The sequence below is a fragment of the Xiphophorus couchianus genome, chromosome 7, assembly GCF_001444195.1.
Source record: "Xiphophorus couchianus chromosome 7, X_couchianus-1.0, whole genome shotgun sequence".
Taxonomy (NCBI): Eukaryota; Metazoa; Chordata; class Actinopteri; order Cyprinodontiformes; family Poeciliidae; genus Xiphophorus; species Xiphophorus couchianus.
The window spans coordinates 10361367-10649724 of NC_040234.1; the positions used below are offsets into that span (position 1 = coordinate 10361367).

At 40.3% G+C, this 288358-nt stretch overlaps 14 protein-coding genes across 33 annotated transcripts; 10 read left to right on the forward strand and 4 right to left on the reverse strand.

Moving 5' to 3' along the window:
* Positions 1-20953: 20953 nt before the first annotated feature.
* On the reverse strand, positions 20954-24408 carry kctd12.1 (potassium channel tetramerisation domain containing 12.1). Its single transcript, XM_028024506.1, has one exon. It carries the CDS (start codon positions 23514-23516, stop codon positions 22656-22658), a length of 861 nt encoding a protein of 286 aa, XP_027880307.1. The 5' UTR covers positions 23517-24408; the 3' UTR covers positions 20954-22655.
* Positions 24409-27558: 3150 nt separating this feature from the next.
* Positions 27559-32235, forward strand: acod1 (aconitate decarboxylase 1). Its single transcript, XM_028024193.1, has 5 exons — positions 27559-27661; positions 27844-28005; positions 28174-28263; positions 28504-28703; positions 30486-32235. Exons 1-5 carry the CDS (start codon positions 27650-27652, stop codon positions 31444-31446), a joined length of 1425 nt encoding a protein of 474 aa, XP_027879994.1. The 5' UTR covers positions 27559-27649; the 3' UTR covers positions 31447-32235.
* LOC114148737 (glutamine amidotransferase-like class 1 domain-containing protein 3A, mitochondrial) lies at positions 32025-35049 on the reverse strand. Its single transcript, XM_028024194.1, has 4 exons — positions 34812-35049; positions 33329-33500; positions 33007-33205; positions 32025-32481 (listed from the first exon to the last, which is right to left on the reverse strand). Exons 1-4 carry the CDS (start codon positions 35007-35009, stop codon positions 32286-32288), a joined length of 765 nt encoding a protein of 254 aa, XP_027879995.1. The 5' UTR covers positions 35010-35049; the 3' UTR covers positions 32025-32285.
* A 928-nt stretch (positions 35050-35977) lies between these two features.
* Positions 35978-39444, forward strand: cln5 (CLN5 lysosomal BMP synthase). Its single transcript, XM_028024447.1, has 4 exons — positions 35978-36198; positions 37212-37386; positions 37632-37857; positions 38586-39444. Exons 1-4 carry the CDS (start codon positions 36095-36097, stop codon positions 39071-39073), a joined length of 993 nt encoding a protein of 330 aa, XP_027880248.1. The 5' UTR covers positions 35978-36094; the 3' UTR covers positions 39074-39444.
* Positions 39445-40775: 1331 nt separating this feature from the next.
* On the reverse strand, positions 40776-49140 carry fbxl3a (F-box and leucine-rich repeat protein 3a). 2 transcript variants are annotated; one of them, XM_028023012.1, is made up of 5 exons: positions 48861-49140; positions 47481-47853; positions 47240-47362; positions 46177-46348; positions 40776-44914 (listed from the first exon to the last, which is right to left on the reverse strand). In XM_028023012.1, the coding sequence occupies exons 2-5, from the start codon at positions 47850-47852 to the stop codon at positions 44274-44276; spliced, it is 1308 nt and encodes a 435-aa protein (XP_027878813.1). In that variant the 5' UTR covers position 47853; positions 48861-49140; the 3' UTR covers positions 40776-44273. The 2 variants fall into 2 exon arrangements, with proteins under 2 accessions (XP_027878813.1, XP_027878814.1); XM_028023013.1 differs by lacking the exon at positions 48861-49140 and adding an exon at positions 48393-48522.
* Positions 49141-50293: 1153 nt separating this feature from the next.
* On the reverse strand, positions 50294-120576 carry mycbp2 (MYC binding protein 2). Of its 14 annotated transcripts, none has more exons than XM_028023346.1 (84): positions 119886-120576; positions 117204-117279; positions 108411-108626; positions 105050-105203; positions 104731-104927; positions 103542-103784; positions 103312-103383; positions 102831-102927; positions 102658-102731; positions 101023-101161; positions 100776-100852; positions 98826-99030; positions 98576-98740; positions 98306-98464; positions 97971-98175; positions 97719-97864; positions 95476-95562; positions 95050-95154; positions 93023-93142; positions 92864-92945; positions 92579-92696; positions 91403-91761; positions 91132-91304; positions 90686-90811; positions 90067-90194; positions 89812-89903; positions 89554-89688; positions 89381-89464; positions 88708-88804; positions 88411-88603; positions 87407-87681; positions 87103-87324; positions 86242-86433; positions 84730-84936; positions 84471-84608; positions 84196-84374; positions 83974-84116; positions 83781-83881; positions 83477-83695; positions 83177-83399; positions 82045-82163; positions 81526-81613; positions 81365-81414; positions 81101-81273; positions 80427-80571; positions 80094-80300; positions 79291-79346; positions 79106-79221; positions 78910-79007; positions 77681-77797; positions 77062-77202; positions 74652-74729; positions 73122-73346; positions 72093-72225; positions 71005-71130; positions 67654-67863; positions 62775-64412; positions 62518-62687; positions 62161-62408; positions 61904-62071; positions 61274-61431; positions 60991-61190; positions 60758-60907; positions 60521-60681; positions 60254-60410; positions 59944-60168; positions 59231-59296; positions 58758-58997; positions 58564-58653; positions 58396-58476; positions 58046-58312; positions 56476-56759; positions 56294-56390; positions 56003-56122; positions 55813-55914; positions 55597-55725; positions 54985-55117; positions 54726-54829; positions 53973-54161; positions 53765-53872; positions 53419-53628; positions 53224-53331; positions 52909-53074; positions 50294-51707 (listed from the first exon to the last, which is right to left on the reverse strand). In XM_028023346.1, the coding sequence occupies exons 1-84, from the start codon at positions 120161-120163 to the stop codon at positions 51592-51594; spliced, it is 14268 nt and encodes a 4755-aa protein (XP_027879147.1). In that variant the 5' UTR covers positions 120164-120576; the 3' UTR covers positions 50294-51591. The 14 variants fall into 14 exon arrangements, with proteins under 14 accessions (XP_027879147.1, XP_027879153.1, XP_027879146.1 ...); XM_028023352.1 differs by having other exon boundaries at positions 73311-73346; positions 95476-95586; XM_028023345.1 differs by having other exon boundaries at positions 95476-95586.
* A 5617-nt stretch (positions 120577-126193) lies between these two features.
* On the forward strand, positions 126194-138717 carry scel (sciellin). Its single transcript, XM_028023397.1, has 33 exons — positions 126194-126320; positions 127511-127542; positions 128214-128310; positions 128481-128543; positions 128657-128728; positions 129372-129404; positions 129587-129610; positions 129753-129785; positions 130050-130109; positions 130225-130293; positions 130536-130598; positions 130689-130757; positions 130863-130919; positions 132054-132110; positions 132243-132296; positions 132386-132454; positions 132560-132616; positions 133012-133068; positions 133201-133254; positions 133344-133412; positions 133518-133574; positions 133969-134025; positions 134159-134215; positions 134365-134409; positions 134495-134551; positions 134637-134684; positions 134763-134804; positions 135630-135680; positions 135773-135811; positions 135903-135989; positions 136678-136786; positions 137647-137749; positions 137845-138717. The coding sequence occupies exons 2-33, from the start codon at positions 127524-127526 to the stop codon at positions 137859-137861; spliced, it is 1845 nt and encodes a 614-aa protein (XP_027879198.1). The 5' UTR covers positions 126194-126320; positions 127511-127523; the 3' UTR covers positions 137862-138717.
* A 707-nt stretch (positions 138718-139424) lies between these two features.
* On the forward strand, positions 139425-150931 carry slain1a (SLAIN motif family, member 1a). The gene is made up of 9 exons (XM_028023396.1): positions 139425-140073; positions 142791-142927; positions 144787-144903; positions 145962-146072; positions 146238-146387; positions 147571-147906; positions 148527-148715; positions 148810-149143; positions 150070-150931. Exons 1-9 carry the CDS (start codon positions 139634-139636, stop codon positions 150143-150145), a joined length of 1890 nt encoding a protein of 629 aa, XP_027879197.1. The 5' UTR covers positions 139425-139633; the 3' UTR covers positions 150146-150931.
* Positions 150932-154046: 3115 nt separating this feature from the next.
* kbtbd7 (kelch repeat and BTB (POZ) domain containing 7) lies at positions 154047-157725 on the forward strand. The gene has a single exon (XM_028024320.1). It carries the CDS (start codon positions 154366-154368, stop codon positions 156253-156255), a length of 1890 nt encoding a protein of 629 aa, XP_027880121.1. The 5' UTR covers positions 154047-154365; the 3' UTR covers positions 156256-157725.
* Positions 157726-158722: 997 nt separating this feature from the next.
* On the forward strand, positions 158723-162331 carry LOC114147495 (ras-related protein Rab-33B). Of its 2 annotated transcripts, none has more exons than XM_028021941.1 (2): positions 158723-159029; positions 160023-162331. In XM_028021941.1, the coding sequence occupies exons 1-2, from the start codon at positions 158772-158774 to the stop codon at positions 160461-160463; spliced, it is 699 nt and encodes a 232-aa protein (XP_027877742.1). In that variant the 5' UTR covers positions 158723-158771; the 3' UTR covers positions 160464-162331. The 2 variants fall into 2 exon arrangements, with proteins under 2 accessions (XP_027877742.1, XP_027877741.1); XM_028021940.1 differs by having other exon boundaries at positions 158726-159029; positions 160017-161297.
* Positions 162332-163001: 670 nt separating this feature from the next.
* katnal1 (katanin p60 subunit A-like 1) lies at positions 163002-172150 on the forward strand. Of its 3 annotated transcripts, none has more exons than XM_028024399.1 (11): positions 163002-163183; positions 163605-163779; positions 165322-165476; positions 165689-165836; positions 166114-166238; positions 166329-166434; positions 168482-168640; positions 168757-168883; positions 169057-169191; positions 169314-169440; positions 170929-172150. In XM_028024399.1, the coding sequence occupies exons 2-11, from the start codon at positions 163618-163620 to the stop codon at positions 171125-171127; spliced, it is 1443 nt and encodes a 480-aa protein (XP_027880200.1). In that variant the 5' UTR covers positions 163002-163183; positions 163605-163617; the 3' UTR covers positions 171128-172150. The 3 variants fall into 3 exon arrangements, with proteins under 3 accessions (XP_027880200.1, XP_027880201.1, XP_027880202.1); XM_028024400.1 differs by having other exon boundaries at positions 163002-163165; positions 163603-163779; XM_028024401.1 differs by having other exon boundaries at positions 163003-163166; positions 166117-166238.
* A 1834-nt stretch (positions 172151-173984) lies between these two features.
* Positions 173985-187484, forward strand: tspan7 (tetraspanin 7). The gene is made up of 8 exons (XM_028023315.1): positions 173985-174285; positions 182083-182271; positions 182526-182600; positions 182685-182780; positions 184731-184886; positions 185076-185159; positions 185259-185344; positions 185441-187484. Exons 1-7 carry the CDS (start codon positions 174220-174222, stop codon positions 185325-185327), a joined length of 735 nt encoding a protein of 244 aa, XP_027879116.1. The 5' UTR covers positions 173985-174219; the 3' UTR covers positions 185328-185344; positions 185441-187484.
* Positions 187485-197072: 9588 nt separating this feature from the next.
* Positions 197073-198720, forward strand: LOC114148719 (mid1-interacting protein 1-B-like). The gene has a single exon (XM_028024167.1). It carries the CDS (start codon positions 197530-197532, stop codon positions 198034-198036), a length of 507 nt encoding a protein of 168 aa, XP_027879968.1. The 5' UTR covers positions 197073-197529; the 3' UTR covers positions 198037-198720.
* Positions 198721-203044: 4324 nt separating this feature from the next.
* LOC114148577 (cyclic AMP receptor-like protein A) lies at positions 203045-279942 on the forward strand. Of its 3 annotated transcripts, XM_028023948.1 has the most exons (13): positions 203045-203211; positions 208040-208092; positions 211502-211556; positions 213430-213486; positions 213578-213638; positions 218858-218945; positions 223520-223609; positions 223966-224004; positions 231614-231692; positions 236233-236280; positions 243331-243413; positions 262436-262583; positions 277401-279942. In XM_028023948.1, exons 1-13 carry the CDS (start codon positions 203140-203142, stop codon positions 277569-277571), a joined length of 1044 nt encoding a protein of 347 aa, XP_027879749.1. In that variant the 5' UTR covers positions 203045-203139; the 3' UTR covers positions 277572-279942. The 3 variants fall into 3 exon arrangements, with proteins under 3 accessions (XP_027879749.1, XP_027879751.1, XP_027879750.1); XM_028023950.1 differs by lacking the exon at positions 262436-262583; XM_028023949.1 differs by lacking the exon at positions 218858-218945 and having other exon boundaries at positions 203058-203211.
* The last annotated feature ends 8416 nt before the right edge of the window (positions 279943-288358 follow it).

Sequence of the window (288358 nt, forward strand, 5' to 3'; positions counted from 1 at the left end):
AGTCAGATTCATGTGATAATTGCCCATATTTTTCATGTGAGGTATGAAAGACAAGAGCAATTTCCGACAAAGAAAAACGGCAAAGTCAGGCTAAAAGGTTTTCAAAAACACATTTAAATTCCCTCAAAAGCACTTCGGTAAATGTGACTTGATCTGATGAATTACAGGTTAAGACTTTTAGCCTAAATCTCCAAATTAAATCATAATTAAACTCCTGCTGTGAGAAAGCTTCAGGTCTGTAGCTATGTTTGAATCTATACCTAAGTGTGTTTGATTTAGTTCTATTTTGAAGGTATTGAAATAAATTCAACCAAAGTGGGTTGACATGACTTTATATAGTGTAATAAAATTAAATTGAATTATTTTAAAATTATAAATATTCTCGCCATTGTGCAAATTTTGTCTGACCCCTTGCTTAGGTTTTTATGAGTTTTGATATATAACATAAAATTAATTAGGAGAAGACAAAAACATGCATGTATCTCACTAATTAAACAGAGCAAACCTCAACTCACTTAATTGCATAATTATAAGTCACAGACAGTCATTACAAGAACATGGAATAGAGGGAAAAGCTGCATATGTCCCCAAAGATAGGATAAGCTGTTAACCTTTGCTTATTGTTTCCCAGATAAATTACAAACTCCGATATGCCATCATGAAGTTACATGTTTTTGTTTTGTTTGGGGTTTTTTTCGACTGTGTTAACCTTTTAAAACTAATGACGGAGGGGGAAATTATCTTACTGACTATGTTAAGTCAGACAAAGAGTGCAGCATAACAGAAAAGGTGAATTGTGCAGGACCCACTCGTAGGTGGAGAGACAAGTCAAGTCACAAACAGGCTGAGGTCAGGTGAGGGTCAAATGTCAGCTGTGCAAAACCTAACTACAAAAAAACCGAGAGCTGATAAATTCATTGAAGGCCAGAGTCACTCTGTGAGCCTGAAGGGAGACATAGAAAGTGACTGTGCATGAGTGCTGCTCATTCTCACCTGAGGCAAGTACTCCCAGGATCCAGTTTTGTGCCGCTCGCTCTCTCGCTCGCCTTCTCTCTCTTTCTCTCCGGGAGTCACCATATGGCCAACGCAGTAATCCTCTTTCTAGCCTGAAGCCAGCCTGAGGCTGAAACAGCCTGGATGACTTGCACTGACTGGAGCAACTCCACTCTCTTTGTTTCAGAGACGAATTTAAGAATTCAACGCACTGCAATCAACCCTAACGTACAGCTGACGTCTTCCCCCTTGTTCACTTTGCAACCCACATTTTAGCATCAAGTGGTAAATATTTAAACAATTTAGTCAAACTGGGATCAATATCTCTTTGATCTCCTCTTTCATTTGTACAAAAATAGCATCTTTTTTGTTAATTTTTAGAAGTCATTCCAGCTGTAGGAACCTCTAAGGGTAATGTAGTGGTAAATATTTCACTGACAGTTGGTTTTATCGGGTGTGTGAGTAAAACAAATGCACCTGGTGATCTGTTGCACAGTGGAGGCAGCATCATGCTGTGGGTATGCTATTCTCCACCTGGGTAATGTTTACAGGACTAAAAACCTCAAAAGGCTTGCAAAACACCTAAGATTAGAAGGGTGGATCGCATAGGCATGCCACACTTTTCAGATCAATTTCCAAAGCATTTTGAACACCACTACCAATTCCCAGACATGAACCGTTTTGTGTTGATATCTCACTTGAAATACCAGCAATATAAGCTTACATTTGTGGCACTAAGGCAACAAAATGTGGAAAGGATAAAGAGGTATATTAAACATGTCAGACAGATGAGGACTTCAGCAAACTTTTTTCCTGCATGTCCTTTCTCAAGGTTAAACCTTCAGCTCAGCTGATAAATATAATTCACTATTGGCAGGTAAAGTGTGAGATATTCTGTAGGAGGAAATAAAGGTAAAGTTAAAAATCTAAGAGTATATTTAGAGTTTTTCAAAAAATTTGACTCGCAGGGGCTTACTGTGTAACTCCTAAATGTATTAGGAAGACCATCTTCCTTTTTTCTTGATGGAATCGATCCGCTCTTGCTGTTCCATGTCGGACTATGTGGGAAGCTGTTTTTTGGGAGGGGGTTCTACATTTCTTTGATGTTCTGTTGAGACCAGACCGATGACACATCAGAGCCGAGCGTATTTTTACCGGCAAACAGTTTCCGAGCCGCAGACATCACTCACGCTCGCTTTATGTTCTCGACGGTGAGTCAGACGCACACCGTGTAGTTTTATTTTAGCACCACAATAAATATCTCTTCCTCTACTTTCCAACCAAGACACCGGGTTGGGTCCTGAATTTTCTGCTCACGTATTGATGCATTCGGTTTGTAGTTTCTTCATATTTGATGCCCTTTCTAGTTTTTCTGACCTGTTGTTGACCTCATGGAACATTTATTGTTGCTTTGCCCATAGGGAAGAAACAAACAAACAAAAAAAAAACATTGGATAATTCCTGACCTTGAGGAGGGTAAAGCACTCAACAGGAGAGAAAACAGTAATTTACGTTTATTTATCTCTCTTTGTGGGTAAAAGCAAAGATCACTCTTCATCCTGTGCGCAGGTTCAGGATTTCAAAAGACCTCCTGAGTCACTCTCTCGTACTGAATTTGCCTTTTTGCCCCGTCTTCATGTTTCTCCAAAGAACCTTACGGCTGCGGAGTGAAAAGACACCTGAAACGGTGCGCAGCCAGACAAGATAAGACTTCCCTATTGTTGCAAGTGCAGCGAGTAGACGGCGCCTCATCTGAAAAGCACTGCTGTGGCTGTGAAGCTGTATGTCTGGGCTTTTGTCTGTAGTCCATTCGGTGTCATTATCGCTGTTGCAAAGATGTAATTACTGTATGGAGAATAGCTTTCCAGAACCCATCATTTCCTGCTCTGTAAGCCTCTTGTTTTGTTCGGCTCATAACGGAGGTGCCGAGCTGTTGTCAATATATTCATATCAACAGTTTTCACAACTGTGATGCTCGGGGGAGATTTGTGCATGTTTCTTTGGACCTATAAAGATTGGAAATGGACTCAAATGACAAATTTGAAGATGAAATAACTTTGAGACATTGATATTTGGAGGGGGGGGGGAATCTCATTGCTGCATACTTGAGGAAACCCTTGCTATATTATATATATATATATTTTTAAGATATTTTGTGGACAGAGGTGAAGAGTTTATGTAGACCTAAAAAGTTGAACTTGCTCAGAGTTTTGCGCTAGAGTCCCAGGCATATGGGTCATCAGTACGCCTAGCTGCCGTTTTCTTCATCCTTGACTGAAGGCCCAGGAGGGAAAGGAAACTGGAGCTGGAACCGTACGCCCTTCAGGAATTCCTCACTAAATCACAGTTTGACAGCTTGTTTGTTTTGGATGATTGCTCATGGTTAATATTAATGTTCTTAGAGGTCTCAAGAGAAAAGGAATATCAGTAATCTCTTATTGGTACAAATACACACCCTTTCACACTCCTCCGGTGAATGAAAAGCAAGAAGCAAAGATGCATTCTGCTTTTTGTTGCAATACAAAAGTACACTGGTGCAGAATTTCAGTCATCCAGGATCCCAAGTGCTTAAAATGGAGGGAACAGGACTTCTTCTACTGATTCTCTCAGACCCAAAATGCCCGAAAAGTACCCAAAAACTCAAGTAGGACTTCTTTCATATGTTTTTTATCCAAGTACCGTAAAAGTAAAATATGGTCATTCAAGAAATTACTCACACAAGTTACTATGTAGCTGGTCATAACATCTGATTTGATATTTTTACAATGATGCCATCAGACTTATAACAAAAATGAGCAAATTGTTGTGTTTGAAAGACTAAGTTGAAAAAAATGTATGCAAAATATTAACCATAAAATACACTTTTGCACAATTTTTCTTCATTTAGTGAAGTGAGTATTGAGGAATTTTATTCAAGTGAGAGTAGCAATAAAAAGTAGTGTAGTAAAACTATTCCTAAAAGTTCTTTTTCTTTCCAAAAAGTTACCCAAGTAAATGTAACAACTGTACTTTTTTTTCCCACATCTGCTCTCAACCAAAATGCTTCTTCAGTTCTGAACATTGGTTGGACTGCCTGGAAAAGCCCCATACTCCAGAAATGTCCAAGAAAAACCAATTATGGGGTAAACAGGCTGTACTTATGTATCATAAGATCATTGTTTTGTTGTATCATATAAAATAAGTGCCAGAGGTATGAATATGGCGCTTCATAATAGAAGGACATGTCCTTGTCTCACATTTATCTCTATTTAAGTCAACTTTACATATGCAAGCAAAGTTCTCTGGTGAATTCATGTTGTCAACATTAAGCTGTTGTGATTAAACACTGGTGCAGATTTAATTCATGCAAAAATCTTTCCACAATTCTCTCTTAGCATGCTGTCCTCCAGATTCACTTGAACAGTGGAGAAACTGTAATGTACTCAGACCATTCAGTCATTACCACAGTTCATCATTAAGTCCTGCAAGGGCTTCATTGGTCACAAAGCAAAGAGACAAGCTGAGCTTATTAAGAGTGTTTGGCTTGTTAACTTGCTAATGGCCAGGGTGTTTGCTCATGAAAGATGTAGCTTATGTCCTTTTGTCTCCAAACTCAATTTCATGCCCTCCTGAACTGATTCTTTATGTCCTCAGAGGAGGAAGATATGAGGGTTTGAGCAGAGTAGACCACTGCCCGGTTGCATATGCTGCACGTTTTGCACTGTTCATAATTAACACTTTCAGCTAAGATCTAAAAGTTTAGGGGGAAACTACAGTAAATCACTGCTGAGGCTTTTAAGCCCTTAGATCTTTCAGCGCGTAGCTCCACTGTTTTGAAGTCATTTTCTTCCACTTGCCTCTTTACGTTGAACCTTGAATGTGGCTTAACTCTGCCTGGTTATTTTTAGAAACCATGAGTGTTCATTTCTTGTTGACTTCTACCCAGCTTCGGGATTTAAGTGGAGACAGATATGTCTTAGTGACATTTGAAATACAAGCAAGAAGGTGTGTGTGTGTCATATTACCTGAATCAAAAAAAAAAATTAGACTTTATATTTAATTTCAGGACTTCAAACGTAACAGAAGCAAATTTTTTTCTTTTTTTTTGCCTGACAGATTGCTGCTCAGTTTATATGTTAGTCAGGATTTTGTGTCACCTGAAGTTTTTTATTGTAATAAAATTACAATTTGAATTGCTGCAGTGACAATAATTCAAGCATTATGACAAAAAACAATCAGATTTTAAAGGATTAAATTATTTTAACCGGATGTTATTTGTAGCCCGCGTTTGTTTCGTAAGATGTGTTTACTTGCTTAATTCTTGTGGGTCATGACCAGAATGATGCATATCTCCAGTGGTAAGTGGACAGTAGATAAGGTAAACCTGGACAGGCGGAAACACGGAGACAACCACATATGGACATGGTCAGATCTAATGGCCAATTAACCAAACTTTCTGTTTTTGTACAGTAGGAGGGATGCTCTTAGTGGCACACTCTACAGTTATTATTAGACGCATAACGATACCAAAACAAGACAAGACCAGACCAGACACATTTGAGTTCACAAGAATGACATGGGATGAGATTTTAATTATACGCTAAAAAACAAACTTTAAAGAACCAATTTATGTTTCAGAAAGCACTTTATTGACTTTTTACACAGCTCCTTTATTTTGTTACTTCCCTTTTAAATTGAGTTTTAATTTAGCATAAGTGATTGGTCACTAAGTTACTGATCAGTCTTGTATATATTGTGAATAGTAAAAAAAAAAAGGGAAAAGCAACTTGTGAGAAGGAATGTTTTTGTTAAGACTTGATATATTGAGAATATTTACTATAGAAAAATATTGTACATATATTCTGAATAAGATGGTTGGGAAGACATTAAGTTGCTAACCATCTAATTATATACACTTTGATCAGTCACCCTGCTCCACCCACATTCTTTATTTCAGGTAAATCTCTATATCGAGTTAAAGGGATTAACTAACCAAGGCCTTAATCTGGAAAACTGTTGTCAAGGTTGTGTCCCTAATTTACCCTCCGTGTTATTTTAATTGCTGAATCTTTTCACAAATATTACGTATAATACAACATTTGTAATTGAGTTAGTTTCAGAATGTCCTGTGAAAAAATGTTAAATCAAATCCATCTTGTTCTTGGACATGAAGTCTTGGATTACAGCAGGTTATCCAGTATCAGTAGTTTTCCTTAAATTAAACAGCACAAATTCTCTGCATGAGTGAAAGTAAAATGTTTTTTATTGTTCTCGTTAATCCTCTTTTGCCTCAGTAATCTCCTTCAGCTGGCCTGATTTCTGATGGAGAGGCAGCTGTTGACCCTTATGATAGCGTTACATTTAACTATAACAGATTATTTAAAGAGCCGATTGTTGGAATTTTTCTCTCTTTTTTTTTTTCCAATCGCAGGTCTTGCCAAGCAGGCAGCTTTCTACTGATTCGCCCGCTGGATCACAGCTGCAGCGGGCAGCATTTCCTACAAAACACCGCCCTCGATCCTCCTGACAAACCCAGTCTAATCTAATAAGTAATCGATGCCGCTAATAAACGGGCCCATCAGGCATCAGTCTGTCCACAGAATGTCTTCTATTGGGTCAATAGATCCCAAGGTGGACTGAGATTAGTTGGACTTAAGTGTGCAGGAGGAGATTTATTCTCTGTGAAGTCGGCGGCTTGCCTCCGTCCTGCACGCAGCTGGTGGAGCGCTGATAGGGAAACCTGTTACCCTCAGATAGAGCGCAGCTGAGGCATGAGGGAGCAGACATGTGTGCCCTTTGGTGGAAAAAAAAAAAAAAAGATAAGAAAAATATGTCAACCTGAATAGTAAATCCTCATGAAGTGCGATTTTGTCACTCAGAAAAAAAATGTTTTCTTTCTTCCTCAAAAACTGCCTGAAAAACTGCATCCATGTTCCAAAAATTAAAAAAATAAAAGACGGGCGATGCACCAACAATAATACACCACATAAAAAGATGCACAGCAGCTGCTCTCAAATGTTAATGAGTGTCAATCACATGTCTGCTTACACTATTATTTGATCGTTACATCATTTATTATATAATTGTTCTTGCTCCTTAAAGGCTTTAAAGGAGCCAAGCCGACAGACATATTCCAGTCACCGGTTGTTGCAACTGTCACGTAAATCAGCTTTAATATTACAGTATGACCCAAAATAAAAATAAATAATTAGGCACCACAATATATATCGTTGCACATTGCTCATTATAATCCTGTTCCTGCAGCATGGTTTGCTCCTTGGTGACTCACTCTCTCTAAATCCACCTCTGCATTTCAGCATCATATGTTGGGCCTTTCACTATACCGCTCTGAATGCATATTTCATGGCTCAATGTGTGAAGAATGGAGAGTTTCCCAAGTAAAAAATAGCATCTTGTAGCTGCCAAAGGATGTAAGAAGAAATGCATGTTTTCTCTTTCATTATAAAAACGTCTCTTTTGAATTGGGGATTTGCTGAGGTTTGCGTCACAGCACAGTTAAGAAACTTTCTTGCCACTCTAAATTGCAGCAGCATTGTTGAAGAAGCGTGGCTCCCGTGGAATTCAAAGGAGAGATTTTTAAAAGCTGGACTTTGAGCTCAACGTAATCAATTCAAAAGAAGGAAATTGCAGGTTGCCACTGCAACTGCACTCGGAAGCAGAAGCCGGTAATTGTGTTTCAGTAAATACAGTTGACATCCTCAACGATTTAAGCCAGCATTAATTGTGAGGGTTGCACTGCTCATTGCATAGAGAAATCTCTCATAATTGGTTATAAATTCAGTTTGAATGACCAGCTGTGAGTTGCTGTCAGCAGTGAAGGACTGCAGAAAGAATTAGTCCTCCAAGAATTTCACCGTTTATAAAAAAAAAACAAAAACAAAAATTGCTACAGTGCCTTACCAGAAGGATCCCATCCTATTTTTACTCTACAGCCACAAACTTGAATGTATATTATTTGGACTTTGTGTATCAACACAGAATGACGGAGATAATGTAGACAAAGTGTCAAGGAAGGTGATAAGGAAACAGCATCAGCAGACAGTTCAAGTTAAGTTTCTCCTTGGTGGATTTTATTTTCCCAACATCTTGGGATTATGACATCTTAACCTCCCAGTGGCCAAAGTCTTACTGGATACACACATAATTGGAGACACAGCTGCATTTCATTAGTCTGTACCATTAGAAAATAGGTCAAACCAAACGACAAGTAAACAAACTCATGTTCACAACCAAATGATTTTCAAAATCAAACATTTAATAAAAGTTTTACCTTCAAGAGAATAAACAATGACATCATACACTAATTTAAACAGGAAATGGCGGCCGGCCCCGCCCACACGCCTGTCCTGACTGTAGTACTCTAACAATGGTAAGTATTAAAGAAACAAACAAGTAATTTGGAATAAATTTATGATGTAACAGAAGAAACATCCAAATAAATGTAATGGTTCAGCAGTGTTAGCTTTACAAACATATGCATGGATGTAAACTGCAACATAAAGCCACCACAAACGAAACCAGGATAATGAAGTGAAGCAACAAGGTTTAAGTTGAAGCATTGTGGCCAACTATAGAAAGAAGAAACGAGTTAGAAATAAGTTTTTAAGTTTGGGGCGTGATGTGGTGACGCAGGGGGTTAGCACGCCCCACATTTGGAGGCCTTAGTCCTCCACGCAGACGTCGCGGGTTCGACTCCCGGTCCCGACGACCTTTGCCGCATGTCTTCCTCACCCTCCTTCCGGGTTTTCAAAATGGCGCCGGCTTAGCTGGCTGCCTGCAGACGCAGCTCTCCTGTCGTGTGTGTGTTAATCTGTGTATAAAAAATTCTTGCTGTAACTGCGAAATAATTTCCCTGCTGGGATGAATAAAGTAATTCTATTCTATTCTATTAAGAGGCAAGTGGTAAATAAGTACAATCATAATCACTTTGTCACAGGGGAAAAATGATGAGTGGTTTATAATTTTAGAGCTAACAACTTGAAGAAGTGTGCAGTCAGTTACTATTTCCATTTAATCTTTTTTATATTATTATTATTATTATTATTATTATTATTATTATTATCATTATTAGTAGGCTAGTGACGAAAACTGCCAAAATCCACGTGAGCGCCGTCTGTATCTGTTCAGCATTTTCCAGCGGATTTTTCTGTGAGCTGTCAAAATATGTCGGCAGCCTTCAGCAGACATGTGAGTTTATGATTGGTGCGTCTGATTAAAGGCCAAAATTAGATCCCTCAAGGCTCAGCGGGCTACGTAGGGAACAACAAAGGCAAGAGGAGAAGAGAAGTCCAATGTTGGTGATGAGGAGAACGTGGTGTTAACATTGGTTTAACTGACTGACTGGTGGTTATAAAAATGCCTGTCGATCAGGGCTGTGTTATTGATTTATTGAACCTGTAAACAGTGACAGCGGACAGACATATTTGATTCCCAATAGGGGTTAAAGGAGCAGAGGAGCCTGTGGTTGTTTTCGTCCTCTGCATCTATTTATGGTCCAAATATTGACACAAGGCAGAGCACTGAGTATCACTAGATGTATTTAGTATTAAATCTACAAAAGTTAATCAGAAGAAATCGGGTGTACTCTTTTATATCTTACAGTTACAGTAAAAAAAAAAACAAAACTAAATGGACATGGTGAGGCAGAGGAGTGAAGTGTTTGCTTAAAATAGTCCAACTGGCTTGGGAATGATTTCCAGAATATACACAAATGCAAGGAACAAATTGAACTCTGTTTTATTTCTCTAGACAACTATTTTCAATGTATAAAAATCTTTTTTTTTTCAACATCTCTTTTGCAGTACCTGCACAATATTTACAGCAGTTTTACTAAATATAGTCCTAATGAAACAAAAGAACATTCTGGATCATTTTTGAGAATCCATCTACGCAAATGGCATACATAAATATGGTCATTCTTTTAATGAGCAACCATTAAAGTTGATTACTACCAGAATTGCAAAGGCAAGAAATCAAATAAGTTAAACGTGCCTGGCGGCATGTAGTAAGTTAAAATGTCTCCAGTATCAACGCAGCACAATTCAAAGAAATTCAAAAATAGACAAGAAATTAAGTATGTGGCAACTATTAATCAGAACAGGGATTACAAAGCCGCTTCTAAGCCTCTGGGACTCCAGGGAACTAAAGTGAGAAGCACAAGTACTGTATAAGCAGAAGGAAAATTATTAGAAAAGCAGCAGCAAATCCACCTCAAAACAATCCCAGAAAAAAAGATTTTGATATTTTTTTGGAGCACTCTGGTGAAATTCTGGAAGACACTGTCTCAGTCACATTTAAGGATCTCTGATGGGTCTTAAGTAAAACAGGTACAGCAAACATGTATTAAAATACTAAGACTAAAATTCTCCACAATGAGGTAAAAGACTCATTTAGACTTTTTGATGAGTTCTTAAAGGTAATTATTTTCGCCCAGGTAGACACAACCAGCTTCAGAAGACCCAAGCTATTATTGGTTTCTTATACATTCAACTATTTGCATCATATTTTTCTAATGTTACTCCAAATTATTTGCAGAAAATTTACCTATTTGGGTTTATTTTTTCATGGCACATATGTGAATTTTTTTATTTATTTTTTTTTAAAAGCAACTTAGGAATCTGACACACTATTGGCTGATGCAGCCAATCCAGGCCCCACCTGGATTGGCTGCAACACAAGCCAATCCTTGGTGGTGATTGGCTGCACCCCCAAGAGTGGACATAAGCAAGGAATGAAGTTGATGTTAACTTCTGCGGTTGTGCCAAGATGGGCTCCACTGTGCGCATTGATGTACATTAAGATATATTTGATGTTTGAATTGTTAAAATAGACAGTTATGGATGTTTTAGATGAATCTAAAAAATTGAAGAATTTCATCTATTTGTTGGCCATTGTGGTCCTTATCTATCACAAATACCAAGGGGTCACCGTATTGGGTCTAGAGAGTGAATACTTTTTCACAAATGAATGAATGGCTTTTTTTCTGCAATAACTAAAATCCTTATTTGAAAGCTGCATTTTGTATTTACTCATCTGACATTAAAATGTCTGACAACAGAAAACACTGAAATGTGACTAAGCGGCAAAAACAGAAGAAATCTGTAGTACTTTTTTTTACACTGTGCTATGTGTTCAAAAGACGTCAAGTCAGCTCATCATTTGACTCCTGTTCTTCCACCCTTGTTAGTATTTTTAGCCAGCCATGCATCAGGTGACCTTTACACTTGGAGAAACATCCTTCTCTGCTGTTATGTCACTTAAAGGTCATCTGTCTCAGAGAGTTCTGTGTTTCACGGTAAGGTAGAGGAATGTGCTCAGAGAAACTTTTCAGACCACCTGTCGCTCTGTCGTCATCAACCCAACGTGATGCATCAGTGTACAACAAATATTTACAGCTCGGCCAGCGCTTCGCCACCAACCTCAGGCTTGTGTTCGTAGATCTGATGCTGAGCAGAAAACGTGAGAAGACGAGGGCTGAGTCACATTTATAAGTAAAAAAATATTTGAGCATTTCTGTCAGCAGAGTAGCCTTTTGAAATAAAGAGCGATATCAAAACTGGCAAGGCTCTTCTTCGAGCTGTTAAATCTTTCATCTCAAAAAGCACCTCATCTAATCTGCCGCTTGAAATCAATCCAGCTAAAATGATGAAGGAGATGCTGTCTTATTGCACTCAATAGTTTTAATTTTACTGCCATTTGGAAGAAGATTTTAATCCTTGCAGTATTCTTACATCAACTTTTACTATGGAACATTTTGCAAAGATAAACGAAACGAAGCTACAGACATTTACCTGGAGGGTAAGATGCATTCCTAACAAATTGGCGCATGTTAACAAGAGAATTACCTGCTTATGTAGTTGCATTGATGGCCAAGTAGGATGCCTGATGATTAATCTATGCAGTGTAACTCAAGTCTGTGGCTGTGAGAGAATACCAAGCATTGTTACATCTGCTCAGCCACTAACACTCTAAAAGTCTGATGTTATGACTTTTAGCACCTTCTAATTAAAGCTATAGCAAAGAAATGTGAAATGCAGAGAAGTTAAGCACCAAAAAAGTAAATAAAAATCATAAGTTTGGAGATACAGTATGATTATGGTTTACTCAATTTAATATTTGTACCTGCTTAATGTTACTTTAATGCCTACACAATTTCTTGTGCAGCTGTAAAGGAGCAACAAAAACAAAAAGCTTTGCCTGGGACGTTTGTACAATGTTTCTTTATTGCAGTCTTCATGAAAACAAAACCTTTTGAGCAATGACAGCTCGGGGCCTCACTGTGCATTGTGTTTAACAACACTGCTGCTGGAACACCGCAAAGATGCAATGTTTCCAACTTGAATTGGCAGTGGGAGTTGTCATCAACTTTCTCTCATCGCTGTATTGATGTCCTGCAGCAATTTCCCTCGCCAGGGATTTTAGACCGGAGTGTCTCTCTGCAGAAATCCTGCACAGCCGCAGAGTTTTGCTTCAACATTAAAAAGAATCCCAGTGTAAAAATAACTGTATTTTCTGTTCATATTTTTTTTGTTTTAACAAGCCTCAGCAATTAAGCAAAGATCAGTATAATTTTTCTGACTTTACATGAATGTTGAGAAAATGTGCACTTCACAATCCACGTTTTTGGATTTGCAACAAAATGAGCTACGTTGAGGCACGTGGAGTTTATGGGACAAAAAGATCCTGTCCACTTTAGATTTATGAAACAACACTTACCTTGTCCTTTAATTTGAACTCTGCTTGTTAAGTTATAACTTTAATTGCAAACATGTGATGTTCTGCATATGTGATGAGCAGAAATATCAACATGCCACCGAAAGGGAGATATTAAACATGTTAGCATTAGCTTAGCACTTCAGAACTGTTCAAACAGGGAGGAACGTTGGCCAAAGAAAGTATAATAGAACTGCAACAAAACCAAAGTTTTAATGCTTTGAAGTTTCCTTTTCTATTTACACTTTTTATTTCCTTTTTTCTTGTTTTATTGCAAATATGTGTCAATTTCATTGAGGAAACATCTCATTTGGATTCCATCCATCCATTTTTGCTTTGCTTCTTCTCCATCCTTTTTTGACTTGTCAAGGAAGGACAAGTAGATGATGGAAAATATGAGTTGTTGCCTTGAAATGCATCTTCCAGTGTGACTCAATTTATTGTCTTTTTTATACAGTGTATGTAAACATCTGCTTTCAACAATAAATACATTAAAATTAATCAAAATATTTTACGTTATCATCCTGACCCACTTTCCCTTGCAATAGAAGGTCATATGTGACCTTTGACCTGATTACGAAACCAAAAGAAAAGTGAATAAACGTAAGAAATAACATCATTTGCACTGAAATATATCAATAACCTTTCCATTCAAAACAACAACAAAAAATATTATTTAAAAAACGCTCCGAGTCATCCAGGCATATGTCATTCAACATGCCGTGTTGTTTGCTCCATGAATTTGAAAAATATCAAAGAACGCAGAGAAGATACAGAAGGTTGTTACAAACGCATGAAGGATGGAAACACATGAGCACATTTCGTTGGAGGATTAGGACAGCTGCTCTTGACATCAAAGGAAAATAGAAATTATCCTTTTTAATATCAAAATAACTCCACAGATGCTTGCCAGCACCGACAGTCTAAGCTTCGCCTGAAGGATGTAGCTTCGGCCGAGCAACATGCACACGTTCTGCCAAATAGAAGGGAAAAAATTCTCTGCCTCTCTGCGTAAGAACAGCAACGCTTTTATTAAACATTGGAAACGCGACAAACTTGAATGTTCCCATCAGCTTCCTTGGTAGAGTATATGTAAAAAAAATAGATAAATACAGAAGCTTCTCGTTGAACTTGTTTGAAAACTAAAATATATCTGAAAATACATTCGACCTAGTTGTCTAATCAGGCTGGAAACTTCAGCAGAGGAAGCAGACATCTGTCAGTGGAGGAAAACAGATGTTAGAGTTTTACCATCCTCTATTTCTACATCCCTTTCCTCACTTTTTATTTCCTCCACTATCCTTGTTCTGAACAAGAAATCTGTCAGAGCTCATGCACCAGCATCAACGTAAAGCACAGTCCATGCTTTAATTGCGATGTGCTGAAATCAAAACCCATTTAGTCTGATGTGAATGTTAACAGTAGAAAAAAAAAAAAAAAACTTAACAGTACTCTAATTCACCCGTATGCTGCCAATGGCAATTGATATTGACTTAGCATGTCTTACGTAATATCTGTAGAGGAATCCGTCTCTCGCTGTGGTGTTTGTTAAACTCCTAGATAGAGGATTGTCAGACTGCCAGTGTACAGATGAGTAATATGGCACAGCTCAAAGCATGGAGGATGAAATCACCTGTGAATCGTTGTGTACAGAACATTTTTTCTCCCCCACCAGTCATTGCTTTGAATCAGATATGACACACAAAGACTTTTTTTTTTTACTATTTTATCTTTACACCCCAGTCGTCTCTGAGCTTGTATCGACTTCTTGAAGGGTTGTTCTAAATTGAACCCTTGATTTTCGGATCCTTCAGGTTCTTTCCCATTTTTTGGCTTTAGATTGGGCCGGCTAACAAAAGCTTCTCTTGATTATTTTAAATATTGACAAAGATTACTTCTAGGTAATGAGAAAGGGAAAAGGAACTTGTCTTTGCTTGTTTGTTTAACCCTGAAGTCTTGAAAGTATTTTATATTCTTGTGTGTTTACAGTAGGAGCCGTATGGAGAATGCCAGTGTGACACTAATAAATGAAAGGCTGAATTATTTATTAGACTCAGGTTGAGCTATGAATGACGGATCTACAGCTCTATTGTTGTTTAACACCCCTGTTAAAATGACGAAACTTCATTTCCAAATTTTTTCCACATTTAATCCAACATGTAACCTGTAATTTACAAAGGTACATCCACTGCAGGCAGGGCAACGAGTACAGCAAATGGAAAAGAACCAGAATCATATCTACATTTCAGTCAGAAACATATTTATCCTTGTACTGTTTTTTTTTACCACAGCCAATCGATTTGCATCTTCGTGTGGAAACGTATCTCTAGAAATCTGTTCCACAAAAGTGGGGAAACTCAAACAAAACGGAGTAAATATTTGCTTTGATTGAAATAATAATACTACTTCCTTCTGTGAAAATGAAGTTCACTCAAGCCCTTTGAAAAGATCGGAGTAACACTGGTTGCCTCTGTTAGCTGAAATATTGGCAGTCAGCACTTAAAGGATCATTTTAAATCCATAAGTGACCCAAATATTTTCCTTTTTTTTGTTTCTATTTGATCCATTTCATAAAAAAAAAATACTTGGGCAATGTAACGTTCAATGTAAGATTGTGTTTCTCCATCAGGAACAAAAAGATGAGTTTTTTATATCAAGTGAAGCAGTCTGAGCATTTGCTCTGGTTTTGAGGGATTAGAATGACTTATATGATCTCAGAAAGCCAGAAAGGATTATAAGAAATAAACCATTTATTTTATCCTACCCCTTACTCACACTAGGCATGTCTAGATTACCTTAGATCACCATTCAGATAAGAAATTAAGCTGTTTACTTTTGAGAATACTCATCAGCATATGATCTTAAAGATTTATTTAAATATTGTTGACAATTGCTGAACAGTTAGTTGATTGTTTTTTTTTATCTATAAAACTAATGCAATATGAAGACAACCAAACACTGTGCCATCTGTACTGTCCCGTGGAAAAAAAGTCAAATACTTTTTGATGCCCACTGTATGTATTCATTTTATGTTTGTGACCATTTCCCTTTGTTTTTCGTTTAAATGTCATCGGGGACATTTCTGATGTGGCCCTTAATGGATCAGGAAACGCTGTAAAAGAAACAAAATGCCTGAGTTTAGGCACAAACCACTATCAATTCTTCAACCAAAGCGGTGCTGACGTTTACTTTTAAATCACTTTAAAGGACAAACTGGACAATTTAAAGACCAGAAAAGAACAGGAGTTGACTTATTGTTCCTTTCACAACAGAACAATAAGCATGTCTTACTCCGTTTCCGCTCGCAAAGCTGTCAGTGTACTTACTCCTATAAAGTCGCCTCAAGGTGTTTTATGTTTCTCTCCAAACACTTTTTGTCCACAGTGACTCAGAAATACAAGTCTTACCTTATTTTTACGTCCTCGCCCTGCCATTCTGTCCCTTTGGGACAAAAGTCATCAGTTGTCCAAAAGAAAGCTCAACTAACTCACAAACACGTATTCTGGCGGAATTTAGCTGAAATTCAGAATTTTTTAAAATGTGAATCACAAACACTTTTGACATTAAAAGCCTTAAAACTTTATGATCATTACACATTTTCTTTATCCTTTTCCCAAAGCAAAAGAAGAAAAATACATCTTAAGACCACCATTTAAAAAAAAAAAATCCAACACTAACATCACTGATTAATTCAGGACTCATTGAGATCTCATAATAAAGTTGCAGCGCTCCTGAAAGAGCAACTTAATGTACCCTGATTGGTGCTGAAGTCCAGTAATTGGTCTTTAGGGCAGCAATCAAATATGAGAAGCATAAAGGGGAGTCTGCTGCTGCCAGGTGCTGCCTCACATGAATGAAAAAAATGAGCACGCCACTGAGCAAATAACACGCCGCTGATTGGCAATAACCCTCCGAATGCAGAGGAGACTCGACTGTGGGGCTTTGATGTGAGACGAGCAGCGCTGTATATGGGGAGGCTTTTACAGAAATGCATTGCTGCTGCAGGAAGGACATTTTCTTTTTGATGATCGTAATTTTCAAAAGGACTCAGCAGCCATGAAAGGTGGCAGGTTTAATGGCCGAGCGCGTGAATAGCATCTCGGCTCAGGTAATATCAGGACGTGTTACATTGATGTGGAGCCTGGTGATTGCAAATTGTGGCATTGGCAATCGTCCAGCAGGGCTGGGATGCACACGAGATGGATTTTAATGCAACATGTGCTTTTCCTAGTGTTAAAAAGAAATTTGCACTAAGTGAATTCAATTGTTTCATACTCTGCAAGACGTCATGTTTTTTGTTTCTTTATACAATGTTTTGCGGTCCTTACACAGTGCTCATGTGCAACTTTTTAAACTTCTATATATTTGGATGCAACTCGTAAGCATCCATACACACTAGGCTGAATTTTAGATGCTGCTCTACATTTTAAGCCTCTTACTTTTCAACCTAAAACACATGATTAGCTTTGTTATTTTAAGAAAAACACTACGATAAGTAGACAATTTGATGGGGCAGTAGTGTACAACCTTCAAGATGAATGTTAAATAGATATGGTTTCAATTTCTTAAAAATAATATATAAATAATATTATACAACTTCAGGGCATTTAGTGGCCTAATTGGAAAAAACAGCTTCCAAAGACCAAAGAACGTGCCAAAACAATTTAGCCGCAGACTTTAAAGCAGCTTAAGGTCATAAAACATTTTCCAAAGCTTTGAAAATCTCTCAGATGACAGTTCAGTTTGTCATTGGAAAATGGAAAGATTGCAGAGCAACTGCCAACCTGCCAAGACATGGCCGTCCACCTAAATTGCCATGCAGGGTAAGGAGAACATTAATCAGACATGTGTAGTCGTCACTCTACACATCTCACCTTTATGGAAAAATGACAGGGAGATTGCCACTGTTGAAATAAAGCCATTTGAATTCCTGTTTACTTTACACTGGTCCATAAGGCATATAGGGGAGGATCTGGGATTTTGCTGTGTGCTGGTTCACCAGAACTGTATATCACCCTAAAAACACACTATCTGCACCTTAAAACTTAGTGGAGGCAACATCATGCTGGGGTATGTCATGTCTTCAGCAGGGACATAAAAGCTGGTCAGGAAAAACTGTGAAATACTGACGGCTGGAAGAGAGGTTTACCCAAAACATAACCCAAGAGCAAGACTTAAATTTGTATGAGAATCTGCAACAAGCACATGATGGATGGATGGACGGACGGACGGAAGGGAGGGAGGGAAAGGAAGGAAGGAAGGGAGGAAGAAAGGAAGGAAGGAATGTTTTAGTTTCCAAGTCACGCTTCTTAATATAGTTTAGAAATAAATGCAGTGTCTGTGTCTCAATTCAACATTTACTTCGTGGGTGATTTATCACTGCAGTACGGCAATGGGGGGTATTTTTAATTAAAGTCATTTTGGTGTCTCTTGTTAAAGTAGTTTGTTGAGAATTTAGATAAATGAAAATTTATATGAGCAGAAAAAAGTAAAAAAGACCTAAATAAACTGATCAAGTTTAAAATGCTATGCAATTGCCACACAATGACATCGCAGATATACTATGCTTCACTAAATTCTCCAATTTTATTTTATTGACAGAACTGATGAATGAACAAGAACTAGCTAATGTTGTGACGGTGAATTTAGTACAGAATGTTTAGGTGGTGGATTATGAATCTAAAAAAATATGTAATCTTAACCATTATAAGCAAAATTAGAAGTAGTTCTTATTCAGGGTGACCTTACATAATGTATTCATGCTAGCCACCATAAGTCCTTCCCTTTGTGTTTGGGAGATTCTGGGTTTTGGACTTACCTTAGTTAGCTACTCACACAGGGGAGTATCCTGGATCCTGATTATTATAGCAAATCTTTAGTGTATGATTTATATAAAGCTTTGAGAAATGCACTTGACCTTTTCTAACAATCTCTTTGAACAACTCTCAGTTCTATCAGGCCAATTATGTCACCAAGTCTGTGGATTTGGTAACATTTGTCGAGAGAGGTCACACCTACTGCGAGTGAGTCCAAAGATGCTATGCAGACATAAAGATTTCATCACACAATCTCACAGACTTTACTTGTTTCTTCCTTTTTCTTCCCGTTTCATAATCAGTGAGTAATGTTCAGTTATGATTGTTGCTTGAGATTTATTCTCCTTTCAATAAAATTACAGCCAACATGCATGAATCTAAGGAGCTATGGAAAACATGCTCTATGGCTGAAATACTAAGCAAGTGCTGTGGGACTGAATTTGCATGTGCTGCAACAGCTTGAACAATTTGTTCAGTTGTGAATGATAGTTCCCTGCACATGTTCAATTGGGTCCCAGTCCGCAGTCTCAGAAGAGACAAGTGTCACAGCGGCTGAGGTGCTGGTAATATTTCATGAGTAAACATGGGCATGAGTCAGTTGTTTGCACCCAGAAATCGATGATGGACTGGTGACTAATCAAGGGTGTTTCCAAGGAATAAATGTCATGTAAAAGAAGCCAGTTCTAATAAATGGCAATGTTGTCCATTGTCTTGTGCATCTCTGATGCAAAAAAAAAAAGAATTAAAACTAGTTATTTATTTTTGAAGCATGAACATTTCTCAATGTAATACCTAGATTTTGTATGGGAAAAGGTTGTGAGAATATAACTTATAATGTGCTTCTTGTAAACCAACATCTCTACTCTAACTATGTGTCTATTAGCTCTCCGAGAGTGATTTTGACTTGTTTTTCAGGGTGGACCCTTTATAAATAAGTGGTTTCAGAGAAATGCAGAAATAAGAACTGGGTGAACAAGTTTTTTATTTTAGATTTTCCTCTAAGTCCACAGGATCGCAATTTCTATGCAGACTCAAATATATCAATGAATCCCCAGTAATATTTCATTAAATGTTTCTCAGCAAATTGCAACTCAAGCTCTTCTGTTGGAACACCCAGTTTCAAAGCACCAGACCCAACATATCAGACTTAAGTGAAAAAAAATTCTTCAGGAAGAGTTTAGGACCCACAAAATCCTCAACTTACCATGAATGGAAAATTACTACACCACCAGTGTCACTGTCTAATGAAACCAGTTTCACATTGCCATGGTGTGAGTGTGTGTCAATCAAGAAAGAAGACTCTGCTCCAAACTCAACTCTTTCAAGCTAGATTGAAATTTGCAGGACCAACAAGGACATGGCAAATGTCTTCTCTGGAAAGTCATTTGGATGATTTTGCCACAATGACACAAGGCATGTTTGAAGGAGTCAGTGGGAGGCTTTCGGACTACAGAGCGCTGTACAGTCACTCTTCTTTTAGAGCTGTACCAGCTCTAAAAGAAGTTGTACCAGCTCTTCTTTTACAAATTTTGAATTATGAAATTACCTAAGGGTATAATGAATTTGACCTAAAATAAGGCTAAACCAGTACTGAGCTGCTGAATCTCACTAAATAAATTTTAGTAGGGAAACCCGTTGTGACTGTTGAGATGCCGGCCACATTGCTTTTATCAAATGTGCAAAACATAAATTTAGAATGAAAATACAGAGCAGAGATTAAAAATGTGATAATTATTTAAGGTAAATATTACTGAATTCACACAATTTCTACATGGTGACTGAAGAAGACCTGAGGTCTTTTTAAATGATTTAGCCAAAAGATCATCTCTGCCGAGCCCCAAAGAGGGCCTGTTGTTTGTTTTCTAATCCCAGCCACATTTTGAAGGTGTAACAATCCATTTTCTGAGTCTGTTTCAAGCGAGAGCTGGCTGTACTCTGGCCAGTCACTGACATTCAGCCACAATCCCTGGCAGACGGCACCCTCCTATTTGTGTGCAGCTGGACCCTTTCATTATTTACACTTGAAATGATAATGGCGTCATGTGTGCGCAGCTGCATTATTTGCATCCACACGCCACGCTGCTGAATTCGCGTGACAAAACAGGAGCGGCACATCCTCCTGCAATATTTAAACGCCAACGACATTCAGATGTGGAGGCTTTCTTCTCGTGAGGTTGAAAAGAAAACAGAGTACATCCAAGAAGCCAAACATGAAAGGGAGGAAAATGTTCAACGTTAGGCCTTTAGGGTTTCGAAAAGTGAAACTAATTTCCCCAGTGCCTTTCAGGGTATGTCTCTCTTTTTGAGACTGACTCTTTGATTCCCTGTGGAGTAGGGGTTTGAAATGCAGGGGGCATGGAGTGGCAAAATGCCACTAATGTTAACAGATAGTGCAGATTATAAGAGGAACATGATTGGCAAAGAGCTTGGAGTACAAGAGAAGAAGGCTTTATTTAGGTCTGAACACTGTAACAAATATAGCCAACATTCCACGTATACATTTACGGTCACTGCAGTGGTAGAAACTGCTAGAAGACACTACAAAACCTGGGCAAACAAGTCAGCCCTGAATGTACATTGACACTGAATATTAATCTTCGCTTGTCAGCTCCTTGATATCAATCAGTTAAATCAGCTGGAACTATATGGCGATGAAGACGATGGCGGTTGCTTGTGCCATGCCACGCAGCACAAACACCGGGGCGCCTCCAGAAAGTTTTCAAAAGATGGCAGGGATGGTTGCATGTCATTTCTTCCAACTCCTTGTCAAGTATCAAGTCTTTAAGGAGCAGGTCTGAGTCAGGTCTCAGGTTACTGAGCACTAAGACAAAATCCTATGGGGGCAAGTCCAAATTAAGTCTTGAGTTCACGAGAGGCAAATCCAAATAACGTCTTAAGCTACTAAGGACTAAGTCTAGGTTAAGAGTCGTTGTTTTTCAGGAGCAATTTCAAAGTACTGTCTGATCTTGAGGGACAAGTCCAAGTCAAGCCTCAAGGGTTAATGATTAGAGGAAGTTCCCCACGCAACAATCCACGTCACAGCTGTCCTGAGTTCAATACCTGGTCATTGGCTGCATGGCTACCCATTTCTCTCTGGCCTCTTTCCCATCTTCTGTCAACAAAGGCCACTAATACCACAAAAAAAATCCATGTCTCAAATCTTTTGCCATAAGTCTAATCTCGTTAATATTTAAGTCCAAGTCAAGTTGTCAAATCAAGGTCTCAAGTTACTTGCGTCAAGTCCAAGACGAATCTTAATTATCCATTGACTCATTCAACATTTTCACATCAGATGCATCTCATCTAATTGAACACACAAACATTTGTAATCTTTACATTTTTGAGAAGATTCAATTCAACATGTAAGAAAAAATATTAAATACTGCTGTATTATTTATATTTAAAAAATCAAAATGGTAACATATTTACCTGGCTAATAATATAAATATGCAGTTATGTTCTATGAAAAATAGCAGAGAAAGATTAACATGAATTAACGTTGAATTTCTGCACTAAATAAGTTAATACCTGTTGCTTAATACCCTTGCTTTGAAATGCTCTAGCTCTTTATGGTGTGTTATGTTGAGTTTGGAGGATTTTCTTCTTACTTTGAGTGGGATGATTTAAAAAAAATTATTAGGAAACCCTCTTAAAAGCTTTGCTGTCAGGTCTAAACCATGGTGTCCGATTTACGGAACAAATAAAAAAAAGAGAGATTTGTTCATTTCTGTTTAAATGTAACAACTTGTGCTTTTCGTTTTGAAGAATCAGAAGTGCCTTTGTCATTTCTAAGTGAAGATCTGAAATCATGTCACACAGACTTTAGGTGAGAAACTAAATATCCACATGTTGTTTGGACACTGGAAAATGAACATTTTTAAGGATAACCACTCGCCCCCTCTCCCATACTTTGGAGGCGCAACTGCTCATGTGATGCTCAATTAACAAATTCAAATTGATTTTCTCGGTTAAATTCAGTTAGAACCGTCTCTAGAATCTGTTTCCGAGTCGAGTTACCAGTTTTCTCTCTGCCACTCGCTCCCTACAATTCAGAACAAGAACTTTTGAAAAGACAGTCCTTTCCAGATTTTGTTTTGCTATGTACATTTTTACATCGAAATGGCACGAATGAGCTTATTCCCGACAGAAGACATATTCGGTGTAGCTTGTCCAGATCTTGTCCTCGTTTGGATCGTTGCTGGTGTAGGCGCAGGTACCCGTAGAGCTGCAGGCCACCATGTGAAAGCCCGCCTCTGTCAGCTTGTCAAACGCCTGCTCCAGAAAATTATACTTCAGGTAGTAGCGGGAGGTGTACCTCTCCGGGGGCCTGTCCGGGTCCCTGCTCTCGTTCAGCGTCTCTCCGAACACCTCTTTGGCCAGAGAGGTCTTGCCGCACACGGTGATGCGCGCCACCCTCCGGAACTTGGCGTCGGTCTGGATGTCCCTACCGATCGTGTAGGAGCCGCGGTATCCTATGGTGATGTACCCGGACTTTCTGGAGTCCAGAGACGGTGAGCGCATGGCCCCGCTGGCGGACAGGGCGCGCAACGGCTCCCCGGAGGAGGAGCAGCACTGCCCGCCGTCCTCCGTGTCGCTCTGGCTGATCTCCTCGCTGATCGAGTTGTCCTTACTCACCCGCGGGCGGAGGCGCTTAGCCAGGTCCCGCAGCAAGAAAAAGTCAGCCTCCCTCTGCAGGCGGCTCTTCTCCGGGAAGTAGTCCGGAAGGACCAAGTTCAGATCTCTCAGGTAGTCGAGGATGTATCGGAACAAGAAGCCGTCCCTGTCCAAGAAGAAGCGTCCCTTGCTGTCTCTCGCCAGCTCCTTGGGGGACTTCTTGCTGAACATGTTCCACAGGAGCGAGTCCGGCACGGCGATCAGAGTTTTGTGCCTGGTCACGTACACCTGCCCGCCGACGTTCAGCTCGATGATCTCTGAAAACGGGGAGCCCGAGTCCCCGCAGCAGGACGCGGCGCGCTCCGTGTCGGCCAGTGCCATGTTCTCCGAGCCGCTCTGCGCTGCAGCAGGAGGATCAGTGGGAAGGAACAACGAGGTGCCAGCGGTGGCAGCCTGCTTATGAAGACTGGGCTTACCATGTGCGTGTGTGCGCGTACTCACAGGGGTGACTGATAAATTAACATTTAACTGTTGAGATGCTGCTGTGAGGGGCGTCTCTGCAGCTCCTACTCCCGTTTTCTTGCTCGCATCTCGCACGCAAATACAAATACGGACAGACAAGGATGGAGAGGAGAGGATGAACGCAAATGATATCCTCAGGTTTCAGGGGCGTTACCTCAGAGAGACATGGAGGGGCATTTCCCACCCCTTAAATTTTAAATAGAACATCACCAAAAAAAAAGTTCATTTATTTCGGTAATTCAGTTGTAAAAATTCAAAGTGGTGGATTTCAAGTGTGTACTAGCTGATAAGTCAAAGTCTTATCTTCAGAAAAGTCATTTTCTCATATAAACTGGCTGTTCACACACAGGGAGCTGTTTCCACACGTTAACAGAAGGTTGAGTGCAAGGAGAAACTCCTTCCACATGACAACCAGAAAAATATTCTGAAGCAAATATTGCATTCGAGAGTTTATGGACAAATCAAATCGCATGCACTGCAGCTTGGCTCAACTTCAACGTCAGGGGTCATTTTATCTGACTGAGGAGGAAAAGATGGCATTACTGCTCGGTGCTGCGAAGTCCTCTTTTTAGCTGAAAATAAATGTTGCATCTCAATTGGAAATGAACATCCCACAGTCTGGAGGGAGTGGGGAACAGAAAGTCACAGGAGGCCTAGAGTGAAGTTTCCATCATATCCAAAGTCAGTGCAGATGATGGTGATTGGATGCAGTGTAAAACAGGGACATATTTTAGGTTGATTTCTAAAGTAAAAAAAAAAAGAAGACATTTTTTTTATTGCTTTTACGGATTACTGTAATTTTCTGAGAAACCTAATTTTAGGTTTTCTGTATCTGTAAGCCATACTTATCAAAGTTAGAGGGAAAATGTATTAATTACACCACTATAACTTTCATTTTTTAAACTAAATAAGTTCAATAAATTAATTTTCAATCTGTATGTGGATAATATACCTTAATATAAATTTGAGAAAGGAGAGAACAAGATCAAAGAAGTTGCTCTTGGATGTTTTTTTAATTATTATTTTTATTTTATTTTATTTTTTGAATGCCTACTGTATGCATTTTTCGATCTTAACATTTTGTCTGTCACTCGCTCATGGCTTCACCCTTTCCCCTCCTTAAGTATCACAACGTGAAACTCTTAAACCCTCTCAAGGCTCATTATGGTTCTTGATTATCGGAATAATCCAAGAAATGTCCAGAAACATTCCAACTGATATTTGTTACTCTCAGGCAACGGACATGAAACATGGAAAGAGCGACACCTATCGTCCTGGAGATGGAAATGCAGCCACTGAACACAAATCCTGTCCTTATTGAGTGGAGAAGCAAAATCAGGAAATGAGGGGAGGACTTTCATCTTAGTTAACAGCAAAAAATATTATTATTATATATACCTATTATCTACGATATATATAATTTATTTGCATACAGTGATTTTTTTCCTGTTCATAATTGGTTATTGCAAAATAATTGAACACATTTTACGTTTCTTAATCTAAGAATGACTAGTTATATAGTCAAAAAATTAATATGTCCCTTGTCTTTGTTTCCTGTGGCAATAGCTGCGGTTTCAAGTCAGGGGTGCCGTATAGGGGAAAAGTTATGACAATTCTAAGGGCCCCTGGCCAACATATTTATAAAAATATATACATATATTTTCACATATTTGTTAAAACTGTCATTATGTTGTGACAGTATGGTATGAGAGATAATCTATGAAAAATCTATTTCATCTGCTTTCTCGTTATCAGTATTGGACCAAAGAAAGCAAGGCGGTTGCAAGCCTTTAAAATTGTGACGTTTTTTTTGTTAGGTCAGATAGAATCAAGAAATTGTAACAGCAGCTGCGTGGGGGGGGACAATTTAAGTTTTTGTCAGGGGGCCCAAGATTCCTGGCAGTGCCCCTGTTTCAAGTTGCACAATATGCTCAAATAAAGGCATTTAAATGGTCAGAATCAGACCTTTTATAGATAGTAGAAGTGTAGTTTTCCTGGGATAGGGAGAAAAGAAGCATGCATACCATGCCAGTGAATTTGTTCTGCAAAATTATATTTAACGTGAGACTGGAAAAGGAAATGCATAAGATTTAGCTGAGGTTTGAAACCAGAGGAAGTCTTTGAGGAAGTTGGGGACTGGATTGCTCGAAAGCGAAATAAAAATTCCTGTTATCAGAGGACTGATGGCATGCTATCGCCAAACTGAATTTTCTTAGGTGTATTCAAGGCATAAAGGTAATAAATGATCATCTAAACAGACCTTGGTTAGTCATTATGAAAAATTCTATTTGGGACTCTTGTATAAAGATGGAGGTAGAATGAAACCACAAAGCCAGCCATAAACAAAATATGTTTAGAAGAAAAATTAAAATGAGAAAATTTAAAATGTTGCGGTGTACTTGCGTTGCAACTCAGCAAGAGTATAATACCAGTAAAGAAAATATAAATAGTACTTCTTGGAAATCTTCACAGGAGGCTGAGTGTTGCTGTTTTGAAACCATAACTTGTCATTTTTAAAGTTGCGTAATTTTCCTGTGCTTGATGTTAATTACACGGAGTGCAGAAAATATTCATACGCCCTATTCATTAACGTCACATAACAAAACATTTTTAAGATTGTCCTTCTTTTATGAGCAATTGTCTGCTTTTCTAATTTCTCAATTTCCTTCTCTAGCTGTTTGAAGTCAAACAATCTTTGTCAGGTGACTGTTGGTTGACTGGTTTAGACTCGTGACAAATTTTTCTGTATAGAACTTCCTATTTCAAAATACTGAATTTCCATTGTCTGTCGTCTCAAAAACACGCATATTGCGAAAGACAAGTCTTTTTATTCGGGGTTATGAGACAGTACGGAAGATGAAGTAGCTCTTTTTGAATCTATTAGTTCTGTGTGAAAGTCGGAAATAAACATTTGACAACGTTTTGATTACAGGTATGCTAGAAAATCATGCAAGAATAAAATGGTTTTTTAAAGGTTAAAAAGACAATTAATGTATTTAGATACAACTGAAAACAGATGACTGCATTTATATTCCTCTTTCTCACTGACACACAAAAGTGTTCCTGTTTTAGGCCATGTGGGATTATGATATATAATAATATATGAAATTGTATATATAATATTATTTCTTTTTACTAAGTGCCAGACTAATAAATTGAATCTTTTTTTTTTTTTTTACTTTTACTTTATTACTTCTTTCACTTTCAGAAGTGTACATTTGTTTCCTCATTTGGTATTATTCCGTTCATGCTGAATAACTTAAGTCAAATGTCTTGCATAAAGACAAAGTTTCACAATACTTTGTTGGGAGTTTTGACTCATTCCTTCAGTCAGAACTGGTGTAACTGAGTCAGATTTGCAGGCTGCTTTGCTCAAATACGTACTTTCAGATATTCCCACAAATTCTCTATAGGACTGAGATTAGGACTTTGTGATGACTTTGTTGTCCTTAAGCCATTTTGTAACTAATTTGGTTGTTTAATTAGTGTCACTGTCCATTTGGAAGACTTATATCAACTTCCTGGCTGATATTTTACCCATTATTTCAATATTTCCTCATAATGTTCTTTCCTTGTCATACCATCTAATGCGTGAAGTCCAAGTTGTCTCTTCTTCAGCAAGAAGAACAACAACATGATGCTGCCACCCCCGTACTTGACAGTAGTGATGATGTTCTCAGGCTTGCAAGATTCACCGGACCGCATGACTTGTCTCCAAGCATTATATTATTATATTTATAATTGAACATGCTATTTAAGAAGATGATAAAACAAAAGCATAACACCTAGCTGCACATTTTCCCAAACAGTCAGCATAATCAATAAGAGGATAAGGCAACATCCAGTCATTGTGAAAGTACACACTTCTCATCAAGGGAGGATTGTAGCCACTTTGGAAATTTGGCCGACCGGCCCTCACGCAGGCGAGCTAACTATAAAAGACGAGGGCTCTTAGAGGTTTTGTCAGTTCAGAGCCTGGCTGAGTGCGAACAATGCTGCGGAAGGTATCGCAGATTTCTTACACTTACAGATTTACATTTTCTCAGCGTTTCCTCTGCAATGCTTTCTCAACTTTTTTTTTTGGTATTTTGCTCTATTAGTTCCACATTAAGCTTGTTTGTTCTCAAGCAGCTGTGTTTTTTTTTTTTTTGTTTGCTTGTTTGTTTGTTTGTTTTCACTTCTCCAGGGTATTACCGAGAGCTTTGGAGCTGCTATCCATGCCCTGGGTGCCTCTCAGCTGACAGATGGTGTGATTAACAGGAGCAAAAGGATGATGCTGGACACCCTGGGTGTTGGGCTGTTAGGAACCCGGACAGCTGTCTTCAACAAGGCTCTTAAGTACAGCCAGGTAACCCGAGACGAAACGAGTCATCCGTTTTCCTAACACCAGCTCCATTTACTCCTGCTCTTCCTCACTTGACCCATTCATGCTGAGATTTTGAGGCTTTGAGTAAAATCTGAAAACGAGCGCTGCTGCTCACTAGGGATCACTTTTTGTGCATTGGTCTGATTACAGCTGTTCACATCGGAGCGCAGCAGCAGCATTTGGGGAAGATCAGATATAACGCTGCCTCCTTGTTATGCCGCGCTCGTCAACGGCATCGCAGTAAGTTTCGACGCAGAAATGCACCATAATAGAAAGTAAACACTCCAACTCGATATTTTCCACAGTTTATTACATCCCAACCACAGCTTTTTAAACTGGTTTGTATTATTGTGTTGGTAAAATCTCAACAAAACGTATTAAAAGTGTGTTTATCAGACAAGATGCGACCAACTCCTGCAAAATTTTGTGCATTGTATGATTTGTCTCTCTTTTGAACTTTGGTGACCCCTGTGACTCAAGGTTCACTCCATGGACTTTGATGACACTTGGCATCCAGCGACTCATCCTTCTGGAGCCGTTCTGCCGGCTCTGCTGGCCCTGGCCGAGACGCTGCCCAGCCGGCCTTCTGGTCTGGACTTGCTGCTGGCATTCAATGTTGGCATCGAGGTGCAAGGCAGGCTGATGAGATTCTCCAGGGAGGCTTACAATATCCCCGAAAGGTGGGAAACATTTGACATTTTCTAAAACCATTAAGTATACTTTCAGATTAGTCCCACCCAGCTGCAAGTGGACGAATCCCTGAAGACATTTGAGCCTTGAAAGGCTTGTCCATCCAGTTATTAAAAAAAACAACTGAGTTATAAAAAGTGTATCAATAGTGCAGGAAGTTTTTTTTATTATTATTACATTACAGTTTTGTTCACCAGGGATTACAAAACTGCAAAAGTTTTTGTGACCCTTGAATTTTTTCCTATTTTGTCATGTTGCAATAACTTTTAATGTAAAGTGGAAGGAAGATGATTTATGACTCAAAATCTGAAGTATAGTATTTTTATTCAGCCTTCCTGAATATATACTTTAGACCAGTGTTTTACAATGTAGGGGCCGCCAGGGGGTGCTATAGTGGCCTCAGAAAGTTGGAGGGAAGGAGAAGGGGGGGGATGCAATGATAATAATCATAATAATTTAATCTAATACCTTTTTTACTGACATTTTTGTCATAATTTTAGTTTTGCTTTTCGATAATTAGAAGAAAAATCAAATTTAAGTTAAAATAATTGATTTAAATGTTATTTCTGACGCTCATTTCTGATTGGGTGCCATTCAAATTGATCGAGCTGCTTTGCTCCTCAAGCTGGCGTAGCAAGCAACAAATGGAAAAGTTTCTTACAAGAAAAAAGGCCAAAGAAATTGTCCAGCAGTCCTGTTGTGGGGGACAGTGCTGCTAATAATCATAGGAACTGTGGAAATAAAATAAAACTTCATGTGGTTAGTATAACATATTACAGATTTTTTTATAATCAAAAGAGGGGGCTGTAATTAAATATTATGTCATCTGGAAATAAAGTTAGATATTTTCTGCTAACAAAATTTTCCACCACAGTACTCATGAACATCTAAAATCAGATGTATGAGGCGGTATTTATGCTAAATGAAGGAGAAAAGAAAACATTCTAAAAGTTATTGTTTCTTTATATATTTTGTAGCATTGTCTGCGGATTTTCAAAGGGGGCCCCTGGTCAGAGGTTAATGTGTTTTGAGGGACCATAGCAAGGAAAAGTTTGGGAACCCCCCCTTTCACTGCAGATAGATACAAATTCAAGTCTTTTGTCTCCTCTTTTGCAAAATGGCTCAACTTAAGTCAGATTGGGTGGAGAAGCTCTGTCAACATCCATTTTCAAGTTTCCTCATTTGGATTTAGGTGTGGCCATTCTAAAAAAAGAGAGAGAGAGAGGGAGGGAGAAATTAGTGTGTTTTAATCTAAAATGCTCTGGTTGTGAGTTTCAGGTTGTTCTTCTGCTGGGAGATGAATCCTAGTTCACCCTAGTCTGGAGTGTTTTGCAACCTTGTTTTTTCGGTGTTTTCCATGTTCCTGATAAAGAATAGCATCTCATCTGACCCGAACACCTTTTACCACACGATTGCTACATATCCTGTGTGGTTTATGGCGACATGCAAACAATTCCCTGTCGCTTTCTTATTAAACTGATTGTCTTTACTATTTCAACAATCTTCTTGCCTGGTGTTTCACCTTTGGTTTGACATGCTGATGTGGTACAACTGCATGTTTCTACTACTTTGTGTTAGCCCATCCTGATAAAATGCATCGTACTATAGTTGCAACATGATAAAATATGAAAAGTTTAAAGGTTTTGAATACTTTCGCATTTAACTGTATTTGATGTATTGTTCTCTCAAGATGTTTCTATGGTTTACGAGCACAGGGAATTGTTTTATTGTCCACAAACATTCTAACTTGACCCTTTGTTTTGAATCCTCAGGTTCCACCCTCCCAGCGTAGTTGGAGTGATGGGGAGCGCCGCGGCCTCAGCCAAACTCCTCGGCCTGTCTCCTTCTCAGTGCAGTCACGCGCTGGCCATCGCAGCCTCCTCTGCTGGGGCGCCTTTGGCCAATGCCGCCACTCAAACCAAGCCGTTCCACATAGGGAACGCAGCTCGGAGAGGCTTAGAAGCTGCCTGGCTGGCACAGATGGGACTGGAGGGAAACCCTTCCATGCTGGACATGGACGTCGGTTTGGGAGTTTACTACAATGACTACAGCCCTTCCACGATGCCAGATTGTGCCTCTGGTGCCTTCAGGTGGATCCTGGAAGATCAGGATGTGGCATTCAAGCGCATCCCTGCTCACTTGGCCATGCACTGGCTGGTGGACGCAGCTCTAGCAGCACGTGGGAAGCTCCAAGAGGCGGCCTGGAACTTTGACCTCAGCCAGATCCAAAGGGTCACCCTGAGAGTGCCTCCGTCCAAGTACATTAACTGCCCCTTTCCCATCACGGAGCATCAGGCCAGGCACTCCTTCCAGTTCAACGCCTGCTCGGCCCTGCTGGACGGCAAGGTGACGGTGGCTTCCTTCGATCCAGCTCAAATTAACCGTTCCGCTCTGAAGGAGCTCCTTTCTAAAGTTGAGGTGAAGACGCCGGCAGACAACCATCCCAGCTTCGACAAGATGTACTGCGAGGTCCAGATAGAGACTGCTCAGGGGGAAAGCTGCACAGCCAGATGCAATACCTTTTACGGCCACTGGAGGAAACCACTGAGTCAGGAGGACCTGGTGGAGAAGTTCATAGTTAATGCATCGTCGGTATTGTGCACAGAGGGAGTGGAGGGAGTGATTGATGTGATTGGGAACATTGAGAAGGTGACGGAGTGCTCAGTCTTGGGCTCGTATCTGAGGATGACCAGTAACACACTCGAGAAAGTGTACAGCACAGGAATGATCTGACTGCGTAATTTAAAGAGACAGTGTTATGCAAAATATATTCGTCATGTTATAGTGTTATTCCCTCATCAAAAGCATACCTGAAGTGTTGCTTAGATTTTGTTTCATGAATGATTGAGGAATCCTTGTGGTCTAAATAAGCGCAGCCTTTCTCACCCTCTCCTGCTACCCAGCAGCTCAGCTCCTTCAGACTAGACAGCAGCAAATACCTGAACTGAGCATCTACTGAGCTAATAAAAGGAGTTACTTGCTATATGATGAGATGCTGGTAAAATCGTTGAAGGAATTTTGTGATGATGCTAAATGCGACGTGTTGGAAAGAGCAGGAGCTTCTTAAAGAGACAGAGGCCCAATTTCAAGGTGCTAAATTGAAAAGTAGAATTTCTTTTAGGTCATGTTTTATATATACATTTTTTTTTAAGTGAAGCTAGGAGTTACTTGATTGTACTTTAAAATGCCATGACGTGTCTGGAAAACACATAATGGTGCCTCTTTATATTTGTATTCCATAATCTTGTAAGAAAATGTAAAATGTAAATATTTATTTTTTTTGTTGCCGGAGTGATTTGGGTGAAATAAACTGAACTGCAAAGCAAGTTTTCTTTATTGATCCTCAGAAATTTAATCAACAATGAGTGTTTGAATACAATGAAATAAATCCTTTTTTTGTGAACCAAAAATTTCAAACATGATGCAGATGTCAGAACTATCCCCACAAAGCTAACATTTCAAGAGCATCTGTTTTTAATCTAGTTTAAATCTCCTTGACGTCAACTCAGCAAGCCATCTACAAAAATAAATTGGCAAATCTACACTCCAACATTCTGCGGTCTTCTGCCGAATCAGGCCATCTTCAAGACACCCTGCACCATGGATCCGATCCCGTCAAAGATCTCGTGGATAGGAGCGTCGCACATGAAGGCGCATGTGGTGACCAGCTTGTTCTTCTCGTCCACGTGGCTCTCGCCGACGCCCTTGCTGACGTGCTTGCAGCCCAGCTGGTTGATGGCTTCGGCCGTGCCCGCCGTATCTGGATACCTGAGCGGGAAAAAAAAAAAAGAGTTACTTGCTGCGTGAAGCGACGGTTTAATCATCAGACAATCAGATCAAACCTTTCCTCTTTTTTTTTTTAGCTAAATACCAGATTTTTTTTCTTTTTACAAGTTCTAAGTACTTTAACATAAACTGTGGAAGTGATTGGTCATTACGACCATCCTTACATCTGGACTAGCACAGCAGAACCTTGTAAGCCTGAGATTAACCATTCCAGTGTGCAGAAAATGTCGGATGGTTAAAGTTTTTACTTTAGCTTTCCTCCTTGTCAACGTGAAGAATCGGCATCCTGCCAAAACTCTAGTGGTCATGCAGTTACGCTGTTCTGAACGTCCAGAGGAACTTGGGGTTAGGAGAACTGCTCAATTTCTCTTTCATATGTAGTTATGAGAAAAGAGACAGAATTTTTTTTTTTGCAAACCTGCAGTTTCATTAGGGATTAAGAGCCAATGGAAAGGCATTTGCTTCATTCCAGTGATTTGTACGCGGTCCAGAGCGTTTAAGACTCACTTGCTGTCCTTCTCGATGCCGACGGTGACCTCGCAGCCCGGTAGCACCTTGGCTGCCAGGACGGGCGAGATGCAGCAGAGGCCGATGGGTTTGCCTTCGCTGTGGAACGCCTGCAGAGCGGCCTTCACCTCATCGTTGACGGAGCAGTCCTTCCCCTGCACTGCCCACGTGCACAGGTTCTTCGCCGCCCCAAAACCACCTCAGAAATGACAAAAAACCAGGGAGTTACAGCACAACTTTCACTTCCACCGCCCACAGTAACATCTGTCAGGAGGGAAAGAAAGCACTGCAATCAAGGAGGCTGTAGCAGTGGTGAATAAACCTGGGAATATGATGGCATCATGGTCTTTGGTACTGAGCTTAGACAGTTCCTGGATATTCCCACGGGCGAGTCGTGCGCTCTCCACCAGAACGTTTCTCTTCTCCTCAGAAGGTTCACCTTTCAGGTGATTGACTACGTGCATCTGGTCGACGTTGGGAGCAAACATTTGCACCTGCAAGCGAGGAAAAACACAGAGGAAGCAATTTTTATTAACAGAACACAACTAGCATCGCAAACCGAAAACTTACGCGAGTAAAACTAAGATTTTGAAAAAAATAAAAGGATATCTGATTTCTTGAGGAGCTTTTTATATTTTCTTGTTTTAAAGACTGACATTTTAACGTCCCAGCTGCCAGTGAATGCATCGTTGACTGGAACACCCAGAAGAAAGAGGAAAGCCGGCAATATGCATAAATGGCAAACATTTTGTGTTTTGGGCTTTTAAATATGGATTTAAAACCATTCTTTTTCCCAGATAGAATAATTATGCAGTAAAATTAAGTTTTAAAATGGGTTTATTTTCTCCAATCTACACAGGGTCAAAAATATACTTGCATGTTTAAAGCTACAAGAGCAAACAGTAAAATTTGAAGATATGCTTTGCATCAAGTTTCAGTAAAACCTAGCTTTTGCTTATCGACAAGCGTCAGGCATAATTCTGCCTGAACACTCTTTATTAGAAATGGTAGAGCACATTTAAACTCTTCTTTACTGTTATTATATTAGATGTTACTCCAGATTATTAATATTTGACTGTTTAATCCATTAGAAAACTAGTTTTAAGTGGACTGGAGGGGTGAGCACACCCTATGGTCCTCTCAGCTGTTCTCTCAACGCATTGCAGAGTATTTTGATCCTGAGCACTTAAGTTGCCAAACCAGGCTGTGATGCTGCACATGTCTGGCCTTCCTCCAAGGGAAGTGAAGCTGTGGTGTCTTCACTTCAACAACAATATGTGAGAATAAAGACGAAGAAAGTAGTCCTTCCTCCGAGCCGGACCTCTTTAAGATTAACTGAAAATTTTGAGCAAAATTTCTCCTGGAGAAAATTTCCATTTTGAGCTACAATGACAGCAACAATGTTTGAGGGGGCCGGCAGAATCTTTCAAACTGGGTTTTATTGATTCTCCCTTTAGTGGAGAATAATCTAGTCCTAATTTAAAGAGTTTATTTGCTGTAGATTTTTTTTTTTAAAGCTAGAGTAGGTTCAATTTCACTTTGGTGAAAATGAGTGGAAATTGCTCTTTAGCTTGAGTTCTCCGAACCGGAAGCTAACTTCAGCTTTCCTAATGTCACCAAGTATTGCTGCACAGGTTATAGAGGTCAGGTCGCTTTCACGCAGATTTCATCAGCACTCTGTGTAATCCTGACTTAATGAAAACCTCTGATTGACTTCGATATGGCAGAGTGACTAATTCATGCTACCGCCAACTTCACACCTCAAACCACACAAGGGTCAGACCCTGCAGATAAAGCAGACTCACAGTGGCACCTCCTCTGCTCAGATGGACCAGAACAGCCGAGGCCTCATGGATTTCACTTCCATCATAAACCCCGCAGCCCGCCAGCACCACAGCTACGCGTTTAGCCATCTGGGAGGAATAAAAGCTTTTATTCAGAGTCTGGAGCGTCCTGAGAGTCAGCAAGCTGCGACCAGTGTGCTGGAGAAGGCTGAGCAGCATGTCGGACGGCCCCTTTCTGACAGCGCTTCCTCTTCTGTGGATTTATAGGGAGCGTGAGATGGATTTCGGGCACGTTAACTCATTAGCGCCCTCGTGTGTTTGAACAGGAGCGTCACCACGGTACGTTTGAGAAAATATCCAAAAAGCGTAGTGTTTTTTTTTTTGCTTTATCTAAACACAGTTTTTGATTTTATATATATATATATATATAAGCAAGCACTAAAATAAGTTATATTTTTACTTTACATAATGTGTAATAAAATACAGTTGAATTGTGCAGCGAATACAATTTTGAATTAAGTTTAAAAAAGGTTTTTCTTGACATTTACATGAAAATATTAAAATAAACTAGCATTAATTACGTTTTGGTATTGTGCGATTTCAAACTAAAACCTCCACCAGAAAAACTATTTTTATTCGCTGCAGGAAAAAAAAAAACAGTTTTTTTTTTCGTTCGGTTTTTACTTTTAAAGCTTCAATCTTTAAATCAGCTTCACACCTAATCAGAAGGATTATAATTACTTGTATACCAGCAATGTCTAGTTCTAAAAAGGTGTGAGCAAGCAAAAAATATATTTTAAAGTATTTTTAAATAATAGGGGGAAAAAACATAAAATACCAAACTACAAACAAAAGACTAAAAAACATCTCTTGTTCTTTTTTCCATAAGTTTTCAAAAAAATATATAATAAGGTAATCTATCTTTTTTTATTTGTTAAAATTTGTATAAGGTTTTAGTAGAAGAGTGTTTCGCTAGGAAGATCGAAACGGATTCCATTAATGATAATAATTAATATTATTAAGTCCAGGTCACGATTTCCCACGAGTTATTAAGTCAGTTTTTATTTTATTTTATTTTTCTCCCACGTCACCAGACGGGCTCTGCGTAGCTACATTAGAAAATCCTAAACAATCAATGAAGTTTATTTTTCTTCTCCCGTTTCGGTGACGTCACGTGAGTTACGTCGCATCAACAAACCCACGTGACCCCGCGAAAGAGGAAGTCGGCTCAGAGAGGAAGAATCATGTGAAAACAATCACCGTGACTTTCTCCTTATTTTAGGTTTGTCTGTCCCGGCTGCGGCATGTCCCGCAGGGAGGTCTCCGTGTGCGTGAAGCTGCTCCTTTCCCTGCATGCTGTTGCTCAGTTGCGGGCTGACGGACCGCAGCAGTGGCCTGTTCCCTACAGGTATGCAGTCAGCTCATCATATGACCGATTAGACGGCGGGGAGAAAGAAGTGCGTCTTTGTTTTGCATTCGCTTAAATTTGATGTTAGCTGCAGCAAAAATGCCGAGGCTGGGCTGAGTCACGAATGTAACTTTTGGTGAAAACTTGCTTTAGTTCAGCTGCATTGATTTATTCATCTGTTTTCAACGTGATTCTACTTTGTGTCACTTTAAGGAACTGAGTGAAACTAATGTCTGCTTAAATTGCCTGTATTAGATTAAAGTGTAGAATTTCCAGCAAATAGAATCATAAAACTTTTGCATCAGTAATATTTAGTGTCGTACAATTAAAAAAAAAAAAGATTTTACTCCCCAATACACAACTGGAGCAGAGGTCGTTTCCCAGGGCGGCAACACTAAACAGACAGCTAGAGCATAGTGGGAAGGTTTTAGATCATGTGCTAGAATGACCTAGTCAAAGTCCAGATCTACATACAACTTGAAAATGAATGTTCTCCATCCAGTCTGAGAGAACTTGGGTTAATTTCCAAAAGAGAATTGGCAAAAACTTCAATCTCTAGATGTGCAAACGTTTAGAGACATAACCCAAAAAGACTTTAATGAAAGGAGGTTTCACAAAGTGAAAGATTTTTAATAGTTTAAGATGCTGAAATATGTTTCCTCTTTATTCCTAGGTAATCACCACTTTGTTTTGGCTTATCACACAAAAATACAAATTCTACAAGTTGAATTTTGTGGTCTTATTATGTCAAAGCACAACAAGCTAGCAAAAAAATTGAATTGGTATGGTAATTAAAATTTTTAGAGCTGACTTTTTTATTTAGAAACCTTGAGATCATTTACAGAAGGAGATCTAAAACTGTGACATTGTTAGCCCCTGAAAGTGTGTAAAAAAAAAATCTCATTTCATTTGAAGTTTGCTTATTATTTTGGTAGCTGTAGAGGTTGCTGTTAAATGGATCCAAAGTGATGTGATTATGACTCTCCGTTCCTCATTCCTTCTGTTCTCATCAGGCGCTTTGACCAGCGACCATCTGCGGACTCGTACTGCGAAGCTCTCTACCCCTTCTGCCCCACTGGAGACCGCGATGGACGCTTTCCCTCCATACGAGACAGCGACGTCATCTCTGTCTACCGGCTGCAGACGCCTGTGTGGGAGTTCAAATACGGAGATGCGCTGGGGAAGTTTGTAAGTGCGTCGATCTTTGATATTTCTATTTCAGATATTTCTCTCTGCAGCTTTCAGTTGATGTAACGTCTGAATTGGCACAAAAGAACTCTGTATTTCACTCTCGTACTTTCGAAATGATCCGAAATAGCAGCATTGTGGAAGCTGAGGTGCAGCTGTGTTTGACAGTATTAAAAGAAACGCAGCTGCACAACTTTCCTCCCCCGTGTCTTCTCAAGCCAAAGTTTCCGTGTTGCGTCTTTCAGCACATCATGCACGATGCCATCGGCTTCAGCAGCCTGAAGACTGGGGCCAACTACACCATGGAGTGGTACGAGCTTTTCCAGCTGGGCAACTGCACGTTTCCTCAACTCCGGCCGGAGATGTTCGCCCCCTTCTGGTGCAACCAGGGAGCTGCCTGCTTCTTCGAAGGCATCGATGACCTGCACTGGTCGCAGAACGGGACCCTGGAGAAAATAGGAGAAGTGACAGGTGATATTTTACGACTTTGTTTGTGGAAAGACCTGTTGGCGATCTGCGTTTGTGACTGTCCCAAGGCTGCAGCTGCACCTCCCATCGGCCAGAAATAAATGCAGTTCTTAGAAAGAAAAAAAAAAAGGTTACAGACAGATCTCTTCGGTTTTTGCTTTTCAATCGATCGTAAACGTGTCAAACGAATATCAAATTTTACATCATATCAAATAAAACCTGAGCAAACTTGAGGTGGTGGTTAATGTTTCACTTTATCACCAAAGGCTTAGAAATGAGAGATGTCAATGACATTGTTTATTACTTGTTTTCAAATTCCTTTTAGATCTGGGTGTGACTGCTGTTTGACACCCGTTAGTCTACTTCATGTTAGAAGAGTTCCATCTATGATGGTTGTGATGACTGAAATTGAATAGAAAATGTGGTAAATCACAGTGAGTTCATTATTTATGTGGGGTAGGTATATATTCACATGTAGATTTCAACGGCCTTTTCTAAAAATATATCTAAATTATTCTTTGAGAACGTAGTTTAGCAATTTACTCAGGTTATCTTTGTCTGATATTAGAATTTGGTTGATAATCTACAGTAAAACACGTGAAGGCAAAAGCAGAAGAAATCTCTAAAGCGGTACACAGTCTTTCACATCGCTGTAACGTCGATGAACATAATAGAGTTCTTCCACCATTATCAGCACTTACTTTTCCTAAATCCTACTTTTTGTCCTGCAGGGAGTCAGTTCAACGCGATGGCCCAGTGGGTCCAGGACGACAACGAGACCGGGATCTACTACGAGACCTGGACCGTTCGCTCTGACCCCAGTCCGAACGCAACGGTGTGGTTCGAGTCGTATGACTGTTCCCAGTTCGTCCATCGCACGTACAGGAAGCTGACCGAGCTGGGAGCCAAGCTGTCCAGCCGCTCGCAGACCAACTACACCAAGATCTATCTGTACAGCGGAGAGCCCAGGTACCTGGGCAACGACAGCGCCATATTTGGGCAGCCGGCGCTGAAAAACCTCGCGACGGACATCCGGCAGTTTTACCACCCGTTCAGGCCGCACCAGTCAATCTTCGACCTCGCTTTCAGCCTCCTGGAGGCTTACAAGGAGGTTGTGCTGGACAAGAGCTTCTACCTGTACTACAACTTTGAGTACTGGCACCTGCCAATGAAACATCCATACGTGCAGATTACGTATGAAGAGGTGCCTTTGCCTTAACAACCAGCGTGTACACTTGAAAATGTTTTTATTTATGTTTTTTAAGTTTAAAATTCATGACTAGTCCTGCCAGCACTTGCTAACTTTCATGCTGAGTTGGTTGTTTTGTTTTAACACAGTAACACTTTCCCTTCTCTGCAGGAAGCAGGCTGGTCTGATTTCACCTTTTAAAATATTTGCTGTGGGTGGGTGGACGATCCTTATCTGACCACTAGGTGGAAACATTGTTTAAACAAAACCTGATCTAACTCGTTTGCTATATTTATAGAGATGCCATAGATGTAAACTTTCATGCCTCACAGACAGACAAATAAAAAAAAAGTTAAAAGATCTGATTTAAACAAAAATGGCCTGAGTTACATCTGACGTACCAGGAATACCTGATGAAAATGTGCTGAAGTCCTTAAAAGAAATCTACTTCTAAGATTTATTCCAACCAACATTTTGCAAGTATTTTTTGCAACTAGTAGCATTGCTTTGGCATCCATAACAATTTCACATATATATATATATTTTTTCTAAATAACTTTTTATGTTGATGGGCGTGCTGTGGTGGCGTAGTGGTTAGCGCGACCCATATTTGGAGGCCTTGAGTCCTCAACGCGGCCGGCGCTGGTTCGACTCCCGGACCCGGCAACATTTGCCGCATGTCTTCCTCCCCCCTTCCTGTCAGCCTACTTTTGTATAAGGGACACTAGAGCCCACAAAAAGACCCCCTGGAGGGGTGAAAAAAAAACTTATGTTGATCAAATTGTCTAGAAAGTTTTAATTTATAATTCAGATATGAAATAACACAGAAGCTCCTTTCCTCTGTGTTGTTTCAAAATGGGAATGAGGAACATTTACTACAAGGACTACAGTTAAGCATTGATCTAATACCAATAAATATCTTTCAGATATTTAACTAACTTTCATCTTCAGTGTAAATGTACCAAAATCAAAGGTTGAAGTTTTCTTTTTATGTGGCTTTATTCTACTGACTAGGTTTTTGGGTGTGTTGCACATATTTTGTAGGGATGACAGTAATGGTGGAGAGCATTGGAATGAGTCAGTGAGTTAACTGGAGATGACGGCATGAAGGAAATCTTTCAATCCTGCCTGTTGTGGCTTCTTCTTTAAAATTATTGCTAAGCCCAATTATTTTGTTTGGAAACTACAATTGGTCTTTGAAGATTTATTTCATTTCACATTATCAGCACACCGAGTACAAAGACTTTTTTTTTTCTAGTCTGTGAAAAGATGCCTTATTGACTTTAACCTGATTAATAAAAAAAATGCTTACAGCCGTGGCTGACATCGTGAACTCTTTGTCCGACGGCCCTCTTGGCTATGCAATGCGACGCTGTGCAACAGCAAAAGAGGAAGTCCATCATGTCAGATGAGGTCATCACATGGACGGTCTGCTCCTTTTTGCCCAATTCACACCTATGATTTGATTTTGCATCAATGCATAACATGAAATGGAAATAAATTATTCTGTGGTAAAAAAAAACAAAACAAAAAAAAACTGACAAAATAATAAAAGATATTTTAGTGTATGAATAATAAATTCACAAGTGGGTAGTATTTTGTCTTCGGCCAGAGTCACTGTTGGAAATGTCTAAATACAAGGTGCAACAAGTACATTCACAATTGTTTATTTCTGGAGAAGATCACAAGTCCCAAACAACACCTTTAAATTAAAGACAAGTGACCAGTAAAGCAAAGTAGACAAAGTATTTATTTTCCATAATCACTTGCCGTACAGAAGCACAAATAATAATAATAAAAAAACAACAAAAAAAACAGCATTAACTTAAAGTATTAAAGTTTAGGAAAACGTAACAAGAGTTACGTTATCTAAACTTTAACTAGAGTACTCTCTAAACAAAACGGAGATCAAAACATTTTCCGACGGTCGGTACTTAAAAATGCAAGATAAATAATTTCCCCTCGAAAAGAGTCACTTGTTCAGCTGAATATTCAGATGAAGGCGACAGTAAAAATCGAATGTTCTGGTTTCTTTAACTGAAGTAAAATCACAGCCCTAAATCCAAAAATAATCAGGTGATATGTTACTGTATCGATGACATGAACACAGACGGTACAGCTACCTACTTCAATGAGACTTGATACTAAAAGAGTCTAATAATGACTTGAAATGTCTCCTTTTTAGTCTAAATATTGCCAAAAGTATTCATTTGTGGACCCAAGATCAAATTCCTAGGGTTTAATATGATGCAAGGCAACTTTTGAAACTAACAGCTTCAACTCATTTAGGTACGCTTTCCAGGTCTAGAAAAAGAAAAATCTTAGAGGCACTAACATTCTTTCAGAAGAACATTTGTGAGGTCAGACACTAATGTTGGACGTGTAAATTTGACTCACAATTTTCATTGAGGTGACCACTCAGGCTGAAATCAGGATTTCGTTTATTCCACACCAAAAATATCTCATCCAGAGGTTTATGAATCTGGTGCGAAAGTAAACTGGTGCTGAGTTTGGAGGAGTAAACAAATACTTTTGGCAATATAATGGAGTTCCTTTTTGTTTTGTTTAAAAAAAAAACAAACACATTAACAAGATCTAGTGACCACAGCAGAAGAGAGAGACCACCACTCAATTCCTTACATTTTTTTAAGGACTTAAGTATTGTGAAAACCGTCATAGTGAACTTGAGGACCACCTGTCTGCAACGATACCACGATGACAACAAGAAGTATAAAACATAAACAATGATCTTGTTGCTGATCTACATTCAATACTAACTCACAAATTAAGTTCAGCGTAATAATTAAACAATAAAGCGTAACTTCTCGAGGGTCTATCTGAAAAAGAAAAAAAAAAGGCAACTACTTCAGCTTAATTCGGACTCCGGTATTACCAAAGACAAAGAGCTGCTGGTTGAGCAAACGTTGAACCCGACAGGGTGAAATAAAGAAATAGGTACATTTCTATTCAAAATAATCAAACACACAGCGTTTTATATACAAGTGAATTTGACTTCCTTCTTAAAGGAAAAAAATTTTTAAAAATACGTTCCACTCATCTGACTTGCCACATCTCTTCTGACTGTAAAGGATGAACGTGGGAGACAGCAGCAGACTTATTTGCAAAGAATAACTCTGCTGCTCCTGTTTGATGCTATTAAAGAAAACATCAGTAATAAGAGGGTGGCTGGTATGCGAGACTGACAGGATGTAGAGCTTTACCAGGCAAATTGCAGAAGGTAAAAACTGAAACCTGAGAGACAATAAAAAACAATTTTAAAAAAAAGGGTTGAGCTCTGCGTTCCCAACGTGCATTTAGCAGCAACAGCTGCAGACTATTATATTGCTGATTCCAAAGTAAACTGAGTGCAAAGAGCGGAGGCACACCGAAGTGCACCGACACTTCTGGACGCAATCAGGATTTACACAATACTTGTAAATGACTAGAATGCTTGTATGAATGCTTGTAAAAGCATATAACCTCGGCTTTTTCACACTGTCCGACTGTGAGCATCATCTTTTACAAATAAAAATCTGAGAAGTGTGGCGTCTGCTTCTACTGTTACTCCAATGCCCCTAAATAAAACCAATAACCTTTATAAGTCACCTGATTACTAAACGGAATCCACCTTTGTGCAATGCAGGTGCAAGTTTTTAAATATCGACTCAGGGAGGCGGAATATAAATGCGCGCCACACTGTTCAGATTTCTGAATTTTAAAACAAAGCAGCTTGTATCTTTTACCTGTGAATTTAAACGTTACTTTGTGTTGTTCTGTCTCAATAAAACTTAATGTGACAAAATTTGGAAAAGCTCAAGGGCTACGCGCTTTTTTCATAAGGCACTGTAAATTGATTGCTTCTCTTCTTTCATTATAGCCTCATTATTTTAGCATACGGTATCTGGGTGCTGATTGAGCAGAGCTTCGGTTCAATACAAAAATGCATTATTTGGCCGTGAAGACTCGGTTCGGCCCAGCTGTCATTTGGTTTCCATGTAAGGTGCGTAGAAAAAAACTCTCACTGTACAAAAAACCTTCTTTCACCAACACAAGAAAAATAATTAGTGTCTCAAATATACAGAGTGTGTGATGAAATACAATTCAGGTACGTTACTGAACACTGTACACCTTCACGTCACAAATATCTACCGTATTTACACGTTGCTCTCTGGCCAACGTCGGACATCTGCAACAAGACGTTTTGTGATTCATGAAGTGCAAAGAGAAAAAAAAAAACAAGGCTCCCGCTGCTGCTGTTAAAAGCGTTAAAAAACTTCTTCGGCCTCGTCTGAAAGGACAAAAATCCCCATCTGTTGCTTTCTTTGCATTTCCACTAATTCAGAAACCTCAAAAGCTGCTTTGTTTCAGAGCACAGGTCGTCTAAAAAGAGCGCAGTATGTAGGCCGAGTGGTAGCGTGACGACATGCAACGATGCAACTAACCGGATTTCCTGCAAAACGTCTGACGTGTAAAAACACACCTGAGCCTGTGCTTGCAGACGCACAAGGACTGACATCTTCCCTGATGCACAAGGTGGGAAAATGTCCACATCAGGGCTGCAGCTAACGACTATTTTAGTAATCGATTAATCAATTATTCTGACAATTAATCAGATAAAAAATACACAAATTCTCCACATTTATCATTTAACCCCTAAAGCTTTTTTTTGTACAATATTAGAAATACATTACAAGTTGCAAATAGACAAATAATTAAATTCATTTTTAATTAAGAAAATAAACATTTTATTGCCTAAAATACAATACCGTAGCATTCCTTTTGTAAATCTGAACCGGGTGAAGATAAAACTATACCACTTGAGGAGTTTTGGCTGAAGCATATCTACAGAAAAATATGTTTTTATTTTAAATGCAAAATGTATATTTTTTTTTTACATACTTGGTTTAATTAACCGCTCTGAATACGTTGGTCTTTTTTAGAACCTGTGTACTCCGGTTAATCGATCACTATATTAGTGGACAATTATTTCAGTAATCAATTAATCACGATTAATCGTTTCAACCCTAGTCCTTTTAACTCGGCATGTTGTCGTTGCTCTTGCTGCTGCTCTGAGTTTCACTCCAGAGTCGATTTCAGGCTCTCAGACAGAATCACATGACATCCCCGTTTTTTTTTTTACTCCAAACAGACGCTCAGAGAAGTTTTGCTCGTCAAGTTGGCACCTAGCAGTTCACTACAGCGGAGCGGCTTTTCAGCTCAAAACAGCCCCCTACCAAGTCGGCATCATGTCCGGGAACCAGACTCGGCCCAGATGTTTGGACACCTCCCAGTGAATCTCGTCCAGGGAGTATTTGTGATCCGGGATCAGCACCTCCTCCATGATGGACAGCTGGGACAGCCTCCTGCCGCACATTTTCACAAACTCCACGAACGCGCTGCAGGACACCTCGCACTCCCCCAGGCCAATGGCGGACAGCTGCGTGCAGTGCTTGGCGATGCGGATCAGCTCCTCGTCGAGCGGCCGCAGCCCGTTGGCGCACACGACCAGCTCCACCAGGCGGGGGCAGTGGAGGCCCACGCGGCCAAGGACCTCCTTGCTGACGGAGCGACCAAAGTAGAGGTGCGTGATGGGGATCTCGTCGTTGAAGAAGGGACCGAACTCGTCCTCGTAGAGGAAGAAGTACATGACCAGATTGAATTTGGGGGAGTGGCGCACCATGGCGTCCCAGCTGCTCTTCTTGATGGTGTGGAAGTGCTGGCCCGGGTTCTCGCTCACCACGTCGATGCGCAGGTGCTCCAGATGGACGTGTTTCTCCGAAGAGAGCGCCAGCAGGAGTTCGTCGCTAAGGAGGTGGTAGTTGAGCGCCAGCTCTCTCAGCCCGTGACACTGGTCCGCCACGCACAGGATCCCTGCAAGCACAGACCAGATTCTTTATTTTTAATCCCGCCGATTGTTCTGGCCTGGTTTTAAGTTCATGTCAAGAACAAAACGGCTCATTGTGTTTGGCAGGAAAGCTGTGGGTTGAATCAACAGAGCATCGAAAACCCTTCCAGGAAAAAGTATGTCACAGCAAGAAACCACAGAACAAGTCCCTTCATAATTACCGCCACAGTATGAAGTCGCGTTAGAGAAGAAAAGTCTAAATCATTAGAACGCCGCTAACTCGAAGCTTCAAAGGTCGGGTACATTTAAATGTTTCTGTCACGTTACAACTGCAAACGTCAATGTTTTTTTATTGGGATTTTATGTTTCAGACTAATTTTAAGTTTTTTTTTCCACAAATACAAATATCATTTGTTTCAATATCATATATTAAATACTTTTTCAAATGAGATTGTTGCTCATTTTTGGTTGTAATATAGCTCCAGCTCTGTCAGAATGGCTCAAGAGTTTCTGTTAACATCAAAATTTAAGACTCCCTGCAGTTGGATGTTGACTGGACGGATCTAACTCATAACTACGCTTTGATCTAAAGCGCTTGTATTGGAGCTCTCTGTGTTTTGGGTTGTTGTCCGGACAGAAGATTTACCTCCACCCACTACTGCCCTATAATTAGCACCATCCCTTTTCCCATCCATATAAAACCATCATCATAACGAAGCCAACACCATGATTCACCACGGCGAGGATGTTTCTGGGAGGATTTTCAGTGTTGGGTTTTATTACAGCAAAGAAAACTGGCAAATAAAGTTTAATTGTGTTTCCGTTTCCACATGTTTGCCAAGTCCCCTACCTGCCTGTTGCTAACTGGACTTATTATGGCTTTCTTCTAGCAATCGCACTTTTTAATTAAGGCCAGATTTGTGGAATGTGTGACTAACAGACGTGCCGCTCCTCTGTAAAGTTTACTCACACTTTCTTTGAGGCCCTTCACATTCCAGCTGTATTTGCGATGGGAATAAATTATACGACGGTAGTCTCTGTTTACTAATCAGGTGACTCGAGAGGCAACTGGTTGCACTAAATAAAGGAACCCAAAACAAGGCTGTAATTTTCAGATTTTTATTTGTAAAACAAATCAGAAACCTCTAGTCGTTTAGTTAACAATTTGCAACGCTACACTACACCACTTTGTGCTTTTCCCTTGCATACAATCCCAATAAAATACTTGAAAGTTAGTGGCTGTGATGTGAACAAAAAAAGAGAACAATATCTCTTGATGACAATGTACCTGCAGGGGACACATGAGGGCAGCTGCTCATCTTCAGCAGCTTTAGGGTGTCGCTGTTGTTGGCCACCAACACCTTCAACGATGGATCATCCACCGGCGTGTCGTCGATCTTCAGCGAGGACAGCGACTTGGAGTTGACGAACACCACCGTCAGCGCTGAGATGAAGTGAGACTGAGGAAGGAAAAATGTGGTCATTCCTCTGGATTTTCCTCAAACTTAATGTAGTTCTTACTACACAGAGTTCAATAATTCAGCTCTAAAGAAGAAACAGTGATGAGGCTCCATTACTGCTGAAGTAACTGGATTCGTTTTCATACGATACGCAATCAACACCGATTACAGTGTGAACGTTAATATCTACTCGTGATGACAGGAAAATGTGACAGAATCTGACTCTATGAACACGACTATGCTGGTGAAGTGTTTCAAAACCAACATCAGTAAAAGTTTTCCAGATCAATCCCAGCGCAGCACAGAAAATGACAAAGCTGTGTCAAAAAGTAGAAAACAGATTAATCAAAAGGTAACATTAATAAACAATAACAAACAAAATCAAAAAGAAAAACAAAACTCCGAGTTTAAAATGTATAGAATAAAGATAATGACTCAAATAAAAAAAATTCTATTTTAACAATAACTCAAGCCTTACAAAAGAGTGAAGTTCATAATTTCTTTTAAAAAAATAGAAAAAAATAAAAAATGTTAATTTTTTGTGCCCAAAAGTGCTGAGAAACCTTCAGGCTTAAATTCAGTCAGCATTAAGGGATTGTTCAAGGGTTCAGAAAGAGATCACTGTGCACAGAGGAGAACTAAATAGTGGTTTACTAAATAACATCATGTTCTGTTTTTGAGGCCAAATAACAAAATTCTGACCTTGTTAATGTGTGAGATAGACTCTACTTTCTAACCTTATCTGTGGGTGGGAATACTGAAAACACTATCTTGTCAGCAAGTGAGTAAGAGAATTAAATGTGTCAAAGGTTCAAGATAAACTGGCTGGAAACCTCATCTTTTTCTTGGCTAATACGGAGAAAGGAAATTCTTGTTAAGTGTTGATTATACCTTGGGAACCTCCATGAAACTGGGCCTAGCTGTAGAGATGAGCCCCAAGGTCTTCAAGGAGCAATTCACCAGCTGCGACAGAATGTCACATGCTGCCTCTGCAGACTCTGTGCTACTGTCCACCTGATGAGAACAAACAAAGACTGGCTATCATTTCAGGAGGACAAAAACGACATTTTTCACGTCAACATTTAGCAATAGCAATAAAATCAGACAGACTCAACAGGGATTGGATTTTTACCTTAAAGCTGACGTACTGGAGGTGGTTGGAGTGCCTCTTGATGATCTGCTTGATGAGGTCCGGGTGCGTGGCTTTCAGGTACGAGCTTGCTGGCTGATTGAGCTCGAACTCAAAGCACCTCCACAGCTCGGGCATGTGGAAAGCTTCGTTCCAACCGCGGCACACCTGCGAGGCGTAGGCCCGGTCCAGCAGCGGAAGGTACTGGAAGATGTGCAGCAGGATCTCCTGAGGCAGCAGCGACCAGTCACACAGCGGAGACTCACCCGCTGCCTTGGCCTCCGACTCCTCGCTTATCTCCGTGCGGAGCTTTTTGCAGGCCTCTGGCGGACTTTCACCGCCGCTTGCCTCCTCTCCTCCTTTGATCCGTTTCATCCTGAAACATAAACACATGCTGCTTAAGCCCAGTATATAAACTCAAAAAAAAATATTTAAATGTATATAGATTATAAATAGAAGCGGCAGGAAGTTATTTGCTTAATGGTACATGTTTGACATTTCTGGATGCTGACAATAAGCTAGGTCCATTACTGAGTCATTAGAGTTTTCTTAATTTTTTCTCATGCATTACTGTATATGTATAAAGCACAAACATAATACCAGTGTCCTTATAATGACTAAACCACTGTTGTATTTACGTTTGCAATAAATTTCATGAGTCATCAATTTCGGAACAGGATTGTTTTTCTTTTCTTTATTATTCTAAGAGTTTGGTGGATGATCCTTTAATATTAAACTGTAACGCCCTCAACCAGTCATCAAATAATCTGCTTTGAATAGATTTTATGTCAGTTCAAAAACTCATGTTTTCTTTGGCTCCTTTCTAATGTTGTATTCAGCAGCAATAAATCTGACTTTGTTTACATTTTCTACACATAACAATTAGATCAATTTCACACAGCTACCATCAATTACCGGTTTGTAGATCAACAGTCACAGGTAGAGCTGTACGGAACATAATAAACCCGAGTGATAAAGAGAAAAGATGCTAGCATTTTTTTTTCTGACTGCTAAACCAACGTGACCATGACAATGTGACGTCACGTTTTCAACAGAAAACGTGAGAAACGTGACAAAGACTATAAATATGACACTGCAGATAACGCATGTAACGCCAGCTTTAGGTTTGAATTTGTATCACATGAAGACAAAACTTGTCATGTAAAATGGTCTACGGCGTTTTCCTGTAATTCGCAACAGCGTCAATGAATGTAGCTGTTAGCTAACTTTACATTAGCTTGTTTTAAATTCACTCTAACAGCTTTTCAATACAAGTTAGCTACACGCACCTCCCTGTAACGCATTGTACGTGTCGTGAATAGTGCTTTGTCGATAAGGTGACATCTACTAGTGAAGCTCCAGTTCAGCCGAGAATCATCCTACCTTGTTGTTTACACGCACAGCTAGCTCAGTAGCTGGACGAAGGGAAATCCGAAAGCCGACTTCACTCTTCAACCCGGGCCCACGAAGGAAAAACTCATCCGCGACAGCCAGATAACTCGCATCGGAACCCAATTACCGAGCACACCGACGTCAGAAAATAAGAAACTGCCACCTCCGCTCGGCTGACCTAATTCCCCCTCCTAACCCTGAAATGGCGAAGTGTTTTGACAGCGGCGGTGCTCCACGGGAAACGTAATGCGAAATGGCTGTTGGTAAAGATCGTGCATACTCGCGAGATTACTCACTCTGCTGCACAAACCTGCTATCTCTCCATATAACCCTCGCCTACAGATTTATAAATAGATTTATAAATAAATTTATTTATAAGTAAATGAGCATCAAAACAGTGCGACCCTTCGTTATTATTAGACGAATTCTCTTTCAGGTAGGTTACAGCCTCTTTGTTAGTCATTTTTAACTAGAAAAACAAGATATTAAGTCATGACTGAAAAACAGTAATTTTGACTTTCATTCACTATGTTGAGAAAGACGAGTTTGAAAGTAAATTTTGGCTGTAAAACGTTATTTTTACGGGCAAATTAATATTCTTGGAATCCAACACCATAAATGTTAGATTCAAAGGCATACAGTGATTCTGATTCTGAGATCAAAACTCACTAATTTGAGTTTAAATGTCATCAGGATGAAATTGAAACACAACTTTGACCGTCAAGGTCATAATTGTGTATCAAAATTAGCATCTGTTGAGAGATTTTGTTGTAATTGTAGCTCTCACTGTCGCAATCATCAGTAATAGTTCAAATAAAATCCTGAGATTGTCACTTAGTCTTAATAACTACTTTAAATTCCACAATTATGGATTTAAATCTCCAAATAACTACAGCTCTTGTCATTTTTTTTGTCTGAAGTGATCAACTGTACCATAGTTATGAACATGTTTTAAGCGAATAAAAAAAAACCCCAGTAAACCATGGAGAGTACTGAAAATGCTACCAGAGTGATGCATCTTTCGCTCATTTTTATGAGTTCTTCTGTTTGCATTTAATTTACTTTATCTGGATAATTTAATGAAATCCCTCCTATAAAATTATTTTCTTGCATTCTGCATGGCTTCTGCAAATACATTTGAGTTGTATTTGAAAATACTGAATGAATTTCAGTAACATTTTGCAAAAAATGTAACAATGTTCCTTTTTCTTCAAAAGAACAGGGAAGATTGGAATGAAAATCTAAAGCTTCAAAAAGCGACCTACACATTTTGCTGTGAAAATCCATAATTCACTTTCCACTTATTTTTTTTATTGTGAGTGCACATGTTAGTCAAAGAAAGAAATACACCACTGGAATGCATATTTAATGTCCAGCAGAAACTGTATTTTGGCTTACTAATGAAAAACTGATGACACATTGTATAATTTGTGAAACAGAGAATCTGGTTTATTACCATTCAACTCCATCCACCACAGATATTACAGAGCAGATTCACAAGTGATAAGCTTCTTATTTAACAGCAGCTGCTTCTTATTTTTTTATTTATTTTTTATCCCCCACACTGCTTCTTTGACCCCCAAATCTCTTTGCCACATACTAGTAAAACGCATACAGGTGCACAATTGTATTTGGTGTAAAGACTAGACCCTTGAATCCTTCAGCTGTAACCACTCCTATCAAGACTTTATTTTTTAAATTCTTGTATATAGGTAGGATTTTGATGCTTTTGTTTTTTATTTATTTGAGCTGAAAACAAAATTTACATCCACCATCTTTCAGAGCAAGTGCCAGACTCTCTTTTCCAGACAGCAATCGAAGAGAACCGACACTAAGAAGAGGGAGGGCGAGGACTGGGGGCGGGGGGCTACGACTGTATAAAAATGTACAGTGGTTTTTATTTGACATACATTCCAGATGAAACAGCTGCAAAATAGGAGGCACACCCAGTATTGCACTTCATTAAAAGTTCTGGCTCAAAACAAAACCCAGAATACCAAACAACTGAAGAGAGCAACTTCGGAATACAGCTACTTTGAATAGTATCGCTATATACAAGATTAGATAAATCGTACACTATTTCGATGTTCTTAGCAATATTCTTAACAGTCTTAACAACCAACTCACCTTTTTGTTGTCTGTCAACTCATGATGCACTTGACAGGGGGGGAATACTATACAAGATTACGAAAAAATGTTTACATACAACAATATTTTAAATTTATAGCAAGGAAGCTGGAAATATGGCCCCTTCCTTTGTTTTTTCTTCCCCTCTTTTTAAACTCACGCTCATCCTCAGTTGCGTTTAAGCAAATTTATTTAATCTTCAATGTTACATCGTTACAGTTCAGTGATTGGGAGGTGTGCAACGTCTATAGAAGCCGAGGGATTACAACGGCTGCATGCAAACACGTCACAAGTTATTTTCTTTTTTTTTTCCATTCTTCTTCTTTAAAAAACAAAACAAAACAAAAAAAAAATCTTTTTTTATTATTAAGTTTGCTCTGAATCGAAAGGAGCAACAGCTTGCGCTCGCAGCAGAACCTAGATCCTGATGTTGGTGAAAGAGCAGACCTGACAAACTCGGCGTAGAACGGAAACCTGGTCTGCGGTCCAGAAGACTCAAAGCCAGAGCCGAGCTTCATCGCTGAGTCTCAGCAGCGGCAGCGGCGGCTATAAAAATCACAGTAGACCGACTGGTTTTCAGCGAGTCTCTTAAAGTTTAGAAGGTGTGGGCATTCCTGCACACTCCACAGCCCAGAGCAAACTCTTCGCCCGTCGGAGGGTGGACCACATGCAGGGGGCACTCAGTGCCTTCAAGCTGCTTGCCTTTTGGCCCTGTAACACAGAGATGGCAATTAAACCTTTTCCTTCATTGCTTATTTTATCAATTTCTCTGGAGGCATCACAACAAAAACAGCACTTCGGTATTTTATTATATTTCAACCACAAACATGAATGGATACTTTTCTCACAGTAAAATTCAAGCACTTCTCAAACATTTTCAGGGCAAGTTTTCAACATCACACTTTGGAGATAAAAACAATAAAAATAAACAAAAAATGTTCAAGTCATTATTACATTATATATTTGTGATAGTATTCTATGTTTTACCGCAGGGAAGAAAGGTAAACTAAAATACAGACAAATTTCATATTTGAAATATATCTTGCACACACAAACCATACACCTGATTGGTCAGAGAACAAAATGCTAATTTAACACACAAAAAAGATGTAATTTCAATAATGTTTATTGTATAAGATATATGATTATCAATAAGTCATTAAGTCATTATAAATAAATGATAAATATTAATAATTCAAACAAATCTTGCTTGGACTGGACTGGATTTGAATTTCCTGTCAAAATCAATTGCTTACATACAATATAGAAAGAAAGTCACAAAAAAATGTTCTCTCTACATTTTCTGGAATTTAGAAAATATAAATTATTTTTGTCATTCTAACTTGCCTAAAACAAGAGAAGTTCAGTCTGATTTAACTTCAGACAGTGACAAAAAAGTTTATGTGTCTTTCTATTCGGTGTTTGAAAATATGTGGCTTTAACTGTAAGTAACATTCTCCAAAATTAGGCTTTTAAACAAGCGTTAAATTGCACTTTATTACAATACCAAACACTTTGAAGGACTTTAAGCAAGGATTTCAACCACCTGTACGAACCCTGTTTAGTGAGATTTTAAGTCTGTTCAGAGTGTCAATATTCTCCAATACGAGTCGTTTCTCTGGTTAATGCTCTTGGCTAATTCTGCCTTCACAGAGAGCTTTAAAGAGGAAATGTTTTACACGAAAGCACAAACGTTTCACGGAGGGCAATTAAAAGTCTAACCAAAATGGCAGATCAGGAAAATCAAACATATATTCAAATTTGTTTGTGTAAATATAACAAAAACTAAAAGAAAACACATTTACCACTATTTAAAGACTTTAATTGTTACTATAAGCTAAAATAAGACTCCTGAAACTTTGAGAAAAAGGTAACATCATATTATTGTTTTCGAGAGAAACCATCCAGTCACCTGCAGGACAACGAGGGAGCTCCTCCTTAGGAACGCTGGTCATCCTCTGGAAGTCGTCATGGCAGGCGTTACAGAAGTGTGTGGTTCCAAAGCAGAAGAAGACGGCCACGGAGCAGCAGTAGCGGCATTTATACTCCAGGAAATCTGTGCCGTGTTTGGAGCACATCTGATAAACGCACACGGGAGAGAACATTAGGCGGATTTCTGGCAAAACGCAGAGTTTTTGGAAGCCATTTTCTTGTGCAGCAACCCCCGCCTTAATTGAGATCTTCTATCTAGCATAGATGGGATTCGTTACGGGCATCATTCACTCACCTGTGCCCTGGAGACATCCGAGCATGCTCCACAGATCAGTTCGCTGGGGTCATAGTCATCACCTTGTCCTGCTTCTGCATCACAGCGAGCCTCTCCTCCAAAATATGCCTACAAGAAGGGACACTGTTGATTTTTTTCTCAATCCATGCAAAACATTTGAGTCCAAAAATCAGATTAATGGAAGTCATTTGTGACCTTTTTGCACTTGTAGCAGACGTAGTACGCATATCTGTTCATAGCGAAGCCTGCGGGGTCGTTGTGGAATCGCGCTCCTGGTGTAGTTATCGCCTCGCTCTTGTGTAGCCCCTCGTACTCCAGTCTCATCAGAGCTTTCCTCCTCACGTCCTCATACAGCTCCTTAATGGGGTCGAGGAGGTCTTTGATCACGGAGTGATTGATTTTGTTCTGTAGAGGAAAAAAAAGCACACACACAATAAAACTTCATGAAATCCTTTTTAAATACACCATGTAGAGTCTGAAGATCGCCATGTCTAGAGATGGTAAGATTTTTAGCAAGCTAATCTCAAATATTGTGGAATACCTTGCAAATTGGACACAGCATGAACCCAAACGTAATGCGTGGCCCGAGCCAGCGGTTTTCAAGAACACGTCGAGTGCACTGAAGGTGAAACACGTGAGTGCAGTCCAGCTGGAAGCAGAACCAACAGTTTAATGTTAAGGCGAGCTAATTTAACTCCCAAAACATGATCTATATTTAAAATAAAAATAGAAGCTAAACTCAAAGCTACCTGTACTGCAGGAGCTGCCGAGAGAGCCTCTGTAAAGCAGATCATGCACATATCATCTGCATCCTGTTTCAGGCAGCCGGCGTTCTTATCGCAGCCATGCAGACATGGCAGACAGGTCTCCTCGTTCTTGACTCCTCCACAGGGGTGACCGCAGGGATGAGTTTTACTGCAGGCCAGCTTTGCATATTCCTGAGAGAGCCGACAGGAAAGGAGGTGGTGATGTTTATAAAGTACAATACAATACACAATACATATTTATTGACTCAGCGAGCCAACGGCAATTTAGGGCCATAACGGCTGGTCAGCGGAGGCGCTCACTGTCGCTCTTGTCTGTGTTAACAGCATTCAGAGAATAAAAGAACCTGCGAAAACCACACTGCTTAATTATGAAGTGTGCAACATAACTTTTATGTTACAGGAAGACCATATGTTTGCGATTTCCAATTAACTTGTAAGCTACAAAACTGCTCTGAGCTTGACCTATAATTGTTTAAAACGCTAAATTTGATTTGTACCCAAAAAAAAAAAAAGTTGGCAAAATTTACAAAACAGTCAAAAATGTATCAGTATGTTCTAATTTTTTTGTTTAAGTAGTTTTACATTGAGAAAGTGCGAGAAATTCTTGATCTCTTCCGGGGGGGAAAGGAGGGGGAGGAAAAAGTGCTAACAATGTTTTTTTGTATATGGTATTAAAATAAACTATCTGCATAGTTTGTTTATTGTGGATGATTGAGCTTAGTGAATCCTCCACACCTGACAGTCTGGGTCTGAGCAGACGCTCCCCACTGCAGACAGTTCGGTTCCATTTCTTGTACCACAGAACCTGCAGGCATCTGAGCTGCTGGATGCTGGTTTACCTGCAAAAATATTAAATATGTGAGCGGAAAGAAGACATAAGCCTGAGAATGCAAAGACTGAGAAATTTAATACTTTTTTTTTCTCTTATAATTTTGTTAGTCTTCTGACGTGAGAATGTTAGCGATTCCCATTGTCATGCTCTATGCTAAGTTACCCGTGTGCTCTCTGAACTCCACCATGGCCTTCATCGTTTTTGAATCAGCGAGCGCCATGAGCCAGAAGAGCTTGGTCCTCCCACAACCTTCATGGAGGTCGACCTTTATGGCCTCCTCTTCCTCCTTAAACACCTGAAGAGCAGAAGAACACAAAGCTGAAACCAATGAACTAACAAAATGCCCACCCAGATAGAAATCAGCTGGAACTGGAATTGACTTGGAGAAATATGATGGTGATAAATTAACCTCTTGCAAGCACTATGGACCTGTACTTTGCCATTTTTCATATCAGTGAGAAGTTTAAAATTGAAGTCGGACAAAGCACAGAGATGTAAGAAGCTATATAAGTGAAAAATGTATTTTGCATGACATGTTCAGAAATGTGCAAAATAAATAATTACAGCTTACAGCAGAAGGATTTGTTAAATCTGCTTTGAAAGCTGTTTTTATTTCTTATAAAGTTCTTAAAGAGAAATCTAAAGGGCCAAAACTGGAACCATAAAATTCAACTGGAGATAATAATTTGGCCACAAAACTCATTGCTTCTTAACCTTACCTTATTAGCAGTGACAAAAAACTTACTGATGTTAAAGCAAACTTCCGACACAAACCTGTCTCTGGTGGGAGCGAGTGCGTCGGTGAAGATGGAGGAAGCGGTCGCAGTCGGTGCAGAGGTTGCCGCATATGTTACACAGGATAATAGCTGCTGTCTCGCCGTCATCGTGATTGTCACACATGGGCTGTGGGTGGGGAGAGAAGGGAATAAATGATTACCCTTTTATTCAGCCTCATGCGCTTTATGTTTCACGCCTATTTATAAATCTAACCATCTGCTTCTGCTGTCCGTCTTTTCCCATCCAGCGACCAGAAGAGAGGCGGTCTACGTGATCCTGGTCAAGAACGCACAGTGATGCCAAGGCGAGCCACAGCTGAAGGAAGAGAACGTGAAATACTTACAGCACCGTCAATAAACGACATCTCGAATCACTGATTTGTGCTTCTGAATTGCTTTCTTACCCTTGTTGTTGCTATGCAGCGAACAGGAGACCGATGCTCCTCCTCCATTTTAGTCAACGCTATGATGGTCTCGGCAATTGCGTTTTTGGTCACTCTGGACCAGGCGTCCGACAGGTGGCCCTACAAACAATGTTTTGCAGTGCTTGTGTTACTTTAATCTGTGTAGGTCTGCAACTAACAATTATTTTAGCAATCAGTTATTCTATTGATTAATTTAATAAAATTTAATAAAAAATCTATGCAGCGGTTTTAGCAACCAATCTGAAATGTAAGAAAAAATTAAATACTCACCGCTGCCATATCTTTGACCAGCTTTATGATGATCTCAGCTATCTGCGGAGGCGTGGACCCTTTCATCCACCAGTGGCTCTCACCCCTGCGAATGTAGCTGCGTACAAAAAGAGAGAACAAAAATGTAATCAAACTTACGTCAACAAACCCATCTCTTGAGTCTTCCAAAAACTCCAGCTCACCTGGAGTTGAAGATCATCGGTAGAGTGACGGTTGTGACGCCCTTCCCTGCGACGGTGCCGCCCGTCCCGGCGATGGTGGTGCCTTTGGCTTTCAGCTGCACAGTGAGGGCCTTTGCAATGCAGCCCAGAAACATGTCAAGGATGCACAGCTTGTTCCAGTCGCCTTTCTCTGTGGAGTGGATAATGTCGCTGATGTCTGCCGGGGGAAGAGCCTTAACCCCGATGATGCTGGCGAGGCGGACCGGCGTCACCTCCGGCAGGACACGTCGAAGCAAAGATGTCACCTAAGAAGACAAAGGTCAGGAGGTAAATGTTAATAAAGTATTATACAGGTAATATTTTATCCTATGAACAGTTCATTTGAACCATCAACCGTGAAGTCTTAAAATCTAGTTTCAGCTCCACAATATGGATGGGCAATAAATCGATTTTATACAGTTGTAAAACAAAGTTGAAATAAAATGAGAATGGAGTTTTAATATTACCAGAATAAAGTTGTAATATGAAGTAGTTATTTTATGAGAAATCCAACACGAAGTATAAAAAATTTAAATGAGAAATGTTGAGCATCTTATGAAGTTTTACTTTGATATTAATTTAACACATCAGCATAAAATTATTAGTAGTAGCAGGACTTTGTGCAAACAACTGAATCTATTTTGAAGAAAGGTCAACATATAGTGAGCTGGTCATGGCAGATCTCAATAACTCTAAAAGCTTTTTCTCATTAAAACAACTTCTAGTAAAATTGACTTTTTTCTGATAATATGACTCTATTCTCATTATTAAAAAATGAGCAATAATTTTGTAACTTGGCCCTAATACTCTGTTGTACATGTCACAAAGGGACGATTGATATAAAAGTCACTTTTTGAAAATATTCTCTGTCATTTGTAATTTCTTTTTTAGAAAAAGAGAAAAAAATAAATGATTTAAAATTGGAAATCAGATATTGTGTGAAAAAAGATAATTTATTTTTAAACCATATCACCCTACTCAGCATACATCTTTAATACAAGATTGTGAACTAATCAATTTCTCAAACATACAATGAGGAATTGGGCTAAGAGGGTTGGCATAGCCGACTTAAGCTCTACTAGTGTGTTTTGAACTGAAGTTTTATAACATTTTATATACCAATTTTATTCCAATCTCAATGTACATGTTTGTCCAGGACTTATTTAGGGTGATCAAAACAACCATTTTCCCACGTGTCATTTTCCCAATTTCACTTCTTCAAGAAAACCTTACAGGAACATTCTGTATCTAAATGTGTGGAAAAAACAGAAAGGGAATGTGTAACTCAATTATTAAGAAACAGAATAACAGGTTAGAATGTTTTTTGATATTATTCAACCTTTCTATTACTACCCAGCACACAGAGCTACATGTGTTTCAAACAAGCACTTTTCCAATGTTATGTATGCTGCATGTAGCTTCATCACCAGCTGGTGGACGTATTTCCATAAAGAAATCCCAATGAAGAAGTACATGCAGTTTTCAGGAAATATGTAAGCTACCACAAAACACAAATTTGCATGTCGGAGAGTGTGTTCAAATTCATGCCCACCTGTCTCTGCACCCTCGGAGAAGCAGTGTGCAGGAGAGAAAACAGGTCCTGCATGAGGGTGAGCTGTTGTGCCAGATACTGGCGGCCCACGTTGGAGCCGCTCAGAGCCAGAACCATGGAGAGGAGCTCGAAGCAGTAGGCGTCGGATGAGGCATCGTCGTCGCTGGGCTGGGAGTTGGCGTTCTCCTTGCTGGAGATGGCGTGTTCCCACTCCTCCCTCACACGGGTGGCTTCCATGCGGATCGCCTGAACGATATGTGCGCACACCTGGAAATAAAAGACAGCAGTTGCGTTGGTTTGTGGATTCTTTAAAGATCTGGGGGTTACTTTTGAATGGTTTGAATGTTTACTTGTTTCTGTAGGTTGGTTAGTTTGCTCCTGCTGAAGATTATTCCCACCATGTGCTCCTTAAGATCCGCATCAGATGGTACCTGTTTACGGAAAACAAAAAGATCAAAATAATCAGGAAACAATGCATCAGTTGGGAGGAAGCTACACGGAACTGAATTTCTACAGACCTTATCCTCTCCTTCTGGAGATGAAAGCAGATTTTTCTCCTCCTGCTCTGGCGTCGGCTCTGCATCTCCACAAATTAGTTTGCCAAAAACCTAAATGCAAACCGAAGAATTATACTCACGGTTTCAGTTAAATGTATTATCTGCTAAAATAACCGCATGACGAAGACGCACGCAAATAAGCCAGATTGACAGACCTGTGAGGTGATGAGGCGGAAAACTCGGAGCGTCTCGGCTTCACAGTTTTTCTGCTGAGCCATGCTGGCTGAGATTTGTCCAAGGATCTTGATGCTCTCGCCCTCTTTCCAGCCAAGAACCTTCACCTGGCGAACCCTCAGAGTGTTTTCGGGGCCTTTTAACTCCACCTTGATCACATGATAATCGCCTCCAGGGAGTTCACTCGTCACCCAGCCCATGTGACGTGAGTCAAGGTCAACCTGTAATTTAAAAGAATAAATTAATTAAATAATAAAAATTTTTTACAAGCATAATCAATTCATCTAGCTATTTTTCATTCCTTTCTTATAAAAAAAAAGTCAACACAAATTGGAACACAGCCAAAGGAACAAGTCAAAACTACCAAAATTTTATAGAGTGAATATGCCATCTATTTTATGCCTAAAATAGTTTTTAAATATTTCTCATGTTATTTCACTGAAACTGCACATACCTGCTTGATTCTGCAAAGATCCTCTATGGCTTTTCCGCAGAGAAACGTTACTGATGTGACTTTGTTCTGTTTGCACAAAATACAAAATATAAATTCCCTGAAATCCATAATACGACATATTTTCAGTCACTTAATTCTCAAGTATGCCAACACATTAAGTGGAATATATGACTTGTTCTTTTGATGAACAAGTCATCCAAAGAAAGCTAGCATTATTTTACTATTTGTTTTTTTTAAAGCTCAATATAAACAGTAGCATCAAAAAGCAGCGTACGCCTGGATTGAAAGCATAGAAATAGAGAATTACAAATTAGACCATAAATAAAGGATGCCAGAAAAATTGACTTAATGAACAAGTGATTTCCTAGAATTCCTTGTCTGACTCCTCTTTTTGGTGGATTAAAAAATTTATTTAAAAAAAATCAGTAAACTCCTTATTGTACTGAAACTGCTGCTCATTATTAAAAACATATGCTTGAAATTGAAACAACTATCTTGTTGTCTCTAAAACAAGAGCTAATCAAGCACATCTTACTCATTTTAAATAAAAATGTCTCAACTTGTACAGTTCAATTCCACGTAACTTTAAGACTGAATCCCAAATTTTCCAATTACTGCCAAATGTTGGAATTCCACAATGGATCTTATTGTGAATCAAACAACACACCAGTGTCCTTTAAAACTCTACAGCCTGGTTTGGTGTTGCTCCTTACCCCGATGTCTCTGGAGTTGTCCACATGGACAGAAACTTTGGTGGCATTTATGCCTTTCACGCAGCTGAATGTTATGCTTTTGGTCTTGTTCTTGTCCTCATCTCCAGACTCCCAGAAGGTCTCCGTGGAGCCATCAGTCAGGCTGCCAATCATGGCGGGGCGGCTGGAAGTTTTAATGTCTACTACACTGGTCAGGTCCTTCAAGCAGGTTACCAGGCAGAGATCCTGTAAAAACACACATTTTCTCCTGGTTTCCCAAATGGACAGCAGATGAGCAGTAATAAGAACTAGAACTGGTTTGTGTTCTTGCCTGGCTCATGGCTTCATAACCCGACTGGACACTGATGTTGAAGCTCTCCTCGCTGTCCCCATCATCTGACTTGGACAGTATGTTGTTGATGTGATGGAAAACATTGCTCTGATGAAGGAACTGGTGGTCAGACTGCTTGAACTTGAGACTCCAGCACCTAAAGCGACGAGACACAGCCAACGAAGCTTAATGTTCACCTGTTTGAAATCAGAAGACAATCTGGCAAGTTATTTCCATGACAGTGGGATTCTGGAAGCAGAGATTTACCTCAGTGCCATCTGCTGTAGTGCACTGCCACTAGGAAGTGACATCATGAGGTCAGAGATTGTCTGAAGAAGGCGGTGGAAAGTGTGGGGGAGCGGATGGGCTGCCTCTCCGGCAATCACTATGTCCGACAGAGGGTGTTCACAAACCCCAAGGTCTCTTTCCTATGTAACCATGGAGATACTCATTATTAAAAAAAGTGACAAATAAAAGGATCACATAACTGTAAGCCACTCTTGCCTGTTCTAAATTTTCTTTGTTCCCCTTATTCTCCTCATCTTCCTCATCCTCTGGCTCACAGGGTGATGGAGTGAGAGATGCTACAAAATGCCAGAGGATGTCGTGCAGAGAAGTCGTCTGGATCACATTGCACAGAAGCCAGTTGAACGCCTGACAAGAACATAAAAGAAAAAAAAAATTGATCACAACATCTGACATTGAAAAGTAAAATTTCACAGCCACAACATCCATACCTCCATAGCAAACACCCTGCAGGCAGACTTTCTCAAAGCATGCTTCATGGCCACCTCCAGGCCTTCAAGGTCATGGTGTTGGATAACGAAAGCCAGAACGGGCCACTGGAAATTCCTCTCCCCTTTACTGAGTGAGCCATGAGCTGAGATGAGGCGGGACAGCTCGGGAGATGGGTGGCGCAGCAGGGAGGAGCCCACTTCTATGTGGAAAACGGAGCGGTTCATGAAGAAATAATGTCACCACTCACTCTAAGCAACACAAATCACTTTTGCATTGATCTACCTGCATCGCCGCTATGAACTCTCCGTCTGGGCACAGCTTTGACTCGGGCTGGAGAGGGCGAATGTTGTTTGTCATACTCTGATGCTACAACGGAGTAAGACCTCTGAAAAACGGTGCGCTTTGCAGTGTCACTGTCTGTGATCGGACTAGTTTCAAGACTAAAAGGAAATCAAGACAAACAGAGTAAAACTTTGGATTAGAATATCCCGAAAGACAACAATTTAAGCTTGTTCTGTTGAGGTATGTTATTGGCTGGTTAATGAAGTGGTAGACAATATGGACGTCAAGAGATTTTTAACTAATTCAGTGCCTTGCAAAACTATTTATGCCCATTGAACTTTTTCAATGTTACAACCACAAACTTCAGTGCATATAAGTAGCAGTCCCTCCAGTGTTTTGCAATTCTGTAATCGCAGAAATTCTCACAATATTAAAGACTAATTGCGAGTCTATTGCACATTTTCTGCAAAAATTGTTAAAAACATGGGGTTTTACGTGGCTGCTAACTCACCACCTGCAGGTGGCAGTATTTCTTACTTCTATTACACTTTTACCTCAGCCTTACTTTTATAGTCTGTGACTAATATTGAGTGAATAAAAAGTCGTAAGGAGTTCGCACTTTTTTTTTACCTGGGGGGCATTGATTTCATATTACTCTCTGGTTCCTCAAACACATTGGGACAAGCGTCTGGTGTGACAGAAATGTAGGGGGCAGGAACGGACGTTGACCGCAGATACCTCATCTCATCCTGGAAAAGGTTGTCATCTTGATAAGCTCCGAAGTTCTCAGTGTGTTGCCTGAAACGAAAGACAAAAAACCAAAACCATTATTGTAACCCTCATTTTCTGTTTTCGCCAGAAGAAAGTTGAAGTCGCCCTATAACTACCTGGCTAGTGTTTGCAGATAGAGGCAGCCCATTTTATTGGGGAGTTCCTCTGACACGCCCTCCTTCAGGCTGGGGAGCAGCTGTGAGTGAAGGGGGCGGGGAGGATGGTGGCAGAGCATGCTGGGCTCCGCTGCACTGCTGAGGGACAGCAGGAACAACGCGTTGGCTCGGATCACCTGGTGGGCTTCCATGGTGGGTAGAGCTCTAGGAGTCTTCACCTGCAGAGGCTTCTTCCTCGACTGTTTCACCTTTAAGATTATGTTGACGGTATTAGCTTAGATATAAAAAAAAAGTATCATAGAAGCAGAAAACAAAGAAGAAAGGAGATAGAGATGACGATTAGTCGACATCTGCTACCTTTTCCCTGGCTGCCGTCTGTTTCTCTCTCAGGTATTTCTCTCGACAGCGATCACAAACCAGGTACCAGGTGCTGCCTCCTATGCCTCCATCTCCACAATTCCCAGCCCAGCCTCCACAGAAATGGCCGATACTGTTGTAGCCCTGACCCCCGGCATAACGACCGCAACCTGGATTGGAAATGTAAAAGAAGCTTGTTTGAAAACACATCGGCATGGGTTTACAGTTAGTAAGGAAAAGAACTTTGCTCTTCTCACCTGGATGAGCCTGTCTCATGTGGTAGGTGACAGGATAAGGGTGAGATTCCCCACACAGTTCACAGATGGTGTCTTTCTCCGGTCCTCCCATGGCGAGTTGAGCCATCTCTCCAAACAGATTCCCTCTTGGACGTACCTCTGCCTTCTCCCTTTTCTTCTTCTCCTTCTTTGCCTTTTTGCTGTCCTTTTCGTGCTCCTTCTTCTTTAAGATGGCACTGGACCCTGGGCTGGGAAAGATCATGTTCTGGGTGGCCGCTTTGATGGTGGCCATTGAAATGTCTTCCCAGAATGCAACCAAGTGCTGCAAGGTTAACGGCAAAATCGACTTCGGCCTCAAGCAGGGGTGAGAGGTCATCTCATAAGACGAGGCCTCCCCTTTCCCATCCTCGCACTTCTCTGGCAGCGGAGGCTCCTTCAGCATGGATAAGACTTTGTTTTTGTTGATGCTGCCCATTTTGGAGATGTCTGGGCCGTGGGGCGCGATATTAAACATGTTGAGTGCAGAAGAAATCTCCAAGGAGTGACGGTTTTTCAATTTGCTCTCTTTCTCCTCAGGTCCCTGTCCGCCCAGGGAGTTACGAATGGGGGCTTGCTCTTTGGTCAAGTCAGGGTTAAACTTGAGGAAGGATGAACAGGCCATGGCGTCATGGACGATCCCCTCGTGCCAGAGGAACGCGGCGAAAACTGCACGAGCGCATTCAGCTACAGAGGGAGACATGGCCTGTTTGACGGGCTCTGCGATTCTCGATGTGCTCTCAGCTTTGAACAGAGGCCCAGATTTGTCTTTCTTGGGACGCGTGTGTCGGCTGGACGTTTTGCGGCTGACTTTGGGCGACGAGCGGCTCTCCAGCTCCTCTTTGACGGGTGCTTTGCCGATGCTGAAGTGGACTTTGCACGAGCCTTCCTCCGAACTGAGGCGCTCCGCATTCTCGTCGTTGATATCCTCATTAGAGAGGAGAGCGCTAGAGGTGCAGACCTCCACTACCTCACTGTGGAGATTTTCCTGGGTCACGTGTGGAGATGGAGCACGGTTTTCTGCATTACTGATCACTTCTTTATTGGGATCTTTAGGAGACAGTTTAGATTTAGGAGACGTAGACCTTCCCCTCAGCGGCTCTGTGAGGGGAATCTTCTTCTTCCTGAGTGTGTCAGGATCAAGAGTGTACGAGTCTGACTTGGATCTCTCCCTGGGAGGATCCAGTTTTGCTTTAGAAGAAGGGCTGACCTTGGGGGGTAGGTTTTTGTCATGGTGGCTCGAAGAGGAGTGCTGGGATAAGTTGCTCGAGGGACTGGATCGTCCCGATGAGGATACGCCTTTTTGTTTGGGAGAAGAAGAGCGAGAGCCTGGATTTGGCGACTCGGCCCGACTACCCGAGGTTCTACCGTCCGCCTTTAGCGCCTGGAGAGTGTTGTGGTTGGGTGAGTGGGAGCGGCTGTGAGAGTCACTCCTCAGTTTGGCCGTGTCAGACCGCAGAATGAGAGCTTCGCTGGCCGAGAGTCCGCCCTCGTTAGTTTTCACCCGGCCCTGTTCAGAGGAGCGGCTTCCTCGACTCTCTTGCTTGGGGGAGCGGTTTTCCTGACACTGTTTACTGGTTTGGGACATGGAGCGCGCAGAGGACATCAGATTCCCACGTTCACCTAAAAGCATTGATGATTCAAACACAAATGAATTAGAAAACATGCTATTCCCATTGATGAGTCTTAAAACAACAGCAACACACAAAAAACTGTAATGATGTGTCAAAACAAACAATAAAGAGAACTAAAGACTTGAAGATGAAAGATGTTAATAAAGGTTGTTAAAAGCAATTTTTAAAATGAACTTAGTCAGTGGACAATGAAAGCATTAATGAAAGATGGTTTCCAACCCAATTTTGGGAAAAGCTCTATCAGAAACCAAAATGGTTTACCAGACAAGTTTGCAGACCTCATTCCTACAAAAACTAAATCTCTGTCTCTTTATGCTCCAACCTTATAAACTATTACATCAGAAAACTAAATGCTGTCCTATTAGCAATAGAGGATTGTAGGTATTACCAGCTAGGTTAGCAATAACTGTCACTGGTGGTTTTGTAAAATAATTTTGGACAAAATGGGATTTTCTTCCCCACCAGTGAACAAATGTGCTCAAATTAAAGATGGACTTAGACTTAGACTGACTTTATTGCCATTTTGCATGCACAGGGTGTATACAGAACGAAATTTCGTTGCATACGGCTCAGGACAGTGTTTTGAGCTTTCAATGTTGTGAGGTTACTCCAGAATAAAATAAAATACAGTATAAAATATGAATGTAAATATAAATATAGAATATAAAGTGCAGGACTGACAGTAAAAAGGAAGTTACTTAGCTCTGTACATGTGCAAGGTATAAAGTGGAGACCAGATTTTAAGTGCAGTCCAGTTAAGAGTTCAGCAGTCTGATGGCAAGTGGGAAAAAGCTGTTTTATTGCTTTAAGTTTTTCAGTGTAAGATTATTGTTATGAAATTAAACATGAATTTATTTAACAGCTTTTTATACGTCTTTGCCAGAGGGATCTGTCCATGTTTGTCACTTTTGCATTGAGCAAAATGTAGGCAATCAATATTGTCAAAGCGTTTAAATTTTTTTTATACTTCTACTAATGCCCTGAGCCCTACTGTCTAAACAGTACACCCAGATTCCAAAAACAGTTAATCATAACATAAATACAACAAGCTCCTCAGAGGAGGTTTTTCTCTGGAGTTCATACCCACCCTCTGTTGAGTCTGAAGGGAGCATGCAATCTGTGATTACCCACCCTTTTGCCTTAGAGCGAGAGATGAGAGAGCACTACCATGACCAGCCACCGACACACTGCTTTTGTGCACACGCTCACGAGAAGCAAGGCTGCGAGATGAACCATCTACTGCGGGAAACAGTGGAGCAGGTAAACAGGCCAGACATGAAATGCAAGACAGAAAGAAAGAAAGGGAGGGAGGAAGAACAGACGGACAGAAAGGAAGAAAGAACGAAGAGGAAGCCAATGGAGTCATATCATGAAGCCAAAACAAGAAAACAACACACAAACTAATGGGAAGATATAGATGGAACATGAGAAAACAAGACACTTAGAAAAAGTCAGTGAAGTCACAGAGGCCTGTGGGTTTAGTGAAATTTTGCACATTTGCTGCTTAGTAAAGTAATAAAAAGCATTAATTGATGCAGATTACCAGAATGAATGTTTGTTTTTAAATATTAGTAGCTTTTGATGGAAGGAATTGAACCATCTTCAATAGCCAAGAGCCTGACATGCACACATCTACAGAAACAAAGATGCACAAATGGCAAAATGTAAATAATGGGCCTGGGGAAAATGACCAGAAAAGTCTTAAATCTGCCATTTGGAGCTAAACTGTTTTCCCAGCAGCTTTTTTTTATTAAACTCTGGCCTGAAAATACAGATTTGTCTCCAAGACATTTAATTATTCTTAAATGTGGGGAAACACTTGAGAAACATTTTTAAATATTAAAAGAATTGTATCATGGCTATTTTTAGATTTTTCTTATGTATTCTTTCAAGGGATAGCTACATAGAATTTGCATAACAGAATGGCACTAATGATTCAAAGAGTTCTCTTTTGCATAGTTATTTCCTTTTGCCATTCGGCTGACTAGAAATTCTTTCTTCATTTTCCATAAATTTGGAATATTTCAAATAAGAATTTTGTTTTATTGTATTTTTTTCTAAAATTAGAAAAAAATTGAAAAAAATCCAACAAAAAATCTGTACTACATTTGGTCATAAAACTAGATAAACTTGTCTCTATGAAAACTTTTGCCTACGTTGTATGGCTATACACTAATTTTATTTATTAAGAAATAGGATAAAAATTTCTCTTACAATTGTAAAGGAGGCTGTACTGTATTACTGTGTGATAATAACACAAATGGTCATGCCAATTGTCTTCCATTTTTACACAAATTGTTCGAAAAGGAGCAGGTGAAATTTAGAGGAAACACTGGATTATTCCCATTTACGCATCAACAGATGTATTCCTGGGGAAAATGATCCTTGCATAATTTTTCATAATCTTAAAAAGGTGAGTATGTTTAAGGTGCTAAAAAATTCTGATAGTATTTCACTTTCATGCATGCATCACAGCAAAAAAACAATGCAAGTTATTCTGTATTTAATCTGCTCATCGCAGACAATCGTATCTATTTTTTAATGACCCTCACAGGACTCTGCAGACAGACCACACAGAACCAACAAGAAAGCAGAAAGCAGCAATGCTACAAAATAAATCAACATGTGCAAAGGATATTACTTCAGCTGAAACCTCCAAGAATCTTCTAAGCTGACTGTCTTTCATATTGTCATACCTTTTCATTTAAATGATCAAGCTGGCATACAAAAATCTACACATGCCACTGCTATTCATACTTAGATAAAAGTCTCGGGCTGGCTGAGGTGGGAAATGAAACAAGACACTTATGTGGCAATAAACACCATGAAGGAAACGAAGACGATAAACAATTGAGCAAGCACAGCAAACAGAAATCAAAGCAACTCAGCCTCTTATGTGAGCACATACCAAAAATATTCATTTTACCAAGATATTAAGTCTAAGTATTTCAGCTTGAAATCTTGTTTTCTTATGAGTGTGTTGTTTTCTCTTAATTACAAACCATTTATTTTGACTAAAAACAAGATTTCAGCAGTAAACATTAGACACGTAAGCTTGTTAAAGATATTTCTGCACTATAGAGCAGTAGCGTTATGCGTCACTTATCACCCCTCTTCACCACATAGAATATTTAACATCGAGGAATAAATCAGGAAAACAAAACATAGCAAGGTTAAAAAAGATCAACACCTGTGTGAGCAAGTGCTGTCAGAAAGCAGGACAGACTTACTCAGAAGCTGTGGTTGTGGCTGAGACACTTGGGAGGGGGACTGTCCAAACACAAATGGGCTGTGAACAAGGGAGGAGGAAGAGGAGGAGGAAGAGGAGGAGGAAGAGGAGGGAGGTTGGGCAGCTTGATCAAATACGGAGGAAGAGGAGGGAGCTGCTGAGAGGAAGGGCCCAGACTGAATGGAATTCAGTATGGCACTTAACCGGTCACCTGCAAATATGAACACAGAGGAAGTGGAGAAACTGCAGCTTATACTCTGGTTTTGAGGAAGTCAGGGGGATGGGGGGGGATTCAGGGTTGTTTTGTTCATTTTGTGCCAAATCTTTCAGTTACCACCCACAGAACAGCAAATTTACAAAATAGGAGGAGCCGAAATGGACATACAGCTTCCTGAAAGTCTTTTTGTTAGATGTGCAACCAAAGGTCCTTTTATTTAAAAAAATCCAAACCACATTATATTTAACTGCTCAAACTGTATCATGTTAACCATACTCATTCACAACAAAAGCCATCTACTACAACTAATCAGATAACGTCAATAAATAAATTCCCCATTCAGTACAGGTCAGTCTATCTTATTTTAATTCAATTCAATCCCAATTACATTTTTCGATATTACAAAGTGGTAATTGATCAAATCAGATGATGGAGGTCAGTAATGGTTGACCCTATGATAGAACCTGCTTTGAAAAGGGAGGTCAGGGCTCCTTCCTAAAGCCAAGATCCACAAAATGCTCACTAGGGGAAAATTAGAGCGTTGGCTCCTGGTGCTTGCCTGAGCTTAGCCCAAAAATGCTACAAGAAGGCCCCCTCTCACACTGCTCACCCTACATGTGACTTCAAGGTCAGGTCAGGCGCAGTTTGAGCAGAGGTGTCATAATGTGACTTTTAGGACTTTAAATGTTACATCACTCATAGGAAAAGAGTAGAAACTGTGTGTGGTCGTGAGCATCTTCAAACACAGCCTCAACTCTGGGACCTAGCCTGCAGAAATGGGGTGGATTCTCATCTTCTCTCGAATTCCCAACCAAGACAGTATTCGGTGGGTGCAGGGATGCTCACAATATTGGTGTTGACCCCTCCACAGGGTAGACTCTTTGGAGGGGAAAGTCTGTTTTTTGTCTGTGCTTAGAAATGGAAAGGTAGCTCAGATTACGCAGCCTGATGATGATGACCTTACCTAAAGGGATATGATTGGGATGAACAGCTTCCCAAATCTGAATCTGAACATTAAGTTACTGAATTTTGCTATAAAAAGGATCGCTATAACAAACACCATGTTTCAGCACAAGGTGGTCTATGTATCTTACTTATCATCAATCAGTGGTGAGCAGGATCTGATGGATGGGGAGGCTGCCAGACAGACCTTATAAAACTAAACAATGCTTAAAAAGAACTTATAATGTCTAGAAGAAAGATGTTTTCCTCGTTTTCTGAGATTTTCAGTCAAAGTTTCTTTCATGTTTCATGTTTGTGAGGCTGATTGTCATGCAAGCTCAGCTGTCCATTTCACATGCTTTTGTGGATCTGGATCATTTTGTTGGGGGTCCAGCAAGAGTATGCAATGCCAGGGACACTTGCAAGGGTCATCCAGTCCTTGTATAGCCACAGTAAGAGCTGTGATCACATTCTTAGCACAAAGCCAGTCTTGTTTCCAGTGCAGGTTGGACTCTACCTGAGCTGTCCATACTCAGTGATACTGTTTATGGTGTTTAAAGACACATTGTCAAGAAGTAGCCATGGGAATGAAAGTGTCTACCTTGGAAACCCGCAAGGTCTTAACTTTGCTCTTTACAGGTTATGTAGTTGAGTCGATATCTGCAAGTCAAGAACTTCAGCATTTACTGGGGTGGTTCGCAGCAGAGTGTCACATGGCTTGAATGAGAGTCAGCTACTCTAAGTCTAAGGTATTCTCAACCTCTCTCCAACTCGGCTTAGAGTCTGCTTCAAGCAGGAGAATTCAGATACTATACATCTTAAGTAATGTGGGCAGTTTGATGTGAAGAAAAACCAATAAACCAAAAGCAAAGTTCTCAAATTACTGGTACAACTACATTCTGATTTTCCTGTATGGTCAAAAAGTGATGGATGAACAAAGGACTGAAAAGGAGGTGCCTCTCTCTTTAAAGGGCATTGGCCATTGGGATAGACCCCGAACTAAATGATGGAACTATAAATCCCTTTTGGCCTGGGAACACAGTGGGATTCCACTGTACAGAGTTGCTGGAAAGAGGGATTACTGGGTTTCCCTGCTACTTGTTACCCCATCTTGGATAAGTGAAAGACAGTGAATGTAAGGATGGAAAGATGGTTGAACGTTCTTTTGTCGAGAAACCCAATAGATTTCTCTGTATATTTATTTCATTCTCTAAAGAAGAAGTAAATAAGTTGCACCTATGAACTGCAACATTTGGCAGTCAAACATTGTGTTGTCACTATACTCGATTATACATACATTGTTTTGTGAATGACCTTCAATCTGATTCTGAACTACTAAACAGTTGAAGCCTAAGACTGATTTTTAAAACCATAATTCTCTGGAAAACCTCTTAAGCCAAGTAGGGTAGAGAAAATTACTGTAGGAAAACTGTCATGACAAAGGTACAATATTCAAGCCAAAAAAGGGGACAAATACACTTTACTGAGGCTACAGCTGCACTGTCCCTGAAGTGATGCTCACTGTACTTCACAATGAGTTGAAGATAACTAAATAAATAAAGGACTACATATTGTAAAGGAGACTTAACTAAAACAACAGAGAAAGGGGTGAGAGGGGTGGTCAGAGCCAGCTTCTGCATTAAACTAAAAAGCCCACAAAAGTTCAAATGACACTGACTGGCCCATGCATGCAGACATATGCCCAACACTGCAGAGATGTGAGGCATGACACAGCAGCATTAGACAAATTAAAAAGCATGCAGAAACCTCAAAAAAGAAAACAGAAATAAAAACAGATGACACCTTGGGATTCAAAGAGAGCCACATATGTAGAGAAGATCTCACTATGTTTGTAAAAAACATAACTTTTCAATATTTCTTATCAAATACAGCAGTGATATTTTGAGATATACTGTACAACAGCTTTTCCTGATAAATATGGCCCTGAAAAGCTACAAACCAAGAACAAGATCATAAATGATTTAAACATTCCACAAGGGAAAGAGTTAAACAATCGGTAAATTGTAAATCCATTGATGATGCTTTCAAGCATTTTCAAAAGCAAGAGAGAAGCATGACAATGAGCTATGATAAATGTATAAAGATGCATATTTATATTAAAGAACATTACGTTCAGATAATGTCAGCTCATCAACTGTTTTTGTTAACAAAAGCTATCTTTAGTAAACTCACCTTTGTTGTTGGAGATGCCATAATCAAAGCCCTGTGCTCCATTTGAAGTAGTTGCTCTGTTGAAAGCTTGCACAGAGAACGGACTGGGAGGGGGGGTCTGATTCCCATGCTCGACCAAAGCTTGTTCTGAAAAATCCAAGTTAGATCACCTAGTCTTAACATTCATTCTTGAGATATTTAATTAGATAGAGAATCCTCCAAGGTAACCAGATTACTCTGGTAAGATTGCATAATAACACATTGAGATAAATTTATCTTAAGAGCTGTTCAATTCTGTCACATGTTGTTGGCACACAATCTCAAAGAACAATAAAATTTAATTTGTAATAAACATTCAACACTGGATCTCAAAGACATTTTAAATGTCCAAAATAAATGAAAATAAAACGACAAATAAAATGGATACAGAGGGTTCTGTAAACAAAACTGTCCTTGAAAAAGAGGCTAGTTGAGAACCAGATTAAAAGCTTTTGTCATCTAATCTTTGGTAAAAAAAAAAAAAAAAAAGAGACGAGAAAAACAGAAAAGTCATGCAAATGGAAGTTATCAAGCTCATTTTAATTTATCATTCAATTAACTGATTTATTGTGACGGGTTTATGCACAACGTGGATGGCAGCAAGACAGAATAAACAGTAAACCAAAACAGTCTTTACCCACATAACATAAAAAAATGAGTATGAATAAAAAAAAAAAAACAAATTTCAGATGCTTTTATTGTGAGGAATTGTCACGGATTCAAATAAATGTGGCACAAGCGATTTTGTTAAAAATAAAATCTTAACATATCCCCCTCTACTGCATAAATGTACTAAAATTAACAGTTGAGTACATGGTTCATGGGTAGTTTCTTGTCTACTCACGAACAAGGTAGGCAAGCATAAACCTTTTTTGGTAAATTATGGGTTTGTAAAGTAGTATTTTCTTTTGTTTGTATGAGGTTGTCAATTTAAAAAAATAAAGTGAAAGTATTTTTAATCATTATCTAAGGTTTTATTTATATATATATCTTTATTTATTAGTGGCACCAATAAATTTCAGCAATGTTTCAAATTGCCACCAAACGCTACAAGGTCAAGTGAAACTCACCATCGTCATGACGGAGGTACTGGTTGCCACCACGGTCTCTGGCCAACGACCACGCCTCGCCTTCATCACTCTCACAGAACTCCACTACACTGTTCTTATCCAGCTGCACCCAGGTTCCCTCTGAGTTCACAACCTGATGCACAAACAATACGTTTTATTCATACTCTCACACGTCATTCCAAGCCACTCTGATCCATTTCACTGTTCCACTCGACATTCACTTTGTTACGGCACATACAGAAACCAAGAACAAATCTCGGCTACAGAAGGATCAACAACATGCAAGCAGTTAGGTCATCTCAGAGGCACAGTATTCATAAGCAGAAGATTACATGAAATTGATTTCACCAGAAGATACTGCTGGACAAAACTGGTAAAATTAATTTAAAAAAAACAACAACTTACTCTAAGATAGAGGTGTTTTATTGAAAGGTAAATGCATGAAGTTGTGTTTTCTCAACGCCCTGGAATATTATTGTTGTGGAAAAACATACACAGATGGAAGTATTAGTAAATGCAGGGAGCATTTCCCACATCCACACAGGGCATTCAAGAGCAGTCTCAGAAATCTACTGAACAGCATGACACGCCACAACAGCCAAGGATGAAAAAGAAAGGGGGCTCCGCATGGACAGATCAAGGGAAACCGACGTGTTTAAATCAAACTTACAGAGCAGTTAAAAGAACAAGAAAAGTGAAGTCAAGGTACAGAAAGGCTACTGGATTTGGCAATCAGTTTTTTTTTTTTGTTTTGTTTTTTTTTACCAATAGCCCTCAAGGCAGCTGAACTTGACACCCTAAGATCACCATAAATTTACACATATGTTGGAATTAGTCAGGTGTTAAGTACTGCAGCCACAGAAGTTTATTAGACCTCAGAAAGTGCAAAGGCAGAGAACAAACCCCATGCCCCGAAGCTACAGAGAACAGCTTAGAAAGTAAAGTAATAATGTAAGAAGATCTACACAGACTAAATTATTGAGCTGCAGCCACAAAAACACATTGTATTATTTGGGGGTGAGTGCGTACCTCGCCTATGGCCTTGACTTTGTTGCCAAGTACTAACATTCCAATAGGGATACCCCTAAGGTTTGGACAGCTTCTGATGTTGTGACCAGAGGGGCCGGTCTTCACTACCTTATAAAGCCCCGGGCCGCCGCCCTGCCCTGCCCTGTTCTGCACCCGAATGGGAGCCTCGTGGGAAGGGCAGCTGCTCACCTCCTTTACGTTCTCCTCCAACTGGCCCCTGACCTCCTGCAAGACGTAAAAGCACAAATTTAAACACAGCAAAAAAAGGTCTGAAAAGCTTTAAAAAATAATAAAAAAGGAGGCTGGAAAAAATGCTGGGATATTAAGTATTCACCCCTTTTTGTGCAAATGTTACAACCACAAACTTCAATCTAGTTTGTTGGAATTCTATGCTGAAAGACCCTCACAAAGTAGATTACCATAATGAAATGGAATGGGTATGAGCTATGCGTACACAAGCATGATTGACAACCAATCATGCTAAGACCTTCCTCCAGTCTCTGCTAGGTTGTTCCTGACTGAGAGTGATGCATTTCTGCAGATGGCAGTAGGGCCACAATGAGAAGGTGGGGCCACAGATTATCCGTCACATATTGTACTGTCGGGACATAGTGACACTTTTAATATGTAAAAAACATATTTTAATAAAAGTTACACACTGCAGGTTAGAACCTCAGCATTTCCATTTGCTGCAATGGTCCAGTCCAGGACTAAATCAGCTTGAAAAAATCTTCAGAGAAACCTGCTCTCTATTCAATCAGAGTTTTACCTGTTTTGCAATGAAGAATGAGCAAAAATCTCAGTCTCTGTATGTGAAAAGCAGCAAGAGACTGCCCAAAAGACTTGGACCGGTGTATAATTTTTCATTCCCCCTAACAATTATACACTACTTAGTATTGGTCTATAATATTAAAGAATACATTCAATTTAATGGTTGTAACGGAACAAAAGGCGAGTAAATTTCAATACCTTTGCAGCACAAATACACAATCCATTAGCCAAGCTTGGCTTAAAACCCTTAAAACAAATACGGTAAGTCATCAAAAACAAGCTAAAAATAGATGTTTTTGGTTCAGCTAATTCTAAAAGAGCATACGCCTCATTCTTTGTGTTTGGAATCACAGTCTTCTCAGCACACACAAGAAATCAAGACTCTATTCAACACTGAAATAATTCTGACAAATAAACAATGGCCTACTAAAAAGCAAAAGGCATTTTTTTATACAGCTTGAAGGGAGTCATGCTCAAACATGGGTACTGTGTTTTCATATCACAAAATCTCATGCAACAGACTGGACATCAATACATGAGACCCATGCAACTACCAACCCTTTAAAGCATTTAAGCAAAATTTCCAAACACCAACAATGAACTCGGATACAGGGAAGTATGAGGTTGAAATGTCATAACCTCAGTGTTCTGACAACCATGCAAGTATACTTTTGACGTCTGACTCACAAGGGTTTCAAGGCGACACGTGGAATAACACACAAACCGTCAAGCTATTTATCCCTGATTCAAACAACTCACCTGCGGTGGGAATATAGTTAAGGGGGTCCATGACAAAAAGGCGATATCCCTGACTCCTTGGCTTGCGTTAAAAACAGTCTGAGCAAATTGTGAGAGAGTCAAAAAACAGTAGACGACTCAGGAGGAAGAAAAAGCAGAAACAGGGCGGAGCGGGGGGAAGGTGCATGTATTTTTTTGGAAGAAAAAAAAAAGTTCAGCCCTGGGCATTCTGGTTTTACTGCTTTAAGAGGTTTATTTGAAGAAAAGAAGGGTGGATGTTAAATAGATGGGATTGTGTGCATCACCAATAAAACGGCCCAAAAATGTTTGCATACTTAATGCAATAACAGAAGTTCCCTGCAAACACTTTGGGAGATTTCTTTCCCCAAAAAATACAATAAAATATAGATAAATAGGAGACTTCCAAAAAAATCCCCCACTTGGATGATGTAGTGTGCCATGCTGTTCAGACAGAGACCTTTCACTAAAGCCTCCTAGCAACTAAAGCATCCCAATGCAGAGGAGGAGTTGTAATGCAGTAAAGTTAAAATGTTAGCAAGAAAGAAGAACCGTTGTAATATTGACCTTGTTTTTAAGACGAAAATGCTATCTATGTAATAAGCAAATTCCAAGAAAAACAAAGTGCATACCCTTAAGAAAGACAGTTTGCAAGTCAGATACACTAACTAAAACACCCTTCACTACAGAATAAACCTGCACCACATTTAATTGTTTTTCCTTCTCCTTGTGAATCATTTGCTGCATTGGGATTCTCACTAATGCACAAAACAAAGTGGACACTACAAATCAAGTGTTCCTTTAAGGTGTTCAGCTAAACACGGAATGAGACATCAGTTAACCCATGCACACTGATTAGAAGTTACGTTGCAGTGTTAGTGAAAGTTTCATACTCCGGTCTTTCTCAGTTATACGGTTCCCTAAGCAAGTATTCATTCCTCTTGAATTCTTTTTCGTATTTTTGTCACATTGCAGCCACAGAAGTCAATATATTTTATTGGGATTTTACATGAGGGAGCAACGCAGAGTTGCAAGTAACTGGGAAGTGATTGTAACGTGCCGTTCATACTTGTTTTACTAATGAAAATGTAAAACAATTTTCATTGCTTTTTGGATTTACCAAAATGCATGTGGCATGCATTTGTATTCAGCTCACTTAACTATATCGCAACAAACTGTCTTCATAAATCCAGCTTCATCGTGAAGCCTTTTTTTTTTTTTTTTTTACAATATTAGACGTATATTAAAAAACATTTATAATTCAATTACTTTCTTATACAAGAAAATAAACATGTTATTGCTTAACATGGAATAACATAGCATTCCACTTATAGCAAAGGATGCAGCTGCAGCTAAAAAATACTTCTAACATCAACGTGATGTTAGAAGAACATCACGTTCTTCGCAGAAAAAGCTGCGAAGTCTAGCAGCTTTTTCTGCTAGACTTCGCATCAATGGAGCGTCGCTTCGAACTTGCGATTATTTTTTGGGTTTACCAATTCATAATTTGATGCCAAAAGATGCTAAATAGGATCTCTTTTTTTTTTTTTACATAATATGAAGCTAAGTCTATGTCACTTGAGTTCTGGGTAGAGCATATTTACCGACAGAGGAGTTTTTTTTTATCTATATTGTAAAATATATATATGTTTTTGTACAGTCTTGTTTTAATTATTGCTCAAAATATGTTGTTCTTTCAGCTACTGGCCTTTTTTTTGAGTCTGTATACTCTGCTTAATTAATTGAACCCTAAACCCTATCAAACCCTAGCCCTAAATTTGTTAAGTGTAATTTCAAAAATTGATTCATCATGATTAATTGTTTCAGCCATCGTTAAAATCTCCCAATTAAAGTCCAAACACAACGGAGAATCTGAGACAAGCTGGGAAAACTGATGTTCCTAGATATTCTCCATCCAATCTGAGACTGAAAGGAGAACAGGCAAAGATTTAGATCTGCAAAGCTGGAAGAGACATGACAGGTTCTACCCAAAAGGGTGGCAACTGTAGCTGAAGTAAAATCTATTTCTACACAATATTGACTGGTGGAGGCTGAGTGCAAAAAAACACATTTTTCTGACTTTCATTTGTACAAAGTGGTGAAAATAAAGTATCATCTTTCTTCAACTGAACTTTTATTTGTCTATCACTTAAAGTCCCATGAGATACATGGAAATTTGTGGTTGTAACGTGACACAGCGTTCAAGAGGTATGAATAATGTTACAGGACACTGCATCATGCACAAAAACACCCCGAGAGCTGCCCTTTCAACTGACCGCTTACCATGCTACCGGGACATATAAGCGCACCATTGCTATATAACATAGATGAGCTCCTTCCCAAATCAACAGTGCATGAGTCTGTCATCGTCAGACTGGGTGAAAGCTACTCAAGCAGGCCGCCTTCTACTTACGTCAGCTGGGACCAGTAGGTTCCTGCCCAGGTGCTGATTAAAAGAGAGGCACCAGGCTTCTGTGTAACCATTCATGTTGGGAACATACTTCTTTACTGTTTCATCATTGAGCCTGAGCCATATTCCATCATCATTGTGGATCTAAGGGGGAAAACAAGCAACAGAGCAGAGCACAGCCATGCCGGCTTGTTACTAAAGGAGAGAGAAGGGGAATCACCCAGATCAGAAACATCTGACATCTCTGAGGCTGCAGGAAAGTTGTTGTTTTTTTTATGAGAAGCAAATCAGGGAAATCAGCAGAAATTGACTCTAGAATATGTAGAGAGCCAACAAATTTATTTAAAGTATTAGGAAAAAGCACCAGAATCTTTCATGTGGCCTCAGAGTGTCTTGCAAGATGAAATGAAGCAACTTAAAAGAAGAACATCAAAGTTATAAAAAGCAGTAATTATTACAGAGAAATGATTTTGTTAAACATACCAAAATTACAGACAAAGTCTTTAAGCTTGACATTATTTGTCTCATTTTCTAATCTGAATTTCTTGATTTAAAGAAGAAAAGCTTGGATCAGAGTAGTCCAGCTTCTACGTCTATGATCTTTTTTTTTGGTTTTCATTACCTCGTCAATAAAAGTGATGGTGCCATTGACGTGCACTATGCCTATCTGTTCACTCTGCAAGGAGGGGTGACTACGGACACGCAGGCCCGCGCTGTCCTTGGACACAAATTTGCGGACCTGATAGAGTCAGAAGGGAGATGGAGATCGAGATCAGCGGAAGCAAAGAATAGAAAGAAACTAACAAGAAGGAAAGAAATGTCAAGGGAGGCACTGATGGTGGGAGTTCACATGCAATTTGTCCCCATACAGAGCCTGCTTTGCATTATATGCATCATCACAGCAGAAGACGACAGAATATTAGGAGGTGGATTTTCAGTAGGACGAGTCGGTGCTTCTTTAAACTCGCTTTTATGGAACACAAGTTCCAAAGCTTGTTTATTTATTTATGTTTTTAACAAAACCGAACAACACACATTGTTGCTTGTTTCCCCATTATGACTTTCTAAAAAGTTAAATCCGTTTCACAAAATGATGATGAAATCAAATTGGATCTTATTAGTTGAAGGAATATTCTTTAAGATCTTTCCAGCTTAAATGGCAACTTATCCCTCAGTATCAACAAACAAACTAAATCACATTCAGGCCTTGATTATGAATTTTCTCTGGACAACATGCTACAAATGTTTTTTTTGTTTTGTTTTTTTTAAAGATTCAAATCAAACTTGTCTCTTCTTTTTCCTCACCTACTGGATATAAATGGGTATTTTTGTTTACTCTGTGATTCAAAATGGTCTAGACAAGAGTTGCTATACATTAAAATGCACTTTTTGAGTTAAGCAAAGCAGTCTCAAATCAAAAGGTACTTAATACTTAATATACGTTATAACTTAAATCCTGAATATGTCAATACATTTATTAAAACACCGTTGGGCTCAAAACAGAGTAATCCAACCTAAATGTGAACTCTTCAGACATGTTTTTGCAAGTTTTCCCTGTGCATTATAGGCACTCCAGCTTCCTCCAAAACCAAGACTGTAACTTAATTGGTAACTCTAAATTTCCCTTAGGTAATTGCGTTTAGGGTTATCGTCAGGAATCTTTGTGTTTCCCAGTAACAGACAAGCAGGGTGTACCCCGCCTATCGTCCAGTGACAGCTGGGATAAGCAGGTGTAAGACAATGGATTGAAAAACAAATAATTCTTGTTTTAGATGCTCTAAAGGATTTTATTTGTGTGTGTGTGTGTGTGTGTGTGTGTTTATGTTCAACAGAAAGAAAAATAAAACTCACCTTGCTAGGCTGAGGTTCAGCCTTTTGCTTCACCATCTGAGTCCCAGGTGGTATCATCCCTTTTGGAGGATCTTTGACTTCTACCTCCAACCCAGCATCTTAAATAAAAAACGATTCAGAACTCAGGCACACACTGCACAGATGTTAATCCGAGCGTTCACAGAATATGCTCAAAGTTACACCAATAGGTGAATACCTATTTCAATGCCATCGATGGTGACATGGATTGTATAGAGGCCGACGGCTCCTGGGGTCCAGTTAGCGCTGTAGGTCCCGTCGGTGTTGGCACGGATGAGCATGTTCTCACTGGGTCTGTTGAGGGAGGAATCAGTGAGAGCGCTGCAACTCAGTGGAAAGTGTGGTCTGCATGCTGCTGCTTACCTCTTTGGGGTGGGAGAAGCAAAACGCAGCTCCTCAAAAGAGTAGTTTTCATACACCTAAATGTAGAAAATGAGTTTGAAGGTAACCAAACTGTACTTTCTGTAATCTTTGTATTAAATGTTATTTCCTCAGGTAGTTATGATGATAATTTTACTCTGACATCTGGCCAATTACTACTCGGTAACTGGCCAGTTGAAAACTAAACGAATGCCGTTCTTTTTTCTTTTTTTTAATTTTAGATCCCTGGACACATCACCCAGAAAATAACAGGATGAGATAACAATACTTTTCTGTGGTAAGAAAGTTTTTAATGAGCGAAGGAAATACAGATAGCATGAGCCAAAGGTTTGAAAAGATTCTAGAAAGACTATTTTAATTGAGATTGCCCAAATGAACAGTAAGTCATGGAAAGAACTGGATTTAGAAATGTTGGCAGGTTTTGAAACCAAGAATATGTCATAATTACACAATTTTTTCCTATAAGAGTGTTCCCTATCTGCAAAAAATGTGGGATTGGCACTCTTCTTAATTTTGAGGTGTGCAGATAGAAAGAAAGTGGTCAACTAAGTGTAGTTTTATACAATAGATGAACCGATTGCAGTTTTCTGACTAATCACTGACTAATCTTTAGAAAGCCTAACCTGCTGATTAAAAAAGCAGGAGACACGCTAAATCAATTAAGAAAAAAACATACATATGGAACCCTCACCTAACTGACAAGCAATCAGATCCCTCCTTCAAGAATCCACAACCCTTTTTGACGAAATGAAAATATAAATGGAGAGTGAGTGAGTCATGCTGACCTTCATCATAGTAATGGCAATGTATCGAGCTTCTTTCACTATGACCGGCTCATAGGTGGCTTCCAGCTTTGGTGTTGGCAGGCCTCCAAAGGTGAGGTCAGGGCCAGAGGACGAAGGAGAGGAGCTTCCAGGAAGCCTCTGCAGCTTCTTCATATTGTCTGTTTGAACCGACTTCTTCTGGGAAACTGGAACAGCCTTTACCTCTACCTACAGGTAAAGAAGATAAAAGCTTTGTCTAATTGGGCAAAATAACAATATTACACATTAATAAGCCACTAAAATCTAAATTTTTCCAAAAGGAGGAAATAAAAAAAAAAAAAAGCATATCCTTACCTTCATGTTGGGAACATGAACCACATCCCCATACTGATCCTTAGTCTGTACGACCACAGTGGCTGGCCATCCACAGCGGATATCATCTTTGTTCAGGATCAGAGAGGTCTTTTGAGGATCTGCATAAGAGTCAGGCTGCAGCCATCTGGACAGAGCAAAAACGTTGAAAGAATTTAAGTCAAGTTTATCTGCACAGCACATTTCAGCAACAAGGCAGTTCAGTGACTTACATCATAAAAACATCAATTATGGCACAAGCAAGAAACATTACATTTTGTCAAATGCCATCATTAAAATGATCAAAACACATCAAATATGTTGATCAGTGTTCCGGTTAGTACTAATCAAAGACAATTCTAAACAGGTGGATTTTTAGCTTTGATTTAAAAGAACTCAAATATTTCAGCTGTTTTGTAGTTTTCCAGAAGTTTGTTTCAGATTTGTAGTGCAATATAAGTTTTGTTTTGCTCTGAGGAGATGCTTTGGGCCCTGCAGCATAGTGAGGAAAGCTAAAAATGGCATTAGAGGGCTCTTATTTCATATATTTGATCTGTTTGCTGTTCTCCTACGATCTATTTATTCTCACTCTAGTGTGTTTTTGATTTCAGCAAAACAGTGCAATGGCAATAAAATGACTTGAGTTGATTTGTCAGCATCAAAGAGCAGCTACACACCTGGCTAGTCGCCCTCCGCTTGAGTTTGATACACAGGTGATAAAGTCCTCCAGAAAAGAGTGCTCGTTTGTTTGGATGTGGAGGGGCAGATTGCCCTCAAGGGCCTCCAGTATGGTAGGAGAATGAGAGAGAGCCAGACCTTTCCCCAGAATCCCTGAGTGGGACTTACACACCTAGGAATGTGAGGTAAAAAAATGTAAGTGGTTAAGAAATGTATACTTTTACATTTAACACACCTCAGGATTCATTTTACAGCTAACATACCTGAAGGGAGGCTTCCTCAAGAATCTCAAGGTCTTCCTCCAACTCGTTTCCTAAATTAGAAACAGGATAAAACATAGATTGATACTTAAAAATAGAAAAACAGATTTATTAAAAATAGTCATAAGGGACAAGAAAAATCCATTATGCTCCGTTTTTCATACCAATAGGGAGGGCTAAATCTTTCTTCATTAAAGCTGCAGCACACACGCTGCCCAGGAACGCCAGCTCTTTCTCTAACTGGATTATACCCTGAAAGCCCAAAAGCAATTGGATGAGAGTTCGCGTTCACCTTTAACAGAACGTTGTCAACAAGCCACAACATCCAACCAGTGTTCAGGCTTGCAGTGGACCAGAGTGCAGAACATTTTAAGCACAGAATGTAGAGGGAAAGAAAGAAAATCAGAATTTTTCTATTAAACTGAAAATTATTAATTGGTTGACCTGGAATACCAGAAACAAAACCGCAGTTCATAATGTGTCACAAACAGTTTGGGTCACAGCTTTGCAAATATTTAAGTGATGCAAGCACTTAAAACATGCAAAATGCTAAGATGTGCGATTTCTTTTTTGCCACTCTCATTTTAATTTGAAAGTTCAACTGGGTGTCATCTTGATAGTGCGGGTTTTTTTTTTTACTGAATCCCCTGTAGAATTGTTTCAGTGAAACTTTGTGTCTTTACCTCATCAGGACCGGGATTGAATTCATATCCGATAGCCACACACTTAAAGCCGTAGAAGCAAGCTTTTTCGTCTTTCACGTAGTCTGAGGCCGTTTCCAGTGAAAAGAGAACTTCGTTTCCTGAAGGGAGAGAAGGAATTGAAATTAAGAGATTTATATATTCAGCAAGATGCCTGTGACAAAGGCTGTATAATAATCTCATGTACAGCTAAGAATACTCACTGACTGATAAATGAAAAACATACTACTGAACTACTGTCTTTAGCTTGACAGTGATTCATTTTTCTACCACATTCTTTGTCTGAGATGCTGGCAATACTATTATTAAACTGTACCAAGAAAGCATGTGTGTTTCCTGCCTCCTATAATATTTGTCCCATCCTTTCTGATACTTGACATCACAACATAATTGACTATTTCACGATTGTATTTAAATCCTCACAGCACGATTGTGGCAACCCTCCTGAGCTCGGACGGACATCAGCAGTGTCACACAGACCTGAGGCTAATAGCTGCTGTCCTGTTAGATTAGTATTGACAAAGTAGTAACATAACACTTTGTGTTCATTATTTGTCAAACCTTGTAGGAACAGAAGACAGGGTTTGCATATGCTACCAGAATAAGGGATATGGTGTCTGGGGAAACATGGAAACAAGACACAAGGAAGTAAGGGAGAATGAACCTCAGGAAGAAAAAACAAAAGTATACAAAAAGGAGTGAGAGGAAGGAAACAAGAAAGAAAAGAAATACATATAGATGGAAAAAAGGGAGAAAGAAGGGAGGAAGGACACAAGAAAGGAATGGATGCAAGACAACAGGAAAGTAGGGAGGATAGGAAGGAAAAACCCCAAGAGGGATAGAAGTAAGGGCACAAGGAACAGAGGAATGGAGTAAGGAAGAACTTGTGAGAGAAAGGACAGGAGAAGGACACTAGGAAAGGAAAGGACAGAAAGGATAGAAGGAAAGAACATAAGGAATAATGGACACACATAAGAAAAGAAACATTTATCTAAACTCATCAAAACCTGGAAAACCCAGAAGTCAAATTCCAGGCCTTACCAGACTATGTAGGAACCCTAATTACGATTTTTTTAAAAACAAGAACTGCTTTTCCCAGATGTAATAATCTCACCTGGAAGCACCAGCACAGTGGTGGGCCAGCCAGTGGAGCCTGAGAACTTCCTAAGTTCAGTCCACGTGTTGATGGTGTCGTGGATCAAAGGCTTCCCGCCCAGGTTTGACAGGTGGAGCGTGCGGCTGGGGATGAGCAGCCGAAGGGCGTCCTCCGGCTGCGCAGTTCCGCATTGCGGATCAAACTCTATGGTGGTCCACCGAACACAGTCTGGGAAGGAGACCTGAAAGCAGAAATAACGATTTAAACGCATCGCTGCATGTTTTGATGATTTATTGGTATGGTTAAAAGGTGAAGTACCCTATATTGTGTGACCCCAGCTTGCTTGTAAGGGTGGTCGCTCTCGATCACAGAGTAGTGGTTTGAAGTGGTGCAAGCCGACAGGCCGATCTCAGGCTGGTTGCCGGTAGTGCTGTCAGTGGATTGGTTGGGGTTAAAGGAGGGCGGGGCGTATTTTTGGTTGAGGGCAGAAACGGCGGGTAGCAGCTCTTGAACTAGGCCAAATACCTCAACAGCAGCCTGTAAGAGGAAGAGGAGACATTATAACTCATGATATCAATTAAAGGATTTTTTGGTAGCACTGCTCAAAGCTTGTAGCTTCCACCTTTGGCACAGAGGCAGCAACAGGTCCAATGTAGGCCAGAATGAGTGGCAGCAGCATGGAGAAGAGGCTGGAAGAACTTAACAGCTCTGGAATATCATCAGCTGCAAAGACGAAAGGACAGCTACTGTAAAAAATCTGAATGCATATGTCTTCAGCTCCAACATTTCTCCATCATATTGGCTTTTGCACTTACCATCAACTGCAAAAGCCCTGTGGAGAAGGTCCTTTGCAGCTCTGACCACAGCACTAACCACAGACAGAGCTCTGCTACAGTTCTTGTCCTCCTCATTGGCTTTGCTGAGCAACTGAGACTGGAGGTCTCCATCATATTCACTCCTTCAGTTATTAAACAAATGCGTTAAATAAAAAGCAACTTTGTAGACGATATTCAAGAATAGATTGGCTCTGTGTTTACCTGTAGTAGAGAATCTGAGGGATCTGACCCCTGGTCTGATTGGTTCCATTGCTACTCAAGCTGCAAGTGCTGAAGGTGAAGGAAACGCCATCTGAGCACTGCACTGTTGTCATACCTCCGTCCCCATTGGCTGTCCTGCTGCCGTAGTTACGCAACCGAACAGCATATTTCACCCCTTCCTACAGCAGAAAATAATTTACACTTTAACACTCGGTTGCAGATCTTTGAAGCTTGACAGAAACCCCTAAACGGTCTGTTCCAGAATGATCAAGTACCTTTAGCGGCACTGCCTTGTCCAGGCGGATCTCCGCAATATCGCTGGGAGAGTCATCAGTGCTGTAGGTGCCCTTCACCAGCTCTAAAGACGTCCACCTGTGAGAATGTGTTGAGTCGCCAGGGTGTTCCGTCTGTGCCTGAAGGACACGTGTACAAAAGTTGGAAATACTTCTTTTTTTTATTTAAACCGGCCTAGCAACAACACAGCTAAGAGTTATGAAAAGCTAATCAAGGCAGAAAAGATTTATGAGTGCTTACATCATCAGCCAGCACCTCCAGCTCATACTCATGGATGCCCCCTCCTCCGTAGACACAGACCCCGACCAACACAACGCCCGGCTTGTCCACCGTCAGACAGATGGCGTCCGGGGAGCCGTTGCCTGTGTTCCAGCTGCGACCTTGGCTTGTTTTGGTGAAGCGGTTTGGAGATGCTTTCACAGAGTGGAGAGAGTTCAGTCCATCAACCTAATAAAAGAAGCACATACTAAGACATGTATCCAACAGTTTGAGTTTATTAAGAAATTAGTGACAATGGTTATAGCAAGGCAAAAAGGTATATAATAAGTGACATGGATCAGGTCGAATGTTAAAGAAATAAATACAATATACAACTAGGGATGAACTTATACAAAACATTTGGGTACCTACAGTATATCCAATACATATTGCCTTTATGGCTGATAACCAATACGAGATGACAATTGAGTTCAAAATATCAACTCAATTATTTTGTCTTTGTTTTAAGATAAAAGTGAATTATGATTTACAACAACGACTCTCATAGACCACAGACAGTGAGATCTCTTCTGCTACTAAAATAAATAATGGTGATTTATGACAGAAAGGCTAAAAAGGAATGCTCTTAATTATAACTACTACAGAGAAATTGGATTTAGCTAAAACTGTTTTAGCAGGTTAAGCCTGTACTGTAATTAAAACCAGAAACCAACAAGAAATCTCTGATTCCAAATGACAATATTACAGAAAACTATGAAAATATACTATCAAATAAACTTGATCTCCTAATGATTATAAAAAAAATAAAGTTGCTATTTCTTCCACCCTGATGAGACTTAAGGACCAGACAACTACTGAGATACATAAGCGGGTACACTGGGGAGGAAAAAGGTGTTTCCCTGACAACAGACTGAGGAGAAAAACATTGCTGTGGGGGGGCTGCTGTCAAGTGACATTGCTATGGCAACAAGATTCCTGACTGCAGCGACTGATGATAATAATAGGGAGTGTGCATGCAAGAAAGGCTGACAAACATTTGGCCACTCCTATCTAATGACTCATCAAAACATAAAGGACAGCAGAATGCCCCCTCCGCCCCCCGCCCCCCGCCAGTTTGTTGCCGTTTTTTTAAGAACAGGAAGGACAAAGTGTCCGTTACTGTCACAAGCTAGTTTGGTGACAGTTTAAATTGAATTAAATGGCAAAAGATCGCTAATAAGCAGAGGGAAGAAAAGGTCTGGGTGTGACATTTGATTAAATAACGAGGAAGAAGATCCAAGTCATTTGATAAACTAAAAGAGACAGAAACATGAGATGAAAATGCAAAAAGCATAAATATCAAAGTTACGTTAAGCACTAAAGATTGCTTTTGTGTATGTGCTCTCAAAAAAAAAACAGGTCACTGAGTGAACATAAAGCACGTGATGAGGGTGAGGTGTTTGTCAAACCTAAGCCTCGAGGCAAACGCTCTTGTTGTTTGTGTTTTGTTGCTCTCAGTGAAGTGAAGTGAATGTGAAGTGAATGTGAAGCTACCTCAGAGCCCATGGCGGACGCGGTGAGCTCAGAGACGATGGAAGCCAGCAGCCCGCAGGTGTTGGAGACCAGGTGAGGGGAGAACAGCTCGACTTCCTTCCTCAGAGTCTTCCTCACCGGCAGCACCACGATCACCAGCATCTTCTCCAGCACTTCTCGGAAACTGGTCATACCCATCAGGTTCTCTTCGGTCTGAAATAGTAAGCCACGATACACATAGGAATTTTCTTAAATGCTTATATAACTGAGTTAAAACACATTTTTCTTTCCATTTGAAAACTTCATACTTGTCTAGATTAAAATGTTTAGATTTTGGTCTATTTTAAAGTTTTTTAACTTTATTATCTTTATGTCCCGGAAATCGTGAAATTATACAAATTAAATTAATCAAGTTGGCTCCTGATTTAGTATAGAAAATTCAAATCTATGATTTGGTGAAATGGAGAAGTCGACTACTAAATACAGATTTTATTTTTAAGACGAGTTCTTAACCTGGGGTTATTGGGATATGTAGCTGTTTTAATTCCTTTCTTTGGCATCAATTTTTTGGTATCCATGAGTACAATTGAAAACCCAAAACAGGTGAAACAGCCTTAAGTGATTTTGAATGAGCATGTATATCACTGGGTTTCCTATTAGTGACTGCGACAAAACTAAATTCGCCAATTGTCAAAAAAAATTAAAAAGACCAGAATATATGTAATTTCCATATAATTGAATAAGCATTTCTCTGTAATTGGTTTTCGTTTTTCCACACTTATCCAAAAATTTAAAATAATAAAAACAAATTCCATAGAAACGGTTAAATAAGATTTAAGAAAATCTATTCACAGGGTGAGTATCACTGCTGTCAAAACTTACATGGCTTAGTTTCTCCATATGGGCCACCAGCAGGGGGAAGCGATGAGCAAGGGCAGAGTCATTCTCTGTGCTGACTTGCTTCACTAATGAACGCAACAGCACTTCTCCATCGTATGCAATGGGCAAGATGGATGTCAGCTTGACTGAAGTGTTACAAAGAGCTGACATTACAGCTGCCAGCAAACGGCTGCTGGATGTGCGAAAATTTGCCTCAGCAATGTCCTGGATTACAATGAGAGAGAGAAAAATTTTTTTTCTCAGAGTGAAGGTAATTTTAGCTTCTGGAAGTATGAAATCCTCCTACCTGGTCTAGACAGTTAAGCAGATCACAAAGACAAGCCCACTGCAGAGCTGGAGTTGGGTAGAAGGAGTGAAAGCAAGCGGTGAATGTGTTGTGGCACTCCTGCAGCACAGCTTCCAGCAAGGTAAGAGGCTGAGAGAGGTAGCCCTGAGGGTCATTATCCAGTTTAGTCAAGCAGTTATCCATGCCTTCTGACAGGATCTTCTTCAGCAGGCTGCGCGTCTTTCCCACACACTCGGCCAGCTTGCTGGACTCCTCCACCACAGCTTTGGCGCTGGCTGTAAATCAAAGACAGAATAGAGCATTATCATTCTTATAATCGGATTAAGTAGTTTCTGTGTTGCAAAGAAATGTTAAATATTCAACATTTTTCATTCCAAGTAATATGTGTTTTGAGCATTTTGTTCTCAAATCTTTTTAGCCCCATTTTAAAGCAAGAGTACAGAAGTTAATGAGGAACTTATAGTATATATTTTCTTCAGTGCTAAGTCTTTAAATATGCAAGGTTCCTACAATTTGTCAATTTAAATATTTTATATTTATTATGCAAGCATGTTTTTTCTAGATTTGTTCAACAAGTTTTTATGCAATTCTAGACATTCGAGGACAAAACTCAGGATCAGGAGTGTCAAACTCCAGTCCTCAAGGGCCGCTGTTCTGCAGTTTTTAGATGTGCCACAGGTACAAAACACTGGAATGAAATGGCTTAATTACCTCCTCCGTGTGTAGATTAGTTTTCCAGAGCCTTGCTAATGACCTAATTATACTATTCAGGTGTGGTGCAGCAGAGGCACATCTAAAAGTTTCAGGGCAGTGGCCCTTGAGGACTGGCGTTTGACACCTGTGCTCAAGACTACACATAGGAACCAAGAACATGTAATGGATGAATGCATTTGAGAAAGAAAATCAAGTGTGAAAAAACATGTTTCTGTACTTTGTTTTTATCTAGACCTGAAAAACATTTATATTAAACAACATAATTTTCCAGACTCTACAGGCGTCCCTACCTGCAATGGGGAATATCTCACAGATGTAAACCCTGAGTAAGCGGAGGCAGCACGTGCCAACAAAGCGGAGTCTCTCCAGGTCCAGCAGTGTTGCTGTGTATTGGAAACCCTTCAGGCCTCGAAGTTCCTCCACTCCCAACACCAGGGTGGTCCAGCTCCAATGAAGAACACTCAGCAGAGACTCAAAACACTCCTACAAGCAAAGTGATAGTCAAAAGCAGTGGCAAAAAAAAGAAGAAAAAAACACTTACAAACATAGTCATTACCAAAACACAAATAAAAAAAAAAAAAGCTCACCACCGAGACCGTCCGAGCAAATGACCGCTTCAGGATATGAACTGGTTCACTGGTTTGCTGTTTTCCTTTAGAAGCGTTGCCATCATGGGATGGAAGCCTAGTATTAAACATCAAAATTAATAACCCATTTCTTTATTATATTTACCCAGTTGCTCTTAAATGTGCAAGATAAATAAAATTGATTTGAATTTGAAATTGAAATTTGATAAACCTACAGGCAGACACAAAGCCTTGAAAGTAATAAAACATTAATTGTACATGTTGGTCTACATGCAAAAAATTGTGTGGTGGAAAAGTAACACTGAGTACATTATGGTGGCGGCAGCATGATGCTTTGAGGATGCATTACTTTAGCAGAGAAAGATAGAATTGTCACAATTGATAGAAACATTGAGAGAGCTAAATACAGAACAATGATGACAATAATGGGCAATGCCTTCAGTCTCACCAGTGTGCACACCACACTTTTCAGATTTTCCACCTACTTCACAATTATGTTTTACTTTGTGTTGGGCTATGTTTGTGATTAAAACATGACAAAAAGTGGAAAAATACAACGCAAATGAATACGTTTTACAAAGTGTGGAAAAATACAAAATATATGAATATCTTTTCCAGGCATTTCAATACTTAATTAACTTTCAACAGAATGTAGAAATGTAGCTCTGCTTGCCTATAAAGCAGCTGAGGTATCTGACCCGCATTAACATCTGTACCATTGTTGGATTTCTTGGAGCTTTTGAACTGGAAGACAACACTAAAAAAAGCAAAAAAAAAACATACATTTGATACACTAATTCAAGGGTTTAAAATATATTTATTAGCTTAAATGCAATAATGTTTCACCCATCGTCAGTTGTGATGGTTGCCTGTCCGTGGGAACCGCAGTCGCTGCTAGGGCCAGAGACTCTGGCCCACGCCACGTACCACCAGCCCAGCTGCAGCAGCACCGGCTCGTCAAACATCATGGCGTATTTCTCCCTGAAAACAAAAAGAACTGTCAATTTAAGTAATGCAAGAAGGCAGATCACAAAACAATCAAAGGACATTAAGGGGAACCTAATGTACTAAGGGGGAAAAAAAACAAGGAAACATCATTCGTACCTGGCAGCACAGTCATAAGCCAGAACATCGGTCTCAGCTAGCAGATCTCCATCTGTCTCATGGTCGCCTCCGTCGGGTCCCAGCTCAAAAAGCTACACATTTTGTTTAAGAAAGGAGTCTCTCCTTATTCTTTTTTAAGAGTTTGAGTACTACATTACAACTACCAACAACATCTATATGTGCAAAATACTCTAAGCAGCACATGTTAAGAGGTTAAATGATCAGCTCTTACAGAAAATTGCCAAAATTTCCCACCTTGATCTTAGCCGTGTACTCCCCTCGTCCGCCGAACAGGCCCAGCCCACCCAGCAGGATGTCGGCATCAGCACAGAAACGGATGGCCTCCACAGAGTGAGCTGAGTAACCCCAGCCACCTCCGTGACCTATGAGATTAATCATGGCATCAATGAAGCTAAGCTATACCGACTAAAAAGAGTTCATTAGCCATTAGTTGTAAATCGGGTTCCTCAGAGTTTATTGGAGTTTTTTCCAGAAAGGTTCCCTAGTACTCTAGTTTCAGATTCGAAGCGATTCAAGACAGTTTTTAAAATATAAATGAAAAACAGGAGTCTCTGACACTTTGACATATTTATGGATTTGCACAATGTGCAAACCATCAGGCTTCAAATATGTGTGGTGTAGAACCAGCAAACAAAACTGAACAGACTGAAAGGACAGAGCTTTTAAACAGGAGGACTAGAAAAAAAATCTAGTAAAAATGCCAGGTGAAATAAATCAAATAAATGTTGATAGGTTGGTTTATAAACTGAAGACATAAAACGTTTTATTTCTGGATATTTTTTTCAATAATTCAAGGATGCAACAACCAAAATCTGTGCATTGGCTTTCACTCTGAGCATTAACTCCATCTTACTTTCAAAGCGGTTTACAACACTGTAGTCCTCCTTTGAGTAGACCTTCATCACTGCCTGGGTTTCTTCTTCTGCGCTCGCTACACCCATCTTCAGCTCCTGCATGGCGGCTAATGTATCCAGGCAACCTGCAGCGAAAAAAACAGTTTTTCAGCACGTCAACTAATTCTGATCACGTTAGTTTACCCCGTAGCTCACAAATAATACTCTAATTTTGCTGAAACAAAACAGTAGGTTTGAGATAAGATTAAAAATGTGAGAAAAAGCTCAATATCGCAGCATAATAATAAAATTTACAAGGATTTTAAAAAAAACAGGTGTTACTTATTTTTACAAGATGCTGACATGGTAATACTTATAATTAAATATAATGAAAAAAATTATAAATAAATCACTGGAGATCTTAACAGGCGTTTATTAAATAATATGTCAGGAATATGAGGATTACCAAGAATGTGTAGAGCTCCATGGGAACGAGTGGTGGTTGCATGGGATCCCGAGGGCAATGCAAGTTCTGGACTGAGAATGCTACAACGAGCCTGTAGATCTGTTGCAGAGGGCATCCTAGCATCGGCTATTACTGCGTTGTAACACCACATCTCTTTTGAAGCCGGCAGGAACCTTCAAAAAATAGTTGGGATTAAAAGATTTTGAAGTCCAGGTCTTATAATCAAGCAAATATTGAAAAGCTGTTCACTTAAAAGACTGCAAGGATTTACCTCCATATGACATCATAAACCGGGTCCAGACAGAGGCCGAACCCCTGCAGGTCCTCCTGCTCAGAGTCGTTGAATGTTCTGCAACTTCCGTCCATTTTGTTGATCAGCAAACATTTAAAAGGAGGCGGCTCAGACACAGAGGATGGAACAAGCCCAATGATGTGCTTGCTGGCAAAGATCTCAGAAGTAGCCAGGACGTGAGAGTTGATGAGGGCCTCATCGATCCGCAGGAACGTCTGATCTCCGCTGGCGCCGATCCAGGTGGCCTTTCGTCCGTATTTGGCACCAATGTTGGGCATGGGTGACGGCTTGGCGTTCCAGTAGGGCATGTCCAGGATGGGCCGGCCCAACTGCCCTTTCTACAAAGTAAGCAAACATTCAGACTGAAATGCAAAAGAAATGCAACCAAGCAAACAAGCGCTTATTATGAAAAGATCTGTACAGTTATTACACTAAAGTTTTGAACATTACAGATTCAAAAGTTCTTTTAATAAGATGGGAGAACTGATTTTATTGTTGTTGCCATTTGACAAAATAAATTAGATCACATTATGTTTTTGTTTTTTATATTAACAGGATATCTGCGGGATTCAGCAAGTCAAATTCAAGACGTTTTAAGGCCATCTTGAATAAAATTTAAGGCAAAAATACTATAAGTACAGGGGGTCTTTGGGGGATTCTGCTGTATTATGATCAAACATCTCAAAAACTGAAATTTCTGGGGTCTGTTTGTGGCTCTAAGCAGCAGCTTTGTCCTTCTCACACTGCATGTTGCTCTGTAAAGTCTCAACCTCCTTAGTGCCCAACTTAAAAGTTTTTATTTTGTTTGCTTTAGTCTCATGTAGGTTCGCAAAAGAAGTGAGAAAGTGGCGAAAACAATAAAGACGTCTGCACTTGACTCAAACTTTTACCCAACAGAAATATTCCTCGAGAAAAAAAAACACTACCTAACTCTTCAAGATTAAACAGTCCTGCCACGACAAAATGTAAGACCTGTAACGTACTTAAGGCCAACTTGCATTTTCCCAATAAATTTAAGACATTTTACGACTTTTTAAGGATATACGGACACCCTGGTCACTACTGTCAAATCATAATTTTTACTCAACTTTATTATGCCATAAGAATTATCCAGACCATGTGTAGGCAGAAGACTATATTGCTACATTTTCTCACCGAGAAGCTCCCAAAAGTGAAGACCTGCCCATCCATGAGGAGAACGGCCGTGTGATTACTGCCTGCCGTCACCTGGACACTCGGTCCCGGCAGAGCCTGAACCAGAGTCGGAGAGCCCCTGCATGGTAGAAATGTTGAATTAGCTGGCTAGTTTGAAGAACTGCCTGTGTTTCAACAACCTAACCCATTAAACAGATCTGGGCTCCAGAATGTAGCTGCAGAACTCCAGCTATTGTGGCCATTCCTATAAATTTCTAACAACATTGCAAATCATCAATCTGTTACCTGGAGTTGACGTCTCCATGACCAAGCTGACCGTGTTGGCCATACCCAAACGTGAAGACATCTCCATTCTCCATCAGCACCACTGTAAAGCAAGTTTTGTTTATAGCAACCAGACAAAACCATCAAAGGGCTAAAGCAGCAACGCAAGAAAGCGCTTACCTGAGTGGTGAAAACCGCAGCTGACTTGAACGGCTCGCAGCTCACTGTCAAACCTCACCGCCCCGGGGGGATAAGTGGTAATTTTGCTGGCATCCTTCTCTCCGCGCTCACTGCTACCATCTAGAAGATAAACACTGAAGTCAGCATATCCGAATGGAGAGTAAATACCGAGAAGTGTAGTGGCGGCTTTAGAGCGCCGAGGTGGGTGTCTCTGCAGAGTCCTGAGAAACAGAGCTAGAGGGGAAAGAGGCATCAAAAGAAAATGAGAGGAAAAAAGGGGAAAACATGCTAGAATAGAAGGGAGGGGCTAACGGTTGTGCAGGAAAAGGGCCGTTTGGCATCAGGGCATTTTAAATTCAAAATTTCTTACATGCATTAATCCAAAAAGAGAACAAAAAAAATCACAGGGCTAAAGTATGACTGGACATTTTCTCGATCTTTTCAAACCTGGAGCTGTTTAAAAAACAGATTTTACAGTGAAGGAATAATCCTCTGCTTTCTTCAACGCTCTCACTCAGCAGCCTATCCCTGCTTCTTTTTTTTTTTTTTAGGACAAGGCTCAGGGCACAAATTTCTGAAGACTGGATAATTCACCAACTAGCTGGGTCTGCAACGCTACAGTCCTCTGCAAATCTGAACCGCTCACCAATCAAGACACTTTCAAAAACGGGCAGCTCAAAACAAACTAACAAGCACGTGCTGCATATTTTGAGCTGGCAGGTATGTCATGCAGTAAAATAAACACTCTGCAAATTACTAAAATAAAAACACAAAAAGGAAGAGCGGCAAAGTACAGCAATATCATAACTTTATAGAAGAATGGAAAAACACACATGACAAGTGTCATAGTATTGCAGGGTATTTTCCGTAGAAATTGAAGCTAAACCATTTATTAATTCTGACTTTTGTCCTTAGAAAACCATTTTTGAAAGTGCATAATCAGCAGATGTATTACAGAGACCGATTTTTCATTTACCAATAACAGTTTCCCCAACTAAACTCATCTCCTGATCCATGTTATCCAGTCACATTTTGCTCAGCCAACGTTTTACAATAACCTTCTTTTGGTGTGCAGAACTGACTTTGCACATTACTTTGCTGATCTAAAAAAAAAATCTGTATTTTCCCAAAAAAAGTTGAAGTATTTTTTTAAATTATTTATAATGGGGAAAAAGAGAAACAGTGTTGGCTGCAGCAGCTTTCTGTTTCCACACACTGTACACATTTAGGAAAGATCTGCTTAAAGTGCAACAAGAACACCAGCTGTCAATTTTACAACTTTTAGAACAAAGTAGTATGTTTATGAAGCAGGGAACAGCTTTCTGTATGTTTTGTCTGCACACATTAGGTGGATTAAGTGAAATATGTTACTTGTATAACATCTAAAAAAAAAATTATCTTGCGTCTAGGAATGGTTAATTATCGGATTATTTATAATTATTTTGTGAAAAGCAAGTTATTTTTAAGAGTGATAATTTTGTCTATGACCTTTAACTATTTGCAGGGATATACAATGACATACAAATTCTAAACCGGTGTCCGTAAATTTGTCCAACTAAAACTGCTGGTCATAAAAGCCTCAGCAGGAGAAAGTCATTACTTTACTGACGACTGGCTGTACGTGTAAAATCAGATGCATTTTTAGAAACATAAAGGTTTTACTGAGACAACATATGTTGCTGTCAAGACAAATGGCTGCTGTAGCATCAATGATGTAATTGATGATAATGTGAAACTGATTTAGAAATGGTTTACTCATAGTATTGTTTTAATGAAGCATATCAGTATCAGGGACAAGAAAAAAAAATGCTAATCAGCAAATCCCTAATAATAAACCTTTTCTGTAAAGAAGTCCTTAACTAGCTCTACTGAGTTTACAGTCCTCCATGCCAGCAGGTGTTTATCCTGGTGCAGACTTTAAAGAGTCCTTCCTTCAGAGAGTGAAAGGAGGTGGACGGGACAGCCAGATTGGGAGATGGGTCAAAGGGGCGTCTCCGCACCCGCTGAATTAGTGAAGACCATAGTACCTTTGTGCTTGTCCCGTTTATGCCTGAGTGCCTGAAGGGGTCTTATTCTGGCTAGGGCCTGCTCACGCTGGTTCATAAAAATGGGACCAGGAAAAACAAGGGGGCCTGGGGGAGAAAAAAACTTTCACATGCATGCACAATGCTCACAAATGGGATAGAAATACATGGTAATACTACATCACAACAATACACAGACAAGGAAAAATATGTGACAAGGAAGAGGGAAGTCACCAAGGCACACAAAACCCAAGTTCTTGCCTCACATCTGTAAACAATCCAAAACTATAAAGGATAGACCTACTGTCAGTCAATCCACATTTTCATAATCCATCCCAGCAGCCAGGTATCCTGAATATCCCCACCAACACTTTGAAGCATTAAAACGTTATTTCCAAACCGCATTCTTCTCCATCTTTTGGGCCATACCTCTTCCCTCCTCCAACCTATGCCGGCGGTTGATTCTCTGACGCTTCTCCTCCTGGCGGATCTGAAGGTGCTCCTCGATGTTAACTCCTGGAGGGGGAGGGACAGGCACAGCTGAAAACATAAAAGGCCCCGGGGTAAAGGGCGCCCCAAACGGGATGAAGCCGGAGGTGGGAGGATGAGGCAGAGCAGAGCAGAACAAGACAAACATCAATGAGCAAAGGAGGGACTTGATGGAGAAAGCAAGTGACTGTGCAACACAAGCATTTTAACAGAGTGAACACTGACAAGTTCATGGAATACAGCATTCAGACAACTGCAAAGAAGAATGTAATATTGGTAGCATATTGTGTACTAATGGCCTTAAACAACAGCTCATGTATCTTGAACTTTTTCACATTACGATGACAAACTAAACAGTATGTCTTTGGGAGTTTATGACTCAATCAAACACAAACTAGTACATGATTGTGAAGTGGAAGAGTTGATTTTCTACTTAAAAAGAAACTAAAAAATATAACTTCGATCTGTCATCAACCCTCTTGAGTCAATACTATGTAAAACTAGCTTTTACTGCAATTACAGCTCTAAGTCTTTTGAGTTAAGTTTGTACCAGCACAGCACATCTGACTCTGGCTGTATGTCTTGCAGCCTCAAACTGATTACAAATACAATACTTTTCCAATCTAGAAAATTATTTATCGTTTTTATTCCGCTTCCCAATTGTGCATTACTTGTTGAGATAGAGATAAATCTTTATTGTCATTGTCACAAGGACAACGAAATTTAAGCAAAGTTTGTCACTGCAATGTGATAAAAAGTTAATAAGTTCAAGGGCCAGGGATGCTTTTGCCAGGTACTGTGTGTGAAGGCAAGTGTTCATGAAGAGCTCAAACACACCACTCACACATGTATGTACAGCACTAGCAAAAGGCTTGGTCATTTATTTAAATTTTGTTTTAAAGCAGAAAACTTTTAAAGTACAGTACAGACCAAAGGTTTGGACACACCTTCTCATTGAATTCAATTAGAAAGTGTGTCCAAACTTTTGGTCTGTATTGAGTACGGACCAAAAGTTTGGACACACAGTTGTGTCCAAACCTTTGGTCTGTACTGTACATTTCAGCCAAAGTCTCAAAATCTTTCTTTTCCTTTCATTTCTGCTTAGTTCTTTGCTCAATGCTTCCCCCTTGTCGAGTACAGAGTCTGCACACAATGGAAATAGTGGACAAGTAGCAGACAAAATAAACAGAAAGGGGCCTTAAAACACACTGTATCTACAATAAATGATCAGCATCTGAAACTGGTATCCTTTGGAAAATGTAAGAAAGAATAACAAAGGCTAGACTGAAAGCAAGTTCTCTTATTGTCTGTTTTACTTTAGGAATGTCTTGATGTCACACTTTGTTATATTTTTTTTTTTTTTTTACAAATTTAACAAAAGAAATGACAGGCCTGAAAAACACAGCTAAGAGTTATAAACAAATTCTAAAAATTCATTATACAAACGATGAGTCAAAGCTTTTGTACATTGCTCTAATTTAGACAGTAATTTTCTTTTTCCTAATCAATTTTAGAGACGCTATTACAACAATAAACAATTGTGGTTAAGATTGTAACATGCATATGAGCCTGGATTTATGTGAGACACAAACAAGACAAGTGATGAGTCCGCTGCAAACCATTTATGCACAAAGGAAAAAAAAATAAAAAGTGAAAAATAAGTGTGAAAATGCAAGAACGAGAAGAAAAGTTTATTTAAAGATATTTCGAGGCTAATTATTTAAGTAAATTAAAGTCACTTTTTATAACTAGCAAATCCAGGTGAGTTTTCCATTTGTGAGTTTTCTTTTGTAAAACATCAAGATAAACTCTATCCTCCCAAAAACAGACTTCTACAAGCACATAAATTAAGTTGTATTATATAAAACAACTGAACAGAGGACTTTTTAATATATTAATTTATATTTTTTGTATTACATTTAGATTTCTCAAAAAAAGAAAAAAAAAGTTTAATTTTACTTATGTAGAGCTGTAGCAAAACGTTTGAGTCGTATGTGATGATATGGCATGAATATCAGGATAATTTGGCAACAATTACAATTTTTTATTTATTTATTTTTTTGACTAGAATGCATTCGACCTCTAAATGGTAGGCACTTGCAAACATCCGTGCTTATATTTTGTCTGTTTGCATGCTTAATTAAAATGAGGCATAAAGTGATAAGATAGAAGTGGTGAAATACCTAGCAGTAGATCCAGTGGAATCATCTCCTTCACAGCATCAAAGATCCCCCGCTGCCGGGCTTCCTGACCGTCCAGCTCCCTGGCGCAGGCCTTACAACAACCACACGCTGAGCAGCCAGACTCTCCAGACCCACAACCACAGATACTAGCCCAAAAATAAACACAAACAGATAAAGGTCAATTATTACATTATAATTAATAACTTTAAACGTACTGCACATAAACACGTTCTTATTCCATCGCCAGCTTACCCTCCTGGTACTCTGTCTGGCCGCCCACTGCTGACACAACTGGCACCGTACCCAGTGCAGTCTCCACACACAGTGCAAACCATGCACTGGTCCAGCTTCCACTTGTGCATGCCCGGCTGACACATCATGCTCTTCTCTTCCTTGTCCTCCAGCTCGTCCTCCAAGTCCTCATCCATGGCCGTGGCCATGCTCTCAACGCCAAATGCTACAATAAACACGAGCACCAGCAGAACGATAAATTAGTCTGATGACATCGCAGTGCTAACGTAAGTCTATTAGAATAGCTGGTGTGTATTGTTATGGCTACTGGTTTAGTCTGCCGTCCATCTGCTCACCTTTCCCTGCCTGGCTCATGGCTCCAGTGTCTCTGCCACACTGGCCCTTGTTATTAACCCCAAATGTCCACACTTCTCCATTCTTAGTGAGAACACACGTATGAGCCTTTCCCATGGCAACCTGAGTTACAAAATGGCCTTTAAGATCTGTCACTTGGCCTGTGGAGAGACATGAAGTGATTATGACAAAACAAAAACAAAAGAAATCCTGTTCAAGCAAGTGCCAAACTTGTTCTCAAAAGAAAAGCTGAAATACTCCTGTTAACTTACAGGTGCTGTCACTGTAAATGGCATCCTTGCCAAACATATAAAGCTCTCCATCCTTTGTGACGATGCTGCTGCTGCCGTTATTGCAAGCCGTACACACAGCTGTCTTTGTCTCCAGTTTTATCATCTTCTTGGGTTTGTACGGCTTGGGCTGCCTGCGGCTTTTAGCTGCAACGGGAAATAAGACGTCTGCTTAAATCAACACCCAATGTTACTTTATGAATGTTTAAATGTAGTTGGGAATATATCCTACTGGATTCCCCGTCCTCTCCCTTGCTGGCAGAGCCAGTGAAGAAAACGCTCCCGTCTTCAGCCACTAGAAGGGCGTGGGAGCCATCATGGCCGACTGAGAACTGAATGATCTTCGGAGACTTTGTGATGGGCAGCTCCACCCATTTACCGGCTGATGGGCCACCCTGCTTAATACCGAGGCTCTGGTACTTTCCTGTGTAGTAGATCTGAGAAAAGAACATGTTGGAAGATTGTTGTTAAAATTAAGTTTTAACTATATTAGAAAGAGAATTTTCGCACACACTATGGTAGAGTTTCAACCTCAACAACAACAAAAGAAAATCAAGAAATGAACTGTTACAGGCTTGATAGCCTGAAATCAGCTTTTTTTGTTTTGGTTGGCAACTCACTAGAGCCTGCTGCATGCAGGCAGCGAGACCAGATGTAAATTTGCAAGAACAACAAAGACAAGAAAAGGAATAAAGCTGCAGCTTAGTCGTATTCCTCACTTTGCTCTTTATTCATCGCTGAGGTAAGTATTGGCAAAGTAATAGCATGGCTGATATCATTTATGAAGAACGACAATGCTTCAGTTCTTTAAAAGTGGCCAATATTAAAGATCATATGCTTAAAACGATAAATTTTCTAATAAAAAGTCAGTATTATTTATCAATCATAGGAAGTAGAGTTATACTCTAAAATAGAAAAATATGCGAATACATATTCACAATAATAAATTTGACAAATTATTACTAAAAATGTATTATTTATAATTAATTCTAAATTATTATTATAATAAATTATTATTATTCCCTCTACTTTATGTAAGTAGAGTGAACAGGAGAGCATAAACCAAATAACAAACCAAAGGTCATGTTGTTTTGCTAGATGACAGTAATCCAGTCATCTAGCAAACTAATGTGTTGCATCATAATAGATTATTTTTTTAATCTATTATTAAAAAATAATCTTTTTTTTTCATTAAAAAATATGAGTGAGATGCCATCTAATTAATTGCTTGTTGCTTATGTATTGAAAAATTAATGTGAATTAATTCAGTTTAAATTCAGTTCTGAATGTGCAGCTAGGCAATGACTATTATAAATAATAGTCATTATTATTATAGACATTATAGATTATACACATTATAGATTATTAAAGACATTATTATAGACATAACAAAGATGGTGTGGGGGAGGGGGAACTGCGGATAAAATGCTTTGAAATCAGGCACATAAAACGTGCACAATGTCGCTAACATGAGCTGCTATCTGCAAAACAGGCACACTGCACCACACCTAGACTCAACGTACAACCAACCACACCCTCCAACACACCCTAAACCAGTGTTTCCCAACCCTGGTTCTCAAGGCACACTGCCCTGCATGTTTTAGGTATTTCCTTGCTTCAGTCCAACTGATTTCAATTGATGACTGATTAACAGGCGTTGGTTGAACTGCAATCAGTTGAAATCAGGCACATTAAAGCAGGGAAACCTCTAAAACATGTAGGACAGTGTGCCTTGAGGACCAGGGTTTGGAAGCACTGGTTTAAACCACCTACATAGTAAGCGCTCTCATCAAGATGAGACACTTTCAAAATATGTAAATTATTTTCTTCAACTTAGTACTCACTGAATGTGCTCCAAAGAAAATGATTTATCGTACACATGATGCAGTTTCACCCGTAGGATCTTCAATCTTTCTAAAAACATGCTACCAGGCTTAATCAGAAAAAGAGCCTCTGAAAAAATGAATTCCTAGCTCGGTTAATACAGCTTCTATGTACCAAATATATGTTATTTAGATGATTATTAATAGTATCTGTAAAGTGGGGGAAAAGTGCACTGAAATTACTTACATAAACTTTTAGAGGCAGAGAGTTTGGCTTACCCTTATCAAGATAAAAGCTTAGCTGTTGACGCTGCGATAACTTTCATTACTCTTAAATGTTCAGACACCCGACTGCTCACCTTTCCAGAGGCAGTTTTCATCAGAGCAAACTCCCTGCCAGCTCCAAGCAATGCTGCCTCTTCATCAAAGCCAGTGCCTAAGAGAAAAACAGATGACTGAAAAAAAACATCCTGCAGGATAGCATGAATTTAAAAAAATAAAAATTTTTCCAGCCTATCACACACTCCTACAACAACTAAGTACTTGTTGCAGCTGTAAAGCCCCATATGACACTCAGCACCCACAGACTCATTTTGTATCACTTACTGATGATGTGTAGATCCTTTTCAAGGTCGAAGAGAGAGATGCCACAGGCGTGCAGGCATTTCCTCGCCAACTTCAGCTGCAGCTCCTGCTGCAGAGCCGGGTCTGTACTCATGGTGTAGATCCGCACAACAAAACCATCCTGCAGGAGTGAGGGCGTCACAGGGGGAAACGTTGTTTGACTTCACAACATAAAACTGTTACAGTTTGGCATTTAAGGCATATTAAACATAAACACTGTCACTGAATGTTGTTAACCCAGCTGCAACCATTTAAACAACCAATAAGTTCTATTAGCTGCAGAAAATCTGGGTCAACATAATAAACTTGTGGTTTATATTACAAATACATGCACAGTTTTTTTTTTTAATTAAAATTATTTCTAAGAGATCAAAGCATCTCGACTTAAATCCTACTTGACTCAGCTCTGTGCCTGTAAAATGATATATCTGCCAGAGACGCAAGTGAGGCAGTAAAGAAATGTAGACAAAAGCAACTATTTACAGAGCAGAAAACAAGAATCGACTTCAAGTGAACAGAAACTATAACTCAGCATGGCAGTGATCACAGTCATGTATTGGACATTCATCCAATCAATTAACTGTAAGTGGTCTGTGCAGCTTTTGCAGTGACGAATGCAGACAAACTCCTCCCCTCCAAACAGTACTCCATCCATACAATTAGCTGGGAAAAAGGCTTCTTCTTACAGTGCGTGTATGGATTTCACGTATTACCCTGCCCCCACTCCCATTACAAAGTGCTTTCGCTAGAGAGGTTAAGCTCTCTGGAGAGTACACACATGTGGGGCCGCAGCTGCCACGCCCACACACATCTAGATGAAGGGATACAATGTGAGGCCTCTCTGTGGCACAGCTGATGATCAACTGCGGATTTCAGGGAGAGAAACATGTGCTATACAAAGAGAATAAAGAGAGGCAACTAACCTCAGTTTGACTAAGAAAAATACTATTTGAAGTCCATTTACATTCATTTATTATCTAAGAATATTCTCAGTTGAAATATAGTCTGAATGTGATTCAATTTTTATAATTGCCTTAAGTTTAACTGGTGCATTCTAGTAAAGGGTAGCCATGGGTTGGTAGTGGTATCAAAGTATAACAAGATTTTGTTTTCTTTTTTTTATTTATTTCAAATTTGAAACTGCTAAAATCTTCCATCATAATGTTTAAATCTTTTTTTAATGAGGCACCAGAGAAAGTGCCAGAACAAACAGAGTTTTCTCTTGTTTTATGGAGAGTCGACTAATTCAGTGCTGCCCCTCCCTCACTAGCTACTGCGCACTGCCAGTCAGCTGTCTAAAAGAACTCTCCAACAACTTCCCTGGATAATAATGAAGACAAAAGTTAGATGTTTAGAGATATTCCCAGGGACTATTTGACTCTTTTAAACATCCGAGAATAAGGAAAACTGATTGACTTTACTTTTTAAAGCAAGTTATCAGCTTTCTCCATTTGGTGTGCTGCTTGTGCTTTCTTTCCAGGATTAGTAATAAAAAGTTAGGGACTCTTATAAATGTAGCTTTAAGCCTTCTTCTGAAAGATGTGGAAAGCTTGAAATATTTTTATAGCTATTATAGTAGATACAATGTAAGAATAACAAAAACCTATAAAAACTTACATCTTTGCAGGCTGCTATTTGGTTAATGTACTCTCCGTCTGTGAATATGATGTTTTGTCCATCCGAATGTTGACCTACAGCAAGAGACAATGTGAATATAGTCTTGCTTAAGTTAATGTTGGCCTAATTTAACAGCACATTGATGAAAGCATGTAAATGTGTTTCCTTTGTACCTGGCATGGTGACCACCCCCTCATGTTCCAGGGTCTCAGGGTTGATCTTGATAGCCGACATACTGTGGTTACTTGTGTCCCGATACAACAAGTACCCCTGAGGACACAACACAGACACTATTACTCATCTAAAATTACAGCCGACTCTTGTGCTTTGCAGCATTACCTATTATGCTAATGTTAGCTTAAGAGAAAATAAGCTAAATATTTTCCTATAAAAATAGGAAAATATCTCAATGGATTTTCTTGCTTTAAGTAGAGAAAAGCTACTTAGATAATAAGCTTTTAAACAGTAAAAGAGATTTCGCCATAGAGATTTCTTTAAAAAACATGAATAGAAAATGTAAAAACAAAAAACATTTTAAGCCATGACTTGAAAGACCTGAACAACTTGATATTTGATACTTCACAGCAAAATTTATCATATTAAATGTTTTTTTTTAAAATATTTCTTATGCAAAACAGAGGCTGTACTAGTTACCTGAGCAAAGCCAAGCCATGACCTTTTCTCCTTTCGATTCCTGATTCGAGAAGTGGAGTTGTAGACGTGTCCCTGTGCGGAATTGAGCTTCGGTAAGTTGACAACCTCCACTAATGCTTTGCTGAATGTAATTTTTTCGAAGTTGCTGAAGTTACATGCTGTGGGCTTCTCTAGCCTCTTGTCTTATGTTTCCAACAACTTGAAAAAGCAAAACTTGAAGAGTCACATACCCTGACGGTACCACTATATCCAGATCCAGCTTTGTAGAGTCCATCCTTGCAGAGCAAATACAAGAAAGAACCATCAGTTTGTAGAAGACAGCGCTCGTCTTCATCGATGGATACTTCCTTAAGGACCCATTTGTTCATCAGTGCAGCACGTTTGATGCCATTTCCAAACCAGTCCTGGATTTGGATTTTCCCCACCAGGACAGCCTGGACACTTCGCTGTAGTGCATTCAATATGGTGGGGACCTGGTTTGATTGAACAAGACAGGGAAGTAAACCTCTGATTAGAAAAAGGTGGAACTTCCTGATATTTACATTTGCAGCAGATCTGAGGCAAATTATACTAATGTTTCGTAAACTGTATGTTTACATTTCTGTCTAAATGCATTTTAACACAACACACAAACTGACACCATTAACATGAAAGTGACTTCAAATGCCACTGATCTCACAAATGTTTACCCATGCACAACCAAGCAGCACACTTTGTACCACTCCGACATTGTGATGATTCACAATTCAGGTAATACATAAAATATAAGCGCATTTATTAGCATAGAGAGGGATAAAATTTGTGAGTCTAGAGAGGTCCGGTGAATTCTTGATCAAGTATAGAGTTCTTTCTACATACAACTGAAGCGTTTTTTTTTTTTTTCCCTTTTAGGCCGAAACAAAACAAGAGAAAGAGGATGCAGAAGCCGAAAGGCAGACGCAAAAAGAAGATTAGCTAACCGACAGAGGAATTCAAGCAGAGTAACATGATTAAAAAGGAGAATCAGAGCAGCTTGACATTTTACAAAACTCAATTTGAGCTGTCCAGACATGGCCCTGAGCATCTGTGCACAGAGGAAATGGACGAAGGCAGCTAAAGTTATGTTTTGCAGCCCAGAATGGACTGGAGAAAAAAACAAGAAAACTTTATGCTACACCCAATTTTTATTCATGTTTTTCCTTCCCATTTGGGACTAGGTGTCTTCTTATGAAATATGACAGGTAATGACCTCTAATTAGAACAAAATAGCTCTGAGATACCTCCTGCAGGTAGATAGTCACTATTGGAATCACTCAATGGGAGATTGGCAAAATGATCCAAAAGATTTAAAATGGATGTTGTATAATTTTGAGGATAAGGCTGATCTGTCAGACTACCTGCTAATTTGAACCTGTTAAAGTTAGCTTAGTGGTTAATTACCTGTATAGTCTGACAGGCATGGCTACCATTATTTGTGAGAATGGCAGAAACAGCCTGCAGGATTTTGCCTGTATCTCCCCAAGCCACCACAAGGCTGAAAAGGCATGCACAAGACAGAGCGGTGATGTCCTGTCCAGTTGGGTCGTTGGGCCCTGTGCTCCGGACTGTGGTCTCCAACAGCAGCTGGAAAAGAGACTCTAAAAACAAAGCAAAATAAAAAAATAGTGGAGGACTTAGATATTTGGAAAATAGAATAGAATAATAAGTAATTACCATTATAGAAAGGCAAGTGCAAGTATAAGTTTAAGTATAAGTTTACCTAACACATCAGGAGGCTCTGTCTGAAAACCCTCTGGCTGTTGTCCCTGCAGCATGTCCAACAAAGCCTGAAGGCTGCGCAGGCACAGTAACGGGTGAGAGAACCGAGTCTCTTTAATCAGCTCAAAAACCCCACACAGGCCGATGCCGATGATCTGCAGATGAGGAAGAAAGCAGGTTTGTGTAAAGGGTCAGTGAGGAAAGATATTGGACATTTTGCTAACACAAAATGTTTTTCTTCCTGCATATTTTAATGCAAAAGGTAGATTAACAAAGGATTGGAATCCTGCTCAATCTCCTATAGTATGCATAGTTAATTGGGTTAGCTTAACCCTCTATGGTACAATGTTGCTATTTGGCAACAAATCACCTGAAGCCCTTCCACACACATACAGTACCTCCAATTTTACAATGTACAGCACTGAAAGAGAGATGAGACCCTAAGAAAAGCAACAGCAGTGTTTAAATTTGTTACATAACTTTATGGAGGGAAATTTGACACCCTTTTCTACAGACCTCTTCACAGGGAAAGGGTCTCACCATTTGACTCCTCAGAAATCATGAAGAAAAGTATTTTTATGACATTTTTTGACCAACAAAAAAAAATACATACTCAACAATAAATGAGATAAGCTCACTATTCTGTGATTCATTGTGCTGTATTTGATAATTTAATAATAATAAACTGTTAAAATGTTGATGTTGCCATATGGCAACACTGTACCATTAAGGTTGCATTGTATTGCTAGCCCGGCATATTGATCTTCTAGAGTCTGCTATAATCGTGCTTTTTTTGAGTCCTTTCCATATTGAATATGACTATATTTGATATTCTGTCTTCCATTTACATCATTAATGCAACAATGTTTTATAGTTTCTTAGGAAGAAAACCAATCTAGCAGTTCCTTTTTTATGGTAGTGATGATGCATTAGGATTTAGTGTTGAAGAAAATGAGCAGCTTGCAACTTTACAATGAGACAGTGAGGATGATGAAGACTATGAGCCAACAATGAGAGTGAACGTGCAATTATTTTTTGTGTGTTGCATTAGACTGGCATGTTCATAACATACTAAAGATATTTGTTTGTTTTCTAGATCCACCTCTTCACTGGAAGCTGAGAGTAACTGCTTCATCAGCTTTCACAAGCAGTAAGGCAAAGACGGCAGGATCAAGACACTCAAATCAAATAAAAACCATTATATCAATGAAATATGCCAATAAATTAAATTGTTTTTAGCTTTCAAATGAGTTTCATTGTTTACTAGTATTGCTACTGGAGACTATTTAGATTTAAATAAAGGTTTTTTACAATAATAAGCCAAACTCTCTTGTTTTCATTCATTTCCGCTATGGTACAGTGTTGCCAAGTCAACAAAAAATAAATGAAAAAATAATATTTTTTTAAATTTGTCTTTATTATGTTTACTTGGTTTATTTTATGGGAAAAAAAACCCATTCCAAACATTTTTTTTCCAACTTGCATCATTATGTGTACCATAGAGGGTTAAATATCAAATTAGTACGTTGGGTAGAATGTCAACTGAAATTGGATGTTTACATATGTGGAAGAGTTTGGCCCAGAAACAGATGTCCTTTCCCATCTTTTTTAACCAGGCTTGTTAGACAACCAAATAATGCTGCAATACCATTGAAGACCTCTTCTTCTCTAACTAAAAAGTAAGCTTTATTGCATAAAGGTCCAATAAAAAAAAGACAAAGTGGACAGATTCAATGATAACTTCTGAATTAATTTTAAAAACATATTTCAAGAATTGTTTTCTCAACACATTCATGTTGTTAGCATTGCCAACACATATTTGCAACATATATCTTGGCATCAACAGTTACAACACAATGGAATTAAAACTAAATCCTAAAAAGCATTGTATCATCAAAGTGTTTGGCTCAGAGATTATGTAAGCATGAAGACTTACATCTCTTTATCATAATCCATAGTAAAAGAATCTACACTGCTGAGGAATATTTACATGGTAAACACTGCTTCAGTAACAGTTTTAATTATACAGTGGGTCAGATTCAGGAGAGGCAGAATGGCCTCCATGCTGGGGTGGAACGTCTGAGCTGAGGAGGGTTTGGGTGGCATTAGTTTTCCAGTCAATGAGTGTTTTTTGGACCTTGTTGACTGGTCTCATCTTTGCTCTTTGCAGATGATGATCTGTTAGCATCTTCAGTGTGCAGTGCAAACAGAAAGAGGTGAAGTGAGTCACTAAAGAAGGGGATTATTGGGTTTCCATCTCTGATGCAGTAATTCACTCAAGACGCAATCTTGTTCAAGCAAAAAAGAGTGAATGAAAGATGACTTCCGAAAAAGGAACATACAAAAACTTTTTAATCGGTACCGCACAACGGGAGATAATTAACATTTACTTTTCAGGGGCACATTCAGGAGTGACTGTATTAACAAAATGTTAGTCCAGTTCTGCATTTGTGAGTCCAAGCCTGCACCCATATTTAAGCTCATGCTGCATGTATGCAAAAATAGTACAACAACAAAGTGACATGTTAAGGAATCAGTAGACTGTAATTTACACATGCTAGATTTCTGGTAACTACAACTCAAGCCACAATAAGCATAAATAAGACTGATTGTTCCTTTATTAACAGCACTTACCAACCATCAGGGACTGGGGATAATGTGAGTGAAATGTGGAAAATGTCAAAACAAATATATATATATTGTTTTCAAAGATTAAAACATTAAGTTATATTTCTAACCCAATTTCCACAAATGGAAAACATCTTTTTACTTATTTTCTCTGTTGTCAGTGCACAACACCTGTCAAGCACCAAACCTATTTTTTCTCACCAGTGAATAATTGGCAGATAATTGTGTGTAGACAGTTTGCTTGAGAGGCTAAGTTTACCACCTTATTGTCCCTGCAATAGTTGTAAACAAACATTACAGACCCTTAGTCTCCAAACAGCTGCTTTATTCCTGAGTTCTGATAACCGCATGAAAACAAAAACATGATCACCTCTAGCCATGTTGTCTCACTTAAGAAAATATTCCATCTTGTTACAGTAAATGGCAGTGGCTAGGTAATTACCCAGGCACAAGGGTCATACGTTAATTACACCACTGCCATAGCAACATGTCAAAAGTCCACAGGTTGACTCTGTTCTAAACCAAGGGGAAAAGTTGTAGCAAAAACAATTCTTCTTTGATCAGTGCTTAAAGGTATTCCTGGTAATATCAACAAAATTACAAAGTTTACAGGTAAACAAAAAAAAAAGTTGAATTTGCACAATTAGAGCCATCAAAACTACAAATGTCTCTGCCAAGACACAAAGCAATGACACCACTACAAAAAAACAAAAAAACTCCTTCTTGCTTCATACCTTTGGCAGCTTTACCGCCGGCTCACGGTACTCTTCCTCCTCCTCGCTGTCCGAGTCGCCGCTCTGCACCGAGGTCCTGGAGGCCAGAGCTAGGGAGGCCTCCTTCTGCTGCCAGTCCAGAACACAGTGTCGCACATTGCAGTAGACATTAAACGCAGAGGGGTTACTGTGTAGTTTGATGTCTGGCACGAAAAGAGCTCCATCTAGACTCTCGGCCTGTGGAAATAAAAAACAAACAACAAAGATCTATAAATACTTTACTTGGTCACTATGTTCTCAATTAGTGCATTCACAAGTACATAAACACTGAAAGGAAACAAAAAAAAAACATTTCCACAATGGCAATTAAATAGAAATCCCAACTTTTATTCTTGTTTCTCTTCATTGCTGAAAGAAGCGAGGAATTCCTCCTCCAAACCAAACATACTGGTAACACTTTATTTGATGAGGTGTGCATAAGACTGACATGACACTATCAAAACCATGAAGGAGTCTTAATGAATGTCTATGACCATTATCATGAAGTGTCATTCAGTAAATAATGAGACTTTTAATGCAAAGTTGCTCTAAAAGTTGCATTGAAAGTCCATTAAAAGTGTCAACTTCGTAGCATTTGCAAAATAATGTCGCTTTAATGCAAATTTGGCACTTTTAATGGACTTGCAATGCAACTTTTAGAGCAACTTTGCATTAAAAGTATCATTATTTACCGAATGACACTTCATGATAACAGTCAGATACTCATAAAGACTCCTTCAGGTTCATAACAGATGTTATGTCATGTTTATGGAAGTGTCGTTTCAGTCTTATGCACATCCCGTCAAATAAATTGTTACCAACATATTTTTCAACTTACATCTCAAAAATAGACATGTAAGAAATCCTACATCTAAGGTATACTTCATATATGATCTCTGACTACAAAACATCTGTATGTCTAAAACGTACGTCGACCAAAGAGACTTCAAATTATTTACACAAAACCATCACTATGTAATTGTCTACTCAGAACAGACAGGACAATCTATATGAACATAATGTGCAAGCTCTGTCAGCATCAGCTGAACAGAAGTTACCAGATACTCTGCATGTTAAGCCAGGATTCCTTTAGATAGCAGAATTTTTATTTCTAGCAAACCTAACCACCATGTTGTAAGCAACCAGAAATATTCTCAAGTGGTCTGTGGGTGAAGTATTTAATGTTATAGGGCCAGACACCTATCTATAATGTAGAATGAGTTGGCTATATTATTAGTAATCTATCAGTAATGTGGTACTCTACTCAAAAATTTGCACATCTAGTAAATAGCAGTAATTTTTTTTAATTAGCTAGCAGTAAAACCTCACAAACCTGCACATTTGAGAAAAATCCAGGTTATAGCTGGAATAAATGTATTCATTTGGTAAGAGTCTATCATAACTAATGTAACTGTTTAAAGATGGGAAAATATTAGCAAATTTGCCATTTAAATATCTCACAACCAATCAACTGTGTCAATTAAATTTAAACAACTAACTGTAGCAAAGTTGAGTGAGGACCTACGTTTGTCTTGCCACCGCAAACAGTAATGAGGGCGAGCTTTAAAAAAAAAAGGTCAATAAAAGGCTAATTTAAGAGTTTGTGTAAATATTTGCCAAGGGTGCCAATAGTTTGCTGAAGGCCTGGAACATACAGTGGGGCAAAAAAGTATTTAGTCAGCCACCAAGTATTTAGCCAGCCACACAGGTCCAATGAAATCAAAGTGAAAAGCTAATTTTTTATACTCTTTTGCAAACAGTAAGGTATGATAGGCTGTACAGAATTTGGCATTGTGACATATATTGTTCATTGAGCAACAGATTGGGTGTGAGTCACCGCAGCGTGTGGCCGCAGTCTTTTTGTTTGGTAACAGCAGTGTCATCTTAGAAAAGGCTAAAGGGACAGAAGGGAATATAGTTCCATAGTTTAACAAAATTAAACAATTTAGATCATTTTGCCTGTTAACGTGAGTATCGTCAGCAGTACCTTCTTACTACTAGTGAATAGTGTTTCAGAAATAAACATTTAGCCAATACTGTAACTTATTTTCCTATAATAAGAAAAATAAAAGATTTGGAAATCAGCTACAGAAGAAATGATAAGGTGCTGTAAAATTTAGACTGGACACAGTTTTTTTTCCAAGAAATGGTGTTATAGATCACCAAGTTTAACTGATTTATTAAGTTAGCTTTAAGGCTGAAAAAAAAAACCTGTTAGCTTGTCTAGAGCAACTAATGCAAACAATTCGAAAGCTACCTTCTACTATTTTACACTCCATCGTTGAAGGCTACACAATATATAGGCGTTGCCTAAAAACTGACCCTTAATTTATATACACAGTACTCGGAAAAATATTTCATATATTATTAGCAATATTCAGTGCTGATTATTGCCTCATTGAATAAAGAAATAAAAAATAGAACCTGTCTGGTAACATGAAGTATGTCAAAAGAACTTAAAAATCATGATTGGATCTTAAAAAAGAAATTTAAATAACTCATGATAACTATAGTCCTTGAGATCTACCAGTCTTGAAAAACATCCAACCTTTCTAAGGCTTTGTGTTTTCAACAAATAGTGAGAGCCACTATACACAAAATAAGAAAAGACTGAAGAGATCATGCTTCCTACGGGTCCTTCCTACTAAAATTACTCCAGGACGCCATTAGTCCAGATGGTTGCACTACTGGAAGCACTGCAGGCCTCAACTGTCTCAGTCAAGGTCAGAGGTGATGATTTAACAATAAGAAGGACATGGGGCAAAAATGGCATCCATGGGACCTTGAGAGGTTAAAACTCCTGCACACCAAAACAGAACAGAAAGTGATCCTTCACATTTGGCACAAAACATCAAAATGATCCAAAACTTTGGTGTGGAATTTTTAAAAGGTGTGAGTCAAGCAACAAAATTGCATCTGGAAAGTTAAAGGAAGCAGATGGGGAAGAGAAAAAAAAACATGGTGGTATTAGCATGACAATGTTGAACTTCTTTGCTGGTTCAGGACCTGGACAAATTGTTATAATTGACTGAATCAGAAATTCTGGTTTCTGCCAAAAATCCAACAGGTTTCTTTAGTGGTCTAGTCAAAGTCAGGACTGTAAACGGATTAAACGGGTCGCTCTTGCTTCAAAACCCATACAGTGTCACCTAATGAAAGCAAATCTGCAAAGAAGAGTTGACCCAAATGCCAACACAGGGATGAATTGCTTTGAATATTACTTATTTCCCAAAAAAACACCTAATATATTTAAAATTTATAGCATATTTATTTCATATAGATGACAAGAGTTGATGTTTCAGCAAATATCTTCTGAAATGGACATCAAGCAGCTCAACGTAACAACTCTCCTCCATTACTGAGCTTTTACAATACGAGGAGTTTTTTGTTTTGTTTTTTTTTAATTGATTTTACTCTCAATATAAATGAGGAGGGCAGCCCACCTGGGAAAAATTGGATTAAAATAACTATTCAGATTAAAGGTTTTATATAAACATTATTATCAGACAAACTGCAGCTGACTGGGAAACTCGATAAACAATTTAACTAATTGCTGACTGCTTTCCCAGTCCCACCAAGAGAAGTATTTTAACCACATTCCCGCTGCGAGCTCTAAAGAACTGCATCGATCCACCCAGGATCTCTCGCACTGCTGTGCTTCTGGCATCGTGGTCGCAGTAGGTGAGGTCATCTATTGAGGGGGAAAGGGTCATTTATTATCAACTAAAACCTGCGAGGAGGAGAATGCTGGCTCCACACTCCCCAAACAGTGCTGTCAGCTGGTCTTTTGCCACGTTAGTAGCGTAACCTTAGTGACTCAGGCTGTACAGCACTCATGTAACAGAATTAAAGCATGGAGATATTCAGAGCCAGCAAACTAAATCATGTCAAACTTGTGCAACAGAGAAAATAAAGCGGAATTCTTTAATTATTTTCTACCTGCAAAAGGAGTGTTTCATAGGGTTAGATGCAGAAGCTCCATGTAGATCTGTGAGTTTTATAAAGTGCACAGGAGCAGCACTCATTAGTGAGAACGATTAATTGTTTAAATATGCCAACGATAGCCATCCATTCTATCTGAAAGCACACAAGAAAATTAAAATCCCATTATGCAATATGCAAATCCAAACGGCACACTCATGGGTTTCTTCTCACTATGCTAAAGTACAACGCATGACTCCAGCAAGCTGCTCAGAGGGTTTCTGTGTTCTCCACACTGCTGTGCACTTAAAAGTTTTACAAAGCCACTGCCAGACATCCAAAGGCACACTTTGTCAAGGAAGCATTTTAAACTAATAGAAAATTGAAAACAGAGGGGGTGCAAGCCAACATGGTAAGCTGAAATCAAATTATATAACGGGCTATTTCATGAGTAAAACACGTGAAATCGAATCAAAGAGCTCTGTAGTTGCTGTATCGGTTCATGCTAATATCAAGGGGCCCAGGTGTCCTGTTTCTATTTTTAAGACTTGTTTTGAAGTAAGAAAGGAAGAAGTTCTTAATTTGTGCTGTCTTGTTGATGAAAAGCAACACAGATGGACAGGTCAAAACTAGCGACGAGTCGATTATTGTAATAATCGTCAACTAATTTAGTAATCGATTAATTGTAAACAGGTGTAAACACACTTAAAAACATGCAATTTGCTGAAGGAATAACATAATCAGAGAAGTAACAAAGCAAAACCATACAAAGATATATATTCTTTACTACAAATGATCAAGCGTTCACTAATGTTATTACATTTTAGGCAAAAAATGTTTTATTTTCTTTTAAAAGAAGGAATTGAATCCTTTGTTTATTTGGATATTTAAATGTATTTTAATTATTGTATGAAAAGGCTGAAGTTGTGAAATGAAAAATCTGTAAAAAGTGCCAATTTTTTTATCTGATTAATCAATCGTCAAAATAATTGATAGAATAATTAATTGCTAAAACAATTGTTAGCTGCAGCCCTAGTAAAAACTGGAGTCCAATATCATAGAAGGATTAATACAGTTATTATCAATGCAGTTATTTAAGAAATTGGAATATAAGTCCAAGCAGTTATGTCAGTTAATTAGGATGATTTTCTGTTTAAAGCCAATAAAAACATGACCCCTGAGATTAACTATTGCACTATGCCAATAAAAAAACATTTTAAAAACAGAAATATGGGCTTAATGAAAAGTATGTTTAGTACCTGATTAAAGGTTATTTTCAAAAAGTATTTTTAATCTGATAAACGAGCCTCATCAGAACGCATATTGTAATTTATTCCATATGACTGCATACTGCAAATTCTTCATAGGTGCGTCATCACTGCAATCACAATATCAGATGGTTATTTAAGTATAATGCATTCAGGCATTTTATGGTAGCGATGTGATTGATGATGCTTATTGTTTAATGCAGCATCAAAATGCTAGAGAGTAAAGGGTTTCTGCAGAAACACGAAGCATTTTACTTGCTTGCAATAATCATATCATTATTGCAGCATTCAGTGACACCGCCACATGTTGAATGGCTTGCTGATAGCATAATGTCCTAATATCAATTATGATTAACTTGCATTTTTCTGACTCATTTCTGCCTTTGCCATTATACAATGTCCAACATGCTTAATATCTCAGTCACTAACAACATACTTGAGGCGTGGCCATGTCTTTTCTGATAGCACCCGTGCACTCCTTTGCAAATGCAATACTGTACATGCTAATGCTGAAATGACAACTACAACTAGATTGATATCGCACTTGTAAAACCTTCGCTGTGTTTGTGAAAGCCTAAGTCCTTCTTGGTTTCCTCCGAAATATTGTCAAAATCTTATCTTGTTCTTTTTAATTCAACATTGTGTATTGTCTCTCCTCTCATGCTCAATGTATCTTTACATCACTATTACAATACAATTCATTGAGAAAATCCTAATAAAAAGCAATTCAATAATACCTTATGATGTTAACATAAACCATGTCAGTTTTTTAACCTTTAAGCTCCAGTCTGTGCTTCTCAAGTAGTGTTACACTTACTAGCTTCACTCAACAAAAAAAAGTCATTTTCAGAATGTTCAATATCGCTTCTAAGCTTGTTGAACCATTTCAAGGAAAGACCTTTCTGCCTACAGCGCGGAAAAGAAGATTGTTTCTTCTTTCCAAGGATCTGCTCTATATCTAACTGGCTGAAAGCTGAATCTCTTTAAATATTAAGAGCCACAAGTTAGAAAATACATTTAGTGTAATGTTTGAGTCTTCATCAAATGATGTTAAACAATGGATGAAGATCACAACAACACATCTAAAATATCTGTGTACATGACTAGAGAGACATCATATCCATGTCACTAACACACCAATTATGGCTTTGTGGAAATAAACCACATAAGAATCTCAAGTATCAGAGCAGAGTCCTGATTAGGAAACGGAGATAAGGACTCTAAATGTCATCACGATGCTTTGCAGTATTTATATCATTGCTTTTTTGTTATCAGTAAAGTATTTAAAAATTAATCAGTAGAGCTACCACTGCATGCTGTTAGACAATCACAAACACAGATGCTGCTCTTAAGATATATTACACTCATTAGCAAATCGTTTACTTCAGCACACAAGCAGTTACATTTACTGCAACAGTGGAGGCTGAAATAGCTGAAACACTAAAACAATCCCAACCACACCGTCCCATTCTCGCAGACATTAGGAGATTTTCCTGATTGCAATCATACCACTTTTAAAACAATCATATCCCCCATAGTGTTGTGATAATTCTCAAACCTGGTCTTGATCAAGACCTTTTTATAAGATGGCAACAATTACGCTTCTAAGAGCATCTTACTCTCAATAGAGAAAGTCTACTGCCTTCAGCAGTTCCTTCTCTGTCTGTGTGATGTCACCTGCTCTGACCTGTGCTGTCTAAAAGTACTAAAGCAGAACAGATAGCAGCTTAAACACCAGTTGTTTAAATTGTACAATGTTCAAATCAAAAGTGCAAAGCTTACAATGCAGGAGAACCTTTTTTGTATGTTTTGTCCATACACAATGACTTGGTACCACATTTATCAAATTGATTTATGTTGCATATATGTGAATTATCAATGAGACACAGAAAAACAAAGTAAACATGCCAACGCTAGCATGGCATTTTAGCAAACTGCTCTGCATGAAAACATAATCAGCTGGAGAGTAGCATGAGTTTGTAAACTGCAACCATATGTAGAGACACAAATAATAAAGTTATGCTAATATTTAGTAGCACACTAAATTATTTAATGCCATGATGCAGTAGTATTTTGTAGTGGTCCTGCTGAAATTCCAGACGGGGAAAAAAAAAATCTAGATCCACCAGGTACGTCCATGGCATTCATTTTAATTCCTCAGTATCATAATTACTCTGATCTGCATCTAAGAAAGAAATTCTCATCAGTACATTCCTAGTAATAAGTTATAGGAAAAAGCTCTAATTCAGAATGTAAACAAACATTTTCAAAGCTCAATATCAATGATCACTTAGCATAAAAGTACTTTCGAGAAATGTATACAAGAAGGAAGCCACCAGAAAAGGGATGTAAAACATTTCTATCATTACATTTCCAAGATACTTAAGAAAACTAGAAGTTTTCTGGTGATAATGACTTCAAGCAACAAATGCATGATGAGGAAATTGCTTAGCATACCATAGCAAACATATTACTATTGCAATTAAACACAATTGTGATAGGATTTTAACGAAAACAAATTACACATCTGCCTACAAACAAGATGTTACATAATGCTCTTCATAGAAATGACAAGCGTGCGTGTTTTGCTTTTTTTCCGTTTTGTTCTTTGCCCTACTTTCATGTTTCAATGCAGCAGCAGAAGAGGAGCTGAAGAAAATTCAAACCACTCTACTGTCTGACTATTCCAGTGTCGGAGGCATGACAGAGCAAGAGTGAGCGTGACAAGTACAAATACGACATGACTGCCCAGTGTCCATGTAACAACAACAACCCACAGTTCTTATGCCTCCCTGATATCCAGCCTCACTTCTCTGCCTGTAGAGGTTGTCACTTAATTTTAAGAAATCATCTAAAAGGAGTATTTTTACTTGAAGAAAACTTGAAACATTATCCCATTTCAGACAGATTCTTTTTTGTAGAATGGAGCATCAGGACATATTTTCCACATCTCCTTGGAGACCTACTCTCTTAAAGAAACAGTGGAAAAGAATAAATATAACCTTCAGTATAATTCATCTCCTTATGAGTTTGAAATAATTTGGGATCAAAACATAAAACAACACAACGGCATCCTTTTATCCAGACCTGGATCCTCCTTCGGATGAAGGAGATGGAGGCAGGAAACTGTTGCTGTGGAGATGTGGAACACACTAGGTCGCTTGGCAACAGCCCATCATGCACAAGTCAGAGCCACTCCCCGAGTGCTCCACATTCAACCTCCCCAACTTCATGTTTGAAGGGGGTAAACTGCACCTGACTGAACTTAAAACCAATAAAAAATAATTATCCTGACAAAAAAAAAAAAGACAGATCTGCAGAGAACCTGTCCTCATCTTTAATCACAGCATCAGTTCAGACACTTCAGCAGAGAGGATTTGTCGTAAGATTTATCAAGAAACATTGTGTGACATCTATAAATTATGTCATCTTCAACTTCCTGGGAGGCTTAACAACAACAAATAAGAAAAACAGCGAAGCTTTGAGCAAATAAAACCCCAGAAAGGAGACATAAAATAGAAAAAAATATTTTTTAAATCAAGTGTAGTATTAAAAAAGCAAAATAGAACATCTTGGCATCTCTTACCTTTGTTCTTGATTTGACTTTTGACTTGACTTTTTGTCGCCGTTTCAATTTCTTCTTACTCAAGGCCTTCTTCCCCCTGGAAGTTCACAGAAACAAAGCGGATAATGTAAAGCAGTTCTAAAGTTCTGGGGGGTGCTTTGACTTCTTGAGCTGTCTGAATGTCCATGTCTGAATAATAATTTTTCAGTTCTTTTTATAAGTTTAACAGACCTTTTAAGTTTCAAGTCTTTAGGAGATTTGAAGAGAAATTAGGTTCTTTAAGAATGTTCTCATAAAAACTATTCCTCAAACTGGTCAGGTCTTTGTCATAAAATATATCCTTCATGACTATTATTTCAATGATAGTTGCTGCAGTAGAATTTAAGGAGTTTAAGCACAGGATGCGTTTTAGTTTTTGGCAACAGCCCTAGTGGTCAAAGTATAACTTTAGCAGAAGGTACAGAAAGTTTTTAAAAACAAATGACTCCAAAACCGCCACACTTTATCATAATAATGATCATGCAGTTGATGGGTCTTTTCACGACATCTTCCACCTCTTCCTGCATACTGCTGGTCAGCTGGCTAAAAGAAAGACCTCCCCACTGATTACAAACAGAATAGTCTAGCGGCTTTGAAATACAGCTGCCAGTAAATTTCACAGAAAATCTTTACTCTTCATTAGTCAACTGACTGTGGTTCTGTGGGTAGAGTAGTTGTTTTGTAATTGGAAGGTTTTTGGTTCAATTTCCAGCTCCCCCCCCCCCCCCCGTGGCATGCCGATGTGCCCCTGGGCATAGCACTTTACCGCAAGTTGCAATCTGGTGAATGTAAAGCGTTTTCACTTATCAGAATCACTAGAAAAGCGCTATATAAATTCAGTCCTTATAAGGCATTACTTAGTGGTATGTTTGGATATCAGGATTAAAATAAAAATAAAGACACATTTTACATTGTTATAAAAGTAATAATAAACATGCTACATATTTCAAGGAGCATAATAAAATAAAATGTATTCGTTTTCATTTAAATATTTGTTTAAATGCTCAAAACTCATAACTCAAAATGATTTGATCATGAAAACCTCACCAGTGCTTGTTTAGTACATGCCTTTCTTTAATTTACAGTCATACTCGATAAATTTGAATAAAATAATTCTCAATGTGTCTCAGTTGTCAGAGATTAAAAGTATCTTTTGAAAACAAAAGTTAGTTAGGTAATAAACTAATGCTTTTCATTTCTGTTTTTGAAAATAGCTTATTTTAGTGGCGTAATCTAATATTCTAATTTTAAATGTCAATTTCATTAGTTTGAAGCAGAAAATCATCATGATTAAGTAAAAAATACAGGTGTTTGACTAATCTATATGATGTGTTTCACTTGATGATGGAGTACGGTAACGGTAATGGGCTTTTCAATAATATTCCAATTTATTGAAAGGGCTTGTATCTAAAGATACAAGAAGATGAAGATGAGAAAAAAAGGGAAAGATCTGCATTATGCCACATGTTAAAACAAAAACATGATTTTGGCTTCAATTACAATCCATTAGTCGCCCCTGCGCTCTGAATAACTGACATCATCCATTAAAAATCTCTCTCTGGCCTTCCATTAAAACCAATACTGAAGTAATATCAGAAACCCACTAATATAAATGTCACTAGACAGGATGACATGTTCATTTATAGATGTTCTTGCACAGTCTTATGAGCATATCAATTAGTTGTAATAAATAAATATCAATGCAACAATCAGACGATTTATTAATTTGTCAGACTTTACGGTCCAAAATTAGAGATGAATTATTTGGTTTCTGATCGATCATCAGGTCTTGCCAAACTAAACAACCTGTCTAGAATGACGTAAGTGTATTATGACAGAAAACCAGATGAGTTCATTTTGCTGCCAACACGTCTTCATCTAAGCATGTCTCAAATTGCCATTTGGGTTTGTTTAGATGTGATGTGTGTATATATTATATATATATTTCTATATATATTTCTGTAGAACTGACATGTTTAGATAACGTAGAAAGGGGCTGATGCCAAACGTTTGTTAGCTGGCTAACGGTGACGCTGTTGGGCCTAAAAGCATGTACACGGCAACACTAAACGACTAAATTGACAAACGCATGTTGTCAAGCCAAACTGGAACGATTTATAACATGCTTAATAAAAGAAAAAACGTCAAAGATTAGGGACGAGTTTGTTTACGAGCAGCAGGGTGTCACCCTCTGTCCAAAACAAACTGGCAATCTGCTGTAATGACAGCTAGCTAGCTAGCTAGTGTGAGTGAAATCTGCTTTTATTCCCTATGCATTAAGACCCAACACTTGTATTTAAAAATTCATTCAATTTTGAATCACCGCTTAATTAAAGTCACATTGCCCGGAACACCCGGAATAAAAAGTACCCACAGAAAGGTGAAGCAACGTAATGCTAGCTGTGATTGCACCTCTAAGCTAAGGAAGTCACACAAATTTAGCAAATAACAAGATGACTCCGCAAGCAAATTATTGAATACACAGCATGCTTGTTTTAATATTAAATACGGAACATTAATACAAGTCAGACTAATATATATTAGGTTTAAAATATTCGACTTAGCACCGCGACGAAAGGGTTAAGGTTAGCTTACAACCGCTAGCCCTGTTAGCCCTTCAACTGACAGAGCAGCTCCGTGTATCATTTTCTGTTGGCCACTTACCTTCCCTGATTTATCCCCTGCTCTTTATCATTGATGGCGGTGGTATAAATCCGTCTGTATCTTTCCGCCAGGGCTCGTCCTGAGAGTAAAAGCTGGTACCGAGTCCGACAATCCGACTGGGCTCCGAGAGTCGGGCAAGAACCCATTCCCGAGCCGATGGTGGTGAGATCGGCTCCCACTCCAGAAATTACCCTGACACCCAGCCCCATGGACGGCGATAAAGAGGGCAAAATTCCCCCTCCACCGGCGGCGGCCGCTGCCGCAGCAGCACACATCATCGTTTAGCAGAACAATGCATATATCACACAGTCAGGTAATATCCATCCATTAGATGCAGTCCTCTCAACGTCAAACCCGCCACATGTCACATCATATGTCCGCTTCGAGCTGCAAAAAAAAAGCCGCAATTAGCATCCACTGTCTGGGTTATTACAGACGCAGAGTAGGAGCCTTTCTGGCGGTGCTGCTACGGGGCTCCGATGCGCAGTGTCAACACGTCGTTCTCCTCCCGAAGGCGGACCTCCTCAAGCCACGAGAAGAAAATGTAGCAGAATAGAAGAAACGAAAGTCCTCATGAATAAAACTGCTGTGTTTCGGTTTCATTCGTTCTTTGGATATTTCTTGACCCCGAAGAGGCAGCACCCTCAGCAGGGCTGCCATCTTAGCTCCATCATCCCGCCCCTCCCAGACTCAGTCCTGCGTCGATAGCATGTTGGGATATTTTCATATGACCAAACTGAGCTGTGCTATTATTGATTTGCCTAACAAATTACCGCTTTGTGTAAATAATTCCGTTTTTTTTTACAGAGCCCTGTAAATTATATCATCATTGAAAAGTAAACTTTTCGCAGTTGTACTCAAAATGTGCAACTCATTTTGATTATGCTTAAAACCAAAATTCAGTTTCCCAGACAAGTAGAATATTATACAACTGTTCTGACATCAGATTTCATTTTTAAATACATATTTCATTTTTTAAAAAGCGTAATCAGACATAAAGATGATGTACAAACTCTGGTATTTTAACAAAACAAACAAAACATTACTAAAATAGCCTAAAATCGTTACAAAAAACCCAACTCAGAAGAAACACACACTTACATAAAACCATTTGAAACCAGTAGATTCAATAGGGAATGTGTATATATTAGAACACCACACAGTAGCCTACTTCCCATCAATCCTTTTTCCTGCATGTTCAGTTGACCTCCAAATGGTCCAGCAGCCTAGAAAATAATATTAAAATGATAAAGCTCGTGCACAAACAGGAAGTCTCACTTTAACATAAATTGTGACTGAGTTCCTCCAGCACCACCAACTGACTTCACCTTGGACTTTGAGCAACTTGGACTCTGTGTTTCTTCTCTCTTCCTCCAGACGCTGGGACCTTGGCTTCCAAATTAAATGCAGATTGTGCTTTCCTCCAAAAAAGAGAACTTTGGACCACTGAGGAACGGTCCTGTCCTGTTCCTCTTTAGCCCAGATGTCTGAAGTTATCTTTTGTTCAGAACTGACTTAATACAAGAAATGACATGATTGTCTGCGATGGACTGGCGACCTGTCCAGGATGTGCCACGCCCCTGCCTCTCACCCATTGACAGCTGGAGAAAGGCACCAGCACCCCTCCTGACCCCAATGGTAAGAAAATGGATGGATGAATGGATGGATGGATGAAATGGTTGTAACCCATGTTCTGAATGCATCTGTGTGTGGTAGCACTTGAGGCTCCGGCTCCAGGCCCCAGGCTCCATCTCCGGGCTATAACTTGTAAATCAACCCTAAATATTTATATTTGCTCAACTATTCTGTCAAAGCTGTGGTTATCTCTCTTGCTTTTGAGCCATTTCCCTCCAGCACATTTTCCTTCAGCTTAACTTTCCATTAATATTGGATACTCCTGGTTTTTCAGCACTATCTGCTGGACAAATGTCAAGTCAGTATCCCATGCTTCCATGATTGTGTAGGCCATAAAATGCGCGTAGAGTAACATTTCTGTTTTGTTTTTATTTACTGGTCTTATCAATATTCAGTTTCTTTTATAGAAGTAATAGGAAGTAGAAGTAGAAGGATTTGGGGCTTTTGTTAGTCATAATACATAATCATCAAAATTTAGGGATACTTCTTGCAAAATGACTTCCTTGAAACATAATACATGTTAAATGGAACAATGTAAATAAAACTGCAACTTTAAACTGTGTAAAAACAAACTTAGGAAAAAGATCTACTAACCCCAAATAAAATATGCTGGCAAAATGATGACAAAGTGGGACAAAAGTATGAAAAACCAAGGGCTCATATAAATTTGCATCACCAGATAGGTTTATCAAGGTTTGTTGTCCATATGACCTTTAAAAACAAGGTTGGATTATGTTGAAACTGTTTTGGTTTTATATAGCACACCCTAAAATGTATTTATTGGTCAACAAGATCAATATTATGTGCTTGTATAGTTCACCTTTCCCTGGTGAACAGTGAGACTTTGACCTCAGACATGCCCTCTTACTGTACTTGCATAAGAATTGTAGCCACCCTTTGATTTTGTAATTATCCTGATAAAATCACCTCACTGATTTCTTTTTTAACCACTGAAGATGTATTCATTTCTGTCTAAACATAAAAAAATGGATTGCATTTCTGGAATTCTTAGAAATACAGAACAGATTATAGATTCTGATTATATTCAGACTTTCTCTTGTCAAGGAGCAACAGAAGGATGGTGCAGGAGGGAAACTGTGTTCGACAACATCAGTCAAAATGTCAGTGAAGGCCAAAATCCGCTGTGGTGCAGAGGTAGACATGAACAGCAGGTACATGAAGCAGACATTATCATAATGTAACACGTGCAATGTTTGCGATGTGCGAAGATGTATTTAGCACGAAATAAATCCTCCTGGACCTTTCTGTTCTCAGAGGGATGTCTCCTGCTAGCATACATTCACATTTGCTGAGGCAGGGAGTGGAACAGAGATGCATGCGGCCGCTTGTGTTGTTTTATTGGCTGCGAGGCATTGCATCGGCCCAATGACAAGGGGAGAAGTCCATCTATATTGTCTCTTTTCATAGCAACCCAGAAAGCATTTAGTGGCTATCAGCGTCAGTAGCAGCGTGTAACACTGATGATTTAGAGATCAAGGAGCAGTCTCCTTGAGTTTTTAGAAACATGTGACAAACAGAGTCCCTGAAGAGTATTTTTCTGTTAATCCTTAAATAGAAGGAGTGATTTGCTTTTGTTTGTGTAATCTGAACACACATCCACATGAGGACTCCAGTGATTTAACCCCTGGTTGTATCATCTCTCTCTTGTTCCATCAAGGAGGAGGAGGAAGATTATCTGTGCCAATTTAATGCCACAGACTAGACAGCACAGAAGAATATGGCAAATATGACAAAGGATCTACATGTTTTACACAGATTTACAAACCAGGTCGGATGGAAAACCCAGAGCTCGCTACTTATTATGACAAAGGAATACTATTATCTCAGTTTTTCAGTCTGCTGTTATCATTATTCACATTGCAAAATGCATTGTAGTTCAAGAGCCATCAATCCGCTGGCCAAATAAACATTCTGTAAACGAAAGACATTTATTTCATTATTACAAACTGGGCACCAGTTGCTATTTTTAAATGTACATCAGTTATGTTCACCATCACTTCTATATACATTAGGAACATGTCAAACACACACTTTAAAACTTATTTGAAGCTTCTAACACTCATTTCATGACATTTCCATATCACGTTTAGGCTAACATTAGTATGAAAATTGATAGGGCTGCAAAATAAGTCACACAATCAAATCCTAATTCACAGCAGTTAGTCACATTTTGTAATTCAGTTAGCCATAATTGATTGAGCCATGATTTGTTCTCCCTGCCATAAAAACCTTTAGACTGTGACCTGAAGCTTATGCACGAATGAAGAATGCCGCAAGACAATGATTCAAAGCGCACCAACTTGTCCATCTTTTAATGCTTCATACATAAAAAAAATAAGATTTGCACATATGACTTAGTTACAAAAATATTAGATTTAATACAGAGCTATAGAAGCTACAATAAAAATGTTATCGTTAAAAGAAATTCTCTGGAGGAGCTTCCAAAGTCTGACCAGCCAAGAGACAACAGACGCTCCAAGTTGTAAGCATCACATTGGGATATTTTGTTTAAGCTTTACATAGTTTAAAAAAAAAAAATCCAGAAAAAGGAAGATTGTTATGTTTCCTGACAGACTCCGAGAGCACAAAATACATTTCAGTAACAGAAACCTCTGAACATTTGAATAAATGATGCAAAAGTCTTCATATGGAAGAGTCTACCTGGACGTTTTCTTGAACATCCAAGTTCAAGCATAGTTGAACTTGGATGTTCAAGTATGCTGTATGAGCTTGATATATTCGCCAGTAGAGGGCAGTGTGGCGTGTTCATTTGGAGGGAACCTGGACCAGTGGAAATGCTTTGCAAGAGATGAAATGTTTTGGCTAGAAGTGGTTTGCTAAAAAAAAAAAAAACTCATTCTGTGGCAAAAAAAAACATATTAAAAATACATTGTCAGACATTGTGATTTCACAAATATTTATTATTTTCATTTTATAGCATTTAATACAGTATAATGTTCAAATTTATTTCTTCAAATAGAGAATGTAGCACATATCTTGAATGATTATGGATATTTTGACATAAAAAGGGCCATCTCTTGCCTGACTCCAATTAAAATAAAGATATGTATTTCACATGTTTTTAATCAGCTATTATGGTATTTAAACAATTAAAAACTTCACTTTTCAGAGTGTCTGTGAGTTTTTGAGAGAAAAATCTGTTACCAATGAGTTGGATTAACATTTATTTAGCGTTCATTCTGAGTTTTGCTATAAGTATTGTCGCCATTACAGGTCCTGAGCAACTTAGGATCTATAATGACAAAGTAGTCAATGTTACTAATGTTTGGGGATAGCTATAATGGGCAATGCAGAGTAAAAACACATGTGAGAGCCTACAAGTTGATATTCATCAGAACACTACTTTATAAAGCCTAAAATTCAAAGGAGCTTAGAAAAATAAAAGGTTGTGTAGAGTTTTTCTTTCACAACTGGTCACCAATAATTGTCCAAAATTGACAAAAAAAAAAAGGTTTCAACTGTCTTTGGCACTCACCTCTATTGTTCTGTCATTCTGGGCCAGTCTGCATTCCTTCTTCACTGTCAGTGACCGGGAGGGGTTAATCTATCAGAGACATGCAGTCACACCCAAGCCAGGTATGAAAGTGACTGAGCACCTGTCATACCTCTGATCACCCAGAACATGGCACACCCAATGGCACATTTCTCGCTTGCTCAAAGTCTGAGCTTTTTCAGACTGATATTGGCACCCCTGATCAGAAACCAGTCTGAAAATGTTCACATCTTACTTGCATAGTGCATCATGTATCATGGAGGTAGATTTTGAACTTCTGGGTTCTCTGAGATCTGTTCTTCACTGCCTCAAATCTAAGTCAGATATCGTATTTGTTGGAACTAAGAAAGAAGCATTGCTAAAATAATCAAGCCCTGCTCTGGCTGTGTGTTTCAACCTGTTGTCCCTTTATATCCTTTCTCTGCTTTTCTTCCATTTGGCTCCAGCCATCCTCCCGCTGGTTCTGATTAGCTTCCCTGCTGAAGAAAAGCATCCCCACAGTATGATGCCGCCACTACTATAATTCATTATGGGAATGACATGTTCAGGGGAGAAATTTGGTACTTTAACTTCACAAATTGTGTCTTTCGATGTAACCAACAAGGTTCACGTTTGGAGGAGAGCACGTTCATCTACGTGTTTACGGTGTTTAAACAAGACTTCTCATAGCTTTCTTTGTACCACCCTTCCTTGAAAGCGAGTTTTGTGGAGTTCCCAGCTAATTGTAACAAGCACTGTAGTACTTTTATCAGCACGAGTAAAGTACAAAGTCTCGTCTTAGCAATAATGCAGTAAAAGATCAACTCAGGCAAGACACTGGTTAGTAATCAAGTTGCAGAGTGGCCTATTGAGATCACTCTGCTCACTTTATGGCCACAAATTGTGATTAAAAATGCTTCAGAGGTCAGGGTTTAATAGAGCTGATTCGTTCCAGACTATGCTAGAAAGACATACTTCAACACCAAAGCTGAGGAGCAGGTATTTCAGCACTCCACCCAGTTGCTCTAAAGCTCAGCCTGCACGCAGAAACTGATAATTAAGAGGGAAATGATGACGATGGAGGAAGAAACATGTAGAGTGACATGAAAAGAGGAAAACTGTTTCTTTGAGTCCTTTGCAACGCCACTCCCAAAGGGTGGCCTCCCCTTGAGGTTAAAAGCAGAAGGAATGACAAAGGTGTGACTGTGTGTGATAGACAGGTGTTCAGGCCTGAGCTACAGTGAGGATTTTACCTTTAAAACCCAGGAACAGAGCTGTCTCCAGAGGTACGGATCACATTTTCTGTCATAACTTTTCCCTCAGTGATTTTGTCATTTTTAGTTTTATTATTTCCGTTTTTTTAGTGATCACGAAAAAAGTTCTAACCCTCAAAACATTAAAAGAAAAATACAATTTATTTTATTTAACATGGTCTAAAGATAAACAATAATGCAAAGGTGCCTATACTCAGTGTCAACTCGCAGTTTTACTGAACATGTTTGCCAAACAATTTAAAACATTTTTCTGGCACCCAGACACTTTTTCCATTGGGAAAAAAATATATAATTATATCAGTTTTAAGAGCAGCAAATATACTTTTCCTTTGACTGATACCTTCAAGATGCTGAAAAAAAATTCTTTAAGTGAAAGCAGTTTTAGTTTGTGTGCCGCTCATTGAATGGTTTCCCTTTTGAAGAATGAATCCTCGTCACTAGAGACAGACGTAACACTCTGAATCAATTCAGACGACGCACATAAAGTGATAGTTATTTCTCTAACGGTTAAAACTATTCTTGCTCTGGCTGATACAGTAAAACAGCAAACCGTTTTCATCCTGTGCAGGGAAAGCACTGATTTAATCCTGCTGCTTTGTGTGATGTTAATAGCAAAGGGATTAAATGAAGGAAAATAAGCATGAAATTCATGTAGGATCATAGCTGCATCCCAATTTTTGTTTTCTATTGTGAAGGTTTTTCTTTCTTCAACTTCAACTCAAAAACACAGAAACCTCTTACAAAATACTGTTTCTGGACTGCATGACTGATAATAATTTCACTTGATTATGTCTGCCTTCTGATTCTTTTTCAGTAGCATTTAGCACCTTCTAGTATGTTATTGTACGCCCCTCTTGTTTTGCTGACAATGGTGTGTTTGGAGAAGGAGTGTTGTGGAGGGTGGGTGTGTCTACATGTGGGCATAGATCAAGACAAACCAGTTTACGGCTTAATCACTGAGCCTGGGCAGAAGGTGCAGCGACAAACCCAACAGGGTCATTAACGTAAGCTGCTCACAAAACGCTCAGAACGAGAGAAAATGACAGGAATGCAGAAGCAAAGAATGAGTAATTTCAGATCAGAGTTCTTAGGTTCATTCAGTTCATGTTGAGAGTCAACAAGTCGCCTCACATTCACTTTCTTAGGCTGCAGTGCCACCTAGCGTCCATTTAATGTGCTCTAATTTCCTCTGTCATTTTCAGGTGAGAGTCCAAAATGAGCTCCTACTCAACTTGTAAGTATTTACACTATTACGAATAATAACAGAATCATTGAAACTGTTGTGTGACGTTACTGACAATATCTAGAAAATCATATTCTATGCTACGTGAAATGTTTGCCCCTCGCACATTTCTGCTGTTCTTGCTTGTTTGTCACTCGGCTGTATAATAAGATCATCAAACCAATTTTAAAAGTAGACAAACTTAGCAACAGCAGTGCCAAAACAGGCTGACTTTAAAACTGGTGGAAGGTGGGGCTCATCTAGATTCCACTCCATGACTGTGTTTTTCCTAACCAGAAATATTTCCAAACAACTGAATCTGTTGACTTTGTAAACAACAGAGCCTTAATTAAGCACTGCCAGCTGGCCTGCAGTGCTTAGCAACAAGTGGGGGACGGTCAGCATGACATCATTTTTGCTTGCTGTGGCATCTCATGAAAAAGACTTTCAACTGAAGAATGATTTATGGGCAATTTTTTGTGTTTTGAAACCTTGACATACTATGAAACTGATACTTAATGAAAACGATAGTAAATAAAATGAAAAAATACAAGTGTGCACAAATGTTTCACTCTGTTTTGACTTTTTTCACATTAAGCTTTAAGTGGACATAAGATGTACTTAAATATACAAAACATGGGCTCCTGAATGACTATAGATGTTTCTGTTTTGTTTGTTTGCAGCCAAGACCAAAGCGCTCGAGGACAGCAAGAAGAAAACCTCTCTGCTGAAGGACAACAGCTGGATCCGAAAAAATGCTGATGAAGACGAGCCCGTCGAGTAAGTATACAGATACTGAAGGCAAGCCGGCTCACACCCTTTTGGATTGGCTGGACAGACGAGAGTTACCTGTACCAAGCGCACCTTCAGACACGCTCGCATTCCTTTTGCGAGTCGCAGTGTTGACTCATAACTGCATGGATGAATGATTTCTCTTTCCTCTCCCACAGCCAAGACCCAAACTTTGGCAAAAGTGTCTTGAGTCGAGTGAATAACACTGATACTACTGACAGGTAAAACAAACATAAATCTCCATCGCAACCAAAGTATTAAGTGAAAAGGACTACATCTCAGTGTTATTTGTGTCATTTATAAGTAATGCATATTGTCTTTATGTTTCACACAGTGGCTCAGAACCCAAGTCAACAAGAACAACTAAAGCAAGTTCAACCTCATCTGTTCAAGCTCTCACCAAGAGGTAATAGCACTTTAGTGTGCTAAAAGGCTTTTAAGAGTAAAGCTTTTTTTGTTTTAGCTTTACATCATTATATTATATTGTTACAATGTTACTCCCTCATCAAAAACATACCTTGAGTGTTGCTTTGATTTTTTTTATACACGTTTGAGAAATCCTCGAATCTCCCATTGGCAGCCATTCATTTGGCAAAACACCTGATAAAGCACTGGTTATTTCCACAAAGCTCCTCCTTGTAGCTGCAGTCTCCACCTGAGCCACTCAGCTCCTCCAGACTAGCGGCAGCAGTGATTACAAACGCCTGGTGGAAGTGCGAGACTGCTGAGCTCGTTACATGAGCTACTTCTCGGTCTAATGCTCCTACAAATGGCCGTAAACATTATAACGGAGGAATGTTGTTGTGACGAGGTGTCAGAGGGAGCAGCAGCTTCTTAAAGAGACAAACGTCTAATTTCAAGGCATCAAATTGGAAAGTCTTGCAAAGATGTAAAGTTTGTAAAAAAAATTTTATAACAATTGAAGGCAACATAGTTACTTAGTTGTGCTATAAAATTGCATCATGTGCCTGGAAAATATATAATATTACACCTCTATCAATTCGCTCATAGACTACAAGAGCCTTAACTTCTGAGTTCTCTCATTGCAGGTTCAGTGGAAGCACAGATGATCTGAAAACCATGTTAGTGCCATTATTATTATTCTACCATTATGTTTTTCTGCTAATATTATTATTATTTTATTAATAATAGTAGCAGTAGTAGTAGTGGTAAATACACGATTCTACTGTATTTATATCATTACCTAATATGTTATTTCATAATATAAACCCATGACTAAAATTTGGTTTTCTTCTACTGGCAGGACACCGTCTTACTACTCAAAAAGGTACATTTTCATATCTGAGCTCATTTTATAAATATATACACAGTTTATAGTGTGTGTATGCATGCACACACTATATATGCATATGATGTTTTATGTGGATATGCAAATGCTTTTTGGTATAATCCACTTTCTGCTTCACTAGAACTTCCGGTGGGAAGACAGAAACATCCAGCACGTAAGCTCTTGTATTTCACAAAAATTGGGAGATTGTATTACTGCAAAGATGAATTTATTTTAAGACTTTTTACACTTTTTTTTTAACCAGGAGAGCCAATTATTGTGTAGAATGCTGTATAATGGAAACATAATCAAATAAGAAAGCATTTGATATTTAATTGCATATTTCTAATGCTATTGCAGGAACATACAGTAGAAGATACACATAGAGAAACGTGCGGTAAAGGACTATTTTATGTATTGCCTTTTTTCCCCCTTTCAGCACTAAACCCACAGCGGTGACTAAGGATGGGACAACTGAGACCACCACCCAAAGTGTCAAGTAGGGAATAAAATATCAATACTCTGAAACCGTATGATTTGTTTCATCATTACATTATATCTATTTTATAGCTATTTTCTTATTATCGTGACTTTCAATTTTTGTCTCCTTACAGATCTCCTGTGACCAAAACACCCACTAAAACTGAGACGTTCATGGAGCGCGTCAAATCCTCAAGCAAAGAGTAAGAATTAATCTAACCGTGGATGCAAGACATACTGTATATTTACTAGAGATAAACTATAGTGTAATATGAATTTTACATTTTGTTACTGGTTATTTATACTTCTATTCTGTTTTTATTCATTTATTTTCATTGAACTATTTTAGAAATCTCATACCACAAACTGCTAATTGTCAGTGGAATTGCCATTTATGTAATTTATGTGTGAAAATGAAGGTCATCTGTTGTGTTCTCACATCTAGGTCACAGTACTCGAGCTACTCGCCTACCAAGACAACAAAACCGACTATTACCACCACTAAAGAGTAAGATTTAAACGTATAAAATTTTCCGGTTATTATAATATATACTAATTTGTATTAAAATATTTTACCTTTAATATTTTTCCCACGCAGGGCAGACGACCAACTTTACAACTCACTGACCCCCTCACCTTTGAAGGACGACTCCCCAACTAAAGACAGGTGATATTTTCATTCACCAAGCCTAAAGTTACTGCAAATGTGCTTTGATACACGGGAGTGTTTGAATTTATACTCATTATGATGTATTTTTTTTCTCCTTTGTAGCACAACAACCGTGCCCACAACTAAGACTGTGACGGTGAAAAGTAGCAGTGATGCAATGTAAGTTTAACCCCATACTTTGAAATAGTGTCATCAAACAACTGACCTTAATACACTGCAAAGTGATACAAAACTATAGAATAAAATGGAATATTTTGCAATGTAATAGATGCCATGCAATTCTAGACAATATGTTAGGATATAAAACATGATGTGATGCAGTGCAATGCAATATGATACGATACATTACGATGCGATACAATAAGATCCAATAAATTGTGATAAAATGTACAACTCTATGTGATCCTAAACAATCTGATGTAATATGATAATATTCCCTATGATATAACAGATGATGCAATGCAATACTTTGCAGAGTGACAGTATTATGTACAATATTATGTGATCTGACCAGTATCAGATCAATATGGTCTATGTCACAGTACAATGAAATGCAATACAATACTACAATGCAGTACAATATTGTATTGTATTGTATTGTATTATAATAAATGCACATGAAAAGTCACAGCATATGATTAAATAATTATGGCATGTGATTGATTCTCTTTGTCTTGATTTGAAGACTAAGCTACACAAAAAACAACCAAGGTGAAAAAAAAAAAAAAAAATCCAAAAATCCAAACGCAAACTGGGAAATATATTGTCCACAGATTTACTGCATCTCTAGTTAAAACTCCCTCTGATTAGACCTTACATAATGCATTTTTCATCTGTTGAAAAAAAATGTAGGCTAATTTGATGCTCAGCTGGTCTGTAGGTGTGTGAACAGTGGATGTGTGAGGGTGCAGTGTCCTTGGTGACTTGCTCAGTGTGTTACTGCCACAGAGCCAGCATTATAACTAATGGGCACATTAGGAAATGTTCATTTTTATAATGCAGACGTGGATTTTGAATGTTAAAGTAAGACAGTTTGGTAATGAATTGTTTCAGAGACTTACTTCAGTTTTTAAAGCTTTTAAGGTTTGGAGGCTTAAACATTCTTTAAATATGCATTTTTATCATGTGCAAATGTGTATGAAATGTGACGTGAATTTGTTGCCACATTGGAAGATGTTTTGCAAAATGTACAAAATGTTCTCTTCATATTTCTGTTGCATTGATAGATAAAAAGAAACAACAGTGTGGTACACTACTGGTCAATTAATGATCTTGTATTTATTTTTCTTGCAGTGCTGAGGACAAACTCTATGACACACTGATTCCCAGTGCTATCAAGAGTGGAGACAGGTAGGTTTTTCTGTACTGTGCATTTCAACTTTCTTGAATATAAGTTGCTTAAATCCCAGTAATGCCATGATAATGTGGGACATTTGTTATAGTTTCATCTGACCAATTATTGGAATATTTTCTTACTTACAGCAAAAAAACACCTGTGTCCAGCAGTGAGACTGTGACAGTGAAGAGCTCCAAAGAGTAAGATTTAAACGTATTAAATTTCCCTGTTATTATAATATATACTAATTTGTATTAAAATATTTTATCTTTAATATTTTTCCACGCAGGCCAGAGGACCGACTTTACAACTCACTGAAACCCTCACCTTTGAAGGACGACTCCCCAACTAAAGACAGGTGATATTTTCATTCACCAAGCCTAAAGTTACAGCAAATGTGCTTTGATACACGGGAGTGTTTGAATTTATACTCATTATGATGTATTTTTTTTCTCCTTTGTAGCACAACAACCGTGCCCACAACCAAGACTGTAACGGTGAAAAGTAGCAGTGATGCAATGTAAGTTTAACCCCATACTTTGAAAAAGTGTCATCAAACAACTGACCTTAATCTGCAATAATTTCATGTGGGGTGCCTCAGAAAAATTCAATGAGACGACACAATACACTGCACCATGATACTAAACTACAGAATAAAATGCAATATTTTCAGCGTAATAAATTTACTTCAGTTTTTAAAGCTTTTAAGGTTCAGACGCTTAAACCTTCTTTAAATATGCATTTTAATGCAAATGTGTATGAAATGTGATGTAAATTTGTTGCCACATTGGAAGATGTTTTGCAAACTGTACAAAATGTTCTCTTCATATTTCTGTTGCATTGATAGATAAAAAGAAACAACAGTGTGGTACACTACTGGTCAATTAATGATCTTGTATTTATTTTTTCTTGCAGTGCTGAGGACAAACTCTATGACACACTGATTCCCAGTGCTATCAAGAGTGGAGACAGGTAGGTTTTTCTGTACTGTGCATTTCAACTTTCTTGAATATAAGTTGCTTAAATCCCAGTAATGCCATGATAATGTGGGACATTTGTTATAGTTTCATCTGACCAATTATTGGAATATTTTCTTACTTACAGCAAAAAAACACCTGTGTCCAGCAGTGAGACTGTGACAGTGAAGAGCTCCAAAGAGTAAGATTTAAACGTATTAAATTTCCCTGTTATTATAATATGTACTAATTTGTATTAAAATATTTTATCTTTAATATTTTTCCACGCAGGCCAGAGGACCGACTTTACAACTCACTGAAACCCTCACCTTTGAAGGACGACTCCCCAACTAAAGACAGGTGATATTTTCATTCACCAAGCCTAAAGTTACAGCAAATGTGCTTTGATACACGGGAGTGTTTGAATTTATACTCATTATGATGTATTTTTTTTCTCCTTTGTAGCACAACAACCGTGCCCACAACCAAGACTGTAACGGTGAAAAGTAGCAGTGATGCAATGTAAGTTTAACACCATACTTTGAAAAAGTGTCATCAAACAACTGACCTTAATCTGCAATAATTTCATGTGGGGTGCCTCAGAAAAATATGGTGATACGACACAATACACTGCACCATAATACTAAACTACAGAATAAAATGCAATATTTTCAGCGTAATAAATTTACTTCAGTTTTTAAAGCTTTTAAGGTTCAGACGCTTAAACATTCTTTGAATATGCATTTTAATGCAAATGTGTATGAAATGTGATGTGAATTTGTTGCCACATTGGAAGATGTTTTGCAAAAATTACAAAAATTCCTCTTCATATTTCTGTTGCATAGATAGATAAAAAGAAACAACAGTGTGGTACACTACTGGTCAATTAATGATCTTGTATTTATTTTTCTTGCAGTGCTGAGGACAAACTCTATGACACACTGATTCCCAGTGCTATCAAGAGTGGAGACAGGTAGGTTTTTCTGTACTGTGCATTTCAACTTTCTTGAATATAAGTTGCTTAAATCCCAGTAATGCCATGATAATGTGGGACATTTGTTATAGTTTCATCTGACCAATTATTGGAATATTTTCCTATTTTACAGTAAAAAAACACCTGTGTCCAGCAATGAGACTGTGACGGTGAAGAGCTCCAACACTGTGTGAGTTAATTTGATTCTAAAAATGTATTGAAACATCAAAAGTGAATATATTGTATATATTATAACTATTAATAACAGTATTAATATTAGTGATTGTTATGCCAGGAAGTCTATTTAAATGTTGTTTTTATTCTCATTTTGATTTCAAGAGATGACACCAAAACACCAACAGTCACTGTAAAGTCCTCCTCAACGTAAGCTGAAACCTGTCCTCCATTTTTAAGTGGCACGCCTCACAGTGTCTGAATTACAGCCGTGATGATGTCATTGTTTTAACAGGCCCAAGGATAACCTCTATGACACCCTCCTGCCTAAAGCCATCACACCTCCTGTCAGGTGAGATGTTTCAGTCAATAAATGAATAAAACAGATCAGTTTTTTATTACGTTGATAAAACATTAAATGTTCATCCTCTCAACAGTTCAAGCAAAACCGAGAAGGACATTATCACAGTGAACACCAAAAAAGAGTGAGTGGATCTTTCTTTTCAATATTGGACAAAGACATATGTTCTGACTAATTAGTGTTTTTTACAATTTTTTATCAGAGACGAAATCCCATCAACACCATCGTCCACGCGCAGCGTCAGGTGAGAAGAGACCGCAACCCTAAAACCTATAACGTAAAAAGAAAAATGTTGCTAATTTAAATCCCTACACATTCTGCCAAGTTGAAATTACAAATTTGTCTTTTGTATTTTGTTACAATTTTACGTTCTTAACATTTTTTAATCCAAGTGAGTTGTTCTAAGCTTAGAAAATGATTTTAGAACCTAGCCCTGCTTTAAGCTACTCTATAACTTAAATCCCAATAATTAACACATGAAGAAGAAGAAAAAAGAAGCTAGCTACTTGCTAGGTTTTGCAAACATGTAAAGAAGCATATGTAAAAGCGCTAACCCTTTGTGCTGTTGTTCACAAATGCTCTCTAAAAAAAAAAAGCACTAAAGCCCTCACTATACAGCTGAATTTAAATTGACATCAGTTCTTGAAGCAAAACGGTTTCTATTAAGGGGTATCCAGGTAGGGGTTGACTACAATGCAGATCTTATGTTTTAAAACATTGGATTATTTTCCTTTTCCTTCGCAATTATTCACTATTTGTGTTGTTTTACTACATAAACCGAGGTTTGTGGTTGTAAAGTGACAGTGAAATTGAGGTGTGAATATTTTTGCCCAACAAACTTACTTCTGAATTGGCTTTTTCTAACCGTTGGAAATATCCTTTCAGAGGATTGTGGGTTTTTTTTGGTTTTTTTAAAAACCTTTTCCAATAGTGTAAAACTTTTAACCAAGATATTTTTATCAATGCACAAGTTTCCTTTGTTGTATTAATAAAAGTAAAATAAAATATTTATTTTTACTGCATCCAAATAATGTCTGAACTTTTTCTTTTTTTTTTTTTTGATGAACAGCTACAGCTCATACACTGACGATACTCCCTACACTCCCACCAGCTCATACAGGTGAGTATCTAATGTTATCTACTGCAATAAAAATATACGTGTGGCGTTTCTGTTATCTTTAATCCTTTTCTCTGTTTGCACAAACACAACAGTGACTATAAAACCTACTCCTACTCCAGACCAGACTCCAGGTGGGTGGCAGAGGAAGTGGACAACAATCGCTCGGTAAAGAATAAGTGCAACTGAAAAGTAAAATGTGTCTCTGGTTCTGTCTTCTTGCAGCTATGAGTATAGCAGCCTCAACAGCCCCTCTCTCTACAGCTCCACGTCATACTCTTCCACAAAGAGTGTTTATCAGTCCCCTGACAGGTAAGAAAAGAACACCGCCAGCATCTCTTGATTATGAAATTTATAGCACAAAGTAGCTGCAAAATGCTAAATGCCGAAGTCAGCAGTGAATTTGTGTACCACCAACATGCTGACGTAAATCCTTACTCAAGTTTATCGTGCTCATCACTACAGTTGCATAACACATAACATGAATTTTCAAGCCTGAGAAGAATGTTTGAGTTTGAGCCAAACAACGTTAAATAAACTGTTACCAATTAGTTACGGCGTTGCTAGGCAAGCCAAGGGTAATGCTTAAAGCCGCCCATCCAGCAATCGTTTGGGGCAAAGAAAGTGTCCACCAAAGCAGCGTTTCACCATTTTGACAGGTTCAAAATGTCTTCATAGAAAATTGTTGAGGATCTTCTACATAATTGCAATGAATTTATCTAAAATATGAAGTATCACTTAGGGCTAGCCTAATTAGTTGAGGCTCTAAGGACCACGAGATTTATGTTGGCAGAATTTTTTGGAATATTATTGCAAATCCTTTAAGCTGGTTTACAAGACTTTCACTAGCAATGAGCTTACCGCAAAGGAGTGAGTTTAAAGGTTTCATGAAGGGTCAAGGTCAAGGATAGGTGACCTGAGGAGACTTGCTGATGGACTTTTTACAACGTTAAAGTTAAACTAGCATGTTTTGAACAGCAATGGTGTCTTGTTTGAACAGGCCTGTGCTGGAGAAGGACCTGTGCACCACCTGCCGAAAGCCCTTCACTGGAGACGCCAAGATGGTCCTGGACGACATGAAGATCAACTGCCACGCCACCTGCTTCAAAGTGAGACCTTCAGTTTCAAGATGCAACTTTTATTCATCAACTTGAACCTTTTCCCCCATTATATAATATTACTACCACAAACTGCAATGTGGTTTTATGGGAATGTTGTGTGACAGATCAACATGGAGTGGAGCATAAGCAAGAATTTTCACATTTAAAAAAAAAATCAGATCCGAAAATTGTGGCTTCCAGTTTTATTCAGCCCCCTTCATTCTGGTACCCAACACAATTTCTCCAGAGATCCCTTAGTTATTAAATAGAGTCCAATTATTTGACTGGATACTCAAAGAGAGTATTACGTGAAGCTCAGGATAACTCTTGACTTATTTTTGCAACAGGTCATGTAGAGAAAGCAGCTTAAATGTGGAATAAGATACTGCAGTTAGATGAGAATGACCCTGAACACATCACGTGCATGTTAAAACCTGGCGGTGTCAGAGTCATGCTCTGGTGATGCTTTTCTCCAGCATGAACAAGGAAGCTGGTCAAAGTTGATGGCAAGTTGGATGAAAAAGAGTTGAAACGTTTGTGGTTGGGATGTGGCAAAGTGTTTAAAAATGTGAGGGTCATTACTACTTTTGCAAGTCTCTGTCAATATTGGGTTTCGATAGGTTTGCAAGCAGCACAAAGAGGCTGCGCAGAAATCCAGGACACTTCCTGTCAATGCATGTAAAATATGTGAAATACATCACCGAAGTCCTCCTCTGGCCTTATCCCCTCCGCTCAGCTTTGAAATCCTTACATAAATGTGCTTAGCGACATTTATCCAGAAGATGTCAGACATTAACAGTCATCAGCCGGGCTGCTGTGTACTAAGCATGATTATCCGTCTTCATTTAAGCGTCTGTTTGTTTTGGCAGTGTGATGTCTGCAACGGCTCTCTGGGCTACATGAAAGCTGGGGACAGCATGTGGATCTACAAGCGCAAGGTGCACTGCGAAAACTGCTTTGAGAGCACCAGAGGTAAATGAACAATCTCTTTGCTATTTTTGTTGTTGTTGTTGTTCAGCTCTTCAATCAATAAATGTGAATAAACACAATTCCTTTCCTCCTGACAGAAAAATGGCGCCGCTGAGCCTCCTCACAGATTACTGCATTCTGATGGTGTGGGTGACGAGGGTCTTACTAAGACGTCTTTAAGTGGGTGCTTTGGACAAAAAAAATCACAGTTACATAATGTAAATTACGTTTTCATGTGACTCTACAGGCCACACATGGCATGAAATCTACTAATATATCTGTATTATAATACTCCTGTCTCTACCTCTACACTGTAAGTCTTTCTGTGCTCTCTTTAATGTGTCACTTCTCGGGGGACTCTTGTGAGTAACATGACAGGGTATTCTACAATATTGAGGGCCGGGGTTTTTTTCTTTGTGCAATAAGGGCAAATTTAAAAAAAACAAACTTCTTTATTTACATTTTTTCTTGAACGTCCCTGTTCTTTGGGTCTATGTTTACTGCTAAATTATTATGAGATAATACAGAACAAAAAAAAAGATAATAAAGAAAGGCTTGTACTTAAATAAAATTTTAAATTACTGAAGACTGTGTTGTTTTTTTAAACCAGATGCTAAAATCTCAAGTAAAAGGTCAGGCTGTCTCTATTGTTAGAGGGGAATTTAAGAATATCTGTTTGCAATTCCCTATACAAGTGTGTCTTTGCCTTTGCCAAATAAAGTTAATGCAACAATGTATGTTAAATATACTTTTCAAATTATTAAAGCACTCTGCAATGTTGTTTTTGTATTTTCAACTGCAATGGAATATATTACGTATTGGAACAGCATTTGATCAGTACAGTGTCTACTGCTAATTGAAAGACAGCCCTAAAGAGCAATAAAGTCACAATACTTGGTATGTATGTAAAATACTTGGAGTACATTACTTGTTTTTCAATAACTTTGTCAATAAACGGAATTCAAAATCAACTTGCTGTTATGTCTTTGCTGGCAATTTACCCAATTCCTTGGGAGAGCCGACCCAAGACATAAGCAAACCAAGTTTGGGCCAGTAGGGGGCCAAAGGTTCGTCAGACTAAAGATGTCAAAACATGAAATTTGTCAATAAGGCTAAAAAGACTGAGCCCACATTTACATTTGAGTTGAAGATTTATGAATAGCAAAAAATGAAGTGGCTCAAGATAATAAAAATTTTATTAGGTGTTAGGATATCAGAAAAAAAATATTTGAGTAATAATACAACAGAAGGAAAGTTTGATAGTTAAGTTGTGCATCATGACACGTCATTAGGTATCAATGGAGATCTATTTAAGAAACAGTGTAGCTGCACATCGGTCAGTAAAAATGCCAATTTTCTGTGTAAATTTGTTCTTCTGCATTTCAGTCCGAACAAAAGAGTAAGTCAGAAAAATTACTCTGTCTTCACAAATGTACTGCTAGTTAAAACACATTTAATATGTTATAATTGTAATATGGTGCTGCAGTTTGTCACTGTATGGGTTAAATGCAAAGAGTGGGCTCCTTTAATATATTTAATATCAAATTTTAGAGCAAAAAGTAAAAAGCTACGAAAAAAAAAAACACCTGCCAGTAAACAAAGATATTGCACATATCTGTGCTTTTAAATGTCTTCAGAGCGGCTATAATAAACACCTCCTCGGTGGTGGTGTGATGGGAATTTAACTCGAAGCTGCTGACCAATGAGATGCAGGCTGTGCAGCAGCCTGCATCTCAAAGAGACCAGCAGCAGCAGCAGCAGCATCAGTGTGAGCCTGTCTGTGAGTAGTAGCTTTAAGGGGGGAATCTGGACACCCTCTCTGAATCGAAGGAGACCCTCTGCCAGCAGGCCGTGCTTTCCGCTCCTCTCAAATGTGCTTGTTAGCAAATGGAAGCAGAGGTGCTGAACCCCCAGAGGATGGCGGACGTCAACGGCAACACTAAAATCGCCAACGCGGAGCTGGAGGTGCTGAAGCTCCAGGAGCTGGTCCGAAAATTGGAGAAGCAGAATGAACAATTGCGGAGCAGAGCGAACGCTGTAAACAATTGCTCCGTCGGCCCTCATCTCCAGACCTCGTTGTCGTGTCTGCACGGGGCCACGGCGTGTCTGAGTGACAGTTTCTCCTGTAAATATGACGCTTCGAGTCCGACTCGCCCGTGTTTCTCAGCGCCACGGGCGGAGGAGCCGTTCGCGTATTTTCAGCCGAGCTCCGCGTCTCCTGGTGCCGCCGTGGAGGACAGCAGCGCCGCCGGTGCCTCAACCGTGTTGGACGAGGTCGATGTTTTGGACCTGAACGCCGTGCTCCCCATCGGAGAGCCCGATAGCTGGTAACCACTCTGTTTTATGTCAGACAGCTTATTGTAGACACATCTATGTGCTTTGCATAAATTTATATGAAAACTCTCTCACTTGTGTTTCACAGACGTTAATAGGCGAGACATGTTTATTTTTTCCCCCTCATATACAAGGTAATGATTTACAAAAAAGAGAAAGGAACAAAGGGAAAGAAAATTACATTAAAAATATTAAAAGAATAATAAGACAGTCTGAGCTATTGGTGTAACATGCATGAAATATTCAAGAACAGAGCTTTGAGGAACCCCACATGTGATCTTTGTTTACTCAAGATTAAAACTTATGAGGGACACAACAATTGTTGCATTGTGACCAAAACACAATAAGCTAGAGGTTTATTTTTTGGTTAATATTTTCTTTTTGATTATTGTCTGGGCCAGCCCGTGGCACAAGTGAACAAAGCTTTTGTTTTGAGACGTATATCAAAACGACATACTTGTAATTACGTTTTTTAAGAGTAAGCTGACCATAAAATCCATTTTGACGCTTGCTAAAGAGCAAACTATGAACATAATCAATTTACATTTATTTCAGATTGAAAAGAAGTTGCAAACATGTTACTTTAAATCATCCAAGGGGAGATCATAATAGTCTGATGGTCATGCCTGAGATGCACCAATTAGTTAGCCAAATCAGACAATCTTCATCAGTGATCGGCAGGTTGAATACTGGAAAAGTAGATGGGTTTTTATCTCCTTCTGGCCTTTAAATGCGCCAAGCGTAATAAATCTAAATCTCATCGTGTTCAGTCTTTAAATTACTCAACCAAGTCCTTGTACGTTGATGCACGTTTTTGAGTTGAATAAAAATCAGACAATGTCAGGGTCATACTTTGATGCACAAGTGGGGACAGTCTTGCCATCCCTAGATTTTTAGGTGGACTCAAAGCTTGTGCTGTTATCAAAAATCCCACAACAGCTTTGAAGTCTTCTATGTGTTGCAATCCCTAGAAACACTGGCAAAGAAAACTGAAAAGTAACATTGGCCAGGAACAGTCGGATTACTGCATCTCTAGTTATGTCAACAACTATTATTTAAAGCTACAATTAGTGTTTGTTTTGTAGACAAACAAGGGATATTAATTGACACATTTGGTCTTAAGCTACTGTGAAGATTTGTAAATCAAAAAAAAAACCCAAACAATTTCTTTGCTGCTACCAAGATCTTAAACATTTCATATCAAAATCTTATTTATATGATGTCCAAGACCCTTGAATTTAAAGAATTCATTGTTTGTCCACAACTTGACTAACACAAAAGTGCAAAGGATCGAGCTTGCAGAATTTCTAAGACATGATAGCAGTGCTGTGGTGACTGGTGGATTATTGGCAGAAAATGGCCCCAAAATCGATTTCTTCCTCTTTGTGCCTCCTTTGATAATGGTGTTTACTCTTCTCATGAATTACACGTAGAAACGCTGGAAAAACAGTGTTTTTATTTTCACGAGGAGCTACAGTAAAAATAAACCTGAATCTTAGGATGCAGGGTGCAGCACATGTTCTGGGATGAATTTAGAAACAATGACCCCCTTCAGTCTATGATCAAACAGCTCGGCTTTGTGTGTGGTGTTCAGCCCCAGGCTGAGCTAGTGCGGAGCGCCAGAGCTGCTGACTTGGGTTGCTCTCAAACTGACATGCTGACTACTGAAGCAGCTTTATGTATCTGATGTGATGATGTGGAAAATGTAGCACACAGCTGATTGCAGCACTGATGGGGTACGGCGCTCATCTCCTGCCCTATCTTTTTTCCGTCTAGCATGACAAGCTGACCTTAAAATCACTCTAACACTCTGGCCTAGTTGTTGAATTTAAGGTCGCTCCTGTCTTATTTATGTTCTCCAACTTTGGAGAGTCCGGGAATAGATCCTTGCTAGATTTATTTTAGCGCTCTGTCGAGAAGGAGTAGCAGAGCTAACAGAGAAGCAACTTTTATAATTTTAGATGTGTTTTCTTGTTTTCTTGAGATTGTTACATTTCTGTAATTTCTCCATATATTTATCTATAACAGTTTTGGTCGGAGGTTTGTATACCTTCATCGTTGATGTGATTCCCATATTAATGTTGGACTTTCCATCATTTGCGTAACTGCTATTTTTGGGGATGGATTATTAACTCCGATTATTACGACGTCAAGCCTCAAACACATACAGTACAATTCCACTATTATCTGGTCAAATGTCCCATTTTATACTCATTATTATCTTCTGTAACCATCGATTTCTGATGTAGCTCTGGCTGGATTTTTAACCAATCCTGTTCTCAGAGTCGGTAGACCTCATTAAATTTGGTTGATTTAATGTCATATATGAACTGTAAAGCATGGTCCATCAATTTTCCAGTGACAAGAGGCATGTGACTTTTTATCTCTTTAATATTACTGATCATTGCAAAATCCATTTTTAATGTGTTTGGATCACTGTCCAGTTGGTTCACGCACACAGATGCTGATATGAGCTGAATTTGAAGAATATGTACATAGATATCCTTTTTGATTGTTGCACCAAACAGAACAAAACTCAGAACTCCCGCTGACATTTGGTAAAAATACATAAAGCACTCACTATGTTCGGTTTTGAACTACTGGTAGTGAGAGATTTCTCTGTAAAAGACTAAGTACCGCAGCAAGTGAGATCATTTAAAGGTTGTCTGTAAAGGCTGCAGAACATGACTGAAGTGCTTCTGTGTCTCAGGCTGTATGTGAATCCCAGAGCCAAGCCACCTAGTGAAAGCATGCTCAGCCCTCTCCAGTGGTGCAGGCAGGTCCTGGACCACCCTGGGCCGGAGGTGGAGCTGGCCAAGATGACGCTCTGTCACAGACTGGACCAAGGTACAGTGTGCTTATCCTTCAGACAAACATAATTAATCTACAATCACATTTTATATATGTACATGATAGGAGATTTGAACTTCCTATTGCGCAGATTACAGTGCAACTTGGAAAATAATAAAGAAACAGAAAGTAAAATAGTGTATGGAAAACCATCGGTGGCTCCTGTCTCTGCCTCTTCCATTTTTTAACAGCATTCAAATCAAAATTTCTGATATTTCTGAGCAAGATTCCTTTTGCATATTAAAAATAAAAATGCCTTGTGTGCTGGGTATATGTGAAAGAAACAGTCCTGGTAAGATATTTTCGAAACCTGGCTTTGTTAATTACTGTGCAATGTTTATTCCTGGACTTGTTCCTTCAAGTTCTCTCAGGTTTGAATTCATAAACCTGAGAGAAATACATTGTTGTTTGTTTTGTATTGCTAATTCTAGTTAGCCTGGACACTGAGCACATCAGTTAGTAAATCCCACTATTGTTCCTACTTGCAGCTATAGAGTGCGCTCATTTTCCACAGCCAGCAAATCTGTCATTTATGTGCTAATGTAAGTCACATAAACAATTTACAATAGACCAAATCTGATTTCTGCCCGTCTAGAAACAGATGGACAACCTCTTACCACTAAGGCCACAATCCAGTTTAAAATATGTTATCAATATCTGGGACAAGGGATTATTAAAATTACAAAAAAAAAAGATATTATCAGATCAATTTATATAGCTTATATGTATATAAATGCAATAACTGGTACATATATGTGCCAATAAATAACATTTGCTGCTGGACTAGACCCTTAGCTGTAATGCGTGGGGATGTTGTTACCATAGAAACACCGGTTACATTAAATGCACATTTGAAGCAGATTTCACAGTTTCAACAGCCTGCTTCAGAGAGTCTTTTGCGGTGAAAGCTCATACAAGATGTTCATGTATGTGGTTTTGTCTACAAAATATTTCCCCGTGATTAAATATTCTCACACTGTGGTCTTGGGTCCACCCTGTGACTCGGTAATGAGCATCGGTGTGGACGTTTCAAGGACGCGTTCTTTCTCTCAAGTTGGCTCTCCTCCTCGGGGTCCTGAATACACCCTTGTGTCTTGAACAAACCAGAAGCAGTTTTGTAACTTGCTGTGAATGCCGGTTTTATTCTGTAATGGTTGCGCCTAATTGTGTAAGGAATGCAAAACACTCCACTTCGTCAGGAGAGCACCTCTCAGACTGCTAATCAGCGAGGATGGACCCGGCGTTTTACACATTGGACAGGTCAGACAATGAAGACCAATTTACTCAACATTTGAGGGTAAAAACAAAAATATTACCGTCTGCAAAGGTTAAGGGTTTGCTCATGCTCTGCTAAATTTCAATCGACCTTAATTTGAGGTATTTAAGTTAGGCGTTCAGCTAAGATATTAGGTCATATTTGATGAAAATTAGCAATATTAAAAAAAAATGTAATGAAACGAAAAGCATTGCAGTTTTGCGACTTAAAGGATTTGAGACAAAATAGATGTAAGCTTAGATTCTGAAGCAGCCCATGGATATAATTTCATTTTTGGATTGTGATGTAGCCTAAATGCACAATCCCTGCTTAACCTAAGACCCATCTCCAAAAAAAAATAAAAAATCTGTGCTTTAGTATAGCTCAATAAGCTGCTATTGGAGGCTAAACCCTGTCTTACCATCTTTGCTTTTTCTGATCCAATCATTTAAAATATCAATTCTGATCTGTAAGAGGCAGATTAACATGGGCCTGAGTGTGTCAAACTGTATTAATCAATGTGCTGTGTGCGAGTGCGTAACATAGGGGGAGGGCAGTCCGTCTAACATGTCCTTCACTGCATGTAATCTTGTTTCTGTAGCAAAGAGGTGGCGAGGAGTGTCCTCTGTCCGTCCATACAGCTGCATAGAGGGACTGTCCACCCTCAGCTGCCCCGTCCTGCCTTACGCTAAACCTGCTGCACTAACGGAGACCCCAGGTAACACAAAGCTGTGCACGTCACCGCTACTAACCACAGGAGTCACTCCAGGATGATTCCATCAGAATTTTGATTCCGTTAAACCAGACTGAAGCATCCGACTGAAGCTAAATGCTTTACGGAACCAATAAAGCCAATCCATCCTGATCGTTATGATTGGATATCTATCAGATTTTTTGGTGTGGTTTAATTAGTGTTATATTTGCATTAAGTTTATCATTACATAAAGGCAGGTTTTCTGATGTTCCTGACACTGCTGTGCTCATCTCCAAATAAAATATGAGAGCCAAATAGTACTTGAACGTTTTTGCACTGCTTATGGGATACGGAGAAGAATGATCAATAGGTTGTTGTGTCTTGTGCGATTATTCATAGCCCTTCAGTTTTTAGCACCACAAGCCTCAGTGTGTCCTATTGGGATTTTATTAAATCGATGAACACCAAGAAGGGCGTGATTGAAATGTGGAGGGAAACTGATATATGGTTTTAAAACTTTTATACAAATAAATACTTTGTAGAACTGTATTTCACCGCAGTAATACCTGGAGTCTGAATATCTCTGAACATCTGTGAACTTTCAAATCTTGCCGCAGATTAAAAATGAACACTTTGACTGGGTCGTTCCAAACCAATGGAGGTGCTTTGAGCTAAATCTTTACATTTATCTTGGTCTAACACACAATAGACCAATTGTGTATAAATAGTTTTGTTCTTGCACTTTGATTATTTAAAGTCCACTAGACTCTGTACGTAATGATCAGACGTAACCTTCTTCAACTTCAAATTCATATTCTAATCCAAACTAATCTGAAAGTTGTGCCAAAAACAGTTGTTGCTTCCGTTATTGACATAACCCAGATTCTCGAATAACCTGCTTCGTGCTGCTTGGAATCAGATTACATCGAATTCCAGAGAAGAGATTATATAGTCGGACCCAGACGATGTTTGGAGATGACCAGTCTCATGTTCAACTGGAGAAAAACTCAATCAAGCATAATTTAAGGTAGAAATATCAGTAAAGTAAGGCTTAAATATTGTCTGTTTCGTTTCCTTTGAAGCCTCAGTGCCATCGCCAGTCCAGCCCGTTGTCGAGCCGGCTCCCCCTCCCAGGGCCAGCTGCAGCCTCAACGACAGAGCGCCCACCTTCCTGTCAAACTCATCTCTCCACAGTAAGACCTCACTGTCAACATGTCTGTTAGTCACTCATCTCCTTTAGTGGGAGTGAATCAATTAGGGATGATTGCATGCACACATTATGCAAGTATTATCTGTCCACGGAGCATCTTTAATGGGTGTTATAAAAAAAACAAAAACTTTTTAAAAAATCGTTTTAGATTTCGGTCGCCGCCACGCAGCCATCACACCCCAGTCTTCACTGGAGAGTGACATAGGTGTGTCAGAGCTGGAGGAGGACTCCATCTCCATGAGCTACAAACTGCAGGACATGACAGACGTGGAGGTCATGGCACGACTCCAAGAGGAGAGTGAGTCACCTATAAACTGAAAATATTTATTTATTTATTTTTTAATTATTTACTCTTTATTTAGCTAAAGTAACTCACAGAAATTTAAAGGATCTTTTTAAAGAAATTCCTGAGCAAGGCACACAGCAGTACAGGTTAAGACAGGACGAGTTACAACAGTCTAAATATTTTCATACGCACAAATATAAATACATATCCATAATCAGCGTTTTCATCAACATCAGGAATACATCTACATCTTTCTTCTACTAGTAGAAAGCTCAAACACTTGCTAGTGGAGTTAAATTCAATTGGCAAACCTTAAGAAGTGGTGACTGTTGGCAGATTGACAACATTTTAATTTGAGAACAACTTGAGTGTTTTCTCTGAGTTTCCAGCAAACATAAACTGACAAATAGTTTTATTGCATACATTGTAGAATACAAATCTGCAGCTTTTACTTTAGTTTTTGACCCATAACTCTCCTGTGTATCGGCAATAGCCATGATGAGCAGAACTGACCCAAAGGCCAGACCCGGAGGGACAACAAACAGGAACTTATCTAACCGTCCAAAAAAACAAAAAAAACCCTTAAGGGCCGATATATGGATGTCATGTGTGTGTGAATGATTATCTTGTTGTGAAAGATTACATAAATAAATACTTTCCATCATGTGAGAAATCTGTAGAAAAACTAATATTAAGCCTTCAAATTTGTGAACAAAAACTTTTTTTAAATTGCAGGAATTGGTTCAAAAACTAACCACCAAATAATAACGACACAACATACAGTAAATTGTAATGTGAGTCAGCCAAATTGTAACAATTTTTCTTTTGCCCATTTGACCAAAGCATTCAATAATTTTATTGAAATGAAAGATGGATTTACTCCAAGGATTTTTAAGTACCTTGTGGACGGTGCTGTATCTCCACTCATTCTGTCTGTGGCCCACAATGAAAATGCTGATCCGTGGTTGTATGGAGGGACTGAGAGGGGGTATGTGACCTCTGAAACGTTGACTTTGAGTAGCCAGCTCATAAATTATGCAGACCATTTCAGAAATATGCCCTATATCAGTCTGGCTTACTTATACAGCGACTAAATAATAGATGAGTGGCGCCTGTATTCGAAATATATCATATACACCATACAGTTCAGGCTCGTATTTTTATCAGGATAAAATATCGATCCCCTCTCCTCTAGGCCTTCGCCAGGACTACGCCTCTACCTCTACCTCAGCCACAGCCGGCCGTCGCAGCTCCAGTTTCTCCTTGCACTCCCTGAGGCGCTGTGAGTTGGACCTGGAGGAGGAGGAGGAGGAGGACGAAGGCTATGACCAGCTGCCGCCTCCCCAGCCTCGACTCTTTCGCACAGGCTCTATGCAGCGGGGCAGCATGTCCCACTCTCACACCTTCTCCAGCTTCAGAGACTGCAGGCGCACCTCGGCCGGCCCTCAGTTTTCACTCAGCGGACTCTCTCAGCTGTCCGGACCCTCCAGCCTGATCACAGACACACACGCAGCCTACAGGAGCGGCACAGGTGAGTGTTTTCTGTTTGAAAAATTCAACGCTGAGTTTGGACTTTTGCATGCAACACCTTTTTTTTTTTTTTAAAGGTTTTTAATGCAGTAGTTCAATACTGCAAGATCTGAGCACAACTGTTATTACTTATTTATTTAATTAATCTACAATTTAAAATGAAGGGGTGATATGCAGATATAAACAAAAGTTCTGAATGAAAAAGAGTAGTTGGAAGAAAAATATCTACCTAAAGCCCTAACCCTTTTCTCAAAGGTCAATTCATTATACCGTAAAAACTAAGCATCAGTCAGCTATAGAGATACACCTTTAAGCACAATATATATATATATATAAAAGTAATAATAAAGAAAAAATATATATTTTCTACTGAGTGAATATGCCACATTTTACCTTGATAGGGTATTGTATATTATTTTCTTAAAAATCTACTCTCTTTGGGGGTTTTTTGCCAGATTGCTCCACAGATTTGTTCCATAAACAGAAATACAATGTTCCATTTGTTGAGTTATAGTTTTGTTGTTGTTTTTTTTTATTTTTAATTTCAGATCTTCTCAAATTATAAGTGCTATTTCCTTTAAAAAATCTTTTTTGCTAACGTGCGCTAACGTTGTTGAATAGACAAGCTACGGAGAAGCATGCCCAACTTGATCCGAGCTCCCAGCATGCCCAGTGTTCCCAGTATTCCGTGCCTGGCCTCCCCTGTCAACCCACCCTCCAATGGCCCCTCCTCTTTACCACCAATGGCCTCCCTCCGGAGCAGCCAGAGCTTTGACTCGTCCAGTGGGCTCCTCCGACTCCAGTCCTCCAGTAAGACCCTTGTGTCTACCGATAAATCAGCCACATGGGGCTCAGTTCTTTCATAATTCAAGCCTGTCTTGTGTGTTTCCCACTGTGTTTTTAGTCCCTTCCCCGGGCCAGCTCACCCAGCGAGTCCAGAGCATTGGAAACTTCTCCAGCACTCCACGACAGCAGCTGAAAGCCACAGCCTATGTCAGTCCCACGGTGCAGCAGGGTCCCACCTCCACCTCCCTGTCCACCTCCGCCAGTTTGAGCTGCATCCTGAGTGGCACGGCACTTCCTCAGCCCCTGAAAGCCAGCGGAAGTTTGCTACCGCACGCCCTGAAGATCGGCGTCAACCAGTCGGCCGCCCCGCGCAGCTCGCTTCCTCGTCCGGCTTCCTTAGTGGGGGCGAGCGGACTTCCACGTGCGAGTAAAATCATGCAGCCCACACGCAGGTATGGTCCAAACCGCACCATCAGGTACAACAAAGGGTTTTTTTAATTCATCTTTTTGTGTTGTTGTTAGGTCAGTAATTTTTCTTTTTGTTTCATTTGTCATTTTCAGATGCAAACTTACTCGGGAAGTGTTGTGTTTTTTTTTTTCTTTTTTTAATGTAAAACTTGAAAACAAAAATAAAACTGGGCGTCCTAATCATTAAACTAAATCTATGTGTTAGGTACTCATAAATTTTGATCAGTTATCTTTTTTAAAGGATCGTATCAAGTTAATTATGGTGAAGCAAATCCCCCAATTTTTTAGTTTTTAAAATTCTTTTATTGTAAAGGTTACTGACCTCTGTTCTGGTACAATTATGGCTTGGTGTGGCCCTATAGTACCAGTGGCACTTCAGCATGCTTTGTTCTGTAAGATATAAAAGCATAAAGCATTGTGTGATTGATGTGCACAGTCTTCATGTCTATGTTACTAAACCTTACTGCTTAAGTGTGCTGCAATTAAACACAAGTCAAACTTTAAACCAAACAAATCCAGTTAGTGACGCAGAAAGCAAAGCAAAGAGAGGAGAAGAGGGAAACAAAGCGAAACGATGTGAATAACATTTCTAATAGCTACAGATCAAAAGTGATAACTGAGCATCAGCGTAGTTGCAGTAATTATCTCATGCCAGTAGGGGGCGATGCTGGCTCAGGTATATATACAGTACAAACTGCGTGCCCATGCTTCTACATATCTTGTCCTGCATCCCAGAACCTTCATTCACTGTTTTGAATGAAGCCTGATAGGACTAGCAGGGAGTCACCACTTGTTCCCTCTGTGTTCTACAAGTTTCATAATCTTATTGTCAGTGTATTTGATTTGGTTAATCTTTTATGTATTACGTGTTTATCAGATGCTCAGTAGACTTGCTTCCTTCTTCCCACAGTTTGCTCGCTCCTCCAAAGAGCCTGGCTGCTCTGAGCGCCCTGAGGGACGGCAGCTGGAAAGACGGCTGCTACTGAACCCAAACGGACTGAACTGAGGTGAAGTCTGAGGGCTGCTGCACAGGGCTACTCTGCATGGGAGCAAAGTGCTGTTCTAAAAATGATGCTGCCAAGAACTCCCAGAGAAAATGACTGTTAACGTGAACACAAAGACTGAGAAAAGTGTGGATCCAGCAGGCTGGATCTAAACTACCTGCTTAAACACTGATGACACAATGATAACAACAGGCAATACTCTGATAATAAGACGCTAAATGTGAAAGAAGAAATCCTCCTTTATGTTAATTTTTTTCTTTTTTTAATTTTCTTTGTTGATTATTTCTTTTATTCGTTAGAATGGACATTTCTCTCAAGCCTAACGCTTCCGTACATGCTTTGAATGCTTTCAATGGTTTTCTGTGGTTGATTTTCCGAGTAATGTTATTTTATTTTTCATTCCGTGGTAAGATATAGAAGAAGACTCTCAAACTGGAATGAAGTTACTTCCTGTTAAACAGTGTTGTGTTTCTTGATAGTTCTGTTTTATGGCTGGACCTTACAGCACTTTAGATGGGAATTATGATTCACCTGTAAAAGTAAATCATCTGCTTTTTTTTTTGATCAAATATGATATTATGATATCATTTGTGTCGGAGCACACATTTCATATTGAGGCTACTTTCTTTCATTTTCTGTAATTACATGAAATCTTTACAGTTGTTTCATAAATTTTATTGTTGCAGTAATATTGCACATGCTTTTTATGGATCACAAGGGAAAAAAAGAGGGGCTTAATTTTTAAAATGAATAAATCATTTCAAAGCATGTTTGTCCGCTCTTTCTCTCACCCAATGTGGTAAGGAACAAAATGGATTCAGAATCTGCTAAAGCTCAAGTTGAGCAGCACGTTTCTGTTTTGTTTCCATGTGTAAAGGGATGTCAATACATCTGTTTTACAACGTCTAGATCAGTGCTGTTTACCCAAAACTGTTTTTCCTAACAGGGAAAGATATGCTCTAGCATTTTTAATTCTTAGGGCACAAGACATAGTAAAAACTGACAAGAGATTAAGTAAGATTTAACAGTAAAGCAGCAAAGAACATGGATCTACTCCCACTAAATATTTCAGTAAAATTGTATTAAGAAAGAAAAACAACGACAGCAACACCTTGAAGAAACATACCTTTCAAACACATTTTATCTAAGATTTAGATATTTGTTTGTTTTTTATTACTGAATTTATGGCATATCACTTGGGTGCTTTGGTTTTCATTTGTGTTTGTGTTTTGAGTTCCATATCCAGTCTTCCCATATTCGGTTCATTTCTTTGTGTTAGTTACTCACGTTGCCTTAGTTTGTCTGTTTGTTCTCTTCCACAGCTGTTCCTAATTCCCTTATTTATTCATTTGTGTTCAGTGTCATTCTCCACTCTCACCTCAGTATATAAGCTCTTCGTTTTTTGTTGTTTGTTCTTCCTATTGTTCTGTCCACTTTCCATGTTCTGTCAGCCTTGTTCCAGTTCTGTAAGTTTATCATTAAGTCCTTCGCTGTGTTCATTCCTAGTTCATGTCTGCATTTTGGTCCTATTCACAATCACAAGCTACAAAATATGACAATAATCTTTCTATTCTATTTTTCTGTCCTTTTTTCAATCAAAATTACATAGGATGCATAAAACATCTTGTGTTGAAATCAGATTCTGAGCAAATTGTTGATTCAAAACAAATATTTGTTTTGATACAAAAAAATGATTTGGCGGATTTTAAATAACTTTACATTAAACCCAATTATTGATATATTTATTTTTTAGCCTAATGCTATGGGATACATTTTATAATAAATGCAGAAAAGGAATGTTGAACTTTTTATATGGGCTGTAAAAGTGAGGCAGAGCATTGAACCGGACAGATGTTTGCTGCAGCGAAGACCCTGGATGAGCTGAGCTGACTAATCTTTAACATGCCTGTGTTTTGAAGGGATGTCTCCAAAGTAACGTTCAGGCTTGTACAGTTAAGAAGCCATAAGTATATTCTCCTGCTGTTGGGAAACTTGCTCTGTATGTCCTAAATCCTGGCCCAGGAGCGGAAGTCCGGTATTTCTAAAAATGCCTAACAAAGCTCAAGAGGTAAGTTTTAAGCCTTTTTTTTTGACATACATGCTTGACATACACTACATCTAAGATTGCTAGAGCGTTTATCGTGCCTTTTTTAAAAAAAAAATCAGGATGCTGTGACCAACCTGAGTACGCTGCAGGAGATTTCCCAACAACTGGGTTTTGAATGGACAGTTCTGGCATCTGAACTTGGTTTCAGCAGGGCTGAAATACACCAGTTCCACACCAAATCAACTGAGAGGAACGAACAGGCCAGGCTCATGTTGGAAAGATGGTACTTTATGTGTGGGTGTGGGTGTTGGTGTGTGTCTGCTCATTCAGGTTTCAGAACTTGATCTTTTTGAAAGAAGAAAAAAAAACCCCAATTTTAATGTCACAGTACTTTTTGCACCAAATTTACTTCGTATCATTGGATCCTGTTTGGGATAAAAACATTAGAAAATTTTGCACCTCTCTCCTTTTTTCTGATATTGGATTGATTACCAGGTACGAGAGGTCATGGGACAAGCCAAATAAGACCAAATTACTCCAAGACGCACTGGAGCGAGGAGGTCGGCGTGACCTTGCAGAATGGCTGCGCTGTCTCCACTGGGGTCATCAGAAGTTGAGTGAAAAGGTGGAACTGCCCTCAGCATTCCCCTTCATCATCACCGTCCATAAGACCATCCGCAACCAAGACGCCCTGCGCAGAATCAACGACCTCAACCGCAGATTCACCTAAAAATAAATGGCTTTTACATACAAAAGCCATGTATGCAGTTCTGGTCATATTTATTGCTGATCTTAAATGACATGCATAAATTATAAACCTAGACTAGATTAATACCACTGACCAAACAATAGAAGCATCTTATGTGGAGCGTCTTGTCTTGTAACTAAATAAATACTTTGCAATAAAGCTACAAAGCAGTTATTAGGGCTCCGAGTGAGTTATTTTAATTCAAAGTTTATTTGTTAGTCTTTAGGACTTCCTTCAACTTGTAGATTGGTGTGATGGGTAAGGGGGCCAATTTTAGGTACATAAAAAACCAGCAATGGATGTATTGTTAAGAATAAAATTAGGTTACCGAAATCACTCACGTTAGGGCTGATATTATTAATCAAAGCAACAATTAGGATTTATTTATCTTGTAACTAAAAGTCCAAAGGCAAGTAAATTATCCCAGAAATCAAATAATATGGGTTTTAACGACGATAGTAAATATAGTGTGCAGTTATGCTTATGACATTTTGTGAATCATAATCGTGCTGTTCAAGTTTTGGGTCATTACTGGTGTTTCGCTTTATTAGGCTGTCCATGAGTAATTTTGTTAAGATTCGTTCATTGTTCATTTTGTATCTATTTACATCGTTATATCTTTCATCAGTTGTAGAGGATGATGCAATATTTATCCTATTCCATTTATTATTAGGACTTGTTAAACGATACTAGTCTGTTTAGTCATCTAATTCCTTAAATGATTTATGTCTTTAGCGGGAAAAGAATATTTCTCTAATAAAATAATTAAAATACTTAATTCATTGAATCTCGGTCAACCGAACCCGAATTGACACCGTTTTGCAAACCAATCAGAAGGTTGAGCTGTATTCTAGCAAGGTTGTGAGAGCGTACAAGTTCAGCATGCAGTAAGGCTTCAAAATAAGAGATTTAATTTTCTATTTTTGAGTTAGAAAGGTTTTGATTTTAAATCAACAAAGTAGCTAATGTTGTAAAATAACATTATAGAGCATTATAAGGAACTGAAGAATTGGAAATAAAGCGGGCGAATAAGCAGTATTTGTGATAATTCACAGAGAGGGCACATTATTCTGAAACTCCTTCTCCGGAAGTAAGAAGCAGCCCACTCCAAACAGACGCATATTTAATCGTATTGTAGCTATCTGCTTGCTACTATCAAAACAAGAAGAAAAAGCTTTGACAGCGACACGAAGCGATGCTCTGTTTGATTAGTAGATTATATTTCATTCAGAAGTGAGACTAAGCTCATGTGGACACCGAGAAATGTTAGTTTCTGGACACTCAGGCGGACGTTCGGCTGTAGTGTACTTAACCAGGTTTGATTTTCATCGAAGAGTAGGGAGAAGCGCAGCATGTTTGCCGCCTGACAACTTGTGACTTGGGCTTTAAAAGTGCGAGTTTGCAGTAATGGCCTCATCGCTGGGTTGCTTCAACGGTCCGGAGGTGCTGGAGGACGTGAGCCACGCTCGGGGCTTGATGCACGAGCTGAAACTGATGTACGACTCTCGGTTGCTCGGCGACGTTACCATCGGGGTTGAGTGTGACGACGATGAGGAGGACGAAGAGGAGTTATCGCTGGAGCACCGCGAGGGAGGAAGAGTTGACGTGGGTCAAGCGTTTCTGTGCAGCCGCAACGTCCTGGCCGCTGCCAGCCCGTACTTCAAGAGCATGTTCACGGGCGGGCTGAACGAGAGCGCCCAGGAGAGGGTGCTCATCCGCGGCGTGGACTCTGAATCCATGTCGGTCATCATCGATTACTGCTACACGGGCAGGGTGACCATCACGGAGAGCAACGTGCAGCGGCTGTACGCGGCGGCCAACATGCTGCAGCTGGAGTACATCCGGAAAGCCTGCTCCGGCTTCATGACCAGGAGGCTGGATCACTCCAACTGCGTGGGGATGCTGAAGTTTGCGGACACCTACGACAATCCGGAGTTAAAGGAGAACGCCCGAGCCTTCATTGCCAGGAACTTCAATCAGGTGTTTAACGGAGGGGATCTGTGCGAGCTGAACTCGGATCAGTTTAAGGAACTGTTGTCTCTCGATACTTTGGACGTGGACTGTGAGAAGACGGTGTGCTCTGCAGCTATCCAGTGGCTGGAGGTGAACGCACCTGTGGATAAAGAGGACGCCCTGCAGGTGCTGAAGTGTGTGCGCTGGAGCTTGTTCAGCGAGAAGGACAAGTGTTACCTGGAGAGCCTCGCAGCCAGGCCTTTAATCGAGACATACCTGGCATCCTTCTTTAGCAGGTCTGCAGAGGACGGCTGCGCCATGTCTGCACCTCTGGACGCACTGAAACACAGAATAGGCGTGAGCGCGAAGGAGATGATCCTCTTCTTTGGCCTGCCCAACGACAACATCATGTGCTGCGACCCTTACTCCGAGGACCTGTATTTTATGGCTCCGCCTTTGGAAGATCTCAGCAGTCAAGATTACAAACGCTCCACCATGGAGTCGCTCATCGTTTGCGCCACGCCGGACAACAACTTGTATTTGGCTTCCCACCTTTCCAAACACTTCTGGCTGTACAATCCCGTCCTCAACAGCTGGCAGGAGTTGGCGGAAAGGCTGCTGGGCAGAATCCACTCAGGGATGGGCTACCTGAACGGCCACGTGTACCTTCTGGGAGGAAGAAATCCAGTCACAGACGTCAGATTAAAGGAGGTAGAGTGCTACAGCATCCAGAGGAACCAGTGGACGTTGGTGGCCCCGCTGCCTCACTCTTTGGGGAAAATGCAAGTGGTGGCTCTGCATGATCACCTGTACGTGGTGAACAAAAGGAGAATGCTCTGCTACGACCCCAAGAGAAACCGCTGGCGCCACTGTGGCTCGCTCAGAAGGGACAAGCTTCACAAGGCCTGTGTCTTCCAGGAGCAGATCGTCTGCGTGTGCGACATCCCCGTGGTCAAAGCCTACAGCCCTGCAAGAGGGGAGTGGAAGAGGCTGGGGGACATCCCCATCGACAGCCGAGCGCTCAACTACCAGGTGATCCAGCACAGCGGCAGGCTGCTGCTCCTCACGCAGACGCTGCTTCAGCACAACAAGAACAGGGTCCTCATCCACGAGTACGACCCCGCTCGGGACGCGTGGAAGAACATCATGGCGGTGTACGTGTCCACCCTGGGGCCCGTGTGCGTGTCGACGCGCGTGTACCCGGCGTGCCTCGGGTCCGCTCACAGCTTCTCCACGGAAGAGGACGACGACAGCGGCTCCAGCGCCGACTGGGACCTGGACGGTTTAACGGATGCAGACTCCGATTCCTGCAGCTCCAGTTCTTTCTCTGATGAGAACTGGTAGGGAACCGATGTTCCCCTGTCAAAATAAGTGTTTATTTATAATGGCTATTTATTTTTATTGGGGATTTTTGTTTGCCACTGGTGATGTTTCAGTATTAAAGTAGCCATTTAACTTGAAGACATAAGTTAAGGACTGGGAGAGGTTATTTTTCTTTCTCTTTCACCCACTTACAGTATTACATCATTTTGAGATTAAGTAAATACAACAAACATCTCTGTGTAATGACAGACCAACACACAAGGGCATGAATTGGAAGGGGAAAAAAATCATTGTTAAATGTTTTTACAAATATTCTTAAAAGTGTGGCACACATTTACATCCTTTTCACTCACAGCACAGGGATTGACACCTTTTTCTTGCCGTTACCTGAACACTACTTTTACCATATATGTGTTCTTCCTGCTTTCACAGGGACAAATCTTTTTTGTCCCTTAAGCTGTTAATTTTTCATACTTTTTCATTATAAGCTCACCTCAGTGGGAACATCGGATACCTACATACACGTGAATAACGTGGGATGAAGAGTGGACTTTAAACATTTGAATTAGGGGTTTCGTCTCATGCTTGGTGCTTAAACATCTCTCAGATGTATTCATGTCCCTGTTTGCAAAACACTAGACTTCATTTGGCTCCGCCAAAGCTGTGGGAACTCTGGAACTATTTTTTTTTTTTTCCTATTTATTATTTTTAAACATATGGACAACTATAGAGGGTAGTATTTAATTATTTGTGCTCTGAGTTTGGTTCCATAATGACATGTTTTTGATCACATTTGTGTTTAACTTGAACATGTGCATGCACGCCAGCTTCACATTGGCGTAAAATCAGAATTTTGAGGTCTGGCAGCTTAAGTGCCTCTCATTTATGACTCCAAACTAAACTGGACGAAAAACAGGGCTTTTTCTATGCAGATGATGTGATTCTGCGCTCAGTAAGTGGTTGTGAAATTTTTAGTTTGAAACCACAAAGTCAGTGTTTGCTGCAGTCTCAGGTTTGGGCTCAAAAGCCTTCTTGCCACGTTCGACTTTCTTTTTGTTGTGATTACAAGTGGCTCATTTTACGATATGTATTCAAAACTATGTGTTTTTTATGTAGAAGGATCATTTAATTTCTGCCTTCCAAAATGAAATGACATGTATTATTGTTTTGGTTTATTAGCAGTATTTGGTCCAAAATGCTGAGAGATGGTAGGCATTAAACGGCTTTTGGGAGCATAAAATTTGCGAAATGCAAGACCAGCGAACTGCTGCTGCTTAAACAATCATGATGTGGAGATGAATCAGAATTTCTGTCAGCATACAACAATGCAACAGTAGTAACAGTGGGTTTTATTTTACCCAAAGGGTCCATAGCGATGAGTGTCAGCTTGATTCTACATTTTACTTTTACATTTACTTTTCACAGATTAGGAGGTGATTTTATTGTATATGTGAAAAATAAACTGGTGTCCATTGTATCTAGAAAATGTCATTTTGGTGTCTTTTGTATTAAACCACCCATGTTGAAAGCAGACTTCTGACACAGTCTGAACAGTACATGGAATTACAGCACAGAGAACCATGTGTTAACATGGAAAACTGGCTTTCTAAAAATAAAAAACAGCAGTTTTAACAATGAATTAAACAAAAGATGGACCTTGTGACATGTTTTGATCAGTTAATAATAAAATAGGAGAACCAACGCTGACTATTAACGTTTTTCTTGAGGTAAAATTGGAATTTTACTAATTTTACCTCTATATGGGTAAAATATAGTCACATTTTCAAAAATCTGAAATAACCATGAAAAATTGAAATTCAATGTAACTTTAGTGTTTGGAGAGCCCACACATGCTCATACTGTACAATTCTATATATATATATATATATATATATATATATATATATATATATATAAAAGCAATGAGCAATTTTACTTAAGAACTTAAAGCATCGCTAAATGTCACCCGTAGCCAAGAGGAAATCATTGGAAATACGCAAAATCTGCCTGTGGTTATTGTTTTATTGTTTTGATTTTAGTGAGTGAGGTAAATTAGCAAACAGACTGTGCATATATATATATATATGGGGGTGGGCCAAGATTAGATTAACCCCATAAGACCTTGAGATGTGATAGTTTTCCATATGGCAGTATTTATATAAAACAAATAACCAAAATGTGAGAAAGAATCTAGAAAAGAAACAATTACTCCTTCAGTTACCCAAGATATGTGGAAGTTTTACATTAAACTGTAAAAAAAAAAAGTGTTTTAGTGTATAAATTCAATGAAATAAAAATACGTTTAATTTAAACAACACAAGTGATTTTCCTTTTCATCATTCATTGCATATAAATGTGCACAGTCCGTTTGCTAATTTCCCTCGAAGAGCTCACTGAAATCAAAACAGTAAAACAATAACCACAGGCAGATTTGGCGTATTAACAATGATTTCCTCTTGGCCAAGGGTGACATCTAGCGATGCTTTCTTAAGTTCTCGCGATATCTGACCGCCGTCCAGACAGCAACGAGATGAGCCATGGCAATAGAAAACAAACCAGAGGAAGAATTTGACACAGTTTTCAACCTGAATGATTCCCTGGAGCTCTCCGCTCATTCAGAGCGTGACTGTGGAAAGGCACGAATCTTCAAGATAATAGTCATAGGAGACTCAAACGTGGGGAAGACGTGTCTGACTTACCGCTTCTGCGGGGGCACTTTCCTGAAAAACCCAGAGGCAACTATCGGGGTGGATTTCAGGGAGAGGACGGTGGTGCTGGACGGAGAGACCATCAAGGTGAGGTGACGCACGTCAGCAATTATCCACAAGAAACGATAAACATGCTCTGTCTGGTGTATTGGTTTTATTGGAAGATTAGAGGAAAAGCGTTCCAATCGTCACATGAAATTATAGCTTCTTTAGTGAAAAACGGGCTAATGGGCTACAGCTGTCCACAATTTAGGATTTTATATTTTACTTTTAACATTTTTTTCAGTTTGCAAAAGTCTATAATTAGAGCTGTTCATTCAACAGTTTTCTCTTCGATGTTCTCATCGAAGGAAAACAGGTGCTACATCTCATGACACAATGTCTTGCAAAAATATCAGTATTTGTTACACCCTCAACCACAAATCTGTTTTCTTTGACTTTTACACCAACAAAAAGTTGTGTTAAGACTTGTCTCTACCAGCTTTGTGCATTTAGAGACTTATGTTGATGCCCATTCTTCACAAACTGTCTCATGTATAGCATCTATAGACATCCATTTTGTAAGGACTTTGACTAGGCCATTCTAATTCATGGATTTGCTTTCATTTAAACCTTTCTATTCCTATTCTGGGTATGTTTACGTTTGCTTTCACCCTGGAAGTGAAAGTTTTAGCTTAATAAGTATGTTGTTTCTCCAGCAATTGGCCTTTGTTGAGTCTACTACAAAAAAAGGCCAGTTAATGATTAGTCGGCTTCTAAATTAGTTGACAGTTATTTTAATAATTGATTAATCACGATTAATTGCTCCAGCCCTAATTTCTATTTCTTCTATAAATACTACGACAAAATACTGTAAACCAGCTCAGTCCCAAATCACATGTCAAAGGTCTTTCTTCATCATTACAAAACTGATTCTTGAAACCAAACTCTGCAAACCAGACGGTGACCAAACAGAGATTCTCCATGCTGTCGTTTGTTTTCTCGTCCCGATTGATTGCTCGGTAAGAAAACGACAGCGTCACTCTTGCTGTGCGCGCTGAACAACAACGAATCTGCTTCTGCCCCCTTTTCCAGTTGCAGATTTGGGACACAGCGGGTCAGGAGCGTTTCAGGAAGAGCATGGTGGAGCACTACTACCGCAGCGTTCACGCCGTCATCTTTGTGTATGACGTGACCAATCTGCCGTCCTTCGAAAGCATCCCCGAGTGGATCGAAGAGTGCAGCAAACACTCCGTGGGGCCCCTGGTGCCGCGCATCATCGTGGGAAACAAATGTGACCTGAGGGAACATCGGCAGGTGCCCGCCTCTGCCGCTCACTGTCTTGCCGACAGCTACAACTTCCCCCTATTCGAGACTTCGGCCAAAGACGCCGCTGAGAAGGAGCATGTTGACGCCATCTTCCTGACTTTAGCTTATCGGCTGAAGAGCCACAAGCCCCTGAGACTGAAGCAGCTGAGTGAGAGCTCTGTTAGGGAGCTGAGGAACCAGAGAGAACAGGAAACGACATTTTGTCAGTGCTAAGGTCTACTGTGGACTTGCAGGGTGGACAATGGCCACAGGATCTGTCTGAACATCTGTTTAAAATCAACATTGTCACTAAATTAGTGAGCGGTATTTCAAAAGTAGAAAGAAGCTTTCTGTTATTTCTAAAATGCTCTCTGGCAGATGTGAGGCACAGGTCACGGTCATGGCAGCAAAGACCGATCGGTTGGAGCAAAAGTTTAACCGATATTTCTACAAAAAGTCAATGTGGAGATATGTCAAGTATTTGCACTTCAGAAAACAATTATGATTGACGAGAAAAGTCTACGTCGATCTCTCTCTAGTAGAATTATGTTCTGCCATTGAATTACTTTGCAGACTGCTGGACAGAGACTCAAAATTAAAATGTTTAAAGTCACCAAAGCAGATGGAATGACAATTGAACTGTGATGAAATTTGCAATCATTTTCTTTTTCTGTATGCATTGCAAACACAAGTCTAGAATAATGTTACATAACAAATGAAAAAGAAAGAATGCAAGTTGTAAAATGCTGCTACTTTATGGGTACAAAATATAAATTCATACAGCTGACCTGCAAAGCATATCTAGAATAAGCTCTGGTTCCTAGGAATCAGCATGAAATGTATCAAACATGACTGATTATTAAGTTGCATGTAAACTGTGTAAACAACATGTTACAAAAGCATAGCAATTTGACTATTTGAGTCTGAGTGATGAAGAAAACGCACTTTACTATGCATTAGTTATAGAACTTTGAAGGAAGCTGAAACCTTTGGATCAGTGCAGTGTCATGATTATTGTCCTATCAATGTGGATCTGTTGTGATCATTAAATGTGCAGATGATATCAAAGTAGTGGGACCATTTCATGGTATTGGAAGCCAAAACAGCTAGAGGGCTGGTGCAGAAACGACCTCAATGAGGACAAAACAAAGGAAACGATCAACGATCGTCTCGTTCTGAAGGTCGTGAGCCAAACGCAAAAGCCTCAGCATCAGCGACCGTCCAGGAGAGAAAGTGAATGGGATTTAATTTGTCGGAGTGCGGCTCTCTGATGACCCCGAGCTGATCGAAGAACATCACCGCTATTGTGAAATGGGCCAAGCAGAGACTGCAATTTCTGGGGGAACCTGAAACCAAAGTCGCTCCTCCCTACCAGCATCTCACATCATCCCACAAAGCTGTGGTTTAGTTGCGGTTTTTGATGGGGTGTTACAGATCTCTTCCCAGAGCAGCATGCAGAGAGTGTAGCAAAAACATAAATTAAATTCTGTAAGTTGAGTGTGAAAAGGGTTTTCTAAGGCTCAATTGTATGTCCAGTTACTTGGAACAGTCATTTTATTACTTAGACAAGTTTAAATTGGATTTGCTCAACCCCAGTTTAACATCTGGCCTCATTAGTCTGGTCAGCACAAATGCATAGTATTTTGCTTATTATACACTGAACAGTTGTGTGTTAAAAACAGCTAAATTTACAGAAACTATTTCTACTTTTGAAAATACAAAAAAAAAGGGTTTTCAGTGTTTTCTTGCAATAAGCAAAATTGTTGAAAAGCATGATGTATAGAAACTTGTAAAACCTGGACTTACAGTATATTAGTATATTATTATATCTATGGATTTTCAGTTAGATTGGCTTTCTTTGGGGGGTTTGTTTGAGTGAGGGGCAGCATTCGTTTAAGAACCACCACTGCTCATGATACTCCAGCTGCAATGATGGAAAAAACAGTGCTGCTGTGAATGTTAATATGTAGTTAAAATGTCTCTAGAATATCTTTCAGAGCTACTGCAGGAACAAGGCTCTGAAAAATATCACTTTTTAATGTACTTTTAAAATGTCACCAGTTAGATAAACAATGAAATGGAAATAAATTTACCTGATTTAATTTCTTGTGTTATTGTTGTCACTACCGATAAGCTCTATTATATGGGGGCTGGTTGCACAGTGGTAACACTGTTGCCTTGCAGCAATATGGTCTTGGGTTGGAATCCTGGCCTGGGATCTTTCTGTTTAGAGTTTGCGTGTTTTCTCGGTGCATGCGTGAGTTCTCTCCTGGTACTCCAGTTTAATCCAAAAACATGTTACTGATAGTTAATTGGTCTCCAAATTGACCAAAAGTGTAAGTGTGTGAGCTGGTTATTTCTTCTGTGATGATCTGTCGAGATTGTACCACGCCTGTCGCCGCTGGAGATCGGAGATAGGCACCTGCTACCTGGCGACCCTTCAAGAACAAGCGGAGAATGTACGAATGAAAATAAAATGTCTAATGTTGAGACTGTCTCACCCAGATTTCAATATTTGACCTATTTTCAGCGACGACTAGCGGCCATCTCTTGCGTAGCAACAACCCTGATGAAGCGTTTAATAAACCCCGTGCAAAAATAATTATTTCAGTTCAGTCCAGTCACTAAAAATGAATAGACTTGTTACATGTGGAAAGCTGATGTAAATACATTTTCTCCATCGATTCTTTAGCTTTTCCGCCTTTCCAATAAGCCATTCTCCTGATAACCTCTCATTCAGGTGCAGTGTTCTCTTCTTTACCATTTTTTGAACGCGTAAGTGAAAGCATCCCGGCAACCTAGACTGTCCATGTTCTTCACGCGGCGTCTCTTTGCGCCCATGGTAACACCTTGCTCAACGTTGGACTGCTAATTCACAAACTACCTCACCCACAGTCGCATTTTGTGCAGGTGTAAGGAACACTTTCACAAAAAAAGGTATTGTTAAATGCACGGTATGTGTCTCTTGTGGGAGGATTATGGGAGTGTTTGCGGCCAGTTGAATTTGTTTTTTTGTCTGTCGCCGTCTGACCGCGAGTTAGCAAAAAGCTAACGTCAAAGTGGGTGTAAATATGTTCGTACAGTAATTTGGGTGTTGAATTGTTTTTATTGTATTTTTTCCGAGCTGTTTGTTCACCCGCGTTAAAAACGAAAAACAAATCAGTGTCCCTGTTATCAGCTAGCTTATTTTCATGTAGCAGGTGTTGCTGTATAACTGATAGGAAGCTGCATAATTAATTAAATCTTTTGGCCATTCAACATGAATGAGACTTGGTGAATTATTTGTAGAGTTCCGTGGACTTTTCAGTAGCTAAAATGTACAAACTCGTTGTTAAATCGCGCAGTTAATTCAGGAGATTGTTTGCTTTTCTACAGCTGTTTATGAAGCATGAATTTGGCAGAGATATGTGACAACGCCAAGAAGGGCCGTGAGTATGCCCTGCTTGGAAACTACGACTCCTCCGTGGTGTACTACCAAGGCGTGATTCAGCAGATCCACAAGCACTCTCAGTCCCTCAGAGATCCAGCTCTGAAGGTTAAATGGCAACAGGTCAGTCACCCTTCTTTTTCACTTGCATTGACAATGAACTGCAGATCAGCAGGACAAATGCACAGGAGTCACCCTGGATTACGTCTTACTTTCCTGCTTTCTTTTTGCATAGTCTGAATGTAGGGTTTTATTTTTACTACTACTATCAGGCTTGATATATTTTTTGTTCTATTATAATTCATGATCTCTCATCTAACATGCTGGTTATTGGGTTTCTGGGAGTTTTTCAATAGGGTGCTTATGCAGCCTGTAAAGCCATCTTTCCATCCATCTGTCCAAGCATTCACACATGCACTAATCCTTAGATGTGTCTACCCTTTCATCCATTTTTACTTGTTCAACTTTTGTCTGTCAACTCTCATCAATTTGTCCTTCTGTATGTTAATCCACCTGTCTGTTCATCCTTACCATTTCTGGTTTCTGCAGGGTATATTTAAAGCAAGAGCACCATATAACTATCTGTAGTAATTTAAGAGGGAACTTTTATACTTGCACTTTGACCAAATGCCCAAGCTGATTTCAGCCTGAAAAACATGGAAAATCTACAGGAACCCTGTAATGTTTTTTTTTTTTTTTTTTTCCCTAATTCTCCAGACATTTTCTAGAGATTTTGAAATATAAATAAAACTAAATAATAACAAGACTATATATTTATCAAATTTGTACAAATTCAGAAATGCATGAGGAAGATGAGGCCGCAACTGTTAACACTGAATTTAAATTAGCTGAGTAAAAGAGTCCCTTGTGCTCGACTCTCTCTCAGTTGGAGAGCTGGACAACACAACAGGAAATGACCCCAGATCATGAACAGAGCATTGAACCCCCCACACCCCTGCCCCTGCGAATCTGAGACAAGACAGACATCCAGTAGCCACTCTACACAAGTGGGTAGCAGCCCTGTTGAAAACATCTGAAGAGGGAAGAAAGCTGTGATTACATAAAGCTAAAAAAGTGATTTTTCTTAGGGGTTGCTGTAAAAGTACAGCACAAAGAGCTCTTGGATCAAGACCGATGCATTCAGAGCAGTGATTCTCAAGGCTTTTTCTAACAGCTACCACTTCAGTAAATACTGTACCCAGATTTCCATGTGCCACCATTTTGAGATACATTTTAAAATAGTACAGTTTAGAGGACATGGACTTATTTGTCATAAAAAGAAAAACAAATAGTTTCTGTCCCGTATTTACTTTGAAGTTGTAATTTTTGAATTTTAAGATGGAAAAATTAACAAAAATGCCCCTAGAAGTTATACTTCTTAGTGGAAAAGTCAGAATTTTCTCACCTCTACCTCAAAATCCAATATGGCTGCCTGGCATGTAGAATTACCTGATAGCTTTGGTGAAAAATGATCATCTGATCATTTGTATCTTATCAAATCAGTTACAATCCTGCTACAGTGGCAAACAATAGATAAATACATTGGTATTGGCTTAAACTGCTAATATTTGTTAGAATGGCCACTCATCTTATCAATTAGCAAACTTAACTTAATGTTAAGATTAAGTTAAAATAAATTGTTTCCTTTCTTCTGTGTGTGAGCAGCTCAGACAGGAATTGACTGAGGAATATGAGCAGGTGAAAAGCATCATGGGAACCCTTGAGAGCTTCAAGTCCGAGAAGCCAGTCGACATCCTTGTCCCTCTGGAGCGGCCAGAGGACCCAGCAGTTTGGCCCCCACCCATCCCAGTGGAACACAGGTGAGTGATGTTGTATCTGAATTGACTGTGTGACAAAACGACACAGGGTGTGATTTTGCATAGTCGGTTTTATCTCTACAGCCTCACTGCATCACTATTCCACTTATAGGTCTGCTTTTGAATGTGGGGGGTGATTTCCTGTCTATTATTATTACCACTGTTTCCCTGTCAGAAATGATTGTTGGTATGTTTAACCATCTGTGTATTTGTAGGAATCCTGTTGTGGTGAAAAGGCCTAACAGCGCAATAAAGCAGCACAGGAAGGATTCTCCTGGCATGCAGCACAGAGGAGGACGCGCTCAGGCCAACCCTAAAGCAGAGAGGCAGGCCAACAGGGCCGCAAAGGCCAAAGATGATAAGGTCTGACAGCTGCTGTTGCTCATGTTTTGGTTGACTAGTAAATTAATATAGGGAGTTAAAGTTTATATTTGTTTATATATTAGATGTATTTGTTTTTTATATAAGTTTATATTTGTTTATATATAGTCATTTTGAACTATCACTCTTGGGTATATATATATATTTTACAAACTTTGTCTTTATTACCTAAGATGGGGTAGCTTTCTACAAATAAGCAATTTCCCCTTGGGGATCAATAAAGTATATTCTATTCTAAAGGAAAAATAATTTTTTTCAGCAGGGTAAGAAAGTGGATTCATTGGCGGAAGGAGAACAGAAGAAGTTTGATGGTACTGGGTATGACAGCGACTTAGTGGACTCACTAGAGAGAGACATCATCTCCCGTAATCCTAATGTACACTGGTGGGTTTCATGTGTATTTCTTTACAAGTTTTGCTATTTTGATGGATTTTGTTTTATTCTGCTTTCTGACTTTTTTTCTGTGATTTGTAGGGATGATATTGCTGATTTGGAGGATGCTAAGAAGCTTCTGAGAGAAGCTGTTGTGCTCCCCATGTGGATGCCTGACTTTTTCAAGGGAATTCGTCGACCATGGAAGGTAGGTCTGCACTGTAAAAAATATTGATACCCCTTTAGAATTTAAATGTTGTTTTTTTATGTTTTCACTTCAGTTTATATTATTCAGATTTATTTTTTTACCAATAAAAATATAAAAAATGTGACATGCATTTCTATTGATCTTCCCCCATTAAATTGACACACCTAAATAAAATGATTTTTATTTAGGCTCAAAGTCAGCGGACATACTCCAAAAGACTTGCAGTGAAAGCTGGTTCTGCAAAGCATTGAGTCAACATTCAGAGATGAATTTGACATTCTTTTCATATTTTTGGCAAAAAGGTTTATGTATCATTTTCTGCCTTTGTAAGATGTACACTACTTTGTGTTTTTAGGTTTGTCACATACAATTTTTGAAATTGTTGTAGGTGTATGAATGAATTTGCTCATGCATTATGTGTTCACACAGTTCTAAGTACTTATTGATGTCGGACATGTATGAGATGAGTGGATTGGCTCTGTTTTAGATGTGCTGTGCCTAACTTCTTTGCTTTAATCTATTTTCTTCTAATTTATCAAAATCCTTTGAACCCCCAGCTTTTCTCCCTGTCATCATCTTATGTGTCGGCCTCTCCTTAGCCTCATCATGTGAGACCTTTTCCCTTCAGGCCTGCCATTTGAGAGTCAACACTTTACTGTGTTTTACAAGAGCTCAATTATTATCTTTTTTCTACTGTATGCACATGTAAGCATTTCAAGCTGAAAACAAAGCAGTGCTTATTTCTCTTAGAATGCTGGAAAGGGAGCAAAATGTTAGTTCAGAAAAAGAGTAAGTGTCATTAGTTTTAACATTCAGCCATATTGGTCCTTAATGTTTATAACCATTATGCTGATAGTCTTTTCCGTTTGTAGTGTTTTACACTGGAAATCTAACATGTGGCTAGAATTTTAAGACTTCAATACATACAAATGAACTAAAACACTTCTTGTATAGTCTAATATGTAAAATCTAATATTTGTTTTCCTATCTGTGGTAGGCATTTCAGATGCAGTTAAAAAGGTTTCTTATTGTAGTACCAGAATACTGCTTTTTCTTTATGTACTATACTTACTTTATACTGTATTTACTTTGACATTTATCTGTTTGTTTGGACTATCTTGCTTTCATAGAAATCCAGATAAATTTGTAATTGTGCTCATTTCTTTAGACAGATGCGATAGATTGTGGATGCTCAAGGTGCGGCCCGGGAATCTTTTGTGGCCCTTGGAATAATTTTGTACGGCCTCCAAACCACAATTCAAAAATGACACAAAATTTGACCTGCCACTATAAGTGATTGATGCATATCTTCTTTAGTGCGAGTCAAAGTATATGTCTAGCTTCATTTTTTTTCATTATCAAATAAGTAGGACCAAAAACATCCAACAAAACAAGTTATTAAAAAAATTAAATGTCAATAAAATTTTACAGTAGGTAGGATCAAGTTATAATTTATTTGTTCTTTGTTTTAAAATTCCTAATTGTGGCCTATGAGTTCTTTCAACTTGACGATTATATCCTGAGTGGCAAAACTCTTTTACACAGTGCCATAGATGGAGGATTTCAAGGTGATTTCTTTGATTTGTTTTACAAATCAAATCGAAAAATTGGAAGCGGGGAGGGACAAACCAATACAATTGAACAGAATAATTAAAATTTCTTAACCGAATTTAACCATGCAATAAGTCTCCATAACCCAAATAAACTAACAAATGCAAATAATTCCGCAAGTGTGTAGAAGGTGGAAAAATTAGATAAGTGGCTTAAAAGGGACAAATATCCGGGTAGTAACTGTGCCTGCTGTGCACGTGACTTGGATCTAAATAATTATTTTTACAATACGTTCCATGGAAAAAATGATTTTGTTACCAGTGAAACACTAAAACAGGCAACAATAAATATCCCTTCATAACAATTACATTTAGGAGTCATGCTCAGGCACCCAGCCCTGGATTGTAGATCCTCCCAGTGGGACTCCTCATCAGCTACCTTCAATTACCTGCAACAGACTATCTGATTATTTTCTTTTTTACACTGTTCTCCTCAGGGCGTACTAATGGTTGGCCCTCCAGGAACCGGAAAGACAATGTTAGCCAAAGCCGTGGCCACAGAATGTGGGACTACTTTCTTCAATGTGTCCTCCTCCACCCTCACCTCCAAATACAGGGGCGAGTCAGAGAAACTTGTCCGTCTGCTGTTTGAAATGGTGAGTGTTTCTGCAGACTGCTTTTCTGGCTGGAATATTAAACATTTCCAACCTGACTCTTTGTTTATCTGCATGTGTAAAGAACTGTTTTCATCTTTTCTTTTTTTCTTCCTTAGGCTAGATTCTACGCTCCAACAACTATCTTCATAGATGAAATTGACTCCATCTGTGGCAGAAGAGGGACGTCAGATGAACATGAAGCCAGCCGGCGTGTTAAATCAGAACTTCTGATTCAGATGGATGGTTAGTGGACCACAGGGGGGAGGTGTTGTGTGTAGTAGGTGCTGATTAAGTGGATCGGCCAAGAAAAAAAGAGAGGATTCAAAGTATAAAACCTGCCACAATGTGGGCTTTTATACTTTTAGAATTAGAACTACTTTGGCAAAACTTCATTTGTAATTCTGTGTGTTTTTCAGGTGTTGGCGGAGCCTTGGAAAATGATGACCCCTCTAAAATGGTGATGGTGCTCGCTGCCACAAACTTCCCGTGGGACATCGACGAGGCGTTGCGGCGACGGCTGGAGAAGCGGATCTACATCCCGTTGCCCACAGGTGACCTTTCAAGCCACCGCCGTCCAACTTGTTTTCACGCAAGATGAGGACGATGCATACTGATAGATCCATTTCCTCTTGAAGTCTCACCTTAACGCCTGGCCCGTTCTGTCTGCATGTAGCCGTGGGCCGTGTGGAGCTTTTAAAGATCAACCTGAGGGAGGTGGAGTTGGCTCCTGACGTCAACCTCGACCTCATAGCGGAAAAGATTGAGGGATACTCGGGAGCGGACATCACCAACGTCTGCAGGTTTGTGCGTACTTGGGACAACGTGATCAGATGTTACAATTGAAGATCTGTCTTATACACAGTAATGTGAATGCTGTTTTAACTTTCATCCTCTAGTATTCAGAGCCTTCTTTAAAACAGTTGTAAAAAGTGTTCACACACTGTGGTGTTGGCATTTATCAGCAAGGACATTGAAACTGATCAGAGTTAGAGGCTGCATATGACTTGAGACTGGGACAGGGGTTAACTTTCCAGTAGTACAACCAGCCTAAACATGAAGCCAGAGCTGCAGGGCAAATCTAACTCATAATCTAATCTGTGGCTGTATTTGAAAATTGATGTTCACAGAGGTTCTTTATCATGGATGACCGAACTCGATCTATTTTACACAAACAAATGGGCAAAAGTTTCACTCTCTAGCTGTGACTACAAATGCACCACCCAGTTTTGTGATATTTAGGTGTAAAAACATGTTGAAAACATTTAATCCATTTTACAATTTTACATTTCATTGTGTTGTCCTCCCATGTAAAATCCCAATACAAATGCAACTTGTTTAAATTTCTTGACCAAAAAAAAACACATTCCAACTCTTTGTACAACAGAACTCAGTAAATCACATTAAGGATTTGTAATATGATGTGACTGACCCAATGTGCATAGTGAAGGCTGAAAATCTAGAGGTTCAATCCAGAACTCAGAATCATGTAACCAGACTGTTAATTTTTTGCAATTCTCTGCCTTATGTTGGAAACCAATTACAAATAAATTTAGTTATTTGATTTTTCCACATTTATTAGTCTGTTTTACGTAGTTAATCTTAATATATCGACATGAATTCTATTTTAAATTCTTGTCACTTAAAGAACAGCTGTGCCTTTGTGAGACACAGCTTCAGGGTTTACAAAAAAAGAAAAATGTTTAATTATCTACATAGTTTTATTTAAAACAGAAAAGCAAAAATTATTCCTACTGGCACTGAAATAAAAGTCCTGTTATTACACTTATAATACTTAACGATTAAACTTGTTTTTATTTTTATGCAAAAACAAAATATTTTTTAGCAACTCATTTCTCAGAATATTTCTATTGTGTTTCTTTCCAATTGGAAAACTTCTGAACAGTCAAATTTTCTTGTAAAAAAGTTGTCATTAAACCACGTCACTGGCAGTTCCTTGCAACAGATGGGAGAGGGGCACCACTCTCACATCTCTCCTTTCCATTTTTGGAAGTTAATATTATGTAAATAGATTTAGTTTTCTCTTAGTCTGTGGATTTGTTTTGCAAAAGCTGTGCAGAGGATTTTAGGAATGTTCTGTTCTGAAACGATCTCTGTTCATTTCTTAATCATTACATCAGTGACCTTGTGTACTTCATCTAGGAACAGCCTCTAGCTTTAGGCAGCATTTCTTCATAGAAACCACGCCACCCTATTTTTGAACATTTAAGTCTCAAAACACTGAGTTCCAGGATATCTGGTAACCCTCTTTTCTGCCATGTCTGCATCAGAGATGCATCCATGATGGCCATGCGTCGTCGAATTCAAGGCCTGAGCCCGGAGGAGATACGAGCGCTGTCTAAAGATGAGCTGCAGATGCCTGTTACCATGGAGGATTTCACTATGACTCTGAAGAAGATCTCAAAATCTGTCTCTGCTGCAGACCTGGAAAAATACGAATCCTGGATGGCAGAGTTTGGCTCCGTATAGAGAATAGATGCAAACTCGCACAGTTGGACCAGAGGGTTGAAAAGAGAATTCCCAGCTTTGAAGTGTAAAGGCTTTGAAGAGGAGGAGAACTGTAGAGTGAGCCAAGAAGCACATCAGGGATGTTAGAGTCCACATCAGAAGGCTGGCATCTTTGACAGAGCTTCATAAAAACTTTGAGAAGCTCCACTTCTGCTCTTTTTACATCCCCCCCCACCTTTGCACTATATAGGAAGACTTCTGACATCTTCCACCTGGGTAACTTGAGGGATGTCAATATTATTAAGCTAAACACTTCTGACCTAAGAAAGATCTAGTAGTTGCCTAAAAGTCAAAGAAAGGAAAAATGTATTTGTTCTGTGAAACTTTCAATCTTGTTCAGCTCTCATTAAAAAGGAAAAAAATGTCTAGCACAGAGCATCGGACCTTACTTCTGATGACTTGATATACAATAAATCTACAATTGCAATCAATATTTCAAAAAGAAACTGTTAATGTATCATCCAAACTAAGCTAGAACAAAACTGTCACTTTTAACAGCAAAGGGCAACTGTTGACATTTTTTTTTTTTTTTAGCAAAGTTCAAATTGTCACCAATCCTACAAAAAAGTGGTCAGCTTTGCATTTGCAAGATGTTCTACGAAGCATAAAGTTTATGTAGAATAATTCAACACTTGGACTCAAGTGTTGTAATAATTGCTGTTAGCAACATAAATCTGTTGTATTTGTATGAAGTCTTACTTCATTCATAAAGATTGTTGTCTTAAAGAACTATATATATATTCAGCACTTTAAATGTATTTTCTTAAAACTTCCCTGTGTTGACTACTGACTGAACTCTTGTGTTTTAGTGCTATGTGTTTGCTTTGTTGTGATTGTTATTTTGTTGAGCTTTTTTAAATTTGTCTTCAGTTTTAGATTAAATTTGGACAAACAAATATATGGAGAGCATAAAAATGTGTTTGCTTACTTGTGTTTTTGTTTTTTCATTTTTAAATAAAAAGGAACATTTGTTTTGACCTAAAACGTTGCCTGCTTCAGTTCACCTGTAGGCGTACCTCAAGGCTTCATTTCTGAGCCACTTTTAATCCACATTTATATGATCCCAATACATAAACCTTGTTTACTTTTAGTAGGCTATGTCATTTTGAAAGTGTCTCCACGGGTCTCCGTAAAGCAGTTCATCCAAAATGGTGAAGCCAAGAGTCCTGACCATCACCAGCTTAAACTGTGTTTTACAAATAAACTTGCCTCGCCTTAAAATAGAAATAGGATAGGTTTTCATGGTTCTATAACATTGGCTGTAGTATTTAATTTTGGGTATTGGTTGCTTAAAGTCAACAAGTATGTTTTGTAGATTTTCAGACACATCACAGTTGTTGAACAGACGGCAGCTCGGTTGTTAATAGAAATGCATGTATCACAAACTTTGGGTTAGAGAATTACTTTCATAAGTCATATGAGTCAAATGAATAATGTAACAGAGTGACCTGGTCTGGGAGCCTTGCAAGCTACTTGATCACTCAGACTCTTTTATTACACAGCCATGCTGTTGTAGCCTGATACTAGACTGAATATTTAACCTCTTCCCCTCTGTTTACACAGAGCAGAGGCAGATATAGAAGTCTGGTACATTTTGTTTTAATGTTTGTCTGTGTTGCACTGGAATGGCAACATATGTGAAATGAAGAACTTATTAAGTTCAACATTAATGCAAACGTTGATTGTACCAATTATGCATTCATGCTACGCCTTTCCTTGAACTCTATTTTTTTTTTCTGAAATCTGATTATTCAACATGTTTTAGCTGCACTTTTCCTTCAGCTGCTCTCCTGAAGTTTGGGTATTTTTATTGCTGCGCTCTACGATGGCAAATATTCTGCTTTTATGTTGTCTTTCATATATCGTTCTCTTTGTTCATGCCTGCTTTTCTATATTCAGTCATTCAGTATAAAAACATATGCACCATCTTCGTATTAACTCTGACAGCTTCCCTGTCTCTGCTGAAGAAGAACATCCCCACAGCATGATGCCATCGCTACCATAAATCACAAAGCACATGGTGTGTTCATGGCAAAGAACCAAAGAAGCTTTTATAGAACAGCAATATTTAAACTGGGATAACATCACACACAGTTTGGACTCTAATTACTACTTAGATCACTTCTAAAGAGATATGTATATATTTTTTTTACTGAATGTTATTTTAGGTATTAGTACGAAGAGGACTGAACACTAATGTACAGCACATATTTTCTATTTTCCTTCATAAAAACATGGATCAAAGTATGCATCAATTTCTCTCCACTTAGGTTCATAGAAATGCACTACTTTGTTGGTAACTTAAAATACCAATAAATAGATGGGATTTTGTTATTGTAATGGGACAAAATATGCAAAAGTCCGAGGGTGGTGGACGCTCGATTTGGCTTTTTCATGTCTTCTAGTTTAAAGGCAAATAAAATTATTTGAAATTAACATTAATTTGACAAAATACGTTCGTTATTCAAAAGGATAATGCGTATTTACATGTAATAAATTATTGTCTTCATGACTGCTACCCATACCTCGCTAATTGCACGATGACTTCACCTTTTTTTTTTTTTTTTTACTGTGTCAGGTTAAACACAGAGATTTAAGTGACAGAGTGTAAACAGATTGGTTTGAATATGATTATTGTTTTTATGGAAAATGTGACGAAACGAAATAAAAAAAAAAAGCTCATTTTGAATATATTTCACTGTTCTGGTCGCGTTGGTTTTGTTTTTATGTAAGCCACAAAACCCTCTAGTGCGCATGTAGGGGTGTTTTCGATGAAGTAGAGGGGTCTATATGTTCCTCCGCCGCTCAACAAACCCCATGCTTCCACGATAGGGACCATATTTGTCTCCACAGTGTCGGAGGAGGGAGGAGGGGAAGAGCTGTTTGATGCAGCATAGAAACTAACGGCGCAACCTGCGGGCGGACAGTGACGCCGTGCGGCCGCATCCGCGAAGGACGCAGCGCAGCGCAGCGCGACCAGCCGCGGAGACGTTTCTGTTTTTTTCCGCTCCTGTTATTATCGCCACAGCGGCTCGATCCGACACAGCACCACAATGGAGACCAAACCGGTCATCACCTGCCTTAAAACGCTCCTTATAGTCTACTCCTTCGTCTTTTGGGTATGTAGCCTCTCTCTCTCTCTCTCTCTCTCTGTATATATATATATATATATATATATATTTTTTTTTTTTTACTCCTTCACCTTTCCTAACCGAGAACAAATCTTGCCGCTCCGCCTCCGCCGCTGTGCGTGTTTTTGTTGTGCGTGATGAAAGGCCGCTCGGTGCCAGCATCAGCGATGGATCCGTGCTGTTGACTAAGCCCCCCTGCAAAAAAAGAAATTTGTAAAAAAAAAAATAAATCACGGACTGAGACTATTAACGCCGCGACTCTGTTTTTAGCGTTTGGAATCGCCCGCAGTAACTCCTTATGTAACCGGGGTCTAAGGTTGCTCATTTATTGGCTGCTGGGCGTCAGCGCGTTTTTATCTCACTGTAGCATCATGGTCGATGTGAGCGAGGTGGAGGGAGGAAAAAAAAATTAAAGAGCAGCTTTGAAGGCGCTGCATGGGAGACTGGCCTGTTTTTTTGCAGGATACTGTGCAGTTTATTGTGTCTCCTATACATTCTTAAAGGGCCCCTTTATTTACCCAGCCTCAGTGCTGGAATGTAACACCGTTAATAAAGCCCACTTTCACTTTGAGTGGGATTATTCCCACAGGAAATCTCTGCTTACACTACCATCATTGAATATATATTGATTGTATAGCTAAAAGCTACTATTTTCTCCTAGCCTCTACCAAAATATGACGCTGCGTATAGCTCAGATACATTTTAATAATTGGGTTGCTTTAACAAAAATAGGTTGAGGTTTATATACAGCATCCTAATAAACATTAGTATGCTATTGTTAGATGAAATCAACAATGGTATTGTCTATAGTCCTTTGTGGACAAATAAGTTACAGATGAGGTGGAATTAAAAGTGAAACCTGCATGAATATTGTGCTGTTAAAATCCCAGCTTCACCCCAGTGTCAGTGTGTGAACGAGAAAGAGACCAGCCCACAAAAACAGAAACTCAATCTGGGTACACGACTTTCCCAGTCTTCACAGATTTTGCAGACACTTGGAGTTTGAACTAACAAACAGGTTTTTGCCTTTTTTTTTGTCTTGTTTTACAACTGATATAAGGAGAATCAGACACTTAACTGGATCCCAGACTTCAGGGTTTATCAAACCAACTAAAGCAAAGGTCTAATTTAACATACCAGTTGACTGTGTTGAGTTTCCGCTTACAAGAAGATGTTGATTCTTTGACGACTAAATCCTAACTAAATCACTGGTGAAATAACCTGTTTTACTTTAGAATTTGCTGAACCGTCTTAATTTAAGAGCATGCTGAGTTTTCTCTTTATAATTAGAAAAATGCATCTCATTATTTATTTTAGACATAATTCTCTCTGCTGTGTGTGTGTTTTGTTTGTTGCTTATCTCTTTGATCTCTAAGCATTTTGCTAAGTTTGATACAGTAATTTAAAAAGTTGGGTTGTAGTTTGTGTGGTAGTTTTGAGTTTATGGTCGTATAGTTACAAATAAAGTAGAAAAAAAAAAGAAAAGGCTTGAAAATCAAACCTAACAAAACCACCTGCAGCTGATGTTGTGTCCCATCCTCTATTGTTTATTCCCTGTTGGCAACATACAGTATCTTGCTGTTTAGGTCGACTCTCTCCCTCCCAACTGTGTCCATCTACTGCAGACTGATTGTGTATTTTCCCAGCTGGGAATTATGGGTAACAATGGACAAAAACAAATCTGATCATTTGTCTCCAGTCTACGACAAATCTGTCATCTGGTGGAGCTTAAATTAGAGTTGCTGCTCCGTCACATCAAAAGGAGTCAGCTGTTGTTTTGGTGTCTGATCAGGATGGCTGCTGTCTTTTGAGGTTTTGTCCCACTGGAAGGAAACCTTGGGGAAAACTCAAGACAATATATCCTTCAGCTTATGCAAAAATATAATATGTATTTCAGTGCTGTAGAGCCTCCTTTAGGTGGTTCACAGGACAAATGTCATATTAGAGCCATCGAAATCTGAATAATTTGCACCTCTTTAAAACAGGAAGTGGGTACCATATAAGGATGATGATGCGTTATCAAACTATAGCGATGGGCTATAACTGTACATAAGGCACAGACAGTTTATTTTTATTTTTATTTTGCAAAAATGAACATCTAGAGGTTAAACTCTTGGTATTTCTTTTACTTTACCATTGCTTGAATCTGTTCTTGACGCTCGGTGGCTGTGTCGCATTCCATCATTATTTTGTCTAACATATCAGCCGCACCTCTTTAACAAACTCACCATGTCAAAATCTTTCCGTAATTACACAAATGATTGGCAGATTGAGTTAGGCTGCATGGTTTATGCATCAAACTCGTCCAGTTTACATCAGCTTAAAAATAAAACCCAGAGAATTTACCAAAAAAATTAATGAAACCAAGACCAAACAAAACAAAAATTTACATTAGCATTGGTAAGGCTATATAAGTAGCATGGTGACAAGTCTGAGATAAAAGAGAGGAAAGTGGGCTTCCTTTAGAGTGTGTACCAAAGATTTATCTGCACTGTCTGGCTATCTTGCTGTTCTACAGCAGAGGAAGCAAAACATAAGACACACCCTGCAGTGTAATGCAAACCAGTACAGCACTATGGGACGTCTTTTATTTTTCCAGCATATTGAGTCAGTACATCTGGAGCATTTTTATAAAGGTTTGATACTACAAATCATTAATAGGGTTTTGTTATTATGCAAAACTGCATTCATCACTCAAGACAAGTCATATGTAATATATTTAGTTTCTTTTTAATAAAAAAACAACTAAATGTAACATATTTAGTTTAAAAGAAAATAAAAAGAATCTCAAGAAGACAAGAATCTCTTGGGTTTAGAGAAGTTATCTCAGTGTTACCAACCATGCCGCTGTGTCCCCCCATACAATTGTGACAGTCAATAAAAAACACGCTTACTGTATTGCAGTCTTATAATCGACACGGTTGTATTGACCCTTGCAGCAGGAAGTAAACAGCCAGACCACTGAGGTGACTGCAGTGGCTGTTGATGAGCATGCCATTTATTACATTAGTGCTCACCGCTTTTACTTTATATCCGTCCTCTGTTAATACAAAGCCGCCATAGAAGTTTGAAAATCACTTTCAGTCAGTGAATTTCAGTTTATTATGACTTTAGCTGATTTTCTTTCTTCTGTGTCTGAGCCAAGTGAAAAGAGAGAACTTGCCTGCCACTGCAGTCTGTAGTTGACAATGTTGTATTGATTATAACTAGAGTCAAGAATCACTGAAGTTACATTTCTTGCAAAACAATTGAAGTGTTCATTCTGAATAAATTCGACTCCTGGGAAATATGGATAAACCTCCTTAAATGGTGTATAAGTTTCATTGGAAATGCCAAGAATTTATTCTTCAGATTGATTTGTTATGACACTGAGTGGTTTATAAACATAAGTCTAATATAGGATTTGAATATAAAATTAAAATAGTATAATCTTCTTTTAATCTATTTATTTAACTTTCCTTTGGGAACAATAAAGTATATTTGAATTTGAATTGAATTGCGACCATGCAACTGCAAGGTAAACAAGATGAGTCATCGGGGTAATCGCAAAATTTCATTGGTTTTGGTACAATTCTTCTGACAGGTTCCTCTGACTCATTTTCAGGAATAAGGTCATTTAATTAATCTGGAACTGATTTACCCATCAATAATTGTTTTAAGAACTCATTATTATGCTTCCCACGCTCTCTGTAAACCCCGACTAAAAATGATTGAATACCTTTTCCTGGATCTCATTAAAGCTAAATGTTATAGGAAAGCTGATTTCAGCCGTCAGGTTTAAGTCCTGCAGAGCTGAGAGACGGAGCTGAGCAGAGCCACAGTCACAGGCGTGAACTTTTTATATTTAGTCGGTGGTCCACGGGCGCACTCCACCATCTAGAGCGTCGGGTTTCAGGCAGCCAGAGTGGAGGAGAATCTCAAGCTTGGCACAATTCCCACCCACCCCTCCACTCCTCTGAGGGGTGAAAAGCTGGTTCGAAATAGGAGAGGTGTCCAAGTCCTGGGCTTGTAGGCTTCACTGTCTCAAAGCTTTGTCGTGAGCTTGTGAAGAAGTGGCACCATTCTTTAAATACACGCCAGGGGACAGGAGACGCAAAAAACGCGGAGCAGGTGTTGCAGTCGGCTCCTCGTCCTTCGTGAGCATATTTTGTGATCGCACCTTCTGTTTCTTTATCAGGCCGAGTGGGAGGCGAATTGAAAGAGAAGCGAAGGGAGGCGAGGGAGGGTAGGAGGAGAGGGGAGGGTGACCTGTTTTAAACCCAGCGCTGTAACCACGGTGGTCGGCGTTGAATTTCAAACAAAACATGCGAGAGGGGGCCGAGAGGCGACGAGGGGTTGTGGGGCTCAGAAAAGGGAGGAAGAAAGAGCGTCTCAGGGTGTGTGGAATTCAGCCTCAGGCGTGCAGCTTCAATAATCCTCCCCAGACTTCAGCCCCTCAGCGGCATGGAGAGCTGCTCTCCAGCAACGACACCAAATTGTTTGTTTGTGCGAAGCAGCAGCTGTTTGGAGGACAGGATCGTGTACAACATGATTAGAGAGATTATGATAATCAAAGGCAATACTCACTGACATAACTTTCTGTGCTGACCGGCTCAATCACTGTTAATAGAAATACTAATAATATTACTGACAAATTAAATCATCAGCCTTAAGCCCTTCAGTTTATCAGGGCGTCGACTAAATGGAGTGGAAGGCTTTACTTAAAAGTGCTTTAGATGTTTTGTTTGTCTTCTATTAGATGTTATTTGACTTCAGACCATAATAATAAGCTCCTGTCTTTTAATTGTTGGATTGGAATAAAAATGTTTACATTTATTGGCAAAAAATATATAACATGAAAGCATGCAATTAAAAACTAAATAAACTAAAGAAAAAAAAACTTTCTACGGGAGTTGCAATAGAAATTTCGTTGAATCCTGTTCAATGACAATAAATCCATCCATCCATCCATCCATCCATCCATCCACCCACCCACCCACTGCTCTTTTTACGGTGGTAAAGTCTACAACTGTAGACTTTACAGCTTGTTGATTTTCCTATCATGTGGATGAGTCACTTTCAATCCTCTTCACCCGTTAATATTAATGTAAACAAAACTACAAAGACTGAGCTGGTTTGAAACCTGGAATTTTATCAACTATTTTTTTAAGATCAGAAGCAGAAAAACTATTTAATAGTGGGAATGTTGTAAGACGCACTTTGCATGAAGATGCCTTCGCCGTGAAAATGTGGCACTTAAATTATTTTATTCTTGTTGGGTTCAAACTTATATTTTTTTTTTGTTGTTGTTTTTTTGCAATTTTAATGCAAAAATTGGATTTGATTGGCTGTTTTCGATTATGTTGAAATGAGGTTTTGTCATCCTTTGTAGAAAGTTGCCATAGCGACATGAGCTGGTTGACGGAGGAGGTACATTCTTACGGGTGGTGGAAGCTAACACATGGAAACTGTTTTTGTTTTGAGGTGTCTTAAATTACTAAAGTAAAATGTCTAACAGGCTGTTAGGAATCCACCAATCAGAGGATTTATTTAAGTTTTTTTGTAAACTCACACTGATACAACATGTTACCCACAACTTCTAAGAACCTCATTTGAAAAAAAATTGAACTAACCTTTTAAAGCAGGCCTTCCATTAGCACAACTTTATAATCAATTACTCTTTAATAAACCGTTTCGTTGTAACTCTGGTTGTATATTTTGAGGTCGTTGAACTGATGGAAGGTGAACCTTCACTCCAGTCTCCAGTCTTATTCTCTGGATTGCTCTGCCCATCTTTCCATCAACTTTGACCAGTTTCCCTTTCCCAGCTGAAGAAAGTCATCCACCACATTTCCTAGAGGGGAAAGTGCTGCATTGGTGTGTACATTTAAATGTTTGGAATATAGGCAAAAAGGTTCAAACTGGGTAGGTTTGGTATGTCCCTCTACATCTAGGGTAGCAAACAGGGCCCACATGGTTACTGACAAACTTTGAGCGGGACTTCATCACTAATAGTTGTCCTGTCAACACATTCTTCCATCCTCTCATTTGCTAGTTGATGGGGGTTTTTTTGTCCTAGTTTATGCACCAAAATATAAGAAACAACAAAGATGTAAATATACAGGCGCTCTCTCTCTCGCCAAAATTATTCATAACACATGTACAGATGAGAATACATTTATTTTTGTCGCAGTAGTATCATCCTACCCTGGAAATCTGATGAAGATCCAACCTTCGGTTTGTGAACAGAAATAAAAACCTCGACTGTGTGTGACGACATCCTGTGTGGGCGTCCTCACCTCTGCATCTAACTGCCCACAAGTTGTCAATAACGCTCATTTTCACCAGTATTGCTTACTTCAAAAGAATATTCCTTTACGTGAATAATATCAACACACACACAGTGTTAAGGCTGAAAGGTTAAAACAACTGATAGTGGTATAGCAATACTAAAAAAATGACTAAATATCTTCAGGCTTTTGAACTGAAAACAAGTAAAGCTGATCATGTAATGTAAGGCTTTTTAAAATACCAAAGCAGCATTGGGTTAATCATCACTCAGACTAATAATTTCCAGACATAATTATGACTATTTCTTCTATACCTGTTCTGGAAATTCATGCAAATTTATATGAGTGCCCACATTGTATCGCAACACATTAGTAAGGCCCTTTCGTAAAGGTGCAGGCTGTAGGGATAGTTGTTAGCCTCTTTTGCAATGTGTCAATAAGTGCTTGACACATGTTGTTGACATATGCTTGCAGATCCAGCTGCAGATTCTCAGTTGGATTTAGGCCTGAACTTTGAGTAGGCCATTCAAATACATACATATGCTTTAAATCAAATGCCAGGAGTGCTTTGCAACCTCCAACGTGTCTCCCTCCTGAATTTATTTTAATTGCATGTAAACCAAAAAGAAACATAAGGTGTATTTATTTATGTTTTTTTATTAGCGGTTTTGAAAGCAAACCAGAAAGATTTTGTCTCGTCTGACGAAATCTTGGAAGAAAGTAGCCTCTTCCATATTTACTCTTCCCAATAAAATCTAAAATAGCTAATTTTGAAGAAAGCCCGCCGAAGCTACAGACAAAAGTAAATGCGAGGAGCTCTGGTGCGTTAAATAAAAATAATTCTGTTCCTTTTTGTCTCTGGACAGCACAGTTTAGAGGAAGGGGCTGTTAAAAGTAGGGAGGCGAGTGTTGTGCTCACATCAGTTTTAAAGGAGCAGAGAATATTAGCGCCGAGCGTTCCCTTTGTAATCAGAAGGTCTGGCAGCTGGATGTTGAGCAGCCTCGTCTCTAGCAGACAATGGTTAGCAGGATGAGGCATCCCTCGCCGGAGTCGGATCATCCGCAGCCGTTCACCGCCCTGCTCTGTTTCCAGCGCCAGCGAGACAAACCCAGCTGAGACACACGCTGCTTCATCTGCCTCGAACAACGCGCTCTTTTATCCGCCGCATTCATTTGAAATGCTAAAAGAGGCGCAACAGGAGGAAGCGTCTCGCCTCGGATCAAAGAGCTCCTTTGATTTGATGTTCTCGTGCGTGAATGTAGGCATATTCACAGAGCAGGTGATTGGCACCTCATGCTCCTGATGATTTTCTTCTTTTTTTTTTTTGTCTGCTATCTTCCGGCTCCTCCTCCTACTATAATTGCTCTCCTTTTTGTTCCACCTTGATCCCCATTTCTTCGTCTCTCCCCTTTGCGTGCCGCAGAAACACAACTGTTGAAATAAGTGTCGAGAATAAGGCCTCTCCTTCCCTGCTCTCATTCAGCTCCTTGTGCCGTATCTCTTTCATCCTTTTAGATAACGGGAGCCATCCTGCTGGCAGTGGGAGTCTGGGGGAAGCTGATGCTGGGCCCGTACATCTCCCTCATCGCCGACAACTCGACCAACGCCCCGTACGTCCTCATTGGCACCGGGACTGTCATCATCGTTTTCGGCCTGTTTGGATGCTTTGCCACCTGCAGAGGAAGCCCATGGATGCTGAAGCTGGTAAGAACCTGTAGGTGTTGTTCTGCAGTAAGAGTGAGAAGTACTGATGAATTAACCGCAGGTCACATGACTTGAGGAAACAATGCCTTACCTTTATCCTGAGTGAAGATATGAGTTATTTAGTAGGTCCTTCTTGGTACCTTGTTCGCTTAATCATGGTTATGTGAGAGTAAGCATCGAAAGGCAAATGATATTCACCTCAACGGTTTCATGTTATCAATGCAAATCTCCCGCTTTCATTCCTCTTTGTGTAGTACGCCATGTTTCTCTCACTGGTCTTCCTTGCGGAGCTTGTGGCTGGGATCTCTGGATTTGTGTTTCGTCATGAGGTCAGAGGCACTTCACTGCAGCTTTGCAGTTGTGCAAGTCTGTGTCGACATATTGGACTTAAGTGTGTGTCCGTGTTTTTGCAGATAAAGGGAAACTTTCGCAGGACTTACACCGACGCAGTCCTGAACTACAATGCTAAGGATGAGGCGAGCCGTGCTGTTGACTACTTGCAGAACAGTGTGAGTGATAACATAAAGCCGAGTCACAGACTCGGAAAATGATACTGTCCACACTTTAGAAGGTTGGTTACCTTTGATTAAGTGCTTTACGGCCTGCTTCTTAGTCACACAGGTATATGAGATATAGTAGACTAGCCTGCAGTACACTCAAAAACGTTTACAAAATCTTAATAAAGGAGCTGAAATGGAGACTTTGCAATTTTGAGTCAAGTTGTGCTTAAGGTGAAAAATCAAACATTTCAGACATGACGTGGAATTGCTTCCGCCACACGAATCAAATGTTAGACTTGACTTAGACTTACCCTCAGAAGATTCTCCACCTAGAGCATCGACATGCAGTGAGGTTCATGGCTGGTGAGGCACTGACTTAATCAAAAATCATAAGACCCCCTGCATGTTATTGCTTGCATATGGAAATTTCGCGCATACGGACAACATTGAAGGGCAAAAAGACTATACTTTCACATATGCTGCCAAGGTAGAATAATTCCGTTTACTCAATGAAACTTGGAAAAATAGATATGATTAATTTAGTGCTATGCTGCACAGCAAAGGGAAACATTGAAGTACAACTCAAAACCACCTTTTTCTCGCTCTCTGTATCGGCCACGCTACACATAGACTCCTTGCGTGTAGCTTCACTTACTTACTGTATCGCTAGCTCGCTGTCTCTTACTCTGCAGTTGTGGAGTCACAATGTTTGGGATCATGAGCGCCCCCTGCCATGAAGCAAGAGAACTGCCTGCCTCACTTTGAGTCTGTTCCCTGCCTTATGATCGCTCCTCAGCCCACGAATCACCTTACACACACACAGTTTGTGACAAAAAGCACTGTACATTATATAGATAAGCTAAATTATGGAAAATCTGTTCATATATTAAACCTTTTTAAACCATTTTATTGGCGACGTACAGACAGGAGGAACATGCTCTCATAGAATGGCAGCCAGCGTAGTTAGCGAGAGGTTGATCAATCCCAAGTGAGGCTCAGCTCGCTGCTGCCTCACCGTCTTCGCTTCTGAGCATTTAAATGGGAAAATGCGAAAATTCAGCGATTTTGAAGAAAAAAATAATCAAAATTGGTTAAGCTAAATGGAAAATAAATACTTCATAGTAGAAACCACAGTGTGAAAATAGCAATATAAGATATTTGATCATTACATTATTCTTCCGCGATGACAGGTGAGGCTCTGCCTCACCTGCCTCCCCTGACCGCACGTCACTGACCTAGAGTCAATGTCTGGCACTCCATTGTCAGTCTTAGTCTCAACTTGCCTTTAAGTTCCACAAAAACTTCAAACTTGAATTATACTTGTGCTCTAATGACTTGAGTCTCAACTTGGACTCATGTCTATGCTGCACAAGCAAAGACTTCAAATTTGCTTTAGACTGGTGATCTAAAGACTTTTGTTTTAACACCAAGCTCAGGCACTTGAGTTTTCTATACCACGTTTATCCTGTGCAATTGGGTGAAAACACGCCAGTGAGCTAAGATTATTTGACTAAATGATTAATTTGGTCCTCTCTGAGTCACCATAATGTGTACAAATTATTCTGGTTGTCATGGTAATGGTGCACACAGTATGTATGCCTCTCTGTATTGTTTGACGGCATGTTCAAGTTAAAGTAGTAGTTAATTATTTAGTTAATGCTACCATGTAGCAAGCAGATTGCAGTTCTGGCAGAGACGTATATATTGTTCTGTTAAAGGGTGTGTTTTATTAATTAGCCAGAGACTTATTAAAGGTTAACAACAACCTGTTTGTGTTTGTTGTAAAATCAAATGTATGATAGAGGAAGATTGGAGGAAGGTGCATTTCAATAAACAATAGCACCATAGTCCCAGAAAACTCCTAAAAGTTGTCAGTAGTAGTGTTGTTTTTATTGTAGAATATTTTCCTGTATAATTCTGAGGAATAAGTGCTTTTTTTGTTTGTTTTTGGGTTTGTAGCTGCGTTGCTGTGGAGTTTATAACTACACCAACTGGTTTGGCAGCGTGTTTTACCCCTCCAATGGTATCCCTGCCAGCTGCTGCTTTAACTCCTCTGATTGTAACCCAGATGATCTCCGCAATGCAACTGTAGCGCCAAGCAAGGTCTACCACCAGGTAGGTTCTGATTGTTCACCATTTTCTTTGTGCTTTTCCAAAGATAAATGAATCTCTTCAAAACCTCCCGGCTTCTCCATACACTAACAGCTGCCTCTGATACTCTCCCATACACCCATCTTGCCTTTACTTTGCGCATATAACGTGTCCCTGTTTCCTGTGCAGACTAACATGCCCCCTTTGTTTCAGGGCTGCTTTGAGTTGGTCACTTCATTCATGGAAACCAACATGGCCATCATTGCTGGCGTGACGTTTGGGATCGCCTTCTCGCAGGTGAAGGAAGAAAAATGTTCCAAAAAAAAAAAAAAAAGGTTCATTATGATTTGCAATGGTTCATTGAAGCTCACTTTGCGTGTGTTTTTCTGTTTTCAGCTGATTGGCATGTTGCTGGCCTGCTGTCTGTCCAGGATCATCATAGCCAATCAATATGAGATGGTCTAGCTGATGTGACGTGGCAGGTGAGACGCAGTTATTAATATTGAAGCACATCTCCAAAAAAACATAAAAATAAAAAACAAACTACTCCAAGACTAAAATGTTCTTTATCTTATCAGGGAGATGGAGAGAAGAAGAGACAAAGTCTCTTGTCGCAGGACTGAAATGAATTCCCAAAACTCCCATCACACACCTGCATCGGAAGCTGCCTCCGTTCGTCTCTCTGCCTGTGATCTCAGTGTAATATCTTTATGTAACTTATTGTAAAGCACCATTTCTTGACTTGCTGCAGATGCATCAAAGCTTTCTGTACCTCGCACCACATCAACGCTTGATGTAAAAGTTGCTCATTGGTGGGGTTTTTTTGTTCTCTGATCGGTGCGGCCCTGAGAGGGCAGTGGGGAGCAGAGAGGACAGCCTCAGAAGGGCATTACTTAAAAACCTGAAAGTAACCCTTCCATTGGTAGGTTTAGTTTTCCATTTGTCGTTGCTCATCACTGTGTATTCCCGTAGGGGTTGTAGTCTTTTGTTACTTGATTATGTGCACTAAGGAGGAGAGGTTATGTTGCTAAAGGAGGCGAAAGGGGAAACTGCTGCAGAGTATTTTTAACCACAGTAATGAAAAATATTTTTTTGCCCATAGTATATGAAATTTAGAAAGCCAAATAAGTTGACAAATTTGATTTCTTGCGTTTTAATTCTCACTGTGAAACAAGAAAATGCATTCTTAGGCATAAGATGGGTAAAAAGGAACTAATATTTAAGCTATTTAATCAGTTCTACATGTAAAAATGAATTAATCAGAGTTTGAAGAGCCCATCAAACCTAATGTCGACACTAGACATAACCTAGGGAATCTTTATTTAGTGGTATCATGAAAGTTACAATATTAAAACATGTCCCGCTGTTCGTATGACTTAAAGAAACAGAAGAGAAAAACTCATTTCTGGTTATTTTTTGTCGTCCTTCCTGGCTTGATCCAAACTGACCTAGTTAAACATGACAACTTACACCTGGCATTAAAATCTGGCCTGCTAAACTCTTGCAGTTTTGGATAAAGTTGTGACCAGGTCTCTTCAGACTCTGAATGAATTTTGTGACTTAGCCATATTTTTGTTTTCGTTACCATTGTCGCCTTGCACAGGCACCTACAGTGCGTAGGATACTGTCAGATAAAAAGAACAACATCTGAGAATCACTGGTTTGGATCTGAACATGCGTAGTTCATGTTAGGACTCTGTCGTGTGGTTGGTAGGACGTGGGAAGAGATTTAGATCGCAGGATGCTGCTTGTCGATCCAAGAGTAGTTTTGCATTTTTAGTGAAGTTTTGCTAAGCTTTTGTAGTGTTTACATTTTAGCCGTTGTTGACAATTTTCCTCTTCAAGCGATCGGGATGTTAAGTCATTTTCTTCTGGTGAAATATTCAGCAGTCTGTCTGCCTGCGAGCAGAGAGATCAGTGGGAATCACTCGGCGAACATCGACGACTTACGGTTGTTCTGTGTAACTCATCGACCTGCTGCTGCCATCATCATCCTCATCTGTAGATATGTATGGGAAATGTAATTTATATGACGTGTTGTTTCACAATCTAATATGCTAATCGGTATAACTGTCGTGTCATGGTTTTTCAATCCACGCCGAGCTCTCGGAGTCGGTATTTGTTTGATAGTTTGTAAGAAACTTGCACTGAGATAAAAAAAAATAAATAAAAAAAATAATTGTGGCTGATGTTTAGTTGAGAAATAATGCACACTTTAGCTCTAAACTTATTATAGTTTGTTGGTATTTAGTTTACAGCTTTGTCCAGATGTTTTCGATCTCTCTTTTTATGTCTGTGTGTGGGCGTGTGGGTGTGTAAGTGTGTGTGCGAGCATTTAGTAGATGTTGTGGCTCCAGCTGTGATTTTTATTTTTAGTTTATTTTGCTATTTTGGTCAGTATTTAATTGTGGCGTTTCCTTATAAAAATCTGTAAATTTGATTTGTGGATGTATGTTTTCCTGCGCTCTCTTCTCCAAACTTTTGTTCTGTAAATACTAAACTGTAATACCATCCATCTTACACTAGGGGTCACTAGAGGCCCAAGAAGAACCGCACCATGCTGTCTACTACTGACTAAGTCACCATCAGTGGTCTTATTATCAATAAATATACAGAATAACAGTTTTGCTTGGTGTAAATTAATTTCTGCTTTGTATAGATAGCTTTTGCATTGCGACACAATCATTTATTGTCCATTCAAATCACTTTGCATATAGAAAACCTGCCACTGCAACACAAGTGAATTAATTTGTCACATTAACAATTTATTCCTGTGATTTTTTGGGGGGAGGGGGACATCTTTACTTTTTGTTCCTTACTTAAAATATCATTTGGGATGTACGGGGGTGGCAGCATCAGGTTGCAAAGGTGTTTTGCTGCAGACGTCATGAGACGTCCATAACGTCTGTGGAAGAAATGAACCAAAACTCCAGCAAACTATTTAGACAAGCTTGAGGAAGGACGTGTGAATGTTTTTACTAAATTTGGATTTAAAGTTGATGGTTTTTTTTAAAGCTAAGATATTTACAGGTTAGGATGATTTTGCAACAAAGTTTCTCCTCAAGAACCTCTCGGCATTTCATTAGCTGACCTTGCCTCAGCCTGCAGGTTTTTTAGGATAGTCATGTGTAGGTAGGTTTTCATGTTTTCCCTTAACTGTGCAGATCCGACATCTCGTCACTGACACGTTAACGTTTTGAATGATGGATGAGACAACTAAAACCTCGTAGAGTGTGAGTGTCTACGTCCAGCAGTCAGAAGACGAGAGGCAACACGGACTCTTATGAGGGCAATTCAGAGAAACAAATTGACCTGTTGATAGGAGGAAGATGGAGTATCCAGTAAGAACTCACGCATGCATCGGGAGAGCGTGCAAACTATGTGGAAAGGTTTCAACCCCGACGGATTTTTCGGGGTTTTATTTGTTATAAAATACACGCATTATGTTCTTTATTTCTCTGGTGGCGTTTGTCCATCATTTATAATATTCCATTAAGATACACCGAACTGTGTTCATAATGAGAAACAATGAGCAAAAGTTCCAGGAGTGTGAGTACCTTTGCGAAACACCGTCTATTTTTTTTTTTTTTTCCTTTTTCTCTGCTACCACGCATATGCGTTGGCGGCTGTGCCGTTTTTGTCCACATGATGGCGCTCGAGCATCAGCGGAAAACGGAACCTCGGAGCGAAATAAATGAAGGGAAACGGAAGGCTGCCTCGCACACACACACACACACACACACACACACACACACACACACACACACACGCATACGCACACACAATACACACGAGAGCGCGAGCGCACACACACACACAACACACACGGACAGGCGCTTAATCTCCACCTCTCTCTCCCTTGTCTGTCTATCCTCCTCCGCTCCTACGGGCTGCATCGGAGGCAGCGCGGTGACAGGCGGTGTGAACACGAGGAGCAGAGAGGAGAGCAGCTCCGCTCGGTCAGACCGCGGCCAGCCAGCGGAACTCGCTCCAACCTCGTTACGCAAATTACCGGCAGAGCGGCGCGGCAGTGGGTCCGCTAATGGAGCGTGCGTGCTGCTGGCTCTCCGCGCTCCTCCTCGCCCCTCGCCTCCGCCTCTCCGCGGCACATAATGGGCTGTGGGCTGCAGGGAGGCATTCACCGGGGAAGCGCTATTACTCACTCAGACACACGCACCCACACAGAGGCGTACACGCACACACATACACACACACACACTGAAAGGAGTCCGCAGCGCACAGACACCTCAATGTGCAGCCAGACTAATTATTAACAGGGCGAGCGCACTTACACCCACCCTTTTTGTAACATCAAAATAAACAACAAGGAGATTTACTCTTTTTTTTTTTTTTTTTGTAAAATGAAAACATGCTTGCAAAAGCAGTTTACCTCGAGACTCGGCTCTAACGTTTCAGTCCATTTCAGCATCAGAGGGCCTCAATAACAGAACCACCTGTCTGTATATTGGATTACATGTCACCAGCCCCCAAAATAACCTATACTGTTGATTCAACGGCTCTCCAAACAGCTTCACCGGTGACTTAGCAAGATTTACTTTGGGAGTCTGGATTTCAACTGCTTTATTGTTTTGTTTTTTTTACCTTAGCACTTTACTTTTTCAACAGACTGTGTTCGTAAAATTTACAAAAATAGATATTAATAATTAGTAATCAGTACAAATTTTCCATTTCAAAATGTCAGACTTCTCCATATTCCATTAAAATATAAATTGATCTAGAGAACCCTTTTACTTTTCAGAAATGCAGCCTTTTTTTGTGTGCGGGTTAGGTCAATGTTTTCCAAAACTGGGTGGGGGATCCCACTTTGGGTCCTGAATAAACATGTTTGGGGTCTTGAGAGCTTCTTCGTAAATTCATCAAAACGGAGAAAAGGATTCACTAAAAGCACACTTATGTTTAAAATGTTGAGATTAAAAAAGTTAACATGAGTGTTTTAAATGATTTAGTAAAAAACAATTGAAAGGTGAAAACCTGGCAATTGGACTCAAATGTTCCTTTCGCTGGTCTTGTGTGAGTGAAAAGCTAAACTTGGAGATTCTCAAACATTTGACATTTTAAACCACAAAACAATGATCAAACAACTACGACCATGACCCTTGACCCTGGTTAATGTTTCCAATTACAGCAAATAATCAGTCATAGCTACTTCTGCTGGGGTTTTTTTTTTTTCTTGTAACGATTATGGTCAAAAATGTAATAAGTTATCGTTTAAAATACAAGTGCTGATTAATTTTATGGAATACCCCTCAATTATTCTCTAAATTTTCAAGGCACAGTCAGAAAGAAATGACAAACTTATCCAATCAGAGCTTATCTACGTTTTGAAAATGTTATCTTAAAAGACGCTGTAGTCGATTCATAATTCAAATAGTTTATTAAAAAAAAAACAACAAAGGAGTGACTTCTGCGCTTAGGAGTCTCGTTTCATTCATCACCTATGAGTGTTTAAGTAAGAATTCTTGGCATCACATTTGAATACACAGTGTACTTTGGAGTGAAATGTGTCAGCTCAGAGACAAACATTCTCTGACTCTTGTCACCACTCCGGTATCCATCACATCAGCACACTAAAAACGTGAAGGAATGTTTGCTGCACAATGTTTCATCTAAAATATGCTTCTCATTATTTTTGCTTTAAAGAAAAAGATGTTTACTGGAGCTTGCAAAGCAGTGCTACTGTTCTAACCGAACTGGATTTCTGGATTTTAAGCTTTAAAAAAAAATCTATGGATCATTAAGTGATGGTATGTAAAATAATTACATTACACCCTCACACTAATACTTAGAAGCAGTGACTTTTCCTGAGTTTCCATATCATCCATTTTTGTGAATCTGATTAAGCTGTAATAAATGTTTTTGTTTTTTTTTGCATTTACATCCTTAAACCATAGTTTGCAGAGAAGAAACAAAGGATCAAAACGATCTCATCGTACAAAGGCTTCAGTCAGGTGAGAGGTCCACCAGTTCGCCACAGCGAAGCAATGTTTTATGGCCTAATTGAACCAAATTGAAAGTTTTCTCCGCAATTTGAAAAGGGCAAGAACTGGTTCAAATTAGAGTAAAGGTAAATATTAGTTTATTTATGTTTTACATGAAAGAAACTCAGCATTTTATTAGGGGTGTGTACACTCAGAACCACCTTACATAACACACACACACTCACACACACATACGCCCGCACCCCAACACACACACACACACGTACGATTTCCTTTGATATCCACCCTCTTATGCGCTTACAAGGGTTTGCTTGTACACGAACCATCCTTGAAAGCCTGCAGACTCAGTCTGTCTGGAACTAATTTTCCAGCTATTTGGTTTGCCTGATGAGTATTTCTTCACTCCTTTTAACAAATCCCACAACATTTTTGATGCTTAAACGGGCAGAACATTCGGCTAGCACCAGGAAGCATCAATGTGATAGCTTAAAGGAGTGCGTCCTTGGATATATGCAACATCTGTTATTTCTAAGAGGCAATAAAAAAAAACAAAAAACACAATCCAATTCTTTTATCTCAATAGGAAAATCAGTGTTATTGTGTTATTCCCTCATTAAAAACATAACTGGAGTGTTGGTTTGATTCTTTCATGCATGTTTGAGAAATCCTTCAATCTCCCGCGGCAACCGTTCAGCTGGGTGGAACTAGCTCCGCCTTTGAGACGCAGCTCCTCCTCAGACCGGCGTTTTCCAAGCTTCAGAGGTTCCGCCTCACAGAGCTGCCCTCCCCCACAACTCACTCACTCGGCTCCTTCAGACTAGCCGGCAGCAATTAGCAGACACTGGAACTGTGCATCTGCTGAAGTCATTACGCAAGCCACTTCTCAGTGCAAGGCTGGTGAAAACGTCGCTAAATGGTTAATGGAGGAGCCATGTTGCGATGACTTCCTGGAGTTTGAGAAAGAGCAGGAGGTTTTAAAGAGACAGAGGCCCAATTTCAAGGCGAGAAATGAAGGAAAATCTATTTTAATTCATATTTGATTTTTGTAACAACTGAAGCTAACATAATTACTGTTGATTGTGCTGGAAGACGGTGCTACGCCCCTTGTAAAACATTAGAGTTAAACATGCTAGGTGTTGCTCATGACGAGATTTGACGAGGTTTTATCAAGATCGCCATTTTAGAATGATGAAATAAAGAAGTTCATGATGCTGAGAATAAATCTGTCTTTAAAAAAATGCCAGCTTAGTCACATCAAAAGGTGCAAAAGGTCCAGGGAGCGAACGACTTTGCTTCACAATGGCCTTAGTGCAGATTTGATTTTGAAAGGCAGCAACCCAGCCCTCCTCCCATCGAAGCGCAGAGACAAAGACAGACACTCCCTCATGCATGCCGCTAAAATGCCTCATTTACTACCTTATAAAGTAAACGTAGCCAGCCTGTCTCACTTCACCTTCCTGCTTGCGATGGGAGCTGTTATCACTGCTGTTTTTTCTGCCGCTGTTGTTGTTGTTGTTCTAATTGCTGTTGCTGCTTTGCCTGCAGCCTTCCCGCTGACACCCCTTGCCTCACGCTTTCCAGCAACACGCCGCCGCGATGACAAGTACTAGAGTTCCCACTCAAGCTGCCTGTTCCTGTAGCTCAACGCACCACTAACCCTCATTCCCTCTCCACCCCACCCCACACCCACCCAGCTCCTTCTCCCCCCGCCCTCTCTTCCTCTCTCCCTTCCTTCGCCCTTTGAAGCCTCAGAGATGATGATGACGATGACACCCGCGGTAATCTGTGGATGCTCAGCTTTCTGACATGACACACAATTGAGGAACCCTCCCGACTTGATCCGGGTTTTGCTGTTGCATTCAGGCACGGCGCGTCCTCCCTGACAAGTGGAGAGGCCTTTTTTTTTTTCTCTTTTTTTTTTTTTTTTTTTTATTCCACAGGAGAATAGATGAAGTCAGTGAGGTGGGGCGCATGATTGACAGCGCTGTTGAGAGCAGCAAAGCCAGCCCCTGTTTCTCTCTGATCTCTGCTCAGCAGCTGTACACACTGGCTCTGCTGACCTGGTTTAGTCTTTCTGTTTTCAGGCTGAATCTGGGATCAGCTAATCTGCAGAGAGGAAGCCGAGAGACTGTTAGTGGAGCTTTGTTCCTGAAGCAGCAAAAAAAAGCAAAAAAAAAAAAAACAGCTTCAAACTCAGGAGAAAACCTAATAATTACATTTGTCCATGTAGACCGCTGGAAATGGGCACCGGACCTGCTGTCTACAGAACCCACACCCCCTTAAATCTGTCTGAATTAGACAAATTCTGTCAAGAAGAATGGGCTGACAGAGACAAGCTCCAAAAGAGTTGCTGGTTCAATTGCAACTAAACGTGACTCTACGACTCGGTAACGCAGTGTTTCATTTTTGTGAGCTGGTTTGATAAACACTTTCCTCCCGTTTTACATTTATGTTCCACTTTGTGCTGGTCAGTCACATGAAATCCCAGTAAAATATATTGAAGTCTGTTGCTGCAGCGTGACAAATTGCTCAAGGGGTACGAGCACTTTGGCAAGGCACTGTATATACTTTTTGCACTAAAAGAGGAATGCAGGTGCTGACAAGGAGAAAAGCAGAAGCCAGCATTGAATGGTAAGACGAAATTTTTAAGGGTCTTCACTTTGCATATTCTGGATAAGAAATTCTGAATTATACGTCAGTTTGAAAAATACAAAAATTGTATTTACGGAAGAAAGAATTGTCAATGCTACACTTTTGATGTGTTTTATTGTTCTTTCCAGGCCACAGGACAACCATTTCCCACCAGTGACCTCATGTGTTTGTATACAATTTACTCTTGTTTAACTGCAGCCATAACTGCGTGAGTAGCAACCAGTTTTGACTGGTTTGTGTTGAACTGCTTTTCCTGCTGACCACCTGAAATTGGTGACATGAAGAAAGTATGACATCACCGGAAAGAAAAAGGATAATTTTGTCTGGCCTACAAAACTAGGCCGTGGTTACCCAATGTAGTCACAAAAATATAAAAACACAGTATTTTAACGTTGCATGATGGTCTGTTTGTGCATTTCGTAGAGAATCTGATCATCTTTTAAAGACACGGTTCAGTGGTTTACTTTTTTCCGCTCCATAACACGGTTTACACCAACAGCAAAAGCACAGCCGAGAAATGACGAACAGTGACTTTGCAAACTCCGTAGTTTTAAAAAGTGCACTGAAGAAAAATCTGTTTCTTTCTGTTTTGTCTGTGCTTGGGTTGGTGACATCACAAGAGGCCCATGATTTAAGCCAATCAGCTAACATTTGCAAATATTGCACCATTCACTTCCATTTCAGTGCACCCCCTCTTCACAATCCACATCCATGTTTTCATCCCAAAGACACTGCTCTATACATTTTGGATTTTTATTTGTTTTTTGTTTTTGTTTTTTTTACAGGATTTTGCTCTGAAAATTTGAACATCTTTCATTAAAGCTCACATTGCATCTCTTCCGGCTTGCCTTACTTTTGCGTTTGGGTCTTTTGCAAACCATTAAACATGCCATGCAAGAGCAAAAGCGTTCGTTCATTGTGCAGTATTTTTTCGTAGTGGTATTGTTACTTTGCTCACGTTCTGACACTTCTTCATTCGCTTCTAACAAATGCAATAATGAATGTGGAAAGAAACCTATCTTGTTTGAAAACAACAGACATCACAGTTGCAGGTTTCAGTGTCCTAATGCACTTGAATGCAGGTTATTCTGGTTTATCTGAGCTATGTGAGTGGTTAACCTCTGGTCTGCACTGGTTGGTTCTCGAGCTGCTTATGCTGTTTGCCCCCTGGATCTGGAGTTTAATGTTGAAAATGGAGACATCACGAGAAAGCATGAGCACGAAACTGGGTCAGACAAAAGTTATGCAAGCATTTAAGAAAAATAACCAACACACAGTATTTCCCCACGTGATCTATGTCTTTTGTAGTTTGCAGAGGGTCAAACGTCTTTCAATAGTAAGCAGATCAGCTGGCCTGTTCTTCTGTTATATCTATATATGATATAAACTATTTACACATAAACTATATACATGTTTTCCATTGCTTTTATGCATGTGTAGTACAATTGTGGGGGAGGTAAGGGGTTTGATGCCTTTTGTTTGAGAAATCATGACTTCCTTCATTTCTACTGGTTGGGGTCACCGCATTGGACGGTTTTTGATCACAAACAGCTGGTACAAATCTCAGTTGGATTTAAACCCAGACTTTGACTAAGCCATCAAAAACGGGAGTTTTTTTTTTGTTTAGATTTTTCTTGTCACCTTTCAGACTTAGATTTCCTTAAGGTGCTTTGGATTATTGCCCTGTGGTTAATAGTCAATAATTTCAAGATTTAAAAAGAAGGGCAACCACATTTTCACACAAGGCCATTTTAGTTTAGATAGCTCTTTGACTCTCAATAAACAACCGCATTATTGGAAAACCTCTTTTTTTAGAACTCATCTTTATGTAATAGCTTAGATTTCATCGGATGTTTTATGTGAAGTCTTTAAGTCTGACGTGACAGACTTCCGCAGCCCCAACTGAGGGTAGAAATTTAGGAGAACAATAAACTTCTTCCAGAAGTAGCCTGGGACCCAGAGACTGAAACCAGCCCAGCATGTTTTACCACCTCAGAGTTCACATTCCCTTAATTCCTACCCAGCAACAATGTCCAAATATTTACTCATCTCCACCCATGCAGAACAACCTGTGCTATCAGCAAATAGTCTTGGTCAGCCCGCCTCGCTTCCTGTCCAGCTTCATAGCAAGTCTCCGAGCTCATCCTCTCTTATATAACACTGACCTGTCTCCACAGTCAGGAGACAGGTCAAGTTAAATGACACATATGTCATTTAACTTTCAACCCGGGGGTGGGGAGGAGCCCTTCTATAGTTTCATTTTGAGAAGAGGTATTTACAGGAGCTCAGATTTCAATCGGAATCTTCCCACCAAGCTAGTACACATACAGTAACAAGAACTGTTCCAGAGGCTATTTTTGTGGCAGGAGTCGTGGAAGTCCCCGTGTTTACCATGCAGCTGAAGGGGGGGGGGGGGAACTCAGCTGTTTACCTTCTCTTCGGGAAACCGGCTGGTGCAACAGTTTGGGTGTACATGTAATTTAAAAATCCAGTGGACTGCAGTCACCCTATAAGAAAATACCCAAACATGACTGCCACTGGGCACGTTCCCGCACCCATCAAAATGGACAAGTTTTCCCTATATAACTATTACATACTCCATAAGGATATCTTTCATAAATCATTGGAGCTATTCTGACTGTAGTTGGAAGTTGCCTGTTATGTTTGAGAATTTCAGAATTTCTAGTCTTGAAGTGGAAAAAGTCCAAATCCTGCTGTCAAGTGATGTTTAGCACTTATTGCTTTCAAGTTTAAGACATTGTTTGGCAGTTTTACTCAATACCTGCTAGATCCGTGAGTTGAAGTTGCCTTGATAAAGGGGGCACATATTTTCATGATATTCTACATCCAGTTAAATCAACATAAATCCAGTCGGCCTACACATAATTTTGGTCATGAGAGGAAATGTACTTTTTTTGACCAAGGAAAACATCCAAAATCAATAGCTGGACTCATTCCCAAAAGCTACAGCGACGACACTAAAATGTCTGTCATTAAAGGTTTGCTGGACTTTACTGTACTGTAGTAGGCACATCGTCCTGCTATAGGGGGTTTTCACAAGCAAACGTTTGAATTTTGTTGAGTTTTTTTGGTGACTTTCAACAGCGCATGCTAGTGTTTATTTTTTGCATTAGTCTATCATATAAAGTTCCAATAAATATGCTGAGGTCTGTAGATGTAAAGCTCCAAAATGAGGGGGAAAAAAAAGTTGAAGTGGCTTAAATGGTTTTGTGAAGTACTGTATTAGCCCAAAATAGATCACTGTGACACTCTTTGAAACTGATCGAATGACATCAAGCTGAAACGAGTTCAGGAACCTTCTAGTTGACAAACGTGTCCTTTCTAAGTTTGGATCGTTTTCATCCTTCACTAGAAGGGAAAACACGTGTTGCAGTAGGACTACACTGGCTTCACATTGGTGCACCTTGCTTTTGGCCCGCCCCGACAGAAACAAACCCCGGCCCGTGATTGGGCTGCCGTGCGTCAGCTCAGTGGCCTGATTTTTCTCTGTGGCTGGCACTCCCCGCCCCGGCGACATCCGTGAACAACTTCTTGCTCATCAGAACAGAATGTGTGATATGTGGATGAAATCTTTGCCGTCTTTCACCGGAAGGGAAAGTTTTCAAAGATTTACAGGACCGGCACTAAGGTAGTAGGACGAGTTGTGGGTCTAAAACGTTTGTGCATTTAAAGCAAATATTTTTATGAAGTTTTTTTTTTAAAATCGTTATTATTATTTGCATAAAATCTGCACCTGTTTCTGAACGAATCTTCTGCAAAGAAGAGCCTGTCCAACCGGTCCGAGCGGGCAGCCACTGTCCCAGATCCAGGTGTTCATCTGGCGTTCCTGTCTCTGTGCTACTTACGGTCATCCGGTTCAGGTTTCAAACGTGACAAACAGGTTTAGGAACCGCCTCACAAGCGACTATAAGAAGGGATCCTCCAGAGCTGCGGACCACAACGAAAGAGAAGAGGTCACAGAAGCCTGATAAGAAGAAGAGAAGCAGAAACAAAACAAAAACAAAACAAAAAAAATCAGAGCAACTTCAATCAAGATGATGATGATGCAGCTGTCAGAAACCTCCAAGCAGAAGAACTCGCTCTTCAACGCCATGAACCGCTTCATCGGCGCCGTGAACGACATGGACCAGACCATCCTGGTGCCCAGCCTGCTGCGGGACGTCCCGCTGGAGGAGGACAGGGAGATGGGCGTCCTCAAGTCGGACGTGGAAGACGGGGACATGTTCAGCTACTACGAGCTGCTCAAGTCCATCCGCAGTGACATGGAGTGGGGCGTCCGGTGCGCGTCGGCCGACGAGCGGCTCAAGGAGAGCATGAAAGTCACCCGCTCGCACTCCTCCGCCTCCACCTGCTCCTCCATGTCCTCTTGTTCGGCGTCGTGCTCCGAGGAGGAGGACGAGGGAGAGGACGAGGACCTGCAGAAGCAATTCCAGTACCACCTGACCGGACTGCAGGGGGTTCTGTCCAAGCTGACCCAGCAAGCCAACTCTCTCACCAAGCGCTACAAACAGGAACTTGGCATCGGAGGATGGGGCCAGTAAAGAGAGACGCGCGCACAAACTGGACTGTCGATTTTTTAAATATATATATATATATATAGTCTTACTGGCTGAACTGAACTTTCTTCCTGATTTCTGCTGCTGATGAAAACAATCATCTGAAAGGTGGTGAAGAGGGCAGCGGCCACGTGGTCTTTGGTCCTGATTAAAGCATTACTGAAACTATTTAAGCCTCTATTTAACGTATTTATTACCTCCCGTCGTGTGCTCGAGCCACACACGGAAGCTCGTAATGTGGGGAAGAAGTGGACTGAACCAAGACTGACAAAGGACTCGTCATCTCCTCTACCGAGGTGACGGTGATGTCAGTGAGTTCACGCGGATTTGTCCTTTGCCGACTCTCTCGGCCTGATGTTTTGCTTAGATGTTGTTCTCTTTGCTTAGAAGGAGGCAGATGCTTACTGTACAGCTGCCCGTGATCTCTTCGTGTCCTACATGGTCAGTGAACTGGAATCAAATGATAATTCTCCTGCCAGGAGAATGATGAGGGTTTCCATGAGACGCTTGTCTCTGTTGTTATTGTCGCTTAGCCTTTTCGGTATTATTGTTATTGCAAGGTCCATCTGTCAAAACAAGCAATCACTTTTGTATGCAACTTTTTTTTTCTTTCTTTTTTTTTTCTTTTTACATATGTACGTGTACTTAATAAACTTTTATACAAATGTACTACTTTTTGGAGTGTCATCTTTCTACCTGACTGCATTTCTGTCACACCATAAGCAGCTTTCACATTTCACTACGCCATATTATTCTCAACTGTTACTGCAACATAAAAGTTAGCTTTTCTATTTTTTTTTTTTTTTTTTTGGTAATGATGTCACACCTAATAAGTGCTTGGATGTTAAAAAAAATAGTCACATATATTGCCTGTTATATTTTCAGGATAGGGATCTAACTAATAGAAACTGACTGTTGTAAAAATGTAGTTAAAAACTTTGAAACATTTAGCTATAAATTTAAATGTGCCGTAAAACCCACATTTGCATCCGTAGAGAGTTACACAAAAATTACTAATGATGATTCGTTTATTTCTTAGAGAAGACAAGCTATCCAGACCAACATAAGTGAAATACACCTGTTCTATTTCTAGAACTGAAATTTACTATGATTAATCCATTTTTGTGTGAAGTTGAGTTAGGTCAAACTAGCCTCATAGTTGCATTGCTACTGTAAATTCACAAAATCACTCAAACGAACCTGTACAATGACAGGAAGTAGGCAGGAAGATCTAAAAAAGCAAAACATTACAATCCAATCTAAAGAAACTTCAGTACAGATATAAAAAAAAAGGTCATTCCAATAACATCAGTCTGGAAAGGATAAGTAATTTGTAAGGTTTAGAAACAAAAAGCACGTCTGTGGAAAAGCTCCAGCACACCAAAACAAAAATAACCGCTAACCAAAAAGGAATCAAAGACTTGACTCAGATTAATTCAAAAGACATTTTGACGACGCCCAACACTTCTGGGAGAATATTCCATGGACTGATGAAACAAAAGTTAACCTTTTTGGGAAATAAACCTTCCATTACATTTAGTGCAAAACTAACAGCATAAGAAAACGAGGACTGCGTTATGATCTGGATCTGTTTAGCTGCCTATTAGCAGTCTTCTTGTCCGACTCTGATCCCTCGTCATGATTAATCTCAAACGATGGTCTTCTGCAGAACAATATCAGTATTTGTACCATTAATGTTCAAAATACACTGTTAAAATTTGCCTTTTTAGTGGTGCAAATTCACTGTAACACAATTAGCTTCAACGTGTTGGACATTAATTTTGGTGATAAACAATGCTTTGCGTAATTGAGTTCTAACAATATACCACTGACTGTGTTCTCCCAAAACAAGCTGTTAGTGGGGAAAGGTGGCTCGTGTGAGGACAAAACAACAACAGGAAAAATGACTTCATCTGTTTATGGTTTGGCTAAATACAGTAGCTTTGAAAGAGAGATACACATTTTGTGCAAGTTTAATTCTATAATTTAGCTTGCAATCATAGGCTACTTTATTTGGTAACAGTATTGCCAGTAGTTATATTAATAGAAGTTTTGCATGGTCACTTACTATGCTGAGTGTGTTTAAAGAGGGCTGTGACTAAATGGCTAGCAGGTTGAGAAACATTCCTTTTGTGTTAAGTTTCAAGTGCCAACACCTTGAACCACCGATACTCAGAGAACTGGAGTCAGTTTTGGTATGTTTGATGCTCCATGCAAAGCTGCAAAGGTGATTGGATCTGGAAATACATTTCTTTTCTTCTTTCAGATTTCGCAGCTGAATGAAAATCGAAATGCCTCAAACCTCTGTGAAGTGAGTTGGGTTAAATAACTTCACTCTGTTGAGAAACGTTGCTTCCGTTTCTGAATCTGAGTCGCGTTGTCTTAGTTATGTAACGCCTCAACATGAAAAACAGGAAAGAAATTCCAGGTTTCTTTCATTATTTTGCGGCTGACTCGCAACAAAGGTCGTGCGGGTGCAGCTGGACGTTCAGTGGCGCCATGAGTCAATGAAGTTCAACACCCTCTTTCGCCTTTGATTGCCTGGCATTATGGCTGCACACAAACAAGAAATAAAGCACAGAAAAGTCAGATTTAGCTCCAAGAGTTGGTCAATTTATTTTTACTATTACCATTAAACATTGCAAACATTTTTTTTTTTTAAAAGCTCACTGTATGTGTATTAATGACCAGCAATGAAGCAATTGTATGCAAAAGTTGTGAATTTCTTCCATTTTAAATAACATCTGTTCAACAACTTCTGCTTTCAAGAAACCAGACTTTCTTTAAATCCACTAAAATTCGTTTTGAGGAATATTTTTCAAGGTTTTTGCCATTTTAATTTGGCATGCACTGCTTTTTACTTTTTTTCTCATTTGTTAACTAAAAACATGGCATGCCTCAGTATTATGTGCAGTGAATTCCTTCAGAAATTGAGGATTTTGGATAACTGGATAACAAAATGAAGGAGCAGCATGTCAGAAATAAATGGGTTTTAAGAAATAAATGGGTTTTTGTCATTCTACAAATGAATCTGAACCTGAAATAAACTCATGGATGCAACATACATCAGTCTATTTTTGTGCAAAGTACCTGGCTAATATTGTTCTATAGGAACATAATTGCTTATATAACAAACTTTGCTGTCTTTTTTAAAAAAAAAAAGTGTACTGATGTAACAAAAACAATAAGAATAAAATGTATTTCTCTAGTACAAAGGCTTAGTAATAAACTAACAAGCATGAAATATGGATGTTACTTTAAAACGGTCTCCTGAACCAGATGTCTGTTGTATTTTAACCTCTGGAAAATAATTCATCTTAAATCTCACCCTAAATAAGCTTTATAAATAAAGTTTGATTGAACGATTGTAAATTAGCTTGCTAGTAGAACAGATACCACCACAAAGATAAGTGTACTGAATTGTAAAAGGAGGAAGTTATAAATAACCATATGATTAACGACAGAGATAATAGTGTTACAAAGTAAAACAAAAAATCTGGGCGAGGCATATTACTGTAAATTGTAGTTTTGTGTATATTGTCACCGCTGTAAGACAAAACCTTCGTATCACCAAAAATTAATCTTTTCAGGAAATAAACGGAAAAACAACAAATCCTGCTTCTGAATGTAAACTTACACTGTTTCGTCAAAGTTAAGTGCTTTTTTAAAAAAATACACAGTTCAATGGAAATTTAACCCCAGACAAATTTGGAGTGTGATCAAAGTTGATTTTCCCAAGAACACAAAAATGAATTTAATAGACTGATTAAACATGTTAAGTAAAAGTTAACATGTTAGGAGTGGCTTTATATGATGTAAAAACTACTGTTAGAAGGGCAGCGACAACAAAAGCTTCAGGACAAAGACGCAGTATAACACACCTGTAGGCAGTTCATCCATGTTTCGTAAGAGCGGTTAGACGACTTTTCACCTCTTACAGATATAATCTTAGTTACATAACACGTTTGTGCTTTGTCCTTATGGACATTCATGGTCATTACCTTTACTATATAAATCCCTACTCATTCGTAGCAAAATAAGAGGTTAATTTAAGAGTATGCCAACAATCAACATGCACTAATGCATACTATTCAGACTGTAATGCATAGTTTTTAAATTGCTTTACAGAAATAGTGTGATCTTATTTACTCAGAAGTGACCGGGCAAGGGTTCAAACTATGTGTAATTTAATCGGCGTATAAATATGAATGCAGGTTGTCAAGACAACCATAGTAACTCTGGAGGAGCTGCAGAGATCCACAGCTAAGATTGGAGAATTGGTTGATGTTTAACTTTTAGTCGTGCGCTCCGTAATTCTGGTTACGTCGCTGGCAAGATTTTACGTGATAAAGAAAAAATGGCAAAGAGAAAGCAGTTGTTGAAAGAAAGTCGTAAATGTCGCCTTTGGAGTTTTTCACAAACCACAGCAAACATGTTGGTGAAGTTGCTCTCAGAAGAGAGATAAAACTAAGCTAACATTCTATATGTGGTAGAAGCCCTGGAGATACCACAAATTTCATGAAAGGTACTGGTGGCAGGATCATGCATATAGTAAGCTGGCCTAGCTCAATTGAAGGCAATTCTGGAAAAGGAAAACATTTTTGGGAGGTAAAACCGAAACATACAGCCAAAGGAATTCCATCCATTTTGTGAGAGACCCAGAATTTCAGTCTCCACATGTACAAAATTGGTGCAGACCTATTCAAAAGTACTCTATCACATAAGATCCCAATAAAATACATTAATATTTATGTTTGTAACATAATTACATTTGAAAAAGCTCAAGGGTTACACATTCTTTAGGTTAGGATTCTTAGGACAATTTTATTAAAAAACTTAAGTTTCTATACTTAAATGCTGAATATATAAAATGTTTTCCTCTGAGTGGAATTTCAAAAGAACCCAAAAATATGTCAAGCGTGTTTGAACTTCCAAAACATTTTTTTCCCCTCATGTCACAGGGTTTCATCGGTGTTTCCCTTTGTGTCCCTTCTCGCGCACGGTAGTAACAGGAAGTAAAAGGAAAGCTACAACCAAACCATAACAAGCTGAGCAGAAATATCTATTTTAAGGACGTGTTATCTTAAAATGGACTCTCGGAGTTTCATTAACGAGTCACGCTGCATGTTTTTTAACTCCTCCTCAAAGGACAATCGATGTGTAAGTAGCCACTGTTAAGAGTAGCAGCAGCAGCTTTAGCTTTGGAGCTAATTAGCCACATAATCACGTTGCTTGTCAGTTTGTAGTAGAAAATTATTGTTATTATTAACATGAGTATTATTTATCAATGATGTTTTTTTGGGGGGGGGAGAGGGTCAGTGATTATCAGTTGGCCAATTGATGAACGGAGCTTGATAACTGCATGTTTTCTCATGCTAATAATAGCAGTGAGCTGCCAGGCATCCTGAATAATTAGCATCATTTCACCGTTGCTCATAGGAATCCCACTGAATCAGCGCCAGTTTTCAGGTATAGGTTTATTAACCCCGAAAAGACGTCGATCTGTAAAAATACCCAGCAAACACGGGCTACAAAACAAACTAATACTGTAAATGGAGCTATAACTAACACCTCATTAGCATCAGGAAGTGAATGATGTTATATATGTTCAAGAGACATGATGACACAGAAATTTAGTTCTGTATTTCCCACAACTGAGAGTTTGAATTCATTGCATTAGCTGTGTGAAGCTCTTTCACAAATGCAGTTCCTGTCAGAACATCACAGTCATCACCATTAATTTGGGCATTTCATTTTGACTTATTTTTCATAAAACTTCATTAAAACTGAAATACAAGAATAGGTTGCACTATTTTTAACTTATTTAGGATTTTTTTTCCTAATCCACACTGTTTCAAAACTAAATTTACGATTTTAACGATAATAATGATATTAATAATATTTTAGTACAGTAATAAGTATTATTATTGCCATCATGAGTATCTGTCATAATTCTGGATGGATATTTGAACTTTAATGATCAGATATGGTAGCAGTCATATAAATGGGTTGGTTTTCTGGCACCGACGTGCCATTCTAGCATATTCTAAATATTTTCAATAAGACTGGGGTTGCGGCTTTAAGCAGGCCTTTCAGGAAGCATTCCAAATCCAGTTTTGATGGGTTTGACAGATTAATGTCTTTTTTTCAAATGATCAACTTCTCCAGGTATTAACTAACCGACCCAAACAGACAAACAAGAAAATCACTTAGGATTAGGCCTGTCACGATAGCAAATTTTGCTGAGCGATTAATTGTCTCAAAAAGTTATTGCAATAAACGATAATATTGTTTGAAGACCTTTTTACACTGATTTAATGGAAATGACGTAATAATACATGCGATTTCCTGCCAAAGATAGATATACTTTATTTTCAAAAGAATATTTAACACTGGAGCTGATAAACAAAATAAACAAAACAACCAAAAACAAAAATAAAATGGATTCTCAGTCTCCATTAACAATAAATGTACTTGAATAAAAACTAAACAACATAAAGCCAAAGTGGAAATAAATACTGCATTCAACCAAAAGAGTGCAGATTATGAAGTCTGTATATTATGTTGCCCTTCAGTGATAATTAGATTTAAATAGAGAAAATGGGCACATCGACTACCTGATGCAATAGTTCACACTACATGATTTTTGCTCCTATTTTTCCCCTTACAACAATCTTAAAACGTTGGTCTTTCTAAGACTGTGTGGTGTGTTACGGTAGATCATCGTTGCCGCTCCGATCCAAATCAGGGGTTTTTCCCCGACTGGGATCTTAACGCAGCCTGTTGAATGTGACAGGTAGCCAATCAGAAAGCGCAGATTCTCCTCCGTGTTTTCTGAGGGGAAATTACGGAGGAGAATCCCAAACAGCTGACACGGAGCAACCGACGCCCGACGTGGAAACAACTTAATGTTTATTCAAAGAATATAGAAATGACAAGAGGAGGAGCTGGAGCGAAATTGCTACCGCAGTTGATAAACCCGGTAACTTTTCAGCTGTTCTTCGTTAACGTGACGTAAGGACTGACACTAGTTACATGCATTGCAGGTAGATTGTAGTAAAGCAATGATTAATGTCTGGTTTTAAAATTAGTTCACTGAACTTGTAGCCATTATTTTGTGCAAATTGTTGGACACCACACGGCAGGAACGAACCAGATCGAACCGTTATACCTAGAATTTCTGTCGGCTAATGTGTGGTCTGTCAGGTTTTGAAAATGGGCCGACAATCGGCCGACAGCTCTAAGATCGTGTAGTGTGTGCTGGGCTTTACACTAAGGAAATGAGAAAGGAGGGTCAGTGGAGAGCACTGGAGTTGAGCCTTTTTTCATTCGGTGTCATCAACAGAAAGAGAAAAAGGCCGGAAGAGACGATAATGCCGATAATTGAAATGACGTCGATAGTTTTAATTTATCGTACGATTAATCGATTTATCGTTTATCGCGACAGGCCTACTTAGGATGTTCAGGAACAACCTAAGAACTACTAAAGCCTACTATGAACTGGAAGTTGCTAAAGTGCTGCTGTCTTCAGTAAAGCAGCTGTTACATCAACATGGACTCTGATGGTACTAAGCTAGAAAAAAGCCTTAAGCATGACTGAAATTTTGCAGCTACCTTCATAGACAAGCCAAACGTCTCCCAGATAAAACTGTATTGATTACAAGAGACAAATATTGAGGTTTTTGGCCACAAGTAAATGTAGTAGATTTTGAGGAATCAAATTGAGAGAGGCCTTATATATCAAGCACGGTGGAGGGACCAGCAAGCAGATGATCTTTATTCTTGCTTCCAGGAATACCATTGCACAAGGGTTCGGAGGGATGATGAAGGAGGACTCTAAATATCCAGCCAGATCTATTACATAAGCTTGTTGAAGTTTACAAATAGCATCTGGTTTCTCTGTAACTTTCCAAGAAATGTTTACCCGAATGTATATTTGGGGTTGTATGTAAATATTAGTAGTTCAGCACTGCTTGGATCAGAGAAAATTCACAATACATTTAAACTTGCATTCCCAGTTCTTGTTTTAAACATACAAACGTATGTAAACTTCTGAGCGGCAGTATAAGTGATGTCTTACATCAGAATTAAGAGTTCCTCTGTCATGGCTGCCGGGTAACTGCTATTTGAATTAAATAATACTTTACTGTGCATAGATATGCTGACAATTTTTTTAAACAGCCATTAGAAAGGATTTTGGTTCAGTTTGATAGAAAAACACTCCTGCAACTCTTATGTAAATATTAGACTTTCTTGAAGTTGGTGTATTAAAAAAAGTACACACAACACAGACAGTGAAGGCCATCAGACAGTAAACAGTAAATGCCTCGTAGATGTATCACATTACCATCATGAGGTGGGATGGTGTGTGCCCCACATTGTATGTGTGGGGCACACACAGTAACCCAACATCACTGAGTTATCTGGACCGAGTCACTTAGTGAACTGACTTCAAAATAATTCATTTGAGTTTTGATCAGTTTTGTTAAGCAGCCCTTTTTTTTAAGGTAGTTTTAAAAATGTAACCTGGTAACCCCTGGTACCAGCAAACCCTCCATACTTACTGGGAATGCACCAAATCACTTTTTTCATGTTCGATACCGATACAGATATCTGAGGTTTAGTATCAGCTGATACCAATCCAATACAGAAAAACAGTGCTGAATTGACTCAAAACATCTCTTTTTTAACACATACATAAATGTAGTAAATTACAAATGTATTTGATAACTCTGCACCAGTACAGCACGCTTAAATACACCAGTAGCTTCATAAGCTTGGTCAAACATGTAAAAAGAACACAGCTTTAATTTGTTCAGTCAGTGCAATTAGGAGTATAGCAGCGAATGTGAAACTAATTATAAAAAAACTGAAATTGACAAAAACAATAGATTGACTTATCTTGGTTAAACATGTAAAATAAATAACTTTATACCATGATGTCGCTCAGAGCACAAAGCATAGAATTAAACTGAATAGATCTTATAAGATTTTGGATTATGGATCTGGCATGATGCCACCGATCCCCATTCTGAAATCTTCTCCAACATTGGGACCGATACCAATATTAATATCGAATCGGTGCATCCCTAAATATGGAAGATGTTTCAATTATTCAATAGATAGATGTTTTGTAAAAACAGCAACATGTTGCAGTAATGCTTTTTCCCCCCAGGCCTTTATATAGATTATCAAAGTGATCGAAGGATGTTTTCCTTTTTGTTTGCTTGTTGACGATGCGGCTTTCCTCCCATACTGCTGCTAACCGTGTGTAACACAATAACAGCGACGTTCCAGATCTGAGCGCGTGGGCATGCCCTTCTCTGCTTTGCATGCGAGACGTCTGCTGGCCTTTTCATTTTCCCCGAAGCCCGCCGGACTGAGTAGCAGCTTTCTCATTCTCTTCATTCCTCGGTGCTTTTCCTTTCATTTCGGCGCGCCACTATCCTCTGAGTTTAGCAAACATGCAGAGCGTCTGGTCCCTAGCTCTGCTCATTATCACATCTGCCTGCGTCTGTACGTCGTGTGTCTCTCAGCTGTCACTAACCAGCACCCCCTTCCCACATCCCCCCTCTTTGTTTGCTGCCTGGCAAAATAGGTCGGATTCGTGTGGATGTGACATCCGCGAACACCTTTGAGTACACGTCTCAGGTGTCAGTACATTGCAGCTGTTTATGTTTAGTGAGCTGGAGTACTCTGAGTGCAAATTAAATTTTGCAATCCCTCCCCAGTCTCTGGTGTGTTTGCATACACATACACAAACACACACACACACACACACAGGTAAGCTGGAACAAATGGCAGTCTTGTCGTCCTGTTGGCGTTTAAGCTCGTGATTATTATGATGATAGCGCAGCATTTTCTCCGCACTTCCGAATATGTTTCCAGAGGGCTTTACCTGAAACAAATTGCAAAACACACGGTTAAGTGTGCCAACCATTTTAATATGTCGTGAGCCATGGACTAATCAATTGTTTCTGTTTCACAGGCGGTGATTTTATCAGTAAAACGAGCCACAGGAACCTTCTCCTTAATCGGATGGTGAATATTTCCCTGTCTTTTATTCTATCAAATTAGCTGAGCATGAAATGTAAAGGGGATTTGTGTTTTCCCAATTTAGAAAGCCTGTTTATTTCCCTTTAAATGGTTCAACGTTTGTAATGGGTTAATCAGCAGAGGGGGTTGTGCCCACTAACAACTTGTCAAATTCTATTTGCCAATACCGAGTAGGTCTCGATGGAGGCAGTGGGATATTGTGGGGAGGCATCTTCCTTACTGGAAACATAAGCAATCGACATAGGGTTGGGCAAAATGACTTCAGAATAAAATCTTCAATTGTTTTACACCAGGTCTGGATTTCGATTTTAATAATTTTTTATTCTCTAAGGAAGAAATTACAAATAACAAGGGATATTTTCAAAAAGTGGCTCCATCATCCCATTAAATCATCCCTTCTGTGAATTGTACGGTAGAGTATTAGGGCCAGAGTATGAGATTTAAAAAAAAAATTTATTATGAGAATATAGTCATATCACTAGCAGCATAAAGATGCAATTTTACCAGAAGAACATCTTAAAATTAAGAGAATAAAGTTGTTTCAGTAAAAAAAAAAAAAGTGCTTGGGCAATTAATTTTTTATCTTTTGTGTTAGAGTTCTCATGAGATTACTGTTTCATTCTACTAATATTAAGACTTTATTCTCGTGATATTAACACTTTAATATATTCCAGAAACATTATGACTTTTTATTTTTGTTAAAAACACATCATAGCCTGACCCTTATACTTTGTGGTAGAGTTGGCTTGAATTCAAAGTCCAAATAAATAGAAGCTGTAAGCCTGCTTGTCAACCAAGATGGCCGCCCTGGGTGTGCTGATATCACTCTGAACTATTGATACCCAAGGACCGCTCAAATAAAATCCAAATTTTCCGAACAGTTTTAAAAAAAACAAAAATTTGATTAATCGATAAAACCCATTTATCGCCCAGCCCTAATTTGAAGGAATCACAATGCAGAGAAATGTTCAGATGACTTCCCTCGGCCACTGTAATCTCACATCCCAGCTCTTAGCGACTGAACTCTTTCTCTCTATAAGTCACAACGCTTTCCTTCCTGTAGCAGGGAGTATCAGAGACTCCATCCAGAATTTGGGAGTTGAGACGATGGACTGCAGTCTTGCTTTCACTGCCGTGATGAAGTCTGGATCTCTGAGTTTGACTGTTTGTGTCAGAGTAACACATCCTAAATGCTGGTTGAAAAAAGGGATGCCATCCCACAGTAGAGCGAGACCAATCTGGTGACCATCGTAAAGAGAAGGTGCCAGGCTATTGTGGTTGTGTGCGGTTTTCCAAAGCAATACAATACCTCCTGTTTGCTAAATAAATAGTTTGTCCAACTTTATCTGTCTGATCCAATTAACAAGCGTCAAAAAAGAGTCAGTAACAGAATAGGTTGTGATGCTTTTATGGGTAAAACCCTTATGCACAGTTTTGCTTCTCGAACCAGAAATGCTTTTTTTTTTTTTTTTTTTTTTTTTTTTAACAATGTGCTGCTGTTTAAAGGGAAATAAACAGGCTTTTAAATGGCACATTATTTTTAACAAGAAGCATTGCTACTGCAAAGCAATAATCAGGCAAACAAAATGTTCTTACCTTTTGAGCTGTGTTTCTTAAATGAGCTGTTGAGTTTTCCTTCCTAAAGAAAAATAAAGGACCTCATATTTCGCATGTGTAGTAAACAGATATGTTAAATCTGTAATTGAGACTCTGAAATTAGTTGTATGTGAATTGCATTCATCTGCCAACATTAGGGCGGCACCGTATCAGAAAACCATGCAGTGTTTCTGAAAACATTTTACAAGTCCATTAAATAAATTATATTATTTAAAAATCTATTTATTTCAAAAACTTTAGCACTAAGTGAAACACTTTAAATAGAGTTGTTTCTGTTCATTATGATAATTTTCTACTTGCAGTTAATGAAAATATGAAACAATATTTTTTAGTAATAAAAAGTGGACTTATTGAAACGTATCCTTAATACCATCTTAAAGGTTGTTCCCTGCAAAATATGCTTCAATCTGACAAATGAGCCTTATCAGAAAGCATATTCTAACTTATTCAGTATTAATGTATACATTATATGTTTTGAAATGCCCCAAAATTTTCATAACAATCTGGTGGAGTCCACCACAAAATTAAAAAAGAGTCATCATTTGATCTGTCTTCCAAAAATAACGACACAAACAGATTGACAGACTGACAGAGAAATGGTTTACCAGGCAAAAACAATCTTCTTCGGTGGCCATCTTGGTCACATTCTCCAAAGAGGCGCAGGCCAGGCTTGTGAAATGCTAAGGCCACTGATTCTATACACTAAGGGCAGGCTAATTGGCAAAGGAGGTGTGAAAAATATTAAGAGCAAAACAATTATTTCTTCACATGATATTTTCTTGCCACTCAAATTAATGTTGGATTATTCCAAAATTGTCAGTGCGAGATTATGCTGTTGCAATAGAACATTCATTTATTTACAGGCCCTAACATGTTAACCATGGGTGCCAATAAAAGAGACAATTAAGAACAAAATAACAAAGAGGAGTTAGTGGTTATAAGTGGTTGAGTGATAATTGTCGGTGCTCATTAAGGACATGGCAGCACCTGTCTTGGCCGTTGTAAATAAATTGTGTCATCTCGGCAATAATTGATGTCATTCTTAACGGGAGCATACCGTAGTCTGCAAGTTTCAGTAACACCAGCTGCAAACGATTCATATTGCAGCCCATTTACTACAACTTCAGGCTGCACTGCAACAAATAAGCAGTAAAAAGTAACAAGGTAAATAAAGTTTTGGGGGAAAAAAAGAAGTCTTAACGAAAAGTACAATTAAAAAAAATTTTGTTCATTCAGGCTTAAAGCCTAACATCTGAGGTGCCTGGAAACATCCTATACTTAATCGGTTGTGCATTTGCACGAAAATAACCTAAAGAACCGGATGCCATCCAATGAGCTCGGATGAGATTTGTGTTATAGATCTGAGGTGTGGTGGGCCGGATGGAACAGTTAATCATGACATTAACCTTTACAACCAAGTTTTAACCTTTATACTAATCATGTCATAAATTCGATATTCATAAAGCGTTTAGCTCTTTTTAAATCTTAACGTGGTTGATTGATTTCTGGAGGACTGGGGGTGCTGTGTATGCGCCACACCCAGCGCCATCAGGTGTGGCATTAACTTAATAATGCATAAAATGCTCATGGAGGGGGCTCCTCTCTGTTTTCTTGATTAAGTTGAAAATATAAGATTAATTTTGGCGCTCTGGAAATCCCAGTCCAGAGCAAAATTATTTATAAAACCCTCACTTTAAAAGTTATTATTAAATTAAGTAGAAGTTTAATACTGCAGTGTGTGAATCTCATTATAGTTTTCTTTTCTTCCTCTCCTCAGTGTTTTCATGCTGTTTGTAATCTGGCTGCTCCGACGCTATCAGTCCTTGGCTCAGGTAAATTTGCACTACACTGCACGCTGCCTCTCCGACGGTTCTTTTTTTCTTTTCTTTTTTTTTTTTCCTGTTTGCTCCATTTCCACTGGAAATCTGTTCAATTAGCCATGGTAAATCTTGGCGTAATTGAACCCAATTAAAATGCACAGATTAATGAATCGGGGGGTGTTAATTGACTCACGGTCATTCTGTGATAGCGACTGCCGTCCCGAGCTTCTTTTTTTTTTTATTCCCCCAACATCCCTCCCCTCTCTTCAAGCGAAGCTGTTTAAATAAACGTAATATTTATGGATTTCTTCCCCCACCTTCTCACTCTCCCGCTTCCGAGTCCCTCTTCTTTATATTGCAGGGATTTAGCTTTCATAGAGAGTTTGTTTGCGGTGTTGCTATGAGCGTGCAGCTTCAGGATGATTTTGTGTTTTCTGAACCCGGTCCGGCGGGTCCGTCTGGTTTAGCCGCGCGGCACGCTATCCTTGTAATCTGAAGTAAATGACAGTTTAGCGTGAAGCTCTCCGACGGAAACCCATTACCTCTGGACTACATTGCTGAGAGCGACCTCGCGTCCCCCTACGCTTCCCCTCCCCCACATCTCATTCCTCCTCCTCTTCTTATACAACATAAACCTTCTCCTTACTTGCATCCTCTCTGAAAAGGTTATCTGTCAGTCAGTAGTCTTTAGTGCTCTCAAGGCCCTCCTGCGCGCTTATTGTGTCTTCCCATCCCTCCCCCACCCCCTTCGCGTAGCCTTGGCAGGGTCACTGCAAGACATGAATTGATAAAGGGCTCTGTGTGTGTTTGTGTGTGTGTGTGTGTGCACGCGCGTGTTTCTCTCGCTGTGTGCAGCCGCAGATTATTGCCGCCACTGCAGGGAAATATGAGTGGTGTGTACCATGGTTCCTGTAGTCTGCGGATTATTGATTTGTTTTACATAAAATGAACAATTTCAGAGAGGAAACAGGAGAAGTGCGTCTGCTGTGATAATTTTCCAGCGTTGTCACGGAGATGGCATTCAGCAGACTTCCTGGACAAGTACGAAGCATATCCTGTAGTATCATAAACAGTCTGTCTGTCCACCCGTAAAACCAACTATCCAGCCAACTGTCCAACCATTTCGAATCAATTCTTCCTTCTGACCTTCTGTCGGTCCAACTATCCATTCATTCATTTTAATTGTCTATTCAACCATCCATTCATCCATCCATCCGTCCTTCACCTTTTTGCAGATTCTGTATTTAAACGTGGGGGAGCACTGTTGCTTCACAGACAGGCTGTGTGTTTTAATGCATCTGGGCTCTGCATGGAGGTTGCAGGTTCTCGCTGCGGCTGCGTGTTCTCTGCGCACTCCGGCTTCCTCCAAAATAACAATATACAGAATGTGAGGTGGTAATTGGTCTTTCTAAAATGCCCTTAATTGTGTGTGGGTCAAGGCCCTGTGATGGACTGCGAACTTGTTCAGTGTGCATCCCGTTTCTCGCCCGAAGACTGCTCAAGATTGGCAACCCCTTCCTGCAAGGTTAAGGGAATTTGGACAATTCATGCATGCAGACACATTTACAGTCAGAGGCAGAGGTCAGGCTGCAGTCCCAGCAGAAAATTCATCGGGAACTTCTGTGCTTATACCTTACAAATTGAAAATGGTAAAAGAAAATGGACAGAAAAGTCGGCAAATATGATTCTTTTAAAAGTATGGGATTTTTATATGAAAAATGAGTAGAAACGCGGCTACGCCGAGCTGTCGGCTGCATTAGAAATCATTCCAGCTATAATTTGTCGTCCTCCTTACGCGAACATTAATGCACTCGGGCATTTTCACTCAGGGTGTTACATTTGAAATTCCTTCTTCATGTCTTTCTCTTAAATTTTCACGCCACAGAAGATGATTCTCAGCCTGACTGTAGCCGCCTTCTTCGACAGCGTAGCATATGTCATGGTGAGTTACTCTTGTCTGTTACACTCAACGCAGACTGTGGCTGAGCCTTTTTTTAAATGCTTTCCCATGCTACTTCTCGCTCGTTCTCCAGGGCGAAACCCATCCGAAGGGATCTCTCTGCAACTTCCAGGCCTGGTGGCTGACATACTTCGGTAAGGCAGGCTTAAATTAATTGCTCGCTGGCACGGCTTGCACGAGCCGAGCGAGGAGCGGAGAAAATAGCTGCGATCTAACACACGTCTGATGCAGAGCTCATGCATCACCTCAGCAAATAATATTGCTTTGTCATTTCCTTTTTATCGCTCCTGAGCAAAATGTGCCTAAACAAGTTGGGAGTTGCTTCCAGAAATGATGCAGGTCATTGTGTGAGTTTATTACATAATAAACTGCTGGTTTCAGTTGAAGACTCTGGTTTAACTTCATAACACTATTTTGGACAAAATTCTTGGTAGCTTATAGCATGAGAAGCACCAACCTAGCAATCTAGTGAAAACTAAATTTTGGTCTTGCATTTGGGCACGACAGTTCCACTTTCCGATCTATTGCTGTCGGCGTTATGTCTGATTGATTTGATGTTTACGGACAACAAATCTGAAAAGGGTGCCTCCAGCAACAACAAAACAAAGAACAGTTTTAGATGTAAACCCAAATTTAAGCTGGTTAGTCTTTCAAAAGGCAGAGGAGGATAATGGTATCAATAAAACTGTAGCTTTTCTTGCAGGATGATTCATCGCCCCCTTGAACTTTTCCGCAGTCTGTCACATAACAGCGGTAAACTTTAATGTATTTTATTGCGAATTTTATGGGGGAGATCAAGACAAAGTCGTGCATGACTTTAAATTGGAAGAAAATAGATACATCGTTTTCAGAAATCCCTTTACAAAGAAGGTGCATGCAGCCCAGTGAGCCGAGGCTTTGTGAATTCACGTTGTGCCGCAGTTACAGCTGCAAGTCCTTTGGGGTATGTCTGTACCAAGTCTTGTCACAGATACTCACATGGATTGAATTGAGGTCTGAACTTCCTTTCATTCTCAAGTTTTTTGCTGCATCCAAGAGGTTTTCTTTCAGTATTGTCCCGTGTTTGACTCCAGCCAGACAGCCTGATATATCCGTCACTCTGTAGATAGTTTGTTCAGGGTGAAGTGCAGTGTTAATGTGGCATTTTGTATTTAGACCAAAGCACTTTCTTTCACATGTTTGCTGCCTCCCTTGACCTGTGGTAAACTGCAAACTGGACCACTCTTCTATGAAAGCCCGATATGCGGAGTGCATAGCCTCCCTGTTGACAGAAACGTCCACCTGAGCGGTGGATCTCTGCAGAACCTCCAATGTTACCATGGGCCTATTGAGTGGTGCAGGGATGAATGCAGTGGACAACCATGTCATTTTTGCCTCGTTATTTAATGATTTATGATGGCTTAGTCAGCAGCAAATTACACACTATCTAAAACAAACAGGAACTCAGAAACTTAACAGAAAATAAATTATTAAAAAGTGTCTCTGGTAAGATACAGATTATTTATAAAGATTTCACACAATTCAGTTTTACTTTCTGAACAGTTGACCTCTTTTTGCTTAAATTTAAGTCTCACGTAGTCTCATGTTGTTTAGCACATCACATCAAGCGGTCATTGCGTAAAGTTTTATTACAAAATAATTTTCTTTCAATACAACTCCATGACGACTTTCTGAGTTTCGTGAGGGATTTCAGATGTAGTTTCTAGGCTGCATATAGTTGTGCACAATAATATGGTAGTGATTGCAAGTTGATAATGGTGACAGAAGGGCAACTTCTCATGATTATAAAATTGACTGTTCAATAGGTTTACAAGTGCTTTCCTCTGCAGTCATCCGATATTACTGCTTTCTTGGCAGGCTCTTATCAAGTATTATGGTGTCATGTCAAGGCATGCACAGTGGCGCAGTTGGTAGCACTGTTGCCTTGCAGCAAGAAGGTCCTGGGTTCGATTCCCGGCCGGGGTCTTTCTGCATGGAGTTTGCATGTTCTCCCTGTGCATGCGTGGGTTCTCTCCGGGTACTCCGGCTTCCTCCCACAGTCCAAAAACATGACTGTTAGGTTAATTGGTCTATCTAAATTCTCCCTAGGGGTGTGTGTTGTGTGTGAATGGTTGTTTGTCCTGTATGTCTCTGTGTTGCCCTGCGACAGACTGGCGACCTGTCCAGGGTGTACCCCGCCTCCCGCCTGGAACGTAGCTGGAGATAGGCACCAGCAACCCTCCCGACCCCATTAGGGACAAGGGTGAACAGAAAATGGATGGATGGATGGATGGATGGTCAAGGCATGAGCCAGAATGAGATTCTCACAGTTTAAAAACTATAAGAAAAAAAAAGTTTCACAGTAATGCGGTTTTTACAACCAATTTAAACTCAACTTGTATAATGTGAACTAAATGCTTTTATTTAAAGGAGAGTAAAAAAAAAAAAATCCTACTTCTGCTGAAAAAATGTAACGTATTCATTCACAGTTATTATAATATAATAAAATCTTGCCATTCTGCTCTTTATAAAGTAACACTTTACTGATGTCAATTTTGATGGCAGCTGGTTAATTAGTCAGGTAGCAAGCCTGCACAGACCTGCTCCTTGAAGCTGGACAACTATTGTTTTAAAATGCTGTTCCTTAAGAGATTGATCTGCAACTCTGTCTTAAATTTTCACACCATGACCATAGATGTTTTTTTATGATGGAAAATATCAGCAAGCAGCCATGTTTTTCTGTGAACTTGGGAAAAAGGCAGAATATGTTTTGTAGGAATCTCACAGGCAGTGTGCAGCAACAGGCACTTCAGTACAGACAGTGAGATCTCTGGTCTACGTGGTGTAGCATGATGGAACTTTTTTGTCATTTTTTTCTTCTTTTTTTTTTTAGACTATGGTATCCAGCTCGCACCTAGTTTTGTTGTTCTCATTCTTGGAAAACTAAGGTGATACGTGCTGTTGTTGTTGCTTTTAAGGATCGCAATTAGTGTGCAAATTTCTGTAACATGCTGTGATGTTAGGCTTGCATTAAAAAAAAACATTTAAACATGAAAAGTTGCTAGAAAACTAAGACTTAGATTTGAGAAAAGAAAACGTGTGCTTTAGCCAACTGCTAGATCATTAGTGTTGTTTAAAGATGATCAGAGTACACTAAGAAGTGCCTTCCCTTTGCTGGCCTGGCATTTTGATGTGTGCAACATTTCCAACATTTTTATGTTCTTAAAAAAATTCAAGTAAATTTGACATTAAGGAAGTGGCTAAACCAGCATTTCTCTGGAATGTTCTCTCAGCTGTGCCAGAAATTGCTTTACCGACGATGAGTCAGACCTTGAGACGCCCTGAATGAGGCATTTCAGTGCTTCATCATCATCCAGTGTATGAGGAGACGGCTATTGTTCAATGACAGAGTGGAACGTTGCTATGTAACTCAGAATTACCTGGAACCTTTAGAGGTGGAACTAAAGTCTCTGAATTTTTGCCAAATTTATTTTCCAGGAAAAACATTTTTCTGTCTGCGCAAGTGGCGTTTCAGGTTTTAGCCTTAATTGGCATGAAGGACTATTAACCGAGATTGTTGAATCGTGCAGCATAATAGCCAGTGGGTCGGTGCTGGAGGGATAGTTGGAGGCATGAACATCAGCAAGTCTAGCTGGAGAAGCAAAACTTAAATCAGCTTCTAAACTCTGACGACCAAACGTTATTAAATGTGCTTGGAATGATGGAAGACGGCGGGAGGAGGGCAGCACAAGGACAGGTGGCGAGGCTGAGCTCGGCGTCGTTAAGCTAAAGAAAGACTTCAGCTGCTTTCTGGTTACATAATGCACATTTGCAATGACAGTAATTGTGACTTATTGTGATAATACCGCTTCTGGCTTAGACATTGCTCATTTCAAATGCTCCTTAAGCGCAAGAAGAGTGTGGGTGCTGTACCGTATGGTTGTGCTTGCTTGTATTCAGATAAACAGAAGCACACACTGACTGTTTTAAAGGGGCTAAAAATTAAGGTAGAGAAAAGGTTTTAGCACTGAATGCAATGACTTGGAAAAGTTTTAGTGCTCATTTTTTCACAGTACAACAAACTTTAGTGTATCTAAATGGGATTTTGTTTGATATAGCAGCACAAAGTAGGACGCAATTCTTAAGTTGAAGAAAATTGGCCTGGCTGTAAAAGCTTTTTGCATGCAAAAATGACAGGCTTCGCTTCTCCTCCTGAAGGAAAACATGCCCATAACATGACACTGTCGCTACTGTGTTCACTTTTTGCATAAAGTCTATACTAATACTAATATCTTTAGTTGCATAAAGATATTAAACCAAACCAGGAGGATAGAGCACATCAACCCAGTTCTAAAATCCTCACACCGGCTTCCTGAAGCTCAGAGAATAAACTTTAAAATACTTTTCTTAGTTTATAAATTACTGAACAACTTGGCAACAAAATACACTAACGTCTTGTTGTTGTTGGTGATATCAACCTTCCTGACCACTCAGGTCTTCTGGTTCTCATCTGCTTTGCATCCCCAGAACCAGAAACAACCATGCAGAAGCAGCATTCAGTTCATGTGCACCACAAATCTGGAACAAACTTCCACAAAACTGCTGAAACGTCAAGCTCCTTTAAATCAAAATTGAAAATCCCACCTTATTTGTGCTGCCTTTGACTCATAACAACTAGAACTATATTTGATGTGTATTTGCTTGATCATTTTGATGATGGCATTAGACAAAATTCAACTTTTATTGCTTGTTTCATAATTGGTGACTGAATTATGTTTTTATGATGTAAGGTGCTTTAAACCACCTTGTTGCTGAAATATGGTATATAAATAAACTTGACTTGACTTGCATGTTGACTAAAAAGTTCAGATTTGTTCTAAATTGATCAGAGTGCCTTCTTGCATGCTTCTTGTGTCTTGTGCATTCCTTGTGGCAAACTGAATAATAATTTAAAAAGAAACAATAACATGTGTACGTGACAAAAGGGTTATGGTATGAATAGTTCCCGCATGTTAAAATTGGCGTCAATCTGACTGAATGTTCCTCCTCCTCCGCTCATGTCCGCTCTGTCTCCCCGCCCGCTCCCATCCTCCTCTCTCCTGTTATCTCCTCCTGCGTTTCCACAGTTCATCATTATCTCTCCGTGAGCTCCCGCCTCTCATCCATCACCCAAAGCTACAGGTTTCCCTCATATTACTGCAGAATGGGCCTTCATTTATCAAAAGTGGAGCGCACACATGCATGCCCACATGCATGCACACACGCTGTCACACACAGGCTCGTTTGTGTGTGTGTTGGGATGCACGTCCGCAGGTGCGCGGTGTGTGGTGGCGAGCTGGGCTGTAATTTGACCTTGGTGTTTTTCTCTCTGCAGACTGGAGTGCCTTGGCCTGGGTTTGCCTCATTACCCTGAACCTGTATCTCAACCTGGTCAGGGAAATAAGCACCAACAGATATGAGAAGTGAGTAATTTGGCCCACTATCGCTTTAAGAGTACCTATTCAATTTTTTTAATGCTTTAAAGCTGATTTTAAAACTGGGAGAAAAACGTTCGACAGAAAAGCCATTAAAGACGAATTAAGTCACTGACCAGTTATTAATCGCTGAATTATTTCCATATCTGCTTTCCAGTGGCGCTTTCTTCGTCTCCCACTCTGCATGTATTTGTTTCCTGTTTTGTTTAAAGTGCGTCCTTCTTTATGTGTTTGTGTTTTGTGCATGTGTTTGGTCTGCATTAGCATGCGTCTCCCCACAGAGCTCAGATAGGCCCCTCCCCCTACCTCCGCCACCTCCTCTTCTTCCTCTTTCAGCCAGCTGACACTCTAATTGAAATGGGAGTGAGTGTCAGCCGTTAAGTGTGTCTCGGTGTGTGTGTGTGGTGTGTGCCCAGCCGTCTTTACGCTTTTTGGCTCCGTGTTGTGGTCGCTCATACTCCCATGAGCTCTTTTCACAGCAAAGTGTGAATTTGCCTTTGTGTGGGGTGGTGTGTGTGTGTCTGTGTAATCTTCCCTCAATCTTCATACTTAGTGCCCAGCTCTGTTGGTAGAAGCACACATTTAAAAATATATGAAAATTAAAGGCAGAAAAAACAAACCACCTTCATTACAAGTTATGTTTTTACTTTCAGCTGGGGTAAAAAGACACCTTATGTGCTTTAGAGTGGGTTCCCTACCACCACCACCCATGGGAGTTTTCCTGCATTGATTAGTAATAAGCCGGACAATATAATGGTGATATAACTCATGAGTAGATGGCTTTATGTGCGCCCTGGAAGGGCAAAGTAGGAGGCGAGAATCAGTTTGATTCAAAGCCACACATGTCCTATAACACTAGAGTGAGGATGGTGGGAGGAGATTTGTTTGTCCAGCCACAATGTGGAGGGGGGGGGGGTGAAGGAAACTGAGGTTCAGATGAGTCAGAGACGAGGCGTCAGTGGAGCTGCTGTATGCTGACCGAACTTTGATAACAGGGTTCTGACACGGAGTCGAGAGTATGAAATATGATTCAGATCTGGAGTGTGGAAAAAATAAAGGATGGATGGATGGACTTTTATCCATCCATCCATCCCTTCCTCCATCCATCACTGCCTACCAACCAACCATCCATCCATCCATCCATCCATCCAACCAACCAACCAACCAACCACACTTCCACACTCCAGATCTGAATCAACCAACCAACCAACCAACCAAGTTGGTTGGATAGTTGGTCATTCCAATTCTGACCACTGCAGAAAAGATCGGTCTTGAGTTCATAGCAAACCTTTATATTCGCACTTCAAAAACATTCTTAAAATGGACTGGAAAAGCGTGGAATTATGGCAGGAATAATACATAAGAAGCCTGTGATAAGTTTATGTGTTTTGGCAGGTGGGGTTCAGCTTTGCATGCATGCGCAATTACCCCTCGGGCCTCTTTAACCCAACCTTCCCCCCGCGCTCTGGCTTTCACACCCACAGTATCGCTCGACTCAGTTGACGGCTCAGCGCGATGGTTTATGAATGAACAAATCGCCAGAGGAGACGGAGAACGGAGGCTTTATGATCTAAGAATGATTGAAGCGGATGCAAGAGCGGGTAGGGAGTTGGATCGTGTGTGCGAGGGTAGAGCTGTGTATGTGCCTCTAAAAAAGTAGGAATCCAGGGAAAGTGAGCGTGTGATGAGGGAAGAGAAAGATGGCTAAAGACGGAGGAGTGGGAGAGAAAAGGTGGTGCGAGGCAGTGGGAAATGAGATTGTGCCTTGTGAGGGCTGCGTGTGTGTGTGTGCGTGTGTAAAGCTTTGCGCAGTGCCGTCCTGCTGTGCCTCATTAAACCCATGTTGTGTGCAGCTTCGGACCTCGTCATCCCCGCCTCAAAGGCCCTGTGAGGTGTTCGTGAAGTTGGGTTGGGGCGAGGAAGTAGCTCTCGACAATGATTTCCTAACAACCACCCTTCTCTGCTCCCTCCCCCCACACCGAATTGCAGCCATGTGCTGGCGGTACAGATTTCCCCATTTTTATACATCACGTCGCCTCCCTGACTCTCTGTTTATTATTTCTTTTCTGTGTGCCTTTCTTTCTCCAAATGTTTCCCATTTCCTCCCACTGCTTCCCAGGCCCTCTCATGTTCGTTCCAAACACAACCTCCATCTGGATTCCCTCCCACCCACCGATGTGCTCTATTTAAACCCGCAGCCGTCACTTTTCCTCCTCCACCTGCCGAGCGCGCTGTGCGCTGTCAGTCAGAGGGAGGCGGAGGGCTTCGAGGGGCTCGCGGCTTGACCCTCTGACGTAGAGTGACAGAACGTGTGTGTCTGTTTGGCACACCACTCGAGGGGAATCGAAAGCGTGTCAGCCGTGTCACTACTGCTCGATTGACCGTACTCGGAGCAAGTCAGGGGAGGACTTCCACTCTATTGACCAGGCGACGCTGTACGCTCTATAAAGTATCGACTCCCAACACAGGCGCCCAAGTCACAGGGCCACACACCTTGTCTGTCTGACACACACACCCCCACACACACACGCCTACTTACACCGACAACTTGAAAGGCTGGTGCTATTGTATTTCAGTTATGAGTCTCTGCAGCCTCTTTAACCTTTTCCCTTAAAAATAGTAAAGAGCTAAAATCTTTTACATGATAGAGGCAGACTGGTTCTCACATTTTAAGATTTCTTATCTTGAACGTTTTTACATTCATGTTATATTACAGCCACAAACGTCTAAGTATTTTAATAGGACTTTATGTGATTGACCATGACAAAGCAGCTCATAATTGTGACCATAATTCGGTCTAAAAAGTGTGGAGTGCAAACTAGTATAACGAAGTCCAATATCGGTTTTGTCCTTCATCCAAGTACAAAAACAGTATAGCACGCGCTATACCTACCCAGAAAATGGCCGCCCAGCTTTTCTGACTAGCCAAACAATTCAAAGAAGCCAAGAATCTCAGGACAACTTTGGAGGAGGTTGTGTATGAATCTGTTAATACGACAATTACAGTTTTATATTTCACAAATCTGACCTGTTATGGAACATCAAGAAGAAGGATATAACTGAAAAAGACAGAAAGATGTATGAGAAGTGCTCTAGTCAGATTCATAATAAACTTCTTGACCTTCAAACAAAGCACAAGGTGTGGCAAAAAACTGACTTTGCACATCACCCTGAACACATCGTCTTCACAGGGAAATATGGTGGTGGCAGCAATACACTTTTAAGAGTTGAGTGGGAGATGGATGAAGCTTAATACATGACGATCCTGGCAGAAAAGCTGTTAGAGGTGGAAGTTCACCTTTTGGCTGGACAGTTACCCTAAAATTGTAGCCTAAACTTCAGTGGACTGGTTTAGATCAGAGCATGTTCCTGTTTTGACCTAAACATTAGCCTGGCCATTGCCTTACTACACAATTCTGCTCAATTATCAACTTCCATCAGTGCGCCGTCAGAATTCTCCCAATTGGGAGAATTTCAGTAGGACCAATTGGCGAACAGAAAGAAGACTTGTGAACAGTGACTTTGATTTTCTGCGCTATTTTTGAATTAGAGTCTGCTAGTCAGGGGTATAGATTGGCAATGAAAGCAGAGGTAGTGAACAAATTTTGAGCTATTAAAGTCAGACCGAGAGGAATGCTTAAGACATCTTGTTGCTGTCAAAGATGTTGTTCGGCTCAGCACTTCTCTCTTTGTGGTGAAGGGGGGTTGTTTACAGCGCATGCAATTTCTGGTAAGCTTCATAGCAAAGCGGGCACTTTGCATGCGTCATGGTCAAACATTAGGGATCCAGTTGTTTAAAACTTCAACAGAGTCCACGCCTCCAGCAAGCAATCGTTTCTCAATAGCTGAGTGTTTAATCTCTCAGGCGAACAAGGCGCTATTTTTTAACCAGGCTACCTAAGTATACATTGGACCTAAATGTAATTAAGACTCTGTAGAAAGACTTGTAAGTGATATTCAGAGATTCTTTCCAACTAACAAGACTGAGCTGTAGCTATTTTGTGAAGAACGGGCAAAAATGTCTGCTTCAAGCTGTGCAGCTGTGGATGCACATATTCCAAAGTATAGGCTCACATTCGTGCCAAATCTATAAAGAAATGCCATGCATGAGTTTTCCGTTTTCCTCAACTTCATAATTGCACACTATGTCTTCTCGGTCTATCATTGGAATACCCAATGAAATACACTGAAGTTGGTGATTGCCAAATGAAAATAATGTGAAAAATTTTGAAGAGTGTGAATACTTTTGCAAGGGACTATACATCACCAAGACTTGCTGAGTGAGAACACACCCTGTTTGCCTCTTTCATCCAAAGATATCCTCTGAAAATCATCTTGTCCCCAACAGTTAGGCTAATTATAGTTTATATCAGTGTGAGTAATTGGCTGTCTGGCTGTATAGATGCTGGTTGGCATGTGAAAAATGACCCTGATGGCAATGCCAACAGAAGGGATGAACTAAAGAACGAAAACACTGATTTGTACTCGGACTGTATTTTCCTGAAGTTATTATTTTGGACGAAACTGCTTTTGTAACGAGTTAAATGTCTGATTTTTGTCAGGTTTTACCATCTGATGGCGTGGGGGGTACCTCTGGTCATGGCCTCTTTGCCGCTGCTGAAAGGTTACTACGGCCTCGCGGGAGCCTGGTGGTGAGTTTCCTCCTTTTGCTAAGGCCCTTGTCCTATCTTTGGATTCCCTTAAGTAGGAGTTTAAAAAAAATTGCCAATTATCGACGCATCTGATGATAGTCAACTATCTGCTGGAAGGTTGTGAGAGGGGAAGAAAGTGGGAAGAGGCCGAGGTGAGGAGGCGGCGGAATGAGAATTGGGACAGAGCCGTATAATCTCCGGGCTCGGCTCTCTCTTTCCACTCTCCGCTTATTAATAGCTGCAGCTGCACGGCTTTTTCCTCTCCGCAGTCACACAAGTCTCCCCTTCCGCTCTCCCCGCAACCCACTCATCGCTCTCCCCTCTCTGTTTCTCTCTCTCTTCTCTCTTCTCCCCAGCTGGATCACAGACGATCACGTAGCCTGGAGATTTGGGATGTAAGTAGACCCTTTCAGCGCTGCCATCAAAGCTTTTCTCCCCAAAGCTGTAACGGGGGTGGGGGTGAGACTGGGAGGAGCAGGGGGAAGAGAAGGGCTGTCTCTGCGGGAAAATGTGAAGGGTTACATGTCAGGGGAGCCCACCCCCGACTCCTTGAAGTACGTGTGTCTCCCTCCGCTCCGTCCGATTTAGTGGGAGCCGCTACGTTGTGGTTTTAACTGTTTAGGACGGCTATGACGGATTACGCCTGTCTGCTGCTTCTGCAGCTGGTCCTAAGCCTGCGAGTGCCCTGCCAATCCCCGCGGTGCGCGTACTTAAACACACATCCGCGCACGTGCGCACGGCTCCCCTCTACGAGCCAAGGTAATCGCATTGCTGCTTGCAGCATCAGCAGGGAATCAATCTTTTAAAACAAATAAGAACACATACACACACACACACAGGCAGGCAAACGGAGAACAACACACAGCTATCAGGCGTGCTAAAGCGAGCTCGTGTCTCTTTTATCAGCGCTCCTCTCTGCTCCCCGGCTCTGTCTGGTTTTTCCGCGCTGTTGTGGCCCAGGGGGACGCGGCACTCGGAGGATCAGGGAATCTTCATTAGCTCTAATTACATCAAACCAGACGGGAGATTAGAGGCCAAGGCAGCACCCGTCAAGAAGACTGGGGGCGGGGGGAAACACACACACACACAGCCTGCCAGCAGCATGTGGGAGGGCAAAGTGTGCAGTGTTAAAGGTGAAAAATGAAATAGGTGGGAGGGATGGCATACGGGATACAGTCAGTGAGACAGGGAATTACTCAGTACGAGAGGAGGAACGTGCGGATGCGGAGCAGGACAGGAGGGAGAGCGAGAGAAATAGATTGTCCTCGTTTCTGCCCCACACCCCGCCTCGTACACCCTGTACCCCCCTTGCTTCGTAGTGTGTCTTCATCAGAGCTCAGCGAAGCGCGCAGACAGAACAGAGGAGACAGGGGAACTTTGGAGGAGGAGGGTGTGAAAGGGGATGAAAAAGGAAGGTGAATAAAAAGCAGAGGACAGTTTGGTGTGTGTGTGTCTGTATATATGCATGGGTGTGTGTGTGAGAGATGGAGGTGCAGAGTTTCAGGGGCTGAGTCAGCAAATGGAAGCGCCGGAGCTTAGCTGAGTCACCACTCTTAAGAAGTCCCTAGTTGGTGTGTGTCATCGGTGCCACTGACATACAGCTGTGAAAATGACATTCACAAATGAATCAGTTGGACTTTTTAAAAGAAAAACTCTTTACTATATTGCTGTGGAAATGGAAACATTGCCATTTCAGTAAATACATCAGCCCAGATTGGGACATATTAAGCATGTTGTGATGTTGAGACTTCAGCTTTAAATGAACTTCCTTCAACGCCTTAAGATGTGTTCAAGAGATTTACACTACACACTTTAACTTTTGTGTTTCCAAACATAGGCACTCAATTACTACAAGACATTCCAAAGGTTGACATGTTGCATTATGTTACAATCACAAGCTTTGTGGGCACACATACACACCTATCTTACCAACGGGGGACTGTCAGCCTAATCTGCCAAGAGGGGACTTCTGTTTCTAGTTTGTTGAAAAAGCAAAAACCCGATATAAAATGTACTTTACAGCTGTTACCATAATATAACTGAAGATTTGACTTTTAATTATTTTTAAAGAAATTACCAAGAGGGGATCTGGATCTCTGACCAAATTTTACATATCAATTAGTTCTATTACATACTGCAATAGAACTGTCTGTACCCATTTTTTGACCTAAAGAGTATTTGCTTACTACAATGAATTACTTCAACTCTTCCAAGAAATTGATGACTTAACTTGAGTGATATTATTTAATCAATTGTTTTCAATACAAAAATTACCCAAAAAGTGAAACTATGGCCACATTTATTGGGATTTTATGTGATAGACGATCACAAAATATTGCATTAAGTCATTTCGAGTATGTGTTTGTTTTTTTGCATATGTAGAGTTCAAGATGTTTCCTCTTTATTTGCAAAGTTTAAAAGTCAGTCACATTGAATGGTGAAGCTATGAGTACATCACTTTTTAACCTCTGCTGCAGATTTTCAATCGGATGAGGCCTAGACTTTGACTGGGTTGTTCCAACACATGAATCTGATCTAAACCTTTCCGTTGTAGTTCTGGTTCTATGTTTTGAGTGTGAACCTCCTGCCCATACTCAAATCTTATACAACCTTTAACAAGTTTTCTTCCAGGATTTTCCAGTGTTTAGCTACGGTGTTTAGTTCTCTGACCTTTCCTGTATCTGCCAAAAAACAGTATCCTCACAGCATAATGTCACCACCACCATGCTTCACCAAGGGAATGGTGTGTTCAGGGTAATGTACGTTGTTAATTTTGTTTTCCACCATCCATAGGGTTTAAGGCTTTATTTCAACAATAGTTTTCTTCTTTCCACTGATTTAGTTATTAAGTGATTTGTGATGTCAGTTGTACACACTGGACTTTTTTAGGGGTGTTGGAATAAAGATGTCTGAATTAAATTTATTTTGCACTCGACAACTATATGCGACTTTCTGTTGCTCTAAAAGATAAAGTACCAATAAGTTACATTGAACTTTGTGGTTGCAAAATGTGGAAAAGTTCAAGTGGTGTGAATACATTTGCAAGAAACTATACAACACTGCATCCAATAATGCACAGCATTCACTTTACAAACCCTGCCTTTGTTTTCCTTCTTTCCAGCTGTCCTTTCAAGTCTAAGTGGATGAACCAGTGCAGCAAATAATTTAATATTTCAGCAAAACGTTTCACATGCAGATACAAGACGCTAACTTGGCACACTTGTTCCCAGGTGCTTGTTTATTGAAGAAAAAAAAAGATTGTTCTTCTGATCACATAAAAATTAAATTAACATTAAGCCACTAAGCATATAAAAAATTAGTAGAGGCTAACACATACAGTAGAACAATTAGCGGAAGTTAACGCTAACCATTAAGATGACTTTCTCCGAGTCTGCCGCACATCTTCATCTCCATCCAATTGTCAACTGGTGTGAGACTTTCAGACCGTCTCAGTTTCAGCATCTGATTTTGCTACGTTTTATTATTTTAAGGTTGCATGACTACGATGACTAAAGTAAAAAAATAAATGTGACATAAAGTTCACCCAAGTCTTCAAAATGGGTAAAGTTTTATGACAATAATTGGATGGCGGCCATCTTGAAAAATGGCAGTCATCCTGAAATTCAAGTGGCTAGTGAGAAATATGAAAAATATATGAGGTGAGGGGTGAGCATGCAAATTGTTATGCTTGTATCCACAGTTTATTTTATTTTTTTACAGTAATATGCTGCGTTAAACAGGAGAGCCAAAGTCTTGATGGCTGCAGTTAAGCCTCCTCTATACTGAACCTCTCAGTTGGGCCTTATTCTTCTCTTAAAAGCAGCACTGGGAGACGAGAGATAGTATCTGTTCTTATTGATTATGATCTTCTGACATGCTCATGCCATCCACAGCATCTCTCTGGTCATCTGTATTTCATGCATGCTCCCGTTGTCGATCCGTGAGGATCAGCATCTTTCTGCTGCTGCTTTGATTCCCACCTTCACCCTGTTTTTAATCACCAAGAATCTCTCTCTCTCTCTCTCTCTTTTCTTCCTTTCCGATCGCGAGCCACAATCCACCGCCTATTCCTCCACCTTTATGTCCTCACCTCTATTCATGTCCTCACTTTTATCATCTGCGGCCCACTCCGCGCTTCTGTTTCGTTCCCCCTCTCTGTCTCCCTCTTGCTCTCTTCGGGTAGTGCTCAGCTGTAGAGCACAGCGGACTCTAATGGCAGATCATTATCATGCTAATTAGAGCACTTTGTAGCTGCCGCCCGTCATTCTCTCCTCCTCACAGCCCCCTACACTATCGTTAAAAAGGCCACCCCCCCTTCCCCCTCCCCTCATATCCCCTCTCCGCCAATCCGCCCGCCTCCCCACCTCATCCCCCCCCTGAGCTCGTCTTTCCATCATTAACGGGACGGGCGCTGGTGTAATTGGACGCTGTTTATTCCAGCAAGCAGGTTATTAAATCACACAGAGGTGACGCTCGCGCAGGTCTCCCCTCCTTGAAATGCTTTTATCATCGTCCCATGGCTGTGATCAGCCGGTGCAGATGCGTGCATGCCGCAGAGGTCCAACAATTTTTTTGGGGGGGAAAATTCATACTTGTCCAGACTCAAATTTCCTCTCTTCTCAGTCCTTTACACCCGTTCTCAAATAGACAATTTACTGTCACTATGAATAAATAGGGAACCTGGAAACAACACAGGCAACAACGAAGGAAGGAATGTCACAATAATAGAAGTAAGGAAGGACACAATGAAGGAAGAAGGGAAGGAAAAAAGGGTCAAATGAAAGAAGGAATGTCTTCATAAAGGAAGGAAGGACACACTTAATGAATAAAGGGAAAGTCTCAAGGGAGGGAGGACACAATCTAGTGTGGGAGGAAGGGAGGATGGACAGACAAAATGGTGGAAAGGACCATCTTAAGGATTGAAGGAAAGGAGAGGGAAATGAGAGGGGAAAAAGCGAAGGAAGGACACAAGGAAGAGGAAAAACAGGACACAGTGAAAGAATGGAGGAAGTGTTTGACAAAATGAAAGAAGGGTCTTTGGAGGAGGACACAAAGACGGAAGTAAGAAAGGATACATGAATGACACAAGCATGAAAGGACAGAGCAAACACAAGGACCGAAGGAAATTGTGAAGGACACATTTATTAATAGGGTGTAGAAAGAGACATGTGTTTTCACGCCTACAGCCACACACCAAAGTTTTTAAGGCAGGGCGTATTCCTCGGGATGCTTACGTTCTCTGTTAGATCAGAATGCACAGACATGTAAAACATAGGTTCCCCCTCTTCATGCCACCGTCCCAGATTCTCCTTTTAGAGAAAAGTTTAGGTCGATTGTGCTCAGTGTGTTTCTTCCCATCCTCAGGCATGGGACTCAAGCATGGGCAAGCCTAAATTAGGTCAAGGACCCAGTATTTGCCTTCTGAAAGACTTCTAAAAGATGCTGTGTGGAGGATTCATGCCAAGGACTTTCCTGGCACAGGAATCTACATTTAATCCCAATCCATTTTCCTTTGAAAAAGTCTGGCCACACATTTATAGGTCACAGACAAATTCAGTCTTCCTCTTTGTTTTAAATGTCACTTCAACATTTTTCTCCTTTTATAACTTCCAGTAGCCGTCCTCCGCTCTACCTTGTATCTTTAAAAGATAGACTTTTCCAGTGCCAAATTCTCAGAAGGTGCCGAGCGGCGCGGTCGTGACTGACTCTGAGTTACTGTGGCAACCAGGAACCTGTCTATCAAAGCAAGACAAAGACCTGTTTGGTGAATACAGGGAGAGGCTGAAACTCCTCGCGGCTTACATCACCTCCCAGGAGGTTGCACAACACAAGACTGCCACTCCAACAAAGCCAGCCTCTCATTTCCTTTGCTCGCCTCATTCCCTTTCATCCACTCACAAAATACCTGACATATTATGCACCCACGCCTCCTCTGATTGGCAAACCTCACTCCCTTAGGAAGGTAGTGTATTTCCAATATTGTCATTCTACTGGCTTAATCTTTTATTCTACCTCTCAACGGTCTGTAACTATGCACTGTGACATCTAGAGGTGCTTAGTCAGGGCTTTTCCGACTGTCAATTTACATGCTGTGCGTCCTCCTTGTAGCATTTATTTCACATGTGGCGGTGTAGTGTTAGCCCTCAACACTCGTCTCAGAGAATCGTCCAAGGGTCTTTTAGGGCTTGACCTGAAGACGCTTGTCCGGTGGACTCAGTTTTATTGCAACTTTTGTTACATTTTTAGCTGGTGTGGTTTTTTCACAGAGAGTTGTCAAACTAACCAAACCCTTCGAAAAACCGGCCCCCCCCCCCACAGTGCAGTGATAGCGCTGCACTATGAACCACTGAAGGAAACAAGATGAAAACCTCAGAAGAAGACATGAGCACAACTTTGTCCTTTACAAGACGTAAACAGAGTGGCAACAGATTTCAGTGGTTGTGGGATTTCTCTTTCTTTTATTGGCTAAAGACTACGAGCCATTTCTCCCACTAGTGTTAGATTTGCGTGTTTGTTTTAGTTGCATTTACCAAGAATGCCATGCGCAGTGGTACAGCTGGCACAGGGCTAAGTGCTTTTGGAGGACTCTCCGGTCCACTTGGTGTTCACATGTGCATTCGAACCACACCAGAGTTCACGTCAACCAAACTGAGGCCTAGGTTTTTAGGCAGACCAGAGTTCACTGCTTTGGTACGCCTCAGAAATTGATTGCACATTCACACTTCCCCAAATGAACCTGACTGTCAAGGCAAATGAACTAGAGCAGGGGTGCCCAAAGTCGGTCCTCGAGGGCCGGCATCCTGCAGGTTTTAGTTCTCTCCCTGATGGTACCAACAACCTTTTCAACATGTCAATGTTCTTCTTAGGCCTTCTAACGAGCCATCATTGGATCCAGGTGCATTAAACCAGGGAGAGAACTAAAACATGCAGGATGCCAGCTCTCCAGGGCCAACTTTGGGCACCCCTGAACTAGAGTTTGATTAAAGCTGACTAAACAGGGCTGGTGTGAATGCACCTTTAGACTGCAGTTCCTGAAAAAATTCTTCCACAAAATTATGTGTTTTTTATTGGGATTATATATGACAGACCAGCTCAAGATAGTACATAATTGTTTTTTCCTCATCTGACCAGACAACCTTCTTTCACGTCTTTGCTGCCACCCCCCCCCCCCCCCCCCCCCCCCCGTAGTTAATGCTTTTGCAAGGAACTGTGCATTTCTCAACAAACAATTATGTACTTAACTGGCTGCACTGCTGCTGTGAGTAGAAACTGAATACATTTCAGCTTCTTCTTACTCTGTTTTGGTCATGATAAACTTCTAACAAAGATACATTTTCTTCTAACCCCACATACCTCGCTACGTTCAGCACAAAAGCTTTTCTCTGTTGTTTGGTGTTGGAAAAAGTGGTTTTCCTGCAGGGTTTCAGACCTTTTCGCTGAAAACAGCTGCCTGCTTGCAGCAGCGAAAGTGGTAAAAAGACATGCTGACCAGACATCTATAAAATGAGGTTACTGTTACTGTTAGGGGGGCGACTGTGGCTCAGTGGTGAAGAGTAGTTGTTGGGTTGATTCCAGCTTCCTCCTTTACCACGTGCCCTCGGGCAAGGCACTCCAAATTGTGTAACTCTGTGAATGTGGCTGCAGTGCGAAACGCTTTGAGTGGTTAGCATGACTGTAAAAGTGCTAGAACCATCCAGTTACTGTGAAAAAAATGTAGCAGAGAGTATCAGTTTCAAGTTGAAAACAGAAGTGAAACTTTTGACCAATACTTGAACCCAAAACCCATCCAAGAAAGACCATTTCAAATTATATTCCTGCTAAAAAGCATCTTATTATTATCCAAAGTAACATTTCATTACCAGATGCCTGTTCTGTCTTAACATGATGTTCCTTGAAGTCTTTAAGGAGGCCAAGTAAACTAAATCACAAATAACACAGCATCAGATGTGTTCTGGTTCCCTTTGCACATTTTGTTTTTCATCGTTTCGTGTCTCTGCTTTGCAGATGGTACGTGCCTCTCTTCAGCCTCATCTTCCTCATGATCTGCTGCTATGCCAGAATCATCTGTGTGGCCAATAAAAGAGTAAGTGATCGGCATGTTTCCCCACATAACGCAGTAGAAACAGAGTCCAATCAATTTGATTCTGAACTTTGGGAAATAAATCAGAAATTTAGTTGTATTTGTGTTTTAGTTTTCTTTTTGTCATGACTTTTAACCCTGATGTTCCTGCAATGGTGTCGACAAGGTGACAAACTGGATCTCCTACATCTGATGGAGACAAAAATAGCTCGGGTTGGAAACAAATCAGCACTTTAAACACAGTATCTTGTCTGAGCTGCTTTATTTGGAGGTAAAAGTGTCAGTCAGAGATGCACCCAGCAGTCAAAGATAATTAGACTCACCTAATTAATTTAGATGAAGCAGAAATGCAATCATAATTTACTTGTATTTACTTATAATTTCCTTGTTTTTTTTTCTTATCTGTAAATACATTTGAACAGAAGACAATCAGGGAGTGGTTAGTTTAGGTCAGGAGTCTGCAAGCTGTGACTCTTTAGTCCCCCCACAGGTCTTGGTAAGAAGTTTGGTAGAAATTATACAGATATTAGGATCATTTTTATCTAAAAAAAAAAGGTAAAAGGAAAGGTTAGTTCATGCAGTTCCTGTGTTTGAAGAACTGCATAGAAATGATGTTATTTCTATATACATTTGAACTTTAATAGGGTTTTTTTTCATAAGATCCAGTAGATTTTGCTGGTATGTATAAACTTGATTTAATTAGAATGAAGGGAATTTTTATTTTGGTATTGTGAATGTTTCTCATCCTTGAACAAGGTTGTACTTTAAAATTGCTCAATATTTATCTGCAAGGTGTTGTGTGCTTCATGGATTAAATATGAAATTCGTTTTGGCCCAGAACAAATTCAATAATTCTTCTGTGCTTCACAATGTGTTCATAATCATTTAACCTTTTTTACATGTTTGTTATAAGACAAAAAAACATTTTAATTGGAATTTATATCAATCAGCAGCACAAAGTGGCACATAATTGCGAAAAGGAAGGAAACTGATACATGGTTGTTGCATTTTTCTTTACAAATAAAAGTCTGAAAAGTGTGGCACCCATTTATCCAATGCACCCTATCACCTTCAACGTTCACCTAATTGGTAAATAGAGCCCAAGGACTTTATGATATAAAGAAACATGTGATTGTTATAATATTGCTAAATAATGTGACTACAAGATTACAATTAATGAACATTTTCTTGATCCTTTTTGATCATACTTTGTCACAAAATGAAACAATGTTAACCATTTATGGCCTTATTTATTTTTTACGTTGTCATATTAGGGATGAGGTTTTCCTGAACTTTGCTTTAAAACAAAAATGAATAGCTGTCAAGTCTATGCTTAGGATTTGTTATTGAAGAAAATCAACGTCTCTCGTGTCTTTTTCTGACAAGGAAGTTTTCATTTTTAGGCATTTTAAACTCGCTCGGGTCGGTTTGGTAACCAGTTCATGAACTAATTTATCTCCTTGTTGATCTGCTCTACAATTTGGCTTGAAGGTCCGTGTAACTTTCCATGTTAATGGTGCAGCAGGAGCCCGGAGGCAGCGTTATACAAATTGCACGTAACTACCATTACCCAATCTAACAAAACACCACTGAACATGAAGCTAATGGACGAACAGCGTTGCTTTTTGTTTTGCTTTTAATTTATTTTCTTGTCGATTCCCGTCAACCAAACACAAAAGAAAAGTAAAAGAGAAGCAGGCTAAAACCTCATAAGCTTCGCAGCGGCCTTTTATTATGAATGCCCGCATTCCTTCTTCAGGCGGCGGTGGAGTGAGAGAGATCTCGCAGATAGCCAGGTAGCAGGGCGACGACAACAGAGAGCGACAGCAGGTAGCTGAGGGGCAGGGGGAAGGAAAAGAGGCTACGCAGCCCTTTATCATGGCTGTGATAACGAGGAGGGAATGAATGTAGCTGAACGCGGCTGCAGCTCATAACTCATTCAGCTCACAGCGTTCAGCTATCGCTCCCTCTTCCTCTCGTCTCCGCATCTGTCTTCCACCTTCCTCATTTCCTTTTTTTTTTTTGCATTCATATGTCTCTCTCGCTCTCTCTTTCTCTCTTTCTGACTGTACTCCCACATGTTCTCTCTGTCTTCCCCCCCTCTCTCCTTTCCTTCCACCGTTTTGCTTTCTCTGTCATATTTATGAAGAGCTCAAGCCTTATCTTTTTTCAGCTGGAGGCTGTCTCACTTGAAAGAATTTCACAGGCTTTGAAAGCGGGGTAGGTGGCGACTCGCCGCTAGAAAAGGATAAAGCAGAAGAGAGCCGGGATGCTCGCCGGACACGGAAGTTCTCGCACTTTCCAGACGGAAAAGATAAGGGAGATGGGCGGACTTAAAAGACCGTGCAGATCACTGGTTTACTGGTTTTTGGAAAATCTTGGACGTGATGCTGCGTGACTGTGTGAGGCTGTTCTAACTAGCCTCACACAGTTAGAGGTTTTTTTTTAAGCTAATGAGTCATTTCTGGCCACGCAAACACAGAGGTCTGGGAACATGGTGGCATGTTTGTAGAAAGATGCGATTTGCTCATTTGGGTTTAAAACTATCCATACCCCTATTTGTAACTTTTTTCACATCTTAAGCTTGAATTTATTTTTATTCAGACTTTCTGCGCTAGATAAGCAAGAACAAATTATCTTTTGAGTGATGTTCAATGTTAGTTTTTCACTACATTTTGCTGCAATTCTTTGCTGACAGAGCTGCAAAACAATCAATCAATTTTATTTATGAAGCACCGTTCATACTTAAAGCAACTCAACGGGCTGTACAGATCAATAAAAACAAACCCACAAAACAATTATCCACCACACCCCCAACATGGAAAAACACAGAAACATACAGAACTGTATGGAAAATGCATAAACTGAGCGGAAATTATGTTTTCTTCCAATATTGTCCTGTATTTAGCTCCATGCCCACAGCATAATGCTGCCAACACCATTTTTCTACGGCAGCATGGTGTGTTCAAGTTCTATTCCATCACACATTGCAGTTCACTTTGTGACATGGAAAATATATATATTTTTCTTTCAATAATCATTCTTTCAATAAAGCTCCACAGAGCTATTACTCTGTGGAGCAATAGCTGCCTACGTATACAAGCGCAAAATTTCACGTACACGAGTTGCAACGGTCACTTGGGTGGAAGAGGTGCTACTAGCGAGTGTTGCCTCATCGCAGAAGCTACATAGGAAATGAATGGAGAGGGATCGACGTTGCCTAAGCGCAAATTTATTACCATTTGGCAGGATGACTGTCATTTTAGGCACTGGCTCGCTATGGTTGCCGATCCATACGAGGCCAGGTGGATTCTGTGCAAAAAAAATCTTTTAAGCTGGGCATTAATGAGGCTAAGGCAGAGAGTCATTTCCAGTGTTGAAAGGACAAAGCCTTATATTTTAATTTTTGTCTGTTTTAAATTTCATTCAAGTTGGCATTAAAAAGTTTTTAAAAGTCTTAAATATTACTTTCTGAAATCCGCACATCCCCTGTTTAATACATTGAGTTTTGGCATTATGTGTGAAAATATAAAAAAGGAATAGTGGGTGTGATTACTTTTGCAGAGGACCGTAGCTGAAGTTCCCACCTTCTGACTGCAGCTAAAGCGTGTTTGCACTCAGGAGACCTGGCCGCGGCTTAATGATATTGCCACTTATTATCAGCATTTGTTGATTTTGATGGATGGTGCTGCTCAGCTGGACAACAGAGGGCTGCTGTGGAACAGCTTCAGTCTAATGGCCAAATGGCTGCCCCTCCACACACACCCTGCTCCACCATTCCCCACAAACATTCCACAGTCACACACACACAGATTTACAATGACAATCACGTCAGCACGGAGAAACCATGGCAACATTGAGTTAATAAATAGCAGAACAGAGGAGCTTTTAGTGCATACTGCTCATGCTGCCGTTTTTGTGTATGCGCACGAAGACCTCGAGTTTCATCTTGGGTTAGATAACCCCTCTGACTTCCAGTTTCCTCCCCTCCCCCCCCTCGCCATCTCAACCATTACAAATCCCAGTCTTGTGCGCGCCGTCTTTATGTGTCGCACGCACGTTCCTGTTGACATTTTCCCCCGCATTCTCTCCAGAGAGGAAGAGCCAGGAGCATTCCCACGTTCCTAGCCGAGATCTCACATCTGCAGTGTTTGCCCCCCCCCCCCCCCCCCCCCCACCCCCTCACATCCCTCCTTTTTTAAAAGTATTCTTGTTTCTCTTTGCCCCCTCTCTGCCTTGTTTTCCTCTTCCCTTGTTATAGCGTGTGTGTGCGCTGGAGCTGATCCGTTTTAGTGAGATGCTGGGAGCTGTTTAAGTGCTCCCCTCTGCCTCTAAGCTCCGCGCTCTGCTGTGAATTGGGCAATTTGGCAGGGCCGCGCGAGAGGGCGGAGGGATTTTGCATCGCCGTGATATTTGTTCCAGCTTGTCACCACAGGCACTGACCTCTAAACATTACTCTCTAGAAAGAAAATCGCAGAATTCCCTGCATTTCCCCCCCTTTGCCCCCCACTAATAATTCTCTCTTACTATTGTACGTCCACAGATGCAGTCCTGGCGGGGAACCTTCAACCCCGAGCGCGAGAGACGAAAGGTAACTCTCCGGCCGCCGCATTTCTCAACACACAATTATGCGCGCGCGCCGATCGTGAGGATTACAGATTCTGCAGGATTAGTGCTCACCCTGCTCACTGGTGCAGGTGTCAAGCACGGCAGGGAGCAATTTGACCCCTTGACATTATACCCCTGGGAGTGCTTGTGCATGTGCATATGCACGTGTAGTCGCGCTCGAAACGAGACCCTTTGGGGAAATGCCAGGGATCAGAGGTGCACAGCTTGTAGGAGGGGCACGTAAATTACGCTAAGTTACATCAGATAGAGCACGGCAAAATGGGAAACAGAAATGAAATACTGGTCTGCGGTTTTTTCAGCGGTGAGTTGGTGTAAGTGGTAGAATTTAACGCAACAGGACAGCTCCAGAAAGAAAGCAGGAACTGATTAATGATTTTAAATATTTTGTATTAAAACAGTTGCCTCCCCCTTTGTACAAAGTAAAAATCCTGCATAGTCTTAAGAATTTTTGGAAAAGTATACAATTAGGTCAAAGTATGTCACAGGCCTGAGTTGTTCAGAAAATTAATGTTGAGTATAAAATATACTCAACATTTTACACTCTTGCTTTGCTGATGATGTTGGCATGTTTAAGATGGTGACATTGCAAAATAGTGCAATATATAATTACAGAAATGCTAAAAATGCATTTGGAAATCTTTCATTTGTATTTGTAAAAATGTTGTCATTTTGAGATGGGGAAAGCCTGCAAAATGGTTGTGGAACACTGAAACACAGGAATAGTTTAACAATACTTTTTGTATCCAGTTACGTTGACCCAATTTAAAACTCTTTTTCTGCCAGAATAAGTCCTAAAGTTTTTAAAATGCATCATGAAAAGCTGCATTTCATTTGATATTTACAGTGGTGTTAATTCTCAACTTGTTCCCTTGCTGTAGATGCTGTTCTCCAGAAAAAAACCCCTCAAAATCAGGGATTTTTCACTCATTTTCACTTCAAGCCACATCAAGATCATGAATGGCCTCAAAGGGCCGGTTATAGTGACACGTGTTGATAAAACCACCTATCAACAAACTGTTAAAATATTCATAAATAGCTGTCTCTACATTTGATGAGTACTTTCTTGATATTAAATAATAGTAAACCTCTTTTCATATTTGGCTGCAAACAGATAAAAACTGCTTCAATTTGATTGATCAAATAATATTTAAGCGCACAACTATTTAGTCCAGAGGGCCACGCAAAAACTTACGGCGGGCCGGATTTGGCCCCCCGTCCTTTACTTTGACACATCTTCAGATGATGTGTTATTCAAAAGACAGAACGGAAATGTTTACTTTTAACACCTACTCCGAGAAAGGCATCTGCCACCAGCAGTGTAAAGCAAAACAGAGGCTTACGTAAAGTTAGCAGCATAAAAGCAACCCTCCGCTCCTGTTCTTCCTGTCGTCTCCACCCTGCGGAACCAGGTGTGCAGTTGAGGTTAGGGGTTAAGGTTATGTAGATGCTGCCCCTAAGTGGCAGGGATAATTACTGCACAATGAACTGGCGTAACCCTCACGGCATCCTGTGCACGTGTGTGTTTGTGACAGCAGCAGCACACACTCCTCCTCATGTGGGCTAATTGCTATGTGTAGCACAGAGTGTAAATAAGTCAGCAGCGGTTTTTATCACACTCTTTCCTCGTATTTCTCCTTCCCAGTCGCTTCCCTCATTTCCATCCCCCCCCCCCCCCCCTGCCTTTTGCTTTGCTCTCTCTCTTTCTCTCTCTACCTCTCTCTCTCCCTCCCTCATCTACCCCCTTCCCCTCCCTTGCCGTCTGTCTATCTCAGTCTTGTACTCATACGCAGCATGAATAAAGCAGCGAGCCAGGTTCATGGCCATGAATATTTATGAGAGTTTATGCGCGCGCTGCGATGCTTTAAAACAACAACAACAGCCTCCCAGATTGCTCTTGCCATGCCAGCGAGCTGCGGTTCATGTGTGTCACGAGTGTGTAGCAGCAGGTGTAAACTACAGAAAGCGATTCCTGCAGGTTGTCTAAAGACCGCCGGCTCTGGGTCGTGTTGCCGTCGCCGCCCCCACCATCCCCCCACCCCGCTCTCTAGCGCTTGCACACGTCGCTTCCTGAGTTTGTCATTCTTTATTCCTCTCCCTGGCACCTCGTGGCACCCTCTCTTTCCCTCTCGCTGTCTACGGACGTGCGTCTGTGCAGAGTGATGACGTACATTACTGATGCTGGCAGCTGTCAGGGCCATAAGTCAGATGGTTGTGACCTATCTCTGTATGTGTGTGTGTGTGTCTATGTCTGGAGCCGTTTGTCGGCAGTCGGGCTTAAAGATGTATTCACGCACACACACACAAGCGCCACGAGGTCTCGCAGCAGCACAGGTCACGGAGAGCATATTCAAAAGGAGGTTTTTAAGTCATCAAGCCACAGACACACACACACGCGCGGACACACACACCTTTAAGCACATTTGCACACGCAGCAGCTCGGTCCCGTTGGGTAGCAACAAAACTGGCTGTGCAAACAGCGAGCCGCTTGTTCTCCGTCTTCTTGAGGCGTTTGTTTACAAATCCACACAAGCTTTGCCTTGAGTAATAACGTGATGTGTCTGTGCATCTGTGTTTGTGTGTGTGGGTGGGCGTGTGTGTGTGTGTGCTCCTACATCCCTAACCTTGTATCCCACTGAGCTTTAGCCCTGCATGAGTGCCTCCTCATTAATCCACTTAGTTTTGATTTTATTTGTCTCCGACAGCACAGGTCTGTGCGACCAAGGTGCAGTCAGCCTCTCAGAGGTGCAGGCCTGGTGAGAAGATTACATGCCTCGTCTTCGGGGTTGGGACTGGGGGGAGCGACATTGCTTTCATTTTGAGCTTTTAAAGAAGAATTTGAACTGTTTTAGTTTTCGGGGTGGAATTATTGTATGACCCCAGACTTCGGTGATTGAAAAAGAAGAAATGAGTGCACAGGTTTGAACTTTTTTATGAATTTTCTCTACTCCACACACACACACACACACACACACACACACACCTAGAAGCTCAAATATTCATAAACAGGCTTTTCAATACTTTGATAAAAATCATTCATAAGGTTCAGATCATTATAGAAGCCTTATCCCTTCCAAAACCAAGGTTGATGTGATTCTTTTCTTTTTCTTTTTGGGCGATGTTCAAGCTTCAACCATCTACTTGAGTTAATCAGGAAGTTGACTTGTTTGGCAATAGTTTTCCACCTCTTTCATCCTTGCGTTGTCTGTACATAATAATAGATCAATACCGCTTGCAGCGAAGGAAACCCTCAGCATGATGCTGTCGCTACCGTTCTTGACAGATGGAAGGTTTTCAAAGCTAACAACACTGTTCCACCAACACATCAGGGAAGTCGCAATACTTATTTGTGAAAAGGACTTTTGCAATACAACATTACTTCCCACATCACTTTTTATATTGTTTCACAAAAGAATCCGTTCATCTTGATTGATAGAATATTCGTACCGCTAAAACTCCACTCCAGGTTTTTCAGGTTACTCACAACAGCTCACCGCATTGCATGCTCCAAGCATAAACAAGAAAAGCTTATCACAATTGCAAAAACTGAACAAGGAAGTCCGTCTCACTCGCATCTCAAAATGTTTATCTTGTGTCATAAAACTTTGTGGTTTAACTGTGCTAGTGGCTCAGTTGAAGTGACTACAAAAGAGACGACTGAACTGCAGACGTGTGGAAAGCGTCTTTGCTGGAAAGAGGTGGAACGGAGGCGGGAGTTGATATTTTTCGAAAGATTTTTCAAAATAAAATATGCCACAAACCGCAGTTAATACGAGGACCTTGACAGATGAGTGAAGTTGCCGTAAGCCGCAGAGGAGAGAAAGAAAAGTGTTAGCCACTTCCTAGCCAAAGTGTCTGCTTTACAAATGCAACTTTTCGACACCAGATTTTGTCTCGAAAGGACAGTGGCACCAAAACTAGGTTTTGGATGGCTAAAGAAGGCTAATATTAAGCTTCTGGAATGGCCCTAACTATAAGACATCGTGGACTAGGCCTAAAAGCAAGTCCATGTCCAAGAAACCAACCAGTTTAATGGAGCTTTACCATGTGATCAAATATCGAACATGAATCATTGTTAAATTTATACAAAACGCAAGTTGCATAACTTTTCAAAGTGATAAGAAAGTAAATACCAGTGGCGATCTGCCACTCCTCCTTGTATGTCTAATTTTTTGAGATTGGAGAAAAACAGTCAATTCAAAGTCTACCTTGAAAAGTCTAAAATTAATATATTTATGCCTACACTGACTTCTCATGTATCTTCTCCCAGTTTTACCACTGCCCGGTTGGCATCTTGATGACTTTAGCTGTCAAGGAAAAGGAAAAATATTTCTTTTTCCATGTTGGAAATATGAACATATTGTCATAATTTTTTCTGTGAAAAAAATAACATTTTATTATAATTCTTTTTCAATAACATCCTTATTTTGTAGAATTGCGTAAGTTGGTGTTAATTGAGTTCAGATCAATGCTACCTAAAATGTAAAAGTTGCAGGCAGGAGTTTTCAAGAATGCGTTGCATGCTCTAACCCACGTCACATAAATACGACTAATCCCTTTAGTGATTATTCATGAGTAGTCGAAGCAACATTGCCCTATAAAAAAAAAATCTGGATATTTTAAGAGTTTCCCAGTGAAAATCCTTAAAATGCCGCCGAATCGGATTGCACCTTCAGTAAACCCGACGCGGTTATTTTTAGAGGCAGCTTGTTGTGAGGCGAGCGTCAGCCGAGGCGATGGGGTGATTGCTGTGGGTGGCGGCGGTGGTGGGAGGCAGCGGGGGGGAGGGGCGGCTCGCGATAACTGTCTGTAATCTAGTGAGTGTCATTAACGTTGGGAGCGCTGCGCCCGCGCCGCATAATTACGGTTTCATTCCCCCTCTGCCTCCCGAGCTGTGCAAGGGGCCTCTGACACCGGAGGACTGTGATTAAAAACACGAGGCACTTCACCCGCACTCTTCCTCCTCCTCCTCCTCCTCCTCCTCCTCCTGCCAGTCTACATCCTGTTCTGTTGCTCGCTAAAATTCCTCCTTGTTGGAGATTACCTGGCTTGATCCGGTCGTTAGAGCGTTTTGTTTTTCCAGTTTTTTTTTTCTTCTTTGCGTCCTTCCCTTTTTCCCGCGGTGTGACTCATGCAATGACACATGAAGTTAGGACGACAATAGGCAGATCTTACCATGACCACTGATGCCAGAGAGTCCCATAATAACAGACACTAATAGGGCTAAAACAAGCGTCTGCCTTCGGGTCGTGCTGTTACAGACAGTGATGCAGAAATACGACCGACTTCCTCTCCGTTGATCGTAAGCAGGCGACGTTTGTGTGTACGCGCACACACACGTATAAGATAAAATACCACCAGATTTTCATTTGAATTGTTTAAAAATGCCTGCGTTAAAGCTTGCATGCCTCAGGGTCTTTCTGGTGAGTAATTAATTTCCAGCATGTGGGGGTAGAGACCGGAGCTCGTGGGCCTGCCTCCTGGCTCCTAGCGTCGGTGTGTGTGTGTGTATGTGTCTCTGTGTGTGTTACAGAGAAAAATAAAAGGGAGGGAGACTTTGCGCTGCCTCGGATGCTGCATCCGAGCCTGGAGGAGGGAGAGGAGGGAAAGGGGGGAGAGGAGAGAAAAAAAAAAACAGCACAGCGCAGAAAATCGATCCAGGGGCCGCTCTTTTCAGCCTCTTCCGGATGCGAGAGTCCTCCTCTCCCGGGAATTAGATAACGGCTTGTAAAAGCTCTCCAGCACCGAGCTCTTTCCACCCTCCTCGACTTTTAGCTGCTGCTGCATCTTTCTGTCTTCCTGCCTGTTCGTCCGCAATATTGCCTTCGCCTCCCCTCCTTCGCACAACTGCAAAGTATTAGCCTCTGGTTTAATTGGAATTCCCGTTTCTTTCTCATAACTTGTGTGGATATTGTGTATTATCTGCAGCTTAATATTTTATTAGGTTCTAATTGGCCTTTGTTGCCTGCCTCTGTGCTGTGATCTGCCCGTTAAGGCACTAACTACGGGTGCTTGTGTGATTATCAGCCTCCTCGCGAAGGTATTCTTTTTTTTCTCCACATTGCGACCACAAACCTCGGTGTACATAATTACGATCTGGAAGGAAAAAAAGATAGAGGATTTTCAAAGAATTAAAAAAAAAAAGGTTTTCTAAAGAGTTGGTGTGTGTTAATACTTTTGTAGAACCACTTGGCTGCACTCGTATTTTACGTCTGTACCAAAACTCTACCTCCACAAAACATTTGTTTTACAAAATCACTCAAGCCCAGTCAGTTTGGATGTGGATGTTCTGCAAATAGTATTTTCAAGTAGGTTTCTACTTTGACTGGACCATTTCTAATAAACTTTGATTTAAACCGTTCCATTGAACTTCCTGCTACAAGGTGACCTTGCAAACATTTATCGAGTCTTTCCAGCCTCTATCATATATCCTTTGAGTATTGCCCTGTATTAAGTCACGTCTACGTCTCCATGAACCCAGTATTGTGCTCGTTCCTGCTTCCACGTTTCCTGCTAAAGAAAATGACCCCCACAGCATGATGCTGCCAGGTAGCCTAGTAGTTTTAATTTTGGTCTTGTGTTATTCCACATGTATGTTGCGTTCCCTGCTTGGGGTAAACTCTACACAAAATTTATTTTATTTATTAGTACTTTAAATCTTTCCCCAACCGTTTTCCTGACCTGTCTGCTATGTTTCTTGGCCTTCATGATGCTGCTTATTCTCTAGTGTTCTCTAACAAACCTCTGACAAACATCACCCGTGGATTTAGATCGAGGCCAAGTTACACAGTAGTGGACTTTTTTCTCCATACAGGTGTTTTATGAACGCAATTTGTTGCACTGGATCTCATTTAGGGCTGTTGGAGGAAAGGGGGTTTGAAAACAAACGCATGCCAGCCTTTTCACATTTTTATTTGTGAAAAAAAAAAATGTTTAGGGGTGGGAACTCTTTTGCAAAAAGTGTTTCTCTGCTCAGTGAAGTTAACCACAGTTTTATTTTTTATTTCTCCTCCAGGTTTCCCTAGCCGAGGAGATCAAGCCGCTGAAGTGGTATCCGTCTGTTTACCTGCTGGTGTCCACCTTCCCGCTGGTTAACAGGTAGCTGCTTGGCCTCACCTGGCCGCCATATAAACCCTGTTGTTTGATTCGCTTTGTTCCGCTCATCCTATCTCCTCCTCCGCTGCCTTAGCATATCTCGTCCTTTGTTCTCCCTTATCTGAGCTCTCACAAAGACTTTGCAGTACGAGCACTATAAAGGAAGTTGTCGCGTGTGTGTGTGAGATGGAGGAAGAAAGCATTTTATTGCCTTTTTTATAAAACGGGAGTTTCATCAGCTGAGGTGAGGTCCGGTAAATGATACCCCCCCTAGCCCCCCCCTTCCCACCACAGCACCATTATCACTCTTTCACCCGCTTCCCTTCCTGTCCTCCAGCTCTCCCTCCCCACCTTCCCTCACCGAGCCGGTGTGATTGACAGGTCAGGGTTACTAAGTGATTAGCTGTAGCGGCTCTGCTTGTCGCCACAGCCATGTAGGCGGAGACACAGGTCAATTACAGGGTCAACGTCTTTCAAAGGCTCGGCTCAAACACTACCCCCCTCCCCCCTACACGCACCCTCCCTCTTTCGCCCCCTTTACCCTTCCTCTCTCGCCGTTCACCTCTCCATCTATTCCACTCGTTCCTCCTCCCTGGCTGTTGGCTGATGAAGATGACAAACGGCATCCTGTGTTAACCTCCCTGCTCTCCTTCCTCTCTCCCTCTTTTACGCTCTAAAAGTCTGTTATAGCCCCCATATTTTTACTCCTCCTCGCTCGGGCTTTCCATCTTTCTGCCTCTATGTTTTTATGTCACCCCCACCACCACCACCTCCTTCCTTCTCCTCCTGCACTTTTCCACACAAAGCCCCTCTCTCCCTCTCCTGAGCAAATATGCTCTCGCTCGACTCCGCTCTGCCTTCCTCCAGAGAATGAACGAGGGGAAAACAGGAATGAATTGCTCTCTCGTCGTCGTCATCCTCCTCCTCCTCCTCCCTTGGTTCAGCAGCAGCAGCGGTGGCAGCAGCAGCGCTGGCTGTATATATCTCCGGCTCCTATTAATTTGTTAGCCCCCCGCCCCTCATTCTCCCCACCCCTCCTCCCCCCCTCGTCTCCCCGGCTCATATCCTCTTCCACCTCCTCGCCTCTTTTCCACCGTCTCTCCCTCCTTTTCCTTCCCTCCCCTCGGCTGAGTGCCGGAGTGTGTAAAGTGTTTGTCACGGTGCCGTGCCGATGTCGCTGTGCTCTCGCTTCCGCTCCGCCTCGGCTCCGCGTGTGTTGTGCTGCGCGTGCGCGTAAAGTGGGTGGCTGGTTTTCTGTGTCGAGGCGAATGTGCTGTCGCTGCTTGTTGCTGCGGAGCGCGCGGCGTGTTTGTCCGCTTCAACTCGAGTGTGTGTGCGCCGCTTATTTTTCCCGCTGCTTGTGTCTGCCTGCGAGCTCTTCTCCACGCGCCCGCGAGCATGTGTGGGTGTGTGTGTGTGCGTCTGAGTGAGGGATTATTTCTATCTGAGCTCCAAAGCCTCCTAAACAGGGCTTAGAGAGACGGCCCAGGGCAGCAGCAGCTAAAGCCGGCGGGTAGAGCAGAGCTCTCTCTTTCTCGCTCTGCTCTGCGCCCCCTGTCTCGATGCCATTTCTGCCTGCCCTGATCCATCGGCAGGCACTCCCACACACACGCCCCCGCACCCCCCGCACACACACACGCACACACACACTCTTGTTTTGGCCCTCATCTGCTGCCACACTCGCAAACACACGCATACATAGTCAGACGCCACACACAATTTTAATCTGTTCCAAATGCTCACTGGTAAATGTGTTAATTCGACACCAGCTGTTGCGAATTGAAATGGGAAAGCGCTCCTGCTTTTTTTTTTCCCCTCACACATGCATGGACGAGCCATTATACATCATTTTACCATACACATCTCTCTCTCTCTTTTTCTCTCTCTCTCTCTCTCTCTCTCTCTCTCTCTCTCTTTCTCGCACTTACTTGCCCTCATTTGGCAACGCAAAAGTAGCACCAGACACCCACATCTTCTCACTTCTGCCTCCTTCTTATCCTCCCCTTTCTCCTTCGGCGTCTTTCTCCTACTCTCTCTTGCTCTCCAGCCTGGCTCGGCTTCTTTCTCTCTCTCGATCCGTGTGTGTGTGTGCGCGCGTGTGTGTGTGGTAGCACTGCCCGGGCACGACTAGAGTTTTCACAGTCTGCTTCTCACATCGCCTCCCCTGTGTGCTTTACGGTGTGGGTGTGTGTTTGTTTACAAGGCTTGTCTAGATTCCTACTGTGCGTGCTTGTACGCTTGTTTGCATAAATAAGCCCTCTCCTCGGAACCTGGCTGCTGATTTCAGAGCGGCGTGGTGGCTCCGTGTGCGGCTCCTAGTCTTCTGCGAGGCCTTTTTGCTCCATTTGTGGCGTGCGGAGGCCCGGTCGAGGTTCTCTGTGGAATAAACTTTAGGAAAAGTAGCACGCTTTCACGGGATTTACTCAAAAAGTTCAAACGAAATGGAAAACATGGAGTGACAGTTCTGGGAACGAGTTTTTACCCCTTTACGGATTTTGTCTGTTTTTACTTTTGTGTCGCCCTAAAATGTTTCGGGTCATCAAACTAATTTCAATATGAAACAAAGACAACCTGAGTAAAAACTAAATGCAGTTTTTAAACTAATCAAGTGAAATGAGATACACAAACCAACCTGGTCTTGAGTGAAAATGTAACTACCCCTTAAACCTCAGCCACTTGAATTAAGCATTAGCAATATTTGGCAAAGTTGTTGTAATCACTGCAGAGGACTTTTGACCCTTTCTTCTTAGAAGAGTTAGTTTAAATCAGCCTTATGTCACAGAGTCCCAACTTTAACTAGGTCAATCCAAGACCATTTTGCCATTCAAAGGTGGAGTTTCAGATAAATTCATTTTATTTTACTAAGAAAGTACATCTAAAGAAACCCTGCTCAAAGTGCCATCAAGTAGGGACAGATGAAACGGATAATAACAATAATAATTAAAAAGTAAAAGAAAGTAAGAAAAAGACTAAATTAAAATGCTAACAAAGTGGTGTAGCTGTTGCAATACAGGTTTTCTTGATATCATTTATCCTCAATTTAAATCAAAGACAAAATCTGCTGTTGAGCTACTCATAGGATGGTCTGAAGAAAAAGTTGGAACCCTGAAGTTGCGTTCTCTCTACTCATCTAAGCTGTCTTACTGGTTAAAAAAGGAAGAAAAAAAAGAAAAAAAATCTTGGGATGCAAATATTTCAGTTTAATCGATTAGTTTTGATCATTAGGTCACGAACATTCAGATTGGATTCTCAATGTGAGACTGAAGACACTTTGTCAAGTCTAAAGCGAAAGCAAAGGAAGAAGCAAACATCAGACTTTCTGTGTGTAGGGAGGTGCTGAAGTCAGCCTGCTCACTTGAGGGAAATTTTGCATCATTCTTCTGCACACTTAAAATTCGTCATGTAAAAAAAAAAAACCCAGCAGCTTCATACTAGTAACCGACCCAGACCTCGCCTAAACAACCCCTCTCTTGTGAATGAGCAGGAATAAAGCCTGGCCCCACATCCACCGCCTGCTTTTTCTCCTTTTTCTGAGGGCTTGTCTTCTAGTCTTTCTCTGATGTTGTTGTTTTTTTTTTTTTTCCTTTCCGTCTGAGCTCGATGCCTTTGAGCAATCAGAGTTACGTGCCCAAAGGAGGGTGCTTCAGCGTGGATAAATTGGCCCTGGCGGCAGAGCTTGAACCGGTGATGCGTCTCTAACCTTGAGTTCACCCTGTCACCCCAGGAGGTAGCTTGCATCCTCCTAGTTATTCTTGGTTTCCCTCGATGCTGCCTGTGGGTTTCGTGGTGTCTGTAGACCTATACGTGCTTGCAGGGGATTTTTTATTTATTTTTTGGTATGGGCTGCCTACAGCGTCAAAGCCTAACCCCCCTTCCTTTCTGCCTTTCTCTAGAGGAGATCTGATTTCCCTGCTCCGGGCGAGCAACGAGTACAAGACAAAGTGTGCGTTCATCTGTGTGTGCTTCGACGCGCGCCGCACGCTCGTGAGTTCGCGCGCACAAACAATCCGGGCCAGGCAGACCTTCCACATCCCCGTTCTGCGCTTTGAAAAACGAGGGAGGAAATCTCAGAGCAGCAGTTATTATTCATCCCTCAAAGAGAACGGGGAAGAGTGGGAGGTGGAGGGGGAGGGGGGTGGATGGAGGGAGGAAGACAGAAAGAGAGAGCCAAAGAGGAGGGCTGAAGAAGGGGTGTGTGTGTGTGTGTGGTGGGGGGGATACATTAACTCTTATCTCACTGTATTTGGCGTTCTGCATCCCAGGATGAGCTCCCTTTCTCTTTCTCTCGCTCTTTTGCGTTCCTTCCTTTCGACAGTCCCTTCCTTCCGTTGCTTGCCTCTGCGCCTCGGAGTGTCTCGCATTCAGAGCGGCTGGATGTGTGCTCGCGCCTCTGTGTCTGTGTAGGCTGGTGTGTGGTTTGCTCTGCCTACCCTACTGTCTTTTTGTGGTGTTTTCTCAGCTTCAGCAAGTAAACGGAAGCTGAAAGGCAAAATGCAGGGTTCGCACTCGCATCTTTGAGAATGTCAGGACTCTGGTTTTTACTGCTTTGAAATTACATTAACAGATTTGGGCAAATCTTGTTGACGACCCTTCTGAAAATGTGTAAAAAGTCTTTTTTTTAAAAAAGCCTCTTCAACAGCAGCAGCATTACGTGATAATGGAAATTACAGATAAATCCAACCTTTAAGTCGCCTGCGTTTATTCAGTGGAAAATTCTCACATTGAAACAATAATTTCTGACAAAATTCCTCTACTTTGTACCCTTCTTGTTAACACTTTATTGTTTAAACCCCCCCGAAGCCAAGAGGATAGCAAGTATTCTTTGCTCATAACCTTTCACTGGGCCGCAGCATGCAGAGAGAGGGATATACTCTTTCTTGATCAGCCAGAGTCCTGGTTAATAACCATGGGAGAACATTGATTTTTGTCATTTCTGTTTTGTTTTGGATTGTTATTCTGCTCAAAAACATAAATCGTAACGTATTTTCAGTCTTGTATTAAAGGCCACCAGATTTTCATACATGATTCTTTATATTTAAGGTTCCTAGAGCCACAGCATCATAGATCCCCCGCCGTACTTAACAATATGCATGAGGTTTCTTATGGCCTTTTCTGAAGCACCAATGTCCATGCTCTAAATCAGTGTGGTCAGGAACGGCTCCGCTTTGTCAGTGTTCTGATCATCTGTGCTACCTTGTCAGATTTTGGGGTGGAGAGACAAGTTAGTCGGCAGTAAGGGTTTAACTAAATGAAGGCCTTACCATGTCCTCAGGTGCCCCAAATCAACCATCACTGTTGCAAAGATAAGGTAAATGCTCAACCTAACCACCCCTTCTTAAGATGGTTTCCCAAAGTGATTCCCAAAACCAGATCTTTCCACTCCCTTCCAATTTTACTGCACCCTGTGTGCAATTCAATACAATACTTCCATATTAAAATCCAGTGGGTGACTTCTAAACAGTGCAAACAACAAAACATGAAATTTTGTTGTTGAAAACCGATTGACCAAATGCATAGAAGGATAAATCTTATGGAGATTGATACACAATTAGACAAACATTCCTCACTTACAATGATGGCAACAATAGACCAACCAAAAGGAGTGCGACAATAAAACCAAATGCATCATTTACAAAATTATCTCACACAAAAAACATAGCAGCCAATAATTAGAACCAGACAAGAAATGTTGTCGCTACAACACAAATGGTCACACACCAAAGGTGGTCCAATATTACATTAATAAGGCAACTAAATATTCAATAACCAACACGTTTGGAGGCCTTAGACCCGCGGACGTCGCGGGTTCGACTCCCGGTCCCGACGACCTCTGCCGCATGTCCTCCTCCAAAAAATGGCGCCGGCTCAGCTGGCTGCCTGCAGACACAGCTCCTGTCGTGTGCTGTAACTGCGAAATAATTTCCCTGCTGGGATGAATAAAGTAAAAATTATTATTATTATTAAAACATGGAGAGATCACCATCTACTACCACATTTAAAACCATTGCTTCTACACAACCAACACTAAAAGTGGGCTGACCTCTTCCCAACACCAAAAGACTCATCACAGACACAAGGCCGGCGCTCTTCATATTGGCACATTTAAACACACATGGTGTATAATAAACTGCTTTACATCTTAAATTTTACCATGACTTTAAAGGATGGTCAAAAATAATTTCTTTTTGAAACTGCAATGAAAAAGAATTGCATGATTCCTTTCAAATTCAGTTGACTCAGGAAACAACTAAAGCCAAGAGAATTCCCACAAACTGCCTCACAAGATCTGACTAAAGCTCATCCTTGGTCTTGAGAGGTCGGGTAAGCTTAACATGATGGTAGAACATGCCCGTCAATGGAGACTTGTTGACCCGTATGAAGTCACACTTTGATGCAGTCATATTTGGTGGAGTTTCTTTTTTTTTTTTACCTTCTTTACCAACACACTTCTGTACACAATGACACATTAAACCTAGGTTGTTCTCCATCGTAGTAGCTAGAACCTGGTTGGTCCTTTTAGTAATTCTTGACTTTCTCTTCCAGAAAGCAAAAGGATAGTAAAATTTAAGAAGAATCTTCATTTACAGGTAATGTATAGGACATGTTCGGAGCACAAAGAACCTTTATTTTGTGTTACAAAACACATTTTTTCAACATTGTAGTTTTCTTCCTACTGGATGAACGTCTTGACAAGCCTTGAAGTAGATTTGACTGTTTTCGAGTATATAAAAAATAGCTCCCAGACTTTACATCTTACTCAATTATGGAAAAGATAAAAAATTTGGAATATACAGTACGTAGATATTAGTTTTTTCAATCGATTAAAAAAATGTTCAGATTAATCACAACCTAGCGCTGTTATTGATCACTATTAATCACCATGCTTAACTTTGTAAGCCTGATAGGTAAAAAAAAATGCAGGTTGTCTTTTACAATATTTTATTGTTTCAAAACAAACATTTCACTTTTCCAGGTTTTTATGTACCGGGCAGTTTAAAAGAAGCCATTTTTTGTTTCAAACGTATTTTAGAAATGTTAACTATAAATTGACTGGTGCTTTGGACTGTGCTTATTCAACATTGCATTAAGTAGGTGACAAACTACCGTAGTTTTATCCAAACGTCCACTGCGGTTTTTTAAGCAAAATTTGCCACTGAGCACACCAGTCTGACTCTCCTCATTCATCTTTTCACTTGTATTTTCGACTCTCCATAGCTGACCGCAGTACAAGACCATATTGCTGTGTAGCCCCTAGAGGAGAAACGCTTTTATAATGCGATTAATGTGCATTATGTAACATTAAAGCGTTAAACTATTTTGATTAATCGCATGCATTAATGTTAACATCCCTAATAAATATTTATTTATTTATAGATTTTTCATATGTATAAAATCTTGAATAATCCAGGCCAGAGTTTTTCTCATACTGATCTTAATATGTTCACATGCTTAAAAACAGGGACATAACCCTTTAGCATGTCATAAAACTCAATTATTACTTAAGTATCCACAGTCTTATTAAAACTGGAAAATTCTGGACTTTCAGAAACCCTGAATTTGGGCAAATGAAAGGTCTAATTAAGGGGTTTCCAGCAAAATCAGGCGTTAATGTGGTTGTATTCTACAGCAGTTGGAATATTAAAACACCCCGCTGATCATCAGGTTGGATATTTCTATTATTTTCTTATTAACACACATTCTGTAAATCCACGTGTGTGGTGTCGCACGTCATGCTCTTTAAGCAGCCAGCTGCACCAAGCCGCATACGGCTGTGGGGCCCAGCTGATATTTGGCGGACATGTGACAACACCTCCTGCGTGCGCCTGAGCGAACGCACTTGTATATTAAATCTCAGGCAGCGCGATCGCTCCACAATCCGTCTTCAGACGGACGGGTGACCTGCAGGCAGCACTGTGTGAGGTGCACACACACACACCGACTGGGCTGGAGGGAAGATGTAGGCTGCAATTTAAATGTATTTGCGAGCATGCGGGCGATTTTTGTGCAGACAGCAATGACCAAAAACTGTAAACAAATGTAGATTTGTATTTAAATCAAAGCATTTAAGCTGGGATTGGTTATAAACTGATGTTCCAAACTGATGACTTGAATTGGGCTGTTTTGTATTTTTTGATAAACACCATTTGTATCTATTGACCTTGATGCATTAAATTACATTTCAAAATTCATAAATAAAAATTGAAAGATAACAAAAGCATTTAAACTGTAATCTGGCCAATAGTTAGGAAATTAGTGTAAATTAAAACATGCGCAGAGGTGCATAAGGCAGCGGCATTGGTATACCTGCACGTAAATTCAAAATTAGATGGTAAAAAAACGAAAACCTTCCCCGCACACGCATTCACAACCAAACACAAACAGGCGCGCACCCGCCCAGCTCCCCCTCCTCCTGCTCTTTCAGGCACGTCTTTAAATATTCATCACTCTGGCTGCTCTGAGAGTGCCGTAAACGCTGCCTCACACTCCAGGGAATCGCTAAAGCCTACTCTATCATCTGCTCTCCCTCCCTACCCTCTGTCTCTCTCTTTCTCTGACACACACATACACACGCATACACTCACTTTTAGCCGCAGCCGCTCACAAGGATAAACCCATGTGCGGAAACACTCGAAGGCACCGTCGGTGGCGTCAGCAGGCGCACGGCCGCATGCACGAAACAGTGAGACGCTTTCTCAGAGGCCGACGACGGACAGATTTTGTGTTTGTGCGAACGAGTGTGTTTACTGGCTCCCAGTGCCGCGAGTTGAGCGGTGTTGTGTTCCAGGAAACAGGATGTCTCTTTGTTTGGGTTTTATTCTGGTGGCGTCCCCCAGGGTCTCCTTGTGCTTCCATCCGCCATTGCTGTGCGTCTGTGCCCATGCAGGTGTGCCTGTTGGCGTGTTTCTGCGTCATTTTTTTTTTTCTAAACAATCTGCGAAATGTTCACACATGACACTGACGAGAAATAGAAATGCACAAAGTGCCTTTGTAGGTCTGTCTGGAAAGGGATTCACACCCTCAGTTGTTTCCCCCATGCTGACCTCATGATCAAAGTATGATCAAAGTAAATGATATACTGTAGATATAGATCCGTTTATTTAAATGTCATTTCACGCGACATAAGGAAGTTTCTCTTGTCCAGGATTGAAGCAGATTAGTGATTTTTTTTTTTCCCACACTTTTGGGTGGCTGATCACATGCTCTTAGTTAACAAAGGAAAGCTTGTCTTGAGGGGCCAGCAGACAACAACTCAACCATCTAAAGACAGGCAATAAACTGGACGATCAAATTATTTTTGGTTGCAACATTGGGTCATAGTGGTTATTCACAGCTGATAACTCGTATGAGCGGAGCTGTATCTTGTTTCTGGATCTTGGTCATGTTTTATGTTGTTTTGAAAATCAGTTCTTTTCTGTCTGAGTAAATTGCCTTTAGCGTGCCATTAAAGCTTTTTGATGTGTTTAGCTGACAGCAAGATAATGGGGAAAAAACAGCCTTTGGTTAGGAGGAGTCAGATGAGAAGTTGCACGTTGAGTGAAAACTGGCAAAAACTGGCCCACAGAATGAACATGAACAATACTTCATTAATATACAAATATAACAATTTATTTCTCTATGAATAGCAGGGTTACAGTGTGTGAGTACTTAACGTCTTATTGCATTGCACAATACGTTATATCCAAAGCCACTCTAAATTGCTGCAGAAATGTTAAAACTCAGCCGGCTGACAACAGTGTGATTCCCTACAACATGGCACCCCCGCTGGACCGCAACCTGCAAAAAGCTGAAATTCACACAAACTTCAGACCCCCTCCAAAGACGCTTATAACTGATTATTTTAACAGTTCAAACACCAAGCATACCTTAATACGCATTGATGCGCAGAGTGGAAACCGTCTTGGCACAACCGCTGAAGCTAACATCCTGATTTCCACTCTAGGGAGTGGAAATCAGGATGTCCAGTCGGCGCCAAGGAAAATGAATGGTCCTCCTGGATTGGCTGCTTTGCGAATGCCAGCCAATAGTGTGTCAAGTAGCATTGCATCTAGGTATTTCAGCTTCCAAAGTACATTATCGTTTAAATAATTTAGATACGCTTTATGAAAAAAGTCTGCATATAGGGAAATTTTTCGCAAATAATTTGTAGATGTGTTCCACAGAAGAATCAGCGAATAGATGAGACGGTGAACACTGAACCACAAATAGGTGGCGACCCATTGTACAGGATTTGTGAGAAGTTTACATGCATTGTTTGCAATTAATGAAGTCAAAGGTAGCAGTTTTTGTTTTCCTCAAAGAGTCTACAGTTTTTGCGAGCTGAGCCCTAAATGGTTGCGTTGAGGATTAGTAGCCTACATATATGGGAGCGCCTGATTTATTACATCAACACCTAGCAACCCAAATCATCACGTAAACACGATGCAAAAAAGGGCTGAACATGTCTTTTTATGCACTGCCTAGCTTTTGCTATATCTAAGTAAGCCATTGTTGTTTGCGGGAAAGGCTTATGACTGTTCTGAAAAAGAAAAAATTATGTTAGAAAAATATCAAGATAAAAGCACTCTGGTTGAATCACCTGCGGTGCTTTGGCAAGGCGTACCTTTTTAAAGTTGCTTTTCTTCCTTTGTTTTCATGTGTAAAATGCAGAATGTTGCATGTACAAATGCATTTGCACTACAGGCTCATATTTAAATTGAGATTTGGCGATCATTTTTAAAAACTCTTTCTAAAGTTATGTCTTAGGGATTAGATAGCCAACGATTCATCAGAACAGTGAGTAAGAGCTCATATACCCATGCCCGCTATTTTCTTATCTTTATTAGAAATGCAGCAGTACAGCTATTTTATTGACTTTTACCATGTTCTAGTAATGTTTTCTTAACACTTGTAATAAAAAGGTATATGATCAAGAGAAAAATGGAAAATGGTTTCACAAAAAATATGAGCCACACCAGACGAATCTGTAGCCTAGCACTTCTTTAGCCATGCTTAACGTTGCCGTCTTTTGAATTATGATGAAATTGTTGTCGCTATTTTGCCCTACTGGTACGGCATTGGTATCGCAGCATTCTTGCGCTTGGAAGAAGCGCTGATGCTTTGGTGTAGAAATTTTTGAATATGTGTCTTGGAGTGTAAAGGTGCTTTGGCTGCAATTTGTGTTTGGTCATTTATTTCCTTATGTCGGTGCCTGTTGACAATTAATCTTATGCTATTAAAAAGCCTTTTTTCTTTTTTCATTTTAATTAGGGATGCACCGATGTGACAATTCCACCGATGTGATATTAATATGGCAGATAACCGATATTTACAGGTAGTAAATATTTTTCCCTACCCTTTTAACACCAAAAACCTACTAACATTTCAGCAACAAGAACTGCCTTGTTGCTGAAATGTGCTATGCAAATAAACTTGATTGATTGCATCTCTGCTTCATTTAAACATTACCCAAATGAATACCACATGACCAAACCTCTCTCCTCCTTAAACATACACAAACAGCAATAATATGGAAATAAATACCGGTTATTAACATCAGCACATTTTTACTTGTCGGGCCGTTACCTATATGTATTTTTAAAAAGACTAACGTCGGCCAAACCAGATGTTAATTCTGATATATCGTGCTTCCCTACTTTTAAGTGGTTTAAGTAATAATGCATTTGCGGGTTTAGCAGCAGAATTACATATGTACCTTGCATCTACATTTCTCATTTTGTTCGGTGAAGTTTACGGATTGGATGAAGAAGTCTGGAAGAAACGTGCTTATTGACAATTAAAAAATAAACTTCTTTAGCAGAAAGGAGCCTCAGTGATGTGTGAAAGTACCATTCACTCTCACAACAGCCTGGCACCTGCTCTTCATTCTGGTTGCCAGCTTGGTCATGCACCACTACGGGATGGTAGCCCCATTCCTCAACCAGCATGTACCACAATTCAGCCAAAGTCACCCGGTACAAACAGCACAACCAAGTTGTGCCTAGAAGCTAGAAGTATTCAATGGGGCCGCACATTCAAATAATGGAGGGCATCTCTGTGAAATCTTGCTCTGTCGGTGCAATCGACATCCTGAAGGAGTGGAGACACGGGATTGCAGGTTACGGAATCTTATCTTATCTCTCTGCAGTGAGATTCTCTTTAATGAAGCCAAGCCATTTTATTCCCAGCGAGTTGCAGCGCCACATCATCATCACTACCTACACCAAAGGTTGTGTGAAATTGGCAGAGAGGATTTGGCAGGTCTGTCATGGGTGGAAGGCATAGTCAACTCTGCTGCCCACAGATGCAGCTTTTTTATAAGTGAAGGACCATATAAGGTGAGAGAAACAGAGTCTCCAACATGTGCAATTTATTGCAGCAAGTTGTGAAATCTGTTTAAAGACCCAACTAGGCTTTAGGTTAGTTTACTATTTTGTTTCAGAATTCAAACCTCTAACTTTTGTGTCCGACAGGTTTTATAGCTGTGTCTCGCCTATAACTTAGACAGAAACCAGTAACTTTTGTCACCAGTATCCCTCGTACTTGGAGAAAAGTTCAGAGAGGTCATCAGCAGAATAACTGCAGACAGCACGAGGGGCTCTCTGTCAGAAAATGAGGAAGTAAAAGGCAGTCAGTCTCGAGAGGAGGAAGTGCAATCGAGTTCAGGATGACTTCTCTGTCTGGCTGCCCTTCCACGCTTCAGGAAGGAGTTGTCCTCCGAGCCGATCAAGTGCCGTTCGCACACCGCTCCGAGGATGTTCGGCACAACAATTAGAGGCAGGCGAAAAGGTGAACTCTGTCAGAGAGGGGGGGGAGGCAAATTGATGGCTTGGGTAGTGGTACGGACTGAATGGCAAGGTGGGATATTGGAGGAGATCGGGAGAGGTGGCAAATGAGGGATTTAGCGCAGACTCTGGAGGGCGCCGAGAGACGCTTTCAAAGAGTGACTGACAGCATGATAGATGGCGGGTCTGAATAAGTGAGCGAGGCGCGGAGATGCCGTGCGAGTGCTAATGATTGACTGCGCGCGTACAGTCGGTGGCAGGCCGTCGCTACGGAGAGCGGCGTAGCGCTCGTGCGCTCCTGCGCTCCTGCGTGTTTATGATCCCTGCATGTGTGTGTTTATTATGGTTGACCATTTGCTCCTGATATTGTATACACAATACCATCCCTGTTGCGAAAGCCGCCCGACTCCGGCACGCACGCAAACCTCGTCAGGCCTTGGACACACACGCATACGCACACACACACACACACGCATGCACAGCAGGCTCAGCCAGGCATCGCCCGCAGCCACACTCTCCTTCCCACCGCTGCCTCCCTCATTCATCTTTCATTAGCCTGGCTCACACAGGAGAAACAGCCTGCCTCCTCCCCTCCTTCACCGCACGCCTCCACCCTTCTCATCTAACCTCTTTGCCTTTCTTTTCCCTTCTTGTTTTATCCCCGGTTTTCCCGCTTGTTTGTCTTGCAGCCTCCTATTTTGGAAATCCGTCTTCCTTTGCTCAACCTCACCCCTTCACCTCTTAGCCTTGCTCCTACTCATTTTCACTTCTTCATCACGCTCTCTTCTTCTTCTTTCCTGTGCCGTGCTGTTTTCCCTGACACTCTTCTCCCCCTCTCTCGCTCGCTCCCTCTCTCTCTCTCTCGCCTGCTCTCTTTTTTCCTTTCATTTTGCTCTCCGTCTCTCCCTCGATGGAGGGGAAAAGGCTCTTCGCCTCTAATTGCGGCTGTTCCGTTGCCATGGCGCGTGTTGCTCAGCGCTGCGAGGTGCTGTCTGAGTGGTGTGTGTATGTGTGTGTGCGCACGGCAGGCAGATGATTGCTTGCTGCCAGCTCTCGTTTCCCGGACGCCGATCGTGTTTCTTTGCGGCAGCAGGGAAAAAAAGAGAGAGGGAGGGAGAGAGAGACGCCAGAAATAGCCCCCCTTCACACAGACCCAGTCACTCTCCTCGCTGCGCTGTCAGATACTCACACATGCAGAGGGACGCACACACACGCAAGCACATACACATACACAGCGTTTCCTCTCTTTTCTGATATTTTCCATGCATGCGATCCAGGTTATGCCGTGTGCAGACACCTTCTAGCACACACACGTGCACGCGCCAACACACGCACACTCACACAGGCATTAATGCGTGTTTAGTTCTGTTTGCACACGTCCAACTTCCTCTGCCTGACGGTGAGTGTGAGTGTGTGTGTGCTTCCTTCGTCTCTCCGGAGGTTCTGTGGGGACTCTGATTTATTTCACCTTTAATGGGAAGTGAAATGAATGTGAGCAGCAGCTGGTCTGGTCCTCGGAGATACCGCGGTACGCTAACCCAGAAAACAAGCAGCGTAGCTCTGAAATGGCCCTCACTCTGACAAGCGGCAACACACGCCACTCTACGCTCCATTGGCTGCACTGTTGGTTTTATTTAAAGCCGTGCGCAGACACTCCGTTAACACCCTTACCCGGATTGACGGAAAAGCTGTGGGCTCTCTTTAACAGGTGTATCTCCAATCTCTGCCCATCCAACTTTTTGGGTTTTGCTTTCTCCACTCACAACTTTTTATAAGGGGAGTTGTTGGGAGGTAAACGGAGACAGATTAATAGCAAATAAACCTTGAAACCTCGACGCCGTAAAAGAGGATAAGGGAGGATTATAAGCAGATTTGTGGACGAATCGCTCTAATCATCTGCTGTTCTGTTCTCCCGCAGTTGTCGAAAGGTTTTAAGGGAAAGAACAAGAAGAAGAAGAAGAAGAAAAGCTTCTTCTTGCTAAGCTTAGTTTTACAGTTAGAGTGCCTCTTATTTTTGATTTAAAAAGAAAATACTAAGCTTTTTATACCCCCCTCCCCCACTTCATCAGATTGCTTTATAGATGTTGTCGGCAAAGTTGCAGGGCCCAAAATCCTCAATAAATAGTGCTTGTGTTTTGCAGAGAAGACCTTGGGCTTGAACTAACTCAAGTGCATTACTTCACTTAACATTTCAGTGAAACCTTTTGGCATAATACGTCTCTGTTGGTTTGGTTAACGTGCTTTAAATAATGAGGAAAAAAAAATACGGTGTGACAACATTACCAACAAGTCGAAGCTTGTTGGTAACATTTAGGTTTGATCTTGTGTTGGAAATATTTATCCACTACTCTTTTAAACAGTCTCAAAATAAATGCAATTATGAGGATTGTTGTCTGTAACACACTTCAGAAGAACTTGCAGGTTTTAGTTCTGGACTTTGGTAGATCATTTATATAGCCTTTATAACTTTGATGTTCTCTCGGGGAAGCCATTTTTTGTTCATCTGGATGTGCTTGGAGTGCTTTCTCTACTGAAATATGAATTCCTTTCTTCCCAAAACTGGAAGTGTTCACAATTTCATCCACTTTTGAGGAAAAATATCAATTGCAGCTGAGTAAAAGGAACCCCAGGCCATGACACTGCCACCAACATGTTTCTCTGAACATGTGGTTGTTGTTGTTTTTCTTAGAGCTATTTGTGCCAAATGTTTTTGGAGTTGTGGACCAAAAGTAAAACGCATTCAAGATTTTGACGTTGTTTTCCTGGTAGAATACTGTACCTGCCAGAAATGTCTTTATCTCTTCCTGTGGATTTTTTTTTCTACCCTTGCCCTAACCCAGTTTTTAAAACTATGAGATTGCTTTATTCCTTTGGATCCTATGACTTTAGCTGAAGTTTTGTAATGTATGGAAAGTTGTACTTGGATAGCTGAAGAGATTCTTTAGTCACAACGTAGTTTAGCAACCAGGTTGCTGAACCTTATTTTTGCCCCCAAACAGATTTGTTTCTCATCTAAGATGTTCAGTAAATGTCACTGCATATTTTAGGTAAGATTTCAAAAAGATTTATTTTTATCTCATTTTATCAGGGGTGTTTACACTTTGTAAACTGCCATATGTTGCATCCATGTGTTGCGTAATCAAAATAATTTGAAGTTCTTTTGATCCTATCAACTTTGAGGCTCACAAACAAATGAACTGCAAATTAAAATGTAAAAACTGCGCAGTTTTATGACGTTTGTGGAAAAATGTTTACACGACTGTGCTTTTGTTCTATGCAGTCATTCATTCATGTTAGAAAAGCTTCTGACTAATTGTCCTAACAGACGAGAGCCTCTGCCACCTATAAGTACAGAATATTACACACTGATAAAAGCTCTGCAGAGGCTCCTTTTATGTGACAAGAAAAGCTCTTTTCAGAGGAAAGCTCAGAATTGCCCTTTCCAGTAACTTGCCATGTTTTGTACGCATGTTATTGTGAATATTATAAATTTTGGCAAATTTCCAACTTGCTTATTTCAACTTTTGTGTAACATAATTGCATTTTCTACCATTTTTAAAAACGATTTTCACAATTAACAGTGAGCTTTAATATCTCATCCTTCCATAGTTTGTCTTATCTGTGCCATTGGTGAAAGTAAAGGTTGATCTATTTGATGAATTGTACTGCGATGTTTCCAATATTGCATCATGAGAGTAAATGGCGTTAACATAAGTCTAGTTTTTATTGCTTCAAGTCTCTTAGGATAGACTTGACTTGGGATTTCTAGTATTAAGTTAAGTATTTTAATTTGATTAATTATTTGAATAAGCCTTTGAGATTTTAACCCGTCAAAAACACACATGCGCACAGTTCCACACATGCACCATGCACACACTGTACACTCCCACACAGAAAAAAAAGAATAAGTGTAAGCCATTCACACATTTAATAATTTGTTTATTTTTTCCATTACTCATGCAGCGCTAATTATTGTAGCTCAAAATATGGCAGTACAACAACAAACTAATCTAGCTAATCTTGGCAAAAGTACAGATTGTTTCTTCTTACTCTTTCTTATCTCACCTTGTATGATTTTATTCAAGATTATAAGGGAAAAAAATCACACTTTTGGTGGAACTTCAAGGACTGTCCCAGTGATTGAAGTTTGTGTGCCTCTTCTGATGGGTTTCTGTTTTGAATAGTTTGCATGTTTTAGGATGAAAGGTGTAGGATTCAGTAAGAACCTTTTTGCAAGGCATTATTTGTTTTTAATAAAAAAAACCTTCGCTTCAAAATATCTGCATTTAGTGTTTCTAAAGTTGCTAGATTTCTTAAATTTAATATTGGGAGTAATTGTTGTTCAAATCTCCAGTGCCCTTTTGTTTCCAGAAACATATTTTGGATTTTCTTTGGTAGGTTGGGTTTAAGTCCTGATGTTGGGTTTCTATTCTTGTTTTTACCTTTTGAATAAATAAAAGTATGAATATTGAAGAGGTGTTGGTCATTTCATCCCTTTATCTCAAACTTTTGTAGATTTAGTCATGTAGAAACTGTTTGCTGTTGGGTATGTTGCAGTCTAAACTGTACCCAGTTTCTGTCATATTTCATCATAACCAACTGGCCCAAACAAAAATCAGAACCAATAATACAATACAAAGTTTTCAGTTTCAGTTTTCAGAAAATAAACTGAAATCAAATTAAATAATTAGTGAGATTTGATTAAAAAAAATTTTTGTCCATAGTTCCGGAAAGAACTAATTTAGAAAGAAGAATAAACGTGAAAGCAATAGCGTAAGTACACTGGTATAAAATGGAAATAGGAACAGAATGAAATGACAATTCATCTGTGGGAAATGTGTCTTCCAGTCAAGTCTGAAGTTGTGTCGCAATGAATGATACTGCTGCAGGAAACATTTTGGACGGCATGTGGGCTCAAAACTTGGTGTGCGCACGTTGTGTTTTGTAGCTTTGCTGATGTAATTGCAGCTGCGAGGACTCGTTGTTTGTTCGTGCTCATGTGGTGCTGGTTCCAGAGATGTCACAATGTTTGGCAACACGGTTATGATATGATTCATGGGGAGGATAGTTGAAACACAACAATGGTGTTATTGCCAGAGATTTCATACACACGCAAAAAAAAAAAGAAAATCATTATCACAGAAAAAGGAAACAGATCTTCTTTTCTGGCTGTCAGCCAGTCGAGACGAGTGACTGTAGAGTCTCACGTAACACCTTGTAACCACAATACAACAGTGTTGCTTTTCCGCCAAATGTTTGGTTTGGTGTCTTCCTTCCCCGGCGGGGACGCAGGCGGTCTGAGGATAACTTCCCTGACCCCAGAGGTCAACAGCTGTGGCCACTTAGATCCGGGTGCACACCCAACCCCTGAACAACGGCGCATGCAGGAAATGCCATGAGTCGCACACGGTTTGATTCTCCGGCTAATAGATCAATAAAAGACATTAGTGGCAGGCTAACCCAGCGAGCAGTGCTAATACAGGGTTAATCCAGGGTTAATGGCTGAGCAGCATTGTTCGCGGAGACGGCTATTAGTTCTCCGCAGCATCTCACAATAATGCTTCCCCCCCTTGTCGTACCCCGGCTTCACAGGGACAGAAACACAACTAAAATGTTGGGTGGTGGGGGACAGGCGGGGAAATGTACGCGATCCTTGTCTTTGAAAATGAAAACACACATCAATGGTTAAACACGAACGCGCAGCGGAGACGGAGTGTTTGCAGAGGATAGGTCAAGAAATTAGCGTGTGGTAATGAGAGGAGATGCATCGTTGAAACTGTGGTCTGGAGAGGTGGAAACGGAGCTGAGAGAAAGTGGTGAGAAGGAGAGGAAGCGAGTCGAGCGCTACACATCTCCCCGTCCTTGTAAAGTGCTGCGTGCTGTCGGAGCAGCAGCCAAGAATGTGTCAGCCCAGCCGTCTCACGCTGCCTAATGGGCTCTTAAACGCTGATATAAAGCTCGCTCGCTCTTTCACCCTCCCCTTTTCCCTCTCTTGCTCCTTCTTTTTCTGCCTCCGCCACTTGCTCTCATTACCTCTCGTTCTCACCCTGTCCCTCACTCTGTCACTCACTTGTCCTCTGCCTCGCTTTCTGTTGCTCTATCAGCCTCTTGCTTTTTTTTCCTCGTCCTGTAGCTGTCTTTCTTCTCCTTTAATTACTTCGTCCTCACCTCTTTAGCTCTCCTGCAGGTTGCTTCTTTTATTTAAAACTTTTCAACATTACAACTCAGCACTTCCCTGTGTCATGTCCTGTCCTCCTCCACCAGACTCCATAATGCCTTCTACCCTGAAGATCCTTCGTTCCCTCTCACCCTTTTGCACGTCCTGTCAGCACCTCTCCATGGTTTGGCCAATGCCTTTGTTTTTGGCCTGGATAAGGAGTGGTGGAGTCTGCTGAGCCCAACTGGATTGCAGGTAGAGGAACTGCACACACACAAACATGCTTGTATAGTTTCGTTTTGTAACAATGCTTTGTTGCTACAGAACGCAGGATGTGCACAAAGATGAGCTCCCAAAATGGAGGTCGGTCTGACTAAATGTTGGACCCCTTGTTGTATATACGTCACCCTCAAACTATTTCACATTTAGACATATTTTTTTGTGATTTTGCATATAAAAATCAGAAACTTGTGCTGTGCATTTGTACTCCTCTCATACGCCTAAATCAGATCTGTCTCTTTAAGAAGTTCATGGTCTTTCTGAAACTCCGCCTTCATGTCATCACATCAACATTCATCTTTCAAGCTTTTAGAAACATTCGTCATAGCACAGGACTGATAAGTAGTTCACATTATGAGCTCAGGAGATGTGCAACTCCACCAGGTGTTTGCTAATTGCTGCTGGCTAGTCTGAAGGAACAGAGTGGTGGAGGCACTGGGGAGAGATTAAAGGACTCCTCAGAAATACATGAAAGAATCAAAACAACACTCCAGGTACGTTTTGGATGTGGGAATAACATTATCACATGATATAAATCTAAATAAAGTTAAATACTGCTCCTTTAAGAACAAAGCAAATGAATGTGTTAAAATGGCCTGTTCAAAGTCTGGACCAAAACCTAATTGAGAGTTGGAGATTTATGCTCATGAATGCTTTCCATCCAATCTGACGGAACTTGAGTTATTTTGGAAAGAGGGAATGGCCAGACAGTTCAATCTCAAGGTCAAGCTGCTAGAGTTGGCCTCAAAGACGTGCAACCGTGGTTACAGTGAAACATGACTCTGAAAAGGATTGGCTCAGGTTGGCTGAATAAAAATGAACACAACACTTTATTTGGAAAAGATATTTTTTTTATTTCTTACATTAACAGGGTATGAATACTTGTGCAAAGACATACACCTGTACAGATAAAGAATCACATTTGAACAACGAGGTGGAGTCGTCTTTACTTTACCAAACACGGCTCCTGCAACAATCTGTGTTTCCCTAAAACAAAAATACAAGTTAAAGGGTCACTTATACGATGCATTTTGAATGTGCATCTGCAAAGAGCCAGAACAGGTTTTCTTCAGAGCTTTCTAAGAAGCTTTCTCTCTGCAGGCGTGACAGACAGTATGATTACAAGGCTCCTTAATTTATTGTTTTCTGCAGGTATTCCTGAATGGCTGAAGCATATTTTACATTTTTGCCTTTGCAGACAACGGCAAATTGCACTTGTCGCCTTTTTAACCTTGGCGAGATTCTAAGCGGTGCTTCACATGGCGCCACTCGTTCATTCATTCACACGCTCATTCTGTTCGTGCGGTGCTTTTCTCTTTCTCCCACTCTTTACTCACACATACTAACATGCGTCACATCAATGAGCGCATTGTGAGAAATGTGGAGTTCGGTGTCTAACACAAGGTCTCTCAAACACGTGGGGGAGGGGGAGGATATTTGACACATTTGGAGGAGACCCAGTGTGTATGGGTAGGTGGTCCGAGTCCAGGTTGAATGGAAATCTTTTATTTTTGTTCCTTTCTGGTGCAGTGTTGAGTTACTGATTATTTTTAACACCGGCTTCCGCAAGCATGTGAGTGTAACTTAATCCAAAAACTTAATTTGACTTAAGTGTAAAGAGACGAATGTGACAATGTGTACTTATCTAATCTTTTTAATTAAATGTGCCGATTTAACTCAGTACTGCAGGTCATTTCACACCTATTAATTACCGATTGCAATGTATTTATCTCCCTAATTGCTACCATTCCTTGTGCCTCTGATCGGTCACTTAGCTCAAGTTGCGGTAAATTGCAGTTTTCCTACCTGCCTCTGTATGCATAAAAGCATCGCTACTCTTCAAGCCCCAAACTATCAAAATAAATGAAAGTTTATTTAGCATGGCCAAAACCAGGCTAAATGGTTTTTAGCCTGGTTTTTTGCTAAACCTGTATGTTTAAAAGGTAACATACAGGTTTCATCCTGACTCGTCAGTTCCACGTGTTGACTTGTGGCTAGAATACACAGAGCTGTACTTTGTACTGAAAACCGAAGCTGTCCTAATGCAGAGTGTAATTCAAAACATCACCCACTTATTAATGCAGTCTTATTAGAAAAGGGATGGAAAAATGCAACAGAAACTTAATTCAATTACCAAAAGTTTGTACCTGCTAACTTTATGATTTTTTCCAAGTAATATAAAAAAATAAAATTGCACAAACATTTGCCAATTTAAATGTTTCCATCTCGTTGCATCTGGTGTTGCTGTTTCAAGTAGGATGCCCTGCTATGTTGTGACATTTACTTGAGCATAATAGTGATGCACCTCTGGTTTGGGAGCGTGTTTAACTGAAGCGGAGAAGCAATGTCAGTGGTGTGGTCATATTTTCAGAGAGAGTTGAAAGGATAAGCAAGTACATGTATATGTAAATTCTTCCAAATCTGCATAAATCTGTTCAAATGTAAAACCTAACACATGGCTGTAGATGAAAGGTCAGGGGTCATTAGTTATGAGATTCTGCACCAAGTTTGACAGCAGTCCATCCAGCTGTTGTCAAGACACTTCAGCCATTAGTGGGACTTAATGGTGGTCTTAGCTTAACTGGAAGAAATCGCTGAAGTGGCTGAGAGGAGTAATGTCTCCGATGGAGTTGCTATTGTAGATTCTTTCCGTTTCTGTTGAACAGTTTGACTGATGTTTCGTCAGAGTAGTTATGTCGAACGCATACTAGCATGTGTAAAAATAAAAATTTAAACCTCTAAGTGGGGTTTGCCTTGCACCCGACCCTTGCTTTTTTCTTTTAGGGTCTCCGGTGGCTGCAGTACATGAACGCATGCTGTAGATGACAGACCACGAGACTGAAAGGCTTAATTGTTTTTTGTTTTTGCTCGTACATGCTTCAGTTCCTGTAGCATATCTCGCTGTGATATGCCACAAGCGTCTACCAGGCAGGCTTCTATTGTCAGGAGAAGGAAATGGCACACGGCGCCTTTTAACAGTGGCTGGGTTCTACAAAGTGCTTCACTGCATGATTTTCATTCATTCTTTCACACGTTCCTTCCCACAGTGCTCCTTTCTGGTTTGTGCCGGGATTTTTTTCCCCTTTCTTTCGCACGTTGATGAACACATTGTGAGAAATCCAGAGTTCAGTGTCTGCCCGGTGTCTCGTTAACACCCAGAGAGGCGGAGGGACTCAACAGCAGAGCCTCCTATAGCTGGTCTCTACTCTACCGCCCAAGTGGAAAGCGCTTTACGTTGCCTTCAAACCTCTGTTTTGAGACCGTTGTTGAGTACTGAGATTATTAGTGTTGACTAGTTTTGACTTTAAGCTCTTTAGGGCTCTGTAAATTGGGCCTGTATAATCAGGTGGTCTGCTCAGTGCCTGACTCTTTGCAAGGCTTAACCATTTAATGTTAATAACCGGAAAATTTTACAAAAGCATCCCTGCTGGGTTATTTCTGACCAAGGTTACTGTTTATTCTCTCTGTGAATAACTTTTTAATTCGCTTTAAGGATTAGTGACAGTATCAAAGAAATGATGGCTACTGTTTTGGACGCTATTAATTCCTTGTGGAATATGTAAAAGCTGAACATTAAGAGCACACAGAAACTCTTCCACATGAAAACATGAAACTCATCGCGGTGAAATAAATTTTCAAAGTCACCAATCTCGGTGACTGATAAAGTAATTGTTGAGTTATTGATATTGATTGGCCAGCTTGTAGAGCTGTCATCAATACATTTACTGAAGTGTTTTCTCCCCAGGAGACTTGTAATGGACGGTGTTTGACAGATGTTGATGTGAGCAATTTTCCGACGAGAGAAATATCTTATGGCAACTAATTCAGAGATTTTACGCAAGTGAATCATGAGATGTATCACTCGTAATTTCATTTGAAAATACAATTATTACTTACTGGAAACAAAACTGCCATGCCGTGGTCAATACTCAGGGGAAGTAAGAGAGGTAATTGAAATGTTTTATCAGCTAAACATGGCTAATGACAAAATTTCTTGCGTTTTAAGAATTTTATGACAATCAGGTGTCCACTTTGGGTGCTGCTACTTGAGTTTGCCAAAAGAAATTTGGCATGAAGTAAAGGCTGATCAATGTGACACTGGTGCCAATGAGTGAAAATCAAAACACCCCATGTTAAATGGGGTGCCAGTCATTTTACCGTTTAATAATAATAATAATAATAATTTTTACTTTATTCATCCCAGCAGGGAAATTATTTCGCAGTTACAGCACACGACAGGAGCTGTGTCTGCAGGCAGCCAGCTGAGCCGGCGCCATTTTTTCTAACCTTTTAGAGTTTTGATCATTCCATATCCCAAAAAATGCACTACTAATCTGTGGATGTTTTGTCCTGGATGTTTTGGATGTGTACACTGTTGGCTTGTTTTATATCCATTTTGATAATCAGTGATTTGAGATAGTTAATATACTTCTTGTGTACTGGGTGTGTATGAGATTTTGATAAGTATTTATAAGCCTCAGATGGCACATACTGTAGGTATTTTGTTTGATCAGTGGTCCTGATCTTGTATAGTAAAAGTTTCGACTAAATCAATCCATCAGATTCGCAGTCGTTTATATTAAGGTGTAACCAGAAAATACTACACATTTAAATTGCATTAAGCAAGGTAATGGAGCATTTTATGAGTATTTTGGGACTGGGAAACAACCAATAAGTAAAGAAATTTAAAAAAAAAAACAAAGACAGGCAGAAATATATTAGGAGATTCTAGCACGCCCAACCAATCTATACAATAGAAGTGCAGTGGGTCCAAGTGTTTTGCCGATCTAGCAGATATGTGAATGTCTAATGTGTACATGACCCAGGAAATAATGTGGAACGCTGCAGTGCTCCGCTACAATTCAGCTGTGAAGAAACCATTTCTCAGTCTTTTGCTTCAGCAGCTGATGCTCCGCGGCTTCCTGCCTGAGAGGAGGGGAACAAACATTGTCTTTGTCAAGTATATGGAGTTTTTCATAATGCTGAAATCCCCTCAGGATTTAGTGTTAATTGTTCCATGTGCATATCATTTTGCTTGTAAAATATTGAATTGTGGCCACTTTTGTGTTGCCTCTCTTCCACAATGTCCATACTTGTGGAGATCACGACGACTGGCGACAGATTCTCCAACCTAGCCTTCATGTTGCTGTTTGTTCGCTAATGTTCTGCAACAAACGTCTGAGGCCTTCACAGGACAGCTATATATAAAATGCATGCCCTTTTTTCCAGATTTTTAGTAGGCAACAAATCTGCAAACCATTTCTTTCCACCCCAAAAATTTTATACTGTTTAATGTTGGTCTATCGTATCAAATTCAAATACAATACATTGAGGCTTGTGGTTGCCAAGTGACAAAATATGAACTGTGCTTTGAATACTTTTGCAAAAGGCTCTGTGTGTGGCTAATATGGCCATTAGCGTTCCTTTAAAAGGAAGTTAGTTCCCTCAATAGGATGCTCATGGTTGATTTGTGGTTTCTTTATCTCTGTCAGCAAATTAAATAGTATAATATAAAAATTCAACTATTAAACCAAAATGACCAATAATGAGACCAAGTAGTGCAATTTCTATGTTTTAGCTTATTCTTTGCAGCTCAGGCATTGCTCCAGATCACAAAAATGCAAAGTGAGAGTTCATCTATTAAATTGACTGAAGATGAATATATAAAGTAAAGACCAGAGTATATACTTTTTTCAAAACGTCGTTGAGAGACTCCTGCTTTTTTAGTATTACGTTTAGCATCATTTCAGAGTTTTGTGTAATGCCTGTCCAGGTTGACTTAAAAAATGAGCTATTATTGTCAGATGTTATTTTTCTTTGCTTCAGAAGAGTAATTGTTAGGGATTCACAGATAGGAACATTTTAATGCAGAACCATTTCCTATTAACACTGCTGTTATGGGAATTTACTAATATTAAATCTTTTTATTAGTCATTAAGAATAACTAATAGACTGCTAAAATAATAATTTATATCAGCATAAATAATTATAATATCAAGATGCAGGATTTACCATCGACTTTGCTGCAAGAATTTCACTGCAGCAGGACCTTATAAAATCCCATTTCAGTCAATAACTTTAAATATTCACCAAATTCTGATGACACAAAGAGGTGATCACATTTTATTTCCATTATATCAAGGACTAAGTCTTTACAGATGTTAACTGCAGTCTGCCTGGGTGGCAAAGGTATTAGCTGCTTATAAGTCACTCATTTTTCCTGTAATCCCTTTTAGGAATCCTGAATACGAGCAGCTCTAATACTTGTAATTTTACCTTAACCAACGTTTTAATTGCTCTCACGCTGGAAAACGATCACCGCCAATAATTGGTACCATGTGTGGCAGCTGTTCGTCTGAGATAATTGCCGCATCTAATACCGAAATCTACTTTTCCTGAGCGAAATTACCAATGTAGGACCTCATTTCCTGTGTAACATTGAGAAATTTAGCTTTTAGGAAAATGTAATGAAGCGAAGCTTATCAGAAATATAATATTGCCGCATTTCAATCCTGAACATCATCGGTTGCATTTCAATAAACACCCCAATCAATAGAGTTCTGCGCACATTTGTCTCAATCTGCAAACATTGACTGTATCTGCAGCTACGAGCTGGAGCTGATATTGAACAACAAGCAAAAAAAAAAAAAAATCCTCTGTGGCCTTGGTTTAGTTGTGCGCAAACACACACGCACGCACGCAAACACACGCCTTCATGCATATTGCCACCTCCTCGGTTTCAGCGGCCACGCTGATAACAGGTCACGAGCTCAGCGTGGAAGAGTGGAATGTGCGGTGTGACCTTCAACCCAAATGTCAGTGTTGCGCTGTGGCGAGCGGGGTGAAAGAGACAGAGAGACAGAGCAGCGAAATTGAATCTCAATGTGTTCGTAAATCACGGGGAAAGCGCTGTTTGTGTGTGTCAGGCAGAAAGAGAGGAAGGCGAGGAAGAAGACGACAGGGAGGGAGGGAGAGGGGAGAGACAGGCGGCGTGTGTGTTCGTGCGCTATCGTGACTAACAGCCGGTTGTTATTCATCTTGGCATGCGGCTCCCAGCAGCCCCCACACATCAGGTGTGAGATTGGCGGGGGAGAGGAGGGGTAGGGGAGAGGAGCGGGTGCTGATGGGGTGACAGCGTCAAAACATTCCTCTCTCAAAGCAGAGAATCTGTGCTTTCCTCCTCCCAGCACCTCCTAACCCAGCCTCATCGTGTTCAAGTACGCTCTCCCTTTAAAATGCCTGCTTTTCTGTATTTTATTTATTTATTTTTTTATCTTTCCTTACTTGAAGGTGTCTTTGTACACAACTCACGCTCCATATGTACATTTTGATAGAGCTGCTGGCTGCAATCTTTTGTCATTTTCATATTGGTACCGACTCGCTCCTGTTCCATCGGAGTGAGCGGAGAAAGCCAATACATATAAGATTTGGGATGTCCCTGCTTTATTATTTTGATTGATTCACAGACACAACAAATAAATTGCTGCCTTGTTAGCAGTTTTGGGTTGACTAAATGACAATAGCATGTAGCAGTAAGTTCCTCACCTAAGTCCCTAAATTTTCTAAGTTTTTCAAGTTTCTCGTTGGCTTTTAGGACAAATACTCCTTTACTCGTTCAGATCGCAATTTAATCCTTAATCTGCAAATGTTCCACACACCCTGGCAATGATCTATAGGCATCTACAAAGAGTAAAGTAAGGGTAAGACCTACTTGCCCTACTTCTGCTTTGCCTTTGCATCTCAGGAGGCTGTGGAACAGTTAAAACTCGAAATTAGATTATCAAAGATTTGTGGTTGACTTCCGTTTGGTTTAAAACAGTGAAACAGACCAACTTGGCACTAATCTATAGTCTTTGTGGTAACTACTGATGTTTACTTCAGGTGGTATCACTTCTATGCAAAATTGAAATAAATGTTCTCAAGGTAGCTACGAAGTGTTGACCTGTTTTCTAACCATAAAATCTAAAAATAAGCTATGTGTACTGTATAAAATACTTTTTAATCCTCCTGCTGTTTTAGTTTGACACTTGGCAAGAGCGCAGAAAATGTAACGGTCGGACAGCGACGAAGCGGGAGGGATGTCCTGTCAGCCCATCAATTTCTGAAAGAAATTGACACACACACACAAAAAATTTGTAAAAGTGCACACAGGGTCAGTGCAACCCCGCCAGACCGCGCACAGAATAAAAAACTTGTTGGGTCTAAATAACGCTGCCTCTTAAGACCACGTGAGGGTTAAATAGCTTCTTACAGCTTTTGTGTCAGTTTCTCAATAACCTAACAATGAGTGTAACTAAACTGTTAAATTTTAAGACTTCTTCCCCCAGTAACTACTTCCATACTGAAGAGTGTTGTGGTCACCATGACCTTGGTCCATTCACTGATTTTGGTCTGGTCAGCATCGTGTGATTACGATCCTTTGCTGATTTTTTTGTGTGCTTCTGGACAAAACATTTTTAATATCAAAGATATGCAAATTTGTGATCTAGTGTGTTGTAGTGTAAGAATCCGCTGGTGTTCGCTTAATCTGCTGCTAAATTGTAAGGCATTTCTGTTTGGTTTAGCGAACCAAAATCCAACCTTTTGTCGTTATACCTTGAAATCTCCAGTCAGGCCATCATAGAGACAAGTTGGGGAGTAGGTGTAAAGCAAGGGACCAATCTTGAGCCAGCTAACGTGACAGTTGTGACTCGTGCTAATGAAATGATCCAGCCTTTAATCCAAAAGGCTCTTGGTTCTCTTTGTTGTCCCTTTTTTTTGTTCTGGGAGTGGTTTCCATGGAGTTGGACTGACACAACTCCTAAAAAATGTTTTTGTAAAGTTTTCATATGGTCCTTCGTGGCAGAGATGTGGTCCAAACTTTTCAGTCTGAAATGAACTTTTGGTGAATGATTACCTCCCCTGCTCTTTCCTCTTGGAATTTATTCTGTAAGGTCAAATCCTTGCAGAGTCCTGGCCACTTAGGCTACAGGGAAGCTATGGAAGGGGTCAGTCTCCCGTGTAACAATTTCTTCTTGCACAGCTCATATCTGCTCTTTTTGTTAGGGTTTCCACTGCAGATGTACTGATATGTGTTGTTAAAGAGGTAAAAAAGTTCAAACGAAACTCACTCGCACCGAATTCACCGCAGCTCGGGAACACAGTGAGGTACTTGAGGAGTACCTCACTGTGTTAGTCACTGTGATGTGTTAGTCTTGTACAGACCAGTACAGTTTGAAACAAGTTAGAAGCTGCAGGCGGAATAATGCTCTCTAATAGCAAATCAAGGAAAATGACAGCCTGTTAGGTCTTGCATGTGTGATTCTCGTGACCATTATGTTGGAGCAAAGTAGCGTGCTTTTTTTATATGCTTTATAGGCCAATCAGAGGTGTGGAGGTCTGTATTGACTGAACGTGTTACGTTTTATGGGAGTTGCATGTCAAGGTACAGGGAAGCTAGTTTACCACAAAAGGTACACATCAGCTGTGTTGACTGTGTTAAACCACCAGTTTCAGGTTCCTCATTTTTCTTATCACCCTTCTTTACATAGTCCCTATTTCTATCCAACATATCCAAATCTCCTCATCAGTGTTGAGTTTTCATGACTGAGAACACCTTAATGATAAGGATCCTTTCTTACCACATTGGAGGTTATATCCTTTTCATCAGGTATATTATCTTATTTGGGGCTTTTTTTTTTTCGGGGTGAACTTTTTAACTGCAATGATTTTTATATCTCGTTTAGATTTCTGGTGGATTTCTCTTGCACATACAGGCTCAAAATTAAACATACAGGCTCAAATACTTTACACCTCCATTAATATTTGTTCATATGCCTCTTATCAAGTTGTAACTCGACTGCACAATTCCTAATTTTTAACGAGATCCTGACATAAACCTGGATATGTGACCACTCCTCTTGGCAGAGTTGATAGAAGTCATTCTAGAAGCTTAATGTGAACCTGCTAAAACTTCTCTTGATATGTGTTTGGGGTAATTATCCTGTTGGAACACTTAAATCTGTCCAAGTTTCAACCATCTTACACCGTGGCGTCTAAACGTTTGGCCATGAGGCCCAAAACATTCTGGTACCAAGCCGGGTTTGAGTTAAAGTTCTTGGATGCTTATATTTAATAGAAAATTAAGATGGCTAAGGAATGAGAAGATTTTATTTGTCAGTGACGATGCCGCCCTCAGTGTGCTGTGGAGCCACATTTTGTACTCCCCTGTTCTAGCTGATGATTTTTGATTAAGTTAAGTAATTTGGAGTTGGTCAGTTTGTGAAACACAATACCACTGGCAATGAAAAAGAACCTCAGCATGATGCTACAACCACCATGCTTAAAAGCTACTGTGGTTTCCTACATTTGAAAGCAGCTTCTCGATCCACGTTGATGCCGAACTGGCGGAACTGGACGGCGACACTGGTGTTCCAGTTCCTACCAGTGACCTTTAATTTCTCTTCATCTGATTGTTGCGGTTTCAATCTGGGGTTTCCAACAGGATGAGAAAATGTTTTCAACTGGATAAAGCCGACTAACATCAAACTTTGCATTGAGCATTTTGACTTTGACATTCTTAAACTCAGAAGTAACACCTAGTTGGTGTAACTACTGGTATTGTTTTATAATGAAGTTTTTGTTTTTTCTTTTCCGCCAGCTAATTAAATATTGGGGGGAGGAGGAAGGGGATGAAGCAAGCACAAGTGATTGCCTTACGATAACAAATAAAATCGCTGTTGAAGGTTGACTGAGGATGATTCCACGAACAGTTGCTTGAGACAATTTGAAGCTCTCTCCAAGCTCACAGTTCATCACAAGATTTAATCATCCAGTATTCCCAATGCTGGGGTCATGTCAGTTCTCTATGAGTACCGAATAACAGGACCCTGGATACCCTCAAATAATGAATGTTTAGCTCTGATAAAATGGGCATTTTCTTCTCTTCTTGTAGCTAAGTTACAAAATCTATCAGTCCTTTTCTAGGTTACTGCAAATATTTCCAAGAATACGCTTTGATCCAGCGGAGTTAGGAGAACAAACCCAAAGTAAATAGTTTGGGCTCAGAAGGGTTTTTTTTTGGACATAGATTATGTCCTGAATCCCAACATTTACTAATACATAGAAAGTCTTTTTCCTTGCACATACTGCCAAAAACAACCCCCACACATTTACCAGATTTAAATCAGGGAACTCTGTTGTCTTCATTAAGCTTCCCAGGTGTTTCGTAGCTTCCCATCAACCAATTAAGGCTACATTATTCTTAATTCCTTGTTCACTGTTCACAAGTGCCCTTAAGAGGATTTACAGACAGTTACGGAAACCCATCCACTTTGTTCTCTTTTTCTATTACGGACAAACCTGGAAACAGATAAGAGGTTGTGGAGATTGTAATCTATTAAATTCCCTTAATTGTAGGTATTTTGTAAGGAAAACAAAACTCAGGATAAAGAGTATTGTAATTTTTTTTAGCAAATGACCTCAGCAAATTTCGTGATTGGAAACTTTTAATATCTCTAATCATCTGAAGCTGAAACCAGCTTTATTTGTCAGTCCAACTAGAGGGAAAACGTATACTGGTTGCAGATCAGATATATTCAAGTAAGCAGATTATTACGGAGTGCATTGATCGATTGATTTCTCTCCTAACTTCTTTGATTAACGTGTTTTTTGTGTTCCTCTCTACTCTGCACCTCTTGCTTTTCTTGTCTTCTACTCTTCCCTCCCATGAGCGGCAGTGGCGGCGTTTTACTCGTCTCCTCTTCCGCCTCGCCTGCTTTCTCTCCGTTCCATACGTCTTCTCTGTTCCCGCTATACCCCGTTAAAGCATCTCTGGCATTTTATCTCTCTCACATTATTTTTCTCTCCCTTTGTGCTGCGTGTCCCTCCCACCTATCCATTCTCCATTTCTCTCTCTCTCTCTTTCTTCCACTCTTTCCCTGATATTGATCTGCATTCTAGCCATACAGCTGAACCGCCTTCGGCTCTGCAATGAGCTCACAACACTTCTGCCTCTGCATGTATGCCAGAATGCATGCAGAGGAGAGCCGCCGAAAACACCCCCTCCGTTCGCCTCAGAGCCGCTGCAAACGTAGCACGCACGTATATAAAAAGTTTATTCCTAGAAGAAGAAGGAAGAAAAAAAAAACAAAAAACGTTTGTCCATGAAGCTATATAAAAAGTCCCAGAACCGCAGCCCGTTTGCGGCTCGACAAGCCAAAAACGGTTTATTTCATTTCCACCTGTCCTTTTTTTTCTCCATATGCCTTTTACGTCCCAGTCACTAAACGCTTGTCGCCGCTCTGCGCCCTGGGTTTACTCATGCAGGGTCTCGCAGCTGCTGGTTTCACGCCATCTTCCAGTGACTGACGACTGGGCCCTTTTATCGCTGCGAGGCTTGAAATTTCAGTCCTACTCTCCCGCATGATCCCTCAGTGGTGGATTGAGTTACTAAATTTCTTTTACTCAGCAGAAACCCTTTTTGTTATCGGGTATCGCTGAAAGACCTTGCTCTTCTGAGAGTACTAAAACACATTAGATTTCCTTTGTCTGACTGCTCCTCTGTAACGACTGTTACTTTAAAAAAAAAAAAAAAGAAAAATGACATGGGGGAAAGAGGGCAGCTCGTTTGCTTCATGCACCTGTATGTATGCATTGCAAACTACATTCTTTAATTGTGATTTGTAAGTGAACAAAGTTTTGAATCTTATATTTCTATTACAGGCAGAAGCAAACGTTAAAGCTGCTGAGGTTAGCTGACTTTAGAAAAGGGAACAAAGTCCATCATCTTAGTCATATTGGACGAAATTTGAGTAATGTTCTGTTTTTATTTGAGATCCTGAAATTACTAATCTGTTACGTCACAAAACATTCCCAAAAGAGGTAGTCGGGTTGTTTTTTAATGCAGGAACATTATGAGTTGTTAGTATCTTAGCTGCTGCAGATGATCTCAGTTTGAATAATGTGAAATTAAAACCATACAGGAGAGTGAGTTAGAGCCAGACCAGCTCCTAAAGCTGGCTTCTCGCTTTTTTTTTTTTTTTGACAGCTTCAACATAATGTGGTTGGTCTGATTTCCTTTACTGTTTGGGGGGGAGGGAGGAGTTATTGATGGAGCTCCTCCTTTGTTGTATTTTTGACGTTGGTCAATTCAAGGAGCAATAACCCATATCTAGGCAACAAAGAGGAAGGTTGAGGGGAGGTACAGCAAAACAGCACTCACAAGATCAATAATAAACCAGTGAAAGAGTTTGAAGTCTGCATGTTTTATTGTAAGTTCATCTAACGTCAGTTTCAAACATTTCACTTCACATGAATAGTATTGCAGAGAAGTTATTGGTGTCATTTCATGTGAAAAACACTTAGCAAAGTTGAATGCGCTAACAATGGCGTGGCAAGAAAAAATTACCATGTGCAAAGTAATGCGATGTGAAAGAGTGAATGTTGTTTTATCATTACAGATATTTTGGTTGTACCTGTCACATTTAGGGGGGGTTGTTGTTTATTTTGAGGGAAAGTTTTGGTTCTTTACCAGAATTATTGTTGCATAATTTTAAAGTACAAGGAAAGCAATACATATTGCTTTCATGTTTTCATGAGGGTTTTTACAGTAAATATCTAAGAAGTATCACTTTAACTTTCATCGAATTCCCCCAAATGAAATCTAGTTCAACAAACCGCCTAGTCACCTAATTATTAAATAGAGTCCCTAATTTAATCTCAGTGTAAACACAGCTGCTCTGTCAAAGTTTAGATCGGAGGTCTGCAACCTTTATCATTGCAAGAACCTTTTAGTCCAGCTAAATAAAACATTAGACCTGTACATGTTACATAATTTTGAAAAAAAGACTCATTATTCTTCTAAAGAAAATTTGTTTTGATGTTTAAAGAACCATCATTTTATTTCTGTTTTTTAGAATTTAAAATAGCATTTTACAACATTTTTGCAATAAAGTGAATGGATACATTTTTCTTTTAGGGTATGTTGATATTTGTGAAAAATGCTGCAAAACATTCTTTATTTTATTTATTTAAATATGCTTAGTATCTGTACGCTCTAATAAAGCTGATTTCTGATTGTGAAAACATACAAAGTTTCAAAACTGATGACAAAAAAGGATTTTAAAAAAAGTATTACAGGTTATTTTAGAGTCATTCTTTTGGGAAATCTACTGCAATTTTTCATTCAAAAACTGAAAAAATTGTTCAACCCTGCATTTATATGTTAAAACAGTCGGTTCTTTAACACTTTTTCCCAAAGATGTTAAGAGCACGACGGTGGCAGCAACATGCTGTGGGGAGTATTTTCCCAGATATTAGAGAGACAGATCAATGCATTGATCTAGAATGTTTTAATAGCCCAGTTGAAGTTCAAATGAGAAATCTGCGGGTCTGAAAATTGATTTTTATTTGTAAAACGTTTAGAAAGCTGTGTAACAATATCCTTCCACTTCACAGTTTATCACTACTTTGTGTTGATCTATCTCAGAAAAAAACCAACACTAAAATACGTCAAGGTCGGCGGTTGTGAAAAGAAAAAATGGGAAAAAGTGGAAGGGGTATCAAAACCTGTGCAAGGCGTTGTTGGGAAATGTCCAGAATGGAAACAGGAAAAGAGGCTTTTTTGAAGTTAACCATCTAAACCAGGGCAAATAGGGACAACTAATTCAAATCTCTGTGTGTGTGTGTGTGTGTGTGTGTGTGTGTGTGTGTGTGTGTGTGTGTGTGTGTGTGTGTGTGTGTGTGTGTGTGTGTGTGTGTGTGTGTGTGTGTGTGTGTGTGTGTGCGTGTGTGTGTTTGTGTCTGCTTTCTCAGCTGGCTCTGCAGTCACGGCTCTGCGACCGAACGCGAATCGGAGAGTACTACCCCGGGGCGGTGCGCTACACACAGGCAGACCTTATCGACCCGAGCGATGACGACGACGACGACGACACCAACGTGCTCTTCTACTCGCCTGACATGACCCTGAAAGATCGAGGTCCTTGAGAGAGAGGAAGAAGGGAGACAAAAGAGCTGGAGGGAAGAAGCACAAAGGAGGGTCAGAGCCAGAGAGAACCACGCCGGATTAGAAACTGAGAGGGAAAAAAGAAAAAGGGGGAAAAAAAAAAAAAACGAGGTAGGGAGGGAATGGAAGAGAAGATTGTGGGGACGGTCAGGCAGATAGAAGCCGGAGATGAGCTGTCAGGTTCCATTATTAATCCCCATCCTTTACTATTTAATATCCTTAAGACACCCTCCGCACACACACAGAGCAGAGCTCCATTTCTGTGCAACACGACTATCTGAGAGCTCTAAAGATCAGCCTAATGTTAAAGGCATCTGCTGCATCCCAAAAGGACTCTGGAAAGATTTACCTCCCCGAACCCTCTGTTTTCCACCGCATTCTGCAGCATTTTAGCATGCCAGAACAAAAAAGACAAGGGGAAAAAAAAAGAAAAGAAGAAGAAAAAAAAAACACAAGGCACTGCTGAAAGGCAATCATAACAAGGTGCTTCTTAAGCACTCGCAGCAATCACCTTTTCAGTTCCCCACAGGAAATGAGTTGAAAGGCAGGCCTTTAAAAATCACCCTGTGTGTCAGCGTCTCACTCTGCCATTAGATTGATCCCGGTACTACATAATTTTCCTGCCAATAAGGAGAAGGTGGGTGTACAGTGGAAATACAAAAAGAAAAAGATGGGGGGGGAGGGGTTAAAAACAGTCGAAGTGAGTCAAAATTGGGGAAAAACAAGTCCTGAAGCAACGGGCTCTCTCCTCAGTCAGTATTAGTTTTCAGGCTGTCGCTCTGCCTCGAACATTGCAAGTTCTGCACAAGTGTTCCTTTGAGTTTGTATTTTTGATGAAATGCTACATTTTTGATATACTGTTTTTTTTTTTATTACAAATCGACGTACTGTATATGTTTGAATGCACTATCTATTTTTATACTTTTGTCTTCTGAACGCAAAGCCTTATTTACAAACTCTATTTTAGTCAATTCAACACGCTGAAAAGTTTACGTACATGAGTCGTGGGCATGAAGTTCATGTTGATTTCAGGCTTTTGATGATGTCTTAAAATCAACACCCACTTGTATTTGGCTAAATGTTCTTTAGCAAGTTTCAGTAAAACCAGGAACAAGCCGACAGCGTAACTCGATCTGGATATTTGACCGCTCTTCTTATCAGAAACTGCGGAGCTCATTTGAATTGGTTCATATCCTGGCACAGACTTTGCTTTAAAATATTTTTAACAGGCTTAGTGTCTCGGCCATCCAAGAAGCTTAACGTTGGCCAGAGTTTTTTTTTTTTTTTTTTCATTTCAACACCCAACTGTGTCAAACACCTGCTCACAGTTACAACCAAGAACGAATAAAGGTGAGGTCTTCAAATTGCAAAATTATATACCGGTGGCACTCCGAGGGTCTTTCTTCACTTCCGTAGGTACTGGCATGTTGCACAAAAATGACTGGGAGGATATAAATGAAGAAATCACTTTGAAATCTTCATCTTAAATAGTTAGATGGTTGAAATTTGGACTCAATTGGTTCTGAGCGAATGGACAAAGAAGGCTAACATTAAGGTTCTGGAATACTCTCAACTTCAACCCCTATAAAAGGTTTATACATTAAAAAAAAAAAGTCTGTTACAGGAAAACAAAAATATTCAACAGAGCACGACTAATTCTGACAAGAACGATGGTCAAAGATCCGTCCAGAATGATACCAGAGGCTTGTTAATGGCTCCAAAAGTCTGTGGTTTCTCTGCTGCAAATATATGCATTTCACCTTATGTGTATATATATATATATATATATGATTTTGAACCTTTGTGAATTACAAAAATTCTCCATTTTAATTCAAATTATCCATATTCCACATTGCAAAATCCTTCCACCACGAGGAACCCCCCCCCCCCCAAAAAAAAAAAAAAAAACGGTGCTAAAGCATCAGTAAGAGCCCAAAGTAATGCCGTCCATACAGATGAGTGTATGCAAACGTCCGACCAGTGCTGCGCACGCTCCTGTTTGTTTCTAGGGTCGCAACACATCAGCAGGAGGTGACACACCAGACACCTGCTGCCTTTGTCAGCTGAGCCGGCAGAGCCGAGGTGTGATTGGCAGGATAATGGAGCCAATTTATATTCAAGCACAGCCCATTTGCCAATATCTGGGTGATCTCATTATTATCTGTGTACTCTGCCGACAGTCGGATGCCTTTTCTTAGAAGTTTGAGAAGATAAACAGTCACTGGAGTTTCTGAACTTTTCTGCTGAGCGTTTGCACAACTCACAACGTGGCCCCTATTTTTCTAAGCAGTTGCGTTGGCTTTGGCTTGACTATCACACACTCAAATAAATAAGAGTCATTTCAGAACCAAACTGAGACTGGGCGTGTTTGTTTCATTTTTTATATGGATGCCATTCTTCACTTCCAATCAAATGTCACTGGTTGGCTACAACGCCTTGCAAAGCCTCCGTGGCCCTTGAACACTTTTTTGTCATATCACAACTACTCAGTCAGATTTTATGTGAAGTGTGCAGGGACATCGATTTTCAGCTCTGACCGTTTGCTTATCTTTGTTGTCTCTGCTGAAGAAAAGCATCCCCACACCATGATGCTGCCACCACCATGTGACTGTTTGTTTTTAGTATTCAGCAGGTAGTTCAGCTTTGGTGTTATTGTTAAACATAACTTTGTTGTTGGCCTGTCTTCATGTTTACTTCTATGTTACAGACCCTTAAGATCCTTACTGAGCAGCTACAACTGTTTTTTTTTTTAACACACATATGAATTACTGGACTAGATTTTATTTAGGGGTAACAGAATTAAGGAAGCTGGAAAAATACACCACCATTTTGAAAAACCTTTATCTACAACCCTTTGCAGGTTTTCTTCCAGTTTTGCTCCGATCGGCTTCCAGATTGATTCATTAAACCTTCAATGAGCCTTTAATTTCCCTTTGGGATTGATGGAGTATTCCTGAATTGAATTTCATCTCAGTGATGAAGAAATTCGTCCCCACAGCATGATGCCGCCACCATCATGTCTTACAGTGGGCATGGATGTTGAGAGCGATGCTCTTAGTTTTATGCCACATGTTTTACATATAACGTAAAAGCCGCGAATTTCATTTGTATTAAACGGGGCTTAATTCAAAGACATGCTACATTTTTCAAATTTGTATTCGAAGACGGAAACCAGGCACACACTGTGAAATTTGTGGCTCGAGGGCGCTATGTCTGCGTGTGTCCGTGCGCGCGCGCGCGTGTGTGCTTGAAGACATCTTTTAGGACCGAGGCTGGCTGCTTAAATATTGGACATTAATTATGAGTGGGACCCGACTGGCCCGCGCGTGTCTCCATATATGGCTAACAGGATTTTGATTAATGGAAAATGTGCGCCATGTCCTCCAGGAAAAAAAAAAAATAGGCTTTTACCTCCACGCGCAGCAACACACAGAGCTCTTCCTGTGCATGTCGAGCCCACCTCCCCGTAAACCCCCATGTATATACAGATCACGTGAAATAAGCGAATCTAGCTGTCACGCAGGAGGAATTATTATTCCCCCTCCCCCCACCCCCCCCCCCCCCCCCCCCCTTGTCTTAACGTCGCATGCGCCGTAATTGGATACAATTTAACACCCGCGGCCCACGGGCATGTCGGCAGGCGCGCTGCCTACTATTAGCTCTCCTCGCCTCGCCTCGCCTCGCCACCCTATCATTTGTCAGATCTGTGTTTGTGTGCTCCACGGAGCCGGCCTGCCTTTAATGTGTGAGCGCGCGTGTGTTGTGTGCGGGTGTGTGTGTGTGTGTGTGTGTGTGTGTGTGTGTGTGTGTGTGTGTGTGTGTGTGTGTGCAGCTCCAGAAACCGGAGCCATTGTTGGAGTCCGGCCATGACCTAGCTGTGACGCACAGACACGGAGAGAAGAGGCGACAGCAGCAGCAGCAGCGGCGGTCCGGACTCTGAAAAACAAGCCGGAGCTCAGTCACCTCGGAGCGGGGAGAGAGAAAGAGGGAGGTGGAGGGGGGAGGCCTTCCACCCACAGCCCCGCAGTATATTTACAGACGGGGGGTTGATGATGGTGGGGGAGGATAAGCCCCATCTTACCCCCTTCTAAACCTGCCTCCCTTCCGTTGTTAGCAGGATGAAAGCAGCCCGGACTCGGTAGCCATAGTAGCTCAATGCGTCCTACGTTGTTGCTTATAAAATATTTAGAATAGGTTTAATATTGACTGGAAAGCATTTAAAAGTTTAAATTATTAAATATTCAATCTGTTTCCGTGTATATTATTAAATAAAATTTTTAAAAAACTGTTAAAATGCTTCTTTAAGTCAAACAAAGGTTTCGGGCAACTAGCGTTATTAGCCTTTTTGGGACTTTACATACCCGGTACTTTGTCGTCCGTAGCTGAGAACAAACGCAGCATAAACACTGTACGCAGCATCTCGAGATACGGCAGTGGCAGCGTCATGCTGTGGGGTCGCTGTTCAATGTTGATAGGGGGAAAATGGGATGGAGCCGAATAAAAGGTAACAAAGGGCAGACGAAAACCCGAAAGAGGCTCTTAAAAGAATGGTGACTGGGGCCGGAAAGACCAAGCCTGCAAAAGAGCCGGACCGGGGTGAAATGACCAGCATTCATTCCGTCCCACGCAGCAGCAGAAACTCTTTAAACTCCAGTTTTATTCCACCATTGCTTGTTCGTGGCTCTCTGGCGTCGTTTCATCGCTGCTTTGGCAGCTAATTCGTGTTGATTAAAGCTTAGCGGTAGCTGTTTGCCTTAATGGGCATGTAGAACACGGTGATGACCATTAATTTAAACTATGTGCTTTCATTTCATACGCGACTTAAACACTTGCACATTTCTCCTCCTCTTTCCGTTTTGACGGTGACCTTGAGTTTTGTGCTGTGCTGCAGTCGGCGGGACTCCACATTCTGAGTTGGGATGAGTGTGAAACATCGCTTCCAAAGTGGCAACTAAAAGATTTCCGTGCTAAAAAAAAAAAAAAAAAACCCCATCAGGAATAGTCTATTCGTTTTGTGAGGAAAACAATAACAACAGTGAATTATGGCGCCTTTGTTTGGCGGATGCTACCTGTTGAAGGACAGAACACGCTGCTGCTTTGCACCTCATTAATTCTAAGTTTAAATCTTTGCAAAAATGTGGATCACATATGAAAAAGCTGGGGTTTTTTCTGTCAACTGAACCGATCCTGAAAAGGACAGCGTGGCCTTTTCCTTTTCTTGCGCACAATTAGTATTTCGGAACATTTCAACTAATATATACATATATATACTCGGACTATGGAACTAAAAGCCAACAAACATCCGCGCACGTGTGTGGAATAATCCCCCCCCCCAAAAAAAATTTCCAGGCTCAGGCTTTCAGCGCGTCGTGTTTTTCTGTCCCTGTATTTTCCCAGCGCGGCTGTTTTTCTGCCAGAGCGCAGCAGCAGCAGCGCAGCGGCTCTTTCAGCGCTCCGATCCGCCACCGAAAGGGTTAAATTAATCTCTTTCTCTAGCTAGCCTCTCTCTCAACACACACACGCAGACACACAGCCTGCCACCGCCCCAGATAACAGAGGGGCGCCTCTCCCCAGCCAGCCAGCCTCCGCTAATCGCAGTGGCAGGAGGGGGGGAGTGGGGGGGGGGTGGAGTGCCGGCGGCCTCTCACAGCGCTGGGCTTTTTATTGACGCTGCCTGCATGTGTGTGTCATTGCAGCGAGTGTGTGTGTGTGTGTGTGTGTGTGTGTGTGTGTGTGTGTGTGTGTGTGTGTGGTGGGGCGCATGCTGGGGTGTGCGTGGCGGAGCGAGAGAAGCTATAAAGAGGTGTGTGTGTGTGTGTGCGTGTCCCTCTCTCTGTCTGGTGTGTCTGCGTGTCTCTCTCTGTGTGTGTGTGTGTGTGTGTGTGTGTGTGTGTGTGTGTGTGTGTGTGTGTGTGTGTGTGTGCGCTTCCCTGCCAGCAGCGGAAAGCAGGGAGAGGCGGGGAAGTGGGAGGGTGGGTGGCGAGGTTATGAGCGGAACTCGACAGAGGCCGACAGACGAGAGAGAAGGAGGGGAAAGAGGTGGAGGAGGGGGGGAAACGGGAGGGGGAGAGGGAGGGGGGGGGGCAGTCTTTCTTGTGCTGCGCTGAGAGCCGCCGCCGCTTCTCCTTCCTCTCAGATAAGCTTCGTTTGAAGGTTTTCATCTTTATCCTCTAATGAAAACCGACGCCGCTGTTCGGTGTTTCTGCCCTGCGCGTTTATGACCCCCCCACCCCCCGGCCCCCGGCCCCCCTGCAAGGTCGGAATAAGACAAGTGTGACTGATCGCCTTGGTTAGTTTATGTCACGGTCACACACACACACACACACACACACACACACACACCCTCGCTGATTGATCGCATCGATGAATTTAGCAGCCTTATTGATCCGGGCTTGATCTATATAGGTCCGCTCCTCTCAGTGCTCCAATTATTGGAGGCTCTCCATCTCTCTCTCTCTCTCTCTCTCTCTCCGAGTCTCTTCTCGCGAGCGGCGGCGTTTGGCTCGGAGCCACGCTCGCCCTGCCGAGCCAGGCTGTAATTATCCCCGGTGAGGCCGCGCTAACGCAGCGTGGCGCGCCTGTGGGGAACCGGTTAGCCCTACAACACCGGTGGGGGCGCGGAACCGCGCGCTGGGGTGTGTGTGTGCGCTCGCTCGCGCGTGCGTGCGTGTGTGTGTGTGTGTGTGTGTTGCTATTGCTCCAGCAGCTCCTATCACAGCGATTTCAAGCCGGTTCTTTCATGAATACATTTAAAAAATCTGAAATAACAAGTAGTCCCTCCGATCCGAACTACCTTTAATCCAACGCGCCTCATTAAGGTGAACAAAGCAGCAGAAAAAGAGCGTGTGCGCGTTTTTTTTTTTTTTGTTGGTCTTTTAAGAATGTGTTTTGCAAGCCATAAATCTATTGATTGCGCACATGCCCGCGCGTCTGGACGTGCCTGAGAGTGTTCGGGCAAGTTTCTGTGTGTGAGTTGCAGTAAGCGATCCATAACGATCTGCAGGTGGATTGTGCTGATTAGTACCGGCTGCTGTGGACTGAGCTGCGTGCAAAGAGCTTCCTGCAATCTGAGCCTGCCGACCGAGACTCTTTTTCTCTGTGTGTGTGCGTGTGTGTGTGTGCGCTGAGTGTGTGTGCTCTGTGCTCGCCTGTGTGTTGGCAGGCAGCCCTTTTTTTTTTTTTTTTCCTCTAAACGTGAGTCAGTCGGAGCTGTGCGGTTTTGTCTCTGTTTTAAGCATATCTGACGAGACGTGCACTGAAGGTGCGCGCGCCTGCTTGCGTTTTTTGAACTTGCCATGCGAGCGTTGTGGGTTTGCCAGGCTTCTGCTGAAGCGTTTGAATGCAGCAGCAGATGGCTGGATCGCTGAGTGTCTGTCAGCGGGGTTTGTGTGTGTTCACGCTGACAGGACAATGAAAAGCGAGGAAACTGGATCCTCGCTGTTAAGCACGTGTGAAGGCAGTTCGCGCCGTTTAAAAAGTAAAAAGTAAAAAAAAAACAAAAAACAGTAGTGGTAGCGTCATGCTGTGGGACTGCTTTTCTTCACAGACAAATTCCCCGGTAAGAGTTGAGGGAGTGATCTCTGCTCTGGTTTGTAAATATCTCCCTGTGTGAAAGTTGGTGGTGGCAGCAGCATGATGTGGGGATGGATTTTTAATCAACAACAACAAAAAAAGGATTTAAAAGAAAAAAAAACATGGGTACAATAATCAGTTGGGGCCAGTGTAGAACTGAAACCTGACACTTCACATCACTCTGGTCACACCTTCGCCATTCTGAAACATGGTGGTGGCAGCATCATGCTGTGAAGAAGGAGATTCTTCACAGCAGAGCAAAATCTGTTAGACGCTACAAAAGATGAAGTGGTTCAACAACAACTCTGAACATCCGGCTAGTGCAACGATGGAGTGCTTTGGGTGAAAGTATATTTATGTGTGGAAAAAGGCCTAGTCAAAGTCTGGTGTTCAAGGGGGCTCTCCTTTCAGACTGACTGAGCCCGAGACAGAAAGGTTTGGGGAATCTTTCAGTCTTAGAGTGTGTGAGTCTGTGTTGACACTGGGTTTGGTTTTTACGCACGCACACACACGCACACACAGCTTTATGCATGAATCATCGACACACAATGACGGGATCCCTGCTTTTAAACACGTTTCTCAGTCACCAGTATCCACCAGTATCCAGCTCACACCAGCAGAGTGAGCGTTTTCAAAGCCACATGCTGTTCAGGGTCTGGTTTTTCTAACCGCAAAGTTCACACAGAGCCAAAAAAAAGGGTCTGGTCGGTCCTGTCTGTTTCTGTTCCCCTCTTTCCTCCCCTGATCCCCCCTCCCTTACACACTGTCAGCAAATGTGTTTCTTTCGTCTTCTTCCTTTTTTTTATTCCGAAACTACACCGGTGTGCTTTTTCGCCAGAAATCTGCTTTGCCCCTTGGTTTCTCGGAGCAATATTCATCTTAATCCAGTTTTCCGTGAGTGATGGGAAGGGCCGTCTGGCTTCAGCCCCCTTGGAGGCTGAGCGGAAAGGGAGAGAAATGAGGAAAAGGCCTGATGTGTGCTGCAACTTCTTTTTCCAACACCTCTCTGACCTTTCCGCATGGTTATAGGTGGGTCATTAGCAGGAATTTGTTTGAACCGCTCAAGGCTGTTTTCAGCCTTGTGCAAAAGCAGAAGGCTTTCTCACAGTACTTGTGAGAAAGCCTCTTTGGTGGACTTTCAGCTTGGGATTAAATTGTTTTGGGGGGGGGGGGAAGGCTATTATAATACAATGGACTTGAGGGACACATGTTTGATTTGGGTGCATTTAATGCAACACAGACCGACGGTGCAAGAGGCACATGCAGAGCTGTGAGGTTGAGCCAACGTGTGGATATGTAAAATTAGTCTTATTCTGAAAAACTTTTACACCAAAATAACTCCTGAGTGCTTCTTCCATCCATCTGCCATAGTGCAGAAACATAAAAAAAATTTACATTAAATGCTCCAGTTTCAAGTTTGTTGGGCTAAAATGCGCTTAGCTCTTATTTATTTTTTGGGGGTTTTTTTTGAGTCGATGTTGTTTTGTTTTAACGCCAGAAGAAGTGGCCTCAAGAAGATGCCCCTTCTGTTAATGCTTTAATAAGTCAGGGTGAAGGTTACCCATAGCATGTGCAGTAGCCTATAGTAAGAACACTGGACATGTGTGCTGATAGTCTGGTCTCGTTTAAACCTAACAAAAAAAAAAAAACAACAAAAAAAACCCCATTTCTTTTTGTTTTTTCTGCCTTTTACAAAAATGAATTTCAAATGTTGGCTAATCGCGCCCAGCTTGTTGCCGCTTTGCCTCGGTCTGAATCAAAAATAATTTAGGTTCAGAGAGTGCAGCGTTTCTTGATCTTGTTAACATGGGTTTCCTTTTTCCTTTGTGGTTTGGGTTCAAACTTGTATTTTTCGCTCTCAACGATGAACGGTGTTGGCTGACAATGGCTCTCTGGATTATCCCCTTGGCCGTGCGAGGATTTCCACTCGAGAATTGCATCTGATTTTAATTCGGTGTTGCCTCGGGGCCTTAGGTTAAAAAAAAAAAAAAAAAAAAGAATATCAGGGCTGTTTCTTCCTGGCCTTGTCTTGGATAAAAGGACTTCTCATGAATTTCCAATCACTGAATCCAATTTTTTTTACACAGGGAAAAGGAACCGTCTTTACTGCTTGTCTTTGGTGCAGCAGCAGAGGAGTTCGCAGGGTGATTTGACGCCATCACAGCCTTTTCAGGTGTCGTCAATGAACAGTTTTCTGTCTTAGTTGGGTTTTGTTCCCCGTCCACCCCACCGATTCCTCTATAGCGGGAACCCCTGCTGCGGAAACGTATTTACGCAGCGGGGGTGTTCACTGGATCCACTGGCGCTAACGTCACGCTGAAAGCAGAACTGAGTATCTGATCAAAGTGAGGAGTCAGGCTCGACCAGTTCAGGCTTTTCTTTCGCCTGAAGCAGAAATGTAAATGAACAATTTTTGCAAACAAAAAGTTAGTAGTGTTTCTGAACGGATGTTGCCTGGACATTTATGGTTATTAACAATTATAAATGTGTTTTTAATCAATGAAAAATTCGGCTGTGTGCTAACCTGATGAACGTGAAAGCATTTCCATTTCTCAAACTGCTGGCAACGTTTTCATATTCTAATCACAAACGTCAATATGTATTTCTCTGGGATTTATGTGGCAGATCAACACAAAACAGCACAAAATGGCGGAGGGGGAAAGAAAACGGTTCAAGGTTACTAAATGTATTCATATTCAGCGTTGCGTGCTCTGAATTTAATACCGCGTGGCTGGTTTCAGACGACGCCAGCACAGCCAAACTATGAGGGTGTTGGCAGCATCGTGCTGTGGTAATGCTTTTCTTTAGCAGAGGCAGAGACGCTTAATACGTGTCAGGTCTGGAAGAAAACCTATAAAAAGCCTTGAAAGAGTTTGGATTTGAGCATGGAGCTTCTCCTTCGAGTAAGGACAACAACTCCAAATAATAAAATGGACTAGATCAAGGAATGTGAATATCCTCTTGGCTCTTAAATCCACGTGAGAATCTGCGGCTTGATCTCAGGAACGATCTCAGTCTGACTTCATTTGAGCCGTTTTGCAGAGCAGAACCATCCAAATGCCCACAAAGCTGCAGCTGAAATTGCATGAAAATGTGATCTTAAAGCCCTTTTTGACGCGGACCACCACCGCAACAAACAGCAAATGTTTTAAAATGTCACAGGTTCAGAGATGTTGTACTCCATCTTGGTTTATCA

Coding starts and splice junctions, on each gene's coding strand:
- kctd12.1 (XM_028024506.1), bottom strand. CDS start 23,516: ATGGCACTGGCCGACACGGAGCGCGCCGCGTCCTGCTGCGGGGACTCG.
- acod1 (XM_028024193.1), top strand. Junction 28,006..28,173: donor AGGCTCTTAAGTACAGCCAG/GTAACCCGAGAC, acceptor GTCTGATTACAG/CTGTTCACATCGGAGCGCAG. Junction 28,264..28,503: donor CGCTCGTCAACGGCATCGCA/GTAAGTTTCGAC, acceptor CTGTGACTCAAG/GTTCACTCCATGGACTTTGA.
- LOC114148737 (XM_028024194.1), bottom strand. CDS start 35,009: ATGCTGCTCAGCCTTCTCCAGCACACTGGTCGCAGCTTGCTGACTCTC. Junction 33,501..34,811: donor TGAGCAGAGGAGGTGCCACT/GTGAGTCTGCTT, acceptor CCTCGCTTGCAG/GTGCAAATGTTTGCTCCCAA. Junction 32,482..33,006: donor GGCATCGAGAAGGACAGCAA/GTGAGTCTTAAA, acceptor TTTCCCGCTCAG/GTATCCAGATACGGCGGGCA.
- cln5 (XM_028024447.1), top strand. CDS start 36,095: ATGTCCCGCAGGGAGGTCTCCGTGTGCGTGAAGCTGCTCCTTTCCCTG. Junction 36,199..37,211: donor CAGTGGCCTGTTCCCTACAG/GTATGCAGTCAG, acceptor TGTTCTCATCAG/GCGCTTTGACCAGCGACCAT. Junction 37,858..38,585: donor GAAAATAGGAGAAGTGACAG/GTGATATTTTAC, acceptor TTTGTCCTGCAG/GGAGTCAGTTCAACGCGATG.
- fbxl3a (XM_028023012.1), bottom strand. CDS start 47,852: ATGAAACGGATCAAAGGAGGAGAGGAGGCAAGCGGCGGTGAAAGTCCG. Junction 46,349..47,239: donor GTTTCATGGAGGTTCCCAAG/GTATAATCAACA, acceptor TTCCTTCCTCAG/TCTCACTTCATCTCAGCGCT. Junction 44,915..46,176: donor CCCTCATGTGTCCCCTGCAG/GTACATTGTCAT, acceptor CTGTGCTTGCAG/GGATCCTGTGCGTGGCGGAC.
- mycbp2 (XM_028023345.1), bottom strand. CDS start 120,163: ATGATGTGTGCTGCTGCGGCAGCGGCCGCCGCCGGTGGAGGGGGAATT. Junction 95,155..95,475: donor TAGGTTGGAGGAGGGAAGAG/GTATGGCCCAAA, acceptor TTTCTCCCCCAG/GCCCCCTTGTTTTTCCTGGT. Junction 79,347..80,093: donor TTGCCATTACTATGATGAAG/GTCAGCATGACT, acceptor TTCTACATTTAG/GTGTATGAAAACTACTCTTT.
- scel (XM_028023397.1), top strand. Junction 132,455..132,559: donor GACTCCCCAACTAAAGACAG/GTGATATTTTCA, acceptor TCTCCTTTGTAG/CACAACAACCGTGCCCACAA. Junction 134,410..134,494: donor ACTGTAAAGTCCTCCTCAAC/GTAAGCTGAAAC, acceptor TTGTTTTAACAG/GCCCAAGGATAACCTCTATG.
- slain1a (XM_028023396.1), top strand. CDS start 139,634: ATGGAAGCAGAGGTGCTGAACCCCCAGAGGATGGCGGACGTCAACGGC. Junction 148,716..148,809: donor CCTCCGACTCCAGTCCTCCA/GTAAGACCCTTG, acceptor CTGTGTTTTTAG/TCCCTTCCCCGGGCCAGCTC. Junction 149,144..150,069: donor ATCATGCAGCCCACACGCAG/GTATGGTCCAAA, acceptor TTCTTCCCACAG/TTTGCTCGCTCCTCCAAAGA.
- kbtbd7 (XM_028024320.1), top strand. CDS start 154,366: ATGGCCTCATCGCTGGGTTGCTTCAACGGTCCGGAGGTGCTGGAGGAC.
- LOC114147495 (XM_028021940.1), top strand. CDS start 158,772: ATGGCAATAGAAAACAAACCAGAGGAAGAATTTGACACAGTTTTCAAC. Junction 159,030..160,016: donor TGGACGGAGAGACCATCAAG/GTGAGGTGACGC, acceptor CCCCTTTTCCAG/TTGCAGATTTGGGACACAGC.
- katnal1 (XM_028024399.1), top strand. CDS start 163,618: ATGAATTTGGCAGAGATATGTGACAACGCCAAGAAGGGCCGTGAGTAT. Junction 163,780..165,321: donor TGAAGGTTAAATGGCAACAG/GTCAGTCACCCT, acceptor GTGTGTGAGCAG/CTCAGACAGGAATTGACTGA. Junction 168,641..168,756: donor TCCGTCTGCTGTTTGAAATG/GTGAGTGTTTCT, acceptor TTTCTTCCTTAG/GCTAGATTCTACGCTCCAAC.
- tspan7 (XM_028023315.1), top strand. CDS start 174,220: ATGGAGACCAAACCGGTCATCACCTGCCTTAAAACGCTCCTTATAGTC. Junction 182,781..184,730: donor TTGACTACTTGCAGAACAGT/GTGAGTGATAAC, acceptor TTGGGTTTGTAG/CTGCGTTGCTGTGGAGTTTA. Junction 185,160..185,258: donor TTGGGATCGCCTTCTCGCAG/GTGAAGGAAGAA, acceptor TTCTGTTTTCAG/CTGATTGGCATGTTGCTGGC.
- LOC114148719 (XM_028024167.1), top strand. CDS start 197,530: ATGATGATGATGCAGCTGTCAGAAACCTCCAAGCAGAAGAACTCGCTC.
- LOC114148577 (XM_028023948.1), top strand. CDS start 203,140: ATGGACTCTCGGAGTTTCATTAACGAGTCACGCTGCATGTTTTTTAAC. Junction 218,946..223,519: donor AGCACCAACAGATATGAGAA/GTGAGTAATTTG, acceptor GATTTTTGTCAG/GTTTTACCATCTGATGGCGT. Junction 236,281..243,330: donor CCGAGCGCGAGAGACGAAAG/GTAACTCTCCGG, acceptor TTTCTCCTCCAG/GTTTCCCTAGCCGAGGAGAT.